Raw genomic sequence first — 287,897 nt, forward strand, 5'->3', positions numbered from 1 at the left:
GTTTCACAGGCATCGATCTTTCACATTTGTTCCTTTTAGAAGAGCTCAAGGCGAGAAAATGTGGTGGGGGAATCAACTGAAATCATAAATGTTCAACAAAGGAAGGAGCAGAAATGTTCATGTTCTGCTGTCCAAGCTCTTCTGTGTTTGTTGGAAGATTCTTCCCCTATCAAGCCCAACTTCTACTTATTTCAAGATCCTCATGCCCATCCAAGGCCCAGTTTAGTTATCAAGTGATGAGCTTCAAACAAAATTAGCCCTTTTCAAATGGTTTTTCTTCTCCCTCCCAGTAGCTTTCATGGCATTTTCACTTCTTTCAGCTTTTCAGCTTTCAAATTAAAACAAGCATGAAATCTTTGCTCTGTTGGAGCCAATGGCAAAATTCCCAATTATTCAGATCATCCCATAATTTCATGCTATGTATTTTGCTCAAGCTTTGTTGCAATCAAAGCTTCTTTGTTGCTCCAGTTAACAGTAGACTTTTCCCAGATTTTGGCATTCATAATGTGAAGATAAAGGGCTACAAAACTGGAGTAATACTGGAAAGGAAAGTACTGCTTGAACAGAGACAGCCTCTTTGGAGGATTTAGAGAAGGAAAAGGAGTAGAAGTGCAAGAACACTGAACACAGCATGGAGTCAGCAATAGAACTAAGGAGCAGAGGATGTGTAGGGCTGTGTTGTAGCAGGTTTTGAGGGGGAATTTCCTAGTATTTAAGAAGTAAAATGCACCAAGGGATGGGAAAGTGAAGAGTGTGCATTACTCACCTCTGAAACAGCAAATGCACCCTTGAGCCAGGGAAAAATGGACAAAACTTGTGATTGACAGCCATGGCCCATTCCCAGTTTGCCCATGGGTAGGGGGTTCCCCATGCAATGAGCTCGAGGCAAATCAATGAGTGAGTCCTGTGAGAGCATCACATCACCTGAACCATGCAGGTCACATCTAGACACAACTGCTTATACACCACAGATTCTTCTTAATAAGAACTTGTCTAAATAATGAACCAGCCCTGCCACCCCAATTCAGATAAAATAATTAAGGTCTCTTCCAGAAGTCACCTCTTGATTTCAGCTGGAATAAGACACAGTCCAAGAGCACAAGCTGGCAGGGTCCAGTCTGATATGGTTTCAATTACATGTTTAAAGTCAAGCACATTCTCATGACCAAAGTACACTTTAATAAATATATTCCCTCGAATGTCCAGTAAGGCTCATGGTAATCTACTTAAGCATTATTTTCTGGAAGGTTTAGGATTCCTATAAGCTGAATTACACGTGGAAAGTTACATTAATGTGTCTTCGCATAAACTCAAAGTTTATTGTTTTATTATTATAGAAAAACCATAAAAAGATTTGTCTGAAGCTATTGGCTGTTGTGCTACACATCTGGTGGAATGTTAGTTATTACAATAACTCCTTCAGTGCCCTCAAATGAAGCCCTGGGCTAAAAATGAAAATAAGTAATACGATAATACTGTAAAAAGATGTTATGGAATCATAAGGAAATACTGAGCCAAATCCAGCTGTCAAGGGGAAAAAAAATCCTGGCTGAATTTTAAAAATAGCATGAAGTCAGGCAAGGAAGAAGGTCAAAATCCTCATGACCAAGCCACAGCCTCAGCCAAATCCAGGGTGCTGCTGTAGCACCCTGGCAGGACGAGCAGTGCTGGAGCCAAGTGCTCAAGGATCCTTGGCTGCTCCCAGGCTGACACTGTTGTTTCTATTCCCAGAGCTAATTAAAGGCTTCCAAGAAATACTGCATAAGTTTAATTTTGTTCTGGTCACAGATGAGGTCTGGGGACAGTGGGAGGAAGAAGAAGAGACAGCAAAGAGCCAGCAAGAGGCGAGGATGGGCAGGAGCAGCTGAGATGTGGGAAGTGTCAGGAGGCTGGGAGCAAAGAGGGGCTGAGTGTGGGCAACAGGCTTTTGAGGAGAGAAGCAGTGCTGAGGCTGCTCAGCAACACAGGCAGAATTCAGCCCAAATTCTGGTGTGGGAGATGAGGTGGGTATAGGTGGCTTGATCACAAAATGTGGCTGATGCTGTGGTTTTCCTGGGGAAAGTGAAAGGAGTAAGAAAGATTGGGAGAGGCCAGTGAGGTTTGAAGTAGATGGAGGGGCTGGGTATGTAATAAGGCTTTGAGGAGGCAGGGATGGCTGCTGAGGGCTGGGAAGAACACCATGAAGAGTCAGAGGTGTTTCAGGAAGGCTGGAGTGTGAGCACAGGGGGCTGTGCCTCTCCCATTTGCTTTTCCTTTCCATCCTCCAGTTCCCTCTGCAGCAGCCCCCTGGCACAGGGAAGGGCTGTGCAGCAGGACAGCACAGGCAGGGACACACATTTCAGTCTGCAACAGCTGATCCTCATCTCCTCAAGCCAAGGCCAAGTATGCAGCCTGTCATCCCTCTGTCTGCTGCCTTAATCTCTTGTAACCTCTGCTGGAGGCAACATCCATTTTCTGGTGGAACAGAAATGTAGACAGGACCATACCAGCTGCCTAAAAAAAGGTGGCATAACTGGAAGCAGCCTTGAGTGCTTTTGCTTCTGCATGGGGACCAGAGTGGTTCCAGCAACCACTGTCTATATTTATATTTATTGCTCTCCTGATCCAGAGCATATTTACCATAAGAGCTAATGGAGCAATATTTCTTCTCTGATCAGCACTGGATGCTGCAGAGTCTTGGTGCTGCTGCACAGCTTTCCTCACTCTCATCTCATGCAACATCCAACCCCAAGTTTGCCTCCTCTGAGAAACTAATCTGTACACAATATATTTGGGGTTATGGCAGGGAATGAACCAAAAATAGTTCACTGAGACAACATTCTTCATATATATTAATTTTGTTGCTTTAACTAAACCTCAAAACTCTTTTGTACCACTTACCTGAACATCCATCTTCTCCAGATGTTTGAGTTTTCATAGCAGTGGTACATTTCATCTGTATCTAATAACATTACTGAGGCTTTTTTTCTGTATCAAGCACAGTATTATTGTTGGCTTATCAAAATATCACTCACTAATTTAATTAATAATGACACTAGGTAGAGGAAATAAAATTGATAGGCTTATACTGCAAACTGTTGAAAAAACAACTAATCAGTTAAAAAGTGCATTTTAGAAATCTGCTCTGTCTAGTCTAGACTTATCTCTCAAGAAAAAAAAATCAGGAAAAGTAGTTAGGGATAAATAAGCTAACCAGAAACATCTGCCTTTAATGTTCCATTTTGACGTCAGCGAATCTTTATTGGCCTCTCAAAATAGTCTAAGGTTTTGTGAAACAAGCAGCAAACAAAACACGCTGTTGTCCAATTATTAAGAGATTTTTCCACGGGTGATAAAAGTAGAAATCCTCACTAATTCATTTTTTAAAATGTCATTTGACTGCATTCATGGCAAAACTCAGGCCAGAGCTTACCCTGTTCCACATAATCTGAATGCTGCTTGCAAGTGTCATTGAAGTCACTCCCAGCCTTCTCAGGGTAAATAGTTTTGCTTCGGCTCTTTGGGCGCATTCAGTGGAGCACCAGCAGCCTCTCATCTCTCTACCCACACTTACAAGCCCACCTACAAGCCAGAATCCCTCATAACTGGAGACACAGCCTTGTAAAGTGGGTTTTTGTGAAGAAAGAAGTAGGAGCCAGCAATGAAATTCGGGTGGAACAAGCCCACCTGGCAGCAGTTCTGCTCAACTGACTTGGTCTTCAGAACAAACTGCACAGGGCAGAACCTGATCCAAAGCCTTCCTAGCACTTGTGTCCTGCAGAGCCAATGGAAGGAGAGTCCCCAGTCACACAGCTGGGGCTCCAAGCTGGCTCCAGAACAGGCTGGCACAAATTGCCAGTGTGTGCTCGAGGGAGGAAAGCCCCAGGCAGGCCAGAGGCTCTGTGGCTGTGCAGATCCAGGCAGTCCAAGTCCCTGTGCAAGCTGCATTCCAGGGCTGTGACTAACGGTCTGGAGCTGGGGCAGAGGAGGAGAGCCACAGGATTAGTGCTTCCTTAGGATTTCTCTAACACCTCTGCAAAGAAAGTGCTTGTTCATCACTCAGGTAGCATGGATTTCACACAGCAGTGAGATTTGCCCTGTTTCAGGGAGACCTAAAGCCTCTGACAACTCAGACAGACAGAGAAAAGCCACTCACTCTGCTTTTCACTTCTGCATAAACATTTTGGTTTGAAAGCCTCTTCATATCATTTCAAGCATATTTTTAATGGATTCAGTAAAATTCCCCCTCCCCTCCACACTGAGCAGAAAGCAGAATGCATTTTTGCATGCCACAACACAAAGTTTAATGACATTCCAAGCCTGATGCACATCTAGGAGTGATGATGTGGCAACAACAGCCCAGCCACAACTGGAAGTGATGTGAAGAAATGTAGCTGCTCTCTAAACAAACTCCCTTTGATCCATTTCCCCTTGGACAGAAGTGTGATGTTGTTGTTCTCCTTGGGAATTACGAAATCACTTTCTAAAACTTCAGTTTTCTGTGAACATGGAGAGTGTGTCTCCAAAATCCCACTTTACTTGAAAATATGGGGATTTTCATAACTCTTTCACTCTGGAAATATTAATAACTGTGGTAGGTCAGTGGAGCCTTTCTTTAAGAAGACTATGGCAACCTCAATCTTCTGTTATAAATATTTTGCATGAATCAATTCCATAAATTTAAACGATAAAGAAACAAGTTAAGATCATGGAATTTGAACAGAGCCCTTCCAGCAGCCAGCTGGGTTGGTTACAGCAGTCTTAGCTGGAGTTCACTCTGCTGGGACAAAGAGGACTCCACTGTAGATGATACTTGCTTTGAGTTGGCCACCAGTTTTGAACTCATACACACAACCAAACCATAAACAGCATTTAAATAGACACTTTATCTATTTAAACCCCACAGTTTCTCTCTTCCTTTACCCATACACTAACCCTTCTCTGCCAAATCTATTTAAAACCATAGTTGTTTTTTTGCTTTCTCAATCAGTGATGCTGCTGAGCATTCAGGGGTCAGAGCTCTGCCTTCACCATGGGCTTCTGATATAGTTGCTCAGCTTTAGAGATGCCAGCCACCCACAGCTGCCATGGTCTCAACTCACACTGTGCCTCAGTTTCTCTTCTTTAACAACAGCTGGAAGCAAACACATGACAACAAAAACTGTGGCTTTCATTTTCAACAACAAAATACCATCAGACTCCCTAAAGATATTTACTCCTTTGTATTAGAGTCTCTGATATCTGAAATCATCCTTTCATAGGGTGTGTGCTGAGCATGGGTTCAGCAGGATCCCAGCAGAACCCTGGAACAGAGATCTCCTGGAAATCAAATATTATGTATTTGTATTATGATATTTGTAACCACTTCTAGCCCAGAAGAGACATCTGTACTAGAGGCTCAAGATGTTTTCCAACACGTCTTCAACATTTCAATTGTCTCTGTCTGGAGGCAAAGCTCCCTCCCCAACACTCTCACCATACCCATGATGCATCACCCTCATAAAGACAATGGTGAGTGTTGGGGCTTGGTTTGCCAGGTGTGGCTCCATTTTCAGAACCAAACCACAATGTCACAGGGAGCAGGAGAAAGTGGCAAGAGGAGAGGGAAGATGTGCACTAAGCCTGACTCTGCTGACCTCACACCATCCCCTGAGGACACACGGAGTTCCCAGGGAGCTCCATGAGCTCTGCAGAGCCTGCAGTCTGTGTGCTCAGGCTGAACTGAGAAATGGATAAAACAATATATTTATATAACAGGAACACCAATTTTTGCAAAGAGCCTGGGATTTCTGCCCAGCAGACCTGGTGTGTGGGTGAAGGACAAAACCTGTGACCAGCTGTGCCAGTCCCAAACTGCCCCTCCACACCAAACACAGTGAGAACAGACTCCATGAACGGTTGTGATGCTTATAAGCTCCCATGTTCTGGCCCAATGGTTATCCCATTGGGATAACTCCTGGAGCAGCCTGGAGCCTCACTCTACCTTCCCCCTGTGCTGTGTGAGCAGTGCCAGCCCTGGCCATCCATTCATACTGAGTCCTTGGGCAACAATACATGAATGACCTTTCTTGCTTGCAATCCCATTTATTTGTTATTTATTGCACCTTATCTGGGGCCTTCTCTATGAGAACCACATAAATACAGCCCAGACCTGCCAGCAAACCTCCTGCTCTTTTAATAACCCATCAGTACCTGTTATATATGGCACAACACATAATGAAATCCAATAGCACATTAAAATAATTGGCAACCATGTACACCCTTATCTTCCACCTTCTTAGAGTGAAAACCTTCCCATTTCACACATCTGACACTTCCTGAGTCCAGTGCTTCCTTTTCACTAATTGCAGTTTTATTGCTTTGTCCAGAAAGCAAAAGATATTCCCTTAACAAATGAGTTCTGAGTTTGTTTAAAGTCTACAAGGCCTGTGAATCTCCTTTATCTCACTTAGTCTTATCACCCTCAGTCTTTCCTAATGAAAAACATAGTAATCATTGCATTCCAGATGACCTAGCATAGAAGGTCTTGGAATACATTACTTATTTTATGAACTTGAAGATTAAGGGGCCACTGCAGCTTAGGTTTCAGTCTCCAGTTGGGAGTGCATACCCATCTCCAATTCATTAGGAGTTAATTCCATATTTCAACTCTTCCTATTGATGGAAAACATTTATAACAGCTCCACAGACAAACAGTGGAGTCAGACAGTATAAATCCTCTGCTTTGGAGTTTTTTCTTTCCTGTAGAATATTCCAAATCTTTTCTATCATCCAGACATTACCTGGGTTATAGTCTCCTTGATGGTTTTTTTAACTTAAATTCTTTCTAAGGATATTATGATCCTTTTGAACTGACAGTCTATTTAGGTTTTGATAATTACTGAGTATCCTGTGCAAGCTCATTTCTCACCAAAGCCAAGGGGAGCAAGAGCACAAGTCAGGGCACCAGAGTGCAAAATTCATCATAAAAACCAGAATTTATCCCTCAAAGTTTCTGTAGATTTTTCAGATAAACAGGGGCTGTAAGGCAGTGATAGGGTATGATTAAAGAAACTTCAAAATGTATGTGAAAAAGCAGTAGAATAAGTGCCCAAGAATAGTTTCTGAGAGTTAAGATGATTCCTCAAAGTGCTGTGCAAAGGACTATGATGATACAAAGATCAAAGCACAAATGGCTAAAGTGGTGAGAAGTGCAGTTTTATCTACACCAAACTCCTGTACCTTTTTACCCTTGAAAAAAAAAAAAAAAAAGCATTTGCAATTATCAACAGTGTGGGACAGGTACACAGGAACACACACTCAGAGTATAACTAATAATGATAGCAAATCATTTTATGGGCACTCTGTTTAATTAGCTGATTCTGTAATTGGCCCAAATTTCACTAATTCAAAGAAGCTTCTCCTGTTTAAAAGAGTAAAGACTGATCAGTTATTCAGTCTGTCAGATAGTCTTTAAATCATAAGTGCATATATATATATGTATATATATATATACACACCCCTAGAAACTGTAATTAAAAACAAGTAGCCACACGGTTTTTTCCTCTGCAGACCTTTACATCCATTTCAAAAGAAGCTGGATATGATCTTGTCTTCATTTTAAAAATATCTAAAAAACATAGAACGATTTACTTGGTGTGGCTGCCTGTAGTTAGAGAAGAAAAGGACACTTTCAGAGGCACACACAGATCCACAGGTGATGTGGTATCAGCTTCTTCATTACAGTCTGGCAGAACCATCACCTGAATAGCTGAGGAGAGAGCTCATGAGGAGCAAGTAGTTAGAGAAGAGGAGAAGAAAGGAAAAAGGGAGAAAATTTGTATTTTTAAATCTCAGCAGGTTTTGTTTTTTTTTTTCTCCACAGGTTTGATTTCCTGCGTGGATTTGCTGCATTCCCTTTATGCAAGTATTTATGCAGCCTATAAACTCAAACTAGGAAATTTATATATTAAGTTCTTGGTGTTCAAATTAAGTTCTTGGTGTTTTAACTTCCAGTCAGGCTCTGTCTGCCTCTTCACCCTGTGAACCTGAGAGCAGCTCCTGGCAATTTTCTGTTCTGGCACAGACAAACTTGATGCAGAGATCTCAATTATAGCTCCAATCTCAGTGGATTTCCTGTCTGCTGGCCCCAGCTGTGGAAGTGCTGTGATTGTGCCAGGACTCTTCACAGTTTTAGGAAAATATATTCCTAGCCCTTCTGGTGGTGGGAAAAAGCTTGAAAATCTTAAAAAAAAAAAAAAAATAAAAAACAGTGAAAACAAGAAGGTGGCCAGAAGCAAAAGGACTTCAGGACTTCATTGTCTATTACTGCAGCAGGAGTAACACCTTTAGGTTGATAGTCCCCTACATACCATGGTTATGCCACTACCTAAAACCTTGCCCATCATCCCTGTACCCAAGGGTCCAGGAGAAGAAAGAAGGTGCTGCACAAACACAGAGCAAGCATTATTTAGAGACAAAAATAAGCATTATATATGAGACAGAAAGACTTTCAGTCCAGGAAATAACTCTTTTCCTCTTCCCTTTGTTTAAGTTTTTTTTAGACTGGGATTTATTTTTTTTTTTAGATTATGCACTGCTTGTCATATATATATATGTCGGTTCCCATGGCCTCTTTTCACTCAGGATGTCCAGAAGCTCCTCTATCAAAAAAATTCAATATATATTAATATTATTGGAGAAAATACTAAGGCAAATGTTTATGCTTCATGACCACTGGAAATAAAAATATCCTTATTCTGCATGAGTGGCCAAGCACATCAGTCTGATGCAATGCTGCTGAGAACTTGTGAAGTGGTGTGGACTTTGTGTTAGCAGTGAACTGTGTTAAATAATATCCATTTGAGACTATAATTCAGTCCCAAAGAGAGAAGAAATAGCAATAAGAACTCTAAAGCAGAAGATTTTAGGCTAGGCAGGACCCTCATGGTTAGAATTTTGGTATGCACGTAAATAAGCATTTTTTAACTAATGTTAAATCCTTAATTACAACATCTAGGAATTTAAAACCATGAAGCTTAAAAGCTGGGCTTTGAAAACTCAAAGAAACTGAATCTTCTAAAACATTTTCTGGCACCACAGGTAACCCTTTGATTCTTCCCCTTTTTTTTCATTTTTTCTTGAACAAGGTAGGACCTCCCATCATTAAACGAAAGAATTTCTCACTGAATCATCTAAAGCATAACATTGATGAGCCACAGTTAACCTGGACTCCTGTCTGCTGTGGAGCACAGGAATAAAAGCTTTCTGGTATGTAAGTTCAAAGAAATGGACCTTTTACCAGATTTGAACAGTTGTCTTGGGAATGCAGATTTATGAAAATGGATCCTCTGTCTTTGTCTGGGGGAACAATGTGCCTTTCTTCCCCACATTGGCCCCCTGTCTATTCTACTGAGTCAGAACTTCTTCAGAAAACTTTTTTTTTTTAATTAATAGAGGATACCCTTGCAGCCACAAGGTTATAAGATGTCTCTGACAACCCTCTCTTTGGATACAGTCAAAAAGGAAGACATTTAGACTTCACATTCAATTTAAAGTAGAGGTCAGAGTTCAAAAGTGTAGTTTGCCCCTGTCATGTTCTATTTGGAATTCAAATAGTCAGAAAAACAAAAGGCAAAATGACACATCCCCATCAATGGTATTCTCCAGTCTGGTCCAGAACAGGCACAAGGGTAAAAGAAAGGACATTTCTAATGGTATTTATTGAGATATACTATATAAAAGCTCTGCATTCCAAAATATACAAAATAATCAGAGAAAACAAGTGTAGGTGTACACAGCTATTGACTAGGACTGACTTCAAAACTGCTCTCACTGGGGACAAACTTATTTTTATTTTTCCCTTAACTCCCTTTATAAAAATAAAATAACTCCAAATCAGAATTTAGGGAAGATACATTTTTTTTAATGCCCATACACTAACTGTTGCACTATAAGGAATTTTTTTAGTCTAATTATTCTCTGAGAGGAAATAAGAACAACTTCCCTGATTTCTGCCATTTTGCTGAAATAAAACAGTAAAAATAAGAAAAGAAGCAGATTATATACATTACCAAAACGTGAGATATTTTAGGATGACAGATTTTTTCCAAGTATTTGATCATACAAGTTTCCTTAAAGTAACAGCACTTCTGGGAAGCACTCCAGAAACATTTTCATCCTCATAATGCCCTGACTGCATCCCACCTTTGTCTCCAAATAAAGTCAGAAAAAAAGCTGAGTTACAGAATGCAGCAGCAGCAGCCAGAGAAGCCAAAAAGGCAGCTGAGATAACACAAAATTGACAATCCTCACTCCTTTTCAAGTATTCTTACCACGTGGAAGCTTCTATTTACACAAGTGCACAACTCCTTCGACCATAAATAATTTTCCATAAAAATATAAGGACTACATGGAATCTGTAAGGACTTACCATTTATTGTCCCTCAAGTAGTCATGTACCTTCAGACCTATTTTTGATCACACTCAGAGCTCCTTTAGGGAACATTCTATTTTTTTTCTAACCCTGACACCTTCTGCTAAGCATTCTCCAAAATTCCACAATTAGAAGTTCCTGGTATCCTCTCCTGTGGCACAGTTTGAAGTCTAAACTTTAAAACATGTATTATTCTGTGTATTTGTTTGTTCCCACACACTGCACCCACCACTCTGACTGCCCTGCAAAGCCCAGCTCGTGTCCCTGCAGGTCTCACACAGCCCCAGCCCCATCTCTCTGTGCTCAGTGCTCCCATATTATCCTTGATTGATGACTTGATTGATCAGGTTTGTTTGGTAAGACTCTGCAGCCAGAAGGGCTGTCCATGTAAATAACAAGAAGGATGCTGTGGAGAGCACACTTTTCACTAAGCTGGGATGTTTGGAACAGATAAGGAGGACAAGGCCAATCTTTCTTCTGGCTCAGTTGTGTCTGTGCCAGAATCAGGAGCTTGAAGAATATGTAGACCCAACCTAGCTAATCCCAGTGGTCACCTGGTGGGAAAGTGGAAAAGCTGGGAATATATCCAAGTCCTTGTCCAAGATTTATTTTTCTAAGGTCACTAGTCCCTACTCTAAGTACAATATTCGCAGAAATGCTTTTCCCTATGGATGATGGACAGCCATGCACCAAGTATCCTTCAATGAAAGAGAACCAGAAAAATGGCCAGGTTTTTTCTCCATTTATCTCCATTAGATGTTTAATTACAACTGGCCTTGGGGGGATCTCAGCTGGCTTCTCCACTCCAGCTGAAGGTTTGACTGCAGACAAGTGCAGGCAAACTCCCTTTAGTGTTGATGCACAGCAAGGCCATGTCATATGAAGACGTGAGACAATGGACTTTGATGGTTATCAGTTTTCTGAGCCTACCCACAAACCCATAGTGCTGAAATTCTCTCCATCCTGCCTTCAGTGCTTCTGTGACCCACAGAAATTATATCAACTTTAGGCCCTTCACCTATGAAATCACTGGTATCTATAAAGAGACACCTCAAGGTATGAATTACATAGAAGACATGCTAGTAAACTTGTCAGGTTATTGGACATATTCCCTCATACCTAATAATTTTCCTATCCTTCCTAGATTCATTTAAAACAACCTCAAAAATTCAAATATTCTTTTCAATAATACTCTATTACTTCCAGGACTAGTTCATGTTTCAGTGCTTACAGAATGATGAAATGTAAAAAGCTCTGGCTCTGTAAAACTAATTGTGACCTCTGCCTGATAACATACTCCAGTTCTTAAACTGCATTTAGTTTTCAGACATTTATATTCCTTGTCATCCTCATTTCCCAGTGCTGCACTACTGAGCTGCTCCTCAAAAAACCCAAACAATCCTTACACACATAGCGTGACACGCTGCTGGTTTACAGTGAAAAAAAATCCTCCTGACAAAAAGTCAGCCTCTCTCTAGCCCAGTCTGCGAGACAACTAATGATTTATTGGACAAATACAAGATTTTTAACATAAAGAACCCTGAAAAGAGCTCGTTGCTTTGCTGTTGTAATCGGATTCCAGGCAGTGATTCCGCTCAGGGCATGTTGTACCCTTAGTGTCAGGAAGACGGATGAAAACCTGAAGTTCATCACAACAGTGAGACAGGACAGGAGAAAAATGTTGCTTTCCTGACATCAAAGAATCAATAAGCAGCACTTACATTTTGAGTTCAGAGCGATCAAAGTAGACAGGCAGCATTTCAATGTTTGTTTCCCTTTTTAGAGCATATTTCTAATGCAGAGTTGGTTGGTTTGGGTTCGATTTTTATTTTATTATTTTTTTTTGTGCCAGACAAAGTGAGTTGGAGATATTTTCTCACAGCACAAGCTAATGTTCTCAATCTGTTTTTCCTTTCTAGGGTCTGCACAGACAAATTCCACAGCAACATCTGATGATAAGATCAGACAGTAGTAGCAGAGACATTTTTAAATCATATTTACAATATGCCCCCTCTGGCCCAACCAAAGAGCAAGCTTTCTTAGAAACAATTCTTATTGGCAATTTTTTTTTTGCTCCATTTAGAGATAATTTTAGCTCTTCAGTGTCATGCAAATACACAGGGCTTTACTCAGATAAAACTGCTATCAAGGCATTGGGAGCTCTGCCAGGAAAAGAGCAAACAAGGCTCCTAAGAGGAGCTCAGCTGGAGAAAGGCTTCAGGATTTGCTCTATTGGGCACAAACTGATGCATTTTAAAATGCATGTTTAAAGGACAATGAAAACGTGTTTTTAAAAGGAATAAACAAAAGGCACCAAAATAGGTAGTTTCTGAAGTCTAAATTTACTTTAGACCCACCAAAATTTACATACATTTACATGTGAAATGAGGCTTTATTCAGCTCCCCTGCCTGGCAGCCTCAGCAGCTCCCTCCCGGTGGCTCAAGGACCTTCCACTCCCCCTGCTCCCAGTGGGATGGGGAACCCAACAGACTGGCCTGGTCACTCCCAGTTCTCCTGGGTGGTGTGTTCTGGGGAATGGCCCAAATCTCTACCCTCTCCTTAAAAAGGGTTAGGTTTAGAGGGGGAGGAATCTCCATAGGCTTGTTACCCCCTGAGCAACAAAGTGAAGTGCTGCTGGACACCAAACACCAAAAATATACAAGTTATAGCAGAATTAGAGATATCAATGGTATTGCAAATCCACAGCTGGATATGGGTGTGGGCAATGAGACCATCTGCCTCTAAGTTAGGCAGGTTTAATGGAATCATGTTGTACATGCTCCTGCTTTCTGGTAGGTTCTGCATGACCAAAGTGAGGCAGATCTGCCATGGTATCACTGCCAGCTGGGGGAGTTCCTTCCCTGAAAAGCAAGTGACACTTTGCTCTGCTGGAGGAAGGATATTGGGCAAAATGGTCCATAAAGCAAAGAAAGAAATCAGTGCAGCAAATAGCTCAAAAGGAAGGAGGGGGAAACCTCTGCTGTGGGAGTAAGGAGAAGAATTGGTAACCTGGGCTCAAAACACTTCAGACTGCAAATGCACCATACTGGAGAGGATTCCTCATTGACCTTCCTAAACTCTTCCTAAACATCCCTCTGAGATGGAACAACAGCCCAGCTCTGCCCAGGACCCACCAGACACTGTGAGCTCTGCAAACACCCACCACAACTTCCCAAACATGCCACAGCTTGTGGGGATCCCGGTGGATGAAAGGGCTGTAAATATGAGATTATATTATCTAGTATTGTTATTGTAATTTTATGGTCCTGTCTGTATACAGCGACTTAAAACTTTGTAAGCTCTTTTCTTGTTTGGCTTTCGCTGCCTTTAAGCGTCTTAGTAAATTTATAATCCCTTTTTCTTTAGCTTCTTTTTCTATCTCTTTGCTTGAAGACCTGGCACGCAATGAATCAAAAAGGGGATATTTATACCCATACTGTGAGAATGTTTACAGTGTACAGAAAATTCTGTCTGTGGCTTGGTCTTTGTGTATTTTCAGAATAAATGACAGTTTTCCAAACGTACTGTATTACTGTTGAGTCCACAAAGTCTGTATTTATGTAACTAAAATGCTTTTATTTAGACCTTTGCAACATGCCAAAATCAAAACTATTTTAATGAATGAATCAAAGTAGTGCAGCAAAGAAATCTGTAACGTATTACCATTTCAAAATAAAGATTTCTGTGAAAAGCCTCTCAGATACAAAGAATCTGTTTGTTTTACAAAAAGCAATTTTGTTATTTTCATGCCCATTGTTTTAATAACAGAACTTTGATCTTGAAAATATTTTCGCATGAAACATGAATATGGTAATAGCCAAAGTTTCCATTTAGCTGCTGCTTCATGTTCCAAGAATATTGGGTTCCATTACATGTAGTATTTAATAATTTACATATGGGCTCCAGGCGACCTCCTTGAGGTCTTGATGCAGACACTGCTTAAGTTTTCCAAATTTTTTTTCAGGTAAGTGGATTTTCAAGCTCAGGAATATCAATAGCACCACTAAGGGCCTGACTTAATTTTCCCAATGCCATGAACTGGTTTGAAGCATGTGAATGTTACAGGAAAATGTTCCAATCAGTCATGCAGATATTAAGTGCTCCGTGACCTCCCCACACTTTAATTGCAGAGTTCCTTAACAGAGCAGAGAAGTCATTACTTTACTCAAATATCTTGTATTGAATTCAGTCCTCTATAAAGTTTTGGAAACAAAGGAAGCAGCTACTAATATTCCATTTCCATAATTCCCTTCAATGGAATTTCCCTTTCTGAAATGCTTCACAAATTATAGCTAAAATCTGTCTTGCTCCAACACATTTGCCTCCTTGGGCTTTACTTACAAGTGTAGGAACGTATGAATGAATGAGGCAACATCTCACCTTCCCACCCACAAATGTCACTGAGGAAAAAAAAAAAAAAAAAAGAGGATTTGTAAATTTGTCTGGCACTTCCAGATGTGGAGCAGCCCTGTCTGAACACATATGGATCAGCTCTACCGTGCACCTGTAAGGAGTGTGGTGCTGCTGGGACTGCCAGGCTGTGATGTATGTGTGGGTAAACGGATCCTGATGGATTTATGGAGCATGTGCAAATCATCTCTGCAGCACACTGTATATCACAGCTCCAACTTTTACAGAAGCATCACTTCTGGTCTGTGTTCGCTCCCCAAATGAACCAGAGATGTCCCTGGGATTCCACATCCGCTCCTGGAGTGAGAGCTAGTCAGGTCAGGGAGGTGGTGGATCCAGTTTTGAGAAGAGATTCATCACAGAGGAGTTAAAGATGTGCTACAGGCAGCACTGAGGGTATTCTGAGCCTCCTGGTGGCAACCAAACCTGCTTTAAAAGCAGTTGTATAAACACAGCTACATCGGGACCAGATAGCATCTGCCCTAGAGGGAGACTGATGTCAAATGGAATGGTTCCCTGGGCTGATATTTATTCCTCATTAAGGAACAATCCTGATAAGCTGAAGCCTTCACCCCATCCCAAATCAAGTTATGTGTGTGTTCTTAGAGCCTGCACACCTTTCCAGCATCCTTGAGGTGAATAAATAAATCTTACAAATGGTTATATGCCTCTAATGATACCTCTTGAAAGGAAGCTGAACATAATAAATTCCTGTTAATCTTGATGGATGGGTGGGAAGGAAGGCAGCAAGAGATAGCCAGGAAAAGGATGAGTATTAGACACTTCCATTATCATTAGACATGCCACCCTGCCCTTGAAAGCTGATTAACATCAACTCCTCAGAAAAAATAATGGAAAACCTCCAGCATCAAATGTGACCTTGCAGCACTGCAGTCCCTGGTGGTTGCAGGAGGCAGCAAGCACATGAAGAATGTTCTTTAATCTTCAGTTATGATATGAGCACCATTAACATTTCAGAGGGCTCCAAAATTAGGAACTACTTTCTGCTCTCCCACTCCCTATCAGTAAAGAGGACACACACTTGGATTTGACATGTAAACAATCATATATTTACTTCCCATGTGCAGTTTGCCACCAAGGAGCAGAAGATCCTTCTGTGCAGCACCCCCTGGTCACTCTGCCCACACTCCAGGCAGGACCTGCCCCTCCCTCCTTGGAATTCAGTGATTTTAACACGGAGATTCTGCACTGGGAGTGACACTGGCTTAGTGTGGCCCGAAGTAAACACTGTGATTATCACCCAGTTACTGATACTGGGGAAGTCTGAATCATCTCCTTCTAGTTGTTAAGCCCAGGTAAGCTTGCTCACCCCGGCAACACAGGGAAGTTTATATTGCTCCTGAATAGGAACAGTCTTCTTCAGAACACGGGGCATTTTCATCTAGGAAATATCTGGAATATTTCAGTGCAGCTACTTATACATTTAAAACACCACGTCTGGGGCACACACTGCAATGTGCTGTCCCTGTGTGATGAAGCAGGGCTGAGACATCTCACTCCCCCTCCTCCTCCTCCTCCTCCTCCTCCTCCTCCTCCTCCCTCCTGTCCAGAGAGATGGGCACTGCTGCTTCCCCTGCACGCTGTTGAAACCCTCAGGGGCTCCCCACAGCCTGTAGCCATCCAGGACTATGGACATGGAGCAAACCCACCCTCCAGCAAGGCTCTGGAGCAGGGGCACAGGTATAAGAGCTGGAGAGCCGTGGCCTGGCCAGGCTGAGGCTGCGCTCCCTGTTCCTGGAGGAAAACCATCTGGATTGCACAGTTCACAACTGGGGCAGCATTCCAGGGCAGCCAGGCTCCCACTGACTCTCACTCTGTTTTCTTTAAAGCAGACCAAGCTGCTGTCAGCTTCCCTACAACTTTCTCCTGCTTTCATTTACGTCCCATGCAAACTCCACAAACATTTTCCACTGGAAGAAGCCAGGGAGAGAGTTTTTCCCTGCAGCATTTGGGGAAAACTGATGCAGTTATGCAAGGAGGTTGGGATTATTTCTAGTCTGAATGTTTTTATTTTCTAATTAAAAAAAAAATAATAATTTTCAGATTTTACTTGGGCTAAAACCATTGTTGCCAAGCAACAAAGAATAAAATGGGAAACTTTTTGAGATTACTGCTACAGTTTTCAGATCTCAGTTAGGCTTATGGTATTAGACTTAGCTCAAGAGGAAATCAGCAGAATGTATATAATGTATATAACATACATAATCATCAGCTCATGGGTTTATTAAATACCAGGATGCAAACTATTCTGACTGTAGAGTTTAGCACATGTCCATGTCCACATACATTGAATTTTCTGATGTGAGGAAAGTTCTCTGAGAATTTTCTAAGTTACTTTTGCAAATCAACTCCATTCAGTGTCTTACTATTTTTAAAAATTATGTCCTTAGATATCCCTGTAATTCTAGCTCTTTTCTAACATTAGCAGCTTGGGAAATGCTGATGGCTTTCTGTGACTGGAGTGGTCACAACAGTATGGCACATATTTGTCTCAGATTAAAAAAAAAGAAAAAAAATAGCCATAAGGACATTTGGACTATAAGTCCAAAGAAGTTTCAAATTACTGAAAAATACTTGAAAGGATAAGAAAAAAAAATATGTTATTCCAAGATAGATTTTTAAGCATTAGACAAGAAATTAAAAAAAATGACTGGAAAATCAAGTTGATCTTTTATGCTACCTCTAACCACCATGGTCACTAAACACCAGCTCAGGAGCTTGTCATACCCAGCTGAAAGGCATCACATTGGAAAGATCAGGCTCATTTCCAACCACAATTTTCTGTTTTTCTTATAGGTAGATAAAGCAACTTCCACGATATATTTAAAAATAAATCCCTGGATCTTCCCTCCACCCAATTTAAAACTATTCCAAATAAGCTTTGGATAATTTTACAACAAATCAGATTTAAGCATTATGAAAATGTGGCAAATAGGACTCCAGGGATTCTTTTAAAATTCCTCAATGAATCAGGCATGCAATGTGAGGTTTTGTAATTCCCAAGTGAAGGTTTATGAGTTCAAACTGCAATGTTTCCAAGAGCAGAAGGGAGGCGAGGTCTGGAGCATGTAATAAAGTTTAGTAGATTAAATGATACAGTGAAAAAAATACTCAGATTTGGAACAGATAATTCATTCTTCGTGTCAGTGAAGAACCCCTTAAGAATCCCATAAGATCTTTTAAAAAATGGCTTGAGAGCCAGAAAACTTTATGTTATTTCTAACTAAATCAATTGATCTAATAATAGATGGAAAACTACTCTGCCTCAAAAGATTTTCCACTCCAAATAAATGGATTATTTGGACAATGATACAACATTCAACCCAATTACAAGTGATTCCCTCCCACACCCTGAACAGCTCAGGAAGGAGTATGTGTGTATTCACACGACTTGTACATGACCACAGGACAAGACAACCAGAACACACGTGGTTTCTGCCTCTGGCTTTTTAATCCACCTAAAATCCATCAGCTAAGGGCAACCCCCATCCAACTACTGCTATTGTTTCCTGGCAACTGTACTTTTTTTCCATCAAAAAAAATTAGTCATACAGGTTTTTTCCTTAGGGCAAGTCTAGCCAGTTAATTATTAAGTAACTAAATTGCCTAACTAGTTAGGGGAACTCTGACCCATCACCAGTCATCGTTTGGTTTCCAATGCATTCATGGCTAACAAGGAGGGAGAAGATGCAGCCACAGCTCATTCCCAAAGGGATGGCAGAGGATGGCACACCAAGCCCTGGTCCTAATCCTTAAGGAGACAGCAGGATCTGCAGTGTCCTGCCCCACCTGACAGTATTTCCCAATAGGAGTCTGCCTGGGACAAGCAGGGACCCCTCAACCACTTTTGGAGGAGTCCAGGCACCAAAACCTTGCAGGTCTCCTGCTGTAAGCAAGGGAAGCAGAGTCATATGGGGCTGAAAGTCCTCCACACTGATGGTTCTGACTCCTGTGGATTTCGCAAGATGCCTGCTGAGGTTGGGATAGAAACCTATTCTGGGCAAGGAAGACCTTGCTGTTTACACAAGGATGCCAAACAGCTCCCTGAGGAAGGATCTAAATGTAAACTCCCTTATGTGAAATGTGAAAACTAACTGTGAACTCACACAGTTGCCACTGCCCCGTGGCAGCACACAACACTCTTCTTATTTAGGCATCCCAATGTCATCTGCAACCTGGGTCTTTTTCTCAGCTGTATGTCCACAGTGACTAAATTAAAAGTCAAAACATGCAAACAGCCAACTAAACTGCACTAAATCAACCTTGAAGAGGAAACGCAGAGCGACTGCTGCAGAATCTGAAAGCCCAGGGACACTCAAATACTGTCAGTGGCACAGAAAGGTGCTTCTTCCCTTGGCTTGTGCACAGCAGGAGACAAATGGACTTTGACATCTCATTTCAGCTCATCACAGAGCAAAGACACAAAGGTTCTCCACGTGCCAGTGTGGGTTGTTCCTCCTGAGCACAGTGAGGACGTGGCCCCCCTCACTGTGAACCCCTAGTCTGGTTTATATAAAGTCTGATGTTTTCTTTCATAAGACTGCTGTTTCCAGAGACTAGTTCATTCTTGCTAGGACTAAGCAGACAGCAAGAATAACATGCTGCAGTGTACACTGCCAGTCAATTAAAGTGGATCATGACCTGATACTGATAGTAGAGATACTACAGAATATTATTCAGATTCCCAGGCAATAAATCTCAGAAGTAATGTCTGGGATATTGTTCCAGTCCAATAGCATCTCTCAAGCATTTATTCAATGGTGTATTTACACAAGCAGTTTGATTTGGAGCAGTGGTCTCTCTGGATTGATTTAAAGAACTCAGAAGCTGAGCCCTGAAGCCTCCCTTGTTATGGTTCCTCTCCATTAATCAGTACTGGAAACAAATAAGCAAATCACCAGGAAAAAGGATTATATTAGTCATTTTTAAAGGCAACAGTAATTCTTCTTCATATAGATTTTGTATGAGTCTGCAGATGTTTCTTACAGCCAGGGATCCCATCCCAACCTTGCACTTTGTGTAAGTACTGCACTGCAGCTATAACAGTGTGTAATTTTTCAGTCTCTACTTATCAACTCTGTTTTCTCTGCCTTTCTCTTACTGCTCTTGCTTTACAAGCATATACATTTTTATAGTATAAACTTTTCTTAAAACTTCTATACATATATTCTTACTAAAACAGGATCAGTTCTACGTATTATTGTTATCCAGAATGTCCACCCACACCCTGTTCTAGAGGTACAGGATACACATAAGATCTAAGAGAATAAATCAACCTCCATGTTCACTTGGGTGCTACTATTGTTGAAAAAAATAATGGCAATTTTTGGTGCTAGTTCTTGAAACTGGGTGTTTCTGCATCTTGGTTGCAGAAGATACCAAGAAAAGTGCTGTTTATACTACAATTTCTGCCCTTAATGCCTACTGGATTTACATTTTCCAGTAAAGTTAGGGATAATGTTGATAGGTGGCTAAAGTAAAACAGTAGACATGAGCAGTTTGGGGCTTCACCAACGTGTTCCACTCAACTACCATACGATTTTAGAAGTCATTTCAATCACCTTGCTCAAAAATCTGCTTTCTAGTTAAATGTTGAGCATTGCAATTGAAATCTGTGAGGGCTGACATCCAACATCTGCTGCTCATTTTAAAAACAGATAATAATAATGCTTTTCTGTATTTTTCATTATTTTTTTAATGTCTTAGAATAAAATATGAAATCTTTTCACATGAAATATGAAACTAATAGCTATATCTTAAAATCTCAGCCACCCCTCTGCTATAATTTTGAATAGGCCTGTCAGTTGTAGAAGGAACTGTTGTAGCTGACAAGAAATGCTGAGATGACTTGTCTTTTGCTGTGTTCTGGGCCATTGATGCCTTTTCCAATACAACATTTTTTCATCCTAAAAATGACTGAAGAAAAATCTCATCATTCAAGGTTATAGAAAAAAAAAAAAAGCCTGACTTATTTGCCTTGGTTTTCCTCCAAGCCCAAGTGCAACACCATCTATGCTGCACAGGCTGAAGCTGACTCATCTAAGCAGACACTGTTGAGTAAATCAGGCACCCTTTTGTTTGCCTTTTGCAAGGGGAAGGTTTTCACAAGCTGTGTAACTCTGCTAGTGAAGAGGGTCTTATTTTCAGGACAGATGAAGTGACCTGTTGGTGGCTGGAAGCGAAGTTAAAGAACAGCAAACCCAGCACTTCACCTGAGCAGTGACACGGCAAACCCAGAGGCGACAGCAGGGTTTGCCAAGGAGCTTGATTTTATCAGGTTCCCAGGTAAAACAAACACTCTGAATGTGCATGAAAGCACTTCTACAACACGTCTTAGAGCATGACAAGATTCTTGCTAAAACGTAATTTGGATTTACGAAATGTCCCAAACTGTGGATGTTTTGACAGGTAAAGAGGTACCAGGGGTTTCTCCTCAGAAACAGCCAGCAGATATTTGGATAAGCAGTAACATCAGTGCATTTATGCCAACATGACTCAGCCCCAGCATAAGCTGAAGTTCAAATAATGCTCTTCAGAATACCCATAAATGTGATAAAATGTTACAGTCAAGAGCCACAGCAGAGGAAAAGGTCAAGAGCAGCAGCTTTCCACAAACACCAGGAAAAGTAACAAGAATTTTAATTTGCTAAATCTGGGTCAGAGGCAGTAAAATTTCCTTTGTTTGTCTCCATCATTTTAAAAACTCATGAATCCTAAAATGTGCCTTCTGTGTAGCAAGAAAGTATTACTGTGTTTGTATGTATTTCCATCAAAAAGCTCCTATGAGCATCAGTGCATCAGATTTCACTGTCCCTCCCCACCTCAGAATTGCTGAAAATAAACTAGAAAATAGTTCACTAGTTATCTGAGGGGAAACCTGGTAATTTTAGTGGGAGATGGTTGCTTAAGCACAGTTGTCAGATGCTGAGCACTGATGCATCCAGGCCTTTGGAAATCATGAATGGATGTGAATTTGGCATGCACAGCACAACTCCTACTGCACAGTGTGATGTCCCACTAATATGTATTTGCCTAGAAAACCAACATAGAGCTTAATAATTTAAGTCTAATGTAGAATTTACCGGTGGCATAAATTGCTCCTAATAGGCAATGCATTGAAAATGTGAAATATTGTGAGGTTAACTCTCATAGTTCTGATGTTTTATGAAAAGTGGCCATCCAGCAGATGCCAGAGCATGGAATGCTCTGTCCACAGATGGCTTTATCTAGTTTTATACCTGTGTAGTCCAAATCTAAGTGACATTTTTGAATTCTAGCAGGAAGAGCTCAATATATCAGATAAGAGACAGTTTCTTTCAATGTTGCATGAAGACCACACTAAGATCTACTTGGAACATTTTCAAGACATCCACTAGCTCTATAAAAATGGTACAAGTTGATTTTTATCAATTATAAATGGATTTGAAGACCCTGCAATACTTTTTTAAAACGTGTATCCTCAAAAGACGAGCTTTGCAAACTGGAACATGGATTTCACCTGCCCTGCTAAAGCAGCTCTGCTTTACTGAGATTTTATCAGTCTGATTAGAGGCTTGATTCTGCATAATGATTCTTGTGCTTCCCAAAGTCCCAGTTTGACACGAAGAGGTCCAGAGCTTCATGACTGCAATGCTAAATTCAGGATTGGACCTGTAATGACCCAATTACCATTAAACCAACAGCACGAAACTTGCGCTGGGTTTTGTCAGCCTTTCTTTGGGTTATGCTGTTTAGAAACAATTTACAGGGAAGAAAAGAGAAAATAACTGTTGCTGAAGTGAATGCAAAGTATTTCATGAGATGGGTAGGACTGGTATGACTGTACAGCCACACAACCTAAACTCCTCATGCTGCAGACAGCTGGCATAGCCCCCTCTTCCATAGCACACAGGATTATTGAAAAATACTTCAGGTAATCTGCTTAAATGTTATATAGAACATTAAGAGCCTGATTCGATGCCAGAAGAAAACCAAAGTGTCACATGCTATGTATTTTGAGTAGTCTGAATTGTAACACTAAAAGTACCTTATTTCCTTTGGAGAAGCCACAGGCAACCCCAAAAGACCAGAAGAAACCAAACCCTTCAGCAGCAATCTGGAGCAGCGATTTTTGCTGAGGAGGAACACTGAACACTTATTTTCCTCTGAAAAATCAGAGCAGTCACTTTATTCATACGTGGAAACACAACCTCCCCACTATGTTTAATGTCACAAAAATGCTAACTGCTCATGGGGGAAATATTAGATCAATGCTAAAAAACAGCTGGGAAAGACCAGGGGAAGCATTGCACAAGCTCTGCAAGCACTTTGTGGAATATTTAGTTGGCACTTTTCTGGAGCGTTTGTGAGCATTTTCTGATATTTCTGAAGGCATGCTGGGAAAACGCTATGGGAAAATAGCAGTCAAGGAGTAGAGCCATATGAAAAAAATCAACAGCAAATAATAATGAAAGAAGCTGATTTATCCCTCAGATAAATCAATGCTAAAGCAGAAATACACTGCATGTAGCAGCATTTCTTGCTAGGAAAGGGCAAGGCTAAGTTGTGTGTTGTTTCTGTAATGAGCTCCCTTCGTTACTACTCCCACCAAGATGAGAGACACATCAATGTGTCTACATATTTCAAGAAATCTGCCAGTCTCCCACCTTCCTCCCTCTTGGCTTACCATTAGTTTTAATCAGCTTTTGTGAATTTTCAAGAATACAGGCACTGTTTTAACCAAAACAGCCTGCTTTGCATTGCGCAGAACCGAGTGTCACTTAAGCAATTTATATTCACTAGAGTTGTAGTTGTCTCCTCAGATTTTATCCCTTGAGATACATTTCTTTTTCAGCATCATTTTAAGGATTATACACCCCTCTCCCCTTGTCCTGCTCCGTGTGGGACAGTCTTTCCAACCAAAGAGGAGAAGCAGCTTCCCTAGCACAGCCCCTGCCTCCGCCACCCCCCACAATGTTTTATTTTAAAGCTTTCTCCATAAGTTCATGACTTTGAAAGGTATGTAGACCATACCTTGCAGCCTGTTCTGCTCTATTCTTTTTTTCCAGGTCCCTGTGATGTTGCCCTCTTGTGCAGAAACCTCAGTGTCTGAGAGCAGAGTCTTTGTCCTTGTGACAGACTTGCCTCCAGAGAGCAAGAACAACTGCAAAATGCCACCAACAGCGGCAGACAGAGCCTGAGCATTAACATTTACCAGCCAAGGCCCCAGAAGGGTGTATATTCCAGGAAGAAGCCAACCCCTTGAGCAATTTAACAGGCCTGCCAAGGACAGCCAAGTAAAACCAGATGCAGTGGGTTGGATAGATTCAGAATGGCAATGACACGGGTAGGCAGTGGGAGATGAGAAAACGGGGAGGGGACAAGGAGATGAGAGGAGAAATGAAAGGAGAAATAAAAGAGGAGCAACAGGGAGAGAACTGACATGGGCAGTAGGTTTGGCAAAATATGAAATCATGAATTACAGTATTTTACCCTATTTAAAAAACCACCTGTGATATTATCATTTTTGTCTGCAGTTTTACCCCGACTTTTGCCTGAAACGGTGCCCTCCTATTTCAGTCTGTTTGTCTTCAGTGAACTCCTGGTAACTGCACATGTGGTCACTTCACACAGCAGAGGTCAGTACTTTTATAAAATAACTGAGGCTAATGGTAAGGGAATGGCAAATGTACAACATAAACAAATTTCAGCAACTTGAAAGGGCTTTGCATGCCTTCTGAAATAATTCCTAACACCAGCTCAGTACACTAACCTTTGCCTTTAGAATAGCTATAGTCAGATAAATCATTTAACTCTACCATCGAGGTTGTTACCTTTGGCTTTTTCCATTATTTTCTATCTTGTTATTCAATGACTTAAATCATTCACTAGGGTCTACTTCATCAAGCTCCAATAATCTATAAAAAAACTATTTCTACTATGGGTTTTTTATGATTTTTCACCAGTCAGCCCAGTTTTCTTTACAAACATTACTGAATTTCTCTCTCTATTGAGGGGCAAAAAAAGTCAATTTCCACCGTGGGTAATAAAAAAAGTGTTGGAAGGCATAAAGCTATTGCAGAATAAACAAATATATCTTTAGGTAATACCTGCCTTCAGAACCAAATAAATTAGTCTTCAGAGACTGGGCTAAAGGGACAGGCTTTGGAGCTTGAGTTGCTTGGGGCTGTAGCAGCACATCTCCACTCTTACTGCACACAGGCAGAAACACAGCACAGAGCAAGCAGGGTCTTATATAAACATGTCTGGGAAACACAACCAGCTCTCTCTTCCCACATGTCTCTTAGCTCCAGTCCTGAGGATCAAACAACAGACTGGGTAGGAAAAGCACCTCCCACCCCCAATATACAGCTGTTTCAATAGTAAATGTCAGGAGGGTCCTTGCAGCAAATTTCTGTGTGTGCAGGATGCTGGGTGCAGTCCCGGCTGGCACAGGGTGAGAGGGGTTTGCCTTGGCCTCAAGTACCACCAGTGAGGTCTCCCTGACTTTATGGCACAGAGAGCTTTTACAAAGGGCAGTTATTTTAACTGGGGTATGGAAAAATCTCGCTGTAGTCTTTGTAAATGCTGTCTAATGGAAAATGAATTAGCAGAACAGGAGGAGTAGGTATGGGAGCAATCTCCTAAAGTCTCATTGTTACAAAGCAATACACAAACATACAGCCTAAGCCATTATACTGAAAACAATCATCTTCCTAAAATAGCCTGCAGCAGCAAGCAGCTACAGAAAAGGATCTGTTACCAAACATTAACACTCAGTACTCGTTACTGGTCAGACCTTCTCCTGATGTTTAGCAGGATTCTCTGCAGTTTGGGAGGAAGCCTTGATCCTAAACAAATTGCTAAGCTTTCAGCCTCCCAGTTTAACCATATGGTGGAAAACATGAGCTGCAGTGAAAGGGAAGGAGAAGAGAAGCAATACCCCTGGAACTGCTATTGAGACCATTTTCAAAGTTTTATTCCCATTGCAATGTCAATGGAAATTTTTACAGAGAGACATAAAAGTGGAACAATCCTGATTCATTCTGGAGCTAGTTTTTAGAAAAAATAGGGATATGACACTAAAAGGATTCCTGCCCCACTCCCAACTCTTTTCCCAGAAGAAGGCTTGGCCCAAAGGAGCCACACAGGGGACCTGAGAGACTGGCATGTTTAGTTCAGGAGCTCAGCCCCATGCCTGGCACGTGTCTGGCTGGGCAGTCACAAACTGATAGTTATTGTACCCTGCTCCAGGCCCTTCTGCTCCTCCATGTACACACCAGGCTTGGGAACAACCTCTGTAGGAGGTGAACTTGTAAAAGCATGAAACACGAGTGAGAAAGAGTGACCTGAGAACCATTTAACCCAGGTACAAATCCAGATCTCCGAGGACACAAACACACCACAGCTCCCAGAGCTCCCCACAAAGTGGGACCAGCTTTGCTCTCCAGAGGAGCCTCCTCACCTCCCAGAGGATGTCAGCTGCTCCCTCAGGAGCCCCATTTGTTTCCTTCTCTGTTCTATATGACACCCACAGCGTTTCCTGGGACAAAAATCTCCATCCTCAGCTCCACCCCCCTCACTATCAAAGCTGCCGACCCTACTCACAGCTCTGCAGAGGGAAAATTATCCCCACGCTGAACATGGAGCACAGAGCTCATTCCAACCTTGACTTACTTGGATATCCACACTGGTCCTCTGCTCCAAACCATCTTCTCTTCTCCAAAATCTGAAGTTTCAGCCTCATTAGTAAGTCCTCCTAAAAACCCAAACAAATAAGAAACAGTCTCCTTCGTGCTCTTGGTGACTTGTCCTTTACTAGATCTGGTTGAAAAAGTTAAGATCATGCCTATATTAATGTATTTGAAAATTGTCCTTGTTTTGTTGTTAATTAAAACACAGCATTAACTGCATTATTATCATTACTTTGCTAATTTTTTAGATAACAGTTTCCTTTCATTTTTGTGTGGCATCTTGGTTAACAAAACAATTTCTCTTTCAAGACTGGTTATTTCAGGGGGGAAAAAAAGTCTGTATCTATTTCAATACAATTTTATCAAAAAAACCTTGTACAGTAAATTTACATTTTGCATTTAGAAATTGTGAAAAACCCATGGAGAATATTCCCTTATAATGATCTGTTTCCAGTTTGTTACAGTGACAACAAACGACATTTCAAGGAGTTCTCAGAAAATTCTGCTTTTATTTTTTCAGTCAGACCTAGTATTTATATTAAAAACTGTTTTGCCAAGAGGCTCACATTCTGTCACTGACAAATGGAGCAGAGCCTGCCAAAATAGAAAGATACTACTTTTCTTCCTTTTGGAACCTTTGTCAAAGGGCAGAAAAGATCTTGGGAACACCAACGATACTTTTAAGCTAAACGTCTAAAATGTTAATGAAATTTCGGGGCATACTTAATATTGCAAAACCACAAAGGGGAAAAAAAAAGGAGAAAGGAAAAAAAGAAGAGAGGAGCTGGAAGCTGCCTAGATCAAGACATTAGAAAAACAGAAATAAGGCTCAAAGTGAAAGAGTTATGAGAGCTGCACAAAATGTTTTTCATTAGAGCAAGATAGCTCTGAATATGAATATTTAAGGAGGTCATTGGAATGGATCTGGCACAGCAGGAGGACTGAACTCCAGTCCTGGGTGTTCAGAGCACAAACAGGGATTTTAGAAGCTCCTGACACTCCACATCACCGCATGATTAGAAAGTTACATAAACCAGCCCCTCTGGAAAGGCCTTGGGGGTCTCTGCACCCACTCAGCCATGAATCCTAAAGAAATTTAGAGCTCCCAAAGGACTCTGCTGACGCAAAGAGGAAGAGTCTTCTTACCTTCAAGTGTGATCTTTCTTTTTTTAAGAGAAAAAAAAAACACAGAACTTCCTCATGTTTCAAAAAAGACCTTCTGTCTCTTAACAGTAAAACCAAGCATGTTTAATAGGTGGGATGTACCTTCTTTCCTCTTCCAAACTGAGTGACTGGGCTCCAGAATACACACAACTCCCATCACTTGCACCATGTTGAATTCAGAGTAAATATTGATGCATATTAATGAGAAAAACAAAGGCTTGAGCTGGTGTAACCTCACAACCTCACAAAGCCCTGTTACACCCCTCTACTCATGGCTTCATTTTATCCCAACCCCCTCCCAACAAGAAATAAAGAAAGAACTCTTTAAAATCTGTGCTTACTAAGTACTGGAACTTCCTTTTTAAAAACTTGTGTTTTAAAGCAATATAAACTCCGCAGAAAATCCAAGAGCACTGAATTAAAAGGCTGCCTTAAGCCACCAGCATTTTCTAAACCAACTTGACTATCAGAAAAAGAATAAAAATGTAGCCAAAAGCTCAATTAGGATCAAATTAAAGGTCATCAAGCCCAGAACCCTGTGTCTGAGAGCAATCAGCTGGGGATACTCATCTTGCACTCTGTTAGCAGGGATTCTCTCCTAGCTCCTGGCAACCAGTAATTTAGAAACTCCTAGAGACAGAGGTAAGTACCAACAGCTGGATTTATCCTCCAAAGATGCTCTAGGCCCTCCCTGAACCCATAAGTACTTCTGGGCTCTGCCTCCCCATCAGGCAAAACCAGCACTGTCCTAACCCTGTTTTGTTTTTCCATCTCGAGGCTCAACTGACCCAGAAATTAAGAATTTTTACTACACAGCCTGGGCTTTCCACAAGGCTTCTGGTTTCAAATTGACAAATGTTTTTAAAAGGGATTTTTTCCTTAGTTTATACAAATGTAAACAGAGCTGTAAATACATAAGCAGGGCAGCTGCTTACCTAAGGAATAGTGGATGATCTCAAAAGCCTGCTTGTCAAATACACCTCGTGCAAGTATTAACAACTGTTTATTTTGGAAACGGAACAAAAGCATCCTGAGATAAAGCAGCGTTGCTGATGTGGAAAAACCGGAACATTCCACATAATTCACAATCATCCTGCCGGCGAGAAAAGTGAACTCGTTTCCATTCCTGTTCTTGAAAACAGGAATATTTTTCACATCTTAAGAGAAGAGGGTTGGACTTAAAGACTTGAGGAAATGCTTACATGAGAACAGACAGTCGCGGATAAATGCAGCTTCACCTCTTTTTCATGGGGCCAGACTGTCAATTAAGGGCAATCAGATTTGTCAGCTCAATACAATCCCAAACACACCTACTCATGTGAAATGCTGCATGTGCAAGTACTATCTGACAGGTCTGTAACATCCATATGCATGGAAAACGGGGAGAAGATGCTCAGCAAATTGTGTTCAGTCAGCACTCTCCATTCTCTGAGCCGTGGGCTGACCTCCACCGTTGCTGAATTCATCACACAAACTCCTAGAGAATGTGCCTCTAAATTATGGCCTGTGTTTTATGTCCCACCCATTACCATTGAGTTAATTACAGTCTGGATTTAAACATTATCATTACTTACAACGTGTAAGATGTGTCAAAGGGAAGCAGGCACGTATGATGTCAGTTCTCTCTCTCTAAATTGTTTAAATAAGGGAGGAAAAGACAAAGAAATTATACAGTACAAAATGTGGTGTCTACATCAGAATTTGATACCTACTGCGTGGTTTTGTACTGCTGAGGAAATTCAAAGATTTGTGGCCTTATAAACTGGATACTGAATGCTTTCTGGGATGTAGCCCCCACAGAAATTTGGAATCCTTGTGTAGTTTCAGGCAAGCAGTGGTCAGATCTGGGCCTCAGCCTTGTACTCAAATCACAGGCTTACTCAGAGAAAGCAACTGCTCACCAAAACTGGCTCCAATACCCAGTAAAGAACAGCTCAAGAAAAGCAGAATTCAACTTTTAGCACTCAGCTAAAGATTTTCTGAATTACAACGAGCACGTCTATTATCCCACATTTCATTAAGCCCAGTCTTAAAACTTGGCTAATTCTCCCTTATCACAAAGTGGATTGTTAATAATAAAATGTATAATAAATAACTTCAAGACTCTGAGATACTGTAGTGGTGAATAATGTAATTATTCAGACAAAGAACAACAAAAGTCAACACGGCTGGCTGATCAAATTTCCTAAAAAGCCCCAGAAAGAACATTATTTTATATTTTTCTCTATCCATATTAATATAGGAATGTGTACTTAGAGCCAAAATTCTTGTGGATTTTTCCTCTCAACTACTCATGAATATAATATAAACTTTACTATGACTTTAGCTATGTGAAGAGATGAGGAGAAAGAAGGCAGTTATGAAAGAAGCTCAAATGTTGCTGGTCCTTCAAGTTTGTCTGAAGACAGCAAGATTTCTGAGGCAGTGAAGTGGCTCTTCAGCAACGACTCAAAAATACATGTGGAACATCAGGAAAGGATGATCACGTGCTCTCTCTCCTTGCTTAAATGTTCCTCCTGGATCAGAGGGATCTGACTTGGATTTTTGATGCCACTTGGCCTGCTGTTTATACACCATTTACTTCTAAGAATCCACTTGAATATTGTACTGACCTTCTACCCACGTAAAATCCTGAAATCCGGATCAGCTGCCAAGTCAGAGTTTAACCTTTCGCAAAATACTTAAAATAAATGTCATATAAACTGTTATCATTACGAACCATCTCTACTGTGCTTGATAGTTCTCCCATCGCAAGTCTGACATTTTATTTGGTCCACATTCCCCAGCTCTTCTGTGCACCTTCTATTAATGCAAGCTTACATTTCTGCCAGCAGTAAAAATAAAGGATCGAAGCCAGTTCACTTGAAATTTAATGATAGCAGCCACACAGATAGATAAAGAAATACATGGAAGACACAGTTAGTACAAAAAAGGTCATAAAATGTCAAAGAATACAGAATCTTTCAAATTTGTAACTCCATGCAGTGTGTCAGTGCTTTGCAATGAACAGAAGGTTGAGAAGATCTTAACATTTTAGATACATTTTAATATATCTCACATATTCTAGACACACTAAATTTTAAGTATGTCCAGGACCACTGTGAGTTGCAGTTTCCAAAAGGCTTCAACTCATGACCTAAGTGCACAAGGAAGACCATGTTACATTGGAAGTGTCCTATTAACCTTAGGGGGGTTGTCAGAATGACACAGATGGTTGACATGGAGAAGAACTTGACTCTTTATCTGCATTACCTAATAATTTCCACGTTTTCAAAGGCAAATTGATGCAAAAAAAATCAAGTTTCTTTCAAAGACCTCATAATCCACTGTAAAATGATGCCAACCTTTATGGACAAAAGGTAGGTTAAGATGAATGGCATTTGATTTTCTGTGAGACTGGAAGCCTCACAGAAGCAGGAAAAAAAACAGACTGACTGAAACCTGCAGCAAAAGCCTCAGCTTTGCAGCCCTTTGAGAGCTGGCATTGTGCCTGTGCTACATCCCAAACATGCCCTCACCCTCCTTATGACAGGACAGCAAAGTTAAATGAGAGAGCCCTAATGGCTCAGCAGTGGTCCCATCCCAGCACTACCTCTGATGATGAGAGAACTGACTAAATAAAAACGACCTTCCTGAGCTGTGGCAGTGTAATTTCAGCCCTGGAAACCAAACCTCTCCTCGGTTACAAACCTCAGGCTTTGAAAATAACATTAAAGGCTCATGTTGAGAGGCTGCTTTTTAAACATTTTTTTTTTTTCAAGGGAGAACTGAAATGTGTCTCCAGTAGGGAAAGCTCCATGTGTGCCTTCTCCCATGGACAGCAGCAGCAGGGAGAGGGGAACTTCAATTCCCTGTCAGCACTCAAACTGTAGTCTCAGCGCAAGCCTTCAGTGGCCTTCAAAAGTTTTAATTTATAAATAAAGTATCTATTCCTACATAAATGTCACATTAAAGCATATCACACAATTCAGCACACCATCTGCCTAGCCATGACTCCGAGTAAAAATGTTATTCCAGTTCTTGCCTATATTTTCCATCCAAATATTTGTATAGTTTCGAATAGCCGGAGGAACCTGGTGCTGACGTCATTCTCGTGGAAATCAATAAAAGCTCTGCCTCTGGCTTCCACACGAGTGGCCTCGAGCATCCTGGAGTGGCAGCTTTGAAATGCTAAACCCAAACTGCCACGGCTATCACTGAAGGAATTAATTTCTTTCTGTTTACAACCATCCCGAACGCATGAGGCACCTTATAAACTTGGGTAAAGAAGGTCATAAGACAGTGGTCATTAATTTAGAGCAGTTATCTTAAAACAACCCGTTCAGAACTAGTTGTGCTGACGGATTTCACCATCAGATGATACAGCAGTTACCACGGTGAACACCAATGTTCAAGTCACTCAGCTGCATCCCCACAGAATCCTAAGTTTTATTTCATATAAAATGCCTCTGGAAAAACAGATGTCATGATTAGTAAGAGCTATTCCAGTTTTTGTGACAAACTGCAAAACAACAGCGTCCTACCAGTGAGGTGTGTAGTGACATTGCAGATAAAGGGTGGAGACTCAGCAGTGCAGGGCTGGTGATCCCAGTGGATGGAGGGAGGAAAGAGGTGTGGCATTGCAGCAAGGGGAATGGCAGGAGAGATTGGTGAGCAGAGATATCCTGAGGAGAGAGAGAAGGGAAAGAGAAGAGAGATGCAAAAGGCAGTGAAGTACGAGAAGAAAATATGAGAATCACTACTATAGTCCAAATAGAATAATGCAAAAGTCAGCAATATACATGTATTAATTAAACTTTATCACCATGGCCCTGGAGCGTGCACGACCTTCAGAGGGAGTTACAGAAACCTACATGCACAGTCCCATATTACAACCTCTACTTTTTTTTTTTAAGGAATAAATCTGTAAAAAATTCCTTAGCTAGGTATATCACCATAAATCTATGATGCACACTTTCTTCAGCAGGGCAATGAATACAGCCAAAAGCTACCTTAAGCTTTATGGAACATTAATAATTAAAACGAGGACCACAGATGGAATTCATATTTGAAAAGTGAAAACCCTTAATACTAAAAACTACCTGCCTGAGACTGAAATTGGAGCACAGTTGTGTAACCACGAATCTGTTACCTTCTAGAGGTCACTAAAACACAAATAATCATCCCAGGCATTCAGAAAGTCGTTTTACTGTGATATAATAGACATACTCTAAAGGTCACTTGAAACTGAAGTTTCTGGTTGGCTTCTGCTTTGCCATAAAGCAAAACACATTAAAAGAACAATTGAGCTGGTGTGTGGCTGTGGTGCATGTGAGAATTCTGCGTCGCCATCCACAATGAACAAAGCTGGTCTCTTTTATTGCTTTTTTCAGTATTTGAATATCAGCCTTGTAAGAGAAATTGTTTTTGCCTAATGCTATGTCTGGTGCTTCAGGTGTGGTCTGGCTGGCTTTTTATAGCATAATTCAGGAGTGCTTTTAAATCATCACCAGGCAGAAATGGGTATCAAAAGTGGTGACCTTTAACGATCTCCATCACTTACATCCAAGTGGCATTAACGGGGCTTTAACAGGCTACACAAACATAGAAAAAACGTATCCATTTTCCATGAGGATAGGGCAGCACTGTGGTATGACCCACCCCTAAAGGTGGGGTAACTGAGGTTCTAGTTAACAGATCCCTTGGATCTTGTTAATAAATCCCTCAGGATAGAGTGAAATGATTGGTGTTTACACATGTGTAAAGATATCACTTAAGAACATATATAAGGAAAAGAAAAAAAGAGAAAGATAACAGTAGATACTGGAAAGGTATCCCCATCCATGGATCCAACAATGAGACCTGATTGCTGCAATTTGGATGTGTGTTGGTCAAAGTGATGGTCACAGTGTTGATCTGTCAGCGGTGGGGGATGCCCAGGAAACATAAATTTCAATGGGTTAATATAGGTTCAGGTTCAGGTGGGGATGCCCAGGTATCTCCCCTGTGAGGAGTAGTTTTTTACACTATCTGATATAACACTGTGGATCATGTGCAGTCCTCTGGTGGAAGGCCCCAGAAATGAGTCTGGGGGCACTTTGGGGGTCTTCAATGGTTTGTGACCCCTGCTAGGACATGACAGCTGCCTCCAACGTCAGCATAGCTGAGCCAGTTATGCCTTCTCAGAAGGGATGAAAACCTTTAGGCCTATGTGTGAACGTTCCAATATCTCCCCCAGGGGAGGGGAGCTACACCTGAGCCAGCTGTGTGAGGGAGGATATTGCCATGATAAAAAGCATTATCCCACCTCCGCAGGATCTGTTTCTTATCGTCCTTCTCCCCCATCTGGCTCAAAACCCAGCTTGTTGCTAAACAAAGGCTGGTCAATCATGGTCATCCTCCCGTCGTGGGTGCTCCCTTCCTCTGTACTGGGCTGTTCTCATGCAGACCAGAGGTTTTTGCCATCACACACCTAAAAACTTTCCTCTTCTCTTTTTGGTTCGAGGGGGCAAACCTCAGCAAAGCACCCTCCTGCTTCTGCAAATCATTAACCCTTAACATTTCAGTCTCTCACACACTGCCAGACTGTTTTGTTTGCCCTTTTTCTTGTCAGTAGTGTAAGAATTCCCATCTGAGGACTGAACACTCAATCCAACTTCTTAGCAGCTTGTCCACGACCGACCCCAGAGGCAGCTCCATGTATGCCCTTTCCAAAAGTCATCACAGAACCATAGAATGGCTTGGGTTGGAAGGAACCTTAAAGACCACCTCTTTCCAAACCGTCTGCCACGGGCAGGGACATCTTCCACTAGTCCAGGTAGGACCAGCCTGACCTTGCCGTCCCTGCGCCCAGCCGATGTGCCCCATCGCCCCTCTCCGAGCAACCATCCCGTCTGTCACGGCGGCCGATGCTGCTCCTTCTCCGCCCCGTCTCACCTTGTCACACCCAGCCGCGACCCTCCCGCCTCCGCTCCCCCCTCCCCGCCCTCTCTCCCCGCTCCCCTCCTCTCCCATCGCTTCCCCATCACTGGCCCCTTCCTCCCCGCCCCTCCCGTCCCTCCCGCTCCCCCCGCACTTCTCCCCATCCCGGAGCTCCCGGTTACCTGCCGCCTCCCGGGGGGGAGCGGGTACCAGCCCGGAGCCCACCCCGCGCCCCGCCCGCCTCTCCCCGACACAAAGACCCCCTTGTCCCCCGTCCCCGGCCGGGGGGGACCCCGGGGCGCCCCGGGTGGGCGGTGCCGGGGCGGTCCCTGGGCGGTCCCTGTGCTCGGGCGGCGGCGGGAGCGCGCTCGGGGCGCGTTCCCGGGCGCTCCCGGGACCGGCGGGGACGGGGCACGGCCGCGGGCCGGGCGGGGGGCCGAGCTCCCTCTCGGGCGGCGGCGGCGGGAGCGGCTGATACTTATTTATTTCCATTCTCCGCCCGTCCCGTCCCGTCTCCGCGCTCCGGGTACTTTTTCTGGGCTTTTTTTTTCCTTTTTTTTTTTTTTTCTTTTCTGTTTTCTGTTGTTTTCGGCGGAGCGGAAGGAGGATGGGGTTCGAGCTGGATCGCTTCAGCGGGGAGGTGGATCCCGACTTCAAGTGCAACCTGTGCAACAAGGTGCTGGAGGACCCGCTGACCACCCCCTGCGGGCACGTCTTCTGCGCGGGCTGCGTCCTGCCCTGGGTGGTGCAGCAGGGCAGCTGCCCCGTCAACTGCCAGCGCATCTCCACCAAGGAGCTCAACCACGTCCTGCCCCTCAAGAGCCTCATCCTCAAGCTGGACATCAAGTGCGACAACCACGCGCGGGGCTGCGAGGCGGTGGTGCCGCTGCAGCACCTGGGCGAGCACGCCGAGACCTGCGACTTCTCCCCGGCCAAGTGCCGCAACCGCGGCTGCCGCCAGGTGCTCAACCTGCGCGATGTGGAGGCGCACATGCGGGAGCGCTGCGAGGCGCGGCCCGCGGGGCTGTGCGAGCAGGGCTGCGGGCTGGTGCTGACCCACGGCGAGCGCCGGGCGGGCGCCCACGGCTGCCTGCGAGCCCTGCGAGCCCACGGGGCCGCGCTGCAGGCGCGGGCGGCCGCGCTGGAGAAGGCGCTGAAGAAGGAGGCTCTGCGCGCCGGCAAGCGGGAGCAGTCGCTGCTGTCGCGACTGGCGGCGGCGCAGCTGGAGCTGCAGGTGACGGCGCTGCGGTACCAGAAGCGCTTCACGCAGTACAGCGCCCGCCTGGACGCCCTGGCCCGCGCCCGCGCCGCCTCCCCCGGCAAGGTAAGGGGGGACGCGGGAGGGGTGTCCCCGCTCGGGGGGGGGGACACGGCGGGACGGCCCGACCCCCGCCCCGCGCTCCCCGGTGCCCCCCGGGCCGCGGGATGCGCGTTCTGCCCTGCGCGTGTCCCGGCGGGTTCTGCGGGACGGGGGTCGTGTTGTCCTGGAGAGCCCACGCGGCCCCAAAATCCTTCCGAATACCTCAGCTTTTAATAGCCGTAATGCACCGGTTTCCATAGGTACATATTTTTCGGCCGTGACCGTCATTGATATCTGGACCCCATATGGCAGCTCTCACAGCAAAAGTAACGGGATCGCGGTTTTGCTGGTGTTTTTTTCCTTGGTTCTCTTCCCCCGAAGAAAACTCTAAACTGCAAAATTGGAATTTCCAGGGCTGGAAATGGTATTAAACCGCCAGAAATTGACTCCCAGGAGTCACACAAAGTGGAGTGAATTGGAAGAAGCTGCTGTGACCCAATGCTTTCCAGACCCTGAGCTCACCTAGCATCCCAGACTAGGGCTTCCTACAAAACACTGACTTTAGGATTAACTATTTCGCAACTCGGACACGTCGCCAGCTATTTCTTGATCTGAAGCCACTATCTCTGTAACATCCACTTCCAAATACAAGACATCTGCTGTGTACCTGTGATTTCTTTCCCAGAATCACACAAGGTTCTTGAAAACCTCAATTTAGGAGAGGAGAAATTAACTTGACTTCAGCCCCCCCAGAATTAGACCATTTATAAAATGACCAGAACCAAAAGCCAGAGCTACAACAATACTCAAGTTTTAATTGGAATGAGGCTCCCTAGCGAGGGAAGCCCTAGAAGCCAATTATCTTTTAAATGAAGACATTCAAAGTCCTCCCAGTGACCTGGAATGTGCTACCACAGACACAGCAGTATTAAACTGTTCAAAACTGTCAGACATCTGTATTCACACCTTTAGTAATGTTGAGACTCTAAAAGTTGTGGAAAGGAAATAAAACTTCATATTATTTTTTTTCCCCCTTCCTTTTTCCTATTTAGAACCCATCATGTTTTCCAAACTCAAAACAGAAAACGCTTTAATCTTAAATGTACTGTTCTGACTTCTGGCGATACTGGGTGTGGTGCTGGTTAGAAACTTAGTAAAACTATTAAAATAAATTGGGGGTTCACATTCATATCAAGATTCAGGACAGTTCTGTCTCCTCCTTTTCCTACAGTACTTTGCCTTGGCATGCTGCAGAGCTTTCTGCTCCCACAGCTTGGCACACAGCTGCCTCTGCTCCCTGTCCATTGCTGATGACAGGAGAGCCCCTCCACACAGCCTTGCTGTGGGAGATCATCTCACCAAATCCCTACCTCCTCATCTCTGCTCTTCTTTATTCTTCCACTGCCCCTCCTTCATTTGCTAGTGTTGATAATGTTGGGTTTGCATTATTTAGCTCTGTAAATTATAGTGAGCTGCACTGAGTCCGAGAGGTGCTCATGGTACGTAGTTTCTAGCTGTACTCTTTATCAGATTTATGGATACAGCTGGCTGGGACCACTGTGCTGGTTTTTAGTCCTCTTACAAAAGGCTGTTATACAGTTTTCTGAAGCAGCCACGAATCTGAAGAAAGCTGGAAGGTGTCATGTCACCACAGACTCGTGGTCCAGCGGTCAATCAATTACGTGTCTTTCACAGCATTTTGGGCAGCTTGCCAACACCAACAGCTTTCCATTGCCCTGCTCCCAGAGAAGTACAATCAGGAAACTTGCATCTTTGTGCACTGGAGAGTTTTTTAAAAGACCCATGGTAATCCCCTAGTGCAGGGGATGCTTTACCAAATTTTGGGCTGTGGAATGCTGACAAATTTATACTCTGGGGTTGTTTTCTCAGAGACACTGGCCTAGACTGTGCAGGAACACTCAGCACGACATACTTGCCTAAGCATTAGGTCCCTGAACACAGGGATTAAGTGTGTGATCATGTGGAATAGCTGATTTTCCATCATTACTTAATTATGACCATTACTCATATTTCATGTGTTTTGTTATACGATGTAATCGTTTGGTCCATGTCAAACGCAAGTAGGCTGAGCACTAACAATGTGGGTTCACAGTTTACATGTGGTGATTGCAGAACTTACTTTTGGGTGTTCTGGCTCCTCAGCAGATGAAGAAAAAGGATTTTCTGACTTCCCTGCCTGGTGGTTGCTTGTTGTCACAGATGCAGAACCAATCTAGAATAAATCAGATGACATCCTGTAGTCAAAACAGCTCACGTACAGCTCTGTTTAAATGCTTAGTCATACAGCATTAGGCCATTCATGAAAGACCCAAATTCATGATCTTTTGGCAGACCAGCTCTGGGTTCACCTTAGCATAGACTTTGTGACTGGATGAACCACAGCTTTGCTGTGTTTTCATCTACCATTTCGGAAGTGAGTTCTATAACACCACCATAGCTTATTAAGAGAAGACAAATAAAATACATATTTTATACACACACTCATCTCTAAATATCTCACCATTTTATAAGCCCCTTAAGTAGACAGATGTGCGTTAAGTGACCCCAGTTCTGTTGTCCATGTATATTCCTTATCACTGAGGGAACACTAAGTTTACTGTGTATTTACTGGATGTAAATGTTTATTCCAAAAGAAAAGTTTGATGGTTTATTCAGAGAGTGACTGTTTATTCCTTGGTAAGAATTCCTTGGAAGAGGTAAGGCTTATTGTGAATGAGCTTGAGGAAGGAGTGGTAGGGAAGGTGGTGTGTCTCACTCAAATTTAGTATTTCTTCTGATCAGAGATGTCAATCCTGTAATATCAAAGTCTAAACAATCAAAAAAACCCTCTTACTATTCAAACAAGGCCTAATCCTTGGTGAAACATACCACTGTGCACACCTATTGATAAGCTGATCTGGTCGTTCCCTTGTTTACACAGCCGACAAAGTCCTTTGGGAAGGAGGGAGTGGGGGGGAATCGGAAGCAGTGCTGGCTGCAGCTCACGGTGGAAACCCTTCCGCTGTCCTGACAACCAGAGACAGGGACTGACTTTAAATATATCAGCCAGACAGGAACCAGATACGATCTGGCATTTAGGACCTCTGCTCTAATACTGCTGTGGTTGTGGTAACACAGGTTTGAATTCCTCAAGAGCCAGATGAAGTCCTTTGAAACAAGATGATGTGTTTTTCTCAGACTGTCCCTGAGCAGGATGTGCCAGGCTGGTCCTGGCAGCCCTTTCACGAGAGAACAAGGAGCTGAAGTGCCTCCTCTGATGAAGACAGACCTTCTCAGCCACAGCACTACCAAAGAAATTAGTCTTCCCCTATCTAAAGGGGAAAAACAGTCTATTAGCTCCACATTACTCAGCTGGGAAGTACAGTAATTTCAAGAATTATGTTTAAGAGTTCTGTTCAGCTGTGGGAATACAACATGCCAGTAACCATCAGGTCTGCTGCCGAAGCAGCTGCCGGGGCAGGGCTGGACACCGGCCACCGATTTCCACAGTTACCTCACTGTTTAATGATTGCTCCGCTGGAACGCCAGACATTGGAGGGGAAGGGAAAGGCAGAGCCTGGAAAAGTCATTTGCATCGTGGCTTCCTTATGAAGCCAAGAAGGTTGTTAAAGAAATTGTTAAGACCTGAGATGTGAATCTGCAAAAGTGACCAAGTGTTGAACTGCCCTGGTGCCGGGGCGGTTCCGTGAGGGTGGTGGGATTAGTGCTCTGCAGTGGGTTGTGCTCTGTGACACCTCTGCTGCCGTGGGGAAGATGGAGACAGTGCACAAATCCACCAGAAATGGCTGGAAAGTTTCTTTAAAGCCCCTGTGGGCAGAAGTACTTTTTCAGAAGTACAGAAAACTATTATTAGTTGGGTTTTTTCCCCGCAACTTGACTGATTAAATAGACTGCTTTCATACTGACTCAGCCACGTATAAAAGTGTCAAATCATAGCCACATAAGGAGGCTTTAATGAAAACGTTCAATTTTAATTACTGAAAGTGTCTTGAGAGCAATGCCATAATTGTTTCTTGATAGTTCTAGTTGATTTGCCTTCTTAAAAAAGCATAATAGGAGAAGGAAACAGTGGGGCTAACACGTTCTTGTCTTTCAAATCCTGAATCATTCATCCCTGAAAGTGGTCTCACAGGACTGGAAATTTGTTCCTTGAAATCCTGTCTGAGGTCTGGGTCTGTAGACTTGCAGGGAAATAGCTTTTACTTCATTTTTCTGTCCTCTTCTGGCTACCTAGTTCTCACTGATGCTGAGTGCAGGCAAATTCAAATAAAATCAGAGTTTATTCATGTTTCTTGGTATCAGGTCCACCTCTATTTATTATTCGACCTGCAGTGAAGATAATGATCAGAAATGGACACAGAAGTTGTAAACCACATTTTCAGGTGGACTGTATTAGTGCAGCTCCCCTGTGGTGAAGTGTGTGGTCAGTGGAGCTCTGCCAGTTCACACTGGTAGGGAATTGGGCTTCATTATCATCCCCAAATCTGTAGGAGTAGTTCAGTAATCCAGGATTACTTTGACATTTTTTATGAGTTTAATAGACATTAATGTTTGATTGACAACTTCAAATTGACATGTTAGAAGAAAAATGCATAAACTAAAACCATCTGCATCGAATTACAATGCAACTGTTGTAATTTTTGTCATTAATTGGTTATGAAAACCAGACTTGTAAGATAACTTCCTCAACCTTTCTTGTGTTCATAACTTTTTCACCCTGTGGATAAAACAAAGGAAAAGGTCTCGGAGGTAGAAAAGTTATTCTGTATCTCTAGATGCACAACATACCAATCCTATTCTGATCTCTAAAAAATGTACTGTTGTTGAAATGGCTTTTTGTAGTGCTCTGCTGTTGTCTGTTCAATAATTTTGTAGTGTTGTGCTGTAAATAACAGCCACTTGATTGAAACTGAAGAGAGAACATTGTGAAGATTTAGTTGTCTTTAACAGTACATGCACTTAGTTTTGTCTTTATCAAAGTTAATAGACCTAAGTAGCATCACTGTGTCATAAATAACATTTTACTGGAGTTCATAGTTAGGAACAAACTGGAATAAGAGAGCAGGATAACAGAGCATGTTCACACAGTCACCCAACTACTACAGGTCCATCCAGTATATCTTCGTTGTACATTTTTTGTCCAGACAACTGTTCACTGCAGAATTTCGTATTTTAGGGGATTAATATCATGATTTTCAATGGTGGAAGATCTCTGTTTTGCTAGTGTTAAAATTCCAGAGAAAAAAATTATGCATGGCAGGTGCTCTGAGTAGCAATTGCCATTCTAGGCCTTTGGCAAAATTTGTAGCAGTTTTGTTTAATTCTGTTTTCTCAAACTCGCTAGAGAATTTCTGTTGTATAACACTGTGTTTGATACTGTTTAAAACAATGTCATGTACCCAGCACTAGAGAGAAGCAACGTAAGAATCCAGTCCTAAGATTAGAAAAGCATTAGAAAATCAAGAGTTTGACTACTGGAAACATGGAGTATTTTACATAACACATCACATATGACTAGGTCAAGTAGTTGCAGGAACCAGTATTACATATAAAACTGTTCTGTTGCTGTTAAGTGTCTCACTGTAGATCTCAATAAAAAAGACACATAAATCTTAGGGGTGGTTCTGCTGCTGGAGCTCGGTGGGGTGGCTGGAGCAGGGGCTGGGAGCTGCTGACTTTGCTCCTGCAAAGCTATTCCAAACATTTTTCTCCGAACTACATGGGGGTAAAAAAAATAAGAAACCGACCCAACAGACCTGGGTGGAAGTATTATCTGTCCTACTTTACCCACGCACACAAATGTTTTGAATGTGTTTATCTGTTCCTTGCAGGGGGAAGAGACTAAAGCACTGACTCTCGTCCTCCATCGTGACTCTGGCTCTCTTGGATTTAATATTATTGGTGGCCGACCGTGCGTGGTATGTTAATTGTTAAAATATGTTTGCCCTTTCCAGTTGGGAAAAGCATGTAGGTCAACACTTAGAGGAAAAATGTTGCTGACAAGCATTTGCTTCTCTTGTGATTCTCTCAGAGCAGATCTCATACTGGGATTTGTGTCGGATGTCTGTGAACTCCACTGCCTTTTCTCTCGCAGCGTGTTTATTCCTGCATCTCATCACAGCCAGCAGCACTAATATTGGTGCAGTGTCCCTCCCAAAATGATGGGACCCATGGTGTGTCTCTCAGACCATAGTGCTGTGAGGATTATGGGTTGAGGGCCCACAGCTTTAGGCCTTTTCATTAAAAAACCCCACGTTATTTACTGTGCTTTCCACCAGAGGTTCAGCAGCCCCCCTGTGCAGGTGAAGGGATGTAACTCAAACAACCTACTTTTGAATTCTATGATTTCAGCAGATGTTTCCTGCACCATACACTCACTAATGTATTTTTTCTGGATGCCTGTTGGCTGGAGCTGCTGCATATGACTTTAATTAGATCAAGGAGTGGATTATACCTTGTCCTAGTAATTTAGAAAGTATTTAGAACTACTTCTTGACTGCTCAGAAATCTGACATTAATTACGATTTATTCCTAGTGAATTCAGTTGAAAGTTATTCTTTACAGTTAGAGTTTTTCCATTTTCTGAGACATTGTTCTGCACTGGTAGAAGACAGTGACAAAATACACAGGAGTATGAAAATACCTTGTTAGATATAAATTGTTTTCTTGGTTTATTTTTAAATCTCCAGAGAAGGAGCCGTGCAACTAAAAATAAAAATGCAGTGTTGTCTTATGTTTGATGTGCAAACAGGCTGTGTCTCACTGGATTTTACATTGAGAATAATTGTAATGACAATTACTACTGAGCTGGCCTAAGTCAGAGGAAAATGATTATCACACAACTAATTTACCTAATGGAAGTCCGTCCCTGGTTGTTTAATCTTTCCAAACGGGAGTATCAGGTGTTCTCATTAGCACAGAGTAATTCCATATTAAGACATCAATAAGAACATTTCTTTCAAATTACAGGCGCTGCTGTGACACGGACAAGCTTTAGCTGAGGGAAAATCAGAGTTGGTTTGGGGTAATAATGTGGTTTTCTTTTCATCCTTAAAGGACAATCAAGATGGTTCATCGAGCGAAGGAATTTTTGTATCGAAAATAGTCGACACAGGGCCTGCTGCTAAGGAAGGAGGGCTGCAAATTCATGACAGGATTATTGAGGTATGTGGACACACTGTCTTTTAATAGTGCAAGGCTTTCAAATGGCATATTTGGTGTGGGTTTGGGAGAAATGTACCGTGGTAAACACTGTCTAGGAGATATGTCTGTTAAAACATGCTTGACTTGGTGCAGTGCTGACCTCCATGGCTTTAGGTATAGTTCTTACCTAAATATAGAAACCAGATTATGGATGGTATGTGCGTGTCCTGACTTTCTGAGGAGCTAGCATCTATCTGGTATGCCATAGATAGTTCTTTTTTAAGCTATTGGAAACTTGTAAGTTATTTAGTTAAAACCATATGTGAAATATCTGTGGTGTGAACCACGGTATTATTTTTCTAAGTATTTCCAAGTTTTGAAAAGTCAGAAAAAATTCTGCCCCACAATTTCTGTCTGGTTTATTATAAACCTAAAGTTACTGCCTTAATGTTGCTTGTAAGTTCTTACATTACTCAGATTGCAGTCTGAATTTCTTCTCATTTTGCCAGAGTCTTGACCTCAATAAAAAGTCCTTCCTGTGAAAGAGATGGTTGCATGAAACATTTCTCACAATTTGCAGTGAGCAAATTTCTTTGTTGGGGGGACAGAGTGAGAAAAAGGTTAGTTTTGATGAAACAAAATGCAGCTGACGGTGAGTCAGTTCCCATTGTTTAGCATTTTGCAGTTAAGAAAAAGTATTCCTCACTGTCTTATTTTTGTAGGCTGGAGAAACTTTGAGAGTCTATTGTTCAAAAAGATAAGTGTGGTGTTTGTTGCCAAGGATATCATGGAACAGCCAGTTTCTCTAAGTAATGGAATTCCATTGCTCTTATGTTTTGCAAATGAGCAATAAACAGCTGTTAAGGATTTTCTGTTGGCAGGGGACAAAGTGTATTTGCCTTTTTCTGTACTGTTATGGTAAATTGTATTCACAATTTAGTAGGGATATAAAATATTAATTAAGTTTCTTCATATGGGAAAGAATGGAGCCACGGTAGCAGAACTATAAAAAGATAAGAAGCTGAGCTGTGAAATGATCCAGAGTTGCTTAAACTATATATATGATGTAACATAATTGCAGAAAGGTCTGGACAGTTTTGTGAGAACTGTGTGATTTTGTTTGAACTGAAAATTTTCCCATAAGCCCGAATTTCCCCACGGCGGATTTGGAAAGCTGACATCCGTTTGTGAAGAAGTGCTCAGTCACATAAACCAAACAACCCTATGAAAACCAAAACTTTGTAAGATCAGATACCCCAAGGTTGGGAAATGTCCTGGTCTCTCCATGCAAGCCCAGCTCAGTCTCCTGGAGCACCAACCCTGTAAATCCGTCAGCAGTTGCACTCATGGTATTTTTGTCTGTGGAAGTCACCCATGGCGCAGGGAACAAGGGCAGCCAACCTTTTTCCCCCTACCAAAATCTGCTCACAGTTGCTCCCTCCTTACTGCTTTTTATTTTTCACAGAACCATATGATGCTTTGGGTTGGAAGAGACCTTAAAGTTCATCTCATTCCAACCCCCTGCCACGGGCAGGGTCACCTTCCACCAGACCAGGTTGCTCAGAGCCCAGTCTCCTTTTTTTATTCTCTCCTTACTTCTCCAGTTGCTCCCTGAGTTTAGCATTTGGCAGCACTAGTGCTGGCCAGGTTAAGGACCTAAATCCAGCTCTGCTGGAAGCAAACTAAAGACTGAGAGGGAGATGGGAGAGGACAGGCTGGGTGAGCTTTCCTGCTGGGCCTCTTGGCTGTGTCCCCTCCCTGAGCAGAGCCAGGCCTGTGGGAGCAGTGTTTGTGCAAGGTCTTTTCCACAGTTCAAGTTACATTTCCACATAAGAGAAAAGCCCAGAATAAAGACATTAGAGCAGTTTGTTGCATTAATAACACGCCAAGGGTAGCAAGAACCCGTGTGTTGACATGAGTTGATGTGTGTTGACAACTCTCGTTGTGCTGACCACAAACTCATTGTCATATTCACTCTTCTCACCTCTAAATATATACAAAAGGCTGACGAAAATTGAGCCCATTGTTTCCCAAGAGTTGGCTTTGGGTGCCTCCACATCAGCATCTCGGTTTGGATCAGGAATGTCCTGTCGAAGGAAGTCTCTGAGCGGTGCCCGGCTAATGCGGTTTGACTCCCATTGTGGAGCAGTCTCCAAGTGTGCTAATTGGATTCCTTTTTAGATAAAATTAATTGATTTAATGCACCCCAACCACTACAGGCATCCAGTTCACAGCACTAGACTGGAGTGCTCTCACACGGAGCCCTCAAAATACACATAGTGTGGAGATCAGCTCCTGAAAAAAGCTCTTTCATCCTGTATTCTCTGCATTCTCTGCAATTTATATTTAGCACACTATGTCTAACCTTAGTTTGGATTAAGGAAAAAGGAGATGCCTCCTGCATCGAGGCATCTCAGCAAGCTATATCATACTCATGTCAAATTATCTTAGCTAACTCAAATACCATGTCAGCTGTGTAGCTGAACACTAGGTAATGTCCAGGGAGAGTGGCCTTCTAGAGGCATTTTTTTTTTTTAATAACTTTCACACTGCCAAAGTTTTGATTTGGCAGTTTGGCTGAAAAATCATTTACAGATGTAGCTGTAACTAGCAGGACACAGCTGGAGGACTTGGAACTTGGCACAGCATAGAGCATCCTAGTGAGTCACATTTGCTTTCAAAAGCTTAAAAAACGGTAAAAAAAGATGATAACTTAAATTTTTAGGACTGAATTTAACTATCTAGAACTTCTTTGCCGTGTTCATTCAATATTAAGGTTTTATGTGTCATCGGCATGATTTTAAATAGACTCTTTCACAAAGAATTCCTATTCCAATATAAGCTGCTGAGCATAACATCTCCCAAATTAATTCCAGCATCCATCACAGAGAATTTACAATGAAATAAAACATGAATCATTTGATTTCCTTTTGGAAAATGTTTCTTTGCTGCAGATCTTCTGGTGGATGTGTTTTGGAGCACATATCAAATGAGAGTGTCATTTCTCATTTTCAGAACTGCCACAACATTTCTAATTAGTGAGCAGGGATTAGGCAGTGTAAAATACAGACACATATATGGTACTGCTCATAGCTGATAGCAAATGTATTGTTTTGTTGATGTTTGCTTGCAAATTCCATCCCTTGACAAATTGATACAGAGATAAACTTGGAATCATTTCAGAGATAATTTTTCTAACATTTTCCTTATGTAATTTGGATTTCTTGTTCTACATTTTTAGAAGGTTAAATACAAAGTTAATCATGTTTAAGAACTGACTAGAATTGTCTGTGAAAGCAGTTTTTTGGCCCTTTCTGTGTCACTGAAATAAGTAATGCCACTGTGAAGTATATGTTTCTACTGCTAAATGATGCACATCAAGATGAATGTTCCATGGTCTGTGCTACTCAGTCATCAGAGCACTGTGTAACAAATACAGAGAAATAGCCTTTTTCCTTGTATTTTGCTTTACAGAATCTGTTAAATAATGATATTTAGTGCTTACATAGGACTATGAAGATCATGTTATAGCTATTAATTGCTTAATAATTTCCCCTCCCTGTTTAATAATATCCTCGCTCTGTAAACAGGTAATCTGAGGCATAGAGGAAAATGAATTCTAGAAGTTCTTTTCAGATTAGGGTTAAAGACTTGGATCTTTTTGTAACTTCTCTATGTAAACCAAAGAACCAAAGCTTCTTATGTGTACCTGTTTTCAGATCATTCACAATTACTTTAGGGGTGAGGAAGTTGTGATTCTGGGAGATTTCCTCTGCTTTGACCACACATTTTTCATGCACTTCTGCATTCAAAGCAAGCAGCTGATTTCATGCAGGACTAGTGATTTACTGAGGTATTGTTTCAGATGTTCCATAGCAAATTGCCACGTTAAAAACATGCTGAAACTATTGATTTTTCTGCAAAGGAATTACTGTTCTCAGAGATTTCATTTTTGTCAGGGTAACAAAATGGTCCTAATTTCCTCTCTTACCAGAAGTTGGTTCAGGTCCCAGCCATGAATGCCTCTACACAGCTGCTTGGCATTTCTTAAGACAAACTTAGATTTTCAGAGTTTTTATTTTTAAGCACATCAGCTCTGAAAGATTATAAATTAAATATGGCATTCTCTTCTCACTAACTGGTAAACTTGTTTGTTTAGCTCCAGGACTGCTTGGAAAGAAGGAGGCTTTTGAAACACGGGCTGCTCACCACCTTAAAAAGTTTTTAAGCACAATTAGGGTACTGTTGAGGTAGTATAAACTGTCACAGCTTTGCTGAAACCTGGAGGATTTATGCCATCTGGGACTCGCCCGGTGTTTCATGCTGCTCACAGGAAGGATCATTAGTTTAGGAGTTGAGAACACGTCTTAGTGCATTTGATTGATTTTCCCCAAAGCACACTCATGTGCTACAAATTACAGGCTGCTTTTCCAGGACGTGGATTTCTTCACAGATTACACAGAAGAACAATGAAACGTTTTAGGGAATCTTCCACTGTGGATGTGCAAACAGAACTTGCCATTTGCTGCCATTTTTCCATTTTTCACTCTGCAGCGAGGGAGCTGTTTTGGCAGAGCCACTTTGGGCTCGCAGGAGGAGGTTAGGTGGCTTTCAGCAAAATTAATTTGGTAGCTGTGTTAACGGTGTAGCCTCTGACAAGTGGGATCAGCACAGAGCAAGTCCATCAGCCACAGAGGAATGGCAAGACAGGACACTCTGGCGGGAGCGTGGTGTACCTTTCCCTGCCAGTGACACATCCCTCTGCTGCTGAGGCAAGGATGGCTCTAAAACTGAGTGAATGAATAAAAGAAGAAACATTCCTTGTGGTCTGCTGGTGCGTGATGGGTCTAGTTTTTCCACCAGACTGAGTCTGTGGGCTGAAAGGGCTCAGTGTGTTGCTGCTCTGGCTGCACTGTCAGTACACACTCGTCCCACCCTGTGTGCCCCATTCACTTATCTCCACTCACAGGCAGCTCACAGGAAACTTCCACAAAGAATCAGTAAATAAAATTATTAACTGAACGCAGCCTTAAACTTCTGATTTGCTGGTAGGAACTTTTTAAAATTATGTCAGCTTTAGGGGGATAAACCTAAGCCTATAGCTGCTGGCAGGACACTTAGTGCCAGCGCTAGCTGGACTCTGACAAGCAAATAGATTAAACAGAACTTTCTCATTGTCATGAATGGAAAAGTTCAGCTCTGCAAACAAGATTTACTGTGCAGCTACATACGCTTAGGAATTAATTTTCTAGAAGAAAACATTTTCAGACAGTGACTTAAAATTGGCTGTTCGAGTTCCTGCCAGGACACGCAAGCACATGAGAGTATTTGTGGAGAGTGAACACGACAGGGCAGTGAGTGCAGCTCCAGCAGAGTCAGCTCTTTTTGGAGTTTATGCTCACAGAAAACTTTCCAAGCCCTTTGTCCCTATCTGTTAATGGTGTCTTACAAAGCATCATTGTGCCTGTGCTAAAACATAGATCCCACAGCTCGGTCAAAAGGGAATAATAATAATAATAATAACCTTAAGAGGAAAATACAAATGAAAACAGTTGGCCTTGGTTATCGCTGCATTTTTTCCTCTCATAAATTTATTTCCCTGATTTCATACCAGCACTGCAGTCTGAGCTGTGGCAGGGAGGTGGGAAGCAGAGGGATGAGCCAGAGTACAAACCAAAGAGGTACAACAGGATTTTTATACTAAATACTGTAATGTTGTTCTCCCCACGAACAAAAAAGAAAATAAATCGCATGGAACAAAAATATAAGTGTTGCAAACAAAGAAATAGTGTTTTTAGTATTAATGACCTATGGTTTCTGCCTCTTCACTGATCAGTAGACTGCAGAGCTCAGGTTATGAGCACATTTCATGCTGGAACTTTGAAAAGGTCCTGCGTGAGTTCCCCTCAAATTTCCACACCTCCTTAGCCATTCCTTTTAATAGAAGCCCACAGCATGTTGACCCTACGTGTAATGTGGGCATTCTGAATCTGTGGAAGCTCAGAATATTGTTCTCAGGGGTGTGCTGAATGAAAAAGAGGTAATTAAATCATCAGAAAAAGCTCTCTTAAACTCAAGAATAGATCCCTTATGTGTAACACTTCTTAATGGGATTATGGTGTAGAGCCCCTTCTCCGCTGCACACAGTCCTTTACCTGCATTTACCTAAGCTCTTGCTTTCCTTGCTGACACAGTCTGCTTTAAAACAACCCGTATCAGTCTTTAGGGCACATGAAATGTGTCCTGTGAAACATTCAGTGCTTTCAAGATAAGGGCCATGACGACTGTGCACAAATCAGGAAAAGAACTGCCACTGCTGGAATTAGGAGGAATACCACTTTTCTTGAAAGGTATGTTTATATTTGTGAAGAAGCTGCCTCTGACCAGTGCAAATCTTTAGCCCAGCCCAGAAGACAAGTGCTGCTGGGGTGTCCCAGGTACTCAGGGACCCCTCACGCAGCCCTGCCCTGCTCACACTGAATTTGGGGGGGAACAGTTTAACTGTAGGATTTTGTCCTTAAGGGTTCCTGCAGGATGGCTGCAGTCATTCCAGTTTCACACAAACTACTTAGGAATTATTTGAGCAGAGGGGTTAAGAGCCTGCTGTGGGCATAGGTCTCATTTGGGGACTCTTGCAGTGGTGGGTCCCACACCTGCACAGACCTGCCCGTGCTTCCTGGAGCTGCTCAGCTTTCCACAATATTTGTTTCATGTGTGACTTTGCTGCTGTGCTTTGGCACTTCCACCCTTCAGCACTTTCTCCTGACAGCCCCATTCTCCATTTTCCTCTCCTGTTGCTCTCACACACTGCTCTCTCCTGACACTTGTACCCTAGAGAGACCCTTTGACATCCCTACCATGGGGAAACATCTCCCGAGGGTGGAAGCCCAGGCTGCTCTGCCGTTGGGAGCTGGGATGTACAGCACCCCCAGTTCTTGAAGAGAAGTTAAATAATGTTCATGTTTGTGTTGGAACTACAGTTAAACAGGAAATTGCTCTTGAGTAAAAGGAGAAGTGATTACGAGGAAAATGCTTTCCAGGTCAGTCTCTTGCATCAGATTTTTCACAACTATAGGGATGGAAAAAGAGGGAGAAAAATCCTACTGATGCAATGCTTTAAAACACAGTGAAAGTCACAGATTATTTAGAATATGCCCTGCCTGTAGGAGTTCTTTCTCTTTGGTTGACTTGTTTGAGACCACAAGAAACAGGACTGGAAGGAAATGCAAACTGCTGTGATAATTTCCAGTCAAATCTCACATGAAGCAAGGGACTCACTCCATTGACTCCTGTATTGCTGATCCCAGAGCTCATGAATTCCCTCCATTATCCCTCAGCTGTGTTTACCATTTTCTGGTAAACCAATCCTTGCTAATTATCTGTGTAAACCAGCTATCAGTGGGTGCCTCCCCTGCCCTGTGCAAAGCAAAAAGAGATTGTTCCCTTCTACCAACACTGTGGTGGAAGGTTGTTCCAAGCCTTGTGTGGCACCATGGCTGTGACACTGGTGATAAAGAAAAATAGAAAACACTTAAAAAAATCCATATTTTGTTTTTTTAGGAATTATTACTCTTTCAAACAAGTGAAAAATAGCTGTTTCCTTCTCTGCAGCTAATCAGAGAGAAACGTGTCAGACTCCAAACAAATGCTTTTTTTAAGGGATGCTCGTTGAGCATATAACAATGGGACAATTTAATCTTTTCACATGTGGTACAATTCCTTGCATTTTAAATCATCTCCTGTTCAGTTTTCCAAATTTCAAGCCAAACCATTATGATTAACTGCTGGATTTTATTTTTAGATTTCTGAACAGCGATGAGTCTTTTTAGAGAAAACACACAGAATGTCCTATCAACTATTTTCACACATTTTATATCATAATTGGGCAATCAGGCACAATCATCCTTAATTTAGTACATATGTGGTACATTTCCATGCCAATTGGGTTAAAGATATGCATGAAGTAAGTGCAAATTAACTGACAAAAAGAGCAAGCTCAGACCATCCCTCTTCAAAAGGCACTTGAGTCACATTTGCATAACTCTTCATTTGGAATTAAAAATTGAATTTGTTCAGCAAGTGTGAAAAATGCCAAATGTGGGAGAATGACCAAATCTTCCTGGGGATCCCAAATCCTGAGCCTGCAGCTCAGCCCTGGTTCATTCTGGTGAAGGGATTTGTCTTCAGAGCAAGAGAAATGGAACACAGAGTCACTTTTAGTTACTGGTATTTGTAGTTTTAATGGCAATTAAGGTCTTACTGCTTGTTAGTAAACAGATATATTTCGGTATGGGGGGGTTGTTTGTTTGTTTATTTAAAATTGCTGAATGTGAGTTTATGGTGAGTCATTAAACAGGAAAACATGGAAAATGAGAGTGCTCAATTAGAAGTTCATCAAATTTACTACGGCAAATTCTATAGCAATAATTGCTTTAGATTCATATTCTCCTTCAGACATAAGGCTTTTTCCTTTGCCTAATTAATTAATTCTTTACATTCTGAAAAATTGGAAACCATTCACAATTAACTGCAGTTCTGGGTTTTAAACACCAAGAACTGACAACTTATCAGGGTTAGGAAATTAATTCCAACGTTGTTGACTATTGCTTTACTTTGTGCATGTTTTGTTAAATTTAAAAACAATATAACTGGACTATTTTATGTTCCACTACAAAGTGCAACTACAGGACTTGTAAAGTTTTTAGACTCTCATAAATACAAATGGTACTGGTCTGACAATAACAGCAGCTGAAAAATTTTGCTTCACCACTGGGGCTTTTAAATTAAAATAGTGTTTTGCTTTTCATATGCATTTTAGTATCCAAAGTAAATTTGTATTATGTTGGCTTTCATGTAATGGTGTAACATCTTTCAAAAAGTTTCTCTTGGTAAAGTCTTGTTTCTCTAAAGTGAATTTCCCTCTGAAAGGGGAATTTGAGTTTTAAAGATGGGGGGGAAGTGTTACATCAAAACTGGAAAGTTGAGGGTTTGTTAGGGGTGCAGGAGGAGTGATAGAGATGGGCTGTGTGGGTAGAGCACTTGGTGGAGACAAACATCCCATCCCTGTGCACTGTGCCAAGAGACTTCCCTTCTGTGACAGGCCAGATGAGTCCTAGTCCCAAATAGTTCAAATGATGCAAATGTCTTATCTGCAACTTAAATTATGCATTAAATGTACCTCAGTTACAAGAAGCAGGTGGAAAAGAGTCAGAGTATGGAAAACAATATCTTTTGTTGGTGCAGGTCTCTTTTTTGTAGTCTAATAAAGCCTGGTATTAAAATAACCTTTTTAAAAAAAAAAAATTATATATAATTTATACAGCCTCTGTTGTAGGACTTGACCTGTGGATCTCAGGAATAGCCTCCCTGCAGCAGACTGGTCCCATATACCCTTTTACACTGACACAGTTATCATCCATAACCCCAGTGTGGCATCCACAGCTTAATTATATGCTCCATTTAACAGCAGCACAAAATTAATCCTGTTGGAACAGAGATTAGATGACATATGAAGAGCCATGTCTGGTCTCTTCAGTGCGGTGAATTTTATCTGGTAGTGTTTGCATTTATTGTTTCTTTTCTTTGCCATCCTCCACACGACTCAGAAGCACCAAAAATGTACAGTGCTGAAAAGCAAGGAGCTGCTTTGGTGATGGAGCCTGGCTCAGGATCCAGTTTAATTTCAAGGACATGAGCCAAAAGTGCTCAGTCCTGGAAGTTTAACGAGTAGAGTAAAATCTCGGGATGTTTCAGAGGATCACGGAGTGGCTGAGGTTAGAGAGGACCTTTGGAGAGCAGCTGGTCCAGCCCCTGCTCACTGCAGGGTCAGCTAAAGCTGTACCAGGGGCCCCGTGTCTTCCTTGGGTGAATAAAAGCTCATACACATCGAGCATGTGAATAGTCCTTTTGGGCTGAGCACGAATTTGAGCTGAAAACTAGTAAATATTATACATGTGTTTGATTGATTGGATGAATATGAGAAAGAAACCAGCAGCAGGAAGGGAGAGGGAAAATGTTTCCTGAATCATTTGGGGGATGGGTGGGGGAAATAAAAAAAGAACTTTTTAGGGCTATTTTTTTTCTTCTTCATTCTGCAGGCCTCCCAGCTCAGGAAGATTTAGTTTATTTCTTAAAAGGTCTTGCTTATAAAGCAGACCTTTTTCTGGCTCTGGCCAGCTCTAATAAAAATTAGCAGTAACTTTAGCAGCTGCCATACCACATGACTGCTTGGAATTGCATAACTTCTTTTTCCTCCTAAAGAAACACACAGAGATCATCTGATCTCCACCCTTGCAGCATTCTCCAAAGTGGTTTTCTCTAACTTGATTTCTAAACAGAAACCTTTTTCTCCTTTCTTTTAACAAACCTCTCTTCTTAAGCCCAAAATCTGACAGCAAATGGTGAGGGGCTGCAGGCAGAGCTTTCATGAGTTAAGTGAATAAGGTGATTATTTGTATTTTTGCTACCTCAAAGTCTGTTACTGTTTATCAATAAAAAGCCAGGAGAAAAAGATAATATTTAAGATAATCAAGAAAATATTTTATGGCTGAAATTGTGGTTTGTTTTTTTTCTGGGAGCTTGGTTTTGTATGGAGGTGCTTTGTGTTTTGCCAAGGAAAAGGTCACAGTGGGAAAGGCAAGGCTTCCATGGCCGTACCACATGTAAACTGGACAGAGGCTGTTGGCTCAGACTGGGTCCTGTTTGGAAATCCCAAAGTACTGAACCTGCTCACCAAACAGAGTGGATGGAAGTTCAAATGATCAAATTATTCTACCTCTTTGGTATGTGGAGATGCACCATTGCTCCCTGGCTAATTGTGTTTCTCTCTAGCAAAAAAGGAAGTTTATCATCTTTGCCAGAACCTAAAACCTAAATAACTGTCCAGTGCTTTTTTTCTGATGCAAATTTCTTGCAAAGAGAATTTGTTCATGTTTTGTAAGTCTTAAAGAAATCTCTTGTCTATAGTTAGGAAGAATTCTTAAATCATTGAAAGTTCTTCAAAAAAACAAAAAAAAAAAAAGGTGTGTCAGACTCTTTAAAGCTTAGTTCATCCCAAATCCAAACAAACAAAAGCCAGGTAATATCACAGAATTTTCAGGGCCAGGTTGGACAGGGTCTGGAGCAACCTGGTCTAGTGGAAGGTGTCCCTGCCCATGGCAGAGGATGGAATGAGATGGTCTCTAAGGTCCTTTCCAACCCAAACCATTCTGTGATTCTGTGAGGTGTTGCTGAAAAAATGAGCCTGTTGGCACACAGGGAAGCCCTGGGAGTGGCACCTCTTGGGGCCAGTGTCACTGCCTTGCACACAGCTGGATTCCCATACTTGAGTTGAGCCAGTTGTCTTAACCACACTAATACTGGAATAAAATTTGAATTTATATAATTCTCACTCTTGCATTTTCCCCTTTTCCTGCTAGTTTGTTGAGAATCCCTGACTCCCATTTTTAAGTAAAGGTTTAGCCCCTTGGATGCTGGAGATGGAAGGGGAACTGGCCTCTCCAGCTGCCTGTGCAGTGGTGAGCATCAAACCACGAGGAACAGAATGCACTGAGCTGTCTTCAGCTGCAGTTACAGCTCATAAGTGTCCTGCTAGCAACTCTTGTTTTAATTTTAAAAGTTCACACAGCCAGCTCTGCGACTCCTTCCTGTATTTGAAGGAGCCAGTACATACCAATACACTTTTTTCTTTTTTTAATATAACCTTTCACTGTTTTCCCTTCATTTTGGCCTCTGTCTTTCCTCTTAAAAGCTTTGTAGGCAGTTTCCTCTGCAGCAGGGGAGTTGGTGACTGTTTCTATTACAAACCTTTCTCTAGCAACGAGAACCTTCTCCTTTAGTTTTTAGCCAGTTTTACCTCCTGCTGCTAATTAAAACGTTCTCTCTCTCTCCCTCTCCTTCTAAGTTTACCAGAAAGCAACATAGTTTGCCCAGTTTGTGGCTGTCTCTTTGCAGAAGGCATTTGAGACTTGCAGAGCAGCTGATGTTAAAAGCAAGTTATAAAGCCAGGAAGGAGCAAGGGTGTCAGAGAAAGCAGTAGGTAATATTTTAGCCTCCAGCACATCTCCAGGCTTTACAGGCTATTAAAAGCTACTTTCACTGGGCTGACACTGCATTTCAGTTCATTTTCCCAACTTGCCTTCCCCAGAGTCTGCTGTGGTCCTTTGTTAGACACCTGAACTCATTAGGTTAACAAGAAACATTTTATTGATGTGTCTCAGGGAGGAGTTGGGAGGCTGAGAAGATGCTGGGAAGTTTCTTTTTGGGATTAAATGGATTTCATGCATAATCTGAGGGAAAAGCATCGTGCCTGCCAGCCCTGCAGATTTGAGCACTGTTAGCCACTTGTTCAGACTTTCTGCTTGGTCTGAACGCTGTGCTATAATTTGAATAGATTTATAGAACAAAGGAACCAGAATCCCACAGTCAGAACTAAGATGACTTGTCACTGACCTTTTATGCCAAATAACTAAAAATAATTTGCTTTCCATCAGTTTATTCCATTGCCTGAGGTTCTGTTCAGCACGAACAAGGATTGCAGACACTGGCTCTCGGTACTTTTTTTGCTTCTGATTGCAAAGATTTAATTCCCCTCCTTTAGAAAACCTTTGGAAAAAAAAAAAAAAAACTAAGCCCACAAGCTTTTAACTGCTTAGCAAGTGTTTTCCTGCACTTTCAGGAAGAAATGCAATTATCATGGCTGCTTCAAGGGAGTTGTCAATGAAGCGATAAACCATGGCAGAATTTACTTATCCTTGCAGAAGAATGCAAATTAAGGCTATAAATGGAGGTCTTGGGAAAGGTCTTGACCGCTTTTTGCCACCAGACTAATAATCACTCCGAGTCATTCATATTCTCAGGCAATCAGGTGATGTACTTCGTGTTTTGCAGGGGGAAAAAGGACTGTGAAAGTGAGTGTGCAAGTGAAACATGCTCTTACATCTATCCTTCATGTGTTAATCAGTTGTTAACTACAAACCACAATATTTCAAACCATGCAAATTCCTTTTCTCAAAGGAGATCGCCTTGGATAAGCAAGTGGCCAAGGATAGTGGGACAGTGTTTTAAAAGTTGGTAAAAATGGAAAGATAAATCCTGACCTGAAGTAACGAGCATAACTGATTAATTTGATATCTGCCAGGACAGAAATCCCATCTCCCTGAAATCAGCAGGGAAGATTTCACTGAGGGAGTTTGTGGGAATTGATGGCCACATTCATAAAATCTGTTCCAATCTAATGATAACAAATAAATTTAGAACTATCTGTTGTAACTATTATTGGAAGTTCCACGCAAGCCTGTGGTGTGATCTGTAGGTGAGCAGGAATCCCTGGGGATAAAGCTGCCCCATAAGCTGTCTATCACAGAGGGAAACTTAAGGATGTTTTATGTATTCAAGCTAAGTATGGAATTAGTTTAACTAAAGCCAAAGGAGCTGCTTATTTGCTGGAAGTTAAATATATGCATTAGATAAACAAAAACTGGGGTCTTAGGTATTGCTGAATGAGTGTCAAAGTCTATAAGCATGTAAAAATATTCTGTACATGCCAAATCCACTGATCTATGACAGACACAAATTCCTTTTCCATTTCCTTTGACTGTATAAAACCTTAGTCATCACAGAATCCAAATTGTGGTATTTGACACTTGAGAAGAATTACATGGAAAACAATGACAGGTTTTTAGTTCAAGTTTCCCACTTCATAACAACACAGTTGTTTTAAACAGCTCGACTTCTGCTTCCTTCAGTTCCTAACATCCACATTTCCAACTGCTTTTATTCTCCCAGCAAACCATATTTCTGACAGGAGATAGTGAACCACCATGTGTTATGTTGCTGCTATGGATTCCTACATATATTCTGTTTAAGAAAATGAAATGCAACATTAACTTTCTGTTTGAAAATGGAAAAATGCTGGGTTATTTTTTTCCCTTTTCAGAATATTCCCGTTATTTTTGTTACAATGCATTCATTTTCTATTCCTGATTTTAAACTTGAGTTTCTGCCTTTAATTTCAGAGTAGATTTGGGCTTGGAACACATAGTAATGACTTTGCAACTGAAACACACTGACTTCTACCACCCCCTATGATTTAAAGAGATCAGACTTGGGTTATTGTCAAGCATCCAAGTTATTTAAAATTACTTTACCCCGAATGTAAATTTTTTTGTATGTCATGATCTAACTAGATTTATTCTATTCAAGTTTATAGTTCAGCTCCACAGTTAAGTGTTTTCTTTTGGTTGGATGTACAAATTCAACAAATTCTAGATCAAGGGCGATTCTAAAGCTCCAGTTTATTGTTGTTGTTCTCTCCCAGCCATTACTTTGTCCATCATTTAAATTGCCTTTGGATTAAAGTATTCTGTTATATCAAAACACGTGGCATTTTAGGCATTAAGAGCACTGAGCGTATCTTTGGATCACAAATGGGTCTGATTTTTGTTTTTCTTTATCCTGTCCTGTGTCAGACAGAGGATTTCCTACCGTTGTTTGGGAAAAGAAAGCTGGAGTTGGAAAGGAAAGCATAAAACTGATTGCTTGGTGGTTTAGTGTTACAGACCACCTACCCTGAGAGGGTTGAGAGTGGGGCCTAATTGAAATTCTAAAGGAGGAAAAAGCCATAGCCCAGCAACAAACAAATAGGGAGAACTTAGTGGAAAATCAGAGGAACAATAAAATATGATTCCATTTTGTTTGCAGCTTGGCACTTGGAATGGCTTTACGTGGAAGAAAATAGAAAGCAAAAGGAGCCACTTAGGGGAAAGTCATTAGACACATTTAAAGACTTCCTAGTCGGACCTAATATAGTTTTATACACTTAAATGCCTTATTTTAAAAGCTGTGTATATTCTGATGTTGTTTTACATAATTCCTTTATTGTGCAGTTAAAAGGGGGGAAGTAAATAAATATATAAGGAAGAGAAAGAAAATAAAGCATGCATCTCTCCTGAAGCAGATTTTTAGAGAGGAAAGAAAAAGGCAAGATTTTTATAATTCTTTTGGGACTTCAGCAAGCAATTTATCTAAAAAGTATTTATTTTTTATACAATCAGGAAGTTAGTGACAAAGAATAGATGTATCTTTCGCTGCACACAATTTAAAAAAATATATTTTTAGTCCTCCCTGTAACACTTGAAAACACCTCTTCAGTTTAAGTCTAAAAGTCAGGTTTGCACTAATTATTAACTGTTGTTTATAGGATGTTGTATAACAGTATTAAACAATTATGGAAAAATTAACAGAAATTGAACAAATTAATGCAGAGGGGTAAGAATTGGAATCTTTAAACTGAAGACATCAATGCAAACACATCAGGAGATGTGCTAATACATGCAAAGACCAATCCTGTAGAGAAGTCAGTGGTCAAATACCTGATATCAGTGAACACTGTGCAGGTACCACTGTTACAGCCAAATTAGGGGAAGGCAGCTGCTGTGCTGTTGAAAGGAATGAAGTTGAACTTAAAAACTCACTTCTGGATGAAATATTTACCTAACTTTATTCAAAGTCACCCTTAAATAAATTGGTTTACTTTGGGGCATTGTGTACAGTACATTCTATACCTGTCTGATTAAGGAGCAGCTTTATCCCCAGGGATTCCTGCTCACCTACAGGTTGTAGTATAGGCTTGCATGGGACTTCCAATAATAGTTGTAAAAAACTCTTCTGTAGGACCATTTTTTTAAGATCACTTTTTTGCTGTCCAGGTGGATTTTGAACAGTAACAGAGAAATTTTCCCAAAGTAGGAGAATCTAATTGCAGAACTACAGATTGCTGTGGACCACTGAACTCAAGGCACAGTCAGTTTAGTTTGGTTTAGTGTAAAGTGCAAAACTCGAAATGACAAAGATATTGAAAAGCTGTCAAGTTTAAGTTTGCTCAGAATATTTTCCAGAGACAACAGCTACACCTCGCTGCTGTTTGTCTGGCTGCTCAGCTTCCATGATAACATTGTGTAGGAATTTAGAAGGGGGCTAAAACCTTGTATTCCCAAACACATTTATCTTGGTCTCAGTCACTCGGGAATCCAACAGCACAAGTGTAGAGGCCAAGTGGACACATCCTCGTTGGTGTAACAGCCAGTTCCCATGTGCTGCAAGTCAGCAAGAAGTGAGAGTGTTCTTGCCTTGGTAACCCTGAGGGGGATGGAATTTTGGTTGTGATCCCCTCTTTTGGGGTTAGTGTGAATCGATCTATTGTTTCGGAGGAGAACAGCTGCAGGGAAGTTTGCAGGAGAAAGGAAAAGCTGATTTTTCTTCAGGGTGGAACTGAAAGGTCTCTTGGTAAACAGATGTTCCTGTAGTGACTGTTTTCTGCAGTACAGTCAGCCTGGAAAGGCTCAGAAGTTCAATGAAGCAAAGTGATGCTCGGTCCATTTTAAAAGGCACCAGGGCAAGTTTCTCACCTCACACACTTGAACCAAAGTAAGATTTCAGTTATAAATCAAAAAGGCCATTTCTCCCCAATCAGTAAAGGAAGAATTCCACAGGAGCAGCTGCCAGGCCACTGTGAAGGCTGACACTCACTTTCCTTTCCAGGTGGGGACTGTTATTGTTTCAAACACCCCTTTTAAGAGACCCCTTTCATAGAGCCCTAGGATGTGGAAAGACATTGGAAACTATTTTGAATCCTTACAACAGGTGGTTAGAGTCAAACTGCAGTACATAAAAGCTGTAGTCTTCCCAAGGTTTTCATTTTAGCTGCATGAATTATTCCTTATTTAGCGAGACAGGAGTTTCAGTAAGTTGTGCACCTCATTTCTGTATGCTTTTTATAATAAGCACTCAGGGCAAGTGTGATTTCTTTTCTTTCTGCTTCAAAATGCACGTGAGCAAACAAACATCTCTCATATGTGGTGGGAGCACAATAACCAGATGTCTTGTTTAGGCTTTAAAACATTCTTGTTCAAGCCCACGAATGAAAGTTTTTTCCACTTTAAAGATGTTTAACTTGCATTTAGTCTGTCAAAGGATTCCTAACATAGAGCTGGATGAGCCTTCATGTCATACAACGAGATACAGACTGTTCTCAAGGTCCTACATGAACTTACTCACTTGCATTGAATTAATACCAATTTCTTTCAGGGCCTGGTGTGACACTGTATGACTTTCTAAGGTTTACTCCCACATCTGTTGTCTTTATTGTTCCTCTGGGCTAGATTTGGGCCCCATGACCCAGTAAGACCCCAGCTATTGGTAAAAATTTAATTAAGGTGGCCCTCAGCTCTGTAGTGTCTGCATCTCCATTCCTATTTCTTACAGGAATATAAGAATGCACTCTAAGAAACAGGTATCAGAAGTTGTCACATGTGAAGGTTTCATGGCTCTCTCCTGCAGTGCCCACTGGCAGTCCTGAAACCCAGAGTGTCCAAGTCTGAAACCCTTCTCAAAAAAGAATTGTGCTTATTTATAAAAGTAATAGTTCACACAGAAATGCCTTCAAAGGGTATTTTCAGCTCTACAAACCTTCCCTGCTACAGTCAGCACAAAGTCATATCAGTTCTACTTTCTCCAGTGCTAGAAAAGGAAAATGCTCAAATACTGGTAAAAACAAGAACCTACTAAAATTAATTGTGTTACTACTGCCAGTACTAAATGGAGAAATTCAGTGAGTGGGATGGATGGAGCAGAACAGACTTTAGCAGCAGAAGGTAAATAACACAATTTTACATAAGGATCAAATATTTGACAGTTTTACAACTGGCTTGTTATTTCTGACAACTGTTGCGTTGGGATAAAGAGCATTTGCTCTTTCTGTTTCTGGCTTTCTCACATCCTCAGAACAGCTCATGCCTGGAGGAAGTGCTAAGAGACAGCTTTGTATTAATGCCACTGGGGCATCTGAGGGGTTATTTACTTATTCAGCTCTCACAGTAGAAGCCCAAGGTTTATTTAAGCAGCTCACCAGATACAAAATGAGGCTGCCCATTAAGGTAGGGGCTCATGTTGGCTTCAGTGGGCCTATTTCACACATCATAATCAGACAGCACCAGTATTTTTGTGCCTGCACTGGGGAGGGGAGGCACCTTCTGCCCTACTTAACCTCTAACCCACAGCATAAAAGTTACATGACATCCAAGGCTGTGGGTCATCTTTTATTTCTATTACTCCAGTAGTGCCTGGGGACCTCACAGAAATCCAATCCCCATTGACAGTAGTGTTCATCTCCAACAAAGTGCAGTATAAATACTCAAAAATGTACGGGAGGCCAAAGACAAGAAGGGTTGTGTCATCATTGTTGCCAGACAGCTGATGCACAGGAGCTTCATTTACCAACTTCATGGCTGAGCCAGGTGTGGGACCCTGACCTTTAATCCATGGAGTGACTCAACCACAAAGGCAGCAGCTTCCCTGAGGGTGAGTAAACCCAGACAATTGTAATCCTCAGCTCCTCATTGTTTTAGTGCTGCTCCTCACTCCTGGGTACACAGGGAAGTTTGTGGTGGCTTTGCTGTGCCTTTGTCTAGACCAAGGTTTAGGTAGATAATACTAAAAATTCAATATATGACATATTTAACAAGGCACTGCATCTATTTTTATATGCTGAACTGGTCAGGGGAAATATTAGGGAAGCATCACTTCCAATGTGACCAACTGAGTTAATAAAAGTATATCTCACACCTACACTACCTTTTTTTGGTTATACTAGACCAGACTAGCAAACCAGTTCTAACAGAATTGGAGTCAATGGAGTTATGGCATAGCATAAAGCAACAGAAAAATGATGAGATAGAAAATTAGGGAAAATAATACTTTGTTAATAACAGAATGCTTTGTAGGATTTTACTAATCCTCTAAATATAAATCAATTACCTTGAGAGTAAGAAAACTGTAAGAAGTCTGAGACAAATAGGAACCTTTTTAGAAAAGTCCTGAAAACAAGTATTTAAATTGTTAAAATACTTCTTGAGCCATAACTACAGCACCTGCAGTTCTGTACCCTATTAAGAAGCTATACCTGCATTTCCATGATAAATGGGAAGCATCCATAAGAGTAATAACAGCTGCCTAAAATTCCAATTGTAATAAAAATTAGTTTATCCATGAAGTATGTATTTAATTGTAGTTTGCTGTATTTGACTGTTTCTAACAATTAATAATACTCCTTTAAAAAAAGGGCAAAATGTGCATCAGTTAGAGATAGAGAAAGCATTTATTCTGTGTATACCTAAGATTCCCAGAGGGAGATTTGAGCGTTCAAGGAATGCAGGGTGGGGTGGACTGTGGCTTCCCTTCAGCCCTTGCAATAGATTAGCCCCAAATTGCTGTTTCTGCTGCCATTTTTAGTGATTTGGTATCAGCAGCTCCAGACTCTTCTGAGATAAGGCAGGGCCATGTGAGTTCTGCAGGGTTCCCATTCTGGGGCAGGACTATATCAGTCTGGCAGCTGTTCTTTGATGGGGAAGGTATGTGACAGTTCAGGGCAGCTCCAACAAATGGCACCAGCTCCTGAAAAATGGGCTTTGACAGAACTGCCCCCAAAAGGCTGTTTGTTTAAGGGCTCCAGTCTTGGGCATGACATTTGTGCTGAAACCAGAGTTTTTACTGTGTGAAATGAAATAACATTAACATGTTTTCAAGAAATATATTTGAGGGTCTTTAATAAACACTAAACCATTGCCCAGTAAGGAGCTGTTGATGTACATAATCTATAGCACTGACACGTTATTGCTGTTTTAACCAAAGATAGTTCAGTCCCAGAGGGGGTGGTATTTATAGAGGAGAAAATGGCTTGTAGAGGAGTGATAAATGCTGGCTAAAATGCAGATGAGCCTGCAGCTCATAACCAGTCCCCACATTCCTGGGCACTAATTCTGGAGAGCAGAAAAATTAAGATCCAGACCAGACATTCCACACAAGCCCAGGAGTCACTAAACCAAAGTGTAACTCTCATGCCATCTCAGCACTGTACATGTAATAGGGATTTTCAGACGTAGAAGAAACCATTATTTCAGATAAATTGTTCCATGGGCCACATTCTCCATCATCTCGTCCCTTGTGTGGTGGTTTTATTTAATGTGAATGGTGTGTAAAATACTGTTTTCTCACTGATTTCACACTCACTGTAATTTAAATATGACTGGACAGGGTAGAGGGTAGGAAGGAGAGCCAGTGTTGGTAGAATTTTGTGCAGAGAAAAGATGCTCATTGATTTCCTGCTTCCTGTCCCTGGATTGTCTCCTCACTTCACACTCTTGTCTCCCCACCAAACCCCCTATGCTTCCCATCCCCACTGTTTTGCAACATAGGAAACATTGTTAAACAGAGTTTTGACTTGTCAGTAACTAGAAAAGGCTGCACCTTTCCGTTTCGTTTCACCCAAAACTATTAGACAGTCATTGAACAGGCAGCTGAGGTACCAAATTAAAGCTTTGGTTTTTTATTTCCCCAGAGTGCTGAAGTCATCACTCCCAGGATGATTTTGGCTCAATATATTTCCACACAGCGCTTGGTGAACACGGAGTGCACATGCAGGAAGTTATGTGGCTTTGCTGAGATAGGGAGATTCATTAAGTAACTTATAGTAACAGAACTGGTTTTAGTTGTATCTCCAGCTCCTAAATTCCAGCGAGGAGTTTTACAGTCTGCTGGTATCAGCCCTTTCAAGCCCAGGCTTAGCAAAGATTGTGCACTTGGTTTCCAAGGGAAAACAGGGCAAGTGTTCCCAAGCTTGAAATAAACACATTTCAACTTAGGGACATGACTTATAACCTACAAAGTTATAACTGGCATAAGATAGAAGGAAGAGAGATGTTTGTGCTTTGTTAGAAAGTATTGATTTGTCTCTACGCAGTTGCAGATTTGCTGTAACACTGTGATGCAATTATGTGACAGAAATAACCAGCTAGTAATTAGGATTTTGAGTAGGGTAAGTATAGAACACCACAAAAATGGGACTTCACTAATACCAGAAATTTCCCAGAGCATGCCACCTGTCCTTATATCCAGTGATTCACTCTGGAATCCACAGTGTCTGAAGGAAACCACCTGTAGGTGCTGTCACTGCAAGGGACAGACACAAACCATCCCACTGCTCATCACAGGATCATTCCTTTCACACACACTGTGTGCTCACAGGAATACAAATGACAGCTCCAAAGGAAGAGGAAGGAGTAATTCTGCTGCCTGTGAGGTGTGTAGTCCATGGAAAAGGAGAGTTTTTGGTCTGAATCTGCCCTTCTTGTCTCTATTCCCCAGTTTCCTGAGCTCAGTAATGTCAGACAAATCACATTTTACCTGTGAGACTTTCATGTGTTTGGGAATTACTGTTATGTACACCCACATCTGCAGTTTTTACCCATAACATTTATCACGTTGGATCACTAAGCTCAGATGTTTTAATAAATATAGTGGGTTTTTTTCTGCTCTAAACATCTAAACTGTTCCTGAGCCATCACTCCTTTGCTGCTGAGTGTCAATATGAACTGCTAAGCATGAAAGATTGTCCACAGCCACAGAATAGTCTCATGAAACTACCATTTTTCAGAGATACAGTGGATAAAAGCTACACTGCTGATTTTTTTTTTTTAAATACAATCAATTTTCAGTGCAAACATTCAAAGATCTAATGAAAAGCTGCTGTAACAACAATTCTCCCTGCCTAAACTGCTGTTGGGGGTTTGAATATGCCATTTGTAAGGTTTAAATTGCTTTTGCAGTCAAGTGTTGTAATCCATTAGTGATAAGAAAAGGTATTTGTCTATCGGTTGTGGTTAACTACATTCCTTGTATGAGAAACAATTTAGTCTCTTACGTGAACCCAGCGCAGGAAATTGTTTAGAGAGTCTGGCTGCAGAGCTGGAAAAAGAGAGCAGTTCATGCTCCCTTCCCCCAGCAGAAATGTGATGGATAACTGGACTCTGACAGCCAGCAACTTAACCTTTAGGGGTGGTGCTCAGAGCAGCACTAAAGACTTTTACTCCAAGGATTTCAACTGCTTCACCAGCTCCTTCTGAGTAAAGTTGTGTAGAAAAAGCTTTGCAGCTCTTCCTGGGATTTTTCTCTTAAAACAGTGATGTTCCTTCCTTTGTCTGTTAAACCATGATAATTATATTTTTTTTAGATAATATCATTACTCTTACAACAAATAAATTCTAAGTATGTGGACAGATGGGTGAAGAGTTTAAGATTTGGTTCTTTTAAGTGGGAATTGCAGTATCTCCGTAAAAGCAAACTCTCAGATCAAATTTGCTGCCAACCACGTTGCTTTCCTTTGTGTTTTGGAACTGTGCTTGCTAAATATTATCAGCTTTGCATGTTTAGCTGAACATTAGCAGTGCATGGGTGCATTTCTGAGGGTCCCTTTCGCTCGGTAAAGTCGCTGGCAGATGTTGCAACAGACCCCTAACATGTGATCTGACACAGCAAAGCACGATGATATCACATATCACAGACTCATGGAAATCAGATAGGAAACATATCAGGTGGTGACATCAACCCCTACACTGGCACTGGACTGGTACACTAATCATCTTGGCCACTGCCTGCTCTCTGCCATAACATCCCACAGCAGAATCAGGATTAGAGATTATTTTAGGATCCATAATATACTGCACATAATGTACAGAGAAAGGGATTTCTAAATATTTTAGAGCAATAATTCAAGCACTGCAACCTTTATGATTGTGATGCAGTCATCTCTTTATATATTTATTATTACAAACAAGTTCCATTTTGTGAGGAGCTGGTCTCTCAGGCGAGTGGGGTCAGCAGCCTATTAGAGGCTGGTTTCACCCTATCCTGAAACCCAAGGCAGCTTCCTGTGGGATTTAAGGGCTGCAGCTGTTCCAGTGAATTCTGGATGTGTCTACAAAGCTTAGCACCTCAGTCAAAGCTGCAGCCATTGGATTGGACACCACCTGATGTTATCCATAGGACCTCTGTGTTCTACTGGTTAAATTCATCCATGCTGAGGATGAATTTTGCAGGTTTCCAGAGGTGCAGTCTTTAATTTGTCCTGTAAAACAGAGGAATTGGAATACAAATATTGCAGAAGAGTCAACCTTCCCACCTAATGCATTTGGCAGGAGGAGCTCTGAACTACAGGGAATGCTGGCTAAGTCTAGGAAAGCCAGCAGTCCTAGGAAAGCCAGCAGGGAAAGAGGAGACAAACTGCATTACATGGGGGTTACTTGTTTATCAGGAAAGCTGCTGAACTTCAGCTCCTGATTTCTGAAGAAGAGAACAGAGGCTCTGCCAGGACCTCCTCTCCCTTACAAAGGCTGGGCACGAAGCCACGCAGCGATAGCATATCCTTCACAGCAAATAATCACATTAATACCGACTTCTTTCTTGTGGAGAGTGTTTGGAAATCATACATCATCATTAACATGGAGATTTCCTGCTATCCTGCTGCCAGGGTGCTCCCAGCAAAGCCTACAAGAGGGAGTGAGGCATTTGGTGCTGGTGCTCACAGCAGAGTGGGAGGGCAGCAGTGCCACAGCATCTGAGTGGGGCACATTTCTCTTATGGTTTTAATCTGGGTTCATCTGACAGTGATTCCAACTTGTTTTCATTTAGCAGAACCACATGTTGGGTTTTCAACAACACATGAAAAAGCAAGGGCACTGTTCACGAGCTGAAATGCCTCAACAGAGAGGGAAAGGACGGTGCTGCATCTGCCCCACCATTTGTTATTTATCTTCAAAGACTGGGTTAGATTTACTGCGTCTGTCAGTCAGCTCCAAGCACTTACTCCATTTTTCCCCCTCTTTGTAAATCACATCCCTCAAATCTGCTGCTGTCAAGCCAATAGTAAAAGGTACCTCCCCCCTAAAGGGCCTCTCCAGCTGAAAGCAAAACAAGCACCTGATAATCCACTGGAAACCTTGCAGGATATAAATATACCTGCAGTGTGTCAGGCCAGAATAACCAGAGGGAGCCCACAGGCTGAAAGACCAGGGTGCTCTGTCCAACTGAGCCCAGTTGATAGGAGCATCCCCTCCTCATTATGCTTCAAGTTCTCCTCAAATGGAAACAGTTTATCCAGACTTTTAAAACTTAATTCCACACAACCCCTCCCCTCGACATTTACTTTGCTTCAGGTAATGCAGTAAAACACTGATCCAGCATCTGCTCTGTGTGCAGCTGAGATTTTTCTCTGGTTTCAGGCAGTCTCTGCCTCCACAGCCATAAAACAAGGCAACGCTGGAATAAACAAAGCTTTCTCCTTGCACAGAAAGTGTAAACTCTGAGGGACAATCCTCACTGCCTTCTAACCCTGATGCAAATTCACAGGTATTGGACAATTTATTCTACTTTAGATTACGTTTGTTCTCACATCCTATTTCCCACAAAAGGGGGCTGGAATTAGATACTTGGTGCTCACCTGTCAGATAAATACCCTCCAAGCTGTAAACAGGAAGCCTGCTCACTCTTTTGCCATAAATAAAGTTGTATGCAACAGTAACTATAGGAGGGCAGACTTCAGGCTCCGTGTTGTAAACACTGTCAGATGCAAAAAATAGTTTCTGGATTTTATACAAGGTATCAGACTTATCAAGATGTGATTACAAGGAGTACGTTTTTCTGGAAGCCTATTTATATGCAGCTGAACACTGCTTTTGATTCATGAAGCTCCTTTTTTATATAAAATGCAGTTTGGCAAGTTTTAGCACTTAGTTAACTAATTCCCACCAGAAATACTGAAAGCATGGTTTCCATTTATAGCAAAAGGGATTAGGCTGATTTAGAAATACAGTATGTTGACAGTACTATTTAAAAGCATATGGACAATTTGCTCCTTTCTTCTGCTTGACAAAAATGAGTGGTAACCATCAAATGTTGTGCATCAGAGCACCAGCCTCTCCGTTCTGCAAAGATCAGTGTAATCTTTTCCAGTTGTAAAATCGAATCCAAAGTAGCCTGATTTATTGTTCTTTGCTCTCCTCAAAAGGCACCAAGGCATCGACACAGCCCTTGCCAGGCAAAGTTAGTGTAAATCACTGCATGAAGTCTTACAGAACACAGCTTTGATTGGTACAATAGTTCACAACGCTAGATATTATTTAATTGCAAGTATTTGGTGATGATTTTCCATTAATTGCAAAAGTTTGTGCTAGTATAACTCTAAGCTTCAAGAAATCTATGACAATATAATGCAAGAGGAGAAGAATTATGTTTTGTTTGTTGTTCACATGTGTCTTGTTGGAGCCTCTCTAATTATTCTATTTGGGTTTGGTGCAGAGAAGTGTCTCAGGGAATCCTGCAGTAGAACAGAACCAATCCCAGCACAAAAGATGTATGTCTATAATAATTGACAGAATGGGTCAGGTTGGAAGGGACCGCAGTGGGTCATGTGGTCCAACCTCCCTGCTCAAGCAGGGAATGTGTACAAACACAGAGTGCCCTAATAGAATGAAATAAAAGTATTCATCATTAATATAGAAAATAGATTTTCCTTTTAAATCCACATATAATGCAAGACTCAGTAAAAAGCCCTGCATGACTGCCTAGGCCACATCTGCTGCTGCTCTGGGTGATGTCAAGCAGTTCTGACTCTGCTCATCCCAACTGACTTTTATTAGGTTGGAAATACAACTACTGAAGTCATTGACCATTTGTTAAGGATCCTAGGCAATAGCCTGGCCTTTGAAAAGTCCTGATTGCCCAGGAAGTATATAAAGGTTCTTACTGGACAAAAGGATATATCAAACACTGATACAGTAACATTACAGGGAAAGGTGCCACCCTCACAGGGCATAGCAGGCACTCACATTCATCCTGGGGGCTGCCAGCTTCAATAAAGCTCAGGATTTTCATGCAGGCACCAAAAGTGAGGTATCAAAGCAAGAAATGCAGTTGTGTAACTGCCCCCCCCCCCCCCGAAACATTTAGATTTGACTCAAATATCTGCACCATTTCATATTCACAAAGCCTGAGAAAAATATGTGTACTGTGGGACAGCAGAGTCAAGGGAAGAGGGGGGAAGATCCAGGAGCAAATCCATGTAGCAAGTCCTGCTCTCAAGAACAGGGAGTTCTGTGGAGTCCTATGTGAACAGGAATATCTCTTATGTACAGAAGGTGCACTGAAATGGAAAATGCAAACCCCCAACAAGCAGGGACTGAAATAATTTTCTCCTGAAGTCAGTGAAACTTTGTGGGCCCACACAATCTGATAGTCACAGTGATCTGCAGTCACTCTCTTCATCCATTTGCTGACTGCAGTGCATTATAGTGAATGAATAACACCACGATATTCTCCTGCAAATATGCTAGACTAATGCCATAGATACTTTTGTTAATGATCCAGAACATTCACAGTCTGTTTTAATCATTTCATCTCCTGTGTACATCTCAATCATTATTAAAATAAGCAGAACTCAAAGAGTGTTAGAGAAACAAAGTTTAAGCATGCAAAATCAATATAATATTGCAACAGATCACGAACAGCAGCTCTGTGCTCTCAGCAACACCATAAAAAAAAAAAAAAAAAAAAAAGTGGTTCCCAACAGTTCACTGATTCATGAAAATCACACTTGCATCTGAAATCTGTTTGGCTGAGGCACCAGACAGGTGGTACCAACCTGTCAGGCTTAACACAGAGAAGGATTTCAGAGTATTTCAAGAGAGGGATGTTTTAAATGAAACAGTCCAGTGTGGGATTTGTTGATCCTCAGATGTAGAGCATTTTAGAACTGTACTGACCAAATAAGGCATACTTTTATATAGCTGTACCTGTGATAAGGAGACCTAACAGTAAGTATTTCGGGGCAGAAGGAATATAACAACCAACCACCCCCATTTCCTCTATTATTTCTCCATGCTGCAAAATATGCTAATATGAATATCAACATCTGGAAATACTGAATGATTAAGCCTACAAAGAAAATACATTGGAAAACAAATTTAATCCAGGCAGGTGTATGGCAAAATTACTGAAACTCTCCCTTGCTAACAAATGCCAACTGAAGATCATTTACATTCCCTTTAAGCAAAGCCATTAGATGTGGCCAGTTGCAGAAAAACCCCCAAGACAAAAATACTGTGCACCTAAAATGCTTCATGGAAGTGTCACCTGCACAGCTATAAACTTTCTGGTGTTCACACTCCCTGTGAAGCAGCATGAGGTGAGTTTAGGTTTGTATTATTAAAGGTTAGTCTGCTTGCTGTCAGGCTCCAGAGTCTCTCAAATGCCTGAGTGACTGTCCCCACATAAACCAGCAGTCAACCACCAGATGTATCACATTGGCTGCTAAATAATACACATAGACAAGAAGATAATTGTGGGTAAACACATCTTGAACGCCGTTTTCAGAATGTTTTTATGATTTAGTATTTTCCCAAAATACACGTATACATCTGCACATTTGAAGCATCTTACCCTTAGAAGTTTAAAAAATACATATAACTGTGCCACATTTTTGAGAGAGAGTCCTTCCTATTCTGGGATCTTGTTGCACTCAACCTTGTTATGGATACATGAGTGTCTCCAGGGCTGAGCACAGCAAAATAATTGTAATCCAATTGTGCTGAAATATTTAAGGGAGTTTGTTGCTGTAAGAACATTCCATTTGACTCAATCAAGACACACAGCCAGAATGTTTTCAGAAGTAAAAGTTATGGCTTTTATCCAACTCCTGTGAAAGTAAATGGCCAGGCTGTCCTCTGTGTAGTGGGGCTGGGATTGGACTCTGCATGGTGCTACCTGGGTCATGGAACAATTGGTGGTGGTGTTAAATAAAAGGAGTTATCAGTAGTAACAGCAATTTACACAAAGTTTACAGCTGGATAACACAGTAACTTGGTTTACTCTGCCAGGTAGATACCCAAGAACAGCAAGTAATGGCACATTTCAGCCTTCCCTTTCATTTACTGCCCAGGGTGCTGTGCTTTCAACCCAGCTCTTACCACCCATCCCATCCTCCTGGTGGTTAAACATACTCCCCAATAGGTGTTGTTATTAATTTTGACTCATGGGAACATAGTTTGTTTGATTTAGTGCATGTAACTTCAGGTTTTCAGAGTTCTGAGATTTGGAAAATTTCCAATTAACTTTCCTGCTATGTGAAGCTCTCAGCCTTGTATTGCAAATCAGGACTCCCTCATTTTAAATTGTTCAGGTGCACAGCAAATATATTCCCTAAATCTGAGAAAACAGCAATGAAGTTTGTAAATGTTATTGAGATAATCACTGTAACTGCTGGGACTTTGGGCATAGAAACCTTTGCTTTTGTAAGTCCACTTGTGTCAGTAGAAAAATCATCTTTGGGACAGGAGGCTGGCTTTTGATCTTATAAACCTGTGTTTATACAAAAGCCCCCTCAACCCATGCCCCAAAAGAATAGACCACAGTTACAATGATACAACAATGATATACAAGTGTTTCTTTTCAGTTTCTAGCTAATTATTTCCCAATTTTTTGTTATATCATTTTATGAAGGGTTTTTATGTTGGCCTTTGTTTTGGTTTTGACCTAAGAGCAATCAGGATTTGATTCATAACAGGAATTAAGAGGGGAAAGGGACCCTATTACTGGAAGTTTATAAAGTTAAAAATGTAAACAACAAGGGGGAAAAAATTACAGCAAAACCACAAGTGAATAAAAAATGCTAATCCTTTCATCCTGTGGCAGTTGTTTTCTAAGTAGGGGCACAAGGCACTCCAGGATGATCTGAACACTCCCACCATAGTCAGTGTTTGAGAACTACATCCTGAAGCTTTTCCAATGAAGTCCTGCTCTCAGTATTCACCTCTGCTAGTGGAAATCAAGGATAAATTGTGACCACATGGTCAGTCTTCCTCCTGGAGTCAGAGTGAGGAAACGTGCTGACGGAAATCAGCTCTGAAAGAGTCAGTGAAATATTTCCAGATCTTTCTAACTCAGGGCTGATGATCCAGTTCCAAGGAAAGATAATGCAAATTTTATAAATGCAAACCAGCTGCTTTCTTTGAATCAGCAGAATGTTTTCTTCTCTGAGCATGTTGAAGGATGAATTTGTGTTGTTAGTTTTGAATCAGCTGCCATTTATCTGTAGGGAACTTGTGATTTAAAAATCATTGCAGCTTAAGGCTTGAACAAAAATTGAAATTACGCTTCTGAAGCTCCATTAAGTGACACTGCGTGATGTCCTCAATTGTGCATGTGTAGTTGTGTGTTTTCTAACAAACTCAATAACATTTCCTTGGCATGTCAATTATTCTTCTTGCACTACCTAAATCACACAAGATTGGCCTGTTAGAAAATTTAACTGTGATTATTAAGCAGAACATGCTTTGTCAACTGCCTCTTCTCATTTCTGGGTAAAATCTGCATGATGTGAAAGTGCACTGAGTCAAGGTTCTTCCACATTAGAGTTTTAAGAACTAGAGAAATTTGTTTCATCATTAGATGATTGAAATGTAGCTCCTTTTTCATACCAGTGGAAGAGCTTAAACCCATCCTGGTTTTCCACCTTTTCAAGAAAATAGTTGAGCAATTGATACATTTTTATAGCAAAAATAAAATAAAAATGAGTAATTCTTAAATCTTTTATTACTGCCTTTCTCCTCACCTTCTAAGAGCTGATGTACTGAGTTATTTATAAAATGTTATTTTATGTTTCCTGACCTAAATGGCTGCACATTCTTCGTGTTACTACACTGTAATTTTGTTACATGGTCACAAACTTTATTTTAGTGGTATGTAAAGTGCCATCTGAATGTAGTAAAGCACAGCTGGCACTGGCTGAATGTAAGGAATGAAAACAGAAGCAGCAACTGGTGTTATTTTTAAAAAAGGAATTCATTTTCAGGCACTTCGTAGGTGTATCAAGCCTTTTTGTGCAAACACCCATCAGTGCTTACTGTTACTTAATTTACTAACATAAGGAGTCTGAAAATACAGGTGATGTTTCCAATTGTGTATCGTTCAAATTCTAAAATTACCTTATTGAACAATATATAAGCTAAAACCTACACAGTAATTTAGGGTCAAACTCAGTGTAAGGCAAAGATTTACTATGGAAAACAATCAAGACCTTGAATGTTGGCTAAGAAACAGGATGAATAATCCAATACAGGTGGGGACATCCGTACAGAATTAATAAAAATACTAAGATTGACCACCAAGTGATGCTTACACATGCAAATTTTTGTCATCATATTATATGCAAACAACCAAAGAGTTTTCGTAGGTGATAATTCTAAATATTGGGAAGTGGAGATTTACTGCACTCATTGCTACAGAGCAGAAGAGATCCCTTAAGCATTAATATGACTAGTAAAAATGAAAAGCTGATTTCCACAAGTCTTTGCCTTCACAGAACAACACTGAACATGTATATACCTTGTTAACAAACCAGTCTGTTCTAATTTAGACACATACAAATAGCTCTGGAGTTGTTCCAGACTTATATCAGTAATTGATAGCAGGATTTGGATAGTGTATGTACACACATACAATAAGCTTCCCTCCCACTACTGGATTACAAGGTTTTCAGAGTAAGAAAAGCTCCTTAAAAAATACATATATTTTTAATTACAGATTTTTTTTTCAGAACTTTCTCTTAGTGAACCCTGAATTATATTAACTTCTGCAATTCCAAATAATGGGTTCTCCCTTGATAATCAGAGTTCAAATTTAGGTTTCTGGACTGCTTGCTTGCAGTGTTTTGTACCTTGTCTTGGGAAGCACTCTGTGAGAGGGCCAGCAGTGAGCAATTACAGTTTGCTGTGTTTCTGGCTGGATATTTGGCTGATGCCTTTTACTCTCTATGCATTTTCATTAATGTCTTTCACATGTTAAGAACCCTTTTCATCAGAACATCCCAGCCAGGTATAAAGGTGGCTGAGTGCTGTTGGCCGTGTTTTTACAGATGGAGATCTGTAGGTGAGGAGGGTGATGCAAGGGGCAGAAGGCAGTGCTAGAAACCAGTTTATTGGATCTTATTTCTGCACTCCAACCACTGGATTCTACTGTCTCCACATAGATTTAAGGGATTAGTTGTAAGCTAAGTCAGCTTTACAAAATGCATTCAAGTTGCACTGGCTATTTTTTGCTGTGTTCAGAAATAAGCAGCAACATCCAACGATTTCATGGCAGGGAAACCACAATAAAGATCCCTGTGTGTTCAGACTGGGGTGTGCTGGTTCGATGCTCTGGGGAGTATTTGGCAAGGCTGCCAGTAATTTTATCATCCACAAAGTGGTTCATCTGCAAACCACTGGCAAGGGCCACATAATGGCTCCCCTTGTTCAAGTGGAAGGGAGGAAGAGGATGATTTTAGCAGTTTCAAAGGGGCAGTTTGCAGACTTGAAACCTCATGGAAGTGCCTTGAGCAAATTGTCACTCATTCTTCCCCAGTAATCTCTGGCAACTTGAACAGCCCCTTGGGACTGTGGGCAGCTGGGCATGAATTAGAGCAAACCTGAATTGCTCCAGGTTTTGTCAAGAGCTCAAAGTCTCCTCAACCAAAGGAGGATGGTTTAGCCTCCACTTCCACAAGAAATCCTCAGCTTAACAGACCTAAGATGTCTACCAGAAAGACTTTGATAAGGATTTAACTGTAGGCTTTGAGCTGCATCACAGAAATAAGCCTTTTCATCCACAGTGACATACAACCTTTCCCAGTACAGCTTTATGCCCATTGCTTGTCTTCCTTAACAGAGAGGCTCACTAGGATGCAACCAACATAACAGGCAAAGCAGTAAAACCCAGCAAGGTTCAACCAGTAACAGACAGCAAATCTTGACCTGATACAACTAAAATGCAACTTCGATAGCAACATAAATACCCCATTAAATATGAAACCAGTACTGATAAAGCAGGGCAGAGATAGCAACACGTCCTACCGACAGCTCAGTGACCTCCAGGGAGAGCCAAAGCAGGAGCCAGGGCCATGGTCAAGGGAAGAAATCCAAACAGCTCAGAGAAAAGGCTGGAGAGCAGTGCACCTTCAGCACTCAGGAAGGGGCTGAACCCCCACAGCTGAGCTTAATTGGGTGTCTGGGCCTGTGGGTGGGGTAGGCAGGGACCACAGGTGAGGCTGGTCAGGGCCAGCAAGGGCTCTGAGTGCCCTGAGCAGTCCCAGTTTCTCCCAGAGCAGGACAAAGATCTGTTCATCAGGCAGAGTGGCTTTAGGGTCCCAGAGCCACATTGTCACAGTCTAAATATGGAGTGAGTTTGTTCCGTTTGTAAGACCCTTGAAGTGCCACATTTCTGCTGTCAAGAAGCAGCACAGCTTTACTTCCCTCGTTCTCCCTCTTTTTTTACGGACCCCTTGAAGGTGCTGGTCTTTCTCCAGTGGCCTGTGCCATGGATGGCATTCCCAACCTGTGCAGTCCATGTCACCAGCACACTGGCAGTTCCCCCTCAAGACTGAAGGACAGGAATAGCAGGGTTGCTGCAGGTCACTGCACCCCATGGAAGTTCACACACCACCTGCTCCAGCCCTGACAGGTCACCCATCTGAAAATAGTGTTCCTTCACAACCACACAAGGTCTGGCCCAGCTCCTTGGGCTCCCTGACAGGCAGCTCTGCCCATTTCAGTGACAGCTTGTGCCACTGGCCAGTCTGGTGTGACTGCTTATAACAGTTCCACAGCCTTTGGTTTTAATTTAACTCCGTTTTATCGTCCCTCTGAAGGACAGAGGCTCCATGTGTAAGGTGGGGGACAGTCTAGCATTGATCCCTGGCAGTAAGAGACTCCATCTTTAGACTGATTGGTACATGCTCTGCATTTTTCCCATTCCCTCTTTGCCAGCCTGGAAGGACTTCCAGCCCCTCTTTCTTCTTAAAAGGGGGATAAATAGGAGCTTTGTAGGCTTGTCCTAACTCCTGTACAAACGTACAGGGCAAGTAAGTTGCTGAGTTGTCCTTAGCAATTTGCCACCATCCTAACCCTAACTAGACAAAAATACTTGTTTTCTCAGATCAGACTAACAAATATACCCAGAGAAAATGCACATTTGTGTTGGGAAGGAGGTGTCTTTGTGTTCTTTCTCTTCTTGTGAGCTCATTGGTGAAGCTCTAAACACCAGAGCAGCAGTTTGTAGTCCCATGTGTAAGTTCACTTGCACTTCTCCTGTTTTTCTGATAATTATGAGCCCTCTCCTTTTCCCAAATAACCCATTTCTGAAAGCTCTGCTCCAGCCAGGGGCAGATTTTGCTTGTCCTGTCTACGTGACTGACCTGCTGCTCCCATCACATGAAGAATGGGGTCCCTGTCATTAACCCCCCCAAAGAGGCAGCTGTTGGGGTGCACAGGCAGCCAGGTCCCTGTTCCTCCCCTTCTTTCCCTTCTCCTTGCCGGAGGCAGCCCCGTCTCCCGAGGTGCTGGGCTGCTGTAACAGGATCTCCCCGCTGCTCACTGCTCTGGACTGTGTTTTTCTTGGCACAGCGCTCCTCGAGACACTTGAAAACAGAAAGCAAGTCAAAGCTCTCTTGGCTCTCTTCCTCGCCTCTGCTCCCCCTTTCCTTTCTTGAAACAGTTTATGAATAAAATAGCAATATTCTCTCTTAAAAGCGTTGGGTTACAACGTTAGAATTTGGATTGCCAGGGCTCTATTCAGCGTTCAGAAGTGGCAGATGTTTGCAGCAGGAGCAGCGGGAAAAACCCATCCCAGATTCCTGCAGCGGGAAGTTAAGGTGCAGGCTCAATCTTTGGTAGAAATATGAATCCCCGTAGATCACTTGCTGCATATTTTAATGACATTTAAACATAACCAGATACAATTAATACTTGAGAAGCAGGGAGCTATTCTGAGCAGCAGGGGCTGAAGGCGCTGTGTTCCACTGAAGAGTTATTCACCATTCACTGAGGAACGGGCCGAAAACAGTCTGCAGGAAATTAACTAAAATAACATCTCGCCCAAATGGAATATTTTAATTCATGTTAATACGAAACGCTAAGAAAAATATCTGTATCTGTGAAGGATTCTTGTAGGCATAAAGCAAACGGTACTTCCCCTGCTCCTTTCTCAGCAGGGCCGATAGTTCCAGAAAATGTGCAGGAATTTTAATCTCTCGTGGCTGTGTAGCGCAGTGCTTGAGTCTATATGGGGGATGGAAAATTTACATGCACCTGGAAGCAAACATAAATCACAGTCAGCCCAAGCACTCTGCAGACTCCACAGCCTCCTCCGGCCATCTACGCACGGCAGCTCGTTCCAGACGTTTCCAAGGCTGGAATATCTGCTGGGTGCCTTTTGCACGGCGGCACTGCCCCGTTCACCCTCACACAACAACTCGCAGGGAGCTGAGCTGTTCCACTGTGCAAGCTGGCAGAGTCGTGGTTTGGCCCAGTCTGCCGTGATTTTAGCCTGGCTGAGGATCTGGTCCATGAAACAGGAAAGTGAGAGCAGCTGGGACTCGACAGGAAATCTGTCACATCTACAGAGCCATAAAGAAGCAGCGTGTGATCCAAATACGCTCAAGTTTGCAATTCTTCAGCGCAGATCCGCTGACATGAAGGGCTGAGGGACTGACACCAGCTGGGAATTCACCCCAGCGTTTCCCTGATTCACACCAGCCCTCTGAAGACAGTAACCCGTTTCTTCTCCTTTTCCCATTCCCTCTGTGGCCAAAGGAAATCAGCTGCAGGAATCCCACCAAGGAACAAGCTGGCACCGCAGTGTCTTTGCAGAGACATGGGACAGGACTGCTCAGGGCTGTTTCTCCCTGGGAGTTACACCCTGAGGGCTCTGCTCGTGCATACCTGGGGCCATGTGTGTGCAGTCATGGGAATGTCACATCCTTTGAGAGAACCAGGTGACTCTCACCGCAGAACTGTATTTTCTAATACATAAACATCTTGCACAAAATAAAAGAGCGGGTCTGCAAGAGTTTAGGGAGAAAATAAACCTGCACTTTGTAAGTTTTTCTAGCAGAACAATAAAGGAAAAGTCCGTGTCTCTCTGTTATTGCAATTCCAGAGGTTTGTTTGCCAAGATTTGCATTTAATCTTACCTACATTACTGCGGAAAATTAAAGACATCTGAGAAATCAGAAGGAATTCCAGATATACTCTATAAAATGCTGATACAATAGTGTGGTTGTACAAGTACCTACAGATAAATCTTATGTTTTTATGACTTCAATAACTGGAGTGTGTTAGAGATATGTAGTCTGATAGTGATGCTAACCTGATATCACGTTACCCAAAAGAAACACACACAACTCTAGGAAAAAAACGCAGCAGGAAGTAGCAAAATGCTCCATACTTTTGCATCCCATCTCCCCTGGAGCAGCAGCATCTGCAGTGTGACCAAGTGGTTCAGAGCCAGGTGCTGTTCACAGCATGAAGGTGTGGGGATGTGCCAGTGGGAACTCTTGGTATATTTTATAACATTCTTACTACGGTGATACAGGAGCGTGAAAATCGTTTTGTCAGTGATGCTGAGAGATCTGCTGGCTTGTGTTCTTTACCCATTTTTGCCTGGTGGTCCAGAAATCTTACAAGGAGAGAAGGAGGAAAAAGGGAGGGATTAGATATGATTGTTGGTAGGATTATTGATCAGAGATAATTCCCAAATGCTCATATTTGCAGAGAGAAACTGCTGAAAAGTGCCCTACTTTCAGGTTTTAAGTAAGTATAGTTCTGCCAGTCCCTACTCTTAAATACTAAAATACACCAGTCAGAATTTGGTATTTTTGTGAATTCTCTGTTTTTAACATTAGCAATTTCTAAATATTACGTGATGCATTTCACACAACATCTTGTTGTTTAGCATGATATATTAAATATTTAGGTAGTTAGCACACTCTCCTGGCTAGTTCTTCTGAAGAGATTCATCTGCTGGAAAAGTATGTAATAGCTGGTAATACTAATTTTCATGTAAAGCAGATAAAGTTGTTATTCCAGTGAGCAGTAAATAGTGAATAATAATAATAATCTATTTTTTTCCTTTTCTTAAAGAACAGAAATAAAACTAAGTTGCACTGTGCATCCTGAAGGCTGTAAGCTTTTCTTGTTGCTGTTGTGATGCCATGAAGAAAATTAAATAGCCAAGGGCCTAGATTCATCCTCATTTAGATTCACTTTTAGGTCACCTGCACAGCTTTACACAGCCCACACACCTAAGGCAGCTACGAGCACGGTTGTGTTAGTCTGGTACACTAAATTACTCCAGTAAAACTCACCCAGTTAAAATGCAGTTAAACCCAGCAACTGGCCTCTTGACTGATGGTTGTAGAAGAGGAACAAAGGACTGTGCACAGAAACTGAACCATTTTGGGGATAAGTAATGGGTATTTCTTCTTTGGTGGGTCAGAGAACCAGTGCCGAGTGGTCAGGATCAGCTGCAGGGCACAGCTCGTGCTGGCTCCCTTCTGTTGACAGTTCATTTCAGTCACTGAGGTGATAAATTGGATTATCAGGAGACAGAATGGGGCATGGTCCAGGTGAGGGAGCAGCTTGAGCTCCCAGCACGGCTGGGTTTGTACCGAGGTGACCCAGCCCTGCTGGGAGGTGGAGGTGACACACCCACACCTCGCCTTGAGGCAGGAGCGATGCTGGAGCCAGGGATGTAAAATGGGCAGCTGCTGCATCTCATTAGGACAATGCAGTTAGGAACAGTCAAAACGTTGGAAAATACTATGTTTGGTAAGAAAATCCTGTTCTGAAAACCCACAAAAATTGGTGTGGGAGCTATTGCAAAATAGTCAATCGTGTATAGAGTTTGAACTCGGAACAGTGTAAATAAATGTAAACAGTTGCCTTTTATTAGCAAGAAAATAATTTTGATAGTTTGTGCCTCCTCTTAAATTTAATAAAACTGGTTTGCATCTCTGGTATGTGTGCCTAGGGATGGTACTTATTAAGGAAGTCAGTGTATGCCAGGGGATGGTAGTTATTAAAGAACCAGCCAAAAGCTGTCAGCCCAGCTCACACTGAACATTGGGTGGCGAAAACATCAGGGTTTAGTAACAGGAGAGAATTAGGGCAAGAGCAGTAATGTCAGACTAACATGCAGTGGATGTTTCTGCTATAAAATTAGTCTTCAAGAACACAATCTTGACTGTTGCTTGGGCTTGTCTTGTCTGGGTGTGCAAGCTGGGCCTGCCTGGGAGCAGCACTCTCATCCCTAACCCTGGGCAGCTCATCCTGGGCACAAGGGCAGTGAGCAGGGAGTGGTGTGTGCCCATGTGGACCTGAGGGAACAGATGGGCTAAAAAAGCATTTTAACTGCTCACAGGAGCTGAGAGACACCTTCACTCAGGGACATCTTACCAGTAGCTGCAAAATACACAGTAAAGCAATAGCTCAAAATGAACCCCTGACAAAGAGAAGCATTTTGAGGAACGCTTTCCTTCTTTTTTGCTCCTCTGAAATCCTCAGTTGCATCTTTTACCACTCCTGCTCTTGCAGTGCAGTGAGATACACCATCCTCTGCACCTAAAAGAGGGAACCCACTCACTCCCAGATGTGAAAATACAGTACCTCTGGCTCAGAATATTATCAAATACCACGATGACAACTCATTTTATGGCTCCAGTTGCTGTAGGAAGGCACAGATGTGTAACAGGAATCTGACTGCTTTGTATAATCTTGGCTACTTAACAGAGATGTGGGGGAGCTCTTAGGAGAATGGGGCCCAGGAGGATACAACTGTGCACAGAAACTGGAGGAGGGTCACACCCTGCACTGTCCTTTTGCCAATTTAGAAGACAATTACAGAGAAGAGGCTTTGCTCAAGCCACACACATTGAAAAAAAGTGGAATTAGAGGGAAGTGATTAAGAGAAGGGTTAAGAGAGGGAAGATGTAAATCCAGTCTCCTGGGCTTTATTTAGAAGTGTCTGGCAAGCAAGACTTCCATAACAAGTCAAAAGGCACATTTTCATTTTGAAGTCATGACAAAATACATGTTTTGCTCAGTAATGTTACACTTCAGCAGTTCCAATTGTTTTTAATTAAGTTTGTGCATTACATGTACACATACAGATGGATGGCCTGAGTTAACTGTTTGTCTCCTGGTTTCCAGGAAGGCCACAAAGAACTGACATTACCACACTGGATATTTTACCACATCTTGGTCTCTTCCATTTTGTCTTAGGACAATCTGGCATCATGTACTAAACTGTATAAGAGCCAAGGAAAGTCACTTTAGAATGGAAACTATCCTTCATCTTATTGTGATCATGGAGGCAATCAAAATTGGAACTGCTGTAGCATTTTTTCAGACCAGCAGTGTGGACTCATCCATGTAAAAGGAAAATAGTAGTTACTTGAAGAGTTCCTGAGAAGAGCTTTACTTTCTCAAGTAGGAAATTAAGCTAAATACTTCAAAATGGAAAACTTAAACTACAGTCAGAGTAAGTGAAAAAATGTCCTCGGGTTAAAATGAGCTACTTTGGCTTAGGTCTCTAAGTATTAATTCCTGCCAGCAATACTTAGAAAGAATATAAACTTAATTAGGACAGAAGGACTGGTGTGGGTATTGGCCTTATTTTTCTAAATCCTTCAATGTTGCTCCATTTAACCCTGCCAATGAATCTTTTTCTTTGATCTTAAACTAACAGGATTAAAAACAACTTGTTAAAATTGAATCCTGAGGTCACAGCGAAGATTTGTTAAGGCAGAACTTTGGTGAAGCTGCTGTGTTTTCTTTTAGTTATTTATGGAGTTTTATTTCAGAGTTCCTTAATTATGAAGGAGAATAATAATTCCGTTGTACTGTTACATATTTTTTGTTATAACAAAAAGCTGTTTGTTATCCATCGTTCATTCAGGCTGGGGCTAGAAAGGGTTGTGTTCTGTGAGTGGGCTGTCCCCAGCCTGCAACAGCATCTTCACAGTTTTCAGAGGGGCTGACATCTTTTTTTGAGCTCCTACTTAATGGAAATAAGCAGAAGTTAGAAAATAAATCTTCACAATCGTGATGCTTCCTTGCATTTCATGCACACTCATGTGTTTGTGGCTGTCCCATCCCTGGAAGTGTCCAAGGCCAGGTTGGACGGGGCTTGGAGCAACCTCGGGTAGTGGAAGGTGTCCCTGCCCATGGCAGGGGGTGGAAATGGATGATCTTTAATGTCCCTTCCAATCCCAAACTGTTCTGGGATTCTATGATTTTGCTCAAAAGGTGAACATAAATTGCTTAACTGAGTCAATCCAGAAACAAATAGCAATCTAACAAGCTGAAATCCTGTGGAACAGACACCTGGGATGATTTGGTGGGTGTGCTCAACATCTTATCCATTGCTCCATTCCAGTGCAGTCCATAACATAACTGGGAATCTCATACAATTACTGGGACCCTGACTTAGTAATAAGGAGTAAGTTGCAAAGCATTGTATCATTTGTTTTCAACATCTTTATAGAAATACTATGTTTGCAGCATTGGCAGCAATCTTGAGGTTACTCACATTAATAACAAACTCTATAACAGCATTTACTGCTGCACACAATTTAATAGGTAAATTAAAACATAGTAGTGGTTTCATTATTTAGCAGTGGCCTTACGTAACAATTTTATTTTTATTAGCAGGGGTGTTATATTGTGAAGATTGGCTGTATTATGAACTACAAAAGTACACTATAAACCTTAGCAAAGAGGCCAGTCAACCACGTGTAACTGCTGCCTTCCAGAGTCAACATACTAACTCAGTCTCATGACTAACATCATTTAGTATATAGCTAATGAGAGTAAGTCAGGAGAGACATAAAGAGTGTATATTTATATAGAAAATGTGAACCTTATTCCTTTACAAGTAGTCATGGAATATATGTGCATGTAAGTAACAGTAAATGAGTACAGCACAGCCATAACATTAATTCATAGAGATTAATTCATGCACATGAAATACTGTAGCAGTTCAGTTAGTAAAATGCTGAGGAATGTCATTTATGGGAAAGCCTTGAGCAGCTGTCATCAGCTCATCAGTGTGCTGGAAAAAATATGGTCAGTTAGAAAAATGATGGGTTAGGTTTATAGTTAATGTAAATCGTGGCTTTTTGTGTTCAGTGGAAAAAGAACACCAGAAGATGTGCCCTATTATTCAATTTTCGTCCTTTCCTTTTTATTATAAGTAAATTTTGAGACATTTCTCATCTCTCACATGACTTAGTTGTTTGAAAGCTGCTTGACTGTTGCCTTGGGTGGCCAGGTTTGGGTGGTGGAGGGCTGCAGGGGTGGCTGCTGTGAGAAGCTGCCAGAAGCTTCCCTGATGTCCAACAGAGCCAGTGCCAGCAGCTCCAAGGCAAACCAACTGCTGGCCAAGGCCAGGCCCCTCAGCAACAGTGGGAGCACCTCTGGGATAACATATTTAAGAAGGGGAAGAACTGCACCTTGTTGAAGGACCCAACCTGGAGCAGTCTGCTCCCAGAGGACTCTGCACCCCACGGGAAGGGTCCCACACTGGAGCAGGGGAAGGTGTTAGAAGATTTAGTTTTTAATTCTCATTGTCCTACTCTGATTTGATTGGTGATAAATTAAACTGATGTCCCCAGTGGAGTCTGTTTTGCCTATGAGTCTCTGGAGAGGGGTCTCTCCCTGCCCTTATCTCACCCCACGAGCCTTTTGTTGTGTTTCTTCTCCCCTCCCAGCTCAGGAGGGTGGTGATGGAGCAGCTTTGGTGGCACCTGGCATCCATCCAGGGTCAAGCCACCACAACTGTTTACTTTCTCATTCCAATTAAAGATCTGTGGAGTTGTGGATACTATTTATTTGCCTAGTCAATTGGCTGTATTTTTGATCTGCTTTATTATATACTGAATTCCTCTGAAGTCATATAATATTTACTTGTAGCCTTGCCTGGGTGCAAAAGAAAATATAAATTCACATCTTTATCTTATTGAAGACTAATCATGTACCATAAACATTTCTGAACAGGCAAGATGTGGATCAGATTGCCTTTCCATACAATTTTGTTAGAAGAACTAGTCAGAGATTTAAGTATGAAAAGTAGCATTAATTTATCCTCTAATTGCATTAATCTGTTCTGCATACCTATGAATTCTTCATTACTAGTTATTTATACCATAAGTAAGTGTGTTAGTGGGGTACAAATGGTAAAAGAAGTTGACTGGTAGTGAGAAAATTTCCTTACAACTAAAAAAATGTGCCATTTTTAATCAGCTCAAGTTATAAATACTTCAAGTTGTGCTTTGAAGAAGAAAAAGCTGCTAGTGTAGAAAATGAGGAGTACATTTCATCCACAAATATTTACATTGAGAAAGACATTTTCTATTAAGATGGAAAAAACTCTGTCATGTTTTCACACTTTCAGAAGAATGGCCAATGTGTGGGTAAGAAGTTGGCTGATTTCTCTGGACCATCTACAAATAAGGATGAATAAGCAAGTTGTAAAATTTCCAAGCTCCAATCCAAACAGCAGTAACAGTGTGGGATGCAGATTCCAAGGGTGTTCCCAGTTCCCCCATGACCAGGACCCCCACAGTAGAAGACACACTGTGTAAGAAACATCAGCTAGAAAGTATAGAGACCATTATTTTTGAAATTAAGCAGATAATCACACGTCTTGATTTGTACTCCTAAACTTACTCTGTACCCTGTCCCACAGGCTGAAGCAATAAGGAAGCAGAGAGGATTTCAAGGAATGGGAAGTTCAACAACCTGTTTTTCCTGTGGTTACTTTTAACCTCAAGTTTAGTAGCAAAAAGTGTTTGAATTATCTAGAGAATGGAAATATGAGAATAAGGTACATTGGTTCTTGGTCATCATAAGAAATAGTAACACAAAGAATATGTTTTTCTGCAAAGAAAAAAAAGATTACCCAAAATGACATGTTTAAAGCAGAAAATCCCCAATTCATGTGGAATGCAGCCACAGAGAGGAGTCACAGCACAGAAAACATTGGGGTACTTTTCAGATGAGAAGGAATAATATCACAGCCATGTCCAAATCCTGTTTTAGATTCAAAAATAGACCTGAAATGATGCAAACCTGAGCTCCACAGCTCCCAGTGAAGACCCTGCTGCCTAATGAAATCCAGATCCCCAAGCACCTAAGCATTCAGAAGAGCTGAACATGGATTGATACACTGCCTTCCAGCTCTTCATGATTTCACCCTTTAACACATGTCAGTGTGACTTTCACTGCTGAGGTTGGAATTATAACTGTCACAGTTAACACTCAGGTTTTCAGAGTTTGAAGGGCAAAGTGTTGTTTCATGTTGAATATCAGCTTCTTCCTGAAAGGGCAATAATAAAAGTGTCAGATATTCCCCTTATAATCTGTTTAGGCATGCCAGCTTTCCTTAGGGAACTAAAAAGCTTGGCTGAGGAGAAGAAAAGCTTTGAATATCAGACTTGCCTTTTCCCCCCAGCTTTGTAGCATTACCCCAACTACAATGGAGATATAATCTATATTGTCCTATTGCTCTGGATAATTTGTGTTAAATAATTGCTCCAAACTTGTCTGGAAACCATGGAACTCTAATGTCCAGATCCTTCATAGGGCTGCTTCTGTTTCAAATGCATTTTTAGGTGCTCTTGCAGGTTTTTAAAATTACACTGGCAGTTTCTCATGATGTTCTGGAGGCGGGGGGAAAAAAAAAAAAGAAAAAAAATCAGGCAGTTTTAATCTTCCCAGAGTCCATGAAAGCAGTCACTGGGCCGTTGGAGGGATTAACCAAGAGGAGCCTTAAACTACCCACTCCTGTAAGCAAGTGTCCCCCCCCAGCCTCCAGCGGAGCGTGAACACGCCCAGCCCTTCATGCAGCTGCATTGAAGGGCAGCCCTGCATCACATGTGCCTGGGCTCTGCTGAGAGCCCTTGGCATCACAAGGACCTGAACTCTGACCTTGGCCTTTGCCACCTTGATTATCGAGGAGAGCAATTTGTCAGGGGTTATTGTGTGAGCAGGGCTGCAGCAGCCGGGCCCTCCGGAATTTCCAGAGCAAACAGCGAGGAGCCGCGTAAGGTGCTCCGTACAAAGGGCTTCCCCAGCCCGGGGGAGACAGCACCTTACACACCCAAATCGTGTTAAAAGGTGCTTAAATTGCACACTGAGAGGCTCAACAGCCAGGGCAGCTGGATGTCCTTTCTTTACCCCTGTGACCACACACTGTCCCCCCCAGGGTCCCTTCAGGGCACACAAGGACCAGCCTGGCTGGGACAAGCAGCTCTGCAGGACTTTTGTGCTCCCCAAATTGTTCAGTGGCTGTTTCACACGACTGACTCACTGGCACGGGCTGAACTGCTCTGCAAGGACAGAACTGCTAATTCTGCCCAAGTTGTCCCTTTCTGTGGCTTTTCCCCAGACATTAATTAATCTTCCCAGCTGCAAAGCGAGATATTAAGAGGTAGAAACGTGAAGTACAGGGAAAAAAGTAATGCCATGGTGGGTGACAGGCCAGATTTGACATGTTGTGAGCCTTAGACTGGATCTGTTTGAGTATTTAGTTACATCATCACTTGGAAGGTTTAGAGAAGGGACGCTGCTGTGGTGTGAGGCTGTGGGGTGGCAGCACTCCAGCAGATCAGCCAGATGAGGGGCCTCACTCTGGCATTGACACATTGGGCAATGTCCAGCTTGTGGCCACCTGCAAAAGGCTCACTTTGAGTGATCTGCAGCAGACAGCAACGCTTGACTGTTCTAAAAAATGGACCATATTTCCCCCAGAACTCTCCTATCATCATGCCCTTGGAGGCCTTTCCTGACTTTAATGATTCTGCAGTTCCCTGTGTCCCTCTGGCTCCTTTTCCCTGGCGCTGGACCCTGTTGTTTAAATCTCCTGCCCCAGCCTCTCCCAGGCTCAGAGTGGAACAATTTGCCACTGCAAACCCCAGATTTGGCTGTTGCCCTGTGGTTTTAGCCAGGCTGCTTCTTTCTTCTTCATCCAGCCCCTTGTCTCCTGTGTCCAGGTGGGAGAGGGAAGCTGGGAGCTCCCAGCTGTGCCCAGCACAGCCACAGGCACAGGTGACCTCACCTGCCAAAGCAACGTGCCACCACAGCCTGTGTGGGAAGGGAGGGGTTTGATGTCCTAATACTCACTGTGTGCAAAACAGCATATTTTCCCCAATATTCACTCAGAAACACATGAGCCTTTTTTTTTTTTTAACTTGGCATTTTCTCCACAAAGCTAAATGTGAAGCAGATATCCAGTGTGGATAATTTCAACCTCCTGGATAAAACTGGTCGAGTGTGAGTAACTCAAAGAAATGGTCTGAAAAGGTGCCCAGGAGGACTAATTACAGACCTTCTTACCAGTCTCAAATGTATAATATATAAGAGGGTGCTGTGAAATACTATTGTTTTGGAAATCTCCCTAGTTATTCCATACTGTATGTAGAAAGAATGGCAGTTCTACTGAGCAGTGCATGTTCTGCAGCCAGGCATCAACCAAAGGTTGGGGAAGTGGGTAAATATTCCCAAGGGCTGTATTTCAGTGATCCAGAAAGTGGTAAGGATGAAATAAGATGGATATCAAACCCATTAATTACAGCAGTCAACTGAGACTGGAGGGCAACCAGGAGAAAGATAAATAAATATCCAGGCAAAAATGGGAATTGGAACACGACACTGAGCAGGAAACCAACAAACTGATGCTGAAGCCAAGTGAAAACACAGGCAGAAGGTGGCAGAGAATCCACCAGGGCACAGACTTAGGGTGAAGGGTCAGCAGTTGCCTGCAGAACCTGGGTTTGGCACCCCAGGTGCCTCCTTGGGTCTTGTACCTGCTGAGGCACAGATGTGACCCACAGAAAATTCAGAGTCCCACAGGTAATTTCAGTAGCTGATAAAAACACATAGATCTGCAATAATTCTTCTGTTGATTAATTCTGACCTTTTTTTTTAATTTGATACTGACAATGTTCATTTGTGAACTGGTGCACCGAGGATTTTAATTTAACAGGACAGGTTTCTTTAAATAATCTACTTACAACAGAAGTGCATACTTTGGCATGAAAAAATAGTTCTGTTCCCCAGTGTCTCTGGAACACCACAGACTTGAAAGCAAAAGTTTTTGTTGCGTAAGCAAAAAAAATGTGCATGTCAAAGCTGAATTTTCTTTATTGTTTTCCTTGAAAATATCAGTTAAACTTTCCAAGGGAATACATTTTTAAAATCCACAGTGGTTGATTAGAAACAAATCAAACCAGATGCACTAATGGCCTTCACATGGAAATTCCCAAGCTAGACTAGATCATCCTTTGGAACTGAAATTCTGTAGCAGCTTGAAACCTGGAGATTGAGAAAATATGTTCTGGACTCTGATCTCTAAACATCACTCCTGAATAAACTCAGATCTCACTGAGTTGGTTGCCCATCCCAGGGTGCATTCTGTGATGTGTGTCCTACTGAGATGAACTCTGGATGTGCTTTCAGCTTCAAGTCTGGTGCCTCTGTCAGATGTCAACCTTCCCTAGTGAAAATATTTACAAACCACGCTCTAAATCTTAGAGAAAGGCATTCTGGATTTCCAGAGCTCTGTGGGCAATACATTCCTTTATGAAGTTACTCATGCAAAAGTACCTGCAAGGTCAGGACCTACATTTTCTCCAAGCAGCAATTCTGAGCTGCATGTTAGTATTGAAACCACTTTCATGACTTAATATTATAGCATATGGTAGTGTAGTTTCAGAAGAGGAATGCCATTTCCACAGGGAATCTATAATGGATGAGATAGACAATGATCAGAAATCTCTGCAACAGTTGTAAAATCAGTCATTTGCTGTACTGTTCTAGTCTCACTCTGTGCCAAAAAATGAATTCTTCATAAATAGAATTTTTCATAAATGGAATCATTGAAATGGTTTGTTAGATACTTTGTTAATGCTGAACTGCAAGGCAATGCAGTGACCCAGTTTGTGAGATCCACCTAGTTTATACAACATTTAAATGTGTGTAGAACACCAAGTAAATCCACTAGGCAGGTCCTCAGCTATACTGAGTTACTCCAGCAGAGAAATCATTTCTCTTCCTGACAAATAGCACCTCTAAAGGCTGAAGAGCAGCTGAAGTATTTAGCATTTTAAAATTTGAGAAACTAAAGAGTTAAAAGGAAAAAGCTTAGTTATTCAGGGTGCCCCTGCCCAACTCAGCATCCATTGGAATCCAGGAAAATCCTCCTATGAATGTGCAGCAGTTGGCAAAAGCTTTCCAAAGGGGTCTACCCAAATATGAAAAAGGAATTATTCAGCATTCAACAACATCATATTCTCTGCTTTTAAAATACTTTCTACAAATTCCATTTGATTATAAACTCTTTTTTTTTTAATTTTGTATTTCCTATTACAAATGCAACTAACACAGATCTTCTACTTATAAATCAGAGTTAATTAAATTGGAGCATGCCAGTGTAAGCAATCTCTTTTTAAATACAGACTCTTTGGGTCCTGAAAATCCCTCTTACTTGGAATAACTGCTGTTACTTCAAAGCAACCAGTGAAAACCGAGCGCTCTTTCATTTTTAATAAAGAGATTTTCTGGTCCAAGGGGGCACACCTGATATGGTTTGCATCCAAAGCAAGTGGTCTGTAATAAGTGGCCCAATGAAAGTTTAAGCCTGTTTTCAAGGGTCATCAGCTTTTCTGCCTGTTACTTGATCTGTTTAGAACTGGCTAATTTGTTAATCAGAGCAAAGCTTCAGACTTGCTGTGATCACCCCCTTAATGCTGTTTTCACACACTGATAATTAAAGCAAAAATGCTATACAAAATTGTCACATGCTTTTCTGAAAACACAAAATACATCAACACCTGGTGTGGTACTAAATCATGCTTCAGATGTCAGAAGTTTTTCTGTTCATATAGGGATTTAAAACTCATTTTCTCTAATATTTTGCATCAAGGGTTTTCATTTTCCTCTTACATCCTACCTATCAGCTGAGTCGATTTTCATCCCTCACTGGTTTATGGCTGCATGTTTTAGTGGGGTTAGTCCCTATTCAGATGGTGAATAATGCAAAACACACTTACCATCCTCTCTGTATCCTAAAGCTGGGCAGTTTGGTTGCAGAAAGCATTGGCTCTCAAAATGATAGAGAGTTAAAGGGTTTCTCTGCATGGAAAAAGTCTCTATGAAATAATTTTAAATCAGTTTCAAAAAAAAAAACCAAAACACAAAAGAGTTAATTGGTGCCAACTTCCAATTTTCAAACTAAACTTCCTCATTTTGCTCAATTGAATCTTTTCCTGACAGCTTTACATTAAATAAAAATATTCCAATCTCCAGTGAAAAGAGTGCCCACACTTGAGATTTGGTAGGATTTAAACTGTGCCAGGCCAGTGTTCTCATATAAACTGCTTTTTTTATAACAATATGGACTGCGTGGGCAGGGGGGGAAAGAGTGAAAATAGTGGAATTCAAAATGCATGTCAGCTGGGAAATTAGTGACCTGCTTGGAAGAATATTTATGTGTTTTCTCCTGACTTGGCTTGGGGAAGAAAACAGCTTGACAAAACATCAGCTGGGAGCAGGATGTTTCTGCCATTGAAAATCCACGTGGTCGTACTTGAGAGGCTTCTGGAAAAATGAAAATGCTGTAGTTTAGAATCTGGAGAGTTTCTTGGAAAGGCATTTACCCAACATCCGTGTTTGCCCTGTTTGAACTGGTCGCTCAGGAGTTATCATAATAACATCTGCTTTTAGCTCTTCAGTTCGCTGGAGGAACGCACAGTGAAATCTTTCATTACAAATACCTTCATAATTATACCTATTTGCTGATTTTTTTAGTCCCAGTAGACTATTTTCTCAGCCAGTACAGTATCTGAAAAGGCAGATGTGTTCACATCTGAGCTCTCTAAAGCACAAAGTCCTCCTCTTCCTTACTCTGTGTGCTGTTTATGCAGCGAAGTTCAGAATCATTGTTCTTTATAGCCTTTCCAGTCTGGAAGTCGGATCCATGACTGTGGGCCAGTCTCATTGCATGAAATAAAATATTTCTCCGGAACACCACAGTTAGTCTTTAACTGATTTACTGTAGTTAAACAGTAACAGTGAGAGTGTTCATAGTCCCAAGCCTGGTGGCAAAACCACCCGTACAAACAAGCCATTCATGAGGAGCGGGAGAGGCCGTGAATAGTCTGAGCTTTTCCTCAGCAAGGCCAGCGAGGAAATCTCAGCCCAGCTCTGCAGTCCAGCTGGAATAAATTCTAAAATGAAAGGTCTCTAGATACCAAGTGAGACCATGAGTGTTTTGAACGTTGCAGGGAAAAAGTTTGGTCTCTGCTTGAATGTCTGCGGTGAAGTCACCCCCGAGCCCTGGCAGCAGCTCTAGACAGCAGAGCAAAAAGAATATCCAGCAGTGGAGACAGTCAGCTGGGTATTGCAGGGAATAATGCTGAGGTGGTCTGGTATTGATGAGAGCTTCTCCTTCTTTGCTAGTTAGAGGAGGGAGTTGCTGAGGGGAAAAAAAAAAAAAAAGAAAAAAGAAAGATAATGAGGATTGTTAAATCTGTTCAAGGTGGATGAGCTAATCTCCCATCCCATCCATTTAATTTCCATCAGAGTGGCCATGGTCAGCCAAAAAAAAAAAAAAAAAAGAATGCTTTGCTTAGCTACTGTTTAGCAAAAACAGTCTTCATGTCAGATGATCTATGATCTGTTTATTACATGAAAATTACTTCAGTTTAGATGGCTTAAGGAGGAGCATCTCAGTCCCTGAGGACACCCTTCCACCTTTCTCTGTCCACCTTTAAGCTGAGTATCTGGGTTTGTAACTCAGCCCTACTGTTTTGTAGACAATGCTGCAAAACAGAACTTTACAAACTCGCAGAGAATGTTTTACATGGACCTTTTCAAGCTCTTGAACCACTCATTGTAAGGATTTATTTATTTGAACACTTTGGGCATCTCACACAGTGTTTGTTTTCTGTGTCCTTTAAACCCCAGGCTGCCTGATTACTTATGGAAATACTAATATCTGTGGAGCACAATGGCCTTCCAGAATTCTGCAGTTTTGCAAGCTTATTTGTGTCAACAGAAGACAGGAAATCGAATGTGGCAATAGCTGGGAGGGTGCTGGGAGCAGCAGCAGTGAGGAGCAGCTCCATGGCTTTCCTCAGGCAATGTCAACTGATGGAGCCAGGCAGGAGGGGGATTGTGGAATGATTTAACCATAGCACTGTACAGGTACAGTTAAAAAAAAATCACTGCTGTGAATGCCATGAGGAAAGAAGACCCTTTGCATCTACAGTTTTACCTGTTTATCTTACTATTGGATATTGTGGCTGCTGTAGGATACAGGGAATGCTCCATAGGGTGACTGACTGGTTTAAAAGGAGTCTGTGAGCAGTGCCAGTGTCTCTCCAAAGTGTTGAGTATTCCAGATGCCATTCATTCCCTCTAGAGACAAATACAAAGGAAGGAATCTCCGTTGGTTACCTGGGCCAGGCTAATTAATACACCTGAGGTGTCCAGACAAGGACCAGCTCAGGAAAAGCTGATGCTCAGGGATGGGCTCCTACCTCCACCTCAGCATGCTCTGCCCACCCACCATCAGGCTCTGCACAGAGCTGTCATGCAGCCTGATGGGTGCCCTGCTCAGGTGCCAGCAGCCCTGGAGGAGGTCCAGAGAAGGTCTGGAGGAGGTCCAGCATCTCCTTCTGCCATCCCATAGGACAGCAGTAATGACTGAGCCTGAAATCTCTCTTCTACCTACATCATGCATCTCACTGTACAGAAAAACTCCTCTTCCCAGCAGTGATGATTGCACAAATAAACAACCTCCCCAGGGCAGAAGGGGCAAAACAACAGATATTTAATAAATAAGGCAGTGCTGTGCATACAGAAAATTCTCAGCTAGAACCCACTTGTTTTCAGGGTCTCATAAATATTCCCCAACACTTTCCCTTTGGAGAGGCATTTTCCACAGCTGAAGTCTGCTCAAAACAGGTGGCCAGGCTTGTTTTGGTGTTTGTTTGGGGGAGCTCTGCAGCAGAATTACAGCTGCCATGTTCTAGTTTTCAACACGTTCAGAAAATAGAAACAAGTAGTCTTCTTTGTAGAGCTACAGACAGACACAATAAGCCAAGTTTTGAGGCTGTTTCAGTGCTGGTGGAGTTCTCACCAAGGGAAATTTTTTTTGTATGAGCAGTAGGATTTTTCTGATTGCTTTTTGTTCTCCGCTCGCAGCTTTGAAAGCTGTTGACACACATGCACAACAGACTTTGCCTTTTATTTTTTTTCTGCTCAATTGAAAGCAGCTTTTCTTTCCTTAGATTTATGATATCTTGTTTTCCTGAGTATTAAAATGCTTTGAGAAAAGACAGAAAAATATATTAATTTTCCACAGGCAATATATTTCGGTAGAAAATTGGTGAATGCTTATGTTAAACCTAAACAATTCAAGCTGTCGGGACACAGAAATACAGTATTATCAAGCAGGCTTTAAAAAAGATAGTTAGGCGAGAGAAAGGTGGAAACAGCCCCAAAATCTGAGCAAATTGTCTATAAAGGATGAGCCTTTTGTATAAGCATATGGAAGCATGCAAGATTTGTTTATCATGACCTTGAAGAGATCTGTGCTGTGATTTGGAACCGAGTCCAACCTGGATCATCTGTCAGCTGTGTCTCCTGCAGCCCCATCTCCGGCTCTTTCAGGAGCAGAAAGTTCAGGTCTTCCTTCAGTTCAGAGCTGATTTGCACCAATTAAATGATTAATCCTAAAATTAGGAAAATCTCAATTCAGGGCATGATTCTGGAGCCCATTATCACAAATGTAAGTTAGACCAGTGCAGCAAAAATAGAGATGCACATTTGGTGAGGTTTCTTGAGGAAAGGTCTGAGGATTTGTGTACAATTTGCATTTTGCCCTTTGGCTCTTGCATAATTAGGGACATCTCTAGATTTGTTTTTCAAATTGAGACCATGAGGGGAGTGACAGTGAACTCCTGTATGACTCTACAGGGCTGTGTTTGCCAAGGTGCAAGGCTTTTCCCAGGAAAGGAAACAAAGACTTCATTTTAGTGAGCTTTATAATGAGCCCTTTAGAAAAGATGGGAGAATGTGTTAACAGAGAATAAATATAACAGAAACTGAGATATTTAAATTGTGTATCTGACAGAATTATCTTTGGGGTTTTAAGGTTTTAAAACTTTAGTTGTTCTTGGAGGGGAAGGCAAGTATTCTTTTTTTTTTTAATGAGGAAAAAAAGATGACTAACATTGCACATATTTAATTTAGCTCCACCAGTGTTTATAGCAGTGGACACACAGTGTTTTACTGCAATAAGATGAATATTTATTAACAATTCGAAATGATCTGTTCCAAAATGTACAGTGCACTCCCAGTGATGTTTGACCACAGAAGTCCAGGTGTTTCCTGTCTGAGCTTGGAAGGCTGCTAGCGTGTGATCGGATACTGAACCATGCTTTTAGAAGTTTAATGTGCAGCACAGCAAGATTTTACTTTGTCTCATCCCTCAAAATGCAAATGGTTCACATTTTTAAATGTTGGTATTGCCTAATCTAATGTGGAAGATGGGCCTGAGAAAATTGATTTAATATGCACAAGGAACTGCCATCCTTCTTTATTCCAGTTTCTCTACTGTGGTTCTGTGAAGTGTTTCACTAACAGGGAATGGGAAAATGAAGAACTCAATAGAAATTGATATTTTCTATGCTGTGCCTCCACATGACGTTTATGCTGATGGTAATTCCACGGATGAATGCTGGTAATGGTCTCAGTTTGGGGCTTTGTTCTTTCTAAACAGTCCAGCTGGGCACATTGGATGGGTCAGTAGGTCACATCTCAGCAAAGGGTTTCAAGACTATTAAGGCAGCTTTAAGTAGACCCTATCCACATATCCAGAAAGAATTTAGTTATGGTTGTAGTGGGCAGGAGATTGCAGGGATACACTTCTGCTCACCCAGACAACTGTGAAATTGCAAAAGGTAATTCCTGATAGCAGAGATGAGCAGAGCAGCTCATGCCAGCATCCTGCAGTGCTGCTGCCAGCCCATCCCCGGGCCCCCTGTGCCCACACATGCACCTTTCCTTCCAGGAGAAACAGGAATGGGAGTAGGGAATAGGCACTTGGATAACACCCATGGTGTCCCGAGGCTCAGCAGCAGGAGCAGCCCTTCTCCAGGAGCAGGAAAGCTCTCAGGGCCAACCCTTGTCACACAGCCATGATGAGATGGGCCAGAAACTTCAGCGTTCCCAGTATTGTAATCTCAGACAGTTTTACTTATGTCTGAAACCTGTCATCATGGAGCTTGGACTCTCCCACATTTCCACATTACAAGTGTCTGTGTCCAAGCCACTGAACACAAATCCAATGACAGGCAAACTGACCTAGTTTTCCATGACACGTTCCCCAGATGGAAAGCTTTACCTTGGGACCGTAAGTGCGTGCTGTGTTTGGAAAGTGTGCTCCTCTGTCTGTTTTCACAGGGAGGAAATTAGGTTTCTGTTTGTTTCTGTTTACTGGAGGAAGGCTACTAAATCTCTCAATCTGCAGCTTTTCTGCAGAACTCAGAGCTGTGCTGCTGTCAGCAGTTGTACTTGTGTGTGATCACCACATCTCAACGGGGAGAAGGTTTCAAGAGCATTCAGTTGCTGACAAAGTCTGGGGTTTTTTTGAAAACCAACTTTTGATGGTGGCTGTTTGCCTTCTGAAGTGCTGACATTGCTGCCACATTCTCAGAAGGACCAGAAGTACTTCTCCATGAAAAGTAACATGAAAATCACTTCCAAAGAGACATGACCAGCCAAGGGAAGCCAATTAGTGCCAATTAAGCTGGCTCCCAGCTAAGCTAACTCAGTTCTGCAGGTCTTCATGAATGCTTTGGTGGAAGTGAGGAAATGCTTCCTTTTTCCACAGCTCTGTGGTGGGAGGGCAGCTCTGGCAGTCCCAGCCAGCTCCTCCTAATCCCTGTGCCCAAAGCACAGCAGAGCCCTGGTTTTTTCCCATCCACTTCAAGACACAACAAACTCCACAGTGCCCGGGAAGGTAAAGCTGAATTGCAAAAAACGCTCTGTGAGGAGAAGGGAGAAGAGATTTTGGACAAAGTTCTAAGCCCGGAAGGGAAGATATCATTAGAAAGCTGTTTCTAAATAAGCCAAGCCCGTCACTCGGGAGCCATCTAGTGCCTGCCTGGTCTCTGCATGGGGAGAGGGACAGCCTGGCAGTCACTGCTTCAGCTCAGGCCTGCCTAAAAACTACCCAGCTACACCCAAAACTAAATAAAGGGACATGGAAATGTCAAGTCAGTTGTCACAAGAGTCAGTGTTCAGCCCTAGAAGCCGATATGCATATAAATGTTTTGGTTCTTCTGACGATTTGCATGTCAGTGCTCCCTGAGTCTAACCTTTATTTTGAATAGTAATTAACACATTGGCTACAGATATTAGTAAAAGACAAGAGGATAGAGAAATAGAATATGCTCCCTGCATTGGTTTGTGCAATGTTTATGTAGGTGGGATAGGAGGTATGGGCAGGGCATAGCTAATCCCATAAATTCCTTCCACACTTGCTCCCATTCATTGGTGCAAGGGCTGTTCAGATTAAAAGATGTGCTGTGAGGGTGGGAAGCAACATATCTAATATTTAGACATGCTGAGATTTTCCTAACTTCCACCAGCCCTCACTTCTCACTACTTCTTTCTCAGTCTCACCTTATAAGCTTTACTTTGTTATTCTCCACTTGGAAATAGTAGCTGTGGGGAGCAGAATTATGTAAAGCATAATTTTCCTTTTATCAAGGACTTTGTATTCAGTTTTTGTCCTAAAGAAGTCTCAGGAGTGTGTGACTTGTATTTATGTTCTCTTCCTGAAACAGGAGAAAGTCTTTCTGAATCTCTTTTAGCTGAAAGTTTAGAAAAAAGCAGCAGAGCTGACACAGGCTACCTTCAGAGAGCCTTTTCAAAAAAATACGTGCATTAAAAGGTGTTTGATCCAGCTGCCTATTTTCACTCACAACACAACAATCCACCTTTGAATTGCAGGCTCAAAGATGATTATTACACTTTATTTTCCAAAGTGACTATAAAATACTGTTAAGCAGCTTCATACTGTTCCAGCCCAGCCCAGGCACTCCAGAGCTGTGGCTGGAGTCCAGTCCCTGCTCTCCCACCCAGTGCTGCTGCAGGGATTCTCCTTTGTGCTAATTCATCCTTAGATCCAGCTTGTATCATGCAGGGAAAAGCCCAGGGGTATCATTTTACACAAAGAACTGACACTAGAAATCAGCTGGCCCTGGTGTGTGCACACTGTAGATGCTCTTCAGAGCTCCAGACCAAGGCTGGAGCACCTCTCTCTGTTTTACCCTTTTGTTGAACTCCACTCAGACTAAAGCAAGAAGAAAATCTTTGTGAAAGAAATACTGTTTTCAACAAGTGGTCTCTGACTGGGGATGTCAGTAATGTCACTATGACCACTGTAGGTAGAACTAGGTGTGTTCTACCATATAGCCTGGGCTGATCAGATTAAGAAAATAAATTCTTCTGTGCCTAGAAACACTAATCAAGCCATTTGTAAATTAAAGCCATTTTTCCTAAAGGATTTTCCTTTGTTTCCCTCTCCCACTGAAGCCTCAGCCCTCCCTTGTGTTGCTGTAGCCCATCCACCAGCAGTACCTGGATGTGCTGTGGCTTGCCCAGAGAAGCACATGTGCTCCTCAGCCCCCTGCCCTCTCTCAGGACAGCTGGGAGAGCTTCAGGGCTTCCCATCATGCCAAAAATTTCAAGAGTTACAGGGAGGAGACTGGAGAGAGCACATTTGGACAAGCTGCATTTCCCCGCAGGCTAAAATGGACCTGGAGACATTGTGTGGACACTAAGGAGGCTCATCCTTCTCCCTGTGGGAAGCAGAACATTTTGGGGGGAAGGGGGAGTATTTTATGTAGTAGCACTTCCAAGGCACAATGTCACTCCTGATGGAAATGTGAGCTCCAGCCCTTGTCCCTTGTTTTTTGCACCAAGTGCTTCCCCGTGCCCAGCTCAGAGCCAGGGCTGCTGTGCCAGCTCAGGAGCAGCAGGGAGGTGCCAGGAGAGTCCCCCAAGAAGCAACCATGGCTGTGAGCTCTTGCAAACTCCCCACTTGCTCAGATGTGGCCAGAGCCAAACAAAACCAGCCCAGAAGGCAGGAGACAGCGGCACATCAGGTCTGGTCTGGTCAGGTCAACACACAGTTGACCACCTTGGCCAGGTTTTTTCACCAGGTGAGATGTAATTCTGTCAGATCTTGGGTGAGTGGGCAGAGTTCGAGTTCAGAGCTGCTTCCAGGCAGCTCTGGTGAATAAAACTCCTTGTTACTTTGGAGATTTACTAATGGGTTTTTTTGATTCAGAACCCTGGAAATGAGAACACCTATTTTTCTCTTTTCGCTGACTCCAGTGCTTTTTGGTGTAGGCACCCTGGGGAAGCAGTGATTTAGTCATCTAGCCACGTAACAACGTGGGCCTTAATGAGTAACACATTTGTACTTTCCATTCTTGGGCTGAGAAAGGGCCTATAAATAAAGCATATTTGCCCTCAGATCAAGAAAACCTTTTTCTTAAATAATGTCATTAAACTTTAAATTCGATGTACAGGCAATTACTAGTGAAAATGTTAAATACTGGATAACCTCTGAATATGACCTAATTTAATATAATTTCATAAATGCTTGAATTCAATTAAATAAAAATTTTTGTATAACATTTAAAGTGTTTGCTTAGTTCTCCCCAGAGCTCACAGTAGGTTACTGTGAGCCAAACAGCATTACAGCATTTGTTTAAAATGCCAAAAGGCTTAAGATAGATCCCATACACTTGGAGCTGAATCCCCAGTTACTGGACAGCCATTTCTGGGCAGAAGCTGCTGTATTAAATAATGGCTAGCTAATAAATATATTTTAGACACATAATAAACCTGGATGTTAAACCTTTTAGAGTCAATGAGATGTTTATTGCAGAAAAATATATAATTTGCTGTTTTGACCTAGGTGCGTTGTCATGGAAACCCAAATCTTTCTTGTGCAATAAAAAATCTGCTTGTCATCTGATTTGAGCCAGTTATTTGCACAGGTGGTTTTCTTAGCAGACAAGTACTTAGTAAAAACAAATCTATTCTTTCTCAATAGTTCCATTATGTGTTCCCACAACAATGTGTTTCATTCCACTAGCTTTGTAATTAATGATCCATTATCAACTAATTAAATCACATTGAGATTTTATATGAGTTCATCTGTTACACAACGCTTGCTCCCCAATCCTCCTTCCTGGGTGTGTTAACCTTGTAAGAGTTTTAATTAATGGTGAGAATGAGGTATTGGAGGTTGCAGGGTACTTCAGACAGGCTAAAGTAGTAACAAATGTGGACATGTCAGTATATCCAACAATTTAATACCAATTTCCTTAAATGAAAGAGGGCAGCAGTAGGAGTAACTAAAATCAGATTTCCAATCTGTACGTAGAACTGTTGTAAAATATTAAGCTCATCTGGTTGCAAACAATGGAAACTGAAATGTGAACTGTGCTAACAGTTCCAAAATGTCATCCAAAAGAAAATTCAATTTAATAGACAACATCTTTGCTGTTAGACCTGCTCAGACCCCTCTGAGATGGGTGAAAAGATGTTCATTAGCTGATTTGGGATCGGATCAGTGATTTGCAATCCCTTGGGCAGAGCCTGTCTCCAGCTGTGACAGCCCATCACACAGAAAAGCAGGTTTGTAGGTCTGGGCTGACTTTTTACAGCATCATAAAGAGCAGCAACAGTAGAGGTGAGATGGAAATGGATAAGACAAAAGAAAGCGCTTTGATCGTGTGACATTTTTTACAGGAGTTTTAAGGCAGACTGAGATGACACAGTGATGGAGCTTTAAAAAATGCCTGCATGATTTCACTGACTCTTATAAACCATTTGTACTGGAGACTGATGATAGCCAGGGTCAAATCAGAGCAGGTGGACAATGTTTTTTCATTTCTTTGGAGTGGAGGCAGGTTGGGCTGGCAGGGAGCTGGACATGGAGCTGTGAGGGGTGTTCAGTGCTGTGGGGGAGCATCAAAAACTCTTCACCCTCATGAAGGAGTCCTGGAGTCCCCCATGGGGTGGGACACAGCCCCAGGCACCGCTGAGCCAGTTGTGGCTCAGAGTGGGATCTCCTGAAGGAGGGGAAGACCTAAAGAAAGAAATGCTGGAGGGATGGGAAGTGTTAAATGGAAAATTTCCCATATGAAGCCACTGGCTTCAAACTCAACCACTTTTCTGGGCAGTCTTGAGCATCTTCTACAAATAAGAAGCTGTGCAGGATTTAAGGTTTCAAGAAAATACTCGAGTGAAATAACAGGCCCTTACACGTCCCTTTGCCAGTGTGGCAAACAGTGCAAACAGCTTTTTGAGACCCGATTATACAAGGGATATGTTTAGTCTACAAGCTGGGTACCATTAACTAAAGCGCCTTTGTTTCTTCTTGGAATGGCTTTATCAAAGATTCAAGTTTTATATGTGCAGTGGAATGTTAAATCACGTGCAACCCGAGTGCCTTGGAAACACAACACGTGGGAGCACTGTTAAGAAACTGCATTGGGCAAAAGTTTTACTTTATCTGATTTGTATGGAATTTTGCACACTCGTAGAGAACAGCAGTATGTATACTCAGTATAATATTTAAAAATAAATTGTTTTATTTATGCAAAAGTGGACTTAAGTCGTATTGTAAACATTTCACTAGATGGCACTACAGCACCAGGAACATGGGAAGAATATGTTCCATTCCTGTGCCTGAGCTTATCTGGAATACAGTTTACTTTTATAATACATATTAGATGTGATGATGATGAGTATTGCCATGAAGTAAACACTGTTGAGATCTCGACTCGGCCACGTTGGTTTGTTCTGTCCCACATGTGGACATGAACACATTGCAAGGAGAAGGTCAGAAGCTGGAACACAACGGAGAGACTCGTGGGAATTGTAACTAGAGCCAGTATTTCCATCCACAAAAGAGGGGTAGAAACTTCTCTGAAGAGTGAAAGGAACAGGAAGAGAACAGGTTTCAGATTTTTGAGAGGAATCAGAAAAAGAGGGAGCTGTGGCCAAAAATGGAATGACAGCTTTAACACATTAAAGATGCCAGTAAACTTGGAAAGGCTACGCTTAGAGAACAGAAATTCTACAGAAAGCTTGGAAAAGAGGAAAGGCTTTCCAGATTGTATTGGAGGGTAGATAAGAGGTAGTATAGGGATATTATATTTCCTTATCTTGGAAAAGGAAAGTATTCTGTCCATAATCTTACGATTTCCCTGAAGATTAGTGAATAGCAAACTAGGGCCAGCTCTTCATCTGCTGTTGACTTTCATGGCTCCTCTGACTTAAGTGAAGTCGCTCTGAGTTAAACCAGATGAAGATCAGACCTTTGTAAGTTTGAAGCATTTATCAAGCAAACAGATAACATCTTCTTTTTTTTTTCTTTATCCTGAAGAATATTATTAAATTATGTGCAAAGTTTAGGCATCCTGTATTTTCTCTGAATTGCATTAACTGTGGTTTTTATTGGAGCACTCAGATGTTCCAGTTGTTCCTTGTATTCTTCTTTAATTAATCTCACCCAGGCTAATGCAATGTATTTAAAGTAGTAATTTGGTAATCCTAAGGTTCCACACACATGAAGCTGAGTGTGTAAACTGTGTGCTCTGACAGATGGGATTTGGCAGGTTTAGCTGCAGTGGCGTAAGACACGAACACCTCCAGCTGTTCACCTAAAACCTCTCTGCCTTCCAGCATCAGCATCCTCTAGGAAGGGTGACAGAATGGGACGTGTCAGCACTTCAAGTGCCCCAGTTCACAGCCTGGAGTTTCAGCTGAAAGCACTGGTGGAGGGCAGTGTGACATCCCAGAGTGAGCCAGGCTGATGTATGGACACACTCAGCACTCGGCATCGACACAAAACAGGCAGGTGGGAGCAGGAACAACTGCCCCAGCTGAGCCTGAGACTGACAGGGAGAGCCAAAGGCATCAAACCTACAGGAATGGGTGCTTCAATCCAGCCCTTCTGACAAAACACTTGAGCACCTTCTCAGTCTCATTCACTTCACTGGCTCTTCATGCCTATAACAAGGCCTAGAGAAACTCAACGACTAACTTTTAATCAGTTATGAACAAGGAGTCAAAATAAGGGGTTCCATTTCATTGCTAGAATTATTTGCAATATTGTGTTTTGTGACATTATTGCAGTGTTTTGTGTTCCTTAGTGCAATAATACTACTTTACATGAGCTAAGGGTGAAGACCTGTCTTGTGCAGGCTGTCCTTCTGCGGAGACAGCAGTGAATCCGTAGGGTGGGCTGAGGCTGAGTCTGAAGCAAAACCTTGTTCTTTTTAGAAAAAAAAAACATTCTTTCCCAGTGTTTCCAAGCCTGGTAATCACATTTTTCCTGCTGATTCAGTGAAAAAGGTGTTAATCTTTTCCCTGAGGTGCAGGTTTCATTGTATGTAGATGCTTTTAGCATTGGAAAGGGTGTTATTGACAACTAGAAGTCTCTGAGTAAAGGAAAAAAAAATTATGAAAATTCTCACTGCTGAATACGTGTACTCAGTGTCACATGGCTGTCAGACAAGTCTTGGGTTTAGCTCTGGAGTATTTAGAGACAAGTGAATTGAGATTTTCCCCAGATTTCACAAATCTGAGCCTGAGAGTGTCAGTTTGTCTGTCTCCAGTCACAACTCCCAGTAGGTCCTGGGATGTGTGACAAGTTGGAGCCATCAAACACCATCATCTCAGGAGAAACTGCAGCGCGAATTCTGTGGTGTTCAAATCCTTCTTTTTAATCTGGCTCTCCTTTGATTCCTGGTGCAAAGCGACTGGGAGCCACTGCCAGGCTGGCAGAGCACGGGTGACATCAGTTCATCTCCACTGAAGTTTCCAGTTAGTTCATGTCCAACTCAGACTGCTGAGACATGCAGCCAGCCTTCCCCAGACAACTTGTCTTTCCACAAAAGGAAGCATTGACAAGAGGGGGAGGAGTGATTTACCCATTTGGCCGGGATTTAAAGGCTTTCTCTTCAGAATGCCTGGCTTGCAGAAGTGCCAGATAAATGGCCCTGCTCCCACACACATTGACTGGGCTCGGGCTCCTCCACTGCAGGTTCCTCCTTAGGGCAAAATTAGAGGTGATGAAATGGTTCTGTTTGTTTTAAGCCTAAGGTGGGTACTGACCCACTTTGGACAACAGGGCAGTGTAACTTTTGCTCAGGAGAAGGCCATGATCCTTGCACACACGACTGAGGAAGCTCAGTGGGTTTGGGCAGCCTTTGAAGCTGCTTTGGTGAATGTGTGAGACAGAGAAGTGCATCTGGGGCTTTGGTGCTGTGGGTTGTTCCAGGTGGGACCTTCCAGGACACTTTTCATTCAGCCTAATTGTGTTCTCCTGCAAGTCAAAAGGAGCTTGATGGTTGCTGCCACCAGCAGCAGGGCTGGTTAAACAGAAAGCATTTGGTACTGGTATCACCCTCACACACAGGGGGGTGACATACACAGTTACTTCAGATTGACAAAGAGCTCGGATGACTGAAGGGTTTGAATAATAAGGCTCATTTCCTTGGAAATGTTAACAGGGCTGTAACCCCGTGCAGTGTGGTTCATGCTTCACGGCACTGAGGCTTGAGTGCCTGTTTCCCTTTAATCCTGATACCTGCAGTGGTTTTTAAAATATCAAAAATGGCTGGTGCAGTTGTGTTTCATTAAAAATGCTGTAATTGAATTTGTTATTATAGGTCATTACTGTGCACCCGTAAATATTTACATATTCTTATGAGCATATTCACTGCCCATGACAGATTCCAAATAGCAACAATTCAGTGGTTTCTATATTTTAATAACAATGTTTTATTTCAGTGTTCTCTCGGTAGTCAGCTGCATATTTCCAAATGATCATTTTGGAGTTTGTCTTTCCAGACAGAGATATAAAAATCTATTTGACCCACTTGTAATATATTGGATTTTTCTTTATAATCTCATTAAAAAGTGTGCAGTGAACACAAACCCATAATTTACCTGGTGTTGTAGTTTCATTAAACATCAAAAGGGTGCTTGATGGAGTAGAATAATCCTATTCTGCATCCTTCATTGAACATCTTTCAGAATAAGTTTATTCATTTAATTAGAAGGTTTCTCTATGTGAAGATTGCACTGGTTTTACCAGTCTGACCGAATTTGCATTCGTTATCCAAAGCACCCTCTATTTCACTGTACTTAGGATAAATGTGTTAGGACACATGCTGCAAAATATCTCCACAAATTGGTACTTATTTTCAGAGTTGTGTTAGTATTAATTCAAAAGTGAAGGAACACTGAAGCTCCATTACACTTTAAAGTGGAATTTTCCCTTCAAATCTGTGGATTAGTCATGGCAAACAATGAAATGTTTAACTGAACATTAAATGGGATTATTAAATATCTTTTCAAAGTGGAAAATCACATGTATTATTCCATCCCCAGCACAAAAGGACAGTGAATTAGTTTCTCTCTTCATTCAGTATAAAACAATGACTAATACCATGGACACACTTCAGCCTCAGAGGACTCTGCTAAACCACATGCACTGAAAACTGTCTGGATGGTTTTAATATGAAGGTGACATTCTCTGTGATTAAAACATGGCATTGTTGTAACCATGGTGAGCCTCGTAAAAGGTGGAATGTTGCAAACTGGGATATAGTAAACTGGGATATTGTAGCTCAAGCAAATTTTAGCTGCCCACCTCAGCCCTAGATGCAGGCAGGCAGTTTTGGACAGATGCTGTGCAGCTCAGCAGCCCTTTCATCTCCATTTTTCTCTTTTATGTGTCTGGCTTTTGGGAGTGTGACCTTTCTCACATCCAGATCGATGTGTCTGTAACCATTAATTCCAGGCAAAGCAGGGCCTGTTTGTAACACCAGAGATCAGGATATAACACATGGTCAGGTCTCTCCCTGATCAAGAATGGATAGGTGGCTAACTAGGCAGTTCTCTGTAATCAATGGCATTGGCTTCCCTGGGAAAGGGATATGCTTGGGCTGTGGAGGTGCAGAGATGGATGGCTCATCAGCATCCAAAACAGCAGGGGAATGGAGCTGGAACACCTTGCCCAAAAAGTAATGCATCCCCTTAAAGCAAAGTTTTTTCTTCTGTAATACCTGGCTCCTTCTCCTGCCTGTGTTAGGTTAGGTGTAGGCTGATGTCATGCATGGTATCAAACATATTGTAGGTATTTGCTAGAATTAGATAACTTTTGTCATGTGAGCAATAATCCAAATAAACATTAATAGGTGGTAAGAACATTCCCGAGCCCCAGATTTATGGTGTTCAGGATCCCTACTCCCAGGTAAGCATCAAAAGCTTTCAGCCAACTGTGCAAAATTCTTTTGAAGAAGAAGATATCAGATGGAAACTATGCCAGCCTAACAGGAATTGTCTTTCTGTGAGCATCTGAAAGGGTCTTTGGAAGTGGGGTTGTCAGCTAATGAGATCATTTGAATAGTCTGTGTATGCTGGCAGTCCCACTGGACGAAGCACCAGTCGTTCACCTCTTGGCCCATCTCACACTGAGCAATGACAAGGTTGCTGAAATGGATTCTGTGGAGACTGATTTGGAGAAAAACAAGGGAAGGGCACTCACTAGACTTTAATACTACATCTCATTTGCTAAGGGATTCCTCTCAGGAAAAACTTTCCTTTGCCCATGGCTGGAGTTGTCACAGTCCACACAGGACAATACTCTCTTCCATTGCAAAAAGTGTAATTGGCTTTAGAATGATTTCAAAACTCTGGGCTTCTTTGTACTGAATCAGTCCTGGGTACCCGAGTTACTTTCTTCACTGTGGAGCACCAAGTCTGTTGTTGTATATTAAAGGCTTTATTATGAGATGAACCATCAAGGTGCTTAGAAGTAATTAGGGCCTTTGCAGTGGTTAATTTGGGCCACGGGGGTGACCAGTAAGAGATAACAGATACCCAGTTGTGTTCAGGTGATTGCTTCTTTTGTTACTGTAATTACTCCTTGGAGGCCAGGCAGTATTTAAAATAATCTGATACTTTTGTTAAACAGATCCATATTAAACCAGCAGAATGAGTAGGTAACTTGAGGGGTAACTTAGGCATTAGTCAGACGTAGGACAGTGGCCACATCACATCATGTTTTGAGAATCCCTTATCAGTCAATACAATAAAGTTCTATTTATCCCTAACCAGGTTTTCTGCTTACCAGAACATAGAGGGCAGTGCCATAAGTGCTTCCACAGAAAGGAACTAGATAGAAAAAAATAATTAAGTCTCTCAACAAAATATTTTGAACATAGTAGATGCATTTCAAAAAGGTATCTTTTCATGGGATGAAATTTTAATCAGTTGGATTTTTTCTGAACATTTCAGGGCAGAAAATAAATATTTCCTTTAGCAGTTGCTTCCAGTCCTCTTGTCCTACCACTGTTCAGTGTCCTGACTGTTCTGTCATCCTGTGATCTCCGTTTCATGTTTGTTAGAAGATTTCTCTGACTGAGCTTTGTGCCAACCCTGCATAAGGCTGTGGCAAATAAAACAAGAGCAGGTACAAAGTCATGCCAAAAACTCAGTCATTGAGCTAAGAACAGGTTTTGGATTGAGTCAGCATCTGTCGTGGTGCAGCAGGCTGCTGTTTTTCTGGGGTGGCTGCCATCGTGTGCCTCAGCAGCTGAGCATTCCCTTTAGACAGTGTGGGTGTGAACCTGTCTCCACTAAGTCAGTGGCAAAATTCCCATCAACTTCCAAGGAGACAAGGGTGTCTTCTCAAGTCTCCGGGCTCAGTGGGATATTTATTCTGTGTGGCATTCTATGCCAGTGCTTTGCTTTTCCCACGTTTCCCTTGGATTACTTGATATGACAACTTTTGGTCTTCATTAAAACCTTATTTTTCTTTTTTTAATTTCATTTTCATCGTGCTTCCATCCAGCCCTTTACTAAAATAAATTAAACATTTACCACAATGACAAAATAAGTCTGTAGTCCCTTTGGATTTGAAATAAATCTTCAAAATCGACTTAGAGGTCAGGTGCTTGAAGCTGTATCTTGAAGATGCTGAGGTGAAATGAGAAATGGCAAAATTCCTTGGCATGTTAATCCTCAAATAGCTGTGTTGAACCTGTCCAAGAGTTACCTGCATACAGCTACTGAGAGAAACTAAGTTTGCTTTAAATGGATTAGTCGAACTTCACTAAATGCTGGTGTTGACATTCTCATTGGAAATTAAGGCAGCCTTAATTCAGTTTCATTCACTTAGAAAATTGATTAACTGTATGGACAGAGCATTGCAAGCAATAATATTCCCACAGCTTAATGAGTTACCATTCATCAGCTGACTGTCAATAACTTCTTGTCCATGAGCTCCCACCCACCACGGTTGCGGGGGGTTGCCTTGTACCTTTGAGGGTCTGACAGCCTGCACTGCTCGGGGCCAGCAGCTGAGCTCACAGGCAATCATCTTTTCACCCCCATTATCTTGAGATCATCCCTCATCCTTCTGAAGTTTAGACAAGCCCTGAATTTGTTGAGTGCTTGGTGTGGGCTCTGTGCAAACAGCCCTTATCCATGTTCAGGACCACCACTGGAGACACTGCGTTTCGGGCAAACAGCATCCCTTGGGAGAGAAGGAAAAAGCCTGTTTCTACTCCAGTTTATGGGTGAAGCCTACACAGGCTGTGTCACAGGACAGAGGGCAGGGAAGATAAAGCCACAACAATTTTATTCAACCTGGAGAAGAGAAGCTTCAGCGTGACCTAACTGCAGCCTTCCAGTACCTGAAGGACCTGACAAGAAACACAGAGAAAGACCATTTGCAAGAGCATGGAGTGACAGAACAAAGGGGAATGGCTTCAAACTGACAGAGGGCAGGTTTAGATTAGACATTAGAAAAATATTCTTTATTGTGAGGGTGGTGAGGCCCTGGCACAGGTTACCCAGAGAAGCTGTGGCTACCCCATTCCTGGAAGTGTTCAAGGTCAGGTTGGACGGGGCTTGGAGCAACTTGGGATAGTGGAAGGTGTCCCTGCCCATGGCGGGGGGGTGGACTAAGATGATTTAATCATCCATCAGCCTCCTGCCCCAGGGGTGAGGGAACCAACAGAAAGCTCACCAAGCAATTGCTCAGGGCCACGAGTGCAGAGCAGACCTTAAGCAATGGTAATTCAGTGCAAGCAACCAAGGTAAATGCAACTGCAATTTCAGTTTTTCCATCATTATTTCCAATAAGTGCTCCTATAACTTTAAAACTCTGCAAAGTTGACAATACAAAGAAACAACTGTTCATGAATTACACAGTTTAAATTAATTATGAGCCCCAGTGAAGGAAGTAAGATGCACAAGTGAAAAGCGCTCTGCAGGGCTTTTCAAATTATTGTAAAGTTTGGGAAATTGGGCCCACTGTGTCTATTACCCACTTTATAACAGTAGTAACTAGATTGTTTTGTTTGTCGCTCTGCTGGATACTCTCATGGATCTTAAAGCCTTGCCAATTGTTTTATTTATTGGTAGTTTTGTGGAGTGCCACGGTAAAAGTGAAATAATTGGACTTTGTTTATAGTGCCAAAATATGTTTTCCTGAATGACTGTTTTCAGCAGTCAGTGCAGTTAAATAAACCCATGGTCCATATACTACAGGGAGATTTGCTGAGGGTACTGGTTATTTGCTTCCTGATTATCTTCAGATTTAAATCAAGCGAAGCACAACTGGTTTTAAATGTTGGAGCAGCTTTTCACTACTTTCCATTGTATTTGTATTGAGACAGAACTCCTTGTATGGAGCTTTTTCCTCCTCATGGTCATCCAAACTCACTCAAATCCCCACGTATTCTTGGCACAGGCTTTCCAGTAGAAGGGCAAGTGAGGTCTTTGGGGATGCAGTGTGGTGGTTGGAAATACATGATGGAATTACACTAAACAGCAAATTAAACAATGCTTGGTCAGCCTTGGTAGGGATTGACCCCTCTTTTTATTTCACATGGTAACATCCACTTTCAGGTATCTTGAAAGAGTTTGATTTTTGGAGATTACCAATATCTAGTGCACATGAACAAGAAGCCACTGAACCACAGGAGTGTGTTGGAGCACAAGTGCTCTGACTCTTTTTGTCACTGTTTCCCCGACTATTTAGAAACATCACAAATAAAGGAACTCAGGAAATGCATATTCTGAAGAAAAAAGTCTATTCTTTGGTCAACAAGAAGCATTCATACAGAACCGTAGGCAAGCAAAAGGCACTCAATGCAGAGAAAGACATAAAACCCAGGGATGATGCAGGTTGGAGGAGCTGCTGTGGCGGAGCCAGAGGAGATTTGAAAAGCACAGGGGGATTATAAGCAGAGAAGCAACAGAGAAGGTTGTGGTAGAAGCAAGGACACTGTGTTTTAGTTAGATAAAAATGACAGAATTAGTTGCTGCTTATGAAAGCCACCATAAGCTTTTTTTTTTGTTTGTAATTCATTCAGCTCTCCTTTTATCAAGTAAAAAACTGTTCCTAGTTATGCTGTGTGAAATTTATTATTTGAAATTAAAACATTCCAGTAAATTGCCTCTTCCCCCACTTTCTCTCTTCCCCAGAACTCACCAAGCGTCAAAACACAACCAAAAGGGGGAAAATGAATCTTAAAAAAAAAAAATTGGTTAATCTGTCCATTTAAGTGTTGCATTGTGAGGTCTTTGCCATTATCTGTGACAGGCATGTAATTGTGGAAAATTTTAAAGGCCCCATCTGGCTGCCCAGTACATTTATTCTAATTGTGACAAAACAGGGATATTCTTGCCTCTCATTAGTATAAGCTTACTTGCCTTAGCTTCTTTCTCATAACAACATAGGTCAAAGAGGAGACACCTTAATGAGAATCTCGGTAACATAAACAGGAAACGTGGTTAATTTTCTTATCTTCATTTGCAACTCAAAACTTCTTGCCCAAAATGAAAACACTAATTTTCTTTAATTCATTTTTGTGCTTTTTCCTTCTCTTGGGTCTTCATCTATTAAGCAGGGCAATTATAGGATGTATTTTCGTCGTAAGTATTAATATTTCCATTTATGAAATAATTTACCAGCATACGAGCAAGGAACCAAAGGACAATATAATTTTAATTCCTTGGGTTTATCTTTGGAAACAGTTGTTTTCACTTCCTCAACACGCAAATTAGGTGGAAAGGAAGAATTACATGGAGTTGAAGCTGTTTAAAGTCGAGATGATCAAAAAGAAAAGAGCAGGGCACTTCAGCTTTCTGTCAAAATGTATTTTATATGCATCGCCTTCAAACTGTCATAAGGAGGCCAAAGATAACAATTCCCCGTATTTTCCCTATGTGCTGGGCAGCTGGAAAAGGTGACATCGTTGCAGGCCTGTCATTCCATTCCCTACTCACAGAAAAGCCCAGGCATGTAGGAGATGCTCAGTCATTGCACTGCACAATTGCTAAGCGATGGATTCAGGAGAAATAGATGTAAAATCAAACAATCCCTGTTTTATTTTACTTGTGATGCAATTCCACGTGCATTTCTTGGCCAGTGAAACCTGGCACTGGGAAGAGAGTGAGCTATTGTGTCAGCTGAGAACCAGGGATGTGTGCTCAGGATGGAGCTGGAAGCCTTGGCCAAGGTCTGCTGTGTTAGGGAGTTGCTCTGAACCCCACACGGCTTCTGGAGCTTGGATATCTCTATGAAACGAAGCTTAAATGAAGTGCTGCCCTCTTTGGAGCTCATCCACGCACTAATTCCCAGTCCAAGCGTCGCGTTGGTTTTAATTCCATGTTGTCAAAAGCAGCAGCTTGAGCTGGTGAAGCTCACAAGCTGCTTGCACAATCCTTTTTGTCAGCTCAGGTGTTATTTCCCATAGGAAGGCTGCTCTCCTTCAAACTAAGCAGACAAAAGAGGAGTTCTTTAGGGAAAACTAACTCTTCTGTAAGGATATGCCAGAATATGTTGCCTACTGCACAAAAAAGTGTGTTGCAAACAAAAGATGCAACTATTTCCTTATGTTTCTTGTCAAATAAAACAGTTAAAGTAATATATATCAAGCTGTTGCATATTTATTACTCAGTGTAGAATGTCTGGATTTGTTGTCTGGGGTTTTTTTTGTTTTGTTTTGGAGTTTTTTTTGAGAAAAACTGCTGAAGGTGGGAGAATTTAATCCAGTGGCATCTGGGGGATCTGAAGTTACACAAACAGGCCTGCACACATGTTCCTCCACTGTGTTGCATTTCTGTGTCGTTGATGGATTGTACTTCAAGCACAGCATGTTAGTTCCAGAAGGCTTCCCTGGGCAGATCAGGTGTGCTGAGCTACTTCCTAAAAGCACTGGAGTGAGAGGTGAGCAAATGGCCAAAAGCAGGACGGCAGCTGGGAACACCCCAGCTCAGGAAATCACATCTGGATCCAAAAGCTGCAATGAAAACCAATCCCTTCACAAATGGACATGTTTACACAAACATCTGTTTTAATTGTAGCATACAGAGTGCCTGTGTTAAACTGTCTTTTCCTCATTCCATACATTGGCTTGGGAGTAACTACAAAACTGAGTAGGTGTGTATGTACTGCATTCCTGTCAGTTTGTCCAGCTCAAACTAACTCATCTCTTTTCTGCCTATCTCATACACATCATGTGTGCTTTAAAAACCTGAACGTGGCCTGGGGTTTGATACAGAAGAATGTAAAATTTTACACAAAAAGTATTAATTTTTCTTCCTTTCAGATGAAGAGATTATCTTTCAGTGCTTGCATTTGGACATTTAAAATCTATGTCTTCCCAATCAAATTGCAATTTAATTGAGTTGAAATTAAATGCTAACTACAAGAGCCACAGATTTTTGATATGGTCCTTCAAATCACTGCCCTTTAGCATAAAAGTAGGTTACTATCACTTTGGGGAATGGGATCATCCCATGAAATCAAGTTGCAAAACCATACCAAAGTCACTTTTTCTCTGGCATTTAATTGAAAAGCACAGTACACAATCACTCCAGGCATTTCCATAAAGCTACTCGAGGGATGATATGTGAAAATAATTTATGTCTGCTTTATTATGCAAGGTCGTTAGCACTCATACAGAACACAAAAAATGACATTAAACCGTCTCATATACTTACCCTGTTTCTATAATACAGTATTTTTGGTGTAAAAAAAAGAATTTAATGGCAAAGACTGCGTCTTTTGAAATAGAGCATTTAAAGGTTGCTGATGTTTTGACGGAATTATTTGTTCCAGCATGTTTAGTTTGTATGTGAATCGCATTAAAGTAGACTCATAAGTGAGATTTCTGTACAATTTTAAGCAAATTTTAGCTTTAGAAATAACCAGCTGTAGCCATGAAGTGCAACAGCTGTGTACTGTAAGAGTGAGTTTTGTTCCACGAGGATGACTTGGGTGTTTGTGTGTGTGTGTTCTTTGCTCCATTCTTTATGGATGATTGGAGCATGCAGCTGAAACACTGACTCTATCATGCATACCTTTATCAGCACAGAATAAGATCCAGAATTTGCTCAGAAAGATCACATTCTAGGCAGAGAAATAGGGTGGAATCTTAAAGTAAAGGCAGATTAATCTCATCCCAAAACATGCTGAAGAGATAGAACTGATACAGGGCTTGGTACTAAAGCATTAATTTGGTCAAATAGAAATGGTTAATTTATTTAGTTCAATGTAAAAGTCCCGCCAGGAGCTTTAAATTCTCTTTTTGCACATAGCCATCACTGCCCCAAGGATTTCAGCACTTTCCTTCTGCCTAAGCCAAGCTGCAAAAGCAAAGAGTTCCTTGCTTGAGTCACCCAACCTGAGCAGTTCAGTCTGGTGGGGAGGCTCATTCCATCCCTGACAGCACTAGGTGAACTAAAAAGTAGTTGAACTGGTTTGTTTGTAAAATGATGAAACTAATACTTTCATAATAATCTCACAGTCTTTAGGGTTCTCAGTACAAAACCTACGTGCATTGCTGTCCCTAAAAGCACACTGTCCACAACCTAGACTAACACTTTATTCTTTTGCCTTGGAAAAGGGAATGAAAATGCATTTTCTATCTGTCCTGATGTGCTTGTGACTCTCCCTGGGTCTGATTCCTCCTAGTCTGGGTCCCCTTGCGTATCTCTCATGGTTACACTCATCATCATTTATATTTATTTTTCTAACAAAAAGGTAGCTCAATGCCCTGGGTGTGGCACTGAGCTTCTTAGGGGAGCATGTGCTGCCTGTGTGTAGAGCATCTTCTCCCCTTAAATCCTTTTCTTCTCTGGGATCCATGCACACGGTGGAACGACCTTTTCCCAGATCATCCTGTGTTTGCACATCAGAAATGACAGTGTTTCTGACAGGAATTCACCAGGACCATCTTACCATCTTGTACCAGCCATAGAAAGTTGTAGCCTACGAGTCCATTCCATACACTGTAGGTAACAGTCACACAGTTAATGTCCAAGGCTCTGTGTCTCCCTATCCATTATCCCAGCCTTTTTCCTTTCCAGCCTGCACATCCTGCACTACCTGACAGCTGTATCCGCTCATCCGCTCTTCCTCAGGACTATCCATATTCACTGATTAAGATAAAATTTTGTGGACAAAAGCAGCAAAGCCGTGTCTCCCATGCTGTTTATTGTTAAGGGGATATTTAATAGCTTTTAAATTCATTTAAGAAAATGGGAGCGGTGAGTCACATGTAATTATTCCCAGATAGATCATTAATTACTCGATAAAGTTTCTACACAATGCTGCCTTTTGCTTTTTTTGCTGTAATGATGGTCATTTCCCATTTATCTCAGTTTGCTTGTCAGCTATTGCAGTCCCCTTTCATGCCCTATCTGTGATATGTATGTAAATATTACAGATTGAGATTGATAAAGGTTTTATAAAAAAGGCTGTTACTTTATTGGATTACAGAAGAGTTTATGAGAAACTCATTTGATTATTGTGTTAGAATGGTATCATTTGCACCAATACAAGAATGGCTGGTTTGGTATCTCATTGGTAAATGCATTTTTCATAGGTCTGTAATTCAGCTTTAGAAATTTGAGTTTGTTTGAGAACGCCAAACAAAGATAACAATGCAAAAATTACATTTGATACTGAAATTATTCTTTAAAAAAAAGTGCAGCTGGTCACACTAGGCTTTTCTTCATTTAATTGCAACTTTAGATGAAGTCTTCAGAACTTTAAGCATGCACTGAAGAGTGCATTTGAGCTCTGTGTTCTTTAAGACCAATCAATATATAGGCACTGGCAAATGAATTAGATGGATGTGCCAACTTAAATGGGCATCTAGATTAGTGTCCTTCTCTCCATTGTTTCTTTGGAGATCCAGCTTTAAGTGTTCAGAAAGGAGAAACACAAGAGGCTGAAACTCAAGGAAAAGCCATTAGTTCCCCCCTGTTCCTATCAGTTTGTAATTTTGCTGTTGAACTGATTGGGGTATCCCATGGCAATGGGTCTCTTTGGTCCTACTTAACCTCCCACCTGCTCTGTCTTCAAACATTCCTCCCAGTGTAAGTCAGAGAATAACAACAGCACAGAGCAGGCACAGAGCAGAGGTGACATTTGGGTATCCCCAGCTGACAACATGATCAGAATATCTGTGCTAACGTCTTCCAAACACCAGAGTAGGTGTATAGTTTTATACATAATAAAAACAGTGTCAGGTAGTCAGACAGGTGACAATTTGATGGTGTTTTGCAGCCACCACACAATGTCTTACTCCCAGCACTCTGTTCCCAGATGATTTAAGTGTCTGACCAGGCACAGCTCCCCAGCAACACCTACAGAAAATCTCAAACAGAATGGTGATGACTTGCTCAGTAGCAGCTGGTGAACTCTGGGAATGGATTTATCCTCCTCCATAAACACTTGGACATTTATGAGTGAAGGCTGGATTCGTTCTCGGAGACACCCAGTGCTGTTGTGAGATTATTACAAAGTTATTATTATCCTGCCAACTCAAACACATCTAGTGAAATGTTTTAGATTAGTTTTACTGTTCCCCATTATACTCTTTTATTTCTCCCTAAGTAAACAAAAACAGAAGAACTACCACAGGGAAATGTAGAGAGCTGGACTCAAACATCACTTCTGTTTTTGAGCTGTGACTGTTCCCAGTATCCCAGAGACTCTGCACTTCACCCCGTGGTAGTTGGTCCTTACAGCCATACCCTGAGGGATACGCTGCTGGTTTAGGAATCGTTTCTAAGTGTCTTTTTGCCAAGAAGACAGGAAGGATCATGTCCTGTCCTGTGAGCTGATAACATGACAGCCCTGCTTGGTGCAGTATTTCCCACATCTGCTCTCCGTTATGTGCAGTTACAGCCCAGTGCAAAGCGCAGTGGGATGTACGTCAGTAGCGGGTCTTAAAACTGTCTGCGAAAGCCAAACAAAGCTCAGCAAAGTTATGCATTTGAAAAGATGCCCAGTCATTGTCACCCCTAACCAAGCTCAGCTGTCTGTCCAAGCTTCAGACATCCTGGGGCTGAATGAAAAGTCCAAGTAGACCCGACTTGGTGTTACAGCACCTTCCAGTCAGAGATTAAATCACACACACACGATTACAGGCTTTGGGACCAGGCTCAGCTTTAATTCTTTAGTCCCAGTTGTAGCACCTTTGCAATCTTTATTTAAAATGAGCTGACTGCTTCTCACTGCTTGTTTTCAATGCCTGAATTACTGAGTAGATGCCATGATGTTGTGGGATTTATAACATCTGGCTAATATTTTGGCCAAAATATTCAGAACTTCAGATACAACCTTCGTGTACAAAGTCTGATGCAAAGCACAGGTTTATGACCTAAACAGTTTATTTGTATAGCTTATATAAGTGGAACAGGACCAATCTTAGATAATGAATAAGGATAAATCCCTGTTTGCATCACCAGTGTTCAGAACCCGAGGAGTACAGACAGTGATGTGGGAATTAGTTCAGACCACCAATTGAATCCTAAATTTATATTCAAGCCTGGGGAGTTAATGCAAATGCACCTCACTAGGCTATCAGAAGTTAAGGCATATTTTACCTTTTCTGGTCAAGATGTTATTTTGAAAAATAATGAAAACAGACTCTGTCACACCAGGGTCTGATGCCAGCTCTGGGGTGTAATCTGCCTGGGCTGGAGCAGTGGGGACATTAGCCCTGCCCTACACAAATTACATTTATATCAGCCACAGAGATAATCTCTGATGTAGTGTGGTGTGGTCATAAAGTAAACTAAGTGGAAGCTTCTGACTCTCTAGACTCTGTTTCTTCAGGTTCTCACGGGACACATGTACTCCCAGAGCCTGATGTGAAGGTGTTTGAAGTCCACAGAAATCCTTGTGCTGACTTCACACAGCTTTGGACTTGGCTTTTAAAGCTGTGGGTGTAGAAATGCACTTCATCCCTCTGGATCAGTGTCATCAGCTTTCCTTGACTTTTAAGGGCAAGCTGTGTTTTTAGAGAAACACTGTGGGATATTAAACAGCCAGAAACAAAACAAACTTCCTCCCCCATTACTTCAGTACAAGGTGGAAGCCTGTTGCTTTGGAGCAATAGGCTAATATTTTATTATTTAGCATCTTGGCTGTGTTTTGAGGATACTGATGCTGCAGGATTTTAATGAGATTCCCCAAATCCTGATCCAGGCCCACCCATCCCCTTCCCATGGGACAGTGACGCTCAGTCAGCTGGAACAAATTTCAGCAACCACTGACCTGGGATAAATCAAACCAGTAGCCTTGAGATAAAACACCTTTCCCATTTCCCAGTCCACTATCAATCCATGGGTCTAATACTGTTACAGTTAATATGTGAGGCTTCACAGCTGATTAGCAGAACAGGCTTGTAAGAGGAGCAGAACTTCCCAAAATCATATTTGTGGAAGTTTAATAACAGCCCTGTTGTGCACTAAAGGACACGTGGAACACACGTTTCTCTGTGTGGGAAGAGTGGTTTATGTATTTCATGTTAATGGCTGCAAATACAGTGAGTAACCATTTATACCAAAGTTCACTTTAGCTGTTCAAAATATGCTATATTTTTCCTAAACATACTTTGGAAATATTCTAGGGTCCAGACATTTTACTGGAATAATATATCTGTCAGATTATGAAAGGAGCTGGTTTAGGGCTAATTCAGTGCACACAGAAGTTAATGTAAATACTGCATTCATTTCAATGAGGCAAGTATTTCACTTTGAGGTCTGTTGTATTAGCATCCAAGTGCTAGGACATAAATATATTTTTAGATCAAATCTATTTAAAACACATACATTATACTATTTTGTTGTTAACTATTACAAACTTAATTCTAGGGAGCTAGAGGTAACTACCAAATTACACCTCATTAATTACAGTAACTTGATTTGCATTAATGGTGCTTTGTAGAATGGTGCCATTATCCCAGATCTGGTTTTATATGGACACTAGTTTGCCTCTGGAGCAGTAAGGTTTGTGTAATGACAAGGCTGTTTGTGGGACAGCATTCCCTGGGAACACTGGGTACTTCCCTGAGGACTCATGTTAATCTATCTGTCTTCTTCAGCTTCCCATTTGCCTATCCCTCATATTATTTAGCTTCATACTAAAGATGATTTTTATGGGATGGGATAAATAGGACAGAAAATAACCTTGTAGTGACCAGGAGTTGAACAGTTTGAGGGGGATGCTCTCGCTTTAAAAAGGAATTACTCATTTCCTTTGTGGGAAAGCACAAAGAGCTCACAGAAAGGCCCCCCCCGATGGCAGGGGGCTCATTGCAGATATTTATGTGGAGCTGAGCACATACCTGTGCACAGTTTGATGGAAGTAAAAAAAAGCAAGAAATCTAATCAAGTGATACACGAGTGTAAATCAATTATTCATCTCATAACTGTGATTTTAACCTTATGGTCTGTGGTTTAATTATGCTAAACTCTGAATTCAAACCTTCCATGTACATCATTTTCTCTCCTGGAACAGGAGACACTCGTGCTGTAACTTTACAGGATGAACATTTGTTTATCTCATAACTCATTTCACAGCTTGCTGCCTTCATTCCTGAAGATTCATCTTTGGGGGTTTTTTGCCCTTTCCGTTCACTTAAGAAAAATTTCTTTAAGCAAATAAAAAAAATTAAATGGCCTTGGATGGTTATACCCCCTGCTGATTGCTTTTGCTTAATGGTCTGTTTTCTGAGCTTTAAAAAACCCACAACTTTGAACTTAATAAGGGCATTTGCTCTATGCTTGGGACTGGAAGAAAATTATAGGTCTGAACCATTTAACTGTAGCCATCTTTTCTTTTGATTCATTTCTGAAAAAGAAGCAAGGCACTATATTTACTACTGTCAATAACATTTGATTGATTATTTTTTATATGTCATGGTATGTGGTGACTTAAATTTACGTCCCAGTTTTAACAGGAGAGTTGTGATATAAATCATTTTTCATCGTAATAATAAAGGTTTATGTGTTGGAACACACACACACTCCGTGTTGTATAACACTTTATATTTAGCTGAATAATTTACAAATATTGTTTAAATATTTTTATTTCTATTTTTGTGTTTACTTCATTAGACAGTCAGGATCAGATTCACAGACCAAATGTATCTATTTAATAGCTAGACATGGTAAGTTTTTTTAAATGCTGTGATTTCATTCAGCAAGAAGTGAAGCTTCCAAAATAGGTGTCATACACAGAATGGTTTGCCCTGTTTGGATGTTTGTGGGAAGGTATTTGATTAAAGATGGGAGGAAAAATAGCTAAAAGAATTTTACAGGATTTTCAAAATTATTTTAAAAATTAAATTACATAAAACATTGAATGTTTTGGTCCTGAAAGAGGAAAAGGAGAGGCCCTCCTGGATGTCTGAAGGAGCAAGTGGAACTAGAAACTCCCTGAACTTCAGGCAAAGGATGAGAGCGTGGAACCCATGAAAGAACCTGGGATTTAGACTGGCTGTAAAAGAAGCATTTCTTCTGTTTGAGGAGGATGCAGGGCTGACCTGTTGTTCATCTCTAGCCCTCAGGCTGCTGCTTCTACCACTAAATTAGACCTCTTAAAATAAATGAGTTCAATGTTAGATAATAGCTGGGGGATTTTCCCTGGGCTTTTAAAATTTTTCAGTCTTGAAGCTCCTCCAAAGTTCAGAATTTACAACCTACTAATAATGCCACAATATATGTATTTTTATTAGACTTCCTATTGAACACTAGTCTAATACCTTTGCTGTCTTTATTTATGAGGAGATTGTTTCCAGCTACTGTTAATGTATTTTACAGAGCCCATGATGTAATTGTTAAGCAGTTGTAATGAAGATTGAAGGTTTAATAATGCCAAGTGTTACAAATTTCTATTTAATCATTCCTAAATCGATTAGTTACTTTCACCCAAATGCCGTGCCATCGAAACAGAGCGAGCTAAGGATCCCAACCACTGTGGCCAGGCTTTGATAAATGGTATTTTGGTGCAGTGGTAATTGAGTTATTGAATTTACTCATCTTCCAAATGATGTTTGCATTGTCTCAGCATATGTGTTTAGGGCCAGGGGAAGGTCATTAGGAGCTTCAGACCGGGGGCATGTTTGGGTTAAAGTGATTTTGAACAGCCAGTGTTGAGGTTAGTCAATTAAAAGAAATAGCACAGAGAGATGCTACACAAGGCCATGCTATAGGCTGGTCAGTGGGGAGGTCCCAAAGGCCTGGTTAAAATAGTCCAAAGGTTCTGTAAGTAAATGTCTACTCCCTGCCCCGGGCTCTTTAGACATTGACAAATGGCTGTGTAAGGTGCCCTTCACTTAAAACACATTTCAGCTGTAAACAGATTTCACACTTTTACAGGCCAAACCTACAAAGGCCAAGGTAAAACATTAAATGATAACACCTTTTGTATATATAAACACACCCTTAAATGAGCTTCCTTAGGGGAAGATCTGAGACACACTGAATGTCCCCAGGCTGCTCAGGGCCCAGCAGTTCTGTCTGAGCAGGGACATCTTGGGCTGGTTTGGGGGCTCGTCCCCGCTGAGCCCTGCCTGAAGATCAGCTCATATTCAGGGCATGATTAGTCTGATAAGATTAAGCTGCTTCAGAGACATAGCTCAAGAGATAATATATTTATACCAACATCCTGGACCCAGCTTGCAAGTGCTTTGTTCCCCCAAGGAGCACGTTGTTCCTGGGTAAGACCATGTGCTGATGACCATGTTTCTGAGGTGATCAGCTTCCCCTGAAATGGGGGGGAAGATTCCCCCCATAATTTGTCAGCACCTTTCCTGAGTGACCAGATGCTGGTTTCCAGTAGAGCTCAAATACCCAACCCATGACTTCTGTCTGCATTTGTAATTAAAAGGAGTTTTGTCATTTTTCGGGGGTTTCTGAATAATTAGTCTGTTCCAACTAGATGAGTGTAAGAAGCAGGAGAAGAAGCTTTCCATGTTTCTGTGTTTTGGTTTTAGGGTGTCTGATATCCTCTACTACTCTAAACAGAGTCATGGGAAAGAGCAAAGTCACTCTTGAGGTGAAAAATGGGTCCACTGTATTTTTAATACTTGGCTAATTGCTGTGTATAAAGACCATCCTTTAGTTTCAAAGCACTGGAAAGAGGCTCCTGTTCTACAACATTTCTGTTGTGCAATTCTTTAAAAACCTGTTGTTTTATAAACACACTGTTTTGTATTTGATTTCTGTCCTCTAAACACTATTTAAATCTGAAGTAATCATTTCTAATCCTGTAAAATGCCCAAAACTTAAATCAATAACCATTTGATGAATACATAACCCGAGGACATTCTGTTTGGCTGATAAATGATAATTGTGGGAGTGCCTGGCAGCTTTTGTGGTTAAACCTTTGCTTTTATACAATTAAATGGCCGATTCCTTCAAACACTTGACACACTCTTAATGATAATTGCACAGGGAGCTTACTGGGGACAAGTGAAACAAAGACTTTTCTCTTGATGCCTGTAAAGGATCAGCTGGAAAGCCAGGGTGGTCTGGCCCTGTATGCTGGTTCCCTGGGGGCCTTGGGGCACTGTGTCCAGCCCCTGGGCAACTTTTTGGGTCACTGCTCATGTTGTGTCTGAAGTATCCCCTTGCTTGCCTGCCCTGCTGCTCTGCCCCGGGTTTCTGCCCCCTCAGCCGCCCTTGGCCACCCCAAAATTTCTGCTGCTGCTGCCACAACCTCTCCCCAGGGCTGTAGCATGTTGAGCTGACCCAAGGCCAGGCAGGTGGGACCATGATGACAGTGGAATCCTCTGCAGTCATTCATGGTCAGTTTATATTATTTTATGAGCTCTGAGTATGTGTATGACTGCAATAATATACAGAACATAGGATTGCCTCCTGGAATCATTATGTCTTACCTGTGAGTGTATCTGTCAAAAACCCATCTCTATCCCTCCTTGTCAAGTTCCTCGTCTCCAGCAAAACCACTCCAGAGCAGATGCAGTTCCTTCGTCCCCAGTCCACCCTCTTCTAGAAACTGCACCTCAGATAAACCAGCCCTGCTTTGTAGACTGCCCAGGTGTAAAAGGAGAGGTTTCTTTATGTGCAGAATGATTTTCTGCCCCGTAGTTTGCAGCTGCTGAGTCACTTCCAGCCTTGCAGTTGCTCTGCCATATGCCAAATTTGTAAAATCTTGTTCACATTTTTCCCCCTCCCTTCACCAGAGAGCAGCTCTTCAGGGGAGAAACACAGAGCTGACAATTACACTGCTTCCTGCTGGGAATGAACTGTAGGACATCCCTGGCCATCAGGCTTTACAGGGAGACTTAAGAAATATCTTTAGCCTTTCTTCCCTGTGCTGATGAAGTTGGAAAGTGAGGCACAAGCAGTTTGACTGTAAGATTAGAAATCAGGCAGGCAAAACGATCCTGGTTTCATGTGCTGCCACTCCTTTATGTTGACTTGTGTATCACTCAGAAGGGGGGGGGAATGTGGGAGAAAATGAAACACTAATTATTATCAAATAAACAGAGCATTTAGAGATTCTGGCAGAGATGAGACTGTAAGCATTTATTCACTGTATTATTCTAGCCATGGTGTCACCCAGAACCACATCTCACATGACAAGCAGCAATTAAAGGAAAATGTGTCCAGGCTATGCCCCTGCCAAACTGAATCATGACCCTTCTTTTGGCAGCCTCATGCATGAATCCCTCCCCTTGGGGAACACCAGGCAGTGGCTGATTTGCCAACTGCCATGAGCCATACATTTTTTTGTGCATGGATGTCATGTTAGTGACATTACGCACTCGTTGAAAACAGACTTTATACCTCAGCACCAAGTGCCATTTTTAACAGTGCTTAGATATTCAGGGATGAACAGCAGCATCCAAGGAGAGAGGCACTGTCTCTTCACAGGGTGTTTGCTTTGTTCCAAGTCAAAACTCACAGCCATTTGATTTTAAAAGACACTCTGAAATACATACAGATAAAAGTGTATTAAATTACCTAGTTTGAATATAAACAGCTGTGGATATGGTAGCTGAGAGCACCTGGGGAGTTGTATACCACAGACATGGGATTTTCTGTACAATTTATTCAATTAAAGTGTGAAAAGTGTCTAAAAGAGTTATTTGAAGGGCTTTTGTTCTCCTGCACAATCTCTGCCTTCCACTCCTTTCTTTTGTACTGGTCCCAGAACACAGCTCGGGAAGGGAATAATGAAGGGAGAAATATCTAGGAAGGACATGCAGCTACACAGCAGAGCAAGCTTAGCAACATCACTCCCAGTATTTCTAGTTCATAGAGGAGATGTGAATAACTGTCCTGTATATTTAACATAAACCTACTCATTAGAATTCAACATGCTTATGTTTCCTCCACAGCAAACCTTTTCTTTATTTCAAACAAAGACATCTCACTAAGTAAAGGAATGGTGCAATGACTTACAGACCAAAGCACAATAAACAGAGTAAGAAACTTTATACAAAATAACATCTAGTCTATGCAAATGTGTATTTAATTCATCTAGATGTAGCTACAACTCAGCTTGTTCCAACAGCCTGATCAGCTTGGCAGTAGCATTCATGCAGTGCCAGAACTGGGATTTTGCTGCCTCAACATTCAAGTTTACTGGCATTTTAGGCACTGTGGAGTGTCAGGTCTGGCTTCCAGATGCTGCCTCGGAGGCTACAGGTCCTCCTAAGCCCTGCATCCTATCTGCTTGGTGCATGGGTGTTTTAAGGAATCTTAGATTCTTCTGGGTGTTTATATCTACATTTCCATTTCCAGTACTATGCTAAGAGAAACTTCATGTTTCTTGAGAACAGAAAGCATCTTTGTTAGTCCAAGTTTGCCAACATAGAATATGTATTCACGAATCACCCATAACTCCTTTCCTATCAAGTCTGCTGAAAAAAAGGAGAAGAACAAAACCTCTGGCAAAGCTGGAGCTGCTGCAGTAGCCCAGGGTGCCGTCAGAAAGCCCATCACACCAATACTGCTGTTAGGAGATAAATGACTTGTAAGAACTAAGATTTTGGGGATCCCACCCTCAGGTCAGGCTGGCTTCCCTTATTTACAGACCATCTCAGATGACTGCTCTGTTCTGCCTTTACAGAGCAGCACGTTCTGAAACCAGACCTGTTGTACAGTGTTCTTATAGTTGTCCTGTTTCTGTCCTTGCTGAAGACTAATTGTAGCACAGAATTACACAAGCACCATCATTAAACACCGATTCCGGGTTTGAAAAATGCAGTTGTAAAGTATTTAACACACAGGAGGAATCATAGTATATCCTCAGATTTCTAATTGGTCATTACAGTCATTAAAGTCTGATATAATTCCCTTAACATAATCCACCCCTTTTTAAATGAAATGTAGTTGGAGTTAATCAGGAAGAAAGATTCAGTAATTAGCTGGGATCATCCTGTGAATATGAAAACTCCTATTGGTGATTAACCTTAAAGTTTACTGAAACAAGTCCCAAGCCCGAATACTTCAGTACTCAAAAGTATCATTATTTGGAAAATTTTATCATCATTTGGTAAATTTTACCATTTTTCCAGAATAGCCTTTTGCCCAGCTAATACAGTGCCTAAGGCTGTGACTCGGTGTAGTTACAGCATGAGACATGAATTTTACCAGAATCCTAAAACCCAGAGGGAAAGTACAGAGTAGACACAAATGATAAATATCAGGAGGTAACACACAAGCCAGGTATTATAGTCATGAAACTCAGCCTCCTTCTAATTTCCAGAAAATAGGCAAATTGGAAAAAATGCAAGAACTTCAGACACGACTGCTTTGCCAGAATCACACTCCTCATTTGCATCAAAGTGCTTGGTGCTATTTATCTTTGCACAGCTGGAGAGGGAAAGAACTGGTTTGTACTCCCTAGCAGGCTTCCAGTGGTTCCAAGAGGCAGGAAAACCTGTGCTGTGCGTTCATCCTTCCAGGAAAGGTTTCCCATGCTCCCTTTTTTGCTTTGATGATGTGCATTTTCCACGTCTCAACACATGTTTTAGCACTGCTCACGGCCTGATCCCTTGACAAGGGAGCAGCACTGTGAGCCCTGGGATCATCAGCAGATCTGGGGAGAGGCACTGGGTTCTTTCAGGGCTCTGACGTGTGATGGAAGGGTGGAAATGGTTCTTCTTTTCCACAGAAGTTCTCTGCTGCAGCTGCTGGTGCTGCAGATCAGGGCTTTTCAGGATAAACTCAAAGTTGAACAGCTTTTCGGAGCCAACACGTAATTCAAAGACATTTAGTACAAGCAGTTGTTCAGTTTATCATATCTTGGAGTGCCAACATTTTTAATAAAATGAACAAACAAGCACCTCATGGCAAGCAGAGTGAAATTACTTTTTTTTTGTAATTAGACTTCAGACAATATTATATTCTGTAGTTAAGGGAAAGGAACTTTGCCTCAAATTTCAAAGTGGTGGATCTCAGTTTAATTCTGCTAATGGCAGTTAACACAGATGGCTAAAAAGAGTAATTATCTTCTTTAGCTTTCTGCCACCTGCCACAAATGAACTGTTTTCTTTAATTGCTCAGAATTACTCTTAATCACACAAAACAGCTACTTAAATCCTGGTCACATACTGCAACTCAAGAGCAAGACTTCAACCCCAAACATGTGACTTAAGAAATTACCACCCTCACCAAGAGCACAATGTCAGTGTGTGCTGTGACTGTTGGAAAGATTTAAAAGATTAATCCTTTCTCTTCCAGGTTGGAGTAAAGTTTGCAGGTTAATCATACAAGTCCTGTAGTCTGATCCAGGTAGTTACCAGAGCAACCAAAAGGCTACAGAAGGAAGAAAATCCACACAATTTCTTCCTACTGATACGATTTCTCCAACAAATGGTCAGTTTTAAAAGCCACACAATCAGTCTGATCTGAAAAATGACTTGCTGAAGAACTTAAAGATGTAACATTAACTATACCTGACTGATGAGTCAAAGCTTTTTAGATTCCTGGAGATATGTTAACAGATAAAATAATCCCATTTCCACTGGGGCATCGTTTTGAATAAAATCGATTGAGGCATTTAAAAATCCCAACATGACACCTTTTGGAAATTTCTGGCTGCATTATATTTTGTAACAGCAGTTCTTGCCTCCCACCATTCAGAAGTCGTGTTTGTTGGAAGAACAGTAATTCTTCCCTTCTTCTTTCTGCTGCTCTCGATGTCTGAAAACTAAAACCCACAAATTCAGACTTCACAGAAGAATTCAGAAGCCATCCCATTAGTTCTGCCTGCTGATCACCACATTAAATTGAAAAAGCACTAATGCAAATCCTGAGGTTTAGATAGATCTCTGTGCTTAGGGGAAAGGAAAAAGCACCAAAGTTAGTGTTCCATGAATTATGAAGTCGGTAACTCTCCATCATCATTTCACCCTAATTTGTTAGAGAAAGTTCCCAACAGAATTTATACACAAGGTGGTGCAAGGAAAATTAGGGTGGACACTGCTTAATAAGAACTTTATAAGTGAAATCCAACACCAAGCAGTTTCCCTCCCCAGTATAAAATGGTCTGAAGTAGAGCCGATCTGTGCTGTATTACACCTTTCCAAGAACACACACTGCTTTGAAAAATTATTCCATTATTTTGAAATTAGATAAGCTCATGAATACTGTAGGTTTAGCTGTTACACTTTGTAATTTAAGCGTCAGAGTGGCAGAGAGAAAGGAAATCATTTAGAAGCAGAGACCTGGAAAACAGCTTTGAGAAGCTTGTGTGTGTTCACCAGTGTAAGGACAAACAGAGCCCTAAACCATGAAATTAGCACTGACTGAGAAACTCCCCAGAAAAAGATCCCTGAACTTGATCTTTAAGGAAATTAATTAGCTATGACACTAATGTTGCACACCAGGGCTTTGCACTGTGCTCCAACTTGGTGAGAGTTTCTATTTCATAAATTCCTTTAACCAGCCTGATTAGCACTTCTAAGAGAGGCTCAGCTGTAAGAAAAGTCCGTGAGTAGGTGTGAGAAAGAAAAGGTCTGATGGCACCATTGCCCCTGTGTATTTACAACACAGCAGGGAAAGTTGGTCTATTAATAGTATTTACATTTGTTATTTGGTAAATAGCAAACTATTATTGGACAATTATAGTAAAGGTCAAGAGCCACTTTCTTTTTTTTTCCTTTCAGAATCATGCTTATTCTATGTTTAGCTCCAGTTAAAAAATGCTTTTTCATAAAGTAATATAGTGCAGCATCATTTGAATGTATCAGAGCTTATGACACAGGCTTAATTTAATGGTAAAAGATAAGAATTTTCTGTGTGGTGTTTGCTCAGGTGTCCTTAATAACATCCTGCTCCAGCTTTCACATGGCTTTGTTATAAAAATAATAATAATAATAAGGATTCATACAATGTAGCTTTTTTCATATAAATATTGTCCAAGTGACAATAGATGTTTATAATCAGCTCCAGCAGCAGCCAGCGAACACACTGCTGGTGTGTTGTTGCTGGGGGTGCACAGGGCTGCAGGAAATGAAAACAACTTCAGAAGGAGGAAAGATTAAATACAATCAATCCATCACGGCACAATAATAACGGGCTCGCAGGGTTTTAATGGACTAAACAGTGTAATGTGTTTGGTTTGGGAACCGCAGAGTTTAATCAAGTATTTTTAAATTTTTTAAACAGGAAATGGCCTTTTCTGCAAAGGATATACACATTTGCAGTGCATAAATCAGCTCCTGAGTCCCAGGATCCTGATCTCATGGTCTTTACATGCAATTAACTTTAACTCTCTTTCTGAGGGAGCGCCCGGTCATTCCGGCAGTGGAAGGTGATGTGATGAGTTGTTGCTGTTGTTTTTCCATCATTTTGTTCCATTCCTGCTCCTGCCTCTGTGCTGTTCTCCCAAAGCACTTTCAGGCTGTGCATTAGGCACGTACCCCATCCCAGGGTGACCTCAGGTAATGGGGTGCCCCCTGAGCAGCCCAGTGATGGCACGGACGTTCTCCACCCAGACCTGCGCCGTGTCCCTGGCAGACAGACCCCACCCCAAACACCACTTACAGCCTCACCTTTAAGCTCTAACCCTTTCCCAAAGTATGACTGTGTTTTGTTTAAGCCCAGCCTTCTCAGTCTGTGTCTGGTTTAAGGCCAGCCTGCACAGACTGTGTCCCACAGCCCTGCACGGGTATTCCCAGCCCGGCTGCTGGGAAAGGGATCAGGGAGGCTCCCATTTAGAGGGCTGGGCCCAGTATGGGGTTTATTTAACACTGTACAAATGTCAGGTTTATTTAACACTGCACAGGTTTCAGGCAGGACAGCATGTAGATATGACAGCTGTCTTTTAAATTATGCAGAAGAACAAGCTGAGGATAAATAACACTGAGCAGTGGCTTGTTAAATGCATCTATTGAATACAGCAATGGCTATTCCTTCAGAAAACCCGTGGCATCATTTTGCAATAAAATCAGGTAAAATTGAGGGTGCATGTGCTTTCTGACATGCTTGCTAGATATGATGATATAAACACATATTGCCAACGTAAAATATGCACACACGCTCACACACATATATCTCTCATCTGAGATCACCAATAACTTATCCTTCGCCAAAATGAGATGGAAAATTGACAAAACACGTATAGTTAATATACCCACTCACAGACTACTTTTGAGAAATCTAGTTCATGCATTATACATTAAGCAACTGCACATGCATTGACAGATATTATGATGATGGAGGTGCCCGTCTTGTCGAAATGTAGGGGACACATTAAAGCACCACTGAACGACACCAGAACTGGGAGCCTTGAAGGAAAGCTCAACCAGGAGCTGAAAGGAGTGCTGGGAATGCCATTCCCTCCAAAAAAAAAATCAGATGCCTCTGAATGTAACCTGAGTGCAAATCTCCCAGTTTACAAGTAGAGGATCCCCACAGACTATTGGCCCTGCTACCTCCTGCACAAGAAATATTTCCGATATTAAAGCTTGAGTTCAGGAAAGTCTCGTTATCCAAAGTTGGTTTTTTTCCCTTTATAATTAAAAACTAAATGTTACCGTGAGGAAGAAAATACGAATTCAGAGACAGCAAATGTTGGAAACATTTTCAAGTAAACACTAAAACTAAATGGAAAATGTTTGAAACAAATGTTCTTGTTTAAGTTATGGGAAAGGTCTTCTGAAGCATTAATTAAGGAAGACATGCTAGATACAGGGAAGTGCTCATGACTGTGCCTGTGATATTGTATGGACAAATACTGGAAAATACTAAAAAAGGCAAAGTTGTCTTCTGCTCCTTTAAAGTAGATTTTAAGTCGATCATGTTCTACTTTAACACTCTCAGGTGAAGGATTTGTGTGAAACTGCACGTGAACAAGACACTGCTCTGCTGAAGTGCTTGACAGAAATGCAAAATAAGCCAACAAATTACTGGAGAAAAACAATCTAGCTGGGAATACAGAATTGCTGTGATTCCAGGCTCTTGTTCCCTAATTATGTAAATACCAATGTAAATAGACAGCTTCGTGTAGACATTTTTCACAATAAAAATTATAACCTGTTTGAATAGATTTAATAAAAAGTATAGCAGGGAAACAGATACACATTAATATCCCCCCAAAATCTTGAGAATGTTGTGATTTTTAAACACAGGAAATGCATTAAATCTGCATCCATGGGTGGGAGCGTTTGACCTGATAAAACTGTTACTTTAGATTGCAACCTTCTTTGGCATCTTTTGTGTTTTTTCCATTGGAATTTGTTTGCTGTTCATGTGCTTCTTTAGTCCTGTCTTGTGTGGTATCATGCCACCATGACCAAAGTGACAGACTTTTGTCTCTGCTGGATTAATCAGTGTGTTCTTTGATCCATAACATATGCTCCTGGTAGACATTTAGCGTCAACATATTCAAGATTTGTGGTCTGGCAGCTCGGTGCCTGATGTTAACCCAGCTGATAGACACTTTAGAGTATTTAATTTTATCTTTTTTTCTTTAATGGAGCCTGCCTTTCATCCATAATAGAGCTTAAACAACAGAGAATATGTGGTGTTAAATATTTGGGTTGATAGCTTTGCTTGGAGATAATTTTTTTCTTTTTTTTGGGGGGGGAGGAGGGAGCAGTGAGAGGCTGCCCAGACAAATACCAGCTCTCCACAGGCACAGCTTGTACGTTTTGATGCACATTTTAGGCACAGGGTTTGTGTGTTCATGGTCAGGGAAGAGGACATGAGCTCCACAGCACCAGTTCTGATGTCCCAGGTGTCTGTCCAGGACCTTGCTGTGCTGTTCCAGTGACATGGCCAGGCACCACCGTGGATAGAAAACCAGGGGCAATTAGTTCAGTTGCCAAAAACTGGGCTGCTGTGACTTAATCTTGAGAGGACTTTCTGGTGAGAACCCAAACTCTGTCTGCTGGGATGAAGCTTTGTTTCCTCAGGATGCTTTTTACAAACTGTAAAAAGTTACATCAGAGGAAACTGGCAAAGGGCAGGGAAAAGAAAAGAAAAAATAGGGGGTAACCCAAGATATTTTTTCCTTTAGTGTATCAGTTAAATAAAGGACATCAATTAATGAGATTCAAAGTGTTTAATTATTTTTCATTGAGAAGTATAGCATGTGATTTATGGCTCAGCTACTCCTTTACTGACCATGCTGCTGTAAAGGGGTACATAATATATGGCTTTCTACTATGTCATGCACGGCTAGAAATGGCAAGTATAAAATGGGATTAACTGCCCTAAAAATAGTCTGGGCTTAAAATTACTTATACAAGGCTGATGTCAAAACTCCCTTTGAGTTCAGAGGATGCTGAATTACCTCCTCATCCCCACCTTCTACTGCACACAGGCACATCCCTGTCCATGGCAGATCTGTACTGGGCCCCAAAATAGAATGTGTAATACAGAGCAGAGAGGATTTTTATTATATTTTTTAAAGCATTGCCCTGCCATGAAGAATTAAACAGAAAATGAATGGGGAAACCAAATGTCAGCTGCTCCCTTAGACTTCAAGGTTCAGGAAACTGCTTAGTGGGAGTAGGAAGAGACTGGCAGGCTGAAATGTAAGAGAATAATTGCATTATAAGAAGATTATGGAAGATTATTTTTCTTGTGGGCCCCAGATTTCTACAAAAACAATCCTGAATTGCGTCCTGCGTGGCAGAATGAATTCCCTCAGTCCTCCCAAAGACAGGGGTTTATTAACTGCCTATTCCTCTGGTGTGCCAAATTAAAAATGGGCTCATATTGCTAAAGGTTCCATGCATCTTCCCCTCCTTTGACAACGTGGAGCTTAATGTGATTAACAGTGTGGCAGCTCGTAGGAAGGAGAAAAATAATTGTTTTTTTTTCAATATACAGCCCCCCTAATAATTCAGAAATCAATATGGATCCCCGGAGAGTTCCCCCAGCAGAGGTTTGGGGAGCAGGGTGGCCTTGCCTTCATTTCCCTGTCAATGTTCTGCTCCCACAGCCCTGCATGGCCTGGCTTTTTGTTCTGATGTTTAACTATAACCACTGGGACTGGAATCACAGCTCCTCGTGGCCCAGGATGAATATTAATAAGACACTGGGCCATGGAGTTCCTCACTGATTTTGACAGTTTAAAGGATCAGTTAGTTAATTAGAAGATGACATGGCACATCGCATCCCTTGGCTCCATCCTGCCTTCTGTCTCCTCTTTTCACTTTCATTTTTGACATGTTAGATTACATCATTACTTGTAGTTTCACTTGTTAGCCACACCATGAAATGAGACTATTTTAGGCTGTAATTATTGTGATTTCTCTCCTCCGCTAAGAACATGAAACTCAAAGAAAACAGACAGCAACTTGAATTTCAAAGACTTAAGGATACATGCCTGGTGGTTTATAACATTCTAACTACAGCCAATAAACAGAAAAAAAATTTAAGTAGGACAGAAAATTGTGTTGATTGTCATACTGGCAACCAATCTAGTATCTTAAGTAGGCACCCCCATCGTCTGGGCTTTATCTGTGAGTTAATTAATGTTCTCATAGGTGTATTTCTCAGAAATCTTGAGTCTCTTCCCCTCCAGCCATGAACTGATTGTGCCTCTAGACATTTACATGCAATCCAGTACATTCATTCATTGCACTATCCAAAACAAAATCTGAGTTTTCTAACATCACCATAGTCACAACAGACAAAAATAATTTGGATAGAAAGCACAGCACTGCAACAGCCCCCTTGTTTGGGGGAACCACAGAGGAGAACAAGGATAGACAGGGAATAAGAAATGCCAATGAAATCTTTTTTCTCATCTACAACTGATATCCCAAAATAGACAACCCACGACTCAAAACATAAAAATTTAAAATAAGCTGCAAACACCATAAATCATACAAACCTTCAAGTTCTGCGTCCCAGTGCCATGCTGCAGTCAGCCATCAGGACAAAAATTCTGGACACGTAGTATAACTTTGGAAGAACAAAACCCACTTATTTTGTGTATTACCAGAAAATCTCATTAATTAATAATTGTCTTGTAAGTTACATTCTGCCTGTAAAATTCTTATGAAGCACATCGGTCCATTCCTGCAGAGAAATGCAGAAAAACACAAGTCTGCAGGAAAACTGGAATGCAGTTCCTGGACAGGGAAAAAACCTACAACTCTGGGACTTCACTAGAAGTGACAAAATTAGTGGGTGAATGTGCCTTCAGATAGGAATAATCCTTTCTGGGTTATTATTGGTGTTCATCACAGTGTCTGATTGCCTGTGCACTTTGACATTTCTTTTATCAAGTGTATTTGTGTATTCATTTCAATGCTACTTGATCAATACTGGTTATTAGAATGTGTATTTTGAGGGAAGAAATTGCAGAGGAATTACAGCTACATGATAACTCGATGCACTCAGCCAATGCAATAACCTGTGTAGCTAATTTACTTTTTTCATTAAGGTAAACATGTCACCTCCCATTGATTCACAGGGATTCCCAAAAATACAGTGCTAATAACAGGTGGCAATCACTTCCATTGCCATTGAGGATAAAGCTGGGAAATGTGACCTGGAAAAGGAACAAAGCTGGGAGTTGTGTGCCCTCCAACAGCTGCTAACAGTTGGATTTGAGGATCTTAGAGGTCTTTTCCAAGCTGTGATCCTGTGACTTTACTCATTGAACTAGAATTTGTGTTAAAGATGAGCTAAGTAAGGCATGAAAAGTGTCCTTCTTAAGGGGGATTAATGCCTTAGAATGTCTTTTATCCAATCAATGTTATTGCAAAAGGATTGATTTTATAATGAAACGAGATGAACCAGCATCGCTGCAATTCCAGAGGCTGCTGAGATTGTATTGTAAAGAGCATAAATGGAAACCAAATATGATTCCATATTGTCAGTGTATGTCACATACTAAACAACAGAAACCTGGACACCAGAGCACTGGTGGGACCTGAGCCACCTCCTGTATCCTCCTGGAGTTTCAAAATTACATCATGGGAGAGCACAGGCGAATTCACAGCACAGGCACAGCCTGGCTCTGGGATTGCAAACCACTCAGAGTCCCCATGTCCCCCTGTTTCTCCTCTCCTACCCCTCACACCTGATGTACTTTTTACATTTTGCTGCAGCAGAGACAACAGCAGCTGCACGTTCCCAGCAGGGTCCTGCGGTCACTGCTGTCCCCTCTGTGTGCCCACTGTGGAATTAATCACACAGACCAGCTCTGGAGCTAATGCCAGTCTCCTTCAGTGGAAATACATCTTTCCCAGCTTCAAAGGCAGAAATGAACACTTACATTTCCTTTGTTCCTAAAAGGCTCGAGTCCCATTTCATTCAAGGTCTGCTCATCTCCTGGGTCTTTCCTGCATAGGAGCTCTAGCTGAGAATTAGCAATCAGATCCCTCACTGTCCACCTGAACCTAGAAAGGAAGACAAAGGCAAACATATAAGCAACTCCTTTCATTTTGACTGCCATTTGCCATTAATACTTAATATTCCCACTTACCCTATTCATCAGATGGTTAATATAAAACCTAATGAACCATAGATGGCATTCCTGTTTTGCTCTGTTTCCAGTCAAGTGTGGAGTAGTAAAAACTGAGAAATGAAAGTTTAATACCTTTTCAAATAGAAAGGGCTTAGAATTCTTAATATGAATACAGTAGCTAAAATACAGAAGTGAGTGAAGAGTGTGATCCTTAGCAGGTCTTGGCAGTTTCTGGCCATAGATTATTAAGCATTATTCAGCTGACCCTAAGGGGAGTTCATCTGGACACATTAAGGTCAGAGACTAGAAGCATTTGGACACAGTCAAATGGATTTTACACCTTTGTATCTCTCTGACATTACTGTTTTGCTTCAGCAAACTGCCTAATATCAGATATATCCTACTGGGCACCTTTCTAAATCACTTCAATTTTCTTTGTCCCTGGGCTACAGTTATATGATCAGGAGCCAAAGCTATCACAGACTATGATATACTATTTTACTCGCTCGTTTGTGTTAGAATGAACTTTATTAGCTTTTTGGCACATGTCTATCAGTTTTAAAGATTAAGTATTATGTCAATAGTTTTTATGCAGCATTCAAGTACACCTAGTCATTTTGCTGCTCTGAGATTATTAGAAGTGTATTATCACTTTTACAGAAAACATTCTAATTTTGAAATGAACCATCACTCAGAGCAGCCTTTGCTTACCAATACTGTCCCTCTAAATTGATATTTAAGAGCAAAATCAAAATGGGGATTGATGCTCTGTAAGTAATTTTAGATTTGAGAGCATGTGAGCCTCATAAAGACAAGTGTATAACTAAGATTTAACTCCAGAGTCCCGTGCTTTCATTATCCACTTTCTTCCTTTAAATGTTCTTAGTTTGCTATTGTATATTCTTGTAGCTGCTAACAATTACCACAGCACTTTTACCATGTAGAAACTGATTATTTGTGCAAACTGAAATTTGTCATTCTTCTTAAATAGAAGCTGTCCAGTCAAATAACCTGTAAAATTTACAGACATGAGCCTGGCTGTTCCAGCATCAAAACCAGGAAGTCAAAGATGCTTTTTTTGTGAGGCAGCTGAGGTTTCAGCTGAGGTTTCAGCTGCCTTGGAAGGAGCTTTTAGAGCACAAATCCAGCCTATAATCAATTTTCTCATTTCCTTGCTAGTCTTCCGTACTTTTGGTTTTGTGGTTTGCAGTGGCTGCCTGCATTGTGTCACAAACAGGAAAATGGATGAGGACAGCCAGGGATTTGAGCTAAAGGGCTAAAGAGTGTGATGTGGCCCCAGGTCCCTCGGTTGGGCATTGCTGGGCTTGGTGTGTCGCAGCTGGCAGATGGGGCTTTGGAGGTGGTGATGCTCAGGTGAAAGAGCACTCCCTTCTTGATTAGTTCATTCTCTGGCCTCAGCAGCTAAAACCCTCTTTCCCCCACTTCCATCACAGTGTCATCGCTGTAAAACCCAGCGTGTGCATCCTCAGGTTCAGGGATCACCTTTTGTCTTCATCTTTGACCAGGACCTCTTGGCACTGCTGTAATCAACACCCAGAGGGGCAGCCCACGGGAGGAGGAGTTTCGTGGTCCACAGGTCAGCTCTCAGCATCCTGATTCTCCCCATCAGAAGGTCTCAGTGGCATATTAAACAGTTATTTACCCTATTCTGACCTCATCGTTCTGCTTCATGAAAGACTGAATTAACACAATAGCTTTCTCCTGTCTGCTGGCCTTGCAGTGGTGGTGCTCTGATGCTCCTGAAATATCACTGTCTTTCTCAAGTGGCATAAATTAAAGAGACACCAGACTCCTTAAAGAGCTTCGAGGACAGAACAGTTCCTTCGGCAGTTTAACAATAAGTATCATTTCATTTAAGTCACTTCTGAGGATTGGAACTCTTTCAGAGATGCTAAGTGGAGCAAATAAGGATCTCAAGACTTAGACATTAACTGATGGGAATAAAGCCAAAGTTTTACATTTGCTTTCACATCCTCCCTTGTGGTATGTTTTAGTTTAAATATTTTGGCTCAGTCTTGAAGCTTCCAATGCATAGGCAGATTGCTATGCCCACATGCAAAAAAAAAAAACCACCAGAACTGAGATCTTTTTGCTGTTATATTTAGAGTATGTATTTAATTATTGTGCCTGCACAATGCTATAGAAAATCCTGGTTTGGTTTCACATATTAAACAAAGGACTTTTCAGAAGGGTATTTTTAAATTAGATCCACACTAATTACATGTGTTATTAAGAACCCGATGCTTCAGAGCTATCAGTGGGTTGTATTATTGAACATTTGCAAACAAACACAGGGAAACAGAACTCACTGTGAACACATTCCCAACAGAGGCACTCGAGCTTTAGTAGAGGCAACCCAATGGCTATAATTAAAAAGCATCTTCACACACTTTGAAAAATCCCAGATATTTAACTTTAAAATACAGTTGTGTAACACAGTTTTCTTTTGCACCACTCTATGTAACCATATTCTGTACAGTTCCCTGACTTCTGTTTATTTTACACACCAATGCAAGAATTATTTATAAAGTCACAGCTGTTCTCCTTCCTAGCTTTTGTTTCTCACAAGTCTTAAATATTTGTAAAAACAAGAAAAGTAATTAAAGTATTGATACATTAAGCAAACATTTCCCATTTCGCGCTGCTTAAATAGGGATCATTTGTTTGAACAGAACCTGCTAAGGATATGTACAAAAATATGATGTCAAATAGTGACTACGTACTAGGAAAGCCAGCTTGCATTTAAAGAAACAAAACAAACAATGCCAAGCCATCAGGGGTATCACAGGAGCCTGTCCAGCACCAGGAACTCCCAGCACCGAGGGGTTGGTGTTTGGCCAGGTCTGTGCAGGAGCTGTGAGCCATCTGCTCCTCACACAAAGGACACGAGTTTATTCTTGCTGGTGGGAACTGCTGTCCGAGAGCCAACCCTTGGCAGCGTCAGCCCCCAGCCTTGAAAAGCTGGCAGCGAGTGCTTTTTAGCCTTTGAGTTCCCTAATAATGATCCCCTGCAGGGTGCAGGTCCCTCATGAGTGCTTTATTCCCCTCTTTATTCTGGTTCACCATCCCGTGCAGACGGGCAGGACACTTGAAGTGCGTCGGTCTCCCGTGGATTCCCCCCCTTACCTGCCAGCACCTGGCAGGCTTAATCATGGAATAAATCAAACATTTAAACCTCAAAATTCATATTAGGTTTGTAGTTGCAAGCTGAGAGATTGTAAATTGCAACTAAGACAGATGGAAAAAGCAAAACCAGCCTGTGGTCTGTGGCAGGATTCTTTCCTCACTGTCACCCATCCTCTGTCCAGGACCTCCAGCTTCCCAGGGGTGAGAGCAGCACCCTCCCGGTTGTGGTGGCCCGTGCAGTCTGGCTGCTTCCCAGCTTTGGAATTAGCTTTTGGACACAAAAGCAAATGTCTGATTGTCTAGCCAGGTATCTCGGTAAAAGGGATTTTGCAGACTTGGTCACATGCAGCCAGTGGGGGAGCGAGTAATCTAGATAAATGCTAATGAAAGCTCTTGCTGGCACCTTGTGTATTCAAAGGCTATTTCCCATTGTTCCCAGTCAGCTGGCTCGCTGACTTCCCATTCAGCCTGGATTGCTCAGATTCTGCTGGGACCACTCTGACATTCACATTACACGTGATATAAGCCATCCACTCCCGTACATTTTGTTAAGCTCATTATCTGTGGCACACGGGCGAGACCACACATGACACGTTGTTAACGCCGATGACAGATCCCGTAACGAGCTGCCTTATCTGGACGCACCAAAGGAAGCCAGTTAACCTGCACCAGGTACAGCAGGCACTGAGGAGGGTTCCTGTAGGGCACCAGGCTTGTCTTAATATATGTGTTATAGAACAAGTGTAGTCTCACAGTTAGCATCCACCCCATCCCGGGCAGCTCCCGTGGCTCTTCCTGCCTGTCTGGGTCCAGCAGTGAGCAGCACTGAGAACATCTCTTTGTTCTTGATATCAGTCCTTCAACCTCACAAAAAGCAATTAGAGAACAGAGCTGGCCTCATCAGACCTTCTGGCATCACCCACTGAACTCATTTATCACGGAAGAAGCCTCGTAGGAATTAAAACTGAAAACTTGCACCAAGTTTGTGCTGAGAACATGCAAACTGCAGCAGCTTAGAGGCTGACCAAATTTAGCAGATTTCACAGGGACAACGCAAAGCATCCCAGTGCCAAACTTCAAATTCTTGTTTCATATTATGTTGATACTAAAACCCTCTCAAAGAAAACATATCCAGAATTTCTTAACATGGGCAAACAACATTTTTTTTTTCCCTGTAATCTTACTCTTGGAAATGACTGAAACACTTGGCCTCAAACATACCATTAAAGGCAAAAATCAGCACTGGACAATGCCCAGAACACGAGTTTGCAGCCCAAATGTTTAAAGTTTGGCAAAATACTGTGAAAACTGGTCTCTGTTAACCTGAGGCAGTGCTACCATTTTTGCCTGTGAGATGAATAGGGAAATAAGAATTAGGTTTCAATAATGGAAACCATCTCCAGTGAGATGAGCACTGGCCTGGCTGCCAGAGCAGTTTATTCACCAGAGCAACAGTTCCACAAAACCACCAGCCCCACTGAGCCAGGCTTTGCTGCTGAGCACCACGCTGGGGCTGTGTCAGCTGAAGAATCCGAAACATCACATTTATGGGACCCTCCACATGTACATCAAAACAAGCCTTCTGCTGGGCTTGCTCTCCTGGCCTGATTTAGGGATTATCTCTTGGAATCGGATGAAACATTATCTCATGCAGTCTATCATGTTGCTATAGGGAAATAACAAATAGGTGCGTTTCCGATGAAAATGGAAATTAAATATCCTGCATGTTTCTGGTTTCTTTCTAAGCAGACCCAGCTGCGTGCTCTTCCTAAAAAAAAAAATTCCTGACTGACCTCAGCCACCTGAGTAGAACAATGACATTTAAATAGCATCTAGTATTCAAGAAGAAACTTAATTGCATTTAAAAAAAAAAAAAAATCATGGACAACATCTTTGGAAGTTTTACCTTAAGTTGCTTAATTAAATTACATAACCAAAAAATTATCTAATCAAAGCCATAAACTTTTTTACAATTTCCATAGAGTCTTTTTTTTAATTTAATTCAGTTATCATTGTCATCTTTTTTCTGCTCTTAGGGAACACTAGTTCCCTCATACAAAAACTTTTCCAGTTGTTCAAGATCCACAGTCACTGGCTGTCAACCAACTTTGGAAAAGCCGTAGTATGTGACTGGCATATCTAACCAGGGATAGCCTGAATCATTCCTCAGCCTAGAGAGCAGGGCTAAGGTCCAGACTACCTCTGCCTTGCTCTAAACTTGCAAGTTCTGCCACCATCACAGCAGTGGAGACACATCGGGGACACACCACGGTCACAGCACAGGGATGGAGTCCCTGCCTGCTTTCATTTCAGGAGTTTGGCAGGGATTTCAATCATGGATGGAGTTGGAAGGGACCTCTGGAGATTACTGCAGTAACTTTACATTTTAATGCACACTGTGGGTCAGTACAAAAGTAGTAAGAGCTGAGTATCCTACAAGATACCTACAGCAAGCACCTGTGTACAGAGTTGGGACAGAAAAGATGATTCTTGCACAACAATTTCCATTGTGATCCACAGAAACTCACTAAGCAAATGCTCAGAAACCAGTTGGGAAACCATAGCACAAGATCCAGACTCTGCCTGGGTTGGAATGGCACCTTTGGTCTCATTCCTGACTATTCTGTCATTTTCTTTATAGCAGAATGAATGGAAATAAGGTTATAAAATTGCACACCCTCTGAATGCCTAAACAACTGGGAAAATTATGGTCAATCCACACTCATAACGCAGGGCAGTGTTTCCCACAGACTGGAAAATATCCATAAAGCCTGTGACTTAGGAGTACTTTTCTAGCTCATTGGGCAGTTCACTGATGTTTTATCCTTTACATCTAAGGCACAGGTTTAATGTGGATCTAAGCACTCAAATGCTGAGCGGCCATAAATGCCATGCTTATTTTATTGTATGTATTTTTATAATCTCATAAAGTTTATATTTTTAATATAGCAAAGAATATGTGAACCTGTCATTTACACTGTTCAAATACACAATGACAGTCAGGAGCATAGATGGCCATTTTTCACTTGGAAATACATATTAATCTAAAGCTAATCTATATTAATACAAAGCATTCTTTTTTGTTATTTGTTTGTTTTTTTCCTAAATCCACATATATTCTCCTATATCTTCTTTGCTTTATAGCCAGGTCCTAAGGCTGTATATAGGCTTTCAGGGACAGAGATGCCTTTCTCTTTTGTGTTTGTTAAATGCCCAGTTCAATCAGCTCCTGCTGTAAAACCGAGGCTCACAGACAGCACCACAATCCGAGAGGGAAATAAATTCCACTGAGCATTTTCAACTTTGCCACGGCTGAGTTTTGTGCCATGGCATTCATCTCGTTGTTCCTTCCATTTCAACTGCAGTTCTACCCTGCTTAAATATGGTGAGAATTATCCTGGGGGACTGTAGCAAGACGTAGCCGTGTTTATTTGTAATTGCTACAAAATGGTTTACAAAATTGTTAGTGTCCTTTATTACGCCTGCTACTGAAGCACTTGCCTGTTAATTAGAGAAATTTCAGCTGTCATAGCTGGCAATTATGGCTCCTGTATCACTGTCTGTTATGAATAGTCAATGAGGGCTGATTAATATGCATGAGTGGCACTATATAGCGTGTGCCTGGGCGCGGAGTGCGGCAGAGGGAGGGAGCAGGGGATGCAGGAGCTGCCGGGGAAGGAGGAGAGAGCAAAGCAGGAGAGCTCTGCAGCCCCCGGAGCGACACCCCCGAGCCGTGCTGGGGTCCGGCCGCCTCACCTGGGGGTCCCGAGGATACCTGATGTGTGCCGGCTGACAGACACCGCCCGGGGCCAGCGGGAGGAGTGTTTCTGCCACTTTTAATTTAAACATGGGATGCAGTTTGTGCACTCTGCAGAAGCAGGAAGAGCAGTACAAGTTGCTGTATGAAGTTTGTCAGGTAAAGAGCTACATTTCGTTTCTCTTTTAGGCTTGTGAGCGCTGTTGTTGGCAGGGAAGCTGGAATACCAAAAACTGCTGGTGAAAGTGGAAATGAGAGGGGGTTTGCCTTATTTGATGTGTGTGTGATAATGATTATTTTTTAGGATGTACCTTCCCATTTACACTTGCAGAGCATCAAATATTTAAACGAAGCTGTTATACATCAAACTTTTTACAAAACTTTCATCACAAAACAAGACTCTTGCTCATTTCTCCAGTGTATATTAGGTAAAATTTCTTGACAAGGATCGTGCTGTGGTCACACACTGTTTACACAAGTTAGGAAAGATGCACAGGGAATGTTTTGTACCTGTTTATAAGTACCTGCAGCCACTTGTTTCCGTGCAGTGCATTCACTAATGCTTAGTCTGGTCTGTAAGTGCTTGTTCCTGTCAGTTTAAGTCTAGTTGTTGTGGGTTTTGCACCTTGGTGTGTAAAATTACGAGTTAACAGACACTTAAATTTGACAGCTGGTTAAAACTACTGCCCTACAGACCCTTACACACCAAATTAGTCATATTAAGCTTCTGAGAAGTTTTCTATAAATGTAATAACACATCAACCTCTATCACAAAGCTGTTGTTTCTGCTTTTCCTTCTGCCTGCCTCTGAAATGTCTTACTCTGGCACATCTCAAGTATGATTTGGACTGAGAAAGTGGGATGGAACCATGCAAAGCCATGGCCAGGTGTTTCAGGATGTATTCCTGCAGAATATGAATCTTTGGAAATAGGCTTGTATACTCCTAGTTAACACTGAAAAGCTGAAGTGGGTTGTCTGTACAAGAGCTCTGGATGAACAGAAACTACCCAGGTCCTTTGAGCTGTACTTCTACCCCCTTGCAATTCCTGAGGTGGTTTAGAGTAAGTGACAATTGCTGGGTGACATTCCCAGGGATGCCGTGTCCCACGCTGCCGGCAGAGGGAATTGCTCAGCAATCCCGTGTCCTGCTGCCTTCCCACCTGCAGCTGATCCCAGATACTGATGGCACTGACAACAAAGTGAATAAAAGATGTGGTCTGTATGTTATGCTGGTAGGGAAGTGATTAAATTTTAACCACATAGTTCTGATCTAATTCTCGCTCGCTCGCCCAGGGGACGCTGACGCCTGGTGGAATAAAAAAAACTTGTGGGAGCAAATAGAAAGACATGTTGACTGTCATTTCTATTTATACCAGCACACTTCCACTAAGCTGCTGTGCATGTGATAGTGGGAAGAATTTTAGAGGAACGTAATCAGATTTCTTGGCCCCTGTTCTGTGCTGAGCACTGGTCCCAGATGCTGCAGCAGCACACCTGGGGCCAGGGGTGGTTTGTGTGAATCCTCCACTCAGATCAAGCAGTGGTTGTGTTAATAATTCCTTATCCCCCAAAGTCACCAAGTTTTGGTGCAGTCTGGGTTTGAGGACTACCAGTGAGTCACATTCAGAAGTGCAACAATCAGGACAAAGTGAGACAGCAACAGATTCTGAACGTTGTGATTGTTTAGGAAACTTGCCCAATTTTTGTTGTGAAAGAAAGGTGACAGAGAACCTTTGCAACTTACTGACATCTCCCGACAGATGCAGGACAGCATTCTTTAAATGCATGTCCTTAAATCAATCCTAGGAACAGTCCCCCTGATATCTGAGATGTCTGAGCTATCCGGTGCTGGCTGCAGGTGCAGATCCCTGGCAGGAGTTTGGACTTAGGAGCGCTGGGCACTGTGCAGGTTGATTTCTGATTGACTTCAAGGATGGAAGTCCTCAGGGAACCACTGTTGGAATACCCTTAGTTCCTACAGAAGTGAAAGGTGCATGTAATCCTGTAAAACTGGGATTTCCAACATAGTAAAACTTGAATTATTTAAGACTATAATCCCTGATTATTCTAAAATATAAATAACTGTGCAAAATTATTTTAACAGGACTACTTTGATTTCCCTGTTTCACAAGATAGGAGGGAGGGAATTCTATAGCTTATGGAGCACATCCAGATAATTATATGTCACTGTAACTATAAATATATGTCCTCATGTAACCTACATATCGGAGCAATCACTTAAAATTTAACAGTGAGGGAGATGAAGGATCATTGTCATTTAAAATTACAGAATATAGAACTTTTAAAATATGCCAACAGTAGAAAATGCCTCTTACAGTGCCTCCTTTTATTTTTTGTCATCCATGTAACCCTAATATCATGTGATAAGATGACATTGCCATTTAAGAAGTCTAAGTTAGACAAAATTTGCATAACTTGGTTTTAGGGAATATTGAGCATTATTACAAATAAATCCCCTTAGACTTTTTGTTTAAAAGTTCTTGACTCCAAGATATAGGAATTCAGAAAACACTTGAAAGAATTAATAATAGTACATAATTTCACTTTCTCTATTATTCCAAGAGCTTTAGTGTGGCTGGGAAATTAATGCTTCAAAAAAATTACAATTCCAGAAGGTCCAGTAGGGCTGGCTCTGTAAGTCCTCCTAACAGTGAGCACAAAGAGGATCAAATATACCAGGGCTCAGGCTTTATCCTTTCCTCATCCATAGATAATTTAAAGAGATCCTCTTCATTAAGGGCTTTGGCACATTGCCTACAATTTCTTTTTGGGCTGCTGTGAGCTTAATGATGCAGAACAATGGTCTTCCCTCTTGTTGAGCACTTACCTTATTGTACCTTTAATCACATAATAAAAACCAAATTAAGACACCTCGTCATTAAAGGCTGTTGTAGCTGTGCATATCAATGCTTTGTGGTACAAATACAAAGGGGACTGTGGCAGCTTGGAATCCTGATGCAGAACACAGTGTGCTCCTGGCACACTCGGGATGTGTATCCTGTCTTAGGTGTATCCCAGGTTTACTTCCTGGCTGCATGCAGCGTAGGAAATGCAGTAATTATATGCTACTGGATTTTGGGTTTCGGGTTAAATGGAAATCTTCTTCAGAACATTTTAAAGATTGTGAAAACAGAGGGAGAAGGGGAAAGGAAAAAAATTGGGAGGATGTTTCACACCAGTTTTCCAACGTGCTTTTCTCAATGTCATCAGCTTCTACACAAACAATAACAGAAATAAGGGCTTTTCCCTTTGTAGGAAAATTCCAAGGGGACCCAAAAGTAACTTCCATTAGAGGAAACTTACTTGCAGAAATAAGAAGATTGAGTCATCTGAGATAAAGTTCTTGTGTTTGTAAAATAAACTAAAAAAAATTTTTAAGCTCTCAATTTAAGTAACTTTCTCAGTACCTATTTCGCATTAAGCACATGCTACACATACTTTGGGAGGAAAGCACACAGCAAAATAATTTCCTAAATGAACACAGTATTTTATAGAATTATCACAGAATGGTTTGGGTTGGAAGGGACCTTAAAGATCATCTCGTTCCAACCCTCTGCTATGGTCAGGGACACCTTCCCCTAGAAGAATTTCCAAGGATACAAACATAGAATTTTAAATCACAGATGACTCTAAACTGCGTGGGCAACACTCAGAGCTTTTTCCTGGGATTCGAGATGATGGAGTTCATCCAGTTCTCACACTGGGAAGATGTCATATAAACAACCCATCAAAACTGGCACTTCCAGCTCAGAAACCATGCAATAAGTGAGTGTGGAGACTAATCCCTTCCTCCAGGCTGTCCCTCCAGAATAAGGACAGAAATGCTGGCAGGAAACAAGCTCATGTTGCCACTGCCCTTGGTTCAGATGAGCCGAGGTCAGAAGATTCCTGCTCTGTGATTGTTGAGCTGGCATCTTTCACAAATACTAAAGTTCATATATAAATAAACAGTTGTTGCAGTGACCTTTTAGCATTTCGGTAACTTGAAAGCCTCTCACATGTTCTTGGCCTGGCACAACCCTGGGACAAGTAAAAATGACAGTGCTGGTAAAAACAATAGTGGGCAGGCTGGATCTGTCTTTTAAACTAGACTGGGATGTGACGTGGCCAAGGTTATATAAGCACCAAGGTCAGATACAAATTGCTGTGCTAATGAGAGGTCAGTGGTGATGAGGAACAAACCAACGCTGTGTTCCACTGGCAGCTTCCAGCAGCATCACTTGCAAGGAGCCAGTTCTCCAGCAGAACTCACACAAAAACCAGTTGCACTGAGCTGATCACCCATGCAGTTCATTTCTCCATTAGAATTCCAATCACATGTTCAGACTTGCAAAAACAAGACTAAAGCAATCAATCGTTAAGAAAGTCTGATTCAAGGAAACAGTCTAACTAGACTTAAACCTACTGAGCAATGATGTTATCCTAAATCAGGGCCAAAATGAAGCTTGCCAAAATAAACATTCAGCTCAGGAAAAAAAAAAAAAATTCTAATCAAAACTCTAAGATTTGGAAAACAGAAATAATTGCCTCTGTACGTATGCTTTTCACACCCTCAAATTTAATTGGGCAGCCAGAGAATTAGTTGCTCTACATTTCAGTAGTTTTCCATGTTAAGACCAAAGTGGTTGTGCCAATTATAGGAAACTGCTCTACTTGAAATACAGTGTATGGCTTCAAGTGCTCTGTATGTGCAGCCTGTACTGCAGCTGAAATTAAGACTAGTGTTGAAGTTCTGTCACTTCACTACCATTGAACTTGACCTCAATAACAGTTGTGGACCTATCACACTTACTTCAAAGTAGGTATGTGTTTGCTTAAACAAGATGTTAATTCCAAGGGCTTTGTTCTAGACAGGGTTTTCTGCTGCTAAATTAGTTCAGCTGTAGAAAAACTCTGCTTGACAGACTGGAGACTCATAATCTTCAGAAAACTGCCCTTTAATGATCGTGGCACCTGTCTGTGGCTCACAAGTCCCCTTTCCTAATTAGACATTTACCAGAAACTGGCAATTGAAATTTTCCTCATCACTTGATGATGAATAATGCAATGCCTCTGTTAGGATTTCTCTGGAAGATGCTCTTTATTGTAAAGTTAAAGGAATATTTTGGCCATTAAAGGAACATAAACAAGTGCCTAATGTCACCTGTGATATAAATGGATAATTTGACCTGCTCTGCACATGAAATATCTTACTGCTTCATAATCTTCCTAAAATCTATGGTGCCTTTCTTCTTTACATTGGGCAGATAAAATGCTTAGCCATAGCATGGATTTATTTGGATTTTTTTAGAAGTGATAAATGATTGAAGGGATGAGTTTTGTAACGCTTTACACTTATACATCTGTTTAATCCTATGAAGCAGGTGGCAAGAAGTCACAAGGGAGAAGGCACCAGGGACGATCACTCTGGGCTTTACTGTCACATGTCAGACATGGGCTGGGAAAAAAGAAACATATGGAGTAATGAAAAAGTGCTGATTTGATAAATGTGCTTTGTTGTGTTGATTAATAATGAAACAAAAGGTCAGGTTTCATTTTCACTACGACAGAACACCTCTACAGTTACATGTACACCAGGATTGGTCCTTGCAGAGACTCAGTGGGTAAATGGGAGCAGATCCAGCTGACCCTCCTGAACTTGGTAACAAGTCAGGGATTTGACAGGCGAGGGGCAGAACAAATAATATCAAATATTTAAAGCATAAACTTTAAACCATACTGCAATATCCACTACTTTAGCCAGTGATTATTGAAGGAGAACCTCCTATTAATGCAGGGGCAAAAAGCCAGATGCCACCATCCAAAATACAAGTGGTCAGAATCATGGCAGTGTTTTCTTCCTTGTGTCCCTACAGTGATAATCCTGGACAGAGACAGTGGGTGATTGGTCACGTTGTCCACTGGCACAGGAACTGGGCAGAACTGGGCATTTCATTTCATTTATAATTGCTGAAATATCTCCTGGCTTTACACTGAGACAGCACCTTAGCTGAGGTCTTGCCATATCTCAAACCTGCCATCAGATCCATCAGATGCCTTGGGAACACCTAGGAAGTCAGAGTTCTCTTCACAGAAAGAGTAACTGTGCATTCAGTGTAAAACCATGTTTGGCCTGTCCGTTTTCACGGATCATGTGCATTTACTCTGAGGAATGACAGAATCACAGAATGCTCTGAGTTGGAAGGGCATTCCCACAAGGAGGGAATGGGAGGATGGCTCGAAAACTACAAGCAGTGAACAACAGTGCAGAAATGGGAATGCTGGGAATTAGAGTGGCCTTAAACACGGTGTCTAGGAGATGCTTTCGTGTGACCTCAGGCAGATCACTGACTTGTTCTGTGTTTCATCTTCTCATCTGTACCATATTCCTTTTGTCTGTTTGCTTGGAGCACGTCTCCAGAGGCAGCACTGGCTTTTGTTGTGTGTTTGCATAGTCTGATATGGTACTAAAATAATTATTATTTGAAGGCCTGGTCTGTGCACCACCTTGTACTACTCTGATTTTAATTGAGGCATGGTGTTAAATGTTGCTCTGCTGAACTATGTGAGCTGTAGGTGCTGGAAGGCCACAGGAGGGGAAAGTTCCTTCCAAATGTGCCTTTCTCTTAGACCATTCTCAAAGCACCCTCTTCATGGCACTGTGGGAGAAAGGGGCTTGTCTGTGGGGACTTCTGGTCTGATTGAGTACACCAATTGGTTTCTTACGTTACTCCAATTTACCTTGAATCCATGTAACATTGCACCCTCAACTAAACAGATTAATTTTTTCATGCTGTTTACTGTCATGGTGTGTTATTTTAGGCATAGATATAGAATACACAGCTTTTTAACAAGTTCTCATTCATAAAAATCTGTCATTTGCTGCACTAAATTAATCCCTAGAGATAGGTTTTGCCTCTTGGGAGGAGCACATGTGAGAAGGGTAAGAGCATTGCCTGAGGTGCCAGGCTGGAAGGGCAGTGTTAGAGGTGGGCAAAGCTACAGGATGTGAGAAATGGGGTAATTGCACTTGCTGAATCATAGTCATTAGTAATTCATGATTATTTATGGCTGTCATTTGTACCTCACTCAGAGATACCATTGATTGTCTCCCTCTGGGTCAAGCTGCTGAAATGGCAGAAAGAGTCATTACAAGGGGAGGCCTGAAAACTTCTGTGTTTTAGATGGACCTGGGTTGTTAAACCATGGACAGATACACAAAAGATCGCTTTAAAACAGAAATATGGAAAAGTATTTCTGCCCTGCTGTAAAGTCATTTAACGTGATTAATACATATTTAAGAAAAAAGGGCTCCAAGAAAACTTTGCTTTTAGAGAAAGTGCAAGAGTCTCAGAAGCCCCAGCACTGCTCTAAATGTGTTTTCATTGAAGCAAACGATAAAATTCCCTGTGGCTTTATTTTGAGTTGTGATCCACAGGAGCAAAGCCTGAGAACCCAAGAAAAAGCAGCACATTTTAGTATTCTGCAGACAGTACTAGTGCTGCCTTGTTAATACGTAAATGTGCTAATTACAAGCAAAATAAAAATTCCTTTATTTCCAGGGCCTTTCTCCCAAGATTTTCCATTTGCAAGTTAACGGTTTAGAGAACAAATGTATTCTGTGCTCTTAAGTAAAAGAATTTTTCCTTGGTCTTAACTATTTTGTCATGGATGGCTCACAAGGCAGAAGGGAAATGCACACACATGGAAACAGTCTATTACTAAACAATGTATTTCTGGGTTTTTGAAAGAGAGGGAGACTGTACATATGAGGGAAATAAAAGAGGGATTAAATGGAGCTGCAAGAAGAATTAACCTATATTTCGAACCTTCTTTCTCCAATTCCTGAGGAAAAGGGGGTTTAGAAAATAGGCTTTTAGCTGCTCTAGCTTCTGTAAATCTTTAAAGTTCTGCTGCTTTTTCTTAATATGCAGACTTCTTAAGAACTTGCTAAAGAAGTGAATCAGACCATAAAGAGTGTTTTAAATGGAGCACAGACGTCTGTAGTCTAACAGAACTAGCATTTTTATAGGGCACTTCCCAAGGATTTGCATGAATTTCTACAAAGAAAAGCTGCTTACTCATTCTTAGGCAAAAAAAAGTTTTTTCTCTGTGACATTTGTGAGGCATAGGAGAGCCAACAAGATGTACAATGCATACAAATGCTGTACATTCATGGCATTAAACTCATAGAAATCAGTCTAACTTGATGGAAGAAAATAATTTTCTTTTACTGCAACGTTTCTAGTTTCTTCTGTAGATGCTGTTTGTTCCTTCCTGAATTCCTCACCTCCATTCACTGAGCATCCTCCCCTCATTCCCTTGTGCCAGTCCCTTCCTAGCACAGCCCTGTCCTGGTGCTCCTGCATCCCCTCTCCAGGCTCCCAGAGGCTCCTGCTTGTGCTCCTGCTCTCACTGCAAGTGAGAAAATGGGAATAAGTTCCAGGACAACCTCTCTTGTGTAAATAACCCAGGTGTGTAAGTTCTGCTGTCACAGGGAAAGAAAAAGAACCAATAGTGGGGTTTCCAGAAAATTTTCAGAAGGAAAACATAGTAAGAATTGGTGGGAACCAGGAGGGAATTTTGCCCTTGTAAACAAGTGACATATTTTGATGTACCTGAAAGCCTCTAATTTATGCCTGCCATTAAAAAGTGGCAATTAATTCGTCTTCTCTACCCTCACGGAGAAATAAAACATGTAAATCACTTACCTTGCTCAATAATTAAACAGCAGCTATTGATAAAATGACATTTATGTAATAGCACAGCCGTGTACTATCTCACCTCATACCTCAAATAAAAATAGGAGTGTGTTTTCTAGTAACAGAGAACAATTCTGTCAGCCCAGTCTTGGCTGCAAACTCCCATTTATTTCACAGGAGGTCCAGCCTTGTCCTCACAGCATGAAGGCTGGAGGGCTCCAGCCTCCCAGCCCAGTGCCAATTCTGACCTCAGGATGATTTGGCTGGAAATCTAACATCTAAACAGTGGCAGTTGGCTCAGGAATTGCTGGAGGATCCCAAACCTCTCCATATAGAATAATTGTAATGGTAATAGCGCATATGTAAGGTATAAAACATGAGAAAATCTGTCCTTGCAAAAGGTATTTCACTGTTACATACCCAGAATTACTAGAGGAAGAGGGAGATGTCAACAGGAAGGATGCCAAATGCCTCACACAGCTCTGACACTGAGAGGAGCCGTTGTATATCCAATACCTTACACACTTGCAGCACCGGAAAATTGTATGGAAAGCCACGTCCTAGCAAGGCAGTGCAGATTCTTTACATGCCTAAAGAGACATGAGGATTTTTCCTGGGTTTTTTTTTCCTTTTCTCCTTGTTGACAAGGACATCACTGATCACAGATCATCACTGATCTGTTCCTTCCCCCTTTCCAGTGGCCATGGCTACTGTGGCATCTGAAATGCTACTTAATATGTAGTTCCCAACTTGAGAGAGATTTGAGAACAGACTCAAGAAGGCACTTGGGTCTTCCCATCACTACACCCCACAACATCCTACTGCCCATATTCTTTTATCTCTGAGGTAGCACTCAAACATTTCCAGCCTTTGACATTCTTAGAAGTTGAATCTTAAAGTATGATCACTCTGTATTTGTTGTGTTCACACCTCCTAAACTGTCATGGGATGTTCCTCAGCAGTTCCACCTCATGTTTAGGGTTCAACAGTGAAGTCCATCTGCTGCATCCATTTGGGGTCAGATACAGCATATTGGTTATTTTCTTTTTTTTTCTTTTTAATAATTCCTATCTCTTTTTCTCACTGTTTACTTCCTGGAGATAGCAATTAATGAGAGAGTTTAAGACACCATTTCCATGTATCTGTTTGGTGGGCCCATCCATTTGGGTTTGTGTCTGTTCTACCTTCTTCCATCATCTCCTTTTCTCAAATACAAATATACAATCACATGGTACCTTAATTGACCATGACAGCATTTTCCATCCCAGTATCCCAGTTTGGCCATGCCAATGGAATGCCAATGGCACACTCTGCTCCCTAACATCTCGCTTTGCTGTTGGTGCATCTCCCAGTCAGAGCCTGAACTGAGGCTTTGCAAAGGCAAAACTCCCAGGTACTTTAGTGAGCATCAAATCAAGCTCAGGTGACTGTTTTATTTTTATTCCAAGTATTAAAGGAAAACTTCCAGGAGACTCAAACCTCCCTGACAGGATTATGCTGTGTTTATCTATAGATTTCTCATTGCCTTTACAATGTAGATTTTAGTGGCATCCTCTCTGCAACCTGCTTGTGTGCAGAAGAATATAACATACAGTTTATAGTATAAATTAAAAATACTATAAATATTATTCTATTTCATAATCATTACATAGTTTCTATTTAAAAAGTGAAGTATACCTTCCTTATTTACTGTCTGGCCTTAATTCAGAGTATTTATCTCCATGTCTCATGCAGTGGCTAAAGCTACTATCTGGCTCCACCACAGATTTCATCAGGGTCCATTCAGCTCAGTTTTAAGTCCAGACACTGCAGTTTAACTACAGCTTTCTCCATATTCAGTATATTCCCAATACTAAGAAGGTCCAAAAGCTAAGCATTTCACCATTTCAGACAAGTTAATTTATCCATCTTTTGTGCCATGAAAGATCCCATTGTCTCTGTCACATGGCATTTTCCTAAGAAATTATGCATATTTGTAGTTTTTGGCAGTCTTCTGAAGCATTCATATGCATGAATTTTTTTTTTCTGTGTTATTTCAGATGTAACTATAAGGAAAAAAATTGCTGAGCACAATTCAGCAGCATTAGGAATAAAGTCTACAAATATAAAGGGACCTTTTTTAACAAAGCAGGGCTGTACAGATATATTTATTGGCTTTTAAGCACTGGCAGTAATTGTTTGTCAATTGTGACAAATTTTCAATATAGAAAGCAAACATCTTAGTATCACTCATTTGCTAGGCTCAGGATTAGCCACGAATACTAACTGTACACAGACCCCAGAAATCAAACCATTGAGATGATCCCAGTGTATTTTTCTCCCATGTGATTTTTCTGTTACTAAAAATAAAATACCGATACCTGCTACTTTTTCTAGACCAAAAAGCAATTTATCTCTGTTATACATAAGCAGACTTGAGAATTACTGCTTTTTATTATCCAAATATTTAGCTCTCCCATCCTCATGTCCTTCAATGGAAAACTGTATTATTTGTGGGGTGGGATGGAAAATACTGAGAAAAAGTAATTACAAACTGTTCACTGCTCAGTATTTACCACATAATGTGGCAGTTACTGCAGGTTTTTAGGAGCCAGGTTCAGACAGTGTAATTCCCTGCTGTAAACCACTTTAAAGCATATTTTTGCATAATTGCATGTTCCTCTGTCGTTCCATATTCATGATCTAAATGGTTAATAGTGATGTCTGTGCAGCCCATCAAGTCTTACTCTGTTAGTGCAGTTCTGACCACACCTCACAGGTCAGCAGCCACCAGTGGCCAAGGCTGCTGCTCACAACAGGAACCTGCAGGGCTAAAAGGATTCCACTCAGCTGGAGTTTGGAATCAGTCTCTTGTACGGGATCCATGGGCTGACCCCAAGACCATTCGTCATGTGACAGCCACTGTCCAGAGAACTGTTTGCCTGATATGATGTGGGTGCTACCAATTTTCATAGAATTACTAATTTTAGAGACAAAATCCCCAGCCATATCTTAGCAGTGGGTTAAGAAACCCATAATAACAGGAGTTCAGTGAGCTATGCTTTCATTTTACTGTAATCATTGCCATCTTACCAAACCCATGATTTAAAATTGTATTCACATCAAATATAGATCTGCTTTTAGAGTTATTAATTTACCAACCAAAAGTCACAAACCTTTTCTACACAAGGTCCCCTTTGCAGGAGGAGAGGGTTTATATTAAAATTTAGCTGGCTCTTCTCCCCAGTTCTAAAATCTGGTTCTGTGTCCTTCTGCCTGGCTGTGCAGCACTTCTTTTTCATGGCATTATCAGCCAGCAGAAAACATAGTCGGGAAACTACTTGGAAATAATTCCTGTAGCAACAATTTATGATAGAGTCCAACTATCGCCTGTTCCCTGCGTGACATCAACCTGTCTTTAAAGTTATGGTTATTTATGTAACAATTACATAGGAGAGCACAAAGAGGATGCCAGTCCATGGGTTTGCATAAATAAAGTGCCCTAAGGAACCTAAACTAAAATGCAGGCCTGTACTAAACTGTGATCCAAGATCATTGTAATTTTGGGAATAAACTGGAAATCTGTCCTTTGCGGGATTTTGCCAGGTTTTACCATAAAGATGTAGAAAGCATCTCATATGAATAGTTTCCTGTTCAGGGGTTATTCTGAGCACATTTCTGAAAAACGCTACATACTGGAATTTAGATTCTTTTCTTTTGATTGCTTGTTGCATTTAGTTGTAAAAAAAAAAAAAAAAAAATGGGATGCACACAGTAAAACGTGCAACGTTTAATTTGCAGCAAATAGTAAAACTCAAACCATAATCAGCATTTCCTTTTTTCCCAGAGAAAACATTACGCTGAACTGAATTTTACAGCTGTACAAACTCTTTTAAAGTAATCTGCTCAATTGGGCGAGTTAATGATATTTAATTTGACCAGGCCAAACTTTGCATGCTGTGTGTTACTGTGAGCAGTGCTGTGCTGTGCAAGTGTTTCTGTTACATAAATGCTAACACCTTCCACTCTCAGCTGGCTTAACAAAAAACCTGGTGTCATCACCCCTCTAAGATAAACCAAAGACGACAGCCTAAGAAGTGTTATGTGCACGAGGTAATTCAGCAGGAATTTAGCCTTTTCAATCTATTCTGCACTCGAGCTAACCCTCTTTATTAGCACCCAGCTTTTTGCTGTGGGCAATATGTTAAGTATGGGCTAAATTTAGTTACTGGCTGAGTAATGTTACTCATTCAGTGCCCCACTTACTTTAATGAGACTAAACGTGGCACTGCACAGTGTGAACTAAGGGCAGTGTGATACAAGTAAAGATGAGAGAATCTGGACACGTATTTTAGCGTTTTCAATCATATTCAAGAAGTTAATGTGGCAGAGTCACCACATTAGTGCATGTTTCAGACATGTACAAAATGATTAAATGACAAAGCAGCAGCCACCAGTAGCACCTGAGGCTACAGTAACTGTGTCCAATCAAGGCAATTCATTATTTTTATGCCTTGGAAAAAATATGTTACTTTTCTGTGCAGAAAGCAATCATTGCCACTGTGAGACTCACACCGGTGGTTATGGATACAATAATACAGATTATCAAGTGCACAGTGTCTGACTGGGAAGAGTACAGTGTAAGGCATCATTCATAAAGATATATAGGCAAAGTATGGTCCTTGATCACAGAATGGTTTGGGTTGAAGGGACATTAAAGGTCATCTCATCCCACCCCCTGCCCTGGGCAGGGACACCTTCCACCAGCCCAGGTTGCTCCAAGCCCTGTCCAACCTGGCCTTGGACACTTCCAGGGATGGGGCAGCCACAGCTTCTCTGGGAACCCTGTGCCAGGGCCTTCCCACCCTCCCAGGGATGAATGATGTGAAATAAAGAATTGATGAGAAGGACTGATACCACAGGGGCTCTCACTGTCAGTGCCAGTAGCATCTCAGATTGAAGTTTATCTCTGTGCCAGCCAACACTTGTCCCAGTCCAAAGAACATGGTAACAGATCCACCATAGCATGATGCTCTAGGATTGTAATTTCACTATCAGCTTGCACAAACAAGTTACTCTGGGCAGCTTCTTTGTAATTGTTTGTTTTTATTTTCTTCCACCTGTATTAAATTGCCAACAGTTTTCAGGTTAGAAGAGATAAAAACTAAAGTTACCAGTGGTTCCCACTATGTCTGTAACATGTTTTTTTGCATGTAAGCCCATAGAGTTTTTGGATTTTCAGTCTTCTCAACAAACAAACCAGATCTCCATTTAAGGCTGGAAACAGCAAGAAGTAAACATATATTCAGTCCTTTAAACACAGGACTGAACTCCTTTTGGAGTTTGTTCCACACTGTTCATTGTGTTTAGCTCTCTTAAAATTACAAATCTTGCAGTCAGAGAGACACAGAAACATTAAAATTTCTCACAAATCAAAACTCAAAATGAGAATTGTGGTTTGGCAGCTTTATGAAAACTCTGACAAATATGAGCTCATCTCTTTCACTGCCCCTGGTAGACTTAGGGAAGGATTCATTAGAAACCATGCAAGGAAGGAAGGAAGGGTGAGCTAAATGCAAAGCCACAGTGATCTGGGAGGGCTCAAGGCCTCTCTCTGGATCAGGAGTGACACCTCTGATTGCCAAAGATTTGAATCTGTGTATGGAACTGAATGTCTCATTTCGGGTTTGCTCCTGTGAACAAAAGATTCACTACTCCTTTGGGATGGGAGGGACCTGTGTCCTGATTTTCTTCCCAGGCCCCCATCTTCCAAGGCCTGGCATGTTTAGTATTATTTCTGTTCACTACCCTAAAATAGAGGGTTTTTATTGAAGTGACTGAGTAGCACCATCATCTTTCATCTAAACAATTGTTTATCAGACACGAAAACATAGTATTGTAATTTCAGTTCTGTTCAGCAAAAAGGTTACAAGACTAAAAAAAAAAACCAAACAAAAACTAGAAAAAATACAGGAGAATGAATAACTTGTTCTATTTGAACAAGGGCTGAGGGATTTCTAATCTGCAAGAAACAAATGGGATGCTGGCTTGTAATTCAGCTCAAAGAGCAGGCCTGGTAAAATCTTATCAAAACAAAAAACAGAGCAGAGGATTTGTAAAGTTACTGTAGTGAAAGGGGAAAATGAGAGATGCACAACAGCGCAGAAATCATTCTTAGCACTGGCTGCAGATACCTTGAGTTGGAAGCTGAGACTTGTAGATAAGCAGCCCAAGCCAACAAGGGCATCCTGCACTCGCTGACGGTGCCTCTCTCCTGCAGGTCAATGGGAAGGATTTGTCCAAGGCCACGCACGAGCAGGCGGTGGAGGCTTTCAAAACAGCCAAGGAGCCCATCGTGGTGCAGGTGCTGAGGAGGACCCCGCGCTCCAAGGCCTTCCCTCCTGCTCATGACTCCCAGCTGGTGGATGTGGGCACCCAGACAGACATCACCTTCGAACACATCATGGCTCTGAGCAAGATGGGCTCTCCCACCCCTCCCGTCTCCGTGCTGGACCCGTACCTCCTGCCTGAAGAGTAAGTCACAGTTGTGAAGCCCTTGAAAAATCCTTGTGTTCCTTAGTATAGTTCACAAACTCACCTTCACTTGCTGGTGAACGTGTGCTCCCAGGAGCAGCCAGGATCCATACAACCATTCAGCCATAACTCACAGCATTTTCATTTTTCCTTCACATTAGCAAGCCATTACTCACATGAGTAATGCCACTGAGTCACAACATGGCCTCATAAAGCTCATTTTTTTTGCTGGCATTTGATGGATAAAGTTATTGCATTTTGTAATTCCTCTCACTGCCTCTTTGGGTTGCTTATGTTTTAACTTTATTTTTTATGGCTGCCATAAATTGTGTAATGCTAAGAGCCGCTACATTCTGTTCCAGCGTATTAATTACTTTATTATAACCCTGCAGCGCTGTTACTCAAATAAGTTGTTTTCTAGGGCTAAAATTACTTACCAGTGTTGTCAAGGATGTTTTAGAATCAAATTTTAATTATTGTTAATGGTAATTTGATGCTTTTGTACTTACAAATACAAATGACAATTATCTCGTGGCGCACACGCCCCCCGCCCTCACATGCTGTTCGAGAGGAAAACAGCTCCCCAAGGAACCCCTGCAAATTGCCTGTCATCCTGCCACACATCTCCACAGGGAACAAGGGACAGAAAGGCTTCTGACTGTCTCAGTTGCTGTGTGTCAGAGGCTGATGTGGTCAAGGCACAGCAGTACCTGGCTTTGGGGTGATCCTGCACACAGTGAGAGGCAGGACTGGTGTGCAGGACCACTCTGGGAGGGGAATTATCCATCAATACACACACACACCACCCCAGTGCACCTCTCTAGACATCCCTGTCAGCACTCCTAGGAAATAGGGTTTGGCTACAAACAGGCACTGATGCTGTGCTGCTCCTCAGTGACTTTCATGGCATGTTAACATTCCCACATTCAGGCAGGAACTGGGATTCTGTGTGCAGTGTCTGTTCCTTTCGTGACTCTGTTGATACTTGAGAGATGGTTCCAGCAGATATTCCTGCATGGCCACCTGTTCCCAGCCCATTGAAAATCCAAGCACAGCAGCACCATTTAGTGGAAATATTTGACACAAGCCTGTATTTGAGCTTTCTTGCAGCGAACAAACAGCAGGGCTTAAGAGCACTGTGGAGAGGACATGATTATTCTTAGAGCCCTGACCCTGCACATCCCCAACCACATCTGTGAGAGGGATTTTCAGTACCTGCAACTTGCCAACTTCAAAACCAGTTACATTAGGAAAACGGCAAATATTAATTCCTGATGAATCTTTTAGGATTAAATTCTTCCCTGTGAGGGCAGTGAAGCCATGAAACAGGTTTCCCAAAGAAGTGGTGGATGCCCATCCCTGAAAGTGTTCAAGGCCAGGTTGGATGGGGCTTTGAGCAGTCTGGTCTAGTGGAAGGTGTGTGTCCCTGCCTATGGCATGGGGGTTGAAAGTAGATGATCTTTAACATCCCTTTCAAGCCAAAACAAACTGTAATTCTATGATTTAGGTTGCAACAGGCCTGCATTCTTCCAGCTCAGCCCTATCAACTTCATAATGCTCCTTAATCATGAGACAGATACAAACTCCTGGCATCAGCAGCATCCTTGCTCAGAGCTGGAGATGTTGGTCTTTCCCACACAGCCCATCTCGTGGCTATCCCGACATGTGAGAGCAGGCAGGCAGCTGTTCCAGTATCCTGTCACCCAGCATGTGCAAGCAAACAGTCATTTTTCCTAATGCTTCCTCTAACTTCTCCAAATCCCATCCAGATTAATCTACCCTGCCTCTAACAACTTGGGTATTTTAGCCAATTAGCAGATGCTGTTACATAAATAGCCTCAGAGATGTATCTAGTTAACAGAGAATTAAAGGGAGTTTACTTTCACTGCAGAAAAGAATTCCAGCACAGAAAACAGTGATCACAAGAGCATCACACTGCTTGAACTTCCAAAGTATAGACAGTGAAAGTGTGGGAGAGCTGAAGCTGTGAAAAGCAGCAGGCTGCCCTCTTGCAATACATACAATTTTTGTTTAAAACACTTAGTGGTCTAGATGGTGTAGCATTTAGAATTAAGCACATGCAACTCCTTGGTGTGGTGATTAGTCCATCATGGTCATGATTGCTCCTTACAAGCTTGGAATGCATTAACATGCTCATTAGAGCACTGAGTGCTGTCCTAAAACATACCTTTTTTTTTTTTTTCCAGCCATCCATCAGTGCATGAATACTATGATCCAAACGACTACATGGGAGGAATTCATCAAGAAATGGACCGGGATGAGCTGGAATTAGAGGTACTTGCTCTGATTTACTGATAGTTTAGCATGTGCATGTCTTGGTCCTTGTATTGCACATAAAGTGAAAAGACATTTGAAAGCAGATATTTGGGATAACATTGCTCACCGGTGACTTTGCAGCTGCAAACCTTGCTGTTACCTTTAGCAGTTCATTGAACTGTGAGCCAGGGACTGATGATCTTCAGCCAACAAATTACCATAAATAATGAAGTCATTGATTCCATTAATTAAATTCCGTGTAACTGTGCTGATTTAGGCTTTCTGAAAGACTCTGCTGAGTGGCAGGACCTGTTCCACATAACCACAGCAAAAATGTGTGAGTTTCTCTTAAATATTCCCCAGCTGAGAAACAGATGTTCTTGATCATACAGTTTAGAAGTATGCTAAGTTTACAAGACAAGACCAGGATAGATTTGCCACTATACTAAGCTGTCCCTCCCTTTTTCATTACTTAAAAGTGACATATGTATATATATGAAATTACAGATAATAAAAGTTGAACCAGTCACTAAAATATGCAAGTCCATTTTCCTGCCAAATCTTTAAAAGTCACTTTTGCTTTTAGCACTTGTATATCCCATCAGAAGTTCATCTTCAGTTTTCTCATGCTTAAATAACTTGCTCCCAGCCATTCAGAGCACAGCACATAAATTGTGGGCCGTAGTTCTGCAAGATACTTAAGCAGTACTGACCCAGTGAAGTGTTTTTAATCATTTGCAATAAATAGCAGCAAAATATCCCAATACTTATAAACACTGCCAGCTATGTCTGACCCAGCTAATCTATCCAAGATATCAAGTGAATAGTTTACCCTCAGCTGGCTTGCACTTCTGATTTCTTAGATCCTGGTCCTGCTAACACCTATTTGTCAAAGCAGGAAATGCTGACCTGCCTGTAGCTCTGTTCAAATCAGGGGTGGATTTATCAGCAGCTTCAGTGAGAGCAGAGTTCAGTCATTCTATGAGCACGAAGTTGTTCCCTCCTGTAAAAGCGTTTGCAGGATCAAGGACTAAAACCCCATAAAAAAGTTTGCAAGCTGTTTTCAGATTCTGCAGATCTGGTAGCAATTCATCTCTGTATACAAACCTAAATCAAAGGCAGGGTGAAATCAAAGTGCCAGCAAAACAAATGCTACTTAGCAGACTTCAAGGCCTCACTTTCCAAACAAGGGCCTTTTTTTCTCTTATATAAAAACAAATACAGTATAGATTTGAGTCTTAAAGGAAAATGTGGAACAAATCAGTGTTTTCTACCAGTGTCTTTCCAAAATCTATTTTTTAGGAAATCTAATATTGTGGATAAGTTATATTGCTTCCATTAAAAGGTCAACCAGTTGAGCTGAAAACAGTTTAAAAACACACACTCCAGTAGCCAAACGTTAATATGCCTTAAACCACAACATTAATAATTTTGACATTGATATAGTACTTGATGGCAAAAGGTGATCAGCTCAGTAACACAGGGAGATAAACATTAGAAAAGTCTCTGTACCCTAATAGTATTTCTTAAAAACCACTAAAGATTCCTGTTCAAATTATAAAGACTATGATCAATGGTAAGGTCAAAGTGCTAACAGGGACTCAACTGGCTGGTTGCTTTTTTGTTTGCCTTTTGATAGATATGTTTTAAAAGACCACAAAGGCACTGTTTCATTGACTGCAGCAGGAATGTCGAAAGTAAGAAAGCCATCAAGTCAGACTTCTGGGTTTCTCTGTCCATAAAATGTGCTTTGAATTTAAATCAGAAGCTCCTCATCTAAACTTTTATGGTTTGTAGCTGACTGGTTAGTGATTTGTAACAAGTAAACAAGACAAAAAAGGTGAAATACCCAAGTTCACAACAAGCTTCTAATGTAAATATCCATAGGAAGGAATTTATGTTGGCAGTATTGCTGAGATGCCAAAATTGTATTCTTGGTTTTCTCTCTCAACATTTATCTTAAAATTGATGACTCAGAGGTAACTGCCATATATTCCTTATTACAAAAATAAATAAATACCCTTTCTTTTCTTTAGAAGTTTACATGCCACAAGTAAAGAGGGACTAAATCCTGAACTCCTGTTTTATTATAAATTAAAAGTACATTCATTCTTCACGGAGGCCCAGCTAGAAGTCATTTCAGGCTCATAAAGGAAGAATAATGTCACTCCAGGATTCCCCAGCAGTGTTATGCATTAATATGTTTATTCAAACAAGTCTGGCCAGCTGTCAGACACAGCCCAAGCCTGGGCCCTCTCAGTGTAACTTTCTCACATTACAAAGGAGAACATTCTACATCAAAAAGGGCCTTGTTCCCTCCCTTTTGACTTTCTGTCTTCACCCTTTCCAATATGCAACTTGTATGTAGGTCTTCCTTCTTTCCAAGTAGAGAACTGAACTCAGCTGAGTGGTTGGTTGAGACTCAGTAGAGCTTGAAGATGAAAACACAAAATGTTTGGTAACTGCTGAGATATTTCCTTCTGATGCTCTCACTCAGCCTTGGACAGACATGAAGTGCTCATGTCAAAAGGCTGAAGGAGGACAACAGATTCATTCAAAGAGCTTTTTGCCCACCCATTTCACAGCTCCCAGTGTTCCCAGCATGAAACCACAACAGCTGATCAGCCAAAAAATGAACATACCAAGTGACCAAACCTGTGCTTCAAAATCTGAAATTAAGACTTTGCTGCTTTTAGGAAACCATAAATAAAATCTGAGTACCAGGTTCTCAAGCTCTCTGCTTTGCTACACTTTGCTGCTTTGGTTGAAATTTTTCTTTTACTTCTCCAGTAATCTGTTTGCAGGGGAGGGGAGGAGGTAACTGTCTGAACGTGGGAATTGGTAGGCTCCATCACAGGCACTCTGCAATTTTTATTCCATCCTGGTTGTAAAGCATTTCAAAGCATCTTTTATGTGAATACATTTTTTTCTCTATGAAAACTCCCTCTCTGCAGGGAGTTGCACAGATCAGGAGCTTCTCAAGGCATTGCTGTGTCTCTGAATACAAAGGACTGCAGCCCGGGCCTGCTTCAGGCAGTGATTGAATATGTAAAGGTTTAAAAAGCTTCACAGCTGTACTTTCTAAGGCAAATATTTGTATGTTCTTTGTTTGGAACAAATGCAAAAGTGGTGAAACATTTCAGCTTGCACACAAGCCAGTACTGAAAGGCTGTCCTTCCTTAGTTCTCTGGAGGGCTTAAACCTGGCCTTAATATCTCATACTGCATGAGAAAGGTCCAAATCATGGACCACTGCCCACCTCCTTGGCAGAGAGCCTGGGCATCCTTCAAGTTATCCTACTATCCCAAACATCTTTTCATCAGGGTGAGAAACACTTTTCTTTAGCCTTTCCCAGCACCACTGATGACTAAAGCTGGTCCAGTCTCTGTGGTCTGTCAGAGAATGACCATCATAGAGCTGAGTGGGCACAGAAATCTCCAGGGAGATTTTTGCTTCTTCTCTAGGGCAAAGAATTTTGGAAAGAAAATGTGGTTTATAAAATTTTCTCCTCTGAAGAGCAGAAGAGTGGGGTTTTTGCTTTTTACCCATGATGAAAAGCACATTTCATCAAGTGTAAAGATCCCTTTCTTAGGTTCAAGACAGCAAGAACAAGATTTTTCCTCCTGCTGTACCAGGGTCAGTTGCTAAAAAGTGGTGATGAGGCCTCACACAGTATAAAAGGAAATAGTTCTTTATTTCCCTGACATTCTTTTCTCTGTGAAACCTATTAATGGAATAGCAAAAAAGTGGGCCCTGCTGGTCAGGTATGTCAGAGGTCAGCACAGAAAAAATCCTACCACATTTCACAGGGAGAGGGAAGGGACAGAGTACTTACCCTGCAAGCTGTGGGTAAGGCTTTGTCAATGTTTGAACTTTTTTTACCCATCTCTATCCTCTCATTTCAGATTTCTACTGCTCATTTCTGTCTTGTTAGAGAAAGGACTTTGATTTTTATAAATTTGCAGGCAGGCCATAATTCTAAATCAGCAGTATAATAATTCAATAATCCTTTGCAAATGAAGGATCTTCTGAGCTTATAGAGGTTAATTTACTATTATCACTTGCTCCTAATTCATTACTCTGAGTAGTTGCAGGTATAATGTCATAGGGCACGTTCATTTCATCTTGTCTTCGTGCAAATGCCATATGGATTTCAGCAACCAGCTCTTTGAGCCCTCCTTGGCTCTGCATTTGATGAGGAGCCAATAACCTTTCAGACAGTTCTCTTGCACAAACTATTTTGAAAGAGCATCCAAATCCTTCTCTGGAACGTCTCTCAAAATGTCACTTTTACCTGATCTGAAGAAGCAGAGTTGAATCATCTGTGAGCGTAAAAATTGTCATAGATGAAATTCTTACATTTATCACATTAACACAGCCCTGACATTCCCACACTTTGTGGGTTCCACCCTTGCCTGCCAGCTGGTTTCTGCCATTCCAGACCAGGTGTTGAACAACCTCAGTGTCTCCCTTCTGCAGGGCTGGTGGCTGAGGGGTTTTATACAGTCATTTCAATAGTATCTGAGCCCCGGCTGAGCACTAAATACACTTTCATCTCCAGACTAATCCGGTGCCTGGCAGAGGCTCTGGAAGCAATCCAGCAGCAGGAGCACAGAACCATTGTGAGCTGGCAGGATCAGGCCCCTGAGCTGCCCAGAAATGCAGCCCTTGAGACAGAACAGTAAGAACTGGCAAGTCCTGTGGCGTTGCAAACACATCAACTCACACCTTCGAAGTTCTCTAGGCCCACATTAATTCCTCTCATTTAATCATTTCCTGATGCATTTACACAAGCTGCCATAAAACCTGTATTTGTAGGTGCCAGTTTTCTGTTTTCCCCTTTTCATGTATCTCTGCATTACACAGACTCACCTCGGAATATGGAAAAAAAAACCTTTGCTTTGAAGACCCTGGTGTTGATTCTTCAACTCCAACTGGAATTGCACACTTTTATCTCTCAAATATTTCAAACTTTTATGATTGCATTAAAACTTCACTGACACAAAGACCCGTAGAAAGCAGCTGTTCCTGTCTTTGAATTTGTAAAATTATCATGTTTGGGTAGCATCAAACCCACTTACTCTATTCCCACCAAGGACTAGAGGGATTCTACCCAAGAGTAAGTCTGTCAACTAATTACTCATAAAAATTCAGGTTCTAAACACCTGCTCTATAAATATTTTGTTTGCTCTGGCTTTTTTTGTTCTTTATTTGTGTGATTTTAAACAACTATCTTTTTTCCTTTTAAAATATATATATTATTTAATTTACCAGATGATTTATTACCTTCCAGTATATCACAGGTGGTGTCTCGGAGGGTACATTTTAAATGCAAATCCATACTTTATTTTTAATTATGATACCCTTTATAGTTGTACACTATTGGAAAAACACCTATTGTTTAGTCAAAATAGGTGGCAGGTAAATGAAACAGCCTGCTCCCTGTTTTCCTTCAACTCCTAAAGGTGCTGGCAAGTGTTTGTGGTTACACAGGATCTATTTCAATAATGGCCAAAGTCACCATATTTTTCTGTTTGTTTTGGGGGGAATGTTAACATTATATGTATATTTTTTCACTGCCAGTATGACAAGCAATAGAATGAGCAGCACTGGTTTCTTGCCACCATTTCATTACCATGTTTTCAAATCAGTAAAGTACATAAAAACATTCCTGAAGACATGAAATACTTTTGTTAAGTATTCAGGGAACATGGGAATCATTCTAGACCTGAATCAGGCCCAATCCACAAACCCAATCCCACCTCATCCCCAGTTCACCCCATGATTAAGTGCAGGATAAACACCTTGGCTGCAGTGGCATTCCCAAGGATCAGCTGAGATCAGAATTGAATCCACTTGATCTCATCTTTTCTGGATGAGAAGAATGGAAGATGGAAGAATCTCCATCTCCTCTCTAGAAAGCTTTAGAAATCTGAAAAAAAAAAAAAAAACCACTATTAAAGCATTGTGTTCAAACCTTTAAGTAACAAAAGAGGGAGAAAAAGCGCAGCAGTTCACCATGGATACTATTGATTGAAACCACTTAAATACCAGCTGAAATGTCACTGACATTTACAGCTACGTTTCTTTAGGGGGGGGGGGAAAAAAAAAAAGAAGAGAAATTACACATGTTGACAAGTAAATAACACGAGATTGCTGATCTTGGCAGCTGTCATCCAGACGTGCCGATAAATTATTCACATCAGCTCGTTTTATTGTCTTGCCCCTTCCAAATGGCACAGCGTGGGTCGCAACAGAGACCTGCAGGGGTGAGGAGTCTGTCCTGGGGCTGGGACAGCCCTCGATCCTCCTCTTCCTCAGTCTCTGTCCCTATGCCTGGTCCCACTTTTTCCCTTCAGCCCCACAGCTGTCTCCTCAGGAATTCTTCCTGGCAAAAGAAACATAGAGGAAGAACACGTATTTTTAAGATGCTTAAACATCTCCAAGACTAACAAGACCACCATGACCTGCTGAAACCAAACCCTTGAAAGATACTGAAGTGCTTATTATATTTCTATTACCAATGCCAAATGCTTTGCTGAGAATATATTGATCTTCAGTCACATTTCTGAGAAACTTATTAGATCATCTTATGAAAATTATACAGTTTAAGGTAATAGAGCATTATATTTTTCTCTGAAAAGCCAGAGAATTTCCCTGCTTATAAGGAAATATGTATCAGCTGTGACAAATATTGAAATCATACTTTATAAGTATTTTAGCCTTTGAAGTCTTACCATGACATGAAATATAGGTAATTTTTCTTCCTTAAGATCAATAAAAGGTCTATTTTCAAAATGACTTCATATTGATTGAAGGGTCAAAAATGCCCCAGGTATTGATTGTCTGCATATAATCACGTTTTGCTCAGTAAGTTAACCTCGTCTACAAGTGAAATGAAAAGAGATCCACTATATCACTTAAGCAAAATATTTTCATTGTATTTGAAAAATTGCTTCCATCAGTCATTGGTGTCTCACTGACAGTGTATTTTCCTTTATCTCTCTTTTTTTAAACCCCAGGAAGTTGATTTACATAGAGTGAACAGCCAGGACAAGCTTGGCCTCACTGTCTGCTACAGGACCGATGATGAAGATGACATGGGGATTTATGTGAGTGAGGTAAGATTGAGCTGATTTCCATAAGATACAATTTGTCTTTTAAACTTGATTGTTGGGCATTTAAGACATTTGTCTTCTGTTTTTACCATGTTAGAAAAAACAGCCAGAGTGCAGTAATTTGAAGAAATCTAATTGTTTTCCTTTTCTCCAAAGTCCTGCACCCACTGAAGTCAAACTTGGTTATATATACATTTAGTGTTCATTTTCCCCCAACACAGTCTCAGCATTCAATTTCAGATAATGCCTTCAAAGTATTTTTAATATATTCCCTCTATTAGTTTTTGTTCTTAATTATTCTGGAATCAGTACAAATTATTAAAAAAAAAAAAATCCACACATTCTCATTTGCAAATATTTGAGGTCCATTTGTCTCTCTTTGCTCCCTTCCACGAAATAAGCAGCATTTTATACATCAACTTTTTATCATGCAGATCTCTAACAAAATTAATAGCAGCAGTTTGGGGAAAGAAACTCATAACTGAATCTAAAATCTTCCATTAAAATGGCCCGCTTAGCAAATAATCCTTCCTGTTTTGTATGCAAAAACTGGTTCTAATCAGAGCACTGTGTGAAGCAAAGTGTTAAAATTTGGGTTAACTCGATACCAGGCAAATGTGATAAACCTACATTCCCTGAAGATGCGGCTCAGGATGCTCAGAAACGTTTTGGGATTGACTTGATCATTTTAATTTGCATTTCACTTTGTCTGACATGAGCAGGGAGAAGTCCCGTAGTCACTGGGGCAGATGTGACAAGCACGGGTGGAGCAGCAATGACAGGCACACTGGTTACACCCTCAGTCATGTTACCAACACTGGGGAAGCAAATCCTGAGCTCCCAAACTCACAGTTCCCTTGTTTTGTAGATCGATCCCAACAGCATCGCTGCCAAGGACGGGCGGCTCCGGGAAGGGGATCGCATTATTCAGGTACGTGAGTGGAGGGTTCCAGGCCTGCTGACACGGGATAATCCGGTTCCTGCCCTCAATAACAAGGCTCTGCACGTGCCATGCAGAGGGCTGGAACAGCATCTCATGTCCTAACCAACACTCTTGCCCTACACTTGTCTGCACAAGGCTGGAGATGTGCACGTGGGCTGTGCCCAGCCCGTGCAGCACCGGGGTCTGTCCAGATCCCAGCAGGTCTGCCAAGCTCATCCCAGCAGCACACAAGTGTCCCTGGGAGAATATCTCATGGTGTTGCTCTTTTCCTTCAAAGATCAACGGCATAGAGGTGCAGAACCGAGAGGAAGCTGTGGCACTTCTGAGCAGTGAGGAGAGCAAGAATATCTCCTTACTTGTGGCAAGACCAGAAATTCAGGTACTGTAGCAACAACAAAAAAAAACACTCTACTTGAGTCTTAATTAAAACAGTTGCTATTTTGTAGAAAGCAGTTCTTTCAAAGAATTCTGACCTACCTAAGTCTACCAATCTGTCTAAAACCATATTATAGTATATATATGACCAGTTTGACTGGACTTATATATGGTCTAAAATAATGGAATTCAGCAGTCGTGGTACTTATATGTATATATTTTATATTAAAGTTCAATTTCTAAGACATTTAGTGATTTATATGTGCTGCAATGCTATTACAAACATCAGTGCAAGGTATTATGGATGGTTTTAAGCCCCAGTTTTGAAGAACATCCTGAACTCTAACTCCTACAGCCATCGATTATTCATTCATTAAAACACCTATTATTTAGCCCTGCATACACCATCTCTTAAAGCAGTTGAACACTGTCAAGAAGCCTCCTCAGCTATAATAAAAGGTTGAACCAGATCCCTTTGTAGAGCAGGGATTAGCACAACAAAGGTGCTGAACAAACAGCCAGGAGCATTATTGTTTGATCTGTCTCTGCTCCTGGTGCTGTGGGAGCAGCCCTTGCCAGCGCACCTGGAGACACAGGGTCAGGATCATCACTGTCCTGTTAGCCTGGAAGTTTCTGATCTCTGCCATAGAGATAATTAGGGATGGGAGTAAAAAAGTCCTACAGACCCCAGCCAGATTTTCCCTCTGGCCCTTGATGCTACCTCACGAGTGGTGTGTTCAAGCTTTGGGCTCAGAGTGTTTTTATACATCCTAATCAAGCTGTGCAAAAACCAAAACAGCTGCAACTCTTAGAAGTATTTCCATGGATGAAGAGGCTGGAGTTTTATCACATGTAAAGGGCTGTTGAAGATAAAACCATGCTGTTGGAGATGGAGGCAGCTGTGGGGGGAGGTAGGACAGTCAATACCCACACTTAGCACAGGGACACGTGTGCTCCTTCTCAGGACACAGCAGCACTGTCACAGGAAGGAATCCCCTGAGATTTCCCAGTCACTTTCCACAAAGAAAAATCTAATTTATGTCAGTCTTCATTCTTTTGACAACAATTGGTTTGTTTTTTCCCTCCCTTTTCACATAGCTGGACGAAGGATGGATGGATGATGACAGAAATGATTTTCTGGATGACTTGCACATGGACATGTTAGAGGAACAGCACCACCAGGCAATGCAATTTACTGCCAGCATGCTTCAGCAGGTACTGCCCTTCTGGTGTGCAGTGCTGTCAAACTTCCCACTGCACTCAATATTCCAATACTGAGCTTGGCTGAATACACTTGGCATGTCTCAAGTGACACTAAGTCAAGATCAAGGCAAAAGGACTTCATGTAAAATGAGAATATTACATGGCTATCCACAACTTCATCTCGGGGAGCAAAATGTTTTAAAATGTTACCTTTTGTGCTTTCCCCCTTACAAAACACAGTCACAGTTCTTAGAAATCCACTGTTCTCACTGTGGTCACTGAGAGAAGTACTGGGTGTGTGGTGGATAGAGCAGGCAGAGAGCTGGGGTTTAGAATTTCCTGTTTGATATGCATGCAGACTGAGAACAGCCTGCCTCCCAAAACCTGAAAATCCAAATGGAGAACTCAGGCAAATTACTGAAGTAAGATCTACATGAGGGGAGAAAGGCAAAGAAAAAGGTTTTACATAGCAAAGCTTGTGCACGGCCACAGATTTGGGCCTGCATTCCCCATTGTTGTGCCATGATCAAAGCAGTTCTTAAACAGTTTTTCAGCTTTTGTCTAGAGTTTTTTCTAAACCTTTCTAAAACTCTACGTCCCCTGTGGCATCCACATTTAGTGAAGAGACATGCTCTCAATTTGGCACTGCTGTGGAACTGGATATTGCTGTGCAATTAAGTGGGAGAAGAAACATTTCAAAATTTGTGTTTTACCATCATTGCTACATAACTGAAACACAGACCTCAGGTTCTTCTGAAAGGGGCATCCACAGCAGGCTGTGGGCTTGGTCACCATTTCTATGAGTTCTTAATAATGTTCCTTCCATGGAAGATAAAGATGCAAAAAGTATAAAAAGCGACAGATTAAGAAAACGATTAAAAAATAAACACCCCTGAAATATTTTGTGTCCTTGCAGTAATTCCTCTTTCTGTTTTGTTGTTAGAAGAAGCATGAGGAGGATGGAGGTACCACGGACACAGCCACTATCTTATCCAACCAGCACGAGAAGGACAGCGGCGTGGGGCGCACGGACGACAGCACCCGCAACGACGAGAGCTCCGAGCAGGAGAACAACGGGGACGATCACACCACGTCCTCCAACACCCTGGGCAGCCAGAAGAAGCTGACGTACAGCCACGACACCCTGGGGAGTGGCGATATGCAGTTCAGCAACGAGTCCTTTATCTCGGCCGACTGCACAGACGTCGACTTCCTCGGCATCCCCGTGGACGAGTGCGAGCGGTTCCGCGAGCTGCTGGAGCTGAAGTGCCAGGTGAAGTCCGCCAACCCTTACAGCCTCTACTACCACAACAGCACCCTGGACATGAGCAAAAGCGACCAGGAGAGCGTGGACAGGGAGCTGGAGATGCTGAACGAGGAGCTGCGCAACATCGAGCTGGAGTGCCTGAACATCGTGAGGGCTCACAAGATGCAGCAGCTGAAGGATCAGTACCGGGAGCCCTGGATGCTGCACAACAGCGGCTTCCGCAACTACAACACGAGCATCGACGTGCGCAGGCACGAGCTCTCGGACATCACGGAGCTCCCGGAGAAGTCTGACAAGGACAGCTCGAGCGCCTACAACACCGGGGAGAGCTGCCGGAGCACGCCCCTCACGCTGGAGATCTCCCCCGACAATTCCCTGCGCAGAACTGCGGAAGGCATTAACTGTCAAGGTAACGAGGGGGCAGCGGCACATAATGCCTCCCAAAAGAATTTGTTTGCCGGCTCGGAAAGCCACGAATCCAGCGCTGGTAAATGCCACGCCTCTGCTAAAGATCCCGACCTCGGCAAGCAGCCGGAGAGCAAGGAGAGAAAAGCCAGTGATGGAAGCAAAAGCCCTACACACGGTCAGAAGCCTTCTGGCTCCTACACGTCCCCGTATCACCACTCTCCGTATAAACACGCTCATATCCCTGCCCACGCCCAGCACTACCAGAGCTACATGCAGCTGATCCAGCAGAAATCCGCCGTGGAGTATGCCCAGAGCCAGATGAGCCTGGTGAGTATGTGCAAAGACTTCAGCTCGGGCCAGAGCGAGCCGAGGATGGAGTGGAAAGTCAAGGTCAGGAGCGACGGGACCCGGTACATCACCAAGAGGCCGGTCAGGGACAGGCTGCTGAGGGAACGCGCCATAAAGATCAAGGAGGAGCGCAGTGGGATGACCACTGATGATGATGCCATAAGTGAGATGAAGATGGGCCGTTACTGGAGCAAGGAAGAGCGGAAGCAGCATTTGGTGAAGGCGAAGGAGCAGAGGAGGAGGCGTGAGTTTATGATGCAGAGCAGGTTAGAGTGCTTAAAGGAGCAGCAAGGTGCGGAAGAAAAGAAAGAGATGAACATCATTGAACTGAGCCACAAAAAAATGATGAAGAAGAGGAATAAAAAAATATTTGACAATTGGATGACAATCCAAGAACTGCTAACCCACGGAACAAAGTCACCGGACGGCACGCGGGTGTACAATTCCTTCCTGTCAGTGACTACTGTATAATCACCAGTGCTAAATTATGTACATAAAACACTACCATTGGGGTAGGAATGAATGCCTCGTTCAATGTGGCAAGATTTTTGTATATAAGATACAGTCACCAGTTTATAGTTCAAATACTGAACTCTGCAACTGTGGGTGCCGGGATCTCCATTTTAAAGTGGAGAGGAAGCTTGCCCATCTCCTTCAAAGGCAATATTAGCAGTGCTTTTTGGAATACTGATTGTACTTTTTTACTTGTTACCTTTTACATGAAGTGTTTAAATATCAGAAATGTATTAACCATACTTACACAGGTAATTTGCTTAAACTATATTCATATTAAAAGGTACCCGTGCTTCTCTTTACCTAAAAAAAATGCAAGAAACCCACAAGAGCAACTGCACTTATGTATTTTTTTTTTGAAACCATATTTTGTGATATTATTTTGCTGTTGTTCACTTCTACACAGTGTTGTTTATCAATACTTAGCTCAAGGTTTAAACTCAGAGTCATTCTGTTGTAATATTTAACATTTATCAAACAGCAGTTTTTAGAGTTATGCTCAACATTTAAACATTTTTCTTTTTAAGGTTTCTGAAGAAAGTATATAGGTTTCATCTGAAAAGCCTGAGGCAAAGTACACTATACTGCAGCTTTAAAGGATTTTAAAGCATGTTTGCAAATGTTGCAACCTCTTGAAGAAATGTGCATGTACAGCTAATTTGTTTATATACGACAGTTTGTGGAATTTGAAAAGCCCATGGTAGTAACTGTTTGCTTTATAGATTTGAATGTATTGAATTATAAAAGCAGTTTCATGAAATCATCATTAGCTACAAACGTTAACAAGTAAAATGAAGTAAAATAAATTATTGTTTTATATTTCAAACTATTTTAAATTCTTTTTGTTCCCTTCTGGTTTTACCGCCAAGAATATTCTTTCTCAGCGTAGCTCCCATGCTGCAGAAATGCCTGGACACCCAGTAGAGCCAAACCTGAGGGAATAATCAGCATCCTGACTTTGGGGGGAGTTTGGATTAAGGTTTTCTTGAGGGAAGAAGAGATGGAGGGAAGAGGCAAGGAAGAAGTGCAAGGACCGCCAAGAGCAGAACCAAGCAATGCTTACCTTCAACTCACAAGGTATTTAAGATGAACTGTAAGAAAGAAATAGGACTTCTACTCTCCTGATTTGCTGTGGTTTGTGGTTGGTTAGCAGTATATAAGACCCACCTACAGACTTTGGTGTGGGTGTGCATTAAAAACAGACAGTACATAATTTAAAGCATATATAAGTTATAGCAAATAAATATACAAATTAAAAGAGATGGTGAAAAAAGACAAAGTGGTGTCAAAGAGGTATCACACTTCTTTTTTTCTTTTTCTGATTAAGAATTCAGATATAAATTGGAATGTCATGCTGGATCCGGTGATGTAGACTCGTGAATATCTTCAAGATTCCCCATCCCCTTTTCCCTTGAAAACTTGCTTCCAAAGCCTTCTAAGTTTTTGTTCTGGACTCTTCTGTCATAACTATACAAAACAAAAATTAAAATCTTGCTGATAGAAGTAAAAAGTTAGAAGGGGAGAGATTAACAGCTTCTTGGTGCCTGTTCTGTCTGTCGCCAACAAGGAAACAACAGATTTGTTCGGGGGTTTTTCCCCTCCCTCTGTGGGCTAGCACTGAATTGCCACTGAATGTGTGTCTGCCATACTCCACAGTAAACTTCTACATACCCGAAAATGCACTTTCAGCCCACGTAATCTGGCACTCATGTCAATAAGCCTCTGCAAATTTATCTTCAAACTCTTTTATTTTCCTCTGGGATAAAGTGCTAGTCCTACTGTAGCCTGTGAAAGATTTTTGTATTGACTTTGTTAGAGCCAGGATTTCACCTGACATACACCAGCCATTATCATCACAAGTGGTACAGTGGGAAGAATACAGGATTTGCACACACACTGCTTTCAGTGTAAGACATTTTCTATCTCAAATCTGCTTTTCTCTGAGTTCGTGTTCTGTTCATCCCAACTGCAGGCATGAGAGTCATAGCAAAATACTAAAACACACAGACTCAGCAGCACAGGCAGAGCTCTGATTAGTGTGGAATAAAAATCCTTAAACCAGGCATGAAAGAACGGTTAAACCCTCTTTAGTCTAGATAGGTTTAAATACTAAATCTACTCTAAATACTGGAGTAAGATTTGAAATGTTATAATAAATAATTATCATCAAGGTGTTCCTCATAAAAAGAGTCTCCTTTGGATTAACCTCACAGTTAATGGCACCAGTTACATAAATGCTGAGCATTGTATAAATGTGTGTAACTGCAGAAACGTATTTGGGAATTCAAGTGTGATGTGCAGAAGTTACACCAAAGCATCAACAGGCTAAAATTTACATTCTTTAAGATGTTGAAATAAAAGTATTGGCCAAGAATTACTCTCACACCTTTTGAGTTTTTCCTCCCTAAACAGTTGCTGCTATTTTTGGACAGTTAAAAATCACCTCTATCCTCCAGCACTATGATTTATTAATTAGCATCAGTTCACAGAATCCATCAGTTATCCTGGAAATCTGAAGAAAAAGCTTTGCAAATTGCAGATCTTCCTTTTCCTTTTTCAGTTATCATCACACTTTTCATTTGCCCTATCAAAGTGCTTAATGTGGTGTTGAAAAGGGAGATTTGGGGTCCTTTTACTGCCTGCAAGAATACATTGGAAATGACCACTGTGTTTAGTCCAAACTTGGCCTCATTACAGCACAGTGAATCTGACCAGAAAGCAGCCTTGGATACCTAAGAGGAAATATTTCATCCAACAGCTTTCTAAAAATGACATTGCAGTCCATCCCCCAGTGCTTAAAAGGTAACTCTGAAATTGTTTCAGCTGTCCACAGGACATCTCAGGCAAGAAATCTCCAGGGAACAGTGGAGATTGTGTCTCCTGGGGTATTACAGGCTGTACCCAAACCCACACACCACCCACCAGTGGCACACACCCCTGCAGAGCAGCAGAACTTCCTCACACCTGGACATGGGGTCCTGGGGCACCATCCAGCTGTGGGACAGTGCGGTGGGTTTTCCCAGCTGGAAACCCAGCTTCAGCCTCAGATACTCAGACTCCTGCAGGGACCAGCACTGGGAGATGTGTTCCTTCCATTCCACGTGTTCTTTGAAGTTCATTTTAACCTGATGGGAGCTAAAGAGAGTGTCACCTGAAAGGATAAATATTCATTTCCATCCTCTTCCTTTTCCCTTCCTCCTCGGTCACTTTACTGGGCACAGTCTCAAGCTTGGGTGAGAACTGATCCCAGAATAATAAGTAAACAGGGAGAGATCCTAAATACACAAAAGGGGAACAAGCAGCTGCCAAGCAGCCTGAGAGGTTTGAGCAGTGCCTGTGAACAGCTCCCCAGAACTCTCACACAGCCATGAGTCATTCCTGCTGTCCCACACCCATCCCTGCTCCTGTTCACAGACCAACACCTCAGTCCCTATCCTTTGCCTACACATTTCCCTTCATCAAACCAGAGAGGACAGTGGGACACTCTGGGTACAGGTTGGTGCAGAATTTGACCTGATTCTCTGCGATGCAAACAGGCTCTGTGTCAAACCAGGGTCAGCTTCCCTAAATTGCAGAATGTCTCCCAGATGTAAAATCCATAAAAATGTAAAATACTTATTTGCAAATAGGGTCTAAATCGGCATGGAATCACCCGGGTTGGATGTGCTCTGAAATGGGAAAGCCCTGAACCAAACCTAACAGCATTTTTTTGTAAATTAAGAGAACTTGCACAGTAGGGATGCCAAATAAAATGAGGTAAGACTACATATTGCCTAGGGACTGCTGGTTGGAGAACTAATTAGGATTATAAACTGAAAGTATGTAAATTAACCAAATATAATTATCTGCTAGTGGCCTTTGGAAATAGGTTACCGGATACTTGTAAGCAAAATTGCTCAAATGCCTGCAAGCCATACAAAGCAAGCCATAAGCAATTTAAATTCCTCTCTTTGTTTTATTTTCAATTGTTTTAAAGCAGTTGTTGTATTAAGGATTTATTAGAATATAAACTAATTAGAAAACTCAAAAAACAAAAGTGAGGCAGAGACTGACACAGCAGATGCTGTACGTCCAACCCAAGGCCCCTGGGTTTATTGAATGTAAATGGTTTAATGTGACAAAATACCAAAGATTCTGCTTGGGGTTTCATCAGAACAGCTTCTGTGAGCTCCCAGCCAGAGTTCAGCTGGAAGAGTGGTGGTTTCTGCATGAGTGCAGCACCTCAGCCACACAGGGTCTATGGAGATGTGTTCGCTGTTCAAATGCAAACACGCAGAATTAACACCCCTTTTCTCCAGGTGTCTGTCATGGCACAAATTAGCACCAAATTCAGGGGTTTCTGTGGGGAAATCTTCTCACTCCCAGTTTATGGCATCAGAAACACAAAACTGGCCACTGGAAAAACTAATGGTAATGGAGGGACCGAAGTGAAAAAACTAAGGAGGGGTCACATATAAAGGCTGGCTGGGCTGATTTCACACTCAGGCATGAGGGCTTTAATACACAGGCCTGCCACAGAGCCCACTTACATGATCTGAAAGACTCCAAGCAGTCCCAGAGGAGTTGAAAATGGTCTATTAACTTGCATACTCAACATCCTCAACAGTATTAGTGAAGCATATAAAAGGAAGGGCCATCCCAGCTTTGCACATCAGAGCACAACTTGATTTTCTACTGCTAACCACATTTCCCAGATACCTTCTAATGGTCACTGCTTTTTAAAAAATCATCCTACAGCCCTGCTAATTCACTGCCACCCCAACCTGTGCCCTCCTCCAGAAGCTCCAGGAGATCTGTGTCCGAGCTCATGCTGCAAAATGAACTCTGCAGCTGTTACATGACTGACCATGAAGCAGATTCACATTTATCATGCGCTGCTCAGAGTGTTCTTGGGTCAACTCCTCCTCTCAGCCGGGTCCCAAACCTTCTTGCTGGAATCCTTAAACATCCAAAACTTTAGAAACATCCTCATTTCTATAACATAAAAAATGCAACTGTCTACTCTAAAAACTAGGTAGAAACACCCCTCCAAATTAATCCAGTAGAACAGACATGTGGCTTTTTAATTCAGTCTATCAAATTTAAATATTGGGAATTGCCTAATTAGTACATCAAGATCATGGATCCAAGAGCATACTTGCAATGCTTTTTACTGAGCAAGTTTGAAATGGGAACAAAGTTCTACCAGTTTCCAATGAAAAACTGTGTCATCTTCTGAGACACAATGTTTCTTAGAGGAGATTTAATCTAATCAATTAATAATTAAAATAATGACTTGGTAACAATGCTCCAATTAGTGTTCTAATTTGCAAAAGTGCAATGCCAATAGCATAAAAAAAAATCAGTGTAGCTCCACTGGAGCCAAAGCCCAAATCAACATTTGGGCTGATATTCTTATTTTTTTCCTTCTATGCAAAATCAAAATAATTTTAAAAAGATAACTTAATTTCTATAAAATTTTCTTTGAATAATCAAGTTAAAGCAAGCCCAAACAGCCCATACCTATTTCTGCCAGCAGATGATGTTGATTTTAAGTCACACACTTCTCTCACCCTACTCCCATCTCTCCCCTCTCTGGGAAAAATGAGTCAGCTAAGTCAGAAAGGGATCAGAAAGAATAATCCCCACAGTCTTCTACAGTTGGGCCTGGGCCCAGCTATGACTGGGGATCAATTACATGTGCAGGAAATTACACACGTAACACACACAAAACAAGCACCAAGTCTGGCTCTGCTTGTGTGTTTTGATTTTGTCTTTAGTTCTTCAGGACCAAAAAAGGACCTACCCCACCTCACATATGATATGAGAAGCACGTTGTATCCCCAAAGGTCTGGAAATGTCTTCATTTCCACAGCATGAAAAGATTAAATGACTTGCTCTAAAACCCAGGCAGGAGATTCTGTTATAAAACTCAACCCCAAAGAATGGCACTTGCCCAGAAACAAGGGGTCCCAATCAAACTGCTGACAAATCCTAAGCTGCAAAAGTGCAAAGAGGCACAGCAGCTTGTGTGGCTGGGTCATGGACTGCTCTGCTGGCCAGGACAGAACACTTGGGCTGTCCTTTCAAATCAGTTTGCCGGGGAGGAACTTTAAAGGTAATTTCTTTGACAATCCATCCTTTTTATGTGAAGCAACTGCAGGACCATGCTACGGGGAGCCCCATTAACTGAGAATAAGAACTTCTCTGTAAAAGTGAACTTTTGGTGACCTTCTCTCAAAGAAAATACTTTATCATATTGGAGCGTGGGCCTCCCAGGTGTCGTGGCGAGGCTCCATTGTCCCAATTAGGAGAGCTAGCTTTGATTTTTCAATAATCCATCCTTCGGCTTAGCTGGGCTTTGTTAGCTCAGAATGCCATAAACAAAGACTCCCCAAAAGGCAAATCCAGCTATAATTGTTCAATAAAAGTAAATCAAAAGGCTGCAAATGGAAGGCACCCAAGGTTTGTAAAATTTCTGTTTCACTCCAAATAAATGTGAGTGTCCAACATCTAGTCCTTAGGACTCGAGATGTAAGCCCAGGTAAAAGCAGTGAGGTCACATCCAAGTAACTTTCACAAGAAACACGGCCCAGGTACACCACAAGGTTCAGCAAACACAGATTCCAAATGTAACAAAGCACAAAAACAACTTTACAAAGCTATTCCAGAAACACTTCTCTGCTCTACTGCATTTGAACTCTTGTTCAAAGACACTCCACAAATTGCTCTCCAAAAACTGAGCTCAAGGCAGAGGCAAGCACTGAATGACCATTTAGTAATGAACTGATGAGCCTTTTTCAGTATTTCATTCCAAAGTCATGCAAACATATCTCTAGTAAGCAAAGACTGGCCCTTTCTGTACATACAACCACAGAGCTTTCTCCTGTGTCAGTGTTTTCCAATGAGGCCAAGATGTTCTGCTTCATTTATTCTTTCCAGAAGTCTTTGTAGGTATCTCTGTGCATCTGCATTACAGAATAATTGAGGCTGGAAGGGAACTGTGGAGATCCTCTCGCCCCATTCACTGCTCAAACACAGCATTAGCAAGGATTGCTAAACACAATATAAATAAATAAGGTGCCACAGAATGCAGCTTTAAGGCAAATCCCAAAGGCACAATGAACCAGACGCTAAAAAGGGGGTTAATAGTTTCAATCTTTCTCCTCCACAAGCATTTTCTGCTGACACTACAACATGCCCCTCATGTCCTGGTCTTGCAAAATTTTTCATTAAGCACCTTGCTTAAGTACCAGCTCTCCCAATGCAAACAAAGGCAGAAGCTCAGGTTTTTGAAAAGTGACATAAGTGGCCCTTGGGGTGTGGGACAGGGCAGTGCCTGTGTGAACAGAGTCCTTTGGGTCCCATGGCCCTGGTGAGGAGCACAGTGGCACAGTCCCTGTCCCCACTGGTGACCCCATGAGGTCAAGGAGTGGGAACAAGGCTGGCATCATGCTGCAAAACATTTGTACCACAGCCCTGAAGGAGAAGAGAAGCAGTTGTACAAGGCTTACACTTGATGCACCAGATTTGGCAGATGGGTTTGTATTTATCCCCTTAAAATACCTGCACTGGAAGCAGCACAAACCCCACACACCCAGAGGATGGAGAAGGTTCTGCGCCTTCGGGCGTGCACACAACAGAATTGTGCCTTTGAATTATTCAGGCTGGGGAAAAAGTCTCATTATTAAGAAAAAGTAATAACTAGCACATAACACATCTGCCTGTGTTTGCGAGTCACTCGTGTGCCAACTGTTCCCCTTCCTGAGTCCCAACACAGTTTCTAAGTCCTTTGTCTAAGCATAAACAGCAGCAGTCCCTCAGTGGAAGCTTCACTGGATGCTGTAGGAGAAGGAGCCAACCTTGCTGAAGAAAAGTAGCTTCATTCATCAGAATTAATAGCTCATATATCAAACACACTCACACAAATGAGGAACAAAACCAAAGCTAGAAAACCCTTTCACCATGTTTTACAGTAATGCAGCATCTGTCGTTTTCAAAACTAAATCAGAATAAATGTGGCAATTTCACTTGCCTGCATGTGGCTGTTGATGAGTGCAGAGAAATATTTCCAAATTAAATGGATGAACATCCGTGTGGCTAAAGTAGTACAAACAGGACCAGGCACAGCTGGTACTTTGTCTCCTAACATGGAGATTAGTGCCATCAGCAGGGGCACACGAGCCCAAAACGCAGTAATTCTGCTAAATAACAAGTGCTTGCCAAAGGACTTGTGTATTCCCAGCACAGCTTTAAACCTCAAGTCATCACCAACATCTGAGGCAGCAAGGTTGCCTTAACAATGCAGTTCAAATTTTCATCCTCTGGAGGAGGAGGAGACCTGCTTCCAAGTCAGGTTACCCGTGTGCCAACCCACAAACAGCAGCAACAGACCCCAGCAAAGAACTTCATAATATTCCCCCTTTAACTCTACCAGCAACCCCTCAAACTTCTCTCACTCCTCTCTCACTTTCCTGGTTGATCCGTGCAGGGAACAGCAACCATTTGTTACAAATAAAGAGGAACATAACTCAGAGCTGCAAGTGCAGTGTCCAAGCATATCATTCTTCTGGAAAAGTACCAGAAGTTATTTTTAAATCCATTTGGACCAAATTAAGAACCTTCACTCCAGCAACTAACAGAGGCAGCACTTTCCTGTGTAAGGTGAGTCCATTATCTTTGAAGACTGCTACATCAGGCAGACCTCATGTTCTTGTGGTCTTCAGATACATAAATGGTTGTGGCAAGCAAAAGGGAATGCTCCATTCCCAGGCAGAGGTGCACTACCCTTCTCTGCAGGGGTAGAAGAACTGCTCCAAAGCAATTTAGTGCCCAATGAAGCTACAACACATGGTAGGGCTAAACAGGGTTTGAAATGAGCACCCATAGTGAGAAGAGAACATTGCAAAAGGCAGTCACTGCAAGCCTTTCAAGGGCCCTGTATTTTAGTTTGTGATTCTTGTCTTGGGCCAATCTGAAATTTGTCCTTTCTCAGGAATGGAAGTCTTGTGGGAGGTCTTGCTGCAAATCCTCAAGACTGTCAGCCAGTGGTCAGATGCCAAGAGGAATTCAACCAGGACAGGAGGTGACCAGCTAAAAAAACACCAGCACTGAATATAACATCTGTAATGGTCTCATTCAGCCAGGGATCACAGTGCCCTGGTCATTCTCTGTTTGCTCCTCCCTGCACAACCCAACTCCCTCACACACATGGCCACGGGTGTGTGCTTGTTTAAACACTGACACAAAGGCCCTCACACACACAGACCTCCAGGCTGGGGAATCACCACAGTGGGCTCCTCACCAGGCCACAAAATTCCACTCTTTTGTGACTGATTGGTATTGAGAGGAGCAAGGAAAGGGGAACTGCTGACACATCAGACCCCCAGGGATATCACCACACATGCTAGGACACACAGTGAGGTGTCTCATCTCCTCCAAGACACTTCTATTCTCTTTCAAAGTAAATGTTGTCCTCAGGATGGTACTGAAATACAAATTCTGCAGCAATGAGTGAGAATAGGAAAAGGAAACCTGGACACCAAAGTGCAGCAGCAGGAGGAGCCCCCCCTCCAGCTGCATCACACCACTGTCCTGAGGACCCTTCAGCACAGGTAAAACCAGCTCTGGTCTTGCTCAATGTAAAGCTCTCATCTCCATGGGATGGAAAACAGTCTGAGGGGAAGATAAGGGATAGAAAGAGACAACAACAAACTCAGCCACTGAGTTCCAAATCTCAGCCTTGCCAGGCTACTCACAGGTGTTCTCACCATCTCCCTTTAGCTGGGAAGCCCTTCCTGAATCTTAAAACCTTCAGAGTGAAAGACAAAGACAGCTGTACTTCCCCATCTTTTGCCTGAAGTTTGCATTTTGAAGAACAAGCATTTTCCAACAGAAAAGTATTTTAAGGAAGAGCACTGTTCACCTTAGTGTACATATCAGAGAGGCACATAAGTAGACCTCCACAGAGGTGAATTAAGAGTGTCCATTCTTGCCCACTGTTGCAACCTAAGAAGTTTCAGAGGACACTTCTGAGAAAAGGCAAAGCATTCCACCTCTACCTCACACCTTCCCGAGGTCACAGTATGCATTTCACAAACTCCAGGGAAATGCAGCAGCAGAAGAATTCAGTACTGATATGTTAAAAACTGGTATGAGGGTCACTGGGCTACCAAGACAACGAGACAGGAATTGTCATAAAATAAAAAAAAAATGTAAGAGAAAGGTTTTCATAAAAAAAAAATAAAAAGAACCTGAGTAATGGAGAACAGCTGTTGCACCCAAACAATGACCATTACTGAGAAGCTTCAGTGCCAGTCCCCATGAGGAGGCAGACCTGCCAGCTCAGGAAGTTCCCAAAACATTACTTGCCAGAACTTGTGAGGGCTAACCCAGGCTACAGCACTGGTTTGCACGTGCTTTTCAAAAGCATCTGCTAAATGGTGTAATTAGAGGGAAAAGTCTGGGTTATGTGGATTTTGGGCTTGTCCCAGGATTGAGCCATCACACCATGGTGACATATGCAAATAGGACAAATACAAAAGGACCCCACAGTCAGAGAGAGCCTTATGGTATTGGTTCAGGTGAAGAAGCAGCAAATGCACTGGAGAAAGGGAGAAAGGAAATGCAATTGCTTCTGGTTCCTCTCTTTGAGCTACTACAAGCATTTAGCAGCTTATAAAGGAAAACCTTACTTGAAATAGAAATCAAACTTGTTCCAAAGCTGTTAAATGTGATGCTGCTTTGGGGAGAAATACAATTAGATTTGTATAAAGACTTTTTTTTTTTTTAAAGATGTTTTATTTTGTTCTGTAGTCTCTTGAAATATTAGACACTAAAATAAATCCTAAAACGCTCTGACACAGAATTAGGCTATTTAAGGATTAGCCTGGATTATTTGCAGAAAGCTGGGAAAACCCAGCAAAACTAAGTCTCTGCCAACAGCTGATTGACTAGTTCTGAAGGGGGAGAGATGAAAGAGCACTGGTACTCTTTGTAAATTTATATTCAGAAATACAGTGTGTAAACAGAAATTTAAACTAATACAGAGCATGAAATGGCTGGGAGTCCTTAGAAGTTAGTTCAAAACTCAGAGGTGAGTTTTGATCAGGCCCCTGCAAATGAGGATTCCTCCCTCTATGGCTATCAGAGCCTGGCAGGGCTACAAGAATCAGCATAGCTAAAATCAGATCAGAATTTCATCTAGAATGTCTTGCTAGTTATTTCAAACCATAGCTGAAGGAAGCCAGGCATCTTCTGCCAGAGGATGAATGATTTATACCCGTGAAGTCACCATCTCAGATCATTCCTATCCTGACAAGTCTCAGCCGGGGCTGTATTTGCTCATTGACCATCTTTAATTGATGAGTTGGTTCTATTAGTTCATTGTCTTTCTACCCACTCACTTGGAAACAGGCCCAAGTATTGACAGCAAGAAGTCCTCCCAGTGAAGATGAAAAGCTCATGGGTAGGGCCCCACTGGAGAAATTTTCCAGGCAAAGCCAAATACAGAGAAAGAAAAAGTTTCTCTGCAAAGATTTTCCACTGGAGATTGTCCTGCTAAATAAGTGACCCAGGGGAGATTTATCCCAGCCCAGAACTGGGGTGGGCACCACCATGGCCAATTTCAAGCAAAGCTTTAATTCAACTCTGCTCTAAGCCCTAATCAAGTTGGTTCTGTGAGAAAACTCTCTTTAGTCAATTTATAGAAACGGCAAAAAACTTTCGCAGGACAAGGAAACTTACAGAAAAGGATCCTTTATTTGCAGCGCTGGGTGCAGTCCCAAGCCGCCCGCCTGGAAAAGCACACCCCTCCCAGAGCCCGTGTTTTTTTTATACCCTTCAGTTACTCAATATCTTGAATATTCAGCAGGTAACAAGCATTTTACCTTAAAAGGGCACTTTTCAAACCGGCGGGTGGGTGTCACCCTCCCACCTGATTGGTTCAGGGCATACCCCCTGTACATCTTGATTGATTGGTGACGTACCCCCCTGTACATGTACAGGGGGACCCCCCTGCACACAAAGACACGTGGCCGATGTAAATTTTCCATTTATATATTGTATCCTACCTCGGCCGCAATATTCCCTTGGTGTACAGCCCTGACGGGGCCTTTCACCTTACAATCTTCACGAGACGCCTGAAATAAAATTAAATGGGAGGTAAGAAGGAAGTCCCAATACCCCGCTTCCTACTTACATAACTTTACTTATAATAAAACCAGATTATTTTATTTCTCATAGTTCTTTTGTCCAGATGAACAGACTCTCTTTGTGTTGGTTCACCACAAGCCAAACATCACCTTGCACCAGCACTGGCAAACATGACTTGAGCTGAAAGGGAAGAGGAGAAATTTTACTGTGGGGAGAGAGGGCAGGATAAGGAAGGAAGGTTAAAAACACAATCCACCAAGATTGGAGCTGCTGTTATGTGAACAATGAGCAAACAACCGATGCTGCCTAATAGCTGAATCTCAGTCTGTGAAGGGTTTTTTTTTTCTTTTATGGCTCTCTGTCTGCTTCATGCCAGTGTGAGCTGCAAACCATAACTTTAATAGCTTCAACCAAAGAGTTATGATAATATCAGATGCTGTGGATGATGAGCAAATAACAGCAAAAATGTAATGAAAAGTATATATTTATGTCCTTGCTATTAAACTCAAAGCTATAAACATTGACAGCACTAAGAGTAGCAGCTTCTATTGTCATTGATTAATGCCTTGTTTTGAAGAACAAGGAGAAGGTTAAACCAAGAAAGAAACAAAGAGGGTTTGTTGTTTGTTTTTTTATTCTCTCAATCTGAAAAATTACAGTGGCTATTTTAGGTGAAGCTGCATTTCTAAAACATTTTAATAGAAGGCAAAATGCCTTGCAGTGGAAATGCAGTCAGGGAGATCTTTTAGGGCCTTTGACTCACACCACAATGCACATGTTAAAACACCGATTAACAAGTGTGCTCACTAATGTGAACACTCCACATTTGTTTCTTCTATCCTCTCCATTAGCATAATTCTCAGCTGACAGTGCAGCCATCCCCACCATGGATCCACTGCAAAATAGGGTTTCTGTTAACTCTTTGCTAACTATTGCCTCAAGGACTTTGAGGACAGTCAGCCCAGCCAAATCAGTGCAAAAACTTTGCAATTAATGCAATTAATCATGATAACAACTGCTGCAAAAATATCTTCTGCTTACATCAGGGATGCAGATGATGGCTTAAAACTTAGAGGAATCTTCCATGTCTGCCACAACCTAGAAGATCATGGCTCTGTACCTGGCTCCACTGTATTGTTTTCCTTCCCTACCTGGCTGCCCATTCAGAGGATTATGTTTATCCCTACAGCTGATTCTGAATGGAAAAAATAAGGTCACACACTCTTAATATTTTTTGCAATGCTACCAACCTCCTCCAACCTGATAAGAGAGAAGTTTCATTTCTGCTGTTTCTGCTCTGATGAAATGTTCATACCAAACATTTGCACAATTCTCCCCTCCAGCACTGCTCCCCCTCTCCTCACCTCCTCTCATAACCTCCTCTCTTTGGCACCACACAAACACACCTGATAACCACACAGGAAATCCAAAATTGCGTCCTCCTGAGAGTTCCAGCAACGAAAAAGCCTAGAGGTTCTCTTTTTAATCATTTTAGATTAAAAAAAAAGAAATACAGAATGGAAAGGCCTAACTGCAGCTGTACAAGATGGCAAGTCTGAGACTCGCTCAGCAGAAAGGGAAGTCTGTGCCATTCCCTCCTAAAATACAGATGTGGCACTGCCTTGGTGTTACACACAGCAGGCAGTTCATCAGTTCTCCTGCCAACCCACCGACCCTTCTCCATTAAAAAGGCATCAGCTCTTCCTTCTGTTGCTGTTTGATCTTTCTCAAGCCCCCAGGCCAAGCACTTCAGGTGAGGCAAAGCCCCCGTGGCCAAACTCACAGCTCTTTTCCAGGTGGCACCCCGGGCATCAGCCTGACTCACTGCAACCCCACAAGCTCTCTCAATGTTTGTTCTAAAGAGATCAAACACACAGCAAAAAATTAGTTTTTCTACAAAAGCAAGGGTTGAGAATATGGCTTTTTTGGTGAAAAGCCTCATATTTTTCCTGAACTGAAAGAAAACCTGTTTCTCCTGAACATCAGAAATGCTTATTGTGCAACACTGTTGGAAATTGTTATTTATGTGCACTATTCTTACACTGGGAGCAAAGATGCCCAGTCCTATGCACCTTCACCATGGATTTGTGCAGCTCCTTTAGGGAATTGATGTGATGGTTTCTCCTTACTTTTCTTTTTTTTAATAACCTGGATTGTTATTATTGCTGCTGTTGTTGCTAAAGAGCTCTAGGGGGAGATGTGAAAATAGTCTGATCCCTTGTGTAATGCCTGAAATCAAACCAGAATACATCAGGCTGACACTGCCTGCCTGTTATTGCCTTAAAGCTTGTTATTAAAAACAAACAAAAACAATTGCTGCACCACCCCATATTCCACCTGCCACCTGAAGGGGCAATTTAGTCTAGTGGTGAAAGACTTCCAGACTTCAGGACTCCTTTAGAGTGACTCCAGCCAGCCAAGACCACCGTGGGCATTTACATCCCAGCTTCTTTGGGAGAGAGGAAATGTGGAGATTACTCAGCCAAAGGGAATCCCACTCATTCACACAGTTCTGTACATGCACTCTTTGCACTGGAGAAAGGTGTATCACTGAAGAATTAACACAAAACAACTTCAGAAAACATTCATATACATCCTTTCACTGGAATCTTTCTAGAACAATGAATTCTGAGCTTTGAGATGTGCTTTCTAAAGCCTGTCAAAGTAAAACTCTTCTGCAGCATCTCACCAAGAGCTGAGCCAGTTTTGTGTAAGGTATTGCCACCACCTGAGGACGAGTATCTATAGAAGATGCTGTGCAAATCCAAACTCCAGTGTTGCAATTATTTGTGGACTATTTAGAAAGCTGCAAGCTCACCTCCCACAAAAGGCAGGTTTTCAACAAGACCCCTCCCTCACAAAGCAAATGCCACTTACACTCTGCTTGCTGCTCCCACAGGCTTCCCAGAGCACCTGGAAAACCCTAAGAGAGCCCTGGTGTGTAGATATTTGGATCAAAGAACTCCACAACTCACCCTCTTAAAAGAAAAGTATGAATAATTCCTCTCTAGAACTGGCAAATGCTGATGTTTGCATGAAGGGGCTAAAAATTCTATACTTCTGTAAATGTTTATGTAAAGAATTTCTTCTTCCCCCCACATTCTTCTGTCTTGGAAAGAAGCAAGTCTGAAGAGCTGCATTAATCTCTGTGAACCACTATCTCAGCTGCAAACACCCCTTCAATATTCTTAAAACTGTCAGCACCAAAAATATAGGTTTTCTCCACAATAATTGCTTTTTAAAATACCAGTAAGGCCACTCTAGGGAGAGCTGTTATCATGAAATAATTATGCCCCTTTGGGATCTGAACACATGGCTGTGCTTTACGGATTAGAGCAACACCCCCATGAATTACAGCAGAACAACATTTCCTGTTATGCTTTTCTCCTAAAGGCAGGAGGTTTCCTGGCCTCCCCCTCCCTTATTTTTAGAAGGTGGTTCAGGCACCTTAGCTAAAAACACGTTCCTAAGAATTGTAAGAGAGCAAACAGTCGTGACTTTCTTACGCTACAGCCATCTGTGTTCATGTATTTTTCATGAATCATTTTGGCTGTTCCTGCAAAAGTTGTATTTGATTTGGTGTTTGTAGATTCCCTTGTTATCAGACAGCCCTGGCACTGCTGAGAGGGGACCTAACACAACATGAGCTTTACTGCATCAGGACTGAACTGCGTGTTGCAGGTGAAGGGAAGCACCAGGACTGTCATCCGTGGGAAGAGGGAAAGAGGGACAAGCCTCTCTCAGCTGCACTATCCTTAAGGTCCAACAGTTTGGTTTCATAACAGCAATGATTTCAGTCTTCCAAGAGGTTATCAAAATAGACTCAAAGACATTGTCAACTGCACATGAGGAAAGTACAGCTCCAAATCCTCATCACTTGCACATCTTCATCCTGTTAATCATCTCCAGGAGTTTACATTCACAATAAATATATCTTGTGCAAATACTGATTAATGCACCATTTATGGTTCACAATGCAGCAAGGGAGGGTATCATAGCACTTAGAGACACATAGGAAGACTTACCTAAATATCAAACAAGGTTTACAGCATTTACAGGTACTAAATCAGACTCAGAGACAGAGCTGCACAAATACTGTACATTTCAATGACATGGGGAAAGAGTTTGGGCCAGACAGGGTCAGATTTAGGGACTGGGGCCAATTCTAGTGCAGCTCATCCCAGCCAGCTGATGTCACCTCTATCAGTCTCCACACTTCAGTGCTAACAGCACCACAAAAGATACAACTCTTTCAAGGTTATTTTTTTTTTCCCAATCAAAATGAGAAAAGGTTGCAATGTCTGTAAGATTTTGGACACTCTCCCAAAAAACCAGTCATCACCTGGTTTGGAAAACAGCCTAAACTGCAATACCAGGGACCTATTTACACATAAAGAGACAAAGAAATTCAGGACAGGGCCCACACCCACTGAGTAAAGCTCAGTGAACAAGCCCCCATTTCAACCATGATTTCTTCTATGAAAAGAGAGAAGAAAGTGACAAAATCATGAAGATGACAATGCATCAGTGTGATATAACAAAACATCCTTGCTGGTGTAATAACAGCCATGGGTTTATGAACCATTGGGTAAAACAACCAACAGAAAAATTAGGCCATTTGGCTGTGCCTACTGGAATGTAATAGATGGCTCTTCAGCTGGGACAACTGAGCACATACTGCAGTGATTAATGTGAAAAGCTGGGTGGTGTATAAAGTGTTTAACAGAAGAGAGCAATATGGCATGCAAACCAAACTAAAACCACCATAAATAATTTAGGCACCCTTGCAAAGATTTACAAGGATTTATTTCACATATAAATCCTCTTTGGTGTAGTATCAGAAAAAAAGAACGAGCATTTCTATGGTTATTTATACAGAACAGAATGGAAATCTCACTTCAGAAAGAGGAATATTCCACTTCTTCCTCCCCAAGACATAATAGAGCATCATCTTGGCTAAAGGTCTCTTGAAATCTTTGACAGAAAAATCACAAAATCACAGAATAGTTTGAGCTGGAAGGGACCTTAAATATGAATCTGACCCCCTGCCATGGGCAGAGAACCTTCCACTAGATCAGGCTGCTCACGTTCATCAGTGCTACATAATTATATAACAAATATTTATTTAAAGAGTTGAAATTAATAAAATAGTAGAGGAGGAACAACACAAAACTGGTCTCACTCACACTGTCAGCATTCAACACTGTGCCTACACTGCAGGTCAGGGTGGGCTCACATGTGCCAAGTCCTGAGCAGTGCAGGGATTCTCACATACAAGAGCTCAACACAGCTTTTCATGTTCCAGCAAGCACAATTTCACCAACAGTCTTGGGTCAAGCAAGGAACTGTTATGTCTTCTTTGCTCAGACTTTGTGCCAGGGCAGAACTTGCTGTGGGAGGCCTTTCACTGACATGACAATACCTGCTGTTTGCTGTTCCAGTCTAGTACCCGAATAGCAGAGCTCAGTGGGGAAGCACTGGGCCAAACCCTCCTGTCAATACTCCAGTGATTAAATCAAAGGCTGTGGAAATCTGTCTGGCAGTTACATACAACTGAATTTATCTTCCAACCCCATGGACCACTGCCAAGCACCACATATTCCTCAACCTGAGCTCAAGGTGCAGTCTTTGGAATCCTGAGAGCACACAGATGAGACCAGCAAGTGTGTCATTGTTTCCCCTGGGTGCTCTGAGGTTGATCTGCAAAAGTCAGGACAAGTTTACAGTGAATCATCACAAAGGTGGTGACTGGTGCTGAACCTTCTGCCCCTACATCTGCTGCAGCACAGAGAGCTCTGGTGTGAGCAGGGGATTGGGGTGCTGGGCAGGACACAGAGCTCAGTTCAGGTTGCACACTGGGGGCAGGCACATCCTCTGCACTGGGGGCTGCAGCCAAAGGCACATTCTTTAGCTGCTGCACATCAGAGGGCTGTGGCTAAAACCCACAAAGCAGCCTTAAGACCACAGTTGGCCAGTGTCACAAAGGTTTGGAAGATGGATTTTATTTTTTTCATATGGTGATTTCAGACATTTGCCTCTATTCATCCACATTGGGCATGTTCTGTGTGGAGTTCATCAGAAACAGATAATGCCTTCAGCCTGAAGGCAGTGGTGTTCCAATGCTTGCATATATTTATAAGAGTTCCCAGCTGTCTCTGAAAGCAGAATATGCCCAAGTCCCATTTGAAGTTTGAAGGCTTGGTTCAGGAGCAGAAGAACAAAGCCTCAGGATTTTATCTCTTTTATTACTGCAAATGCCAAGAAAAGTTTAAAATGAATAGCAACCAGCATAAAGAGGAATAAGAAATAAAAGGAACATTTATTGCCTTAGATACAGCCCTGTGCCCCTGACATCTCCATATCAGGGCAGTATTCCCTTTGCTGTAGCAGCAGGGAAGCATAAAACATGCTCTTACTGCAAACACCATGAATTTTTCTGTCCTTTTAAACTTAGCTGTGGAAGGCTGCATGCTATAAAAACAAAGAGAATGGAAGATTTTCATTCTACATAAGGCAATTACCAGGGCTGTCAGCAAGAGCAAGATTTACTGCATGGAAAAGGTAAAGAGAAAGGAATGTGCCAAGCAGTTCAGGAAAATATCAAAAGAGACAGGGTTGCAAGAAATTTTTCCAGGCCCAGATTTGGTAGAGGCCATAACAGAGGTAGGAGTTGCTCTGTTGATCATTAAGAGGAACCTCCAAAACCCTGAACACCCCACAGGCCTTTATCTGTGCAGGTGACCCCATCAGAGCCAGAACACAGAGCACACACCCGTGCAGCTCTGCAGGACCTGCTTTTCTAACTCGAGACACGGGACCACAAAAATCACATTCCTGTGCAGTTCTGAGGTTATTCCACATATTCATCAGCAACCCTGGAAGCTATGATGGAAAATCATAGCCAAGACTCGCCTGACTTCTGAGTAAATTGTGTTGTCCCTCCAGACTCCCAGGAGATGAACCCTTGATGCTCTGAGGGTCCTGTGCAGGGCTAAGGGTTGGACTCGGTGATCCTTGAGGATCCCTTCCAACTCAGCATATCTTGTGATGAGTTTTGTGCAGTGCTGCTGCCACCACTGGAAGCATTCCCAGATGGTCTGGGCAAAGCAGACCATTAACAATGTGCTTATATTCTGTAGCATTACCCAGGAAGCTCCAAGGGAGACCATCACCCCAAATCAGCCAGAGGATCCTTGGTTCTGGGTGACTGGAAATGGCTCAGTAACACCACGTGGGAGCTGAGCCCTTTCTCTGCATCATAAATCTCAGCTTGGACCATATTTGCTACTGTAAGAAATAACCAAACATCAACTCACCCAAATTTTGCTGTATTTGAAATTCAGGTGCTGCTACTACTAATATGAAATAATGGCCATGGTAGGAAAGATTCCTTATGCTTGTAAGACACTCTTGGCTGGAGAAGGCATCCTCCACAGGGTTCCCTTGCTGGGTTAAACCAAGACAGCCATACTGGAGCACAGCTGAGATTCTGTCCATGCAATTAGTAGTCCTTGACAACGTAAGACTCCCAAAGATTGACTGCTGCCATTTGCTTCAAAATGGCGGGAGAGGAAAAAAAACTTAGATTTTCTTTTTTTAAAAAATAAAATACTACAGTTTTGACATGAAAAGACACCAAATCAGCCTTACAACTTGGAGAATGTGATGCAAACTGAAGGATAAGTACAGAAACCTTTGGCAAACTCCCAATGAAAGCAAATGTTTTGGAAGTCTCAGCCAAACTCTCACTGGACTAAAAAATGGAATAGCAAGGGATTTATTCCATGTAGCATGTGTTGGTGGTTTTTGCTTTTTTTCCCCCCCAAAGGATCCTCACTCAGCCACAACGGGGCATCCTGTGGTGCTGAAAGCTGTGAGGAGTTCTAGCACTGAGTTGTTAGTTACTGCCACAATTGCTGGTATCCATAATTTTGGATTCTCAGCTGCCACAGAAATGACTGTCCCCTGTAGGCAAATTGTCATCCTTAGTGTAAAACATACATGGTGCCTGTAAGTTCAGTAAGGAAATCACCTTCTCAAGTGCAGTCAGAGAAGAGAGTTAAGCTGAAATCTCTTTTAAATGGTTAAGCCCTTGTTATGAAAGATTGGGTATAAATATTAACATCACTGCTAAGCACTTGTATCTCATACTCCTGCTTGAAGCAAGTTTTTATTGCTGAGTTGCAAGTGTCTGCAATTAACACCTTTGCCTGAAAATGCTGACAGATCTTTCATTGTGATAGTGCCACCGGGCACAGAACAGAGCTATAGCACAAATATCAGTCCATTTAACCCAGAAAGCAAAGGGAAACAGAGCTCTGGGGGCTAACACTGGCCAGTCAGCCCTGGGGCAGCCCATCCAGCCTTCACAGCCCTGCAAACCTCCCTGGGGGAGCAGCTCAGCTGCCAAAGGGAGACCAAGAACCCTCCAGCTGCCAGTGCTGGAAAAATCCCTGCCATGGCTTGGCACTGACACTTCTGGTGCTCCAAAACACCCACATAGTGCAGGGAAGGAGGGGCAATAGAAGGCCAGGATTCAGCTGGATGCCACAGATGAATCCATCTGCCAAGGACAGCCTCACTTCCACTGCTTTTGTTTTTCAGGAGAGGTGTCAGCATGAAGTGACATGATCATCCTGACCTGGCACTGACTGAATATTTTGTAGGTGTTTATTTCTTTCCCCTTGATTTCCTTCAAAAAAAAGCAGCTGACATGAGGCATCTCCCATCCCAAAACAAATGGAAGAACGAAGGGGGCTAAGAAGGGGAAAAGGTGATATTGGATTCTGAAGTAATTTCACTCTCCTTATAGCTTTCACCCTCCATTTCTATGCAAGCACACTTGCAATGAAATATTGACTAATTCTAATTTTGAAATTTTATTATTTTCTTCTTTTAAAAATTGATGGCAGAAATGCCTCAAGAAACTGAAACTCCAAACACACTGCTTTGAATATACAAAAATTGGTCTCTGTGATTCTTCTTTTTCCACAGGACATTTCAAGCAACTTTGTTGAATTTCCAGACACAGCTTTTAACTCCTCTGCAGCAAGATGCCCCCAAAGCAATCTGAACCTTTCATACTGATCCCAAGTGAAACCCTCCTGCTGGTGCACTCCGTTGCCAACCCCAAATTAAGTTAAGATTTGTGGACGAGAACCCTGACAAACTATGTTTATGTCTCATTGAGCCTGTTTGGATGTGGCCCAAGCCACAGCTCCCAGAGGATGACCCTTCTGCTCCATCCTTGACACCTCCCAGGCAGAGTTCCAGCATCTCTCACCCTCACTGATCAGCAGGGGAAGCAGCTCACTTTTTCTCTCCATTTGCAGCAGCAAAAAAAAAAAAAAAAAAAAAACAAGAAAAATCTCACAAAGCTGTTGGTTGCCTGATTCCTCACCATGAACACACAAAACTTCACAGAACACAGCCCTGCTGCAGGGGTTCCCCCACTACAATATTCCTGTCCAGGGTTTCACTCTACACTCTAAGGCTACCATTGGTTATTCATGTCATTTTGGGGCTTGAAAGAATCAGAACATGGGATGAAGCCGAGCTTTTCCACACTTTCTGGACACCTTTCCTTCATCAGGTAAACGAACCAAAAGGCCTGATAATATTTATTCTCCTGCTTGCAGAGTCAATTAAAACAACTGGTAAAAATTACCTTGGTAACTTCAATGCCCACCAATACTGGAATAAACTGGAATATTTAGTCTGCTCTGATGGCTGAAGAGAACAGACCATCTCTCCTCAGGTGTTCTTTAACATGCTATCCAGACAAACAATTCCAAGTAACCTGCCTCTCATACAGCACAGTGTTTCCCTTTTCACAGGCTGGGCAGAGGCACCCAGAGTCCAGCAGTGTTTCCAAAAGGCACTTGGCTTTGACCTCACCCCAAACCCTTCTGATTTCAGCAGGACCAGAGTTAGGTCAGCACCGTGAGCTACTTTGATAATCAAGGTCTAAGTTAGCTCAGTCAGCAGGGACAAACTCAGAAGGGTCTTGAATACCATTAACCTGTGCAGCTTCTTTCAGTCACAAAGTACCAGTGAGCAGAAGAGCTCTTTTGTTCTGCACAGGTCCTTCTCTATCAGATTTTGGAAAATGCTTGGATTACCCTTCCTCAGTTGCTATAGTCTAATTGCATCCCAAAACACTGGGTCTTTATGTAACAAACAAACCCCTGCATCACACTTATTTGTTTTACAAAGAACCGATTTCCTCCTCAGTCCAGAAGCTGAATTTCTGGTTTCAACAAAGTCCTTTGTAAAATACAAAAAAAAAAAAAAAAGGGCACATTGGTGATCTGAAGCAGAGATTTTCAGCTGTACGCTTTAAGATTTTAGTTTTAGGATACATCTGATCTTTTCAGCTTCTGAAAGAAGAGAAGGGAGGAAGAGCTTAAAATTTCAATGAAATACATAATCCATCTTTTGCCTAAATCCCCCAAGTCACAGCACGCTCACCACCTGCTTTCCTTTCACGCGTGCAGCCCGGGCTCAGCAGGGAACAGTCTGTTGCAGGGAGGATTTCCATACAATTGCAAGGACAAATGCTACAACTCAGTTTTAAAGTGAAGAGGGAGAATTATAGACAAAATCTACTGAGAGCCAGGCTTGCAGCCATTAACAGTGTGCTGCATGTGCACCTGTGCATTTGCACACACAACAAGGGCTCAGGCACTTGGTTTGTGACGCTGGTTGTAACAGAGGCACCAACACTTCGACACATTTCTGCAACCAAGGTTACAGATTAAATATGTAGATGTATATGAATGATCAGAGAATGCCCAGATTGTTCAAAATGGGCTTTATCACAAAGGCTCAGATATATGAGTAAACTCTCCATTTATATCAGTGATTTTAGTTGTCTATTTAGGAGCTCTAATCAAAAACACCCTGCTCCCAACCCCCCCCCCCCAGTGAAGCCAGCCCTTCTCTGCCCACTCATCTGCACTGCTTTGCTGTTAAAGGGAGGCAACACTGCCACACTGCCCAACACTGGGATGATACCCTGATGAAAAACTGTGTAATCACAGAAATGACAAAAGTAATCCACGAGGATCTGCAGAAGCCGTTATTTATACAGGAAAGGCTCGGCAGATGCTGACCTTCCCCTGAGTTCTTCCCCACCCCAGTGGCAGATAATCTGCTCTGTGGTTATTAACAGGGACAGGCCTATGAGCCTGACACGGTTCCATGATTTAGCACCTCCAGGTAAAACTTTTGTAGTGCATCTTAATTTACTACCCACCAGCGACCCTCCTTTTTTATCAGTCAGAACAGGGTAGATTAGATCTTCCACATAGATTTTATGTTTTGTCATCCAGGAGATTTACAATCTCAGTCTCACCTGCTGTGTTGGGTGAGGGGCAGCCGTGTAACAGTTGTCCTCTTGCAGTGCATCAAATGCAGAGCATCACACTCCGAAAAGCTTTGAACAGTCTTCAGCTTTGTATAAATTCAAGTGGCAAACAAGAGGCACACAACAATAGCCAGGCTCAAACAGAGCCTACCACCACCCTGAGAAGAGCTGGTCAGGAACTCCCCCACCAAAACATCATCTCCCATTATGTGCCATGCTGGATATGCCCAAAGGAAAAGGAGTGTCTGCTTCCCAATAGCTCATAGAATCCCAGAATGGTTTGGGCTGCAAGGAAACTCATTCCACCCCCTCTGCCATGGGCAGGGACACCTTCCATTAGCCCAGGCTGCTCCAAGCCCCATCCAACCTGGCCTTGGACACTTCCAGGGATGGGGCAGCCACAGCTTCTTTGGGCAACCTGTGCCAGGGCCTCACCACCCTTCTAGTCAAGAATTTCTTCCCAGTATCTAATCTAAACTGCCTCTCTCAGTTTAAATCCATTACCCTCTGTCCTATCACTGCATACCCCTGTGAAAAGTCCCTTCCTATAAGCCCCCTTGAGGTACTGGAAGGGGCTCTAAGATTTCCCTGGATCCCCTTCTTCTCCAAGCTGAACAACCCCAACTCTCTCAGCCCATCGTGATTCAAAACAAACATCTTTCAGTAAAAAAACAAACAGTCATTTTAAGTTTAGATATCACTGATAGAACAACCAAACCCAGCACTGAGCCCTTCAACTCAAACAGGAGCATTGGTTGTTGAGTATCTCATATGTTCTGATCCACAAGAGCCCTGGAAATACAGTGTTGCAGAAACATTCTACTTACAGGAACAACCACCCTAGATTTGTGTATATAAAAACCTCTGCCTCCAACAATAAGAACAGTTGGGTTAATATCACATACTGTGTCTCCTTGAGAAGATATTTTTAATAAAAATACCAGGCTAATACAAGCCTGATCCATATGGTGACCATGACAACTTTGTTAAACATTAAAGCACCCACCATGTTAATCCTAATTTCTAAAGATAACTGGCATGTGAAAGTGAATGATTTCCTCCGAGGTCTTATGTTTGAGAAAACTTCCAAAGCCCATTATTTTAATCAACTGTCATACCTCCCCCAAAAGGGTTAATGAAAACATTAGGGTTTTCTGTAGAAGGGATGGAACCATGGGAATAGATAGTTGTGAGTCAGACAGGTGTCTGATTACAGATAACACCCTCACTGTTTACTAGGCACATCTGAGCTTCCCACAAAAGGGGTGAAGAAAGCAGCTAAGCAGGTTGTAATTCAAAGAGACAGAACTTTGCTTAATGAGAAATCTTGACTCCACATTTAATCAAAATAAGCAAGATTATGAGCAGTAGGGCAGTCTAGTGTGGACTGTGTGCTATTAATCACACCTCAAATAAGCTCTGGAAACTTACTACTAAAAAAAAAAATTAATCACTATTCATCAGCAAGTTTATCAGAAATTTAATCAAAATAAAAAGCAAGTTTGTAGCTTAAAAGTGCATTACATGAAACATTAAGGTTATGTGTAGTACCTGAAGCATCAGCTATTATATATGCCCATAAAATATGATGGAATAAGAGCACATTTTTCAAGAACATTGGTATGATACATCAAAATGAACTGATACATCTGAAAAGTAAGAGATGAATCTCACAGGCTATGAAACAAACCTCTTTTCTCAAAGCCAGGTGAAACTGAGTATACCTAAAGAGTCACCTGAGTTATTACACAATTATTTAAAACCAGAAGCATAGTACTTGTATTCTGTTTGGAATTCCAGTAACATTCTGAGCAGGACCTCATGCTAATCTGATTTTAGAGCTACACTCCTGATGGATATGCCTCTTGAAAGTATTGTCAGCACCCCAGATGCTGTAGGGGAGTAATGATTTTATTTGGTTTCAGTCAGAGGTGAGATTTGTGCCTATCATTCCCCTGACTAGACAGAAATAAATTAACCTATCACAGTACTTGGGAATACAAAACCAGCTTCTGCAAAGCTGCTGATTCCTCACGTAAACACCATGTACATCTCTCCAGTCATGCTTCTGTCAGCCCTGGGCCCCTCTGAGTCCACCCTTTGGCTTTTGGGATTGTCAGCACCAGTCCCTGCATCCCCTGCAACCCACAGCACTGACAACACTCACCTCTCCAGTGGTACCTCACACGTCAGAGCTGCAGTCACAGCCACCAGCACTCACTGTCCTTAACTCAGTATAAATGTTGCTGCTTTGTGGCTGTTCTGCTTTACTGTGTTTTGAAGTTAAATTTGGATTGATCAATAATTCCTGTTGCAAAGCAAGTTATCTTCATACCTCACTGTCTCAAATAATTTTAAGTCTTCAACTTGTGGCCTCACAGGCCGTTGGGACTCTGCAGGAACAGAGTCTTTGAGGAGGGAGAGAAACTCTAACTCTGAAAACATGGGAATTTCAGAGCCTCTGTTTTTCAAAGAAATTCATGCTTCCAAAATCCCACCTTAATAAACTGCTTCCTTTGCTTTAATCCCTGCAATTGATCAAAAATCCCTTTATCCTCAGTTTTCATACAAGCCCTGACTCTGCCAGGGAACTGTCTTGGTTCTTTCTGCATAATTGAGGACTTGGGTTGTTAATTTAAACTTGAGCAGATACATCATCTTCTCCATGTGATTCCTCAAGTAGGGCTGACTGTAACTCCCACTGATGGAACACACACATAGTACGTAGATGAAGCCATAAGTGCCAAAAGTAATGCTCAAACCAGTCTCTTGATATAAGTGAGGGATCATTCTCAAGAATGTTTCTGAGTAGGTCAGAAAAAAAAAAAATTGTCAGGTGAATTAAGTACAACCCCAGAAATATATCCACAGAAATATCCCAACAGCAATTCTGTGTCTGGGCAAGTGCAGTAACATGAAAATGCCAGTGGATGCACCAAACCTGAACCAGAAGGGCTGTGCCTAAAGTGTGAGAAACAGCTTGACATCTCCACTAATTTTTTGTTGCCTCCTCACCAAAACTCTCAACTCAAGTGCCAGATTATGCTGCTTTTTCTTCCATTAGTTTGGTCCTTAATAGAAACTTAAGTTGTTGGTTTATTGCATAAATATCACGGCAATAGTGCTTTCAGTTATTATCCACTGGGATCACATCTCAAGGAAAGGGGGAAAAAAAAAAAAACAACTCTAAATTCCTTTGCCCATTGCCAGAGATATCACAGACCCCTTTCACACATTGATTTTTGGTGTTATTTACTTTACAATAGTAGAAATACCCCTTTGCATGTTCCAGAAATAGGAAAGCTAAAGAAGTCATCTATATGAGTGTAAGATAGGATATTGAGCTAGATTCCCTGAAGCAGGAGTCACTGGCATCGAGGTAATATTTCAGAAGGCTGGAATTGATTTCTGAGCCAGTCCTTCAGCATCCAGCATTCATGAGAGCTCATATTGGATGAAAACAAGTCGATACAAGAGGCATGAGAGATTTAAAAGGCTACGAGGTACAGTAGGATAACAATGGATAATTTACACATGATGCTTAATAAGCAACTGCAGAAAAGCTTTTTCGTTTGCCTACGCCCAGGGTAATTTTTCTTTTTCTTTACAGTTGCACAGCAAACTTTATCTTGGCAAACCTGAGCCAGGCCAGTAGCTCATACTCTGGGTTTAGTGTGACAGTAGGTTACCCAGAAGCACAGGGTATTTCTTCCTGCAAGTGCATCTTGTTTGGCAGCAGCAGCAATAGCAACTGAGTGAAAGTCTGGAAAGCTTGTTTTGCCCATCCCCACAGCCTGAGTCAGTCTGACACCTTCTTCCTCAGGGAGGGGCTGCAGGCCCTTCATTTCCAACATTCCCACTTAAAGAACAGATGACCTCCCCCTCGCTCAACTGGAAAAGTTGTAGGGACTCTGTGAGCCAAGCTGATGTTTCCTTCTGCTGAACAGTGGGGTTTAGTATTAAAGAGCATGTGATGAAGAGGAACAGTACCACAAGTTCTTTTTATTACTTGTGATACTCAAGCCTGCTTTTGGTTCTAGTTCTCCCTCAGCAAATCTTGATCAGCAGCAGTCTATTCCATCTCATCTCAGTCTCTCAGTATTTATATCCAAGGAAAAGAGCTGGATTTGGCCTTGCTCCAATTTGTCAAAATAATCAAAATGCCCTTTCTCTCATAAAAATCTAAGTAATGGGACTTTGCTGAATAACTCCAGTTAATATTCAGCACTAAGAGACTACTCAAAATCAAACACCCAATCTTACCTCAGAAAACCTTCATTTTACCTCTTTAAGGAAGCCCATATACTAACAATGCCAAGTATTGTCAGGTTAAAATATGAGACAAATTAACCTTCATTAAGAAAATGCACCTGCAACACAGCCTACCAACTGTGAAAAAGCAACTGTTCCCTGGATTTGCATTCGTATTTTCTTCATCCCTCATTAAACAGCCCTGCTGAATTTTGCTGATCAGTCACTGGCTGCTGTATGTTCAGCAAGAGGCATCTCTTTGGATTCATGATCATTTTGCAAAATCAAATTATTTCCTCCAAAAAAAGTTAGCAAGCCTTTTTTAAAAAAATCAGCACTCCTTTCTCACTCCCCAAAAAAATAAAACTTTATGGAACAAGTCTAGTTATAGCCACAAGGAATATTTTGAGTCACAAGAGTAACTTCTTATTTTGTTAGGGTTTATTTTTGAGTCAGGAGAACCAAAAATAAATAAAATACTAGATGAAAGTATGATTGCAACTTGATATAAAGGGCTGTAAAAGTAAACAAGTCACAAACTGCAAGCTCTAATCCTGACAGAAATGTTTTTAAGCAGCTTTCACAAAGACTGATACAGAAGATTTTGTTGAATTAAACATTGGCCTGTACAGCATTCATTTCCATCACTTTCTAGGAGCATAAAGGTACAAGTAAAATAATAAAAACAAAGAAGAAATAGCCCAGGCTTTGCCTCTCATTTAAATTGTGCAGTAGCATAAAAGGATATTAGACCATTTAAACACTTCCAACTACATGATCTAAACAATACTAAAGTTACCTGGAATCCATTTAAACAAACTAACTCAAAGAAATGCTGTATTTGTTTTATTTATTACATTTTTGTATACGTGGGGACCACTCAATTTTAATTAATGACTCAAGAAATACAGAATCAGGACTAGACCTAGAAACCAAGAAACGGATTTCTGAGAACATAGCAATGGGTAGTAGGAGAAATTATCTAAAGACCTCAACCAGCTCGTGTTACACTTTACAGTGGCTTTAGACAGGAGGGAAAAAAAGAAAAATAAATATATAATTATCTGAAAGGACCCTCATCCCATTACATAAAGCTCTGTCACACAGACCTTCATGCTGCACATGCAGCTTGAAGCACAGGAGCAGTTCTACAGACTCCGGTGAGGGCAGAAATGAAAAAGCATTTGGCTTGGCTGTCCTTTGCCTCTACATTATGCATTGCTGGGGTACTTCAGTTTTCCACTTCTACTCAATTCAGAACTTTCAAACCACATTCTTCATGCATTCCTTCCCACCCCAGCAGATGCTTGTCATTAAAACTTAAAGTGCATCTGCTGGAAGGACTTGCAAATAAGACACCTGAAATAGTTTGCACTCTTTCAGTACACAGGAAAAAAAAGGGATTATTTGATGAGCAAATGGTCACTAACATTTGAAGCACCAGCAACCAAAATTTGCAGCCAGGTATGAAATTCTGAAGCCGTGCAGAGAACCCACTTCAGAATAGATGGGGGAGATGAGAGGAAGTAAACAGAGGCACAGCTCTGATGACCCTCCTCCAAGCCAAGTATCTGGCAGGAATCAAAGTCCTGCAGATGGACAGCTCAGCACACCTGGCTCATGGCACTGCCATTCCACCTGTGCCAAAAACCATCATCCTCCAGCCAAATTCACCCAGGGAGCACTGTCCAGTTACACTAATGCTTCACAAGAGGCTCATTGCCTAAACCAGAGACAGCCCACTTAGCCTGTCAACCAGATCAGTCACTGGGCTTTTGCTCCTCCCATCTTCTGCTGACTGGCATCAGTTATATTCTGTATAATCCAGCTCCCAGCCCAAGTGATGTTGGCACAGACCCTCATGGCTTGTTAGCACCACTCGTGTTCTCTGCTGGCTGCCCATCACAGAGGTTTGCTGTGCTCAGCTTCATGTAACCTGACTTCTGAAGCCACCTCTGCATCTAAACCTTCCCCTAACGCTGTCCAAGGTCTCACTTTGTGATTGAGAGAGGACCTTCCAGAAGTTCAATTTAGAAAGAACAGAGGGTTATCAGTTCTACGTAAGAATGACCACAGAGGGTCAGGCAAGAATCCATTGAGGCTGATACTCTCTCCATCAGCTGCCACTGACAGAGAGGAAAATGAAAATGGGCAGTGTGTGTGCAGTGATATTTCTGTTTCCACTATCAACTGCCCAGGGACAGCACACTCAGGCTCTGTGCTTAGAGCCCACTGGGGATTTTTGTTCTGTGCTTTTCACACACCACACAGAACAGGAAGTTGGTTTTTTGGGCAGGCTGTTAAACACCTACATTCATCTGTGGACACACACACCCCCATGTGCATCTTTAACAAACACAGCACAGAGCCTCCTTCACTGCCTGCTGCAGGGAAGGTGATGCCTCACAGACCTCATTTGGTTTCCTTATGGGCATTTTCCCCCTGCAAACTATAACATCATTAAACCAAAAGATCTAATACTCATGGATCATTGTGTGGAGGCTGGGTGGGGGTGTGGAAGTCATTGCTCTTGAATTTCAACCTTCTCAACGAATCCTGCTCACCTTAAGTTCATGCATCAACTGAATGGTTAAATTATATATTATCCAAGACATACAAAGGAAAATTTCTGTGTAATTCTCTATCAAGAAGTGCTGTATCTTCTGTAGTCTTTAGATATATTATTCATGTACATCTCATACAGCAGAGTCACAAAGATAATGTAGAAGGAATGAAAAATACTGCTTACATGGTATATCTGTGCTGGAATCAAACGTGCATTGCTGTTCTTTAAACACAAGATATTATATATGGACATTTTATACCTCTATGGCTATACTGAGGTATTACATTCACATCACCAAAGACCAATATGACTGCTGTTGTCATGTGTCATCTTCCAGCCAATCTATAGCATATTATTTGGAAAAACTTCAATATTAATCTGAAACCCTCAAGCCACCACATCACACAATTGCTTTGGTGTTTAGTTATCTTTATCAGTACCAACATTTTTCCACATGAGATCAACCATTTTAAAAGAATTCCAGTACAGACTGAAGGAAGCCACCATTTTTTTTTCCCTACAGAAATGCACTCTTTTGGATGAGACACAAATGCATTTTCATGTTTCCAGAAGGCTGTAATTGTCACCACATATTCTGGCTGCTCTGCACTTGCCCAAGGCACTGCCCATCCCTGATCAGCGATCACAGAACTTGCTGTGCACTTTTCTGGGGAGCAGATGTTTGCAAAATCAGGTGCCACCACGAGCTTTACAGCTTGCACTTCAAACATGAGCTGAGACATCTTACAAAGTACAGACTAGATAATGCCTATGAAAGAGAAGCACATGACTCATGTTTTGATTTAGTTCAGGCAGTTTGCTGTGCCTTGGACAAGGTCACATACCAGTTGTACAAATACTTTGATGTTACTCATGTCACACAGCAGAAGTCACACTCATGTGGTTTTCTGTGCCAAAATGTAGGCCCTGTGAAGGCTATCAAGGAGCAAAAGGGTAAGAAGTGAGACATTCAGAAAGAGTGACAAAGATGTAAACAGGTAAATACTCACAGACCTCTGAACTGACACAGAAAGAGGTCTATACAAGTCCCTAAAAAAAGAAAAATCAATTGAACCATCAAGAAAATTAAGTTAGAGGTCAGCCAATATCTCAGTACAAGAGAAATCCACAGCTAATGGAGGACAAGTGCTGTGATGTTCTGTCTCGAAGGACATTGATTGTTCAAAGAAGTCGGACTTGTACCCAAGACCCTGGGGAGCTGTGTAAGCAGTAAAACTCACACCACAGCCAGGGACTCCTGATGGGCAGGTGGACACACCTCTCTCCTCACATTCTCCTCACAAAGGGCTGCATTGCCCATCTCAGTGACTCTGCTCCATTTGGCAGCACCTTTAGAAAACAGCCCAGGGAAAAAAAAATGGGAGAGAACTGAGAAGAAACATTAACATAGAAACAGAACTATAAAGCCATTCTTCTTATCCTCCCAACTGCCACTGTGACCTTCTGCATGTGCAGTTTCAATGTTTCCATCTTTCTAGAACATCATAAATGTTAGAACACAGATGCCACAAACTGAATAATTGCATTGCACAACGCACGATCCCACAGAATTTGATTCATAAGGACAAAACAATTCCGTCGAGGACACAAGCCCTCAGTTCTCTTGTTGAGGTCACACAGAGTCACCTTGCATTTTTCTGCAGTGCCAGAAATGGAATGGGATGCAGGCACCCAGTATGAAGCCCCAGTTCCAGACCTGTTTAGAGAAACCAGATTTTCCAGCCTCTTGTGTACTGCAAACACCATAACCCTTGATAAATATCACCACTTAGTTCAGCCCACTAAGCCTCAACTATATACACAACTAGAAGGATTCTCACTGTAACCCCAGTCAGAATTAAGTGGCACATACTTTGTGCCTTATGAGGGACTGTCAACTACAAAGTCATCCATGGAAATCCTGATATCAATCCTGATACAGCAATCACAGCCAAAAAAACACACCGAGTCAATACAGTTGTGAGAGATTTTCCAAGCTTTCCTGATAAGTTTTTGCAGTATTTTTCATTTCAGAAAGAATCCTCAGTGATGAAATAAAGCTGGTAAGTTAACAGAGCTCTGAAGCCACTGCAGAGTCAGGTGGTCATGTAATAAATACAACACTGAAGTGCTTAATTACAGTGGCTTCACTCCTGCAGCCTACCCTGCCAAAAAGGGAGCAAATCACCTGAAAGGTACAAAAACACTATTAGGACACAGAGCCACCACCCTATGACTGAAATCCAGACCTTTTTCTACTTTACCTCATCATCAGTGACATTCCTACAGACAGGTACAGCGGGACTCTGCTGAGGCAAAGTCTCCTGCACGTGTTTATTCCAACGTGGCTGAATTTGTTAAAAAGCAACTGTTGTCAATAGCACCACAATAATTAGCTATAGATCATGTTTTTCCCAATCCCTACTGCTTAGAGTACCCCTGAAATTCAATAGCAGTTAGGGATTTGATTGTCTCAAGCACTTTTGAGGATATCAATCTTCATTCTGCCTGTATTCTCAATATGATCATAGAAGGGAAGAGGCCTTCACTGGTGTTTTCTACAGTATTTAATGAAGAGGTTTTAGTTGATACTCCTTTTAAAAAAGAAAAAGTCTTCAAAATAATTGTCAGTAGTTTGGGAGTTTAAACTTTCAATTTTTTTTAAGAAGTTATCTAGCAATTAAAAGTTTAGCAATTAAAAGTTTAAAACTAAAAGTCAGTACAATGCAAACACTATTGAATATTTCATCAGCAGGTTGGTAACACCCTAGGTTGGATTGGGAATACAATTAGCTTTGACTTCATTGTTGAAGAATAAAATATTTAATAAATAGATCTTCAATCGATGCATTACTGAAATCAACAAAAAATGTTGTTCTGTATCCCAAACCAGAGGATTTTCATTGTTTTACAGGGAAATAAGTGTCATCCATTGTTTAATCAGAAAAAACAAACCCTTTTAGGCTTTGGAATGGGTGAAGTCCCACAGCATTTTCTTTAGACTTAAGTTATTGCTCTTTAAAAGGAAATTCAATACAAGCACAGATACCTAATTACTTGTGAATCAGTCCTATATAAATATTAGACTATAAATTAGACTGCTGGAAAGTAATTCCTCTGCTTCTTGAGGTCTACCAAAAAATAAATTATAATAAAATACCACTGTGCCACAGCAAAAAAGACTTCATCTTCTACCAGAGCTAAGATACTGAAAGATTCAGATGTTTTAAATTCTCCTGGAGATTCAAAATCATGTGAAATCCATATATAGACTCACATAGAAACTCCTTTTTGCACTGATAACAGCCCTGCTGCCTTCAGAGCACTGTTTAACCAAGTTTAGTGCAAAGGACAGACCCTTTCTCCCCAGCTAACATTATTTTCAGGTAGGTCCTAGCTTTGGAGCTCGATTCTGATGAGTTCCAAGCTGGTCAAAATAGATCCAGGCCTTTGTTGTTTCAGATGTGGCACTTCAGGGCTGAAGCACCAGTGACAGATGGAAGGAGCTGCACCACGAGAGCAGCAAAAGAACTGCCAGTCTCCAGAGGGAAATTCAGCTCCAGACAGGCACATATGTAGCAGGAGACTTCAAGTACCATTTGCACCACAGCATGAATCTTGTAGTGGATCTGAGCAGAACTGACACTTGGCATCAAACCCTTCTCCAAAGACCTGGGTGTTCTCTCACACGAGGGCAAGAAATCTCCAGTAAGGAAAAGAACATACTTAATAATCATGTCAGGATTTTCAGGATTTTGGCCACTGGCAAACTCTGCAAAGCACTAAAGACTGGTCAACAGAGCTGCCTTGCTGACAGGTGGATTTGCCCTGGAAAAAAGGTGTATTTGCTGAGCAAAGGAGCCTGTGGAACTCAGCACAAGATTCATAACAAAGAACCTACTTGAGGCTTGGGTGATTTCTGCAGTGCCAACACGCTCTGTGACTTTACCCCACCACTACCACTGACACCAAAACAACTGGTTTCACTCCTCTTTAAGCACATGTACAAAATTTTCTTTCTTTCTTACATGTAATCATTACTTCACAGACTCCTCTATCACACACAGCTGAACCAAAGGATGACCCAGCTCTGATACTGCTGAATGTTTCCTACACAGCCTGGTGCAGTGATATGACATTCTAAACTGTCCTTTAGGAATAGTTTCTATGGCACTTGTGACATCCCACTGGTAGAAAGGTACAGGCCTAGTTACTACTGAACATGTGTATTTATACTTTATTTCCCAGTAAGAACTGAGTAAGGCCAGACATTGAATCAATGTTATGACTTACAAACCATCACAAATCAATGTGTGGGTTTATTCCCCCCACCATCCACGTAGAGCTGAACTTATGTCAAATGCAACTCCTTTATCTACACAAGAGAATAATCCTGTTCAAAGTTCAAATAAAGATTCCTATGATGTCTTCCAAGATCCCTCCATAAATGAGTGTATGCCCTGATCATCTTTATCTCATTCTACCTGGAACTGCATATTTGAGTTATACTGATACTGAATTTGATCTAACAGTGCCCTGTTAGAAGAGCTAAAGGCTGAGAAGGTAGTTAAATACACCCCTTTATAGCGCCTCATCAAACCACTGCAGTTGTTTCAATCACAGTTAATGATGTCTGAGATCAGGAGATGTTTTTTATAATGTGCTGTCACCAAGATTAGAAGTGTAACAGTAATTTTATATTCCTGTTTAGGCTACAAGGAAAAACAACATGCAAAGAAACTGTTTAAAATGGCAGTTTGCATAATGCCCAACTGCAGAGAAAAGCTTATCACACCACAAATATCCAAGAAAATTATTAGCTTTGTCCTTCTCTGTGAAAACCACCATTTCTAAATTAATTTAAATGTGTTCTGTACGAACAGCCTGGATGCCTCAATCCAATCATCTTGTTTGGTATTATGGACATAACAGCTGAAATCAGGCACAGCAACATCTGTGTGCCTGCTTTCTGAATAAAGCTGTTGTCTTAGAGGAAAGAGAAGCTTCAGTATATTGCAGTGCTTAATCTATACATTCTTAAAAAAAAAAAAAAAAGCAGGCAAGTGGAAATTCCAGTATATTAAATAGTTAAATACTCCTTCTCCCTATCCTCCACCCTCTTCTTTTTTATTTTAAGATTCTTCCACCAGGCTACTCTCAGAAAACTACTTTTATTTACCTGGGTTGCCAATCAAGATTTCTGGGCAATGATCTCTTTCACTGCATTACCCAGTGTCAGTCACAGCCTGTCACATCACATTGAAAGGAAAATCCAAAGTGACTGGTATTCCTTGATACAAATGGAGCACAAGGCATAACTCCTCTGATTCTGCTGTGACAAGTTCTGTCACACAGTAACAGCTGAGCACATGTTTACTAATAACCTGCCTTGCTTAAGCAGCATCTTTGGTATTGGCCTTATAGCAACACTGTGGCATATACAAGTATTCAATCTGCTTGGTTCATGATTATATTGAGATTTTATTTTATGAAAGCCTCACTATTTCCAGCAAAATCACTCATTAATGAAGGTAAGACATGCAGGTATTTTCAGACTGGGGACAGTAGACTGGACTGATTTTTTTAATTAAGTGTATGAACAGTGCAATGAAACCTCAATTAAGCTCTCTGGAGGTTACAACCATCCAAGTAATGAAGGCACAGTGGTGATGTCGCTTGCCATGTGCAGTTGGCACAGGAGATCCCAGCACACCAGTTAATTTTGATTTACAGAGACACACGTGCTCACTGCTGGGAAGGGCCTTCAGCTGCTCTGGCTCAATGAATGTTGGTCTGTGCACTCCACAGACTATGGCAGCATTCAAATCAAATTCCAAGTGAATTATCACACAGTAGAACTTCTGTCTGTCTTCCCCACCTCCTTCCATGCTATGTTCAGTACAAGTTAACAAAGCTCTGTCTCTGGAGTTGGCCTCTACCCTTCTAGTCTGAAATATGGCCAAAGTTTGTGATAAATTCTAGACAAACATAAGCCATTTTCACTAAACTTACAAATATCACAGGCAAGCCATAATCTCTCTGGTTCGTGATTTTTTGAGCAAACTATGCTCAAGTATCAAAGAAACCTGGATTAAAGCTGTCCTAAAATTCCAGTGCAAGGTAAGATTTCAAGTGTTTCAATAGAAGGCACAGAACTAAATCAGAAGTCACACACCTTTTTGATCCAGTAGTTTTCACGTCATTTTAGTTCATACGAAAACCTGAAACTCAAGAATTAAAACCTAGAACTCTCTCACTGAAAGCAGTGATCAAGCAGACATCTAAAGACCTGCTTCCACAAAGCCCCATTAACCAGATTAGAGTAGAAAATAACAGACCTTTGCTGGGTAAATTGCTGCTGACAGTTGGAGCTTTTCCAATGAAAATGTCTTATAAGCAATAGGGACATCTCCAATGAGGAGGATATTGGAAATCCTGCTCTGAAACAGCTGCTATTTCTCATGTTATCACCCCCTTGGGAACTGATGTCCTTGCACAAAACAGATTTTGCATGAGGCGGCTGTAGCTGGAGCACTCAGAGCTGCTCAAAGTGCCTCACAATCCCATCTCAGATGTGCCCCATTTGGCTTCTCCCTCAACAATCCCCTGCCAGCCAGGACTTGGGCATGACACTGCCCTCAGCCTGACATCAAATACACTGTGTCTGTAATGACTTGGGATGGATCTGTGAAGGGCAGAGTTCCTCCATTCCATCCTTCACTTCTGTGGAATTTGGATAACAGCACAACTCAGAGCAGCTTTGGGAAGCAGACAGGATTTTCTCCTTCCTCAGGAAGTGATCCCTATGAATGCTGGTGAGTTCTGTAACCAGCCCTCAAACTGAAGTAGGGAGTTTCCTGTGGCCATTTGCATAGTTTGTATTTTGTCCTTTCTGTGATTGAGGTAATTTTCCCCTGCTTTCTTAGGAAACTGTACACTTAGCTTTTCTTATTATAGAGGCACAATAGAATGCAAGTCTCAATCCTGCTTCCCTCTCACCCACAGCTTAAACACAATTAACTTTTCATTTGATGCATTCTTCCTGTCTGCACTCATAATGCTCCCCCAGGAAATGAGAGCCAATAAGTCCTACCCATGAGTAGGAGTGCAGGGTACTGACCAAATATTGTATAATGCTGTGTTATAGGCCTATGGGAAAAAAGTTAATTAAAGACCACTGATATCCTTTGGGAAAATGTTTAATATATTAGCTCTTGCAGCACAGCAATACAATATAAACAAACCCCTCCTCTTTGGAAACTGAATATATCACACATTTGGGGGGGAAAGAGCAAAATCCAATGCTGTTTTTATTGGTCATTGGCCACAAATGTATCTAATAAGATACACAAAGAACCCAAAGAATATTGACTTCAAATTTGATCTCTACCATGGCCTGTAGATCACAGTCCTGAATTGGGAAGCACTTTTGTGTAGTTCAGGTGCTGTCATAATTTATTTCAACAGTAATAACTATTAATAAACATTTCCACATAGTTCCTCATGCTCAGTGAGCACGAGAAAAGGCTCAAAGACAAACCCAGGCTCCCAAACTCTCCCAGAGCAAGAGCCTTGGAAGTCTGAACAGTTGTATCCAGAAACTAATTTCAGAGGGTCTCTCTCCCTGCCTAAGTCTCCCCAAAGGGATGTACAACATTAATATACTGCAGGGTATTCATTTGGGAGGCCAAAAACTAAATGCTCCAATAGTCACACATTTTATGCAGTAGAAAAGTGGAAGTTTATTGAATAGCTTTCTCATTAACATACATTTCCAAAGGAACTAACCCAGTCTCTAAGGTAATATTAAGCAAGCCCCATGGCTAGGTTTTCTTTAACTTGTATTACTAACTCCACTGGAGCAGGTGCCAAATTCAAACACCTGCAACAGGTTTACAGGATTGTTAGCACTTGAATTTGAATGCAAATAAGATGTTTGCTTGAAAATGAAGTGCATTTTTTCTGCAAGAGGCTCCAAAGAAAGCCCAACTGTGCAAATCATCTCAGCTTGCACTGGCTTTGATGAGGCAGAGGCACATTGGTACCCAGACTCCTTGGATCTCCCACTGCCATCAGCAGGAAGGTGAGAAGAGCCTGTGCTTGCTTTGCTCTGAACTGATGGATCCCCACGTTTGATGACATGAGAAAAATTACATCACCCAAAAAAAAGCAGGGATAACACAATTTCTAGTGGGATCTGAGACTCTGCCTGTTGGGATAGTGCCTCCCCCTTCCTGCCCAGTCCCAGAGCATCCAAGGTAGCTCCTGGCCCAGTGAGCAGAGATGTATCTGACACACAGGTGCCAACCAGAGAAAAAAGGTTGCACAACCCAAAGCTGGCAGCACAGCAGGTACCTGAAAGGCTCAGATCCACAGCTACAGGCATCTGCTTCCAGCCTTGGGGAGGGCACACAACACAGGAGCAGTTCACAGGGCCTACACTTCACACTTAAGTTTCAAAATTTAAGGCAGAAACACTGATGTGGAAGCTGAACTCTGAAGGTGAGTGTGCAGTGTAAGTGAAGAACAAACACAGATGGAAAATGGCTGTTTTGACCAGCTTGGAACTCATCAGAACTGAGCTCCAAAGTTAGGATCTACCTGAAATACACAGTTGAACCACAAAAATGGCTGGTGTAGGGTTTTTTTTAAGTTACTACCATTTTAAGTTCACATCTAACAGGCAGCTTGCCCTTGTTCTTACTTAACCAGGACACTGGCACTGAGTCTTGCCATAAAAATTAAGTTATGTGAACAGTTTCCCCCCACCCACTCACACTTGTTTTCACCAGTGGATCTCAGAACACTTCATTCAAGAGGAGGAAGAAGGATGACATGGCCCATCAGGCTACTGCCAAAGCTGTCACCTGCCTAAATCATAAGAACTATATCCTGTAGATAACATTGCCAGCTCCAAAAAAAAGACACAAGCCCCCTGAATGGGATCCTCATGGGACTACCAGCAGCAAAAGCCAGGTCAGCTCAAAGGAATGTCCTCTTCAGTATTTGTTTTGGAACTTTTTTTTTTAAATACCCACACACAAACTCATTATATCACACATATGTTCTTTTTCTGGTTCCTAAAAAAAGGACACATCTGCAACAAGGCCACCCACAAACTGAAATAAGAGTAGTTTGTCTAGCAGGGTTTCTTGGTGGAACACTCAACAAGAAAGGCACAGCCTCTGTGCTAAAAATAAATGTGTACACTCACTATGTTTATAGTTTTAACTTTAAGCCTTAACTATAAGCTCCTCTCTGAACAGAGTTATTGTACCTATGATTTATCAGGCAACATATTGCTATTTACTTTTGTAGTTACAAACACCTTTTTTCCAACACTCAAATAATTGTTTCCTTGAAAATAACCTCACATGAAAAGAGTAATAAGCACAAACTGATGTTTCATTAAGACCATTAAAGGTTTTTTTATTAGCAGTTCCATCAGATTTAAGTGGCATCTTTAGTCTATGCATGTGCATATGTACAACCTGTGTCAGATTTGTCAGCTTTTGATGGATGTTTTCACTTTCACTGCTATTATTACTCTTATATAGTAATAGTGGCAACAGGGACCTAGTTTATTAAACCTTATGTTGCATCTGCCACGATGCCCTGAGGCTGGAGTAGAGTCATCTATTCCAAGCACTATTCCTTGCAATTACACTTGATTGTTAACTGTATATGTTCAGGACCACTTATTGTTGCAGTTCTGGTGGGCAACACTTGAGCTCCCAGGCAGTTAATGGGATTATACAGATCATTACAGCTGAAACACAAAGTACAAATACATTAATAGAGCTAATAGTGGATTAAAATATCGGTGATAACAGACAACAGTATGGCTTTGAAACCTTTTGGTTGTGTGTTTCAGAGGCAGCAGATTTAAAAATGGAATTGGCACTGGGGATGTGATGTGCCGATACCATCCCAGTGCCAGGGCAGTGCCTCAGTGCCATCCAGCCCCTTGGAGCATCCAGGCTGCACATTCTCCACCATCCCTCCCACAGCCAGCTACAAGTGACCCAGTAATACAGAAAAGCCAGCTGAGGTAAGTTTTTCTGTAATGTATCACAGTCACACATGCACACTTGTGGAAATGCACACCCTGACGGGCTCAAACTGAAAAGGAGGGACAGGATCACGTCAGCCCTTCACCTCAAGTGACAAAGCTCTCAAAGCACACCAGTGAAGAAAGAATGCAGTGATTTCTTGGCTGCTGCATCGCTGTTTGAGCTTGTCTACCACAAAACCAACCTCCTCCTCCAAGAGGAAATCACTTGTGGTAATTCGGGACTCCAGGAGCACAAAACTAGTATGGCAAATAGCAGCACTACACACTGAGTGGTCCTACAAGAAATAAGGCAAGTCCAGAGCACCCACTGCTCCACAGAACAGGTAACTTCAAACAGCACAGCAAAGGAAACAACTAAGAAGGAAAATCAGTCCATTCAATGTCTGAGTGGAGGTTGGGAACTGCTTTGCAGCAGTGAACAGGACGTGGTCACTCATCATAAGATCTCACAGCTTGGCCTGAGAGGGTGAGAATAAAACAGAGCTTTGTGTGAACACCATTATCTGGAGCACTGTGTGCAAGTTCCATTCATTTGCAGCAAAGTTCCTGCAAGCCAAATAGCAAAGAGTGAAGCTAAATAACAGTCTTTACTTTCATCACATCAGAAAGCTCTTTGCCAAGAGCCAGGTGAGCTTAGACCTCAGGTACAGCAAAGAAACAGCAGCAGCCAGACAGGAAAACAAGCAGCTGCCACTATCAAATTATTTTGTCAAGTTATGCTTAAGGGTTGATTGATGCACTTCTAACATCAAACAACATTAATCTTGGAAGCTTTGAGATACAGTCATCATCCATCAGTTAAAAAATTACCAAATCAACCAGTGTGAGATTAATTAATACAGAAGCTGTCAAGATGTCTCTCTGTAATTACTGTTCTGCAACAATTAGGAAGTTTACATTATTTGCTCAAAGACAGACAGTTGCTAAGCCTGTTACCAATAATAAATCAAATTGTCTCTTTAACAAATTGTTAATCTCAAATATAGACACTTGCATAGAATGTATTTATTGACATTTTTCTGAATATACTTGCCCTAAAAAGCACAAGTTTTTGTACATTGAACACAAAGTTTGAGTTATTTCATATTCAGAAAAAAATGCGTACTTTGTAGCAGCATCAGAAGGATTACAGTGGCCCCCTAAAATAGAATAATTAAATAATTAAAGTCATACCAGCAGACAAGCAAAGATGGTCTAAAAAATATCAAGAGACTGAAAGCATAAATCATGATTACAACCCATATAATCTTTGACCTACACACAAGCTACAAGGTTCAAAGGTGGCATTGCATTATGTATTTATTGCCTGACCAAGCCATTATTCACCAGCCTTCATTTTAGGAGGTAGGTATGATGGGAGTCCCATACAGGGAAGAATACATCATAAAATCTCCCCTGTAAAGGATGGCACAGCTAATTTATCTTGTGTTCCCTCCTTCCCAATTTATGGCATGGCAGCTTTCTATAAAATGAAGATTCACAATGCAAAGCAAGAACAGAACAAAGTGCAGCCATTCCCAGACTGGCCTTTGCCTTCTCCACATCCCTCAGAGCCCTGCTCAGCACCCTGATAAGTGGGGAAAGGCTGTTATTCCATGGGGGTGGGAGGGACAGGAGCAGCACAGAGCTGTTCCAGTGCTGAACACTGACCTCTGGAGTGACTCACACAGGGCTGAACAGCCCATCAGCCCCTCTGGACACCAGGACCAGGTTGTCCAGAGCTCCATTAGCACTTGTCTGGAGTGTCAGAGCAAAGAACCCAAACCACAGCCAAGTTTTGGGACTCCAGCAAGGCAGAAATCTCACATGTATTGGTAGGGAATCCATCACTACCCTAGGGGTTTTGACAGCCCAGTGGTGGTTTTGCCAAAAAGGTGGATCCTATCCACTCCTTTGCCAATATTCAGCTCTTTCCAGGAATACAAGAAAACTGCATACCATACACCTTAGTGCAAAATATTCACAAGGAAACTAAAAAATATTGCAGCTTATGTGAGAGTGTGCATTCAGTTTATTCTGTATTCAGCTCCAACAGAGGAAGCAATTTCTGTAAAATCCAGTTTTGCTGCCTTGTTTCTGGCACAGTTATCTAACATGCCCTCAGGCGGTTATCTGTAGTATTTACATTTTTTACCAACTTATCAAGAGGAAATCCAATTGTTCCTAATGACAGTCACACTGTGTGTCTCCCATTCTCATATACAGGAAAGTGTTTATTACCCATTTGTAGTAATTAAGGCACTGATGTTCTATGGATCCATAAAGCCAACATCATTAAGTAAACAAAGGCACTTCCCCCCCCCAGCTAATGGCTGCAAAAAATATTTAAAAATAAAATCTTATTTATAACACATAGAAAAATTTGAAGAGCAAACCACTACTGGCTAATCTCAAGTATTCTTAGAATTGGAAAAAATAAAACAAGTCTGTAAAATAATTCTTTTTCTATCGTTAGTTGAAGGGTAAAGAAAAAAGTAAAATAATTAGCTGGCCAAAACCAGAGAGATGGTGTTTGACTATGGCTGTCTTTTTATATTTGTGCTTTTCCTGTAAAATGGTTAAGCAAACTGCTTAGCAAGTTATCTGAGCAAGGCAGAAAACCAGGATGGGAATTAAGTACCTGCATTAAACAAACATAATTAAACCCACTGCAGCCACTCAGACCAATTGAAAGCCAATGTAGACATGTCTAAATTAACTATCAAGTCAGGACCTGAAACCTCTACGAATAGGAGACACATCTTTCAACACTTGAGAGGACTATCAGGATTCCAGCACATCATCATCACAAGATCCTCAGAGAGGTCAGGTGAAATCCAAAAGCCAGGGAAGTCCACAGGAATCTTTGCATTAAACTTTGAGTTTATTCTACATCTTCACTCTCTGCAGCAGCACTGCACAATCACAGCACTTCATGCAAACATCAGTTTTATTTCGTTACTTCTTATTCCTGTGGAGGACCCCCAGCCCACCAGCATTCTTCAGCAGAAAGTTGGCTCTTCACTTCTGGAAATGCTATCTTGCTCTACATCACATCTTATTATATTTTCTCTCTTGGCAGTGCTAAGTTATCCACTGCAGCACATGTTAAATCAGGACTGGAGTACTTTACAAGTATTTTCTTCCCCCAGCCATGCAGTAAAACAAACTCTGTTCCTCTGCAAACCCCTCCTGTAAGTGCACATACAATTCCAAACACAACAGCCACAGTCATTTTTTGACTTGCAGAGCTGGAGAAAGTGGGAGTTCACATCTTCTCATGGTACAGGGTTTAAATGAAGTGCTGGGAAGAGGTGTCTCGCTGGAGCTGTACAAAGTTTTGAGGGAGGTGACCAAATCGTAGCAAGTTTGGATTTCAGTGCAATATGTAAAACTTGGACTGCATTTTCTGAAGTCTGCAAATCTTCTTGGCAGATCTGAGCTTTAGCTCAAACAGATCTGGACTGATTCATATTTTGTTTGAAATGATGCCCAAAACTACGATTAAGTAAGATTTCCACCAAACGCCTCAATTCAGCTCAGTGGAGTGGTCTCATTTCTCCTGCAAGAGGAGCCCTAATGCATTCCCTCTACAAAAGCAGACAGATGTGCAGAGAGCTTCTGCAGGACATGGAGGTGACCAAAAAAGAGACTCCAAAGCCAGTGATGTATCACACAGCTCTCAGCCCAAGCGTCGAGAAGCGACACAGTAAAACAGCTTTGCACAAATTTCTCCTGATTAATAACCCAGCCGAAGAGCAGCTCACACTTCATCCTCCAGATTTGAGCAAAGTACAGTGGGAGAAAGAGGTTTGGTGTTTGGGAAGGCAGTTTCATAGCAACATTCTTATTTTATTTTCCCCTTTGATAACTGAGGGAGCAAAGCACAAAAAACCAGGTGCTCAGTTGGAACAAGTTAATGAAGTGAGCACTAACCTGATCCAAGAGGGAACTGCTGGCCAGGGCTTTACCCCCACTACGAAGGTGGACTTGGATCTTATAAACACTTCCCAGCTCTTCAGTCAAGCAAGCCTTAAGGAAAAGGAATATTGTAGGTGTGCAAACAATCCAGGACCCTCCAGGATGAGGAATGGCAGGGACAAACATCTCCAGGGCAGATTTTACCTTGGCAGCTTTATAATACCTTCTCTGTTAACCCCACCTGCAGCCTAATGAATGTAGCCACCACAGGGAACACTGACAGGAATAAAAGTGGCATCCTGCTTTCAATTAGATTTTAGCATGTAAGTTATGGGTAATCACATGTAAAACCCTTCCAAGATAGATTCCAAAAGAGTTTAAGACCAGCCAGCAAACTTTAAGGGTGATGGTACACTTAACTTGGCTTTTAAGACTCACTCTAGTGGTGGGGTCTTCTTTAGGATGTTTAGGACTTCCTGTTTCTTCATTCCCCTGCTTCATAATATGCTGCTAAAAGTCCTGGTTTGTGTTAAATTTTTTTAAAACTGGATCTGTTTAGCACTTTAATGTCATAATGCAAGGTCCACAGCAGAAGCTGAATTACTAATTATCAACTTATATCAAATTTTATTTCTATGAAAAAGGCTATTTGCGTATTTATGAGATACAGTTTGCATTTGAAACTGTATGAAAAGTTATGCCTTAGAGTCCTGTAACAAAGTTGGATTTTATATTATCAATACATAGGGGGAAAAGAACTAAAATTAGTTTCTGCAATACCTAAAGGAACAAGTTATTCGATCCTGATTGAAAATATAGTTACAAAACACTATTTTACCTTCACATTTTAAAGCACTATGTTGCATTAAGAGAGTCTTTGCAGTAGAGTGAGTTTTACAGAAAGTTTCTGTGTTCCTCTCTCCACAATCTAAAGGTTAAATATGGGGGTACAACTGGGAACTAAACATCCAGCTAAGTAGTTTTCTGGACAGAAAGGTGGCTCAGAACAAAGAGCACCTCTAAGTGCATCTCAGCTTCAATATTAAGCAGGAGTTGCAATTCCAGGCAAGAATTTCTGCAGTGCTTGAAAATCATAAAATTTGGTCCCTCAAAACCTCCTCATCTCCACAGGTGAGCAAAGCTTTCAGTACCAAACAGAATCCATGTCAGAATCAATATGTTATCAAAGCTGTTGAGATACATCCAGTACAGAAATGAGCATTTATTCTTAATTGCTTGTGCTTCCTAAAGAGCAGTCCAAGGTTCATGTGGAGAAGAGACAATACAGTTCTAATATCCCAGTGGAAGAGCATCTCTTCTCATCTCCAGTAAACCATTCAGGGGGAAAAATCAGTCTTATTTCAACCTGCTCCATTTCTCAGTGGGGACTTTCCCCTCTGCAAAAGCCTCACAAGTTTATGTTCAGAGTATTATTAGTAAGCCATTACCCTTATCCCCCACCTCACTGACACTCTGGGCAGGGGCACTGGGCTGCAGGAAGGGAGATGGGAGCTTCATGTGCCACATTTTCTGCCTCTACAAACAGGCAGGTGGTTTCTATTTATTTTTTTAAACTAACCTTCACTTATTTGTATTTATCCTGACCAAGTCACATCTTTACAAATAGGAAAAGAAACGCTTTTATTCTTAAACCAGAGTTAAAAAATCACACCTGCTTTGCTTCAAATGCTCAGCATGGTATTGCCAGTAACAGCACTTAGGAACATAACCACTCAAATTATTTGCTATAATGGTGCCACACTATAGTTCCCAGGAGAACTGGAATTGCTGGATGTTACAATCTCCACAAGGAAGGAAATGCTAGTGTGGTGCTTACGTGAAAATTCACTGGATTCCTCCTCCCAGGGGAATAGTTTCCCCCTGTGATAATGGTAAACATAAAACACATTGAATTTTAGGACTGATGAAAATAAAATCGGTGTGAATAAATTACTATTTATGTAAAAATGCACAGTCAGGACATCAACTACATATGTAAGGCCATAAAATTTTAGTATCTCACTGTTGCTATAGCTATTGTCCATCTGTGGCCACATGTATTTATCCTCATCATCTACAAGGCTCATGCCTGAGCACTGCATTTCATTATTTAATGGAAAATGAAGTACAACTGTTTTAGGAGTAAGCTGTGGGTTGTTGTATGTGCAGTCAGCAGACCCACTCAATTCACAAGGACACTGCACACTACGTTTCCCAGTCATCACTAAGAATTTAGAACAAAGAAAACATGCTCTACCAGAAAATGGCTTCAGCTTGGTTTACAGTCATTGCCCTTCCTCTTCCTCTTCAGCTGAATCTCTGCTTCAACTGAAAAAATCTTCAGAGGTACAGGTCATGCCAGAGATGATACTCATGTGATAAGGAAATCTACTTTGAAGACACATGGTAATGCCTTTACAAGCAAGCTAATGACACAGGTTGATGCATCAACGTGACAAAGGCTTAATGTTATTTTTAATAAAGGTCCTGGTTTCTTGTTGTTTCCTGGGAAAGCAGTAACAATTTGAAAGGCAGAAATGGAAAAACTAGTAGGTCTCAACAAGTGAAATACGCTGTAAAACCTTCCTTCAAATTGAGAGTCGCTGTTAGAAAAAAACACTTCACACAGAAGTTTCTGGAAGGCTTCAGATTACCATGACAGATGTGTGGATAGAGGTAACAAATGCTTTTGAGAACTTTCCTTTGCTGGAACTTGATTCAGTCCAAGCATCTCAGCACGTGCTCATGAGCTTTGCTGACCCAGAGCCCAGAAGTGACACCCCTTTTGAGAGCTTCCTTAGTCAGCCCTCGTGTGGGAGCCTCTCCCCTCCCTCAGCCCTCACAGATGTCATGACATGTCCCTGCGGTGCTGGGGGACAAGATCTCTCTGCCAGTGCCCCACAGCAGCAGCTGCACCCCCTGTATTCCAAACACCACCTTCTGAACCAACACCCCGTTACTGCTGACCAAGGGTGATGGAGCTACTGCTTGAAAATCACTGAACAAACACCTCAGAAATAAAAGCTGTCTGATTCTTTCTTGTTGGCATTTCAGTGGCACCACCACTGGCTCACGATCCCACTGCATGTGGCTGAACTGGTTATTTTGACCAGCAAAGACAAACTTCAGCCAGCTCTGTGGTGACTGCAAGTTCCTTGTGTTCTCTACTGTGTTACTTACTGCAAGTACACACTGAAAGAGTTCATCTGGGGGAACAGACTCACAGGAATTTCTGGTGTGCCACAGTGTTCAAATGAATCAGCCCCAGTATCTGAATTTTTCATTTAAAAAAAAAATCCCCTAATGAGACAAACATTACCTGTGAACTCCGGGCTGCTCATGCACACAGAAAGACTCAAACTTTTCCCATCTCTCTCCCTCTCACCTCTGTCTCCCAAAAGTCAGAGTTCTCCAGTAGGTTACTTTAAAAAAAAGGAGATGATTTAGTGTGACAGACACTTCTAGGGCTGGGAATTTTTAGTCTGGGTGGATTCAGCGTTTTTGTAGGTCATAGAACTTATCTCAGAGTCTGCTTCCTAAAGAGAAAAACCCCAGGCTGTTGGAAGGTGTGCTCCACACTCCTCAAAGCAAGATTTAAAAAACCCTCATTCCATTGATCAAGTAGTTAACCATCAAATAACACATTTAACAGTCTAAAGGGGTGATCCATAAAGAGATATAAAGAAACTGTAAGAGGAAATAATACCATGACCTATTGCTTAACACTGGCAAGTCAACACCCATAACACTTGTTTAAAGCCCTGGCTCAGCTGGTTCCTGACAGCAGCACTTATTGAGTGGCTGGAGCCTCATTCCCAACCTCTATCCCTTAATACCTGCCCAGACACAGCCCTCTTTTTGTGCCATCATTTTAATTGAATACTAAAAACTAATAGTTCACTGAATGCAAGATTTGCTATAAGACATAAAAGTAAAATGACAATAAAGTCATACACATAAATTAAGAGAGAAGCCCTGTAATCTAGTCTGTACCAATGCTGTATTTTCTCTCCTGTCTCTGTCTCATTCTTCACCTTCTTTGAAGTATGATAAGTTACCATTATTGGTAAATATTTATATATAGTTCTGCAGTGACAAGATACTGACAGTTAATATAAGCCTTCCAAAAAATGTCCCCACCTTCCCAAGGCAAAACAAATATTTATCATATTATGCCTTTCTGGGAATGAGTTTTAGGATTATCTTTCTTCTTGTCTCAGCAACTTCTAGCTGAGGAAACTAGAACAAATTAGGACTCTGTAGCCACGTTCACACTAGCTAAAATCAATAGCTTTAATTTTCACATTTAAACCTACAATTTTCATCTGACAGGCTCAGCAGGTTTTAACGCACACAACAATTTACTTTTACTGTTTTAATTGTTTTTAGTCAATCACTTTTATTGCTTCTCTGCATCTGACTAAACAAATTAATAGGGCTATGTTCATAAATGATTACTTTGTGAAATGACTTGATAGATACATTTGCCAGGTTCACCTTCAATTACTGCCAACATTAGTAATATTTATACCAAAATGTACATTTATCCATGTTTTATAATTAAGTGAGCAACAGAAGCAACAATAGGAGAAAAAAAAATCTATTTCATGAGCACCATAGTATCAAATTTCATCTTTCTAAGTCTTCCCCCCAGGCCAGATGAAAACCAACAAGACCTGCCTGCATAGGAAATAAAAAAACAATAAAAAACTAAAATCAATAAAAACAATAAAAACAATAAAAATAAAAACTAAAAACAGTTAAAACCAATAAAATCAATAAAAACCAATAAAAATAAAAACTATTTTAAAAACAATAAAAACTATAAAAACAACAAAACCAACAAAAATAAAAACCAATAAAGAACAAAACCAACAAAAATAAAAACCAATAAAAAAACAAAACCAACAAAAATAAAAACCAATAAAAAAACAAAACCAACAAAAATTAAAAAAAAAAACCAAAGAAAAACCAAAGAAAAACCAAAGAAAAACCAAAGAAAAACCAAAGAAAAACCAAAGAAAAACCAAAGAAAAACCAAAGAAAAACCAAAGAAAAACCAAAGAAAAACCAAAGAAAAACCAAAGAAAAACCAAAGAAAAACCAAAGAAAAACCAAAAAGAAAAACCAAAAAGAAAAACCAAAGAAAAACCAAAAAAAAACCAAAAAGAAAAACCAAAGAAAAACCAAAGAAAAACCAAAGAAAAACCAAAGAAAAACCAAAGAAAAACCAAAGAAAAACCAAAGAAAGAAAAACCAAAGAAAGAAAAACCAAAGAAAGAAAAACCAAAGAAAGAAAAACCAAAGAAAGAAAAACCAAAGAAAGAAAAACCAAAGAAAGAAAAACCAAAGAAAAACCAAAGAAAAACCAAAGAAAGAAAAACCAAAGAAAAACCAAAGAAAAACCAAAGAAAAACAAAAAAAGAAAAACAAAAAAGAAAAACAAAAAAGAAAAAAAAGAAAAACAAACAAACAAACAAACAAACAAAAAAACCACACGAACAACCTGTAAAGAAAAAGCCTGTTTATTTCCTGAGGTTTGTGCAAAATTATAATTAGGATTTGTTTCAGTATTTCCATATTACTTAAATTAGTTTCCTAGTCTAAATACACATCATTTTAAGTTGCTTGGTATTAACCAGATGCTTGATTCCCCAGCAGGTTTCACAAAGCCACCCCCTGCTCCCCTCCCTGCAGTGAGGTAACCCAGCTGTTCCATAATCCTGTCTTTTTCTCATCAGGCAGGACAGCTCTCTCCAAAATGTCAAACTGAGGGCAGCCACCTTGCTCAGATGACATCCCCCAGAGCATCTCTGTTGTTCAGAACTCTTCAATAAAGAGCCAAGGCTAAAAAAAAGGCTAAGTCAACCAATCTTCTGTCCCAGATTACCCAAGCTGCTGCTGCTGCTCAGGACAGAGATGAGCAGGAAGAACAGATAAAGCCAAAGGTGGATCAGCCTCTCCACTCACAGCCAAATATTTCCATTTTTATCAAAGCCAGCCCCCTCCCACCACTGTATTGCAGCAGAGAAGTGATTCACAGAACCACAGTCACAAAGCCCGGGCACATCTCTATTCCCACAGAAAAGGACCAGCAGGATCTTAGCCCTGTGTGGCAGCTCAGCACAGCAGCAGCTTCAGCTCATTTCTCAACTTGCCTTGAAATGGTAACAAACTGCATAAAACCAGTCACTGATTTTACTGTTGGCCCACAGAACTCCTTGCAGAATGATTGAAATGGTGTCCAAGAGTGACCCTGAATTCCTTTGTGCCACACACACACAGTACTGCACTGATTCATTAAAGATTTTCACATGGCCCAGTAGATTTCATATTTCTATCAACTAATGATATAATTTCATAAACACTGGTAAAGAATTAGTTATAGAGCATGATTTCAAAGGCTAATCTTCAAATAAGGGCAAGGTACCCTTGCTGCACCCATGGATTGCAACAGCAGCCTGATAGAGCTGATCAGATCAGCTGGAAGCTTTCAGTGACCAAAATCTGCTGTTTCCCTCTGTGCACATGAGGGATGAGAGAGCATGATGCTCTCTCATAACTTTTGGGAAAAGTCCTTTACAAACAAGGCCTGTTGAAATGCTGTTCAAGCTCAATTGTTCTGCAACAATACCTGAAGACCCTAATGAAGCTCAGGCCTTACTGAGCTGGCCACATTCTGCAGCAAAAGCCTGTAGGTCCCAGTCAATCCAGCCTAAATAAATAGAACAAGCAGGAAGTGGGCAAATAAAAAGATAAATCAGTTCACCCCAGATCACATAGAAAGTCTGCATCAGAACCAAGAATGACACCTGATTCCCAGGGTCTTACTGTCAAGATCATCCTTTCTCACTCTAAAAAAAAAAGCTTCTTTAAAAAAGCACGAGACACCAGCATTACTATCAAGACCTTCATTGTCTTTTCAGGAGGAAGAGCTACACCAAGAAACAGCCTCATCCATGTGTTCTTGTTGGGGACAGAAATCAACACTTAAGCTTGCTGAAGTTTATGAGAAGTTCACTGCTTGGCAAGATCCTTTCTTCCATCTCAACTACTAATATGAAAAATACTTGATATTTTGTACCATGACCACCCCACACACACATTCACTGCACTTTACAAAGATGTTACAGAGTGTATTCCCAACACATACATAAATATATCAGGAATGCACCGTTTTCCTCCCTGCACTGAACTCGTGTGCATCACACAGTTCACTTTGCAGCCACCAAAAGAGATGAGAAGGAATCACATCCAGGCTATGAATCGTATCAGCCCTTTGCAATTAAAGACATTGAAATTCTAAATCCCTAAAAACAGACTTTGCAGTGGTACAGTTGCTGACTACATCTGCTAAATACTCTTTTGCTGCCCTTCAAACGTGCTTCCCATTTACAAGCTCACAGAAGCGACTTTACTGCCAGTTCCTCCACTGATGGCACATTTTATTGACAAAATACAGCTGAGCCACCTAAAGCAATTTCAGCTGCAGAATAACCTTTCACACAAGAAGTTAACCAGCTCCTCCATCCATTTGCAGTAGATTTAGATTAGCAAGCACCACACAGACACATTCAGGTCCTTTGAACAACCAGTTGATGGCTAAGGACAGGGTAATGTTAAACAGTATTTCATGCTTTGGGTTCCAGGAAGCAAAGCCTTCTGTGCTCAGAATTAAGAGGTCTGGATTCCCACTCTGCCACAAACTGTTTCATCTCCCTGTGCTTTTTCTACCCCATCTCCAGTTTCTCCTTTCCTTTGTCTTCCCCCTCTCCTGCATTATAATTTTCTTGTTACACTTCTACAAAGATTTGCTTAGTTTAAACAATGCTGATTAAAAACAACAACAACAAAAAAAAGCTGTCCAGTCTTCCCACAAGCTTAAAAAGCACCAGATGTGCACAAGCCTGTCCAGAGTGCAACCACTGGCACTGGGGTGGTGCTTGTAACAACCAGCCAGTCAAAGGGAGGCTGTGCAGCCACAGGCTGACAATTCCCCATCATATAAATACTTTCAAAGCAGTAGACTCCAACACAAAATTACCCCTCTCTTTCAAACACAGTTGTATAAAATATTTGCTCTGTACAACTTATGGAAGAAATCACATATCTTGAAACATGCCAAGACTTGGAGCTCCCTGTTAAAGAAGCTTGCTAGGAAGAGAAAGTTTTAAAAGCTGCTTTTATTGTCAGGCTTAATTCTGCATTCCTGTCAAGTCTGTCTTCAAGTGAGTTTGCCTGATCAAAGATCTTACATTTGACCTCTCAGAGTTTGTCCATAGATCACTCCAAGGGCTGGTCTGCTACCAGCTGCTCCCAACATCTGTCCAGTGCTGGCTCTCATGCCCTGTTCAGTTTAGCCTGTGCTAAATAATTCCAGAGGTGGGTGGGAAAGGAGAGAGACCACAGAGAAGCCCCTGTCCCACAGGCTCACACACAAAGCACAGCCCACACCAAGCAGCCTGATGGAAGGAGATAAATTGACTGACAGATCTGTCCCAGTGCAAGTCCCAGGCAGAGATTGCTCAGAAGTGCAGCAGGGTAGCATTTGGAATTGAACTGCAGCTTTCCAGAGAAAGGTTGGACATGCACAAGTGCAAATCCCCCCTCCATGGGCCAAGGCCCTGCACTGTCAGATCCCACAGCTCAGCTCCACTCTCAGCCTGAGGGCACACCCAGCACAGCAGGGTCAGGACCACAGCTCTCAGGCTGCCACCAACTGCAGGACATGGTACAGCTGCAACAGGGATGTATCCCTGAGAAGGAGCTGCTTGCAGAAGCCATTTTACCCATGGGAGGCTGGCTGACTTCGCTCAGACTTTTAATTAACCCCATGCAAAAGAATTCAGCACTCCCATCTAAGACCTTTTTATGGTTCATAGATCAAACCCAGTTTGTCCTGGGGTGCACACACAAGTTGAATCTGCTTCTGTGCCAGATGAACTTTTTCCACAGCTCAGTTGGAAAGTGCAAACCTGGTCATTTATTCCTGCAGGTTGGGAACTGACCAGAATCAGAGATAAAAATAACATTAAAAAGAGATCAAAGCCAGCTCTGACAGACACCACAGAGAAATTAACAATCAATACATGACTTGCCCTGGCCACAAAAGCACACAGAGCAAGAGAAGTCCTTGTGCTCACAGGTAACCTGCACCATCACATCTGATGGCTGGGGGCTTGATTCTCCTCACTATGCAGCTATTCCAGAGAGCTCAGACACTCCTTGCACTGCTGTTTTGGAGAGCACAGCTGTGTCATCCTCTCAGACACTTGGGAATGGTCCTGTGCAGGGCTAAGAGTTGGCTCCCTTCCAGCTCAGGATATTCTGTGATCAAACAGCCTGGAGTAGGTCTCACCTGTCCATCTGCTTTTAACTTTTAACTCACCTGAATAATATTGAATTTTTAATGCTCTGTGTTAACGACACAGTTCACACATTTCTGTGTGTGCTTCACCTCCCCCAGAGGTCACCTCATGCTTTTCTTTCTATGCAACCCAATGGCAACACACAACAGTCCTGTGTCAGCCCTGAGAAACCACTACAAAACTGCTTGCCAGTGTCTCATGAGAAGGAGATACTTCTGTTGGAAGGTGAAGTGTTATTGGTTGCTTTGCTCATTAACAAAGGCTGATCAAAGCCCTGCTGGTCCCTGAAGTTGTTGCACTCTTTAAAAGCTACTGCAGCTGTCTAAAAGAAGACAGTGCCTTAAGTCCAAAGAGCCAAAGCACAACAGCAACTTCTCTTCTTATCCATTTGAAAACAAGGCAGGAAGGCAGAGCAGTCTCTGGCCAGGAGTTCTCATCACTCCAGAACTGCTTAGCCCAAATTCAGCTGAAGTAATTTCAAAGCTGGACTTCCTACCTCCTCCCCCTTTGGAGGGGGGTACACCCACCACACACACTGGTCATTACACAACCTCCACAGCCCTTCCAGTTCCCACAGGGCACAAGGAGGCCTGGGCTAAAAATCCCCCCTTTGTCAGAAGGCAGCTGACTCTAGGTCCTAAAATTACAAGGCAAATTTTAAAAGAGCCTTATCACCTTCCAAAACCCACACCTTTAATTTGCTAGATCAGTATCCCAGCCATTTTTTTAATGTATCAGATGTCACCACATCACTTTCCTTCTGCTCAAAACAGATTTCCTTTAATTAAACTCAGATTCTACTAGGAGAGCCATCCTTACCTGCAGAGAAACAGCAAAACCAGCATCCTCTCACATCTGTAAAAGACTCAGCCTCTGCCACAGCCTCTTTTTATCCCACTCCTCTACTCTAGATTGGGAAGTCAGTATTGCTGCCAACTGTCAGAAATCCTCTTTGCTGAAACACATCAGCTGGGACTAGTGCAGATCCCTCCTACCCACTCATGTGAAGGGTTGATTTCAAAGTCCTCAATTTTTCACTGAGAAATTGCTTTTGGCTTTCTAGTTTCACTTGCCTTACTGCAGAAAACTCACAAGCCTATTTTATAAACACCTGAGATTTATTGCACCACAAGATAGACACATCAATATACAGTCCCTCTTATGGAGATTTCTTAGGAAAATCCAAAGATTAGGCTAATGTTTTCCATAAAATTCCTAAATTGGAAGTTCATGTTATTAAGTAAAAATGCTGTAAGAATTTAACACTGTATAAAGGTGAAGTTCCCACTGTAAACATTTTAAATGATTGGGGAAAAAATATTTATGTTTAGAAGCTGGTTGTTTAGAGTAACTCAGTTCCAAAAGGTCACACCTCTCCATACTCACACAGACAGCTCCATGTGCCTGTGGAGGGCATTGAGCCCACCTGAGGCAGCCTGGCTGGTTCTGGGACCCCAGAGGGCTCTGCAGTAATGCCCTGGTAAAGCCAAACCCCTGTGCTGAGAGAACAACTCCCTTTACAATCACAGAGCCAAGATGTGTGTTTTCCATGAGTTGTTTTAGCAGCAGCACTGCCAGATCACTGAGCTCTGCACTTAGTTCCAGTCTTTGCCACACACGGGCCCCTTTGAATGCCCAGACTCAAACAAGGCAGGCAGGACCTGCAGTCAGAGGGAGATCTGAAGAGGAGGCCTTTGGTGAAGGGCACACGGCTCTTCCACTGAGCTGAAAGTCAAAGAGAATGCAGAAAGGAATAAATAATCAAAAGAACAGAAGTAGAAAGAGTCTTGTAAGACTCAGAGAGGCACAGATCTATTCTGATAGTCCTACAGCACCAGGAAAACAAGATGATTCTTTTGTTGTTCAAATTCAATTTTGTTCTAAATCATCAATTGTTGTTTAAAGTCAATTTTGTTCTATTACAGGGGAAGGAGAGCCTCATAATGACCACGGGGTTTTTATTTTCCACATTATTTTAATTTAGCCCTTGTACAAGAGAAGAGTCAAAGTTGTGTGTGTGTGTTCAGGAAAACAAAAAAAAAAAAGCAAGTTTGGGCATCACCCACCAGCCCAGTGATCAGAGCAGTCACCTGCTCAGGGAAAAGATGTGACAACCTCCTGCTCACGGGATTGTTGAGGAATTTACATGGATGACTTCCCAAATAAACCATGGAGTGCAGCAGACACTGACCACGGATGTCCCAAAACCAGAACATCCGAAGGCAAGATCCTGGATGTGGTGACTGCCTGGAGAGAGGCCCCTGTGACAGGGACTGTCACTCCTTGGTAAGATTCCCAGGGAGATAAGTGATGCCAGTGGAAGGCAGGAGTCTCTCTGTCTCCCACATAAGCAGTCATTTAGTTGATGGAGAACCAGCATCTCCTCAGCATCTTTACAAGTTGGTAATAAAATGCCACACAGGCCCAGGAGTTCAGGAAAGAGCAACTGAAGTCTCTGGGAGTCATTGGGAGCAAAGGTAAAATATGAAACACTTGAGAAAAGTGGCCCCAGAGGGAAAGGCTTGGCACTCAAAAATAGGTGTATGTTAGGAGAACTAGGACAGTTAAGTATATCTTGGAAAAATGGGATGGAACAGAGAGGGTTTCTGAGGAACATCAAAGGAAAATAAACAATCTTGAAAGGTAAGCACACTGGAGAGTGGAATTATCTTAAACACCTACACAACTGAGAGCTATCACCCCTGTTCTGAAACCTAGAAGTCATGTAGTCCACCCTGAACCATAGGGCTGGGCTCCATCACAGGGATGAAGTGAGGGAGAAGTGCTTTGAGAAAACTGGGTGAGCTATTCCAGCACATCACTTATCCCTTCAGCTACCCAAACACCTGGACTATTTCCCTCTGATCATCTTAATCCGTGCCTTCTTTTCCTAAGCACGATGGGCAAAGAGAACAGACCACGCAGCACACAGAGCTGAAAAGCTTCCTGTTATTCACATGGATTTCACTGAGATCTCTTTCAAAACCTTGGACTTGCTACAGTGGTTTGTGAGATTTGTGGGACTGCAGAGAGAATGATCACGGGGATTAGAGGCTAGGAAGTGATGCAGGTGTGGAGCACTGCATCCCTTCCCCTGATTTCCTGACAAGCTATGCTAGAGCACCCTTGCCATGGAATTCCAGACAGGATCAATCTCTCTCAAGGGAACAGATATTTCACCTCCAGCCCGTCGTTCCCTGCAGATACAATAACAAAGTTATGGTGCTTTCCAACTTCGGACAGGGAAGAAGCAGAAACTTTTGCAGCTCCCATCTCTCAGGCTGATGTTCCTGTAGCATCTCAGCTCCCGTTTTCCTGCAGTGTGAGGTTTATCTGTTCTAAAGCTCCATCTCCTGGAGCCACGGAATTAATACAGAAACGGCTCAACTTTCACTGGAACAAGGGTGTAAGTTTAAGAGGAAAGTTTGCAGAGGTGGGAAACTCAAAGGGGCAAGTTCGAAGGTTATAAAGGTATCCCTGATTTCTTTAATGTGGAAGACTATCTGATCTGTGGGTTTATTCTCTGGGCCCTCAGAGCAGGGACCTGTGACAGGGGTGCTGTGGCAGCTCCTTTGATGCCTCATCACATTCCACGTTGCCGAGGCGGCCTCTGCCGGCACTTGGTTGTCACTGTCAGCTGTGCCCGACCTCTCCTCCCCTTGGCACACCGCAACATGGACCTGCCGAGCAGCGGGGTCACGTCAGTCATCGGGGTTTCCATTCCAGACCCGCCGCTCCGGCGTCTCGAGTTCCCCCTCGTGCTCTGCCCCGTGTCCGGAGGCAGCTCCGCATCTCATGTTTCTCATCATGGGAACGAGCTGGCACACAAGTTCCTTGCCCTGCTCCCCTATCCAAGGAATCCATGTCCTTCCACTGGTGTACTGACGTGTGTGAGCTGTGTGACATCAACACCAGGACCACGCTGTGCCGGGCTCACTGTCTCCATTCCTGTTATCCCAGTGCATCTGTCGGTGCCGCTGAACAGGATGGTCCAAACCCCCACCGCCGGTTGTGTCCGCAGGGAGCAGCACATCCACAGTCTCCTGGAAACACAGGACTGTCTCACAGAACCACACAATGGTTCAGGGTGGGAAGGGACCTCTGGAGATCATCCGATGCCCCTGCCAAGGCAGGGTCACCTGAAGCAGGTGACACACGAACCCCCAGGTGGGTTTGGAATGTCTCCAGGGAGAGAGGCACCACGCAGCTGTTCCAGTGCTTTGCCACTCTCAATGTAAAGAAGTTCTTCCTCATGCTGAGGTGGAACTTCTTGAGCCTTTTTTTATGGCCCTTGCTCCTCATCCTGTCACTGGGCACCACTGAACAGAGTCTGCCACTATCCTGGGACACCCACCTTGGAGATATTCATATGCACTGATGAGAGCCCCTCTCACACTCCTCTTCCTAACCCAAAAACTCCAGTCTGCAGCGGACGAGTCGCTGGCATTAATGCTTTTGGGCAGGCTGTAGGAATCCTGGGAATAAGGTGCCTTGTGTCTCAGGACCTGCTCACACAGAAACACAGACAAGATATTCCATAAACTTGTCACCACTGCCAGCCTCGGGAGGGGCCCAGGAGCAGAGCAACCCCCCCCCACAGGTACAGGGAGCACAGGTGGTGGCACAGTCTCTGTGTGCCCATTCCAGAGCCAAACCTGTCAGTTAAACCATGCAGACACTAAAGCACATTATATCCAGAAGGAATTTGCTGGCATGAATGTCCTTGAAGCGAAAGAGGATGAAGAGAGCTGCCTAACAAAAGTTTACATGACAAAACATGGGTCTCCAATTGGCAACAGAGGGATATAACTGAGATGCTGCCGGCAATTCACACCTCATCCATGATTACCTCACTGAAACACACTGACCTCAGACACAGAGACACAAACAACCTTTAAACTCTTCCTAGAACTGCTCCATATGAATAGAAAGCCAAAGGACTGCAGAAGGGTGTTCTGTACAGTTGCAGTCAATAGAAGGCATCCATTCTGGGAAAAATCTATTTTTTTTTAATAAATCACTGTGTTGCCACTTAACTATTGCAACAGAAAACTCATATAATTAAGGTTCTATCAGGCTTTGGCTCTGGTTTTATTCCCCTCCTCCCATACAATTAACAGAGAAGCTAAAAATTAAAGTTTGTTTCTTTTTTTGTTCCAGACCCAGGACTATCATGATGCAGCTTCTCAGAGAACTGCTCGACTAAAAACCACCACACACACAGAACTTCTCACAGGTTGAAGCAGCAGCAGAAATATTTTTCATCCGTTTCCTGCATCCCCCAGGCCAGATGTAAACTGAAATGCAATTCCAACCTACTCTTCCAGCCAGGAGCATTTCCTGCTGACATGTTTAAAAACAAGTCAGTGCTGCAGAGGTGCCTCTGCCTTGGAAACCCACAAAACTATTCTTATATTAAAAATGAAGTTCACTTTGTTGAAGCCAGCAGTAGATCCAAGAGGATTTACAAAAGAAATCCCAAATCCATGCTGTAGTAGAAAGCTCTCCCTAGTGCAATCATCCAAGCATTTCCTGAGATTTAAAAATCAAGGCTGACTGAGCATCTTGGATACTACAAGGAAGTAATTTTTAATTTTTTTTTAAATATCAAGAGTAGAATTAAGGGCTGACTTCGAGCTTGTACTCTGAAAACTAAACTCCATTTCACTTTCTATTTATATTCTGGTCCCACATAACAGTTTTTAATAGGAAATACACCCAGGAATGCTCTAAAGCACCTGCTGCCTGGTTTTCTGGGGTTCAACCACACGTTTCCTTATGGAAGACAAGTAGGACGCTGAATTTGGCTGTGTGCAGGAACACAGAATCATGGGATCACAGAATGTTCGGGCTGGAAGGGACCTGAAAGCCCACCCAGGTTCCACCCCCTTGTCCCTGCCCATGGCAGGACACCTTCCACTATCCCAGGATGCTCCAACCTGGCCTTGGACACTTCCAGGTCTGGGGCAGCCACAGCTTCTCTGGGAAATCCATTTCAGGGCCTCACCACCACTGCTCAGGAATTTCTTCCCCATATCCAATCTAAACCCATTCTCTTGCAGTTTGAAGCCACACGCCCTGGGGTGTGTGGGAATTTAAAGCAGATCTCATTTAATGTAGGTGCACAGTTAGGATTAAGGTCCTTACTGTGAGGTTAAAGCACAATTTCCATTTTCATTAGCCATTAAAAGAAGTTGCAGATCCATACCTCAAAGTTCTGCAGGTCTCTGCAGGAGTGGCACTAACGCTAAAACAAACATCTGGAAAGGTCACAGGCGCTTAAAGAACAAGTTTATTGACAATATCGTCACAAATAAACAATCTAAAAGAAAATTTCAGAAATCTCCGAACTTAGAAATCTTAAAATTTTCTCATTGGCAAAATATTTAAAAAAAAAAAAAGAACTGTAAAGATGTCACTATAGTCTTAAACTTTCCTAATCTCATCATTTTGGTTCAGTCCTTTAGTTTGATAACACACATCCAACCCTTCAGCACAATGAAAATGAGTCAAAGTACAATTTTCCTTCTTTAAGGGGATCTCGATCAATACGATTTTTTTTTTTTTGCAAGCATCTCCCTGAATCCTGTCTGCTCACAACTTGATAGGTAACATCAGCAAGAAATAACTTTATAAATATTCCAACCGAGCCAAATTAATTCTGGTGTTAATCAAAACCTAAATTTCCCCCAAACGATACAAAGCAGACCATGTAGTACAAGAATCTATCAGCATGCATTTTAGAGGTCATTTTTGTACTTCAGGTACGTGAACTTAAAACCAAAGAGGGACAATTGTGATAAAAATGTACTCAGATATTTCATAACATTAATATTTATTGCTTTATATGAATACTGTATTGAAAGCCCAAGCATTCAGTTTACACACAGAAATTATACAATTATATACCGTTTCACAATGGCAGTGAGCACTCATTACAATCTACAAAAAATCTACTTTACAGAAATTTAAAAATTCTAAATATCAAAAAGGTACAGTTGAAGAAACAGGTATAAATTTGGCAGCCAGTAATTGTGACTGGGAGGTTGCAGCTTGCATGTCTTTAAATATGGGAACTGGAAAATATTGAGTTTAAAGCAGTAGTTTGTGCTTTGAGCTGGTTTGAAAAAAAACGTAACACTGGCTGTCAAAGTAGCATGTTCAAAAATATTTAGTTCACTTCCAAAATGTTATACAAATCATGGTGATTTCTATGCACCCCTAAACCTTGTAGCTCAGGTACATGACCAGGGTCACGTATCCATCCTTCCAATCCAGTGGTGTGATCAGATCGATGCCATCTGCAAACCTTAAAGTAATTCTGAGACTCCTCTACAATATTCACAAAGCTCCAAGAAGCTCAAAAAAGGCAAGTACCTGCTCATTTCTTCCCAGATATTTTCTTATTTTCAAACATTTCTTCTACAAAAGTTTAAGCTAATGTTTTAATTACGACGTTCTCAACATAAAGCACATTTTCTCATAAATAAACGAACTCCTTTCACTCAGGCACCTCAGAAGTGTACAAAAATGTTGTCATTGGAACAGTTCTCTTGGAATGTGTTTACTCTGGTGTTTTCAACAATGTTAGTATTTCCAGGGTTTCATATGGGCCAGATTTCATTTGTTTCGTTTTTTCCAGAGGCAAAACAAAGTGCCTTGAGAGGTGAACTCAGTCTTTTCCTATAGAAAAAGTATTTGCTGTATTTATCTTTTATAGAAACAGAAAAATATACCCTTTCCCCCTTAGAACAGCGAGGGTACACACAGGTGTGCATGCGTGCATACAGATGTGTGTGTGAAATGTAACACATTTTAAACACACAACAGAAGGTTCCATAGTGTGTATTCAAATAAAAATCTGGAAACCAGCCTGAAACCCCATTATTTCATATGTCAAATGTTGAAACTGTAACCAAAATATGAAGTAACTGCTATAGCTGTCAGAAAAAGACAAGACAAAAAGCTTTCTTGCTTACATACAACTAGGTGTGGTGATCTCCAAAAAAGTTGTCAAAATTATAATTAATTACCTTCCAGTTTAAAAACTTTTATTCTAAATAAAAAAAACTATACACAAACCACTGATTTGACCAAACGAAAGTTCAGCGGTAAGCAGGACCTGAAGGAGCTGGTATTCACAGTTCTTATCATGTACAACTCTTTCAAGGTTCAATCCATGGAGAAGTTTATTTTACAACCTGCTTCTTTTTGTAAAACTAAAGGTCCACTTTATTACATAAAATTATTTATACAGTGTAAAACCGGAGCCTTATGGAAAATACTGCATCTAAGTTTATTTAAATTAGTCTTGCTCCATAGGTTCATCTGCAGCTTCTGTGGCTTCATCACTGTTTTCCATCGGGCTCTCTAAGGAATTTTCTGGAGTTTCACTAGCATAGGACCCCAGCTCTTCTGTTTCACTGCAGTCAGCTCCATTACTGGCAGACCCACTAATTTCACTGTCATCCGAGTGTAAATCCTTCTCTGCCCTCGACTGGTCGGACTCCTCCATCCGACTGTTCTCCTCAGAGCTCTCTTCGGTCACACCCGAGGACTCAGTGTCTTTGTCTTGATCTTTTCTGTCTGGACCAACATTTCTGGGAGACATGAAGGACTCTAGAAATAGGGAAAGTACAGTATTATTGAAGCATTTTTAAACATACCTTAATCCTGCTACTTTCCATTCGCAGCTGTGCTGAGCAACACTTCCACAACACAGCCAAGGACAGGAAAAACAGACAAACCCAGATTTCATCAGGAGATGTAAAACATGAGCCACCTTTGTCAGGACATCCAAACTATGCTAATATACCATAAAACAAAAGCCAGTTACTTTATTTAACAGGAAGCATCACTTAATTAAGCTTCAGTGGGTAAAGACACATCTAACAAGTGACTTTTTCTTTTTCTTTCCTTCCTTTGCCTTCAGAAACAGTCTTCTGGAAATGATGAAAACATGACTGTTTCAAGTGATTTCAAGTGATCTAAAGGGAAATTTTACAAATGTATGAGCCACCATAAAAAAAAAGAAAAAAGAGAAATTTGGAGAATATGTAAAAACCTAAATTAGTCTCTTAATTACAGTTCTTTTTTAATTTAGGTGCTTAGAGTGAGGTAATTTTTCTAATAGGATGCGGAGAGATTGTTGCTCAGTCTCCTCAGTGAAAGAACATAACTTTTTACCTGTATTTCAGTAATTTATATTATTATTAAACACAGTCAAACACAGGTATGACACACCCCACTCCTGGGGAAGGGATGAGAACCCCTGATGATTCCCTAAAGGAGGGATTCTTGAATTCTTGGTACACCATTGTCACCCTGATTTAATTTAATTGATTTAATTCAAGTTTTAAATTGAGTTGTAGGAAAAAGGAAACAGAAGTAACAGGAATTCTCAATTATGCAAAACTGAAGTACAAACAGCTCATCCTTATGCACAACTGGAGGCACTCAGCAATCCCACAGTACCAGTCTCCAGCAAAGAAAATCCCAATTCCTTGGAAAATGCACAAAGACAATAAATCTGAAGTACCTTCCTCCTCTTCCTCTGTACAGTGCTGTCTGGCACAAGTAGCATCTTTTTCTTTATCCTGAGATGTGGAGGATGCTTCTGTCTCTTCCCCCATGCCTGAAGAGACTTCACTGGAGGCAGTTTGGTTTGGTGTATCTCTGGCTTCCCCTTCCTTGTCAAATTTAAGTCTTTTTACCTCATGTCCTTCTGCTTCTGCAGGATCATCCTCAGAGTGCTTATTTTTTACTGGGGTGCTCTGAGCACCTTCTGGTTCAGCTGCTGGTGATTCACTGTAAGCAAGAAAAGCAGCTGTAGCTTTTACTGAAGAAAAACATTCTCTATCTTGTCAGACTTTAAAAAATAGTAGCAGCTACTTCAATTTAAACCCTCTATAAGAGATAACAGTAGAACTCATTTGTAACAAAACCCCAAAGCCATCACTTCCGATTTAAGACTCCATTATGCATCCCTTGGATGGCCAGTCTCTTTTAAACTATTTTAAAAATGTAAGTTAAAAAACCTGAGAATAATAAAACCTCAAAACACATTCCTCCTGACCAACCTGTGTTTCTTCTCTTCTGTTTGCTGCAAGCTTGGCTCTTTATGTTCTGTGCTGTCTGGCAAACCGTTTGTTGTCATTGGAGTTGACAATGAAACCTTCGTTCGATTTACTGGTCTGGGGGTTCCAGGGCCATTTACATTAGATCTTTAAAAATAAAAATGAAAAGTTAACCCAGCCTTCAATAAAGTAATCTGTTCCTATTTGGCAGAAAGCAGTTATACCCTCGTTTAAAAGATTCAACAGAACAAAACAAACAGATCAGGTGCTTTGCTGTTTTACATTGAATAAAACATTCCTTGCGTACAGAGATAAAGAATTTGCATAACAAAAAAAATTCTCAACAATGAGGTTACAAAGAGATCAAAATACAGAGTACACAGTGTGCATGTTCATGTCTCCTCTACCCCATTCCTCCACTATTCCATGTAACATGTCTCAATAGGCTACCTATTTGGGATCAGGTAATAAGGGATCTGAACCACCTGTTTTCAGAACTCCCCTGCTCTGATCCAGAAAAAGTTATCTCCTGGAACTAAACTTACCTGTCAGAGTACCCTGGTGAGTTTCCTGGGAACATAACACCATTCATCCGATTTAAACTACTGGAATTATTTTTCCTAAGAAACAAAACAACAACCAAAATGTTAGGAATAAATTACTTTAAGCTTGCTTGCACAAAATTCTCCACCCCTCGAACTTAACCAGCCCCCACTGTCAGTCCCCAAGGGGTTCCCCACTTATCCATTTCCAAATTACTGCACTTGCAGACGCCATCCCTGCTGCTGACTCAGCTACTGATAACCAAATCTGAACTCTGTATGTCTGTCTTTGAGATACAACTGCTGCCAACAAGAGAAATACATCAGACACACACACACACACTCTCCCTGTTACTAACACAGACTTGAAGTTTCACGGAAAAGGAGATTATACTCACTCTGAAGATGGATATACACAGCTGACAACCATGACATTCTGTAACACACAAACAATAAACACATCAAGAGTTCAGAAACAGAAGCTTCAGCTCTTGACAACATCCCAAAACTTAGAGTTACAGGATTTTGGTCATATCTGTTAAAGTATCTCTGCTCCTTCTTACCAGGTCAGGCCATAATTACACTAAAATTCAGTATTTTTTGAAGTGGGTTACTGTCTTAACAAGACCAGCACATCAAGCCTCAGGCCCAGGTGTTTGTAATTTTTAACTGAAGGATCTCTGGAAAACAAAGGATTCAGAAATGCTAAAAAATCCTATGTGGAAGCACATCCTCAAAGTCTGTTACTGACTTTTGAACAATCCCACATTCCGACATAGGTTATAAAATACATGACATCTGTGTGCTTTTCTGAAGGCACAGTCCTCTACTGTGGGATTTAAATACTGAAACAGAAGACACTGTGGGGAAGGGGCCTCCCTTCTCCTTCACCTCTGGGTCTACTCTGAACTCAAACGTGGAAGGAAATGCCTGATCAAAAAATTCACATTATTTCAGCTGATTCTTTCTAACTAGGACTCGGTATAAAAAGTGGCAATACACCCTCCACAAACTACAGCTGGAGTACTGCACAGTGATTAGGAAACACAACAGTTGCAGCCCTGAGATTTATTTTTATGTCTTAAGTTATTTTAGAACTGCTTTTCAATGCTGAAAGGTCCAAAAACTCGTACACTTGAGAGCAGCCACTGGCTGTACTCTGAGCCACAGTGAAACCACGAGACCGTGGGGAGCAATTGGGAAGTTATTCAGTGGGGGCTGAGACTGTGGAGCTGTGTTCTCTCAGAAAAGTACATACCTTTTCCACACCTCTTAGAAATTTGTCTGTTCCTGTGTAATTCCTCCTAGGATCTGTCAGCAACTCACAGAGTCGCTGAATAGTGAAGGGGATGCTGCAATGAAATAGATTTACAACAATTTAATTTTATTTTCACAAGTATGACTGTTAAGAAGCAACAACATTACTGCTCTCTCTCCCTAATTGAGAAGGTGGAACAAAAACAGCAGTGAAATTTGTTACTATTAGCAATACAGGGAGGAAATTCAAGGCTTTATTTTTTCCTGTCTCATACACAAAGCTCTGTCTTCTGTGCTCAGCAGCACAAAACACAGGCAGAATCCTAAATGCATCATCCCACAACTCAAAGGATTCAATAAAACAACAAAAAGGAAATCAGGTCATGAACAGTAAAGTTTCTGACTGTATTATTCCAATACACAGAGCAGAAATGGTAAGTGATTCAAAACAAATTTGAGTCATACACACTAGAGCTAAAAAAGTCTCAACTCGTAGTTTATTTCATGTTTTACAAAACACGGTTACAGATAAAGCATTAAATGTTGAAATCAGCACAACCATTATACTTCAGCTGTTACAAACACTGTATTTTGCCACAACTGGACAGTGCACTTATCTATCAGGGAACAGATCAGGAAAAATTTAATAAATAAAATTTAATTTAAAAATTTAATAATTAAACTCACAGTGATGTATAAACTCACAAGAACCACATTCACACATTTTGGGGTTTGATAATTCTGCACTGAATTTCATCCCTGACCTTTCAGACAGGCAATGCTTTACAGACATTTACCTGAGATGTCACACACCTTCATCCCAAGTTCAGTGTCACATTTTAACAAACTTCTGACAAAAATATTTCAGTAAACCAATAAAGAATCATGCATTTTTACAGTTCAAGATGAAGCCGTAAGCACTTTAAAAATTTATCTAAGAGGAATATTTGGCACAATACAATATTTAAGAACCATTTCTTGAATGACAATACAACAGATCCAGAGCAGTATCAATACAGACTTACATGTATGTGTGTATATATCCCTATACTGTCGATTTTTGCCAAAATTCACCTTTTATTATTTCCTGAGGAACTCAGTACATGGTGTTTTCAGCCTGTTTCATTAGCTAACATAGTCTGTATCTCCAGCTTTGTTCATTAGCTAAAAAGCCACATCTTAGAGATGCACAGACCTGCCCCCAGCTCAGCACAAACAGGTCAGCACAGCTACAATTAATCATCCCACATGACACTTCACTTTAACTAAAAGCAAGTAGTAATCAGAGAGTGACTAAGTATCAACAATTTAATTATGTTTTTCAGAACTGCCTGTACATGATGTTACTGAGGAAATTCTAATCCTCAACAAACCAGAAAAAAACACAGGAACAAGTGTTCCTTTTAATTCAGTTTATTACACAAAGGCTCTGAAGCTTGACAATGGTTCTGTCACCATTAACTTCCCCTCCCTTGGTCTTCAGCAACTCTTGGTCAACCAGCAATCTTTGACAACCAAATTCTTCATGGAATCATAGAATCATCAAGGTTGGAAGAGACCCTTAAGATCATCAAGTCCAACCATATTCATAATGTTGAGCTTCTGTGCAGTGCCTTCTTTTACCAAAATTCTCAACTCTAAGTCACAAAGAATTTACTTGATCTGTTAACTTTTCCACATAGATACAACACTAATTTGATCTACTGTTTCTTGTGATGGCCATTTTGGGTTTGGGTTGAGAAGTCCATAATTAAAGAGATTTTGCTATTTTTAAATTCAAAATTGATTTATTCCTCAGAAAGAAAATATACACTGAATTTTAAATTATTTTCCATCAGCCAGATCTATAAGACATCTTGGGGAATCACTGCCTGGCCAATTTGGATTTAGCTGTACCTCATGTAATTCAGGAATGCTGTGACATGAAGTATTTTGGAACATCAATCCAGTTCTGTCTTACTTGGGAATAAGCAAATTCAGGAGTGTGCAGCCTGCATTTAACTCCAGAAGTAAAAGCTGCCTTTGTATTTTACTCTCAACTATAAAAAGTTCAAACAAAAGCAAAAGCCAGTTCATTTCCCTCCAAAATTTTCCAGAGCAGACTGAACTTCGTGTTCTGAGCAGCAGATGGCACCCGGTGTCACATTATCACAATCTTTGCAGGGAACTCCTTCAGCATTTGTAAATGTTTTCAGTTGGCAAAACCCAAAGTAAACTTTACCTCAGGAACTCTTTTTGGTGAAATTATTGCTTTAAAATACTTTAACAAAGTGATCTTAAAATAGAAGTAACTTAAACTGGTGCAAATCTATACAGGAACACCAATGTAGAAGTTTGTGAGCAGTATGAGAATTGACTGTAAATGCTCAGAAATCTAATTAGTTCAGCACATGAGCTGCATGAATAGTCCTGATGTGCCTACTTAAGGTAACCACTTAAAATTCTATACAAACACACTCAAAACTGCACTTCCAGCACTACAGTTCAGAATGAATTACAAACCAAAAATTCATTGCATAGATAGGATTCAGAAGACATCTAGGAAAATTACTTATAACTATATTATAAGCTATAATAAATTGTAGCAAAAAATATACTTAAAAGAAAATTTGGATTATGATCTATTTTATTCATGCTGTGAAGACTTCTTTGTCACCGCATGTCCTCAATAACTTATATTGGAACTTTGTTTTACTAATATAGGACAAAAAAAATGGCAAGTCTTGAAAAGTCCCTACTCCAAAGCAGTTGTAAAGAACAGCATGAGAATCTGGCTCTGAAAGCCTCTGACAACATGCCAAGTAAGATACAGACAGGTTAAAAAGTCAGTCTGTGCTTTCTTTGAAAGACACTTCAGCTACAAAGACCCTGAAACAGTGGTCATTCCTTATTTGTTACTTCTTCAACTCTAAACAGAAAAGTTGTTCAAAAACTTGCTGGTTTTAGTGAACTCTTTCCTTCACTCTTTTAAACAAACACTAATAAAAACATTCCAATAATAAGGTCACACCAAGGAGCCTCCTTCTCTGCTCTGGTACCCTGAAGTGACATCCACAACTCTAAAGATGCTGAATATACCTGAGGACACCACCCAGAACCTGCAGCTGTTACTTTTAGATTTAGATTTCCCAACCATACCCTCTCTGTGGGGGTCACAGGATTTGCTGAATGAACCACTCTACAACCTCAGATCTGAACCATCTTAACTTTCTTTGAGGTAATTAATGGGTGTAGTTTGCTGCCTCAGAGCCTGGGAGCTGCAAGACAGGAGGAAGTTGAGCTCCCTGAGAGCTCCAGCGGGGGATGAAAATAGCACAGGGCGAGCTCCAGACTCGGCCTTCCAGAGGTTTGTTCGGTACACTTGGGAACAACAGCAGATAACAGCAGCCCATTCATTAGCTGTCCCTGGGAGAACATTACCCATTCTGTGGGCAATGGAGCATTAACAAAAAGCTGGGGGAGGCGGGAGAGAGGCAGACTTGAGCATAAAGGATAGGTTTGTTTTTAAATTCCTGCAGTGAAGCAGCCCGGTATAAATATTGGGTGGCTGAGAACAAGCTGAATTTCACATTCTTAGAAGTCTCCTACACGAGAGCAACTGCAGGGGGAAGAGGAGATCTGACTCGTGAGACACTTAAACTGCAAATAAATGAAGTAGTATGGAAATGACAGTGTAAATTATCAACATAGAGTCAAAATACAACACTAAGGATGTGTTAGTAGCGACTCCAAAGCTGAAATTTCAGTGTAACAGGGAGGCAAGATTAGGAACATCCCCATTTATTAACATGCTGAGAAAGACTTCCAGCATTTTTCTTAACAAGCACCAAGCCTCACAAACAGGATGACTCAGCTTATGGCAAGTATTTAATCCAGTTTAGAAACAACAAAAATACTATGCAAGGTATTAAAAAAGACACACCAAATAAGACAAAAAAAATCAGGAGCTTTATTTGAAAGGAAATAAAAACTTCCAAAATAATGAAAGCAGCAAAGGGCACAGATACACTTTAATCTAGGACACTGTCAGCACAGATAAACACCCCAAGTCCCTCATTAGTAAGTATCACCCCAGCTATAAATCTGAATCTGCAGTAATTCAACAACTGCAAACCAGGTACACTTTTGCCTCCTGGTCCCACCCTGTTTATCAGAGCAGGAGTTCTTCAAAAGCCACTGAACCTCCACAAAACAATTGGGAACTCAAGACCAGAAGACTTCTTTCCATTAGGTATTTCAAAATATATTGAAAGAAATCTGACATTACTATCTATTTAATCTCTTAAATGCACATAGTAATATGATGAACTGCATTGTTTAGAAACTAACTGCACATTGAAAAAACCCAAGTGAATGATGTCACAGGATGTCATCATTTTCAAAGACAAAATAATAAGGTTCTGGAACTACTGTAATGTATCCAAGGTGCATATTTGCTTCTGCTCAGCTATTTCAGGAAGCAAAATGAACAATCACAGACAGATAATATAAACTACTACGTTAAAAACTGGGAAAAAAGTTTGTTATCCTGATTTTAGAAAACAAAGGATACATACCCATTAAATCCAGTGACTATTTTCAGGATTCTTTCTTTCATCTCTTCAAAGGGAATATATTCCACGTTTGGATTGGGAGGCCCTCTTGGTTCAGGAGCTGAGGTTCTGAAATCATCCATGACTTTCTCCAGTTTGAAAATAAAATAGCCTTTAAACTGAGACCACTGAACCCTGCAAAAAACACAAGAATAAAGACATTAAGACATATGCAAGTCAGTCCCAAACCCAAAGAAAAACAGTGTAAGTTTATGTTTGCATAACAACATTCACTCTGGTATGCCAGTTCTAAGATAAACAAGGCAACTAATGCACTATTATTTTCCTTCCTGAATTTAAAGCACGATAACTATTTAAACAATTATAGTACAACAATGTAACACAAGCCATTAACAGCAGGGTAAACCATTTCCTTGAAGAACCAATATCCACTGACAATGCAAACCTGAATGTGACATGTGCATGTGTTCTATACAGTGTAAAGTGAACCTACAGACTGCCTCAAGTTTTCACTGAGCTCACAACAGGTCGAGGAAAAAAAGAAAAATAAAAGAAAAACCCCACCTCACCAAAACAAGAAGTCCACACAGTAACTGTACACAGCATTACCTCCTTCCTTTACAAAACACTATTAAAAGCCTTTTATAACTCTGTGCACCTTAGAAGCATTTATCAGTACCTCTTCTTCTCAAAAAAGCAAATATATTTTGTATCACAGCACTTGTTGATGAGTAACTCAGCAAAACAACTTTGACTCTCGATAAACATTCCCACGACAGTAAGTAATCTATTAAGATGTTTCCAAACTACCTTCTGCCTTTCAGCTTCAAGTTTTATCATTTACAGAATTCTATAAATTGAAATTTTCAAGAAAAGGTCTTTCCCTGCAACAGACAAGGTGGGACAGTGCTTCCTCCTACAGCCACTGCCTCACACAACAGCCACAGGAGACGCCTGGGGCCTCCTCTGGCTTGTTCATGTCTCAGCAGCACAGGGAGCAACTTGAAAACAACTGATTTAGTTCACTATCGATTTTATTCTATTATTGTTGATGCAGGAGCTTTCACAGGATGGAGATGCTAGTAGAGAAAAAGCAGTAACAGGGAATAACAAGCCAACAATAAAGAAAGAGAGAAAATGATCTTTGACATTGATCTGTAACATACACAGTCTGGTAGGAACAGACTCAAATCAAACAGGCACAAAATGTGAGCCCCTGGACAGCCCTTCAGCTCCTGCTCAAAGAAATATTAAACTAGATATAAAACTATTTTGCCAAAGGCTTTATTTCAACAGGCTGCCTTTGGTAGCCTAACCATTTTCAATCCTACAAAACACCTGACCTTCTGTGGGGCTGATACCACGATCTGTGTTGGGAATGACCCAAGCAAATGGTGACATTTGTTTCTCCAGCACCAGTACAACCAAATCTCAAACTACAGGCCAAAGAAGTCATATCAACCTCCTTTCACCAGAAAAGCAGTGCCATGTGATCTTTGCCCTCATTTTCTCCTTTGTCTCAGAATAGCAATTATGAGATGAAAACACAGCTCAGGTTTATCTACAGAGACCCAAACACAAAGCCCCCATCTTTTATTAGGAATAATAAATTTGTGAGAATGGGAGAAATATGAAGAGGAAAGCAAACCTCTGTTCTCCTTCATGGGGGACCATTAAGCACCTCACAACAGACAGGACTGAAGGACTTAGTGAATAATAATAATAATAATTAATAAATAAATAAATACCAAGGTCCCAAAAGGGAATGGCCTGGATAAATTAAACACCACCACTGACTCTCACTGGATTATGTCTCCAATCAGCCTTCTACACCCAAAGCTGAATGCTATAATGGTCCAATATACAATATTAGGCATTACTACCACAAATGCTAAATTAAAAAAGCTGCCCAACTCTGCAGTGCTCTTACCATGAAACCAAAGTGTTTATAACAAATCACAGATTTAATACACAAACACATCACAACCCACAGTAAATAACCCCATGGCAGAGTGGGATTACTCCCCACAGAGCATCCCAAGAGCTTTATTTGCCTCATGAAAAGGGATTCCACTATAATTCTAAACATTCTTTGACAACCCCATTTAGATATATTTCCACACTCCAAAAACTGAGCTGTTCTTTGTTTTCATTGTTACTTATTTCTTGCTAAATAGTAACACTTATCTTTTCATAGTCTATTAACCCATCAGTGTTGTGTTGCTGAAATAAATCAACAACAAAGTTAAAAATGTCCATCTACTGCCCAAAAGCAGCACCCACAGCTCCTTTACAATGCTGAAGCTACAGAAACAAAGAACGTAACATTTTGCCCCTACACAGAAGTCTAGAAAACTATCCCTTGGATTTTAAACTCAAGTATTTTTAATTAGTATTTCTTCTATTATAAAAAGGCTAAGAACTCGTATCTGCAACACACTGAACTACTGACATAAAAAGCATCTTTTGCCCTGTATTCCAAAACATTTCCTAGTTGTCTGCTGACCAGGTGACACAGGACAGGCTACGGACAGAGGCAGCAGAGTTTAAGGACAAACTCAGCCTGCAGTCACAAGCCTGACTACGCCTAATCCAGATATAGCAACACCAGCTTAAATCAACTGAGCAAGCTGTTGCTAGAAGCAGTGTAACCACAGCAGCAGGGGCTCAGCACAGCCTTGCTGTGTTTCTCAAGCAGTTTTTTCAGCACTGGTGAATTCCTGCTGCTGTGGCTGCACTGGCAGCTGTGTGAAAGCTAAACTGGCCAAAGGCAAGGGGGACAGTCATAGTGGAATCTCAGATGTAAGTGCAGTTCCAACTGCAAACTGCTTCCAAGCCACAGACTGTCTCGTGCTTCCCCTGCCCTCAGTGTTGTTAAAATAATAAACCCACTTCTGACCAAAAATATAAAATCGTTTCTGCAGGGACAGTAAGATTTTTCTCAGTTCCCATTTACTTCGTGGAAGTGATCAAAAGTGAGTGTCACAAGATCAAAGTCACCTTTCCTGTTTCACCAGTCCACGAAAATGCCATATCGAAGTTGGACTCTACAAACTCATCCATAGAGAAAACCAACTAGTTCATAAACCATAGGTAGAACTGTTGGCCCATACAGAAAAAATTAAGATTAAAACCAGCATATCCTCCTAGTTATCAAAGCAATCTATACCTACATTAGTATAAATTTTAAGTTATCCCCATACACTGAAAGACTGGTCGCTTAGGAAGCCAGACAACAAAAGAGACAAACAAGTGCCAAATATCTGTTTTCAGGAAAAGAAAAAACTTCCATAGGTATCACAAGCTCCCTGAGAACAACTTCAGCATTAAGATGAAAAATCTCTATTTTGGCTGCTTTGTTGCAAAATGTGAGACCCCAAAACTAAAAAAAGTTTGGTCAATACCTTCTTTAGTTAAATCAAGAGCCAAACAGAAGCAAAAGAAAACTCTTCTAACACAGCTTTATGAATAAACTCATTAAGTTTTATACACTGGAAAATAACTGAAACATTTTAAGTTCTGTAAAAGAAACAAACTGAAGAAATGCCACGGAGAAAATACTGTTTGTGCTTTCTTCTGAGCAAGCTTGTTTATAAATACTTGCTCTTCCCACTCAGCATTGTACATAATCAGCCTTTTCTTCCAAACCATGCTCTTCCTGTCCACTACAGCAGCTTGGGAATTCGTACCAGCAACTTTGAGAGCTTTTATAGCCACTCGAAGAAAAAAGTTCCTGAGAGCACTGTGTGATCTGTAAAAATACCTTCAGAAACAATACTACCATGCCCCAGATTTAACACCTGCTAATAATGTGCTTTGAAGTATGAAAAGATGTTTTACACCATAATATTGTACCCCTGTGCAGACCCTGACCTTGCAGTTTGAGTAAAAATTAAGACTATAACAGAGAAACTCAGCTGTGTTCTACAGAAATCAAACAGGAAAGCAGACAGTACCTGACCAAACAGCCAATTGTATGAGAAACATAAGCAAGTTCTGAGAAGATTTACATGTAATTAGAGAGGCAGCATGACAAAAGGCTAAAAAAGGGTGGGGAAGACATGAAATGAGCAAGCAGAGATTACATGAAATGACAGGCTGTGAAAAAAAAAATCTCAAATAAATAATTGTTTTTTAAGAAGTTCCCCACACAACTACACAAAGCCCCAGGATGGGGTCAAAATTACTGGGTGAAGACAAGACAGTGAAGCCCTGTGACAAAACCACAAAGGAGTGTAAGGGAATTCTACAGTTAGAACAATTCTACAATATCACTGAGTCACTGAAAGTTGATGAGGCAGCAAAAATATCTCCACTGCACAGGGAAGAATAATAAAAAACAACAACGAGATACTAATTTAGACAAGGGGCACAACCTAACACTGCCAAGGCAGAAACACAGAAGAATACGATCCTAAATAATTCTGTTCTCTAATAAAAGCAAACTATTTCACATCTGTACATGAACTACATGATTTTCTGTTGAAACTAATCCATCTGCAGATGAATCAAAGTTTGCCAAGCAACACCAACCAAGTTTAGAAATCCACCAATTCTATTTGATGAATGGTATCTTCAACAAGGGACAAGGGTCACCTTAGAAAGCAGGTCAAGCAATCTGATGCAATGCTTTGATTTAAAAGAATTACCAGCACAAAGTTGCCTGCAAGGAATGATTGTGTCTGTACTAACACAATTTGCATAGAATTCATCCTTCCAAACATGCATATCAAAACAAAATTGCATTTTACATGGAAATAATCTCATCATATCACTCCCAGAGTGCAAAAGACATTCTCCCATTCCCTTATCTCCTGCTTATTCAAAATGTTTGTACTGGTGGAACTGAGGGAGCAGCTTTCTCACTCACCACAGCGGTTACTGGGGAGGAGGAGAAGCCTCTGCCAATATCTGCACTAGTTTTGTATATCAGAGATAACTGATATTTTATTCTGACCATTGGACAAGTTTTTATATTTGATTCTTTGGCCACTTTGGTATCTTCACTTTGGGAGATGAGATTTCAACAAGAAGAGCAAAAAGCCTGAAACATCTAACAAAGTTGTTTGGGCAAGACCTGATGAACATGAAAATCCCTACTATTTTTAAGGGAAAACTGTCCATGTTGGACTAGCAACACAGGTCTCTCATGCATTTATTGCTCACTGGAAGGCTTTGCTACAACACTGCTCCCAACACCACCACAGGGCTTGGACATGAAGGGGAGGTTGGACTGCAAGTCTCCCCAAGTGCAGGAGACAACCAGACTGAGTTATCCATCTCCCTTTTTAGCAACTGCAATAAAACATCAGACATAACCCTAAGATAGCACATATGGCTTACACACTTCAGACAAACTCTACAGATTTCAAGGTGCAAACTCCAGTAAGACCCATGGAAGCAAAGCAGGACAAAACCTAAAATTAACTGATGAACAGGAGGAAGAATTCAGAGTGCCTGAAACAAGGCTACCTCCTGAAATGAAAGTACTGCAATTATTTCATAAATCTTTCTGGAATTGCTTCACAGATTACAGGTTTAATTAAGAAAAACATTATATTGAAGAGATGTTAAGCTCCTACAGACCCAGCTATGTACTTAAAACATGAAGAGTCCCAGGAGTCCTGGTGGAATGTCTGTCTTCAGATTTCACAGTGTTTAAGTTCATTACAAAATTACTTGATTTAAATTTTAAGAGGATGCCATCTGTTTTGCAGACATGCTACACACCACACAGAACATAAAATGAAAACAAGTAGATCTACTATTGATTCTGTTCATTGAACAGGCCATAAAAAGTATCAGAACTTAGTACAAGGGAGTACTTCCCTCTCTACTCTTCTGCTATCGGCTGACAGCAGAAATTAAAAAAATATATAAATTAGTATATTTAGGATACAAATAATTCATGTTCAGCTGAACTGATTTTAAGGCAATGCCCTCAGAATACAGAAGGAAAGAACCAGAGGACAACCCCTGAGGGATTTAAGTAACATGTAACAAGAGATATGAGTCACTTGTATTACCTTTGCCCCCCCGATTACTGTTCACTTAGATTACACTCCCACAGAGACCTGCTAGGAGGAAACAGGTGTTTTAAAGTGAAATAATTTGCCAACTTTAATAACTGTTTCTTCTCTTTCCTGCCTTGTTCTGGAGCTCACAGAAGATGAAGATATACTCCAAGACACAGTAATTTCCCTAGGCTGTCAAAAGCAAAATTAAAGTTTCATCCAAAACAAGTTAATTCCTTTTCTATTCTGGTCTATCAATGGGATCTCCAGAATAATTTGGAAAGTGAAAAGGCAGAGAAAATGAAGAGCACTCAGCAATCACACATCCAATTCAAACCCCTGGCAAGGCAGCAAACTTTGCAGCATGCTCTTCCACAGCAAGATGTATCCAAACAGGAACATTGTGGACTACACTGAATACGCCACTTCCCAGATCAAAGGTCCATCTCTGCCACCAGGGAGCACAGGACTTATCCCAGGCAGGAGAGGCCCCAGCGTGGTTCCCTTCCCCCAGGCTGTGAAAGAGCAGCAGCAGGGAGCGAGCACCGGGAGCCTGCCCGGGACGGCCTGTCCCGCTCCCTGACTCCCTGGCAGCGGCACAGCACACGGAACACACATCCAAGGGATCCTCTCCAGCAGCCTGTGTGGCTAGAGATGCACAGAGAACTGATGGATTGCAGCTCTGGGGGAGAAAGGAGACAGAGGACACTCATCTCTTCCCTCGGATATCTCTGTTCTTTGGGCTGGAAGGCAAAGCCTACTCCCTCCACCTTTTTTATGCCATTGTTCTGTATCAAACCCTCCCTTCTCTAGCATAGCCTAATTGCAGATCTATACACTGGGTACAACCAAGGATACCTGGAATACACAGCTACACAGAAGGGGTGCACAAGCTAAAAATCTTGTTAAGGACTGCCTGTAAAACACAATTCCCAGAGTTCCCACACCAACAGATAAGAAAACCCAAACCTGTTGCCATTTGATATTTTTTGTTCAGGAATTACTATTTCTTTATTTATGATATAAACAAAGATTGCTTCTTAACCAGGAGTGCTTAAGGGTAACGAAATGGCTTTCAATTTTTTCAGAAAATACCTGTGAAAATTTCTGGGATGAAAAGCACAGAACTCCCACTAACGGGAGCTGAGCCGTGCTGAGGTTCCGCAGGGATCTCATCCCAGGGCAGAGCAGGAGGTGCTGCCACATCACGTCCTAACCTAACCTTGTCCTTGGTCTACACCAAAAGGGGCAAGCCAGCTCTGCTGCTCCCACACACTCCTGTGATCCCACACACAGGGTGGTGAAGTAGATCACTAATCTAACCACAAAATTAATGCTGCAGATAAGGCAGAATAAGATGTGTGATGTGACTGGTAGGGAGCAGAGCCATTCCTTTAAGCACTGCACTCAGGTACCAGGTAGAAGAACATACCTTACTTAATTCCACTCTTGCTTCAAATATTCTCTGAATTTTAAACTTATTCTTTTACATCCTGTGCGTTATTTTAATATTATTTTGATGCAATTCATTTTAGCCTCGTGATTTTGCACACTGTTGCTATTTTCACCATCCACACGGTGCAGATTAATATGGGAAATTCCAAACAATGACAACAGATTTACACAGTAAAATCCCCAGTGCACCAATGCAGGCTGGTTTCTCACATGCTTCTGGCAAGCAGACATTAAAGCCATAAGCAAGTGCTAGAACCTTTGTGGGTGTTTCTGAATGAGCAATCAATTTCAAAACTTGAGATGCTACAGCAGGGTGAATTTACTGAACGCTGTGCCTTGCTGTAAACAGTGTGCTCCTGTTAGGAAAACACAGACAAACACTCTTCCTGGGGGAGCGTCCGGTTCCCTTTCACCTGATAACTCATGGAAAATTAAAACGCTCTCACGTTTTATCTTCAGTACGATTTGACCTCATGTTACCTTTCACTTTAATTAAAAATATATTGAAGGGCTCCAAAGAGGAAAAACTGGTATTTCCCACAAGCACAGAAGGCGTTTTTCCATTTTCACTCACTGATTGTTGTCAGCCTAAATTAAGTCTTTGCTCTCCTTGAGGAGCCACAGAAACTGTCAGACATTAGAACTTCATCTACTTCAGTAGTGAGTGTTCATCCCTCTACTGCTTGCAAATTACTACGGCTACTGCCAGGAACAACAAAGATTAGGACTTAGTTATGGAAACACACAGCTGAGGAACACGTTAAAGTACTATCTGTAATCATCAAGGGACTAATTCTGATCTCTGCTGATAAATATTCAGCTGACTCCAACAGAACGCAGCTGTCCCACAGAACAGAAAAGGTTTTCCCTCCAAAATTTTCTAGAAAGTACATTTTTTAATACAGTTGTCTAAAGCCAAATTCAAGTACCTTTCATTTTCTTTTATTTTCAAGGCAAAAACTGACCACAGAACAAAAAAGTACAAGATTACAACATTCTTCATTCAAGAATCAGCTTTCACAGAGCAGAGCAGAAAACAATGCACACAAAGAAACTGAAAGCCAAAAGTAAAAGTAGATGGTGTTTCCATTCACTTTCCCTCTTCCATTTGAAAATTTACTTAGTCACCTTTAGCTGGTAAGAATAAACTGGTTATTTACTGAACTATTCCACTTATATGCTTCTGCAGTGTACCAATATCTAAATTTTTCCCTTACTGATTTTTTTTTCTCCATATAATCTCACTTATGCACATACTCAGTTTCTTATAAATCTCAAGTCTTATTAAAAGTAGAATGGTCACCTCAGATATTGACTTTCCTATAAAGTGCAGAGCAACTACAAAGGTCTCCAAGTCTTACAAACACAAACTATCAAATAAATATCACCCAAGTCTTCCTAGTTGAGCAGTACTAACTAAACTTCTTTACAATTTAGTTACCTCTTTTTTTCTATTATGCAGGAAAATCACTGGCTCAGGCAAGCACACTAAACTTATGCCACAATATATGCAGACTTAGTACCTTCCTGCTGACACATATTTTACAGGATACTTTACCCCAAAGTTTATTTCTCTAGTCCAGACAATATTTTACCAATATTCTGTGTAATTATTACATTTATCTTTGTAAAAAAAATTGTTAACATGCTTTGTACTAGATTTTCTTGAGTTTCGTGCACTTTTTAATGCGATTGACAATTTTCTAAACAATATTTCCTGTGTAACTGAATTGTAAAACACAGTTGTTCAGAACTGTAATCAGAATTGTAATCACTTAGGGTACAGCAACTGCTTTCCCAGCCCACATCTGCCTCACTTCTGTAGAAATTTCAGTGTGCCATGATTTCAGTAACCATACTCTTGAAATTCCATTTTGAATCTTTAAGCTTCAATTCAAGGCCATTCACATTAACCTTAGAATTGCAAACAGTCTCACTTAAGTGGCTGGCACAAAAAGCCCACGGGGGAGGAAGGTATCAGCTTCTCTCCCAAGTTACAACCACAAAAGCCCTAAGAACATTTGTAGCCCTCTGCTCTACCAAAGGCAACTGCAGCTGCATTTCAGCAGACTCACCACAGATCATCAATAGCAGATAGGCATTGTCTGTGCCAAAATACCTCCCCAAAACCACTGACAGAGTTCAGATCTGCCTTTAACAGGACTGAACATTTTGTTGAACTTTAGACAGCCGTATTGACTTCTACTCTAACAGTTCTGGGGATTGTTCTCAGCTTTTATTTATTTCCATTTCAGATCAAATTTGACAGAACAGTTCACCAAGTTTCAAGAGTGATGCTGTGCACTCTGTAGTGGAAATCCTGCAGGAATTCCACACCACAGTTCAGAGTGATCTGATTCAACAGATATTGCACAGAAAAATAACCCATCAGGCAAAGGTGTGATATCATTCCATAGTACTCTGGAGTTGATGCAGATAGAATACAGGAATATTAAAGAAATGACACTTCCTCAATAAACCTGTATAACAGAAGTCCAGGAATCAACATTTTTTAAAAGTATTATGAAATAAATGAAGCACATTTAAGAGTCTTCCTGAACTTGCAGCAAGTTAAAATTTCTCTATAAGAGGCTACCCATAGAAAAATTACGAGTACTATAAAATTGGTGTTTGAATAATTGCATATATGAATACATCAGCTCTTCCATAAGCAAACTGAATTCCACATATCTACTAATACAGGACACCAGTGTTGCTCGAGGTATCACCAGTTTGTGCAGAATAATCAAACACACACGAGAAGTGCTGTAACTCCTCTGGTAAGTGTAACTATCACTGTTAAATGACCTGGTTACCTCAGAGGAGCAGCAGACCACACTGAGATAATACAGTCAGATCTTCACTGCATCAAGCAATAAAGCTGGGAAACCAGGTTAGGAAAGTGCACCCTGTGCAGCTACTTCTGGATCTGTATTGGCATTGTATCCCTACACCTGCCAGCTTAGGCACTGTCCTGCAAAACTCACAGCCCTCACTCGGGTCTCTCAGCAGCAACACTGGGATCAGGTAAATCACAATTCTGTTACTAATTCATTCCAAAACCAGAAACAAAAGCCACCCAAACTGGCTTCTACACACAGACACATACTAAGCTTGGGCTGACGAGGTGTACCCTACCTCAGTGACCTCAGACACAGGCATTAGGTGTTTGTGCATCATCACACTCCCTTACCACTCCCAAACCAAGCCTCACCAGCTGTAGCCATCTTGGAAATCTTGTAATTGTCTTCAAGCAGTTTTATTTCTAAAACTGATAATCAGAAATGTGTTTAACTGTATTAACTGCTACAGCACAAACAGTGGGGTGGTTTTCTGTGCACAGTGACATGAACTGGCTGAAAAAATAGTACCAGGCAGTGTGCTTACACAAACAGCTGTGTATAGCAACAGGGAAGGGAGATGTACTTACAAACTGAAGTCTGAATGCACAAACAGCTACATTTGTGGGTGACACAGCCCAATTACCCTGAGAAGATACTGCTGCAATCAGTTTGCCTTTTGTCTTTCCTTACATGTGTATTGTACAGAGACTAAAGTTTATTAGGATCAGTTCATCACACACATTTTATAATGGCAGTTAAAGTCTGACCTTTAAACCATAAACCCCACTCCCAACAGATATGAAGTGGCAGCACTTAAAATAAAACACTACAACAGTGTGTTTCCCAAAGGAGCAAGTGATTTCATCAGTATCACAACTGGTTCCTCTGAAGTACTACTGCTACACATTTGATACATACACAAATTTGGTTTTATAATTTAGGTAAAGGAGCAAGGAAGTTAAACCAGCTTTGACAAAGATACATCACTGGTTTTTTAGCCCAGATTCCTCTCCTTTGCAGGCATCAGTGGATTATGAGACAGAACACAGCGTCAGTGGAATGGGAATTAGTGGGGAATCATTCCAGACACTTAGTGGAATGGAGTTAGTGAGGAATAATAGTGGGAAACAACACAAGGAAGTTTACTCATATCTCTTGCTTCATTAAGAACATGGTAATGAAAGAGGCTTATACTAAAAAAGGCACACACACTTCTTCCAGAAAAATATTATCCTGCTTATTATGGCAGAAACTTGAGAATTGTTTTATTTCATTGTTGAAAAAAATAATAAGGAATTATATTCTCCAAACAGGTGCTAAGATCTCCATGTAACTATTTGTCTCCAAATCAGAAAAAATACTAGCATACACGTTGAGCAAGAAAATTGCCAGTTAAATAAAATCAGAGAACATCATTTAGAGAAGAAAGTAGACAAATTTAAGCATGTGAAACATGCTGAAGGATATACAGCTAAAAAATCTATGCATCTGTAACATGAGAAAGGATATTTACACAAGAGTTCAGAGTACATGGTTAAAACACTTAAGCTGAGAATGCAAACTTATTCTTGTACAAGTTCATGGCTACTGTATCCTCACTCAGATCTCTCCTACAGCTGACAAACTATTTCACTCCTGCAACAACCTAATATAAAAGTTAAACTGATTCAAAAAGCATTAAAAATGTGGTAAGACAAGAGTTCACTGCTACACAAAGTACATGAATCAGAAAAGGGTTAAAAGTGTTTTTTACCATTATCTTTGGTAGAACTACAGTTATGTAACTTACATTTACAGTTATGTAATTTACCAAAGGCAAATTGTCCCTGATCCACCTGACTGACCGATGGGGAGGGAAGAGCAGCAGACACTAAATTCAGCTTGAGCAAGACACACAGCCCAGTCTGCCATGGCAGAGCTGGGCAGCTGCAGGCTCAGGGGAGCATCAGCCCCCCACTGCAGAGCTCCTCCAAGTCCCACTGCAGCCAGTTCCAAATGATGGTGCCCAGAGCCAGCGCTGGGGCAGAGGGGATGCTGAGCACCTGTCAGACCGTGCTGTGACCACATCCAAGCGAACAGAGCCCTCTGCCAGCACTCCCGAGGCAACACCTGCAGGAGTGTGTCTGATTTGGGCTCACACAACACCAAAGGGAGCAGGCAGGCAGGGCAGAAAAGGTCACTGAGCTGGTTATGGAGCCGCAGCACACAACTCCAGTGGGAAGTGTCTGCTTCTGGAAAACAGGCCATGGAGGGGGAATCAAACTCCTTTCATCACTGAAGGGCTCAGTGCATACAGGGAAGATGAAAGATTCCTTTCTGAGGTGCACAAGAGAGGGGTAAGAGGCACCAGGATGCTCCAAAGGAAATGTTCTTCCCATGCACGTGGTTGAGCAGTGAAACAGGGAGCCAAACTGAGGCTATGGAATTGCCATCACTGGAGATTTCCAGAAATGCTGCACAAAGCCCTAAGCAATTTGAACTAGCTTTGGAACCAGCTCCCCCTGAGCACACGGTCAGCCTGGATCACCTCCAGAAGCCCCTTCCAGCTATTCTCTGATGACAGGATCCATGTCCCTATTTGCTCTGCAATCACACCTATTAAACTTGACTTAAGAAACTTTGCAGAAAAACGCTTCAGTTGGTCCTCAAGGAAGCAAGCAAAAAGACAACCTCCTCCTGTCTTCAGGCTCAGATGAGGTTCAAATCAACATTTCAGATCTTCCAGTGGAACTCTGAGGAAAGAATTTCACTACATGAAGAAATAAAACCAGGATGTATTTTAATGGCTGTTTATGCTGTATTCAAGGCAAGAACTGGTGTAACTGCATCACATCTTGCCCAGGCCAGGATCTCAACTTAAGCCTAAAAGTATTTTACAGTTAATCACTTCTGCCTATATACTGTATTTCTTCAGATTTTGGTACTTCACCACTTATTTCTGGATTCCTTCACTGTCAGTAAGCATCTGTATTATATTTTCCACTACAGTAAGCCATGAAAACTGCACTTTATAGGTTCCCTGCCCCAGGGCAGGAGTGGGGGAAATGTAGAGAAAACCGACATAAAATTTTTGATAGCTTTTGTTTTCTAAGTTTTATTTTCCACTTTAGAAAATCCTAATTTTCCTTTCCAGTCCAACAAATTGGATTTTCTTGGTGAAGTACCTAAATAAATAGTTTAAAAACATTTTTGCTATTGAAGGGGCAGAGTGGTTCTAAAACCAAGAAAATTTCCTAAGAGGTAAGAGAAAATATATTTTAAATACAGGACAACATCACAATTGATAAATCAATTTCACATCTATTTTTAAGAATTCTTCAGAAACAAAAAAAACTTCACTGCTGCATTTCACTTCTAGCATTGCTGTGCTGTGACTTCCATCCTATCTTTTAAAACCATTTCTGCTTCAGAAAAAAGTAGATAAGTGGCTTTCTTATGCAAAGCACAAAAACATATCCTGTTTTTAAAGGTCTTTCAGATAAAGTATTAAGACTAACAAATTTCCTCTCCACTTTCCTCAGTTTTGCAAGTCACACTGATCTGTTACAGACTAGAGACAAGGAGGTTATAACAATCCTCTCTGACTATACTTGATCTCACTAAGGAAATTCCATGGCAGTATCTCAATAAAAAGTCAGGTCAATTAAGGAGTGTGTCACTCCTCTGAAAAAAAAAAAAAAACAAGTCCTAATACTCAAGACAAGTTTAGAAAAGGTTGAACCATAAACTTTATACTTCACCTAAGGCTAAGTCTTACCATAGCAACTATTAAGAAAGAAAAATATTTTGAAGCAGCCAAGCAATCAGACTTTTGCTTCTGTCACCTCCCATATAGGAAGTTTAGACTGGATTTTGTAAACGTAGGCCATAATCTCACAAGCAATGAAGTGAATGGTTAACTTTGCACAGGAGGAAAGCTCCAACTTCAAAAAGATGAAGTTGATGCACATGACTGTACCATCAGGATTTTACTGCCCAGCACCGATAACACAACTAAGCTTACACTGATAATACAACCAAAATTAGCAGCGTTTTTATTCCACTCCTTCCTTGGAAATGAGAAGACCTTTAATGACAATAAAGACACATTCTAGGAGCCTTATCAGAACTGCAGTGGCTTTAATATCTCTCATCCTTTGTTCCTCCCCTTCACCACCTCTTCAGTCTGACATCCCAGCTACCAGGGACAGAACAGGCCGGATCCATGAACTGAACCTTGTCAAAGAGAGTCCCAACCGGGAGCAATTTCCTGCTCCAGGTTCCCAGGCAGCCCCAGAAACAGCTGAACCAGATGGAGTGAAACAGTAACACACAGGCTGCACCAGCCCAGGCTGCTGCCAAGAGAAATCCCAGGAAGATCAGAGCCTCACCTAAACCTGCACCTACCTGTTCCCAACTCCCTCAGATGAATAAGCACTTTGGAGCAAGTGGGGGCAGGGAGGCACCACACGACCTTGCATGAGCCCGTGCTTCCCATCTGGTGAACAAGCTACATGTGTCACCACCACGCTTTGAGGAGAACCTGAAGAGTCATTTTAATTGGCTTTATTAGGATCTCTTCAAACTAAGTTTACTAATTGTTGACAAGAGCTGCTGCAACTGTGTCCAGAAGAGGTACAGAGGGTGAGAACATTTAGCCCAAGATGTAGATTGCAGTATATCCTCTAAAAATCAGCATTCATCATGACGTTAAAAAGCTGGCAGAACCCCCGTGAACACTATAAAACTGTCCTATAAATAATAACCCAAAGCAAAAATACTTCACATTTCACTTATCCTGATTTGCCTCGGTCCTCACTTCCATGGTACTCTTTGGTTGTTACTTTAGGAACAGGCTGTGACTGAGTAAGATCCATTGCTTTTCAATAATCAGGTCTGCAAACCATTGGTGCAATTACCTCCGACTTAACCATCCTCTTTTTTTTTTAAGCTATACTCTGAACTTTGTAAAAATCCTAATAAATGTCACTGTAAACCATTATTTTAACTTCTCATGCCAAGGTATCTACTTATTATTGGTTTAGATTTCTATTAAACAAAGTTACTTTTGCATAAGAGGAAATAAAGAATATCTAGCTCATTTTAAATTTATATGTATTTGGTAGGTTTGTATATTCAAGAACACTTTTACAGTGGTCAAGTTGTACCAGCTTAAAATTATGTTAAGTTCTTAAAATGCACATTACCAATCTTTACATGAATGATTCCCAGGAGATTTCAGATTTTACTCATTTTTTCCTGATATTTCTATACATAACACAGCAGTGAAAACACAAGCATGTTTGATGAAGAAATACAGACTTTGGTAGGCAATGGGAAGCAAATTTAACATTACAGAACAATATTTCCATGTCTGTCTCCAGATTATATTAGATACCTCTGATGTTCATATCTAACATTTTTTAAAAAACAATTTAATTCAACTGAAAGGTTTAAGAATGTTGAAAAGAGCTACAGACCTCAAAAAAAAGCCCAAGGAAAACCTGGAAACATAGAGGGCAGGGTCTGTATTGTTTCAGATGACAGATTCCAGTTCAGGTTTAAGTTTGTAAAAATAAAAAATAATAAAAAAATAAATGTAGATTTCCTAAGTGAAAATAAAAATCATTCTCCAAATTTCAGATAGGTAATAATTTTCCCCAAGAACTTACCCCAATAAAATCATTTTTTTAAATAACTTCGGAATATATGTAATAGTGGCAGAAACAATAAAAACAACCTGAAGAAATATCTCAGAACAGGATATTTTAAACATATTTTAGTATGGGCTTACTGTGGCGTGTTTTTTCTGTATAATAAGCACTACACCAAAATATTAAGCATTACAGCTGTGTATGTCTGCTGAGCCTGAGCCTTCTATTCAAAGAGCAAAGTACATTTCAGAACTTGTTTTTCTTTCTAAACCATTAATCCAAACAGTACTTGCAAGCTACCAAAAAAAAAAAAAAAAAAAAAAAAAAAAGAAAAACATCAAAACCTACAAACCTCTCACAACTTGAAGGGACTCTAGAAACCCAAACAAAGCCCCTGTGGTCACTGCTTGCTCACAAAACACTCGTAAAAGCACATCCCTCCTGCTGGAGCCGTAGTCTGGCACTAGGCCTCAAAAACAAGGAGACAGCCTGGGAGCCAGAAAGTGAGCAAAGCTACAGCAACGCAGCCGGGGAAGCCTTTCCCCTTCCTGCCAAATAGTGATCCACGAGGAAGTCACCCAGCACCAGCGCTCATCCCTGACCAGGAGCGCGGCTCCTTCCTGCTGCCTCACACCTCCGGACGGCAGGGAACAAAGTCCGGGGAAAGGGAAACTCCCGTGCGAGCTGAACGGCGAGGGGAATTCAGGCGAGTTCCCACACACCTCCTCTGCAGGAAGCACCTCCCGGTTCTCCTCACCAAGAACACTCAGACACAATCACAGCACGGTCACAGAGCCCACAGAGAAATACTCTGAGCCACTGATATCTTCATGTAAATGATACAATTAGATACAGCAAACACAGTTATTACAACAGTTTACAACAGAAACGGCAACAGGGTGAACTTGCCATTTAAAAAACCTGATCTCACGTAAAATGAAGAAAAAGCAACAGGTTTTTACTGTGCTGAGCAGGATCAGTAAGACCTGACAGATACCCCTGGGCAAAGCCTATAAAAGAAGTCTCCCCCCGTTAGTTAAAACTACCAGCAAACAAAAGTAATCAGCCCAAAATTACAGGTACTAAGGAAAGCTTGTTTAGCTCACTGAAGCAACCCACAGGCAAAAAGAGAATCCTGGTAGAATCTCACTGACTTAAAGTGCAGAATTGTTATAAGCCACAACTGAGGACCACCAAAACAGTCACACTTACATCGTCTCTCCAGTCTTAGCCACATGACAAAGAAACTGATCCAGTATTGGACACACTTCCTTCTTCCCTCTCTTCTCAAAATCTGTTGGCATGAGAAGGACACAAAAGAAATGGTAAAAGAAGACGGGACAGAACAACAATTCACAATAGTTAGCTATTTGCTTTAGCTATCAGTACGGTTCCCACACAAACACTGTCGCGCTCTCACAACGCTCCGGCTGTTCCCAAGAGCTCCACCAGCTTTCCCAGCCCTGTAAAACACTTAATATTTTTCCAGCGGAGAAACTGCATGCACCGGAGTATCAGAAGTTGATTTGCAACTTCTTTTGAGCAGCTATAGCACAGAAAGAGGCCGATTTCCTCAGGCTGAGCCCAGCACAGGGTGGGCTGGAGAGGGAGAAGGGGACAGGTCCGGGCAGGGCCATGATGCGGGGAAGGGGCCGGGACAAGGGGGGAAAGGGGCCTGGATGCGGGGGGAAAGGGCAGGAACACAGGGGAAGGGGGCGGGATGCGGGGAGAAAGGGTAGGAACGCGGGGGAAGGGGCCGGGACGCAGGGGAAGGGGCGGGTAGGCCGGGCAGCCCCGAGCCCGGAGCCGGGGGTCACTGACGGCCCACACTCAGCCCTGAGGGTCGCTGGGCAGCGGCACCGGGGGCTCTGTCCTCCCCGTCCCCACAGCGACCCCCGCGCTCTCCCCGCTCCGCGGGACCCCTCACAGTAAGCAGCCCCCTCCCCACGGCGCAGGGACCCCGGCAGGGGCCAGGAGGGGGGGACCGGCCGCCCTCAGCGCGGGGCGCTCCCCCCACAGAGTCTAAGGAACCCCCGTCTCCCCTGAGCGCGGGGACACCGCTCCCCAGCACCCCGCCGCCAGCCCCCGCCCGCCACCTTTCAGCGCCTCCTGCAGCCTCTCGACGTCCATGGTCCGCCCGGGCGATTCCCCCGCGGCTCCGCGCGGCTCCCCCGCCCCAGCCCCGCGCAGACCGGGCCGCGCTCGCAGCGAGACCCCGCGCTCAGCGACGCTCCAACATGGCGCCCGCGCCGTGCCCGTGCGCGGCCCCGCGGCCCCGCCCGCCGGGGGCGGGGACACGGGGCGTGGCCAATGGGCGGGGCGGGGCCGAGTGAGGGGTGGTGGCAGCGCGAGGGGCGGGGCCGCCCTGAGGGGAGGTGGTGGCGCGTGAGGGGGCGTGGCCGCACGGCCGTGAGGGAGGAGGCGGGAAAGGCGCGGGAAGGGTTCCGCTGCAGCGCCCGCCCGACTGACCGCCAGGGAGGCTCTGGGGGAGGCTCTGCCCTTCTTCTCCTCTTGGCCGCGGGTTATCGCTCTCCCCATGCCGCCTCAGCCAGGCAGATCCTCGGGGAAGGGGATGGGAACGCGGAGCCTCCCCCGCGCCAGCCCCTCAGGGAGCTCTTGTGCCTTCCTCCCCCCTCAGGCTGAGGGTGACTACGCGTCCCCCACGCTTACCAACCAAATCCCTGTTTGTGCGGGGACGTGCCTGTCTCCCTTTTATTGTTCAAGAAGATCACAGAATATCCCGAGTTGGAAGGGACAGACAAGGATCATCCAGTCCAACCCCTGGCCCTGCACACCCCAACAATCCCACCCTGTCCCTGAGAGCGTTGTCCGAACACTCCCTGAGCTCTGTCAGCCTTGGTGCTGTGATCATTGCCCTGGGGAGCCTGTTCAATGCCCGACCACCCTCTGGGGGGAAGAACCTTTGCCCAATATTTAATCTATACCTCCCCTGGCACAGCTCCAGCCGTTTCCTGGGGCCCTGTCCCGGTGGCGGAGCTGCCCCTCTGGAGGACACTGCAGACCCCGATGGGGTCTGACCTGTCTCCTCCAGGCTGAACAGACCAAGTGCCCTCAGAGACTCCAGCCCAGCCCTCTCAACTAACTGGGAAAGATTTCAATTCACAGCAAATCATTTTTTCCTTCCATTTCCAAAGGTGAAACATTTAAATATAATCCTAGAATACAAAAAGCTTGTAGGTAGTTTCATCACCAATTTGTTGTGTGATCTCGGGCAAAGGGGTGAGGCAATCACACCTCAGCTTCTTCATTAATGAAAGGTATTTGACACACCTTGTAATAACAACATACACAGAGAGGATGATTTCATTTTGTGTCAGTTCCCAACCTGCTTGTATTCACTGAGATCCAACAATGAGAAAAATCACCTTCTTGGGGAAGATGTGGTGGTTTAAACACTTAACTAAAGAACAATGAGAAACTGTTTTACAATCCAGATTTTGGGTTTCTTCTTGTGTTAAACTCACACAAAGCCCCATTCGCATTTACACTTTAGATTTCTTTTAAGCTTCTGCAAAACGTATCTTTTGAGAGTGATAAGCTGTCCAACCCCTGGGCATGGATCAATAATTAAAATGATGTGGGGTGTTGGACCAGCAGATACCTCTGCTCCCAGTAATGCAGCTTAGATTAGGTATCTAGAGGCCCCTGACCCAACCTTTCATTCACTGATGTGTGACAGCAATTTGTAAGGTATTTCCACCCAGTTTGAACCAAAATTGATTGTTGTGCTTTGAAAAAATCTGTAGCCATTCAATACAGCATCAAGCAAGTGAGATGCAGCGGAATCCAGTGAGAACAATAAGAAAATGAGAACAATCCTGTTTTAAGTCCCGCTTAGGTCTTCAGAAATATTGTACATTGATATACATCACAGGATTTACAAAAGGAGTATAGGGATTTTGTTTGGTTTCAATTTACAGCTGCAGAAATTTGAGCATGGTACGATAAAATGACCCTAAAAGTTGTGTCAGAATGGAAGTTTTTTGGTTTTTTCTTTGAAGTATATCACAGCCACTTCGAGACAAATTATGCCCCTCCTCTAATAAAGTGACTAAAAAAATCTTTAATGCGCTTTTAAAAACTCTGGAGGACTTGGGAGTATTGAAAGATCCGAACAGCTCACGTGCAGTGCTTTAAAAAGAGGCTGAAAACAGAAAAATGGTATTTGTGAGAGTTAGTATTTATTTTGAGAGTACCCACAGGAACAAGGAACAGTGGGATATGATAAACATTCCTGGCTTTACCTGGGTCAGCCACTGACACAGAGTCCCCACGGATTGTCTCCTATTAATCCAAGAGCCCATGGCAAACTAGTGCCAGGGCAGTTTTCTTTCCAAGCTGCTTTCTCACACCTTTCTTCCAGTATATCCCTGGGACAGGAGCTTCCTGCAGATCACTCCACAAACTACAAGACCTGTTAGACTAAAACCAGACCTGTTTTTTCACCTGGAGCCTCAGGTGTGAGGAAGCTGTATTCAAACCACAGCACCCTTTGGAAGCACTGAGCAGACTGGGAATGTTTTTTTAAAGGTGTGTACCCTGAGAAGGCACCTGCTTTGCACAGTTCTAACCCCCACAGCAGGAAACTAACCTGTTTCAGAAGGGTTAGGGAAAGATATTTCTGCAAGAATAGGTCTTTAAAAAAAAAGGGCTGCGGTCATTTCTGTGTCATTATTTCAGCATTACCAAAATATTTTAGTTCCAAGACAGTGTTCCACATTTTAGGACTATATTGTAGTTTTCACAAAGTAACAGCAGCAATTAAGGTACTTTTATAGAAACGTAAAAGGCAACACAAAATATTTTACCTCGAAAGAAAACATTAACAAATCCTTTGTTCACCTTCAATGCTGATTCTTATTTTGGTGTTTTGTCTCCATTTTCATTTCAAAGGAAGTGTTGACAGTTTGGTTTTCATTCTAGTCCAGAATGAAAGCAAAATTTCCAAACATTGCTTTTTCTTTTGAAGCCCAAACAGCAATTCCTTATCTCGTGCCAGTGGGAGGTGTAGCTGTATGGATCCCATCGTAGTTGCCTCAAGAGAGTGGGGGAATGTTTCCAGCCTCCAGAGGGACAATCCATGGACCTGTCCTGTCCCATTCCACCTCTGGAGGGGTGCTCAGTGTTTTTACTGCTGTTGTATTTGACTGTACCTGATGGAGAGGAGAAAAACATCCCCTGACAGTTGGCTCTGACAGTTGACAAAGTGTCAAGATTTATCCTCGTATTATAGTCTCATGTTTTTTTCAGTTTATTTACTTTATTCCCAGCTTGGAAAAACTGTCTTCTCCCCACAGCAATACTGACTGGAGCCACATTTGCAAGGGAAAAACCTTGGGTCACCGGACAGTGTGATGGTGGAGGGTGTAACACACACCACCCAGATCAGAACAATGTCAGCACCAGGCAGGCAACTGGTTTGGCTGAACAGACAACCTGGAAGCTTCTGTCACACAGAGATGTCACAGCACAGTGCCAAAAAAATACAAGGAGGGAAGGGAAATGCTGCTAAATGAAACGGAGAAACAGTAAAGAGTAAAACCATTTCCTTTGAGACCAGGTTCTGATCTACACTCACCATAACACAACTGGAGCTGCAGCATGACACACGAGCACTCTGGGGAAAGTTAAATGTATTTGTCTCTATATCCAATATCACGCTCTCTCACTACAGTAAAATTGTAAAAGAGGAACATTTATCTCTGTTCCACGCTGTCATACTCTGCACACATAGGCTGTAACATCACTTCTAAACTCTATCACAACCAGACCCAGCACACACACACACAGTTTTGTATTTAAAAGAAAACTAGCAAATTACAGAGCTTGCTTAAAACTTCATTTATTTGAACTGTAAGCCAAAGGAGTGTCCTCAGCCCAGAGATGCACTGCTTGGCCTCCTCGGGAACTACAGCAGTCGGTGCACTTGTCAAAGGAAAACACACAAGCAATTCAACGACAGAGAAAAGGTAAATTTTTTACACACACACACACACACACACATAGAGAGCAGTTTCCAGTCTCCGCTGCAGGTGAAATGCTGATGAGCTCTATCCAAGCCCACCTTATATCATCAAACAGGTAAAACCCTTCCCCTTACAGAAATGATGCCACAGCTCTTTGCCATACAGTGTGCCCGGCCTTGGGCTCAGCAGCTCCTCACAGAAAGCCCCTGTTTATCTGTCTTCAGCAAATTCAAGTGAAATACAGCCAAGTGAAACCCTGAATATTTGGGGCTGGTAGAGCAAGGATGAGGGGACACCCTGAGCTCTGCTCTGCACAGGCAGAATGGACAGTGTCAAACACTGCTGGGTCAGGGCTCAGGCTCAGCTGACCCGGGCTCAGGGCTCGGGGCTGTACCTGCTCTTCCCATCACAGTGGGAAAGGTGATGCTTTTCCTCTGCTGCCAACACGTCCCATGTGCTGCACGTTCTGTCCATGTAAAGAAATGATGACACTGCTCAAGGTGTTACATTAGTGAAGGTGTTTCCCTTATACCATTGGAAATAACCAAAATACGGGAGAGGAAGGGGAAATGAGGACATAAAGTCTTTATGAGTATTTACACATCCCATTATTAAGATAAATGAAGGCTAATTAACAAGGAATTAGCCACAAGTATGAAATACAAAATGAATTAAAACTGGCTTCTAAATAAGATGAATATTACAACCAACTACTGTTAAAACTAAAATATAACATGGTTTTGGAAGATGCAATAAAATATAAATTAATAATTCTAACAAAAAGAAGAAACAAAATTACATAATTGTTTTAAAACACTTTGGAGAGCTGAAATTATTGCTTTTTTCCTCAGAAAAAGCCCAGCAGGGGGGAACCTCCCCATTCTTCCTGCCAGCCAATATTACATTAACAAAAGTCTTCATGTAAAGCAAATACTTTATATATTTAATAGCTGTTGAGAACGTAACACAGTTCTTCCTAAACAAAATGTAGCACCTCCTGTAAACATTAAAAGCACTGCTTTAATCTCTAACCAGTTCATATGCAATAATGCCTTTGTTTTGTAATGAATTCCACTCCTTCATTTGAATGAGCCCGTGGTTGCAGGGTTCTGCTGAATCACAGCTTACACAACCACAGCCTCCCAAACTCCAGAGCCTCAGCGCTGGGGCTGCGACTGTCTGGGCAGCAAGACTTTGCTCTGCAGCTTTCTGTGGCTTGGAGACACCATGGAAATGAGGAACTCGGCATTCCCAGCATGTGGCTCCTCCAGCCTCGTCTGACCTGCCGTCAGCTTTACCCTGATATGTGAAAATAAAGACCAAAAAGCAAGCTAATACTTTTTACAAACTCTCAGGACTGCTGGCCTAAAGGTTTCCCTGTCATATTATCTTAAAATTCTTAAACCAGCATGCTCAACCTTCCTTACTCTGCCTTCTGGTTCTGAATTCTTGAATGCTATTTGGGTTACATTTCAAACTTCTCTCTATAGGTAGAAGTGTAGTGTTCTTTAAAGTGGCAACTTAAACTTCAGTCGAATAAAAAATCCTAAGCAAAGTTGGAGAGACAGCAACATCTACAACTCAGAGCTGCCTCTGTTCTTCCCACATCAATTTACACCGTGGTGGCAAACACGGGGAGATAAGAGATGGAGTCAGAACGACATTGTGTAATCAAACTGGTGGATTATGCTTTGCAGCACACAGAGGTGCAAACACACATTTCTGTTCCCCTGCCGTGCCTGTGAGGACTGGCACAGGCACAGGCCAGCACAGAACTGCCAGACCAACTGTCCCTTACTCCAGTCCCCTGTCCCTGCTCTCTGCCCGGCTGTCACACGCCCAGCACACTCACAGATGTGTCACAGCCACCTTCACACTCCAGTGTTTAGGAAAAGCTTGTCGGCACTCCATCCCGTGTACAGGCTGCTATCTGGCAGCCTGGGATGCCAACAGGGCCATGTTTTCCCTCCTTTTGGGAGCTGCCACACAAGGAGAAAGGATGTGTGAGATAAAAGGGCTTTCTCTCGGAGTCTGTGCATCCTGACTTGATAGAGTAGAATCCCCAAAACTGCAATTCTTCAGAAATGCTATTTTAACTTTGGAAACATCCTTTCCCTCTTTCACACACCTCAAACATTTACCTCTAATAAATGTATGTTACGTGTACAGGATGTCAATCTGTGCCAGTTTTCCTTTAATTAGGGGAAAGCTTAATTCTCTCACCCTGCTCACCCCTCTCCTACTTTGCCTGTTAGACACAAGAGCGAGCAGTTCCGAGTTATGCCTAATGTTTTTTTGCTGAACAGACTTGAAAAGTAAGATCATTTTCTCTACTGCTTTCTTCAGTCACTCGCCCACACACACCCTTGGGGCTTACACCTAGAAAATGCCCTCTGGGAGTCTGCTCTTGGATCACTGCTCTTTAGGAGTGAGTCTGCTCTTGGATCGCTGCTCTTTAGGAGTGTCCTCACTTCCAGTTCCCCAGGGACTGGTTCCAAGCACCTTTCAGCTACTGCAATTTTAATAAGCTCTTTGTGCATATCCTAAGATGATCATACTTTGGAAAGCTAAGCTAAATTACATCATTTTAAATAAACATCAAATGCTCTTTCACTTTGAGGCTATTCATTATGATCCCAGCATAAACCTCTGGACTTCCCTATCCCTGGAAGTGTTCAAGGCCAGGCTGGATGGGGCTTGGAGCAACCTGGGATAGTGGAAAATGTCCCTGCTCATGGCAGGGGGTGAACTGATGGGCTTTAAGGTCCCTTCCAACCCAAATCATTCTAGAATTCTGTGATTATGATTCCAGGAGTGGAAGTGCCAGGCAGAAATACATTTCCATGCCCCAGGTTTCTGGCAAAGCAGGAGAGGGGAGTCAGAGGCAGCACTGGCCATCTCCCAAGGCAGGGATGGGACAGCTATTGGTGGAATACCACTGTTCCTATGCAGTGAATAGCACTTCTAGAGGAAAATGGATCCACAGTCCCTGATTTTGTCCTCTTCGTTCACAATATTCTTAGACTGAACCTAATGCAATTCATGTTACCAAGCCAGAGAATACACTCCTAAACTGTAAGGGACTGGGGGAGCAGGACCATGACTGTACTCCATTCAGGAAAGGATTCTCCTGCTCTTCTCTGTCAGCCGAGCAGGTGCCACAGCTTCCCCTGCAGTCACCTCCCACTTCTTGTACGTGGTTGTCTTATGCTTTAAGTATTTTCCTTCTACTTCCTCATGAGGAGCCCTCACAAAACTCCTGAAGAGAAGATGGGAAAAATGACAATCGCTAGACAAAAAGTGCTGTAAAACACAAAGGAAACAGGCACTTCTATTCCCCTAATCTTTTTAAGTACAGGAAATCTCAGGTCCTACATGTGAAGAACAGCAGGTAATACACCTTCAGACAGAAGTACCCTTTTAAGCAAATACTTTCCTTTTACTACAGTAAATTTTAACTCATCCTGTCACAGGAGTGATCTTTTCTGTAATTCAGAATTCTCATGTCACTCAAGAATATTTGCTCCATCACTTCAAGAGTCCTCATGTTACAAAGCTCCAACCATAAACTTCTTTGTCAAGCCTCAGAGCAGCACAACCTTTTGCACAGTTTCAGGAAAGTTACAGGAATACAGCTGTACTTAAATACCCAAACTAAACCCAAATTAAAGTAAGAATCATCACCTCTCCCTGTTGCAACAAGAGTAAACATAGGAAGAGAAAAAAGGCCCAAGAAATAACACTTTAGGTAGGCTTCTAGGATTTCCTGCTTTTTGTAACTTCAGGAGTTATTAGGAAATTGGATATGGAAATATCTTAAATCTGAGTTTCGGTAAAGGAGTTCATATTCTTCATTTATATCCTTCATTAGATGGAGTGCAAGAATTAAAAACTCTGTAAACACAGAGCTACAATTAGTATCTGTGATTGGCCCCCAAGTAGACAATGACACGATTTTCATACACCTTCTTCATAGTTTTCTCAATTTGCTTCAAAAATACTTGTGGAATTCTCCCACATAAAGTGTGCACTGTATCCAGAAACTTCGACTGCAGAGGGTAGTACAAGGACTGGAAGAGATTGTCTTCAAATGGAAACTAAAGAAAAGGAAAAAAATGAATTATTAGTTTTCACTAGATGCGAAATGGCATTTTAGAAGTTTCTGTAAGAGAAAACCTTCTGTGGGTAGGGAATGACTCGTCCCTCACCTGTCCAAGGTGTCACCAAGCCCATCACTTCAAACCCTGCTTGGGAGCACCTGCTTTCAGAGAAGTTTGTCTCGGCATATTCCCTGAAACAGCCAACTCCCAGAAACTGCACTTCCAGAGTGTGCATTTACAGGAGCTTTACTGATGTAGGGACACTGTAAGGAAACAGTGTTTTGGGGTGTGGAGCTGTACACACACCACATTCCAAGTGGACACATGCACTGTGTCTGCGTGCAAGCCTCTGCCTTCCATGTGCCTGGAGGCTCAAGGTGCTCAGGGAGGACAAACTTGCACCAGGTATTTGTAGACCAGAGCTGCTTCCCAGCAGGAAGAGCTCCATTCCAAAACTTTGTTCCTAGCTTCAATATTACAGAAAAGTAGTTCATCAGCCTTTCTGAGTGGAAGTTTACTATAATATGGAGAAGTGTTTAAATCACCTCGAATACACGAGAAGCCAAAGCAGCTGCGTCCTGTTGTGTCTGATGGGTTTACACAAAACACAACCACGCTCAGCCTGAGCGGCTGGAAGAGCAATCCCAGTAAAGCAGGAGTCTACACTGAAACACAAGGAGTGCCTGTGTGGAGGCAGCAGACTCACATCACGGATCACCTCGTAGAGTGCCTTGAACGTGGGCTGCTTGTCATCGTGGTAGACGCCCCTGTTCCCGTGCAGGATGGACACCCCCTCCTCCTCCGCCCCGCGGCAGTTGCTGCCGTACATGCAGTGGTCGGGCCGGTAGTTCCACTGGCAGGGGAACACATAGAGACACTCTGCCCACATCAGTCAGGGGAGAGGGAAGGGAAAAAGACAAGTCAAACAAGAGTTAGAACAAATTAAACCATATTTCCGTGAAAAGCTGGGACTGATGACCAGGAAACGTTTGGTTACTTCCTCTGCAATTATCCCAAGCAGCAACTCGATGGAGATGCTTCCTTCCCTCAGAAGATGACTACACACACCTCAGATGTTGGTCCTGAACCAACAGACAGGGCAACACAAAGTCTGGGAGCAAACACAACCCAAGGGAGCCCTTCACAGAGCTGGAAGTGGCAGAATCAAACCCACTGAGTACACATCAGGTGGCACTATCCAGTGTCCTCTGCCAGAGGAAAGAGTTTCTGGAGTGACAGGAAGGACTAGGGAAGCACACACAGCAGTTATGGTTACTTAAAATCCTGACTCCTTTGGAGACAGCATGGGAAAACTTGCAAAGTACATCCAGTGTTTGCTGCTGAAGCTGTCATGGAGGCCACAACAATTTGTTACACAGCAGAGCATGAGGAATCATGTATTTTATTCACAGCCCTCCTAAGAGTTATCACCCATTAATTTCACAGGTCTGGTTTTATTTAAAGATGAGCCTAATTCCTCAAAAGGGCTCATAACTCGCTTTCTCCTACTGACTTTTTTTACACTCTCTCTGTGCACACAGAACTCGCAATCTGCTTGTCATAAATCACACCAGTCCCTGCGACCTTTCTGCCTCGGCTCTGGAGAACAATGAATCATGTCTGGTGCCAGCAGGTCATGGCAGAAGTGCTGAAGATTGAATTCTTCACTTGGCCTTTCCCAGCTTCCCAGAAGTCTGCAGCTGGTCCCATGTGGTTGTTGAAGAGTAGGAGAATAAGCTTCTGAACCATTTCTTCCCTTAAGGCCTCTGTAGCAGGAGAACTCTCCAGAAAGGGAGAACAGCCCTCAGAGATGGGAAAAGGGAGCAGCTCCTCAGGCCCCACGTAGCACAGTCCTGTGTGGTTTTAACTTGCATCTATAAAAAGGTACCTGCAGCATCTTGGCCGATTCCTTCGCAGGCCAGTTTCAACAACCCAGAGTTTAAAACCTCACAGAGTTCAGTTTTCTGTGTTATTTGTATCCAGTTCTCTTGTTCTCTTTTCTTGAGCAGTCTGATGTTACATAATTCACAAAAAATTATTTACCAGTTACAAGGAAAGGACTGTGGTGCAGAGTAGTCCCAACATGTGGCTTTGATAGAGAACACTCATCTCAAAATTAAGATATTCTTGCAATCTTTGGTTTTTGCTGCACACTTCAGTTAGCAGCTTGAGTTTGACTTCATGACTAATCTGGCCTAATTTCTTTTTTTCTTCCAGGAGACCCTATTCCCATAACATTAATTTCTTTTGGAAATTAATTCCCACTCTATTTTTCCCTAGGTCTAAGGGTAACGTGTGGTGTACCAGGGACACTGATGTTTGACATCTGTCTGCAGTAAACAGATGTTTGCTTATTGCTTTGCTTCTGCTCACTCTTATTTGCCTGGATTTGGGTATATCCAGTTACCTACCCTGTGATTCCTTAGAGAAAAAGAAAAGGGAACAGAATAAATAAAGATAAATCCAAACTTGTTTCATTCTTAAGATCACTCGAGGAAATACTGGATCACACAGGAAACAGGAAAAGCAATAAGAATGAACACTCAGCATCCATTCAAAGCATGAAATAAGGTTCTCAGCTTCTTTGGGAAGCTTGTACTATGCTCCAGTGTTTAAATCCCTGCATTTTTCACCAGCAGGATATCTATGACACTATCCTGGTGCTTGCTGAGACTGATCACTTGGCTCAGAGGCTGGAAGCATCTTCCTCCAATAGTAACTTCTAGTGAAGGAGCAGAAGTAGGGAGGGCACAGCAGTTTTAGACAAGATATTCCAGTGGCTGTGTTCACTTTCTGTCTATATTATCTTTGTCACTCATTTGTTACTCAAAATTCTGAACTTCAGAAAAACAGGGCATAGCTTCGGAGAAAGTTTGGCAATTTCACATTCAGGAAAACATCTGAAACAAAAACATTTTTGCACCTACACCCTGGTCCAGTGATGCCCTTAAGCACACATATAACCTGAACTCTATTCCTGCATTTGATCATTAATCCTATACTTCACTGTTTTCTCAAAATCTCCAGAAAACGAATTTACACATTCAATGGAACCAAGTCCAAGTCTCACTACCTGCAGCAATGTCAGAAGTATATTCATGGTTTGTAAATCCAAGGTGCACTTACAGAGTAACTTCATGCCAGAGTACTCATGCAACTTATAAATAACAAATAGCACCTAAAAGAAAAATCAAGTTCAGGAGATTTTCCTAGCACAGATAATCACAACTCCAAGAATCATTACTTACCTGGGTTAAAGTAAAAAATGATATTTAGTAAATCCTGGTCTCCCCATGTAATGTAATTTTTGTACTTCTGGTACAATGGATATAACATTTCCTCCCAAGTCAAACCACCTGGTATGATGCTGTTCTGCAGGGCAGAAAAACAGAAGCAAGTAGTTAATACTGTGACCAGTGCTGTGATACCTGACTCAGAGTGGGGCACACACAGATCTGTAAGTCTGCTAAGCCATATCAGACACCAGGTGAAAAATGAAGAACTGCCAGGAAATGTCAGGCCTGGACAGGGCTGGAACAGCAGAGCTGACTCTGCTCCTCTTTGCCTAAACAGGAAAACAAGGTCTCCTGGGTCCAGCTCTGATGTCAGCTCCTGCTGGTCACAAGGGGGAAAAAAGTGGAAAAGTGGAAAAATGCAGAGACGAGGTGAAAACCAAGGAAAAACACAGTCTAAGGATCATCTTCCCTGGGAATTATGGTATTAAGAGCAATGTGGGTTTTTTCACTCCAGCTGTTCTTGCAATGGTGTGTGAAACCCCTGGCCTTGCATGAGGAACCACTTGGGGTGAGCAGAGTTTAAGTGATTTCAGAATACGTGCTCAATGAAACCAAAACCTCTTTCACAGAGGAGGGGAGATGTCAATGAAAATGCTCCCTTCTCACTTACATCAGTTCATGGAGTCACTTATCTGCAGCAGGATACAAAAGTCTATTTACAACAGATGCAAAAATTACCAGTTTCTCTGGATTGTCACATCAAGCTTTCCAATTTTAAAAACAATACAGCAACTGCACTGAAGATCCTTGAGTTTATTCTTTCATATGTTCTCAAGGGAAGACAAGATGTTGCAGAAGCCATTTTGCTTCAGCTGCAGGTTCTCACTGCTCCATCCCCTTGAGAAAGTTTCCCATGTTTTAATAACCACGTTCACTAGTTGCTTTTAGCATGCAATTATAAAAATTCCATATTTCTCTGATTCTTTATATTACAAACCTTACATAATTTCACACTAAGTTTTCCAAGATGTGAAAAACACATAAATCCCGAGCTCCTGCAACAGCTGCATCTCTTCTCACCTTGAACTGCGTGCTGCGGATCCGCGTTAAATTCATCAGCATCACCCCGGAGTTGACTCCGGTTGTCCCGTAATAAGGGTGACGAGCAAAGCGGCTGTACCAGCCAATCTTTGGGATCTCGTGTTCCGGGGCCATGGCAGCCAGCTGGGTGGAGTTGAACTCCTTCAGGACGTGCCAGATGTCGTCGATGGGCCTCAGGAAGAGAACATCAGTGTCCACGTAAAGGAGGGAATCCACATCCTTCAAGATGACCTTTTGGGTTTTAGGAGAGGAAGAGACGGGAAAGAAATCAAAGAGGCAACAAACAGGAAGATTATTAGCAAAAAGTACTTTTCTTTTAAATCAATAACCTCTTCCAAATTATCCGTTTATCAGCTAAACGTAATTACACAGAGGAACAACAGTTATCAGGTTATTGTCATTTGTTGTGGCTTGTTTTTTCTTTAATCTGCACAGTAAAACAGCTACCAGAGCGCAAAGGTTGGATTAACCTTCTTATGAAACAGCAACACACAGAGCTCTCAAAAATACCTGCAAGGACTATTTAGTATCACTTCAGAAATAGGATGTAAATAATGTCTATATACAGAGCTTTGTCAGCTCTTTTCAAGATCTGTAAGTGGTGAAGCATAGAGTGTTCTCCACAGACAAAAAGGGTAACCCAGGAGAGCAGAATACTTTCCATCTCCATTTTGTATCATGTTTCCTTATGCCTTTCTAGAGACTGTTTTTCCTCTTCCAGCCTTGTGCTACCGACAGACTTGCATTCAGTACTAATATATACCAGTGTTTCACATTAATTAAGACAACCCCATCAATCACAGAGTATGTGCATCCTCCTGAAGAGCAAAATTTGCTTGCTGAACACAAGTGTCACGTGAAAACTCACCAGGTCAGGTTCTGACCTCTGTTACCAGACTCCATCAGGAATAACCACAGTGAGGTTGGTCAGGTGAGAAGGGTGTGAACTACAGATTAGAGCCAGGACATTTAATCTATTCCTGCTGACCATGTTCCCCCTTGTGGCTACCCAAATCCTTACACACTCGTTCATGAATGCCAGTGGGGCAAATCAGGAGGTGCTTCAGCAGTCCAAGGAAACTGTCTGGATGTTTGCACCCGCTATTGGTAAGGTCAGTTGACAAATAATAAAGGTCATTACCTACAGCTGACCACCAGTTCAACTGCACGTTTGCTGCTCTTCTTATTTGCTAAAACTGTCCAAAAATTCCTGAAGGACTGAAATTTTCTTAATTTGGTCTCAGCCAAAAGCCCTATTTCTCTCTCACTCTTTTGCTCTGAAAAGAAAACCCAAAAGGCTTTGGATTTTCACCAGGTTGTGGAACACAACAATCACTCTCTTCTCCAACTGCAGTGATATTAATCACAAGCCCTGCTATTTATGCAGGTTACAATAAATTCTACCAAAGAAATTGGATTTTACATAAATTCAAACTATTGTAACCGAGGATTACCTCTGAATTAGAGAGAACAACACTAAGATTTTCAACAAGTGGGTGAAATGTATCACCTCCAAGAACACTCAACAGGCATCCACTGAGATGCCAAGTCCGTGAGGATGGACTTAAATGAGATTTTTCACCTGACTAAACACTTGAGGATTCAGACTGACATTTAGTCAAGTTTAACAAATCCCTGACCTGTATTTCTGACAGGATAACAACACGTTCTTCCTACAGAACAGGACAAGCAGGAGAAGGAAGTGTCTCTGCATTTTAAACCAAAGTTACACTTACAACAAACTCCAAGTAAACACATCCCACACAATGCAGATCACTCTGCTGGCTGGAATGTTATAGCAATACAGCATTTTCCCACAAAAAAACACAAACCAGCACGTGGAGGTATCAATAAATGAATGACACAAAGAGTTCAATAACACACTAAGAGCTCAGAGTAAATATTTACAGATGTTAAGTATCCCAGAGTCCGGTCCTAAAGACAAAACCAATAAAAAAGACAGCTACTGTAAATCAATAGAAGACAAACAGTTGAAAAGAAGAAAGAGTTTTCAGTTTAAGGATATCCTGGATATTGTGTATTAATTATTCTGCAACACCTGCAAGCCCTCATTCATAGGGACCTACTATATGAAATCACATAAAATAAAAATATATTAAAAAAAGAAAAATCACCCCAAAATTTAGTCTGAGACAGGAGATTACACAAGAACACACAGAGAGCAGAAGCTATTAGACTTTGGCTGTGGGATCCACACTGTAGACCATGTAAGATTTTTTTCTAATGGGGGAGCTGGTAGAGAGACAAGTTCAGGTATTTTCCAGCAGGAAAAGCTTCCCCCAGTTAAGGGAGAAGTTTAACAGGTGCCTATAGACACTCCTCACTCCTGCCATGCAAAACTGACAGCCCAGGCACTGCTTCTTCCAGCAGAAAAATGCTCTTTCAGCAGCCTTCAAGATATAAATCAATGTAAGTCTGTGGAAGTCAATGGACTGTAACAATTTTCCTATGGATTCAAGCAGGTATTTCAGTTCTTGGTGCAGTGGGTGCCTACCAGCACCTGACCCCAGCTTGTATAATCCTCCTCTCAGGGTTCACACACTCTCCTTGCTGGTTCATAAAAAGACTCTTCCCTCTCCTGTGTCCGAGGTGTTGCCCTGCAGCAACACCCAACAGGCTGAAAAAAAAAAAGCTGTACTACCTCCTTTAAGGCTTTCACACTTTTCTTTTTCACATGGGGAGTGTTAAGACTCATTTAAAACCTGGAGATGTGAGTTTGAATTGCTCACATGCCTCTCGGCTGTGCCTTGGGGAAGGGGGGGATTTAATGTCCCCGCCCGGGGTTGTGACAGTTCCTCACCTCGAAGGAACTGCAGTGCAGCTTCAAAATGACACACAGCTGACCTGGAGCAGGAGCCACACCAGACTGTGTCTGCAGATCTGAGCTCACTCAAACCATGCAGACACACCTGACAGACCAGGATTTTGGGAAGGAATGGCCAGGAACACGCCTTGGCTGTACTTGTCTTCCCCCTCACTCTGCAGGCACTTACAGCTTAAAGAAGTGTGATTTTTTTTTTGCCTTGCAGCTATATAGAGTATTCTTGAAAAATCTGTCAAAAAGTTCTGCACAGAACTGGCTATATTTAGCCTGGCACTTCACTTAAATACTCAATTATCTGTAATTTGATTTCACAACTTCTGTCTCCATAGATTCTCCCTGTGTTAGCAAGGTTAGCAAGGAATAACACACTCCTGGGTAAACATGCTGGTGTACTGTGAAGCTGTACAAACCTAAGGGCTTGTGAGGGCTGGCATGGCAGCCTATCCCAGGTTTATCCAAAATTAGGGACAAATCACAAAGCTTGATGCTAATGTAACAGTACCACACAGCTGAGTTAGTAAACTTAGTTGTAGTAAGCAATTAACTCAAACTACAACAGAGACCTTTGTATAGATAATGCCCTGGTATCTATTCCCAGTGCTGCCACCAATCCACAGAGCTGGATACTTGAGCACCCTCAAGAGGAAAGCTATAACACAGGGATATTGCTAATCTACCTTAAAAGCTCTCTAAGTAGATTAAATGTTTTGAGAAGGGTTCTAAATGTTCATCCAAAAATCATCTGAAAATCCCTTAAGCATTTCAGGATACTTTAGCTGATTGTTTTGGTAGCTCCAGACCAGCAGCAGGGTGACAGCTGCTGCCAGCTCTGCAGGACCAACATCCCTGGGAGCAGAGGATGTTCTTCACCCGCTGTCTTAACATCCATGTCAATAGGACAAACCAGGTGACTGGTGAGAGCAGCAATAAACTCCTAGTTTATTGTTACAGTTTCATTTTGTGCTCATGCAAAGATTTCCATCCTCCTAACATTGTCTTTACAAATGCCCTGGATGGTTTTACTGCAGCAAACTGCAGCAAAAGATTGGGGCTTGTGAGATTACACGGAGGCTCAACCTGCATTATCTGCATCTAAGTGGCTAAACGTGATCAGATGTCACAGAATGCCTCTAAAAATGCAGGATGTTGTACAATCTTCCTTAGTATTTTAGCATCCAAGGTAGATTTAACAAGCTGAGAATGTGCCCCTCAACCTGTTACCCAGGACAGAACAGTTTCTTACTGCAAATGCAGGGTCACCTCCCACAGCTCCAGATTTATCAGTGAGTAAAACCACTGAAAGGTTCTTACCCAATTTTCCCTTAACACATTCCTCATACCCTCCTGTCCACTTTCACACGCCTGCTGGTGCTGCAGCAGAGATTTCTTTGGCAGGAGAGGCACTTGTGAATCAAAGACTCACATTCCACTCGGGCTTAGCATTATCAGGAGCAAGACAATTTGCACAACTGAGAGCTAAACAGCTGATAAACTCAACTACTGCTCCCCTGGGGTCCTCCCTAAATCCAGGCACATTTTATGCTGCTGCAGGGGAAATGCTCAGCACAGGGAAGGATAAGAAAAAAATTATACTGACATCCTGCTGGTATTTATTTAAAATAAAATAAAAATAGTTATCTAAAGAATAACACTTGGAACCCTCTGCTCCTGCTGTGTGCGGGCAGTTCAACTGGGATGTCAGAACCCAGTTATCAAGCACCAAAACAAAAATAATGATGGCTGAAATTGCCCAGAAACAGCCCAAGGTTCTGTCAGCCTGCAAGCTCGAGTACCAAAGCCCAACTGGACACTTGCCACCTCAGCTTGTTTTCTTTACTATATCCACATTGACTCGGTGTCAGCTGCAGCTCCTCTAGGACAACCCCTCCTATTCAAAGACATAAACCTCAGCCTGACCACACACAACATTTTGCAACTGCCCCAAGAGACACAAACATTTACAGTCCAAGCCGCCTCCTTGTTTTGCTAAGACAACGTGCAACAGTCTAATATTCTTTACAAAAAGTTATTGGAGAACTTTGGCAACGTGTGAGTGACAAAAAGGAATCCATAAAAGCACTGCCCAGCCTGAAGGAATCAGCATAAACCCCTTTCTCTCATCAAAAGGGTGATGACAAACAAAAGTGAAACCATAACCATTCTTGTGTTAGTCCACCAAAATAACAGAAAATACCACAGAAATAAGAAGAGCAGAGATTTGTGTTTACCCAGCACATCCTGACAAACACTCTGCACTGAACAAGCGAACGTTCAGGGATTATTTCCCAGGTGATACAAATATTTACTCAGGGAATAGAGGATCCCTGCTGAAGTTGGAGTTACTTTCAGCCCATCTGGCCTTTGTGCAGTTGATAGTCTGCCCCTAAATGGCAGATCAACAGAACTGCTGACAGCACATATTTTCTCACATATGTATTCATAGGCTACGTATCTGGACGTGCAGCTGTCTCCTGATTGCTTCCATCTGACAGAGTAAAGATTTTTTTTGTCCCCCCCCCCATCTCATAAGACAGTAATGAAGAAATCTGGACCATATGAACAGCTTGTCACTTCAGTGGAGTCACCCCAATAAACAGCAACACACGAGATACTTTTGATAGATGTTCTCAGTTCCACAGAAACTGCTTTATGCAGAAGTTCTTTCCATTTCTGAGATGCAAAATTGTTATCAACACTTTCCTTCTCTCCAGCAACCTTCACTATTTTCCAAGTTTCTGACACTAGGTATTATACAGTAAATAACACAACTTTTCAGTGAACTTGAAGATCCCAGGACACACAAAGCTCTTGCACAAAATCTAACTTTGAGCCCACTGGAATTACTACCTTAAGGGTAATTCTGACAGTCTTGGAAAAAGAAATAAAACTCAAGGAAAAGGGATTGCTGAGAGCATCAGTTTAAGGGCTAACATATGGAAAGGAAGATGGTGTGAGAAGAGGACATGTTGAAAAGAATGTTATTTAACAAGGCATGCAGCATCTACCCCAGAAGATCTGCCCCGAGAGAGCTCTCACACTTTCTCTGGAGGATCTGGAGAGCCCGAGAGGCTCATGGAACTGGAGACAAATCAGAAACACACATCCTTTGTTAGCCGAGAAACAGCCAGGCTGGGGTTCTGTGTTGCTTTTTAGAGTCTAAAGCACAAACCAAAATATCTTGAAGCAGCTGTTTTGGCCTGAAAATGGTTTTAATGTTGCACCAGCAAAGCTTCCTTTCTGTGGAATTAACCTTTTCCTGAAGCAACCTCCTCAGAAATCCAGGTGCCTTACCGGAAGAAACAGGCGCTGGGCAGCACATGGTTTGAATAACTTCTTCCATTCCTGAGCATTTCCTACTGAGAAGGTTATTGGGTAAATGGTGGATTCAAACTTCTTTGTGTATGAGGAAGGCCACTCCTTTAACTGAAAGACACAATGGGAGGAATCAGACAGTACATATTACACAGCTTCTTAAAAAAACTGAGCATGCATAAGGAATTTATAGCTGTGTACAGTAAACAACAACTGCTACTTGTTGATGTCCGTGTAATTCTTCTCAGAGATTTGCAACTCCTAACTAGCACGTTTATTTATTTATTTACCGAATGACAAAGAAACTCACCTTCTTCTCAAATTCAGGCTTAAGGGAATCCTCAGCAAAAATGTGAAAGCAGAGTCTCCTGTTGCTGAAGAGAACCGCTGATTTCAGCATGATCAGCGTCTCCTCCAGCCGGTCCCCACATGCCACCACTGCCAGATGCATGCACTGCAAGGATGAAGGCTCCTTTGGATGTTTCTGTTCCCCAGGCTTCCTGAAAATTCAGAAACAGGCATATAAAAATTACTGAGGCAAACATGAAGAGAATCCCGCATTAACAGACAGCAGGGTTTTTTCTTGCCCTTCCTTGTGTAAGGGGTCAGGAGTTTTTTGTGGTTAGATATCCACAGAACATGCACTGGCACACTCATTTTTGTCAACAGTACAGATCGACAGCGTTACAATTATAACACAAAGGAATTTGCTGTTTTCAGAAATTTCCTGTTATTCCTACATTTCTGGATTTGCATAAATCACTGCACTACAGACACAGATGAAACGAATTCCACAGCAACCTCAAACCAGACACCACCTTGCTCTGTGCAAGTGACAGCTCCTTTCCCAGCTCAGAGGTCAGGAAGCCAGAATGGAGTTACTACTACCCAGCCAACTTTCTAACACGTTGCAGATCACACAACTACATCCAGCAACTTCATTCCCAGGCTTATAATGGCTAGATTGGAAGAAGACATCCATACTTTAAAAAAAAAACCCACTCTATCCATATGTAAATTGTTCTAACAGTTAATTAATTTTGCTGTTAAAGATGCATGCCTTAATCCTGGCCTGAAGGCACTGGCACAGTTTCAAAGGACTGCTCTCTATTTCACCCCATGGAATCGCTGAGATTTTGCTAAAATAGAGAATTTTGAAAACAAACATATTCCCATGTCCCAGATGAGTCAGACTATATTCCACAAGTGGTCAAGGGGCAAACTATGGGGTTTTCACTTAGCACCCACCTGTGTGGGATTTATATACATTTCAGCCAGAACTACAGGGGAATATGCACATAAAAGGCACATTGCACCTGCTGGCCAGAAAAATCAGAGCTCTCCTGGGGAGCTGAAGATGTTTTGAAAACACAGTCTTTTGGTTCTGTGTGTCCCCCAATTCAGCGTGGAGCTAAAAACTGCATCCTCCAGGAATGTTTCTACCATGTTGTACTCACTTATATTACATGGGATGAGCTGACCAAGGAACTAAATTAGAAGCACAGTAATCACTCTTGGAGAGTTCAAAAGGCAAATCATAGATCACTGCCCTTTCTGGACATATCTCTGAGCAGAGGACATCAATCCTGGCCCCTTCACAGCACACATAATTACATACACACAATTAATCAGTAAAGTTAATAGTACAAACAGAAGTTCTAAATAAAGAGAAAAATGACAGTTATAAAGCTGTTATTCTTTTTTACAGACATTAGAATGCTGCTTTGTGAAACAACAGAGTTCTGTCTTGCAGAGCAACTCACCTCTGTGTAAAGGAACACCATCTACTGGCACTTTACTGACTATCCAAAGCAACATATTTTATTAAGGGTTTAAAGTCTTCTGCTTTAGTCTTAATTAACCCCCAATTTCATCAATGTATAAATAATGGAATACTACATCTATGTGAAGTGGTATTTACTTTCCAACCTATTAGTGTAAAATCTGCTGAATTATTGAAGTGAATAATTAGCTGCTCACACAGATCACCTTTTCTCCCTTCTCCCTATCTGTTTAATGTTTCCTCTTAATTGAGTCTCTAAATCAAGCCATAGGCAGGCTGGGAGCTGCTTTGATGTAGCTTGTGGCAACGGAATTCACTGGGAGAGGGACTAAACTACACTTTTATTGCAACATTTCAAAACCCAACACCAAAGCACTCAGCTTGGCTGTGCAGTTTTAGCCATGAGCTCTCCATTATGCAGCTATTTTGCAGTGAAAAATCCAGTGTGTGTAGACAAGCACTTCCAATGGACAGACTCAGCAGAAGCAACCCTTGACGAAAGCAGAATTCCCAGTAAGCCCATGGGAGTAGGGATAAAAAGAGACAGCAAGTGGAGGAGAAAGCTGAACCTTGGAGGTAAGGAATTATCAGTTGCAAAGGGGGTCAGGGGCGTGTAATGGCTTAGGGGGGAATAAAAATCCCTGAGAAAAGGGGCACGAGGCAGTACTTGAACTATGCCAGTAACAGTCTGGGACACTGAGGGCAACAGTCAGTGAGGAAAGTCACAAAGAGGTACAGAAAAACTTTGGAACACAACATTTTGCATATTTTTTATAAGTACACAAAGAAAACTAGAGGATTGTGGAAACAAAGGTGAGCTGGAACGGGAGACAAAGTGTCACAGCAGGATGCATTTGACTACAATTTTAACCTAGCCCTTAAAAAATAACAATTATCATCCATAAGTCTGAGGAGAGGAAGGTGTAAAGGCAAAGTTGAACTGCCAGGAAGGCAAATGAGCAGATCACAGCAAAGGACATCACAGCTCCCCTTCCCTCCTCTGTTCATCCACACACCTACACACAGTGCAAGGAGCAATGGAAGGGACAGGGAGAAATATCAGCTGGATGAAAGGATATTCCCTAAAGATGTGCAGGATACAGCCACATTGTCCTACCTGTACAACAGGAACAGCTGTTAGAGCAGTAAGAGTTCCCCACCTCAAGACTCTCAAGCACATTAAAAAGCCCATAGATCCACATTAGCCAATTCTTCCTAGCATTTATATGCACATTCATCCATCTATACTCCAAGTTGTTGGTTATGAATAGAGCCTATAATCGGATTTTATAACATAAATTAAAGGTTTAAATGCATCTAAATCAATACAGTGACCTGGGCCTTGAAGTTTAATGTGTTTGACAGGAACAAATAAAGAAACTAAGATTAAGCTCTACAGAAAGCATCACAAAATACAGACTTGATAAGATGGAGCACAATAAAATGTTTATAGCAAAGACCTCCCAACAATACAGAGCAGCTCCCATCCAGTTGTTCACTGGTATTTTATTTACTGCCTACATTTTTTTCAGGCAGGCACTGACACAGCAGGAGCAGCCTGAGTGCTCAAGCACAACAGTGTACATTTCTAGGTCTTAAAGTTTAGATTACATGTAATTTTCTTATTAGTCACAGTCAAAGTGTCTCAAACATAATTAACCCAAAACCTGTCTAAATCAATCCAAATCCATTCAAAATAATGCATTCCCATCTCATTACAGAGCCTGCTAATCTATTCAAGCCTTCAAATTTATTCCTGAGAGGAAGATAATGCATGCAGATTCTTACAAAATGCAATATAGTTGTTAATTTTTGAAACCTTCTTCATATTATGATCTCATTTACTGTTGCAGCACAAACAAGGTTGGATTTAGGCGTTGTATCCAAACTGGTGATTCACTGAACAGGCTCCTTCCCTGACAGTCACCCCTGAGTCAATGTCCCAACAAGCAGCTCCATGATATGAAACACGTTTTCTTACACACTTTAAAACATAAATTAGAAAGGCTCTAAATGTTTTGAAACAAAGTTTTCTCACTTCAGTGGAGTTGCACAAAACCAACTGTAGCTGCTGATAATCAAAAAATCGAAGTTTCAACCTCCTCTTACTGCTCAGAGAAAGGGGAAAATGACACTCAAAACCAGAATGGGTGTTTCTGCCTCCTCTTATCAAGTGAGTTCTTTGTGAAACAAGTATTAAATACTTGGGGCTTCAGCATGTTATTATCAAACTCGAGCCAAACTTGTATGTGTGTGTACACAGGCTGCAAAGGGAGAAAAAGTGTCTTGACAGGTTGCCATGCAAGAGATGTTTTGCTTTGGAAAAGTTACTTTCAGGGAACTAAATGTGCTGGCAAAGGTTCCCTTCCTGAGCCTTGCCACGCTGGTTTAATAGAGAGCATGGTCACATCTGCCCCTCAAATGTAAAATAACCCTTCTGCTTTTGGATACTTTGCACACACTGGTTTGGCACATACTTAAAATTTCTCATATAAAAAATGTCTTACTGAAAGCCTAGGACTTGCTACTTCCTATATGAAGGAGCAGTAAAACCACCATCAAAAATCAGTTTTCAAAGCTAACCAGAAACTTAAATGCAATGCTCACCTAGATTTGCCAAAATTATCTAAAGGCCAAAGCAGGACCCATGAATGTCACTGATAACATTTGCTAAGTACCAGCCAGCTAACAATATGAGCATACATGAAGCTTTTATCATGTATAACTACTTATGGTAGAAGAAATCTATACTTAAAACCTAAAAACTGATGTGTTCTGTCATCATGTGAACTACAGAAAGCAGTATTACAAATCCCAGCTAAAACACAATTCACCTTCCCTGCAAGGTGCTGATTCTCCTAAAGCAAACACGTCCTAGAAAATGCCTTTGTTTCTGAGCCCAGCCCAAAACCTGCATCCTCTGACCAAACTACACAAACCAACTTGGCAAAACTGAATTGAAACAACTTTTTACATTCACACAGACAAAACTTCACTAAGGTTCTGTGAATTGATTATGCAGTCTCATATAAGCACGTACAGTGTGATCACATCATAGGATCTTGGCCTGTCTCTCATGCTCCAAGTTCAAGCCCCTCACACTCCTTTCAGTCTTTTTTCAGGATTTTTAAGCCCAGCAGATCCTACCACCTGCTGCCTTCCCAAGAATTCAGGCACCACCTCCACTTGGACCAGGTTATGTCACACCTGCCTCACAAAAATTCCTTTTATGGAGACTCTTACTCAAATAAATTAAATCAACCTTCAGCAAGGGGCAGAACTGGTCCCACAGAATTGTGCTTCTCAGTTATACAAACTGCTGGGGCCAATGGTGCAGGATCATGAGGGAAAAAACAACAATCAAACCTCTAAACAAACAATATTTTGAAGAAAAGGCACGGTTTGAATACAGAATTCCTCTTTTGTTGTTTGTTGCTGTGTTGCAGACCTTGTAAAAAGTACTTGCAAAGTCAATAAATAATCGAAAAGTTAGATAATGTCAAAGTTTGAAACATGAAGATGCTTCTGAGAAGCTCATTGAAATGGAACAGTTGTTTACACTCTTTGGCAGTTCCATACTTTCAGGGCTCCCTCCTTCAGTGTTCTTCTTGATTTCCATGATAATTGCAGAGATATGCCTTAAAGAAAAATGACTTCAGGAGGTACAGTTGCTAGTGGAAATAATCCTGCTTTAATACAGGCATTTGGATTCTGCCCGTGACCCATTCTCAGCCCCAGTAAACATCTCCTGCATTCAGTGGGGTAACAATGCTGGTGAGAAACCAACTGCCTTAATAAGTTAAGGAGTAAGAGCTCAAAAAACAGGAATAGTCTTTCATTCAGAACATCCCTGTGAAATCATGAATCAAAGACACAAAGACATACCAAGTTAATTAGATATATGAGGTCACACTGACCATAATATAATTGGAATGCAAAGGGGAAAACAGTCCTCCACCCACCGAAAGCTGCCAGGGTCTCTTTCTGAACTAATTGGGGTTTTTTAAATACTCTCCCTGTAAGGTGCTGGGAGAGGAAATACAACACACCAGGACTGCAAACTTTTTTTAAAAGTTATGCGTAATGAATTTACATAGAGAAAGCATTCAAAACAAAAAGCTCGAGAGCTCAAAATGCACTGGTGCCTCCGCAGTTTGGAACCCAATAGTATCGCACAGCAACAGACACCTTCCCTGATGAGAAACCCGCAAAGCGAAGCTCCCGAGGTGACAGCAGCTCCTCATTCCAGCCAGCGAGTACCTCACTGCCCCCGTCAGCCTTCGAAACAAGGCCAAAACTAATGGAAAAGCAGCTATTTCAGAAGCTGTGCTCGCCCAGCCTTGCGAAGGAGGGGACCCGCTGCTCGGACCGAGGGACCGGCGGCGGAGCGAAACCCTCCCCGCACCTTCGCGGCGTCTCTGGCAACGGCGCTGCGAGTGGAAACTACGCGGGGAAAAGTTTATACTTCCAAACCAGCGCAGTTTGCACAAGGGTCTCCCATCACCGGCCACTCGCGGAGGCGACGGGAAAACACCTGGGAGAGGGAAGTGCTGGAAGCACCGGCGGCGGCGAGAAGGGACCAGCCGGGGGGACCCGCGGGTCACGCGTGGGGCTGGGCACGGCCGGCACAGGGGGGTTCCGCGGGCAGGGGCCGGGGGACGGGGCCGCCCCCGTTACCTGTGGCCGGCGGTGCCGCCGCTCCGGCGCGGGGGGCTCCGGCCGAGGCGCGGGGGGCGGCGGGCGGGCGCGGAGGGCGCGGGCGGCGGGGCCGCGCTGCCCGCCAGCAGGTACAGCAGCAGCAGCACGGCGAGGCACAGCAGGGCCGCCGCCACCTTGCAGGGCCGCCGCATGGCCGGTCAGCGCGGCCGCATGGCCGGGTCCCCGCGCCGGTCCCGCCGCCCCAGCCCGGCCCGAGCGGGGACGTGGCCGCCCAGCCCGGCCCGGCGGGGCGGGGCCGCTACCGTACTGTCCTACCGTACTGTCTGGAGTAGCCGCCGCACGCTTGGGGAAGTCTCGTCACTTACCAGCCACAAGACCAATAAAGCTTATTATTGATTAATAACTCCAGCAAGGAACGCCAGGCAGGGCTCCGCGCCCCGCTGTTACTCCGAGGTACCTCTGATTTCACGCCTGTGCAGGTGCGCGGTGCTGGAAGGGGTCAGTGTTCACAGCAAGGTGAGCAGGAGGGAAAGGGGAGAGAGGGAACTGGGCTCTGAAGCGTCTTTCGTCTGTCTGTGCGAACATCAAACTGGTGCTGAGCTTCCCTCCCTCCGCCTTGCAGCCCCAGTTCATCACCTTCATACACGCTGTTCTCATCCCACCTGCTACGACAGCAGGTTGTATGGCAATAAACTGCAATACTTGTAGGACAGCGAAGGAACGAAACATTCACTCCCTTCTGTGCAGCTTTGGACTTGTCCCCGTGTGACCCACCTTAGCTGGTCTTCTGTGCAACATCATCAGAGATTACCACACTGTGAATTTCATGGAAATAAATCCTACTTGGGTTCATAATCTGATTTATGACCTTTAAATGAAAAGAATGACAGAAATGCAAGGATTCTTGTTGCCCCATGGAGCTGGAGCATAAACTTTGCATGGAATGGAAATGTCAGCACTGCAATGGGGAGAGAAGGGAAAGTGGAGCCTCACAAGTTCCTCACAGAGTCAGCACTGGAAGTGAACTTGGTTGTGCTTGGCCTTCACTACTTAAATGGCATTCACTTGGCAGAGAAACTCTGCAGCCTGTCCATTTTACACTGCTGTCACCACATGCCTTTACCAGTCGTATCCCAAAATGTACTTTACCTTAGTATTGGTGCAAATGCAATGAACAACTACTGTTTCAGAATTTCATCCAACTTGGTTTCTGGCCAGATATAAATCACTTCATCCTAAGGGAAAATAGCAATACTAAATGAGAAACTACAGAAAAACCACAATGCATAAACATATGCTCTTTTCTGAGAATATATGGACTATAATAAAACCCTACCAAACTTCATACTTAGTAAAAAAAATGAGTACCAGTAGCAACCCCCTGAAATCCTCAAGCTGTTCAAATGTGTGATGTTATACTATCAACACAATCTCTTTTCTTCTCTAGGAGATGTGTGAGCAATGTCTGCATACAAATCCAAGGCAAACATCAGAAATCTGGAAAACATTCTAAGGGATTATTAGATACTTTCATCTTGTTTCCATGACCTACTGCAGTGCCACCACTCACTTGCCTACTTGCATCATTTTTTTTCCAAATTAAGATGTGCAAATATCAACTTTCCCGTGCTGCCAGCTGCATGCTCACCCAAAATCAGTTCCATGGCTGGGCTGGAACAGAATTACAGTGCACCCTTAAATCAATGTTGCTGAATCTGCTGCACTCTCTGATGTTCAGTTTTGGCAGTAAAGCAACGGACTGGCCACAATGTGCAGCCTTGATATGTGACAGTGGCTGTGATCAGTCAGAGTGATGGCTTGGATCTATAACAATAAAAAAATAGGGAGCCACATATTTTAGTCTTGAACAAATTTATTAATACCAAGTGTGTTCAGTGTATTTTATATTGCAGACACATATCATGGCATCATCAAATATATTAAGAGGTTAATCATTCAAAGGCCTGTGTTATAATGTACTTTTTTCTAGTGTAGCTCTGTAAAGCACTGACTTAAAGCATAGTTATATTTTGAGAAAATCTTAAAAATTAAGCCCTCTCAGTAATTTTATATGTTTTGGGCTACTGTTTCTAAGGTTGTATAAGAAGACCTATTCTCTGCAGCAGCCAAAGAGTCAGACAACCCTGTAAATGCAAGAGTAAATGGCTGGGTAAAAAGAGCCAGGTTCCCAGGAACAGGGATGTAACAGACCTTCACCCTCTGCAGATCAGTCACAGAAAGAAAATCATACCACATACTATCTAGGGAGTAATACATTTCAAAAATTCACTGTCCTACGTCTGAGCTAAAAACCCAGACTAGCAAACAAAGGTGTTTACATGCTGCTCCTGGAGTAAAAGTTGAACGATTCCAAGGACTTTTAACATAACAGCCACAGCAGATCCCTGGAGAGCTGTTAAAGAACCTGAAAGTTGCTTCAGCACAAACCCCCCCCACATTTGGCCCAAATCCATGCCATACCCAGTGTGCCTCTGGGCTGCTCCTGGGCCATTGACCCAAGAACTCTCCTGCAATCAGTGGCAGCTCAGGCTCTCACAGAGGTTCATTTGGGCCTCTGTTACTGGAATTACAGTTTATGTCCTTCCATCACTAAGAAGCCAATCTCCAACTCGATCTCTGGCACTCAAACTTCACACACACCTACTTCAAAGGCCCTTGGAGATGTGTCTGGCAGGTAATGCTACAAAATGTAACACCAAGAGACACATTACAAACCTACACCCCTGGCTGTTACCACTTTATCCTTGTAAAGATTTGCAAGTTTGATCCTGGGTTTATGAAGACCATCACCCTGTCTCCAGAGACCCAGGTTCTTATGCTTATCTGAGACAGCACAGAAGGTCTTTGTGATCCAGGATCCTTCTCTGGAGAAATAGAATGAGAAGCTTCTTTATCTTTGGATAATGGAAACTGCAAGAGGAAAGAGCAAAAATAAAGCTATGGAGATATCCTGATATTGTGGCCACAGTACTTCTGTAGGTGAAATAGTTAAGGATTATGAACTCCTGGAAAATCAAATCTATGGAGAAAGGAAATTCAGATTAAAATGCATTAGATTTGGAGGAATGCTTCAGGCCACTTAGACAAAAGAAGTCAAAATATTTGTTTTTCACTTGTTTTCAAATTTAAAGGGAAGAATAATATGAATTTCGCTCAAGTGTGCAGTGATATCTGCTATTTCCATCACACGAAAAGCCTTCAATTATAGTTAATTTATACCAAATTTTTGCTAAGTGTAAGTCTAACAACTACAGAACTACTTCTAGTTGTTTATAGAAATTATTACACTGATAATTTAGACAATGGAAATAGCAATGTGTTGTATTGTATTTTATAGTGTATTTCACAGAGAAATGTGTTTCTGATTGAAACCTATGCCTAATTCATTTTCATTTGTTTCCTACATAGAGAAACCATTTTATTCTTCATTTTACTTGTTAAACTAAATGCATACTCTGTATCTGATTACCATTTGTATGTACATGCCAATTATATATCCAGAATACATTCTGTATCATATCCGTGAGATTATGCCAGATTTACTTGTTATTATTAGCCACGTAGAGTCAAATGTGCTCAGAAATTGCAAAGCTTCATGTTTCTATTTTTCAAAGGAACAGCAAGTTTTCCTAATTACTTGTCCAAAACACTGTAGATAATGTTTCTTCATTCTTCAGTGCTGCATTAAACATATAGCAGCCAAATTAACTTCTTCATCAGAGAGAGGCAGCAAGAGATGTAAAGTGGTCTTTGTACATTTCCAAATAAAACTTTTTATTACAGTTCTAAAAAATTCAGTATGCTTTTTACAGAAGAAAGCAATAAACATTCCTTAGAGAACATTCCTTAGAGATGCTCCTTCATACTTTACTTGGATGGAAAGGCAGAATGGCTGAGGCACCAGCTTCTTCACTGAAATCAGCATATAAATAGTTCTTTCACAAGGCAACTATTACCAGAAAAAAAGGGCTGGGAGTTCTTAGACTCTAAAAAAATGATAGTGAGGCAGTATTGGAAAGTATCAGTTAGACAAGAATAAACTCTCTAATGAAACTTCTTATCTTTTATGGACTTGTCCTGCAAATTTGAATTTATGCAGAGAAGACGGTGCCTACTGGTTCATAATCCAGCTTCCTGCCCAATATTCTTATTATAGATTACATTGGTAAGGTCCAAAAGTTAATTAGTGCAGAATTCCTCTGGAAATGCATCAAAAGTTGCTAAGGACATGATCGAAGCCTTGGTCCAAGTCAAATCAGCATCTGAAATTAGATGTCATTAATTTCTTATTATAACAGAAAATGCATTTTATATGCCATGTATCTTCAATTTCTGCAGGAGAAAAAGTGGGACACAAGGAAGTTTAGGCAGAGTATTAAAACCATACATCAGTGTTAGATCAGTGGGGAGAATGATCTATTTTGAAGCAAATCATTTGATTTTTGTGCAGTATTTAAACTGCTGGTTCAGTTCTGCACAAGAACGAAGAAGTTATCCCATGAAGAGATGTCATATTTAGTGGATTTCCAGCCTGGGGGATTGTTTGTCTACTTTTTTTTTTTTTTTTAAAGAAAAATTTTTTAGCAGAAGTTACATAATTATGCTTTCTCCCTCCAGGAAAAATGTTTGAATGCATCTCAGAGGGGGCAGCAAGAGGAAGATAGTCAGCAGTATTTAAAGATGCAAAGAATTATCTGGAACCAGAATACCTCTCATGGTCTAATGGTAGGAAAATCAGACTAATTCTACATTAGGTGCTATATTTAATAAATTACGGCCTTTAAACCGACTTTTCTGCTTTTGGCAATTTTTTGAGCTTCTTGTTGCATTTGCTCCTTAATGCTGCATTGTAATTCATCAGGATCTGCCTCTTTTCACACTGTCAGTGTTGTTCTGCATTTATCCAATGGCTCAGAAGAGATGTAATTGGGAATTCCTACTCCACAGTGCTCACAGGATCACTCCTCAGTTTACTGATCTACCTCCCCTGCAGCAAAGTGTGAACACAACAGAAATAACAGGACATTTGCTCACATGAATCAGTCCTGGAGTAACCACTGTTTTCATAGGAAAGAACAAACCAACTCTTACACGCACTAAAAACTGTTCGATTTCCACTTATGAAAAGCA

General features: G+C 41.8%; 3 protein-coding genes across 5 annotated transcripts; 1 reads left to right on the top strand and 2 right to left on the bottom strand.

The window, feature by feature from the left end:
- The first annotated feature begins 35,066 nt into the window (after positions 1-35,066).
- PDZRN3 (PDZ domain containing ring finger 3) lies at positions 35,067-170,516 on the top strand. Of its 2 annotated transcripts, XM_064667163.1 has the most exons (10): positions 35,067-35,885; positions 41,714-41,800; positions 42,939-43,046; positions 154,985-155,238; positions 157,446-157,533; positions 164,538-164,636; positions 165,502-165,564; positions 165,854-165,955; positions 167,050-167,166; positions 168,098-170,516. In XM_064667163.1, exons 1-10 carry the CDS (start codon positions 35,169-35,171, stop codon positions 169,646-169,648), a joined length of 3,186 nt encoding a protein of 1,061 aa, XP_064523233.1. In that variant the 5' UTR covers positions 35,067-35,168; the 3' UTR covers positions 169,649-170,516. The 2 variants fall into 2 exon arrangements, with proteins under 2 accessions (XP_064523233.1, XP_064523235.1); XM_064667165.1 differs by lacking the exons at positions 35,067-35,885; positions 41,714-41,800; positions 42,939-43,046 and adding an exon at positions 139,894-140,181.
- Positions 170,517-230,168: 59,652 nt separating this feature from the next.
- On the bottom strand, positions 230,169-257,967 carry PPP4R2 (protein phosphatase 4 regulatory subunit 2). The gene is made up of 9 exons (XM_064667170.1): positions 257,820-257,967; positions 256,936-257,017; positions 239,782-239,952; positions 235,227-235,320; positions 234,367-234,404; positions 233,972-234,046; positions 233,430-233,573; positions 232,889-233,157; positions 230,169-231,969 (listed from the first exon to the last, which is right to left on the bottom strand). The coding sequence occupies exons 1-9, from the start codon at positions 257,851-257,853 to the stop codon at positions 231,656-231,658; spliced, it is 1,221 nt and encodes a 406-aa protein (XP_064523240.1). The 5' UTR covers positions 257,854-257,967; the 3' UTR covers positions 230,169-231,655.
- A 7,539-nt stretch (positions 257,968-265,506) lies between these two features.
- GXYLT2 (glucoside xylosyltransferase 2) lies at positions 265,507-283,291 on the bottom strand. Of its 2 annotated transcripts, none has more exons than XM_064667169.1 (7): positions 283,204-283,291; positions 276,615-276,804; positions 276,284-276,415; positions 270,127-270,378; positions 269,059-269,182; positions 266,517-266,689; positions 265,507-265,807 (listed from the first exon to the last, which is right to left on the bottom strand). In XM_064667169.1, the coding sequence occupies exons 2-7, from the start codon at positions 276,753-276,755 to the stop codon at positions 265,625-265,627; spliced, it is 1,005 nt and encodes a 334-aa protein (XP_064523239.1). In that variant the 5' UTR covers positions 276,756-276,804; positions 283,204-283,291; the 3' UTR covers positions 265,507-265,624. The 2 variants fall into 2 exon arrangements, with proteins under 2 accessions (XP_064523239.1, XP_064523238.1); XM_064667168.1 differs by lacking the exon at positions 283,204-283,291 and adding an exon at positions 282,765-282,973.
- Positions 283,292-287,897: the final 4,606 nt, after the last annotated feature.

This window comes from Pseudopipra pipra, chromosome 11, assembly GCF_036250125.1.
Source record: "Pseudopipra pipra isolate bDixPip1 chromosome 11, bDixPip1.hap1, whole genome shotgun sequence".
In the NCBI taxonomy this organism is placed as follows: Eukaryota; Metazoa; Chordata; class Aves; order Passeriformes; family Pipridae; genus Pseudopipra; species Pseudopipra pipra.

Excerpts from the sequence above, each read along its gene's own strand:
- PDZRN3 (XM_064667163.1), top strand. The coding sequence starts at position 35,169 with ATGGGGTTCGAGCTGGATCGCTTCAGCGGGGAGGTGGATCCCGACTTC. Across the intron at positions 155,239-157,445 it reads CCGTACCTCCTGCCTGAAGA|CCATCCATCAGTGCATGAAT; the intron begins GTAAGTCACAGT and ends TTTTTTTTCCAG. Across the intron at positions 157,534-164,537 it reads GGGATGAGCTGGAATTAGAG|GAAGTTGATTTACATAGAGT; the intron begins GTACTTGCTCTG and ends TTTAAACCCCAG.
- PPP4R2 (XM_064667170.1), bottom strand. The coding sequence starts at position 257,853 with ATGGACGTCGAGAGGCTGCAGGAGGCGCTGAAAG. Across the intron at positions 234,405-235,226 it reads TTCTAAGAGGTGTGGAAAAG|AATGTCATGGTTGTCAGCTG; the intron begins GTATGTACTTTT and ends TGTGTGTTACAG. Across the intron at positions 231,970-232,888 it reads TACAGAGGAAGAGGAGGAAG|AGTCCTTCATGTCTCCCAGA; the intron begins GTACTTCAGATT and ends CCCTATTTCTAG.
- GXYLT2 (XM_064667168.1), bottom strand. The coding sequence starts at position 282,937 with ATGCGGCGGCCCTGCAAGGTGGCGGCGGCCCTGCTGTGCCTCGCCGTG. Across the intron at positions 276,416-276,614 it reads AGCCTGAATTTGAGAAGAAG|TTAAAGGAGTGGCCTTCCTC; the intron begins GTGAGTTTCTTT and ends TGTGTCTTTCAG. Across the intron at positions 269,183-270,126 it reads TCCGCAGCACGCAGTTCAAG|AACAGCATCATACCAGGTGG; the intron begins GTGAGAAGAGAT and ends TCTGCCCTGCAG.